The sequence below is a fragment of the Toxorhynchites rutilus genome, chromosome 2 (assembly GCF_029784135.1).
Source record: "Toxorhynchites rutilus septentrionalis strain SRP chromosome 2, ASM2978413v1, whole genome shotgun sequence".
NCBI lineage: Eukaryota > Metazoa > Arthropoda > Insecta > Diptera > Culicidae > Toxorhynchites > Toxorhynchites rutilus.
The window spans coordinates 244,388,856-244,671,997 of NC_073745.1; the positions used below are offsets into that span (position 1 = coordinate 244,388,856).

General features: G+C 37.4%; 17 protein-coding genes across 17 annotated transcripts; 8 read left to right on the top strand and 9 right to left on the bottom strand.

Moving 5' to 3' along the window:
- Window positions 1-21,936: 21,936 nt before the first annotated feature.
- Window positions 21,937-24,490, top strand: LOC129768206 (uncharacterized). The gene is made up of 2 exons (XM_055769684.1): window positions 21,937-22,088; window positions 22,163-24,490. The coding sequence occupies exons 1-2, from the start codon at window positions 22,080-22,082 to the stop codon at window positions 22,841-22,843; spliced, it is 690 nt and encodes a 229-aa protein (XP_055625659.1). The 5' UTR covers window positions 21,937-22,079; the 3' UTR covers window positions 22,844-24,490.
- A 19,040-nt stretch (window positions 24,491-43,530) lies between these two features.
- Window positions 43,531-44,354, top strand: LOC129764555 (GTPase activating protein homolog 4-like). Its single transcript, XM_055763757.1, has 2 exons — window positions 43,531-43,594; window positions 43,658-44,354. The coding sequence occupies exons 1-2, from the start codon at window positions 43,589-43,591 to the stop codon at window positions 44,306-44,308; spliced, it is 657 nt and encodes a 218-aa protein (XP_055619732.1). The 5' UTR covers window positions 43,531-43,588; the 3' UTR covers window positions 44,309-44,354.
- A 23,494-nt stretch (window positions 44,355-67,848) lies between these two features.
- Window positions 67,849-68,790, top strand: LOC129764554 (uncharacterized protein DDB_G0290685-like). Its single transcript, XM_055763756.1, has 2 exons — window positions 67,849-67,906; window positions 67,973-68,790. The coding sequence occupies exons 1-2, from the start codon at window positions 67,898-67,900 to the stop codon at window positions 68,669-68,671; spliced, it is 708 nt and encodes a 235-aa protein (XP_055619731.1). The 5' UTR covers window positions 67,849-67,897; the 3' UTR covers window positions 68,672-68,790.
- A 263-nt stretch (window positions 68,791-69,053) lies between these two features.
- Window positions 69,054-71,795, bottom strand: LOC129764552 (uncharacterized). Its single transcript, XM_055763754.1, has 2 exons — window positions 71,705-71,795; window positions 69,054-71,624 (listed from the first exon to the last, which is right to left on the bottom strand). Exons 1-2 carry the CDS (start codon window positions 71,771-71,773, stop codon window positions 69,099-69,101), a joined length of 2,595 nt encoding a protein of 864 aa, XP_055619729.1. The 5' UTR covers window positions 71,774-71,795; the 3' UTR covers window positions 69,054-69,098.
- Window positions 71,796-100,271: 28,476 nt separating this feature from the next.
- Window positions 100,272-232,278, top strand: LOC129764553 (uncharacterized). Its single transcript, XM_055763755.1, has 5 exons — window positions 100,272-100,508; window positions 131,904-132,078; window positions 159,825-160,015; window positions 160,096-160,543; window positions 231,807-232,278. The coding sequence occupies exons 2-5, from the start codon at window positions 132,052-132,054 to the stop codon at window positions 231,876-231,878; spliced, it is 738 nt and encodes a 245-aa protein (XP_055619730.1). The 5' UTR covers window positions 100,272-100,508; window positions 131,904-132,051; the 3' UTR covers window positions 231,879-232,278.
- On the bottom strand, window positions 148,024-148,662 carry LOC129764556 (cuticle protein 19-like). The gene is made up of 2 exons (XM_055763758.1): window positions 148,622-148,662; window positions 148,024-148,551 (listed from the first exon to the last, which is right to left on the bottom strand). The coding sequence occupies exons 1-2, from the start codon at window positions 148,628-148,630 to the stop codon at window positions 148,147-148,149; spliced, it is 414 nt and encodes a 137-aa protein (XP_055619733.1). The 5' UTR covers window positions 148,631-148,662; the 3' UTR covers window positions 148,024-148,146.
- On the bottom strand, window positions 176,506-177,178 carry LOC129764561 (cuticle protein 19-like). The gene is made up of 2 exons (XM_055763763.1): window positions 177,106-177,178; window positions 176,506-177,043 (listed from the first exon to the last, which is right to left on the bottom strand). Exons 1-2 carry the CDS (start codon window positions 177,112-177,114, stop codon window positions 176,711-176,713), a joined length of 342 nt encoding a protein of 113 aa, XP_055619738.1. The 5' UTR covers window positions 177,115-177,178; the 3' UTR covers window positions 176,506-176,710.
- LOC129764562 (cuticle protein 19-like) lies at window positions 177,458-177,926 on the top strand. Its single transcript, XM_055763764.1, has one exon. It carries the CDS (start codon window positions 177,502-177,504, stop codon window positions 177,841-177,843), a length of 342 nt encoding a protein of 113 aa, XP_055619739.1. The 5' UTR covers window positions 177,458-177,501; the 3' UTR covers window positions 177,844-177,926.
- LOC129764563 (cuticle protein 19-like) lies at window positions 195,235-195,842 on the bottom strand. The gene is made up of 2 exons (XM_055763765.1): window positions 195,791-195,842; window positions 195,235-195,725 (listed from the first exon to the last, which is right to left on the bottom strand). Exons 1-2 carry the CDS (start codon window positions 195,797-195,799, stop codon window positions 195,396-195,398), a joined length of 339 nt encoding a protein of 112 aa, XP_055619740.1. The 5' UTR covers window positions 195,800-195,842; the 3' UTR covers window positions 195,235-195,395.
- Window positions 196,193-196,747, top strand: LOC129764565 (cuticle protein 19-like). The gene is made up of 2 exons (XM_055763766.1): window positions 196,193-196,300; window positions 196,359-196,747. The coding sequence occupies exons 1-2, from the start codon at window positions 196,292-196,294 to the stop codon at window positions 196,686-196,688; spliced, it is 339 nt and encodes a 112-aa protein (XP_055619741.1). The 5' UTR covers window positions 196,193-196,291; the 3' UTR covers window positions 196,689-196,747.
- On the bottom strand, window positions 208,264-208,842 carry LOC129764557 (cuticle protein 19-like). Its single transcript, XM_055763759.1, has 2 exons — window positions 208,748-208,842; window positions 208,264-208,688 (listed from the first exon to the last, which is right to left on the bottom strand). Exons 1-2 carry the CDS (start codon window positions 208,754-208,756, stop codon window positions 208,353-208,355), a joined length of 345 nt encoding a protein of 114 aa, XP_055619734.1. The 5' UTR covers window positions 208,757-208,842; the 3' UTR covers window positions 208,264-208,352.
- On the bottom strand, window positions 212,408-212,821 carry LOC129764568 (cuticle protein 19-like). Its single transcript, XM_055763772.1, has 2 exons — window positions 212,807-212,821; window positions 212,408-212,743 (listed from the first exon to the last, which is right to left on the bottom strand). The coding sequence occupies exons 1-2, from the start codon at window positions 212,813-212,815 to the stop codon at window positions 212,408-212,410; spliced, it is 345 nt and encodes a 114-aa protein (XP_055619747.1). The 5' UTR covers window positions 212,816-212,821.
- LOC129764560 (cuticle protein 19-like) lies at window positions 222,440-222,886 on the bottom strand. The gene is made up of 2 exons (XM_055763762.1): window positions 222,835-222,886; window positions 222,440-222,775 (listed from the first exon to the last, which is right to left on the bottom strand). Exons 1-2 carry the CDS (start codon window positions 222,841-222,843, stop codon window positions 222,440-222,442), a joined length of 345 nt encoding a protein of 114 aa, XP_055619737.1. The 5' UTR covers window positions 222,844-222,886.
- LOC129764566 (cuticle protein 19-like) lies at window positions 223,320-223,722 on the top strand. Its single transcript, XM_055763767.1, has 2 exons — window positions 223,320-223,328; window positions 223,387-223,722. The coding sequence occupies exons 1-2, from the start codon at window positions 223,320-223,322 to the stop codon at window positions 223,720-223,722; spliced, it is 345 nt and encodes a 114-aa protein (XP_055619742.1).
- A 20,779-nt stretch (window positions 232,279-253,057) lies between the features above and the next one.
- On the bottom strand, window positions 253,058-253,468 carry LOC129764567 (cuticle protein 19-like). Its single transcript, XM_055763768.1, has 2 exons — window positions 253,427-253,468; window positions 253,058-253,366 (listed from the first exon to the last, which is right to left on the bottom strand). Exons 1-2 carry the CDS (start codon window positions 253,433-253,435, stop codon window positions 253,058-253,060), a joined length of 318 nt encoding a protein of 105 aa, XP_055619743.1. The 5' UTR covers window positions 253,436-253,468.
- Window positions 253,469-265,416: 11,948 nt separating this feature from the next.
- On the bottom strand, window positions 265,417-265,866 carry LOC129764559 (cuticle protein 19-like). Its single transcript, XM_055763761.1, has 2 exons — window positions 265,812-265,866; window positions 265,417-265,752 (listed from the first exon to the last, which is right to left on the bottom strand). Exons 1-2 carry the CDS (start codon window positions 265,818-265,820, stop codon window positions 265,417-265,419), a joined length of 345 nt encoding a protein of 114 aa, XP_055619736.1. The 5' UTR covers window positions 265,821-265,866.
- Window positions 265,867-266,237: 371 nt separating this feature from the next.
- LOC129764558 (cuticle protein 19-like) lies at window positions 266,238-266,697 on the top strand. Its single transcript, XM_055763760.1, has 2 exons — window positions 266,238-266,293; window positions 266,362-266,697. Exons 1-2 carry the CDS (start codon window positions 266,285-266,287, stop codon window positions 266,695-266,697), a joined length of 345 nt encoding a protein of 114 aa, XP_055619735.1. The 5' UTR covers window positions 266,238-266,284.
- Window positions 266,698-283,142: the final 16,445 nt, after the last annotated feature.

The following is a 283,142-nucleotide window of genomic DNA, read 5'->3' on the forward strand; positions in this document are numbered from 1 at the left end:
ATCACTTTAATGATTGAACATTGGACACATTCGCACGGGTTTGTTACGGTGGTGGCATGCTTGTCCTAATATAGACTGGATTCCGGTGAAGTAAGTGGTACTGTAGGTTTCTCCAATCGGAAGCTTGCCCGATGGGTACTAATATTCATATCCAGCTATGTGAGAAGTCTTGAATTATAAGCATGCTTAATGTTGTTAACGAGTAGATGGAATTCAGACGATCTAGGCATGCTTCTATTTTTGGGAGCTAAATTGAGTGGTGCACACGAAGATACAGGGTTTTCCAACTTTAAATTCCGAAAGTAAATTAAAATAAAACACACTTATTTAGAATTAGAATTCCAATTTCGATGAAACTTTTATTTGAAATTAAAGTTTGGTTTATGCCATTATGTGTGAAATATAACATCATTCAAATGTCCACCTAGGGCTTCCTCGCACACCTTGATCCGGAACAGGTAATTTTCGATGACTTTTCAGCACATATGGGGCGGTATCTCGGTCATAACTTCACGAATGTTGTCTTTTAAATGTTCAAGAGTTTGCGGAGAGTTGGCATAGACACGCATAACCCCACAAAAAAAAGTCTAGCGGGTTCAAATCGCATGATCTGGACGGCCAATTGGCATCACCAAAACGCGAAATGATGCGTCCCTCAAATTTGCGGCAGATACGATCTAAACAATACAGCCGCTACGATTAGTTGATGCTATATCCAGTAGGACGTCGTGATAGTTCGCCTCGCCACTCTTCCACGATAAATCAAGCGGTAAATCCTCTACGATGAACAATGACAAATCCAGAGCTGATAAAATAGTTGGATCCTTATATTCTTGTTTTTGTGATTGGATATTCGCGAATGATACACTCGCTCTGACACTTGTGTTTAGAGTACAATCTCCAGATGTTGGTAAACCAGTGATCACTTCTTCATACTGCGCTACGTCAGTAGTTTCGCAAACAACACAAATATAAATATTTTTATCTTCACACCGGCTCTTCATTGAGGATAACCTCGTCCGCTTCTGAAAACAAAGCATATTCAGCGTATTTATAAACATGAATTGAAAATATGTCTACCCAACGAAATCTGTAATCCTTTTTGAGTCCGTGATTGCACTCCATAGTGATAGTTTAGGTAACAGGATTTAGTTGGATAATCTTTATCTTTGAACTTCTGTGGAAAAAAATTGACAGTAAACAAAAAGTATGAAACGGATGCATTCAATGAAAGGGCCTTTCATTAAATCTACTTGAAGTTAGATCCTTTTGCATCAAAAGGTCCTATCTGAAAAGTTAAGCATTATCAGTGAGATCGTTTTTTCAAAATGGTTTTCCGGTATTTTTCTTGCATTCATAGTAGTTTTTTTAATTGTATGAATAAATGGTTGAGCTCTCGAACAAAAAATGCAATAAAAAGTTTGTTTACATTTTCGATTTAGGCCCTTTTGACATGTTGCTCTAGAATTCGCGATGGCGATGGTCAGTGTCGACATCTATTGCTCAAACAAGTGGGTGAAGCATACGGGTGAGATACAGTGTCGATATCTACAAAAGTATTAAATGGTAATGAATCAAGCATTAGCCATTGAGATTACTATGGAAAAATACAGTTTTAAATTGTTAATAGACCAATGAAAAGATTTTCAAAAGTGTTACTCATAACATATTTTTCTGAATCTTCTTCGTCCATTGCTGAAAGACATTATAAGAACAGATCAATTAGTACAAATTTTAATTGGAAACCTTTTTTAGGAACAAGTTTCGTTCAAGATTTTTTCATTGTTTGCAGAAAGCCTTACAAATTATTGATGTGGATGTTTATTCGATACAATAAGATTATTTCTCATTGATAATTTACATTTCGAAAATGTGTTTATTTCTTTTACGGTTAGATTTGCTGCATTCCTCCAAACAATGAAAATGTGTAGAGTTGAAGAATAATGATAATGCCGAATGGAGTGATTCTTGCTTGTATTGCCATTACTGATAATGTCAATGCTACTGATCATTTAAGGGTCGCTTTACGTACCTCAAAAATAATCTAGAGGTGTCAATACACACGATACAGATGCGCAATTTAAAAATTCAAAACATAATGGCGAAAGGAGAAAGGCACGGCTGTTGAGATTTGGCAAATCGGAAGCCAAAAAGAATATCGACATAGGACTATGTCTTTGATTTCTATATAGGGGGGTCACTCTACGAAAAATGTACGGATTCATTAAGAGTTTTCAAACGCATATGATTCAAAATCGTTATTACGAAATATGTTGTGTTATATATCATTAGACAGGAAATTTATCCAGCAATTTTTTTGCTTAAAACATGAACAACAATTTGACGATTAAAATGGGTGCGTTTTCTTTCGATTGCAGTAACCACACGCTTTCCTCCCCGACGCAACGAGCAATCTTTTTGCCTGAATTCGGGCGTAAACTCACAATGTGAGTTGATGCGTATAATGAATTATTCTCCATTTCCGATAATAGGCATTTATCAGTTATTTTATTGTATGTTGCCCAATCAATTCGTGCTCAATTCACGTTTTTATCGTGTAGGCCTTGCTACTAACAATTTATGTAATTGTGGTCCAGGATGTCACAATATCGAACATTTTGTTTGGTAATGTAAAAAATGCAATAATGAATTTAATGAGCTGCTGATTCCGAAAATCGAAAGGATATACTCACGCATATCAGATTATGATTGCTTGAGTAGTCGCGAACTTAAAATTATGCTCCTCTCATATGTCTTTTTAAGAAACCCGCTTTACTTCCTCAAATGCACATGCCCATCCTTTTTTCCTTTCCATTCCCTGTCGTCGAAAGAGAAAATGCTATTTTCATCTACAACACATTTCTGTAGTCATAGATTTATTTGACTTAGGTTCATATTTATGTAAATCTTAACTATTTAGACTTTTGTTTAAAAATGATACATGATGACTCTTTGTCTTCTTCTGAATAATTGAATAAAATTGAAAAAAAAAATGGATTTAATGGTGTTTTTGAACAGAATGTGGTTCCGGATTCTACCACGTTATCTCATCTAACCCGTAAAAGATACGAGTTCATACAGGAAACGGTTACATTCAGGGCATCCATTTGATGTATCAAAAAAGAGCTTGAGCTTGAGCTTGGGTAGACTGTACAATTCGTAGTTGCTCTCCGTGATTGACCTGAACCAACCAAATTGCACAAAGAACACACAGAATGACGCTTGGGACTAGCAAATCATTCTCGTTGTGCAATTTTCGGTGATTCGAGCTTTAAATTGTCAATAACGACGCCGGCCACGTCCTTACAGTCACCAGGGGAAGGGAAGGAATGTTAGTATGATAACCGCCGCCCGAAGGCCAGAAGGGTCGCCTCTATAGCGTGGTTCCTTAGCGATTATCATGGAAGGGATAGTTGTTAGTGGGAGGAGGTAAGAATCAGGATTCACTGTGGTAAGTGATGTGATTATGTAAACGCGAATTATCAGCCACTCGACGAAATGAAATTCTGAAAATTCTACTTGTCACAACACGCGGTGAAGATTATTACACGCGAGATAGATTATTGATAAGGAAAGCCTGTGTTGTTAACATTTATCGCACGTACTTTGAGAATTTTAGACAATTTGAAAAAAAATCTATGATCATATACCATAAATAGCTACAGGTAAACACACAAATCGATGACCGTCCGAAAGGAAATATGAGATTTGGGAACACAATATAAAAAACTGAATTAGGAAACTGAAGTCTGAATAAGGATCTAGAATCATTGACAGAACTCCAAAAGAATATGAATCTAATATCTCACAAACTTTCATAAAAGTCGTTATGGGATGGAACTCAATTGAAAAACATTTTACCTGCAAACAAATCTAAAGTAAATAATGATGTTTATATCCGACGATGAGCCTTTTCGAAGATAGAGGCAAATTAAAAATACTAACTCACCAAAAAGACTGGCAACCATGAACATCTCTAAATGGAGCTCATGCCTGTATTTGTTAAATTTAGCTGAAATCACTCGTCACGCGCGACATATGGGCCACATTAGCCGCTCAGAGAAACGCATAACACATACAGAACAGAGCATGATCAGATAATTCTAAAGGTACGACCGAAACAAAAGAGCACGAGTCTTCCACACACTGAAAAATTACTTGATGGCCTATAGACTCACTATGGAACTCGTTTTCGCGAATTACACAGCAGATCATTCATTCCCGAACTCCCATACCAGCGAATGATACAATACTGAAACTAAGCTAGTTCACCTGAACTAAAAGGACTATCTGTGGGTTAATGTATTCATTTCGTTAATAACAGGAGTTTCTAAAACCTTTATATACACAAACACACGAAAGAAAACGAACGATCTGTCTTTACAGTAAGTTCCCAGAATGAAGCACGTCACGACACATCGCCTCCCTCCATTCGGCGGTGGACGCCCGGCAATGTAACACAATGCAGAACATTTTCGAAGTTTCCTCATAAACCACAAAAATGCTCCATACTGCATCACACCATCAAGCAACCACCGAAATACAAGAAATGGTACATCGTGACGCATCTCACATCGAAAACTTACTGTTAATATATTACAAAATAAGTGAAGACATTTACAGATTTCCTGTTTGCAAAACGATTAATATTTAAAAAAAATCATCTGGCATCTCTGAACATCAAACGCACGAACACATAAACACCTATGGAGGAGAAACCAAATCTTCCGACCTGAACCAAACACAGGGCGCAGCGATACAACCAGATTACTGTTCCATATGAACGCAGCAAGCGCCCTATAGTGTCATATAGTACCACTACCACTATAGTTTACGTGTTTACACACAAACACAACCCACGCCTTTTTCTGTGCGCTGATCATGCCCCCTGCTCAACACTCAAATGCGATATTTTCACTGCAGCAAAAACTTCCTATTGAATAGGGATCAACACTTAAAACACCTTTTGGAATGAGCGAACCAACTTTATTCCATGTCATCGTCTCTCCATTTGATGTATCAAAAAAGAAAAAAAAATACAGATTTTGCACAATGAAAAAACTCAATTCAAATGCAATTACTACACACAATCACAGTCCTCTGTCAAAATCCCGTCCGTGCCCCTAGGCCCAGACCCATCTTTTTTTTTATGTGTATAGAATTGATTTAACTTAAAAAAAAAAATGGGTGGGTTATATCTATGATATAACCGCAAGGTTGACGTGGGACTATCTTAGCTTAGTAACCATTTGTATGTATTGATTGCAGTTTGCATGTATTTGCAATGGCGATTTCCCCAGACACCTTGGTTTAGAAGTCTTTATAGGTAATCAGATTTCAGTCGGAACAAAAATACTCCCGACCTGCATGAATTTGCAATCCCAATTTCCCTGGACACCTTGTTTCTGAAGCCTGTGTTGGGGAAACATATTTTAGTCGGAACAAAATGCCCTCGACTTGCATGTATTAGCAATGCCAATTTTCCCTCGCTCCATGGATTTGAAGTCTGTGGTAGGGAAACACATTTCAGTCGGAACAAAAATGCCCCCGAATTGCATGTATTTGCAATGCTAACTTTCCCGCGCTCCTTGGACTTGAAGTCTGCGTTAGGGAAACGCATTTCGGTGGGAACAAAAGCTGCCCCTACTTTCATGTATTTGCAATGTCGATTTCGCCAACGCTGCTTGGTTTTGAAGTCTGTGTTAGGGAACATATTTCGGAGAGAACAAAAGTCCCCCTACTTTCATGTATTTTCAATTCCGATTTCCCCAACGCTGCTTGGTTTTGAAGTCTGTGTTGGGGAAACCGTAAATCGGGCCAATCAAAACGAGGCAGTTAGGGCGTTTAGATAACGCTTAACATTTTACAGTTATTCAATTATTTATCTAATGAAAAATAACATTTTATTAATTGCGGTAGATGCGTAGAAATATTCCCTGTTAATTGATGCAAACATCTTTCCGATCCAATAAGAAATGTTCGAGTTATAAGCATTCGAAATCTTGCATTTTTTCCTGCATGTTCAGTGTTTATGTTTTCATTTTACCCCCCATATATTCCGGTTAGACGTAGTCCCACGTCAAAAATTACATGATTTTTTCAATAAAATATTTAACATAACTACACGCATTTATCTTCGACCAAATTTTGATCATTCCACCCTTTAGTCTATACCGATAATTGGTGCTACGAGGGATCCGGGATTCATCAGAATGAGAGCATGTAGTGGTGATAATTTCGTCTTGGGATGCTTTTAGCATCGAACTGGATCGGGGTGTTACTGATTTTATGGCTGAAGTTTCTGTATGAGTGAGCTTACTTGGTAGCGCTGAATGCACCATTTGAGTCACCTCAGAAGCAGCTTTGATTGGCTTTTTTCTGAACAACTCGACAGAAGCCAAGCAGCACTTTTTGACGTAGGACTACGTCTTTCATTTCTATACCGGGGTGTAAAATCAAAGTTTCGAAAACGAAAGCGTTACGCCGGAGACCGAGATTTTGAGTGTTAATAGCTCTTAAACAACTGAACGAAATGGTATGATAAACACTTCATTCGAAAGATAAAATGTCTACGCGTTCTATACTTGTTACTTTCTGATCCAAAAACTTGTTTCAATAGTCTTAAATTTGCTTTCAAAACAGGCTATTGAAATCACCAATCGGTATATAAGCGAGCGCCGCTCGGAAATCCACTCAGTTCTAATTGAACAGCGATTGGAGCATGTTGTCGCTGTTGTGGTGAAGCTCTTCATTTATCATAAGCGCGGATGAACGGTGTCACCAAGAGCCTGTTTGTGCACCTTAGGCCAGAAGAGAATCCATCAGGAGGAGAGTGATGCCACAAACGGTTCCCCGGGAAGATCTCGAAGCAGCCGCTACACACACACACATACACGCGCGGAATTCTTTCCGTTTGGATGCCATTCAGCATCGAGAAAGATCCGGAAAATAATCTGCCATTTCCTCTAGGAATTTAAAAATACATTCATGTGAAAGAGTTTATTTGAAGGTTTTCTATCCATGTAACACTGTGACCAAATATGTTTTAATCAAGTGCTATTAACAGGTGGTTATCGAGTTAGCATTAACCACTGATGGGCTTCCAGTATCGAGGAAAATGTGGAAATATCCAATCGTTACTGAAAATAATCTGCCAGTTCCTCTGGGAATTTAAAATTACATTCATGTGAAAGAGTTTATTTTAATGTTTTCTATCCATGTAACACTGTGACCAAATACATTTGGTTTTATGATTTTTCAATCAAGCGCAATTAACAGAATAGCTTCTGAAGATTATTCTTCCCCATCAGTAGGATATTTCCGTATCCAATATTGTATGCGCCCGCAATCGATTATTGCTCAGTCGCCGAAAGTTCCGAACTCAGAGAGTTCATTCCCCTCTAGTTTGCCTTCCAAATTGTCATCGTAAACCACGCCTTCTCTCGATTCAATTACGCACAAAAAGCATACTTAAGCGATATTCTGGTGGTGAGACGCATTCATTTTTCGTGAGGACATCGACAAGACAACATCGTTGCTGAGGACGGCGAAGGATCGAGATCTGCCCTGAAACGCAAGCAGTTTGTTTGAAACTGTGAGGAGCACAGATAAGCCGATCCTTCAGGAGAAGAGAAGGTGACCATCGAAGCAGCCGCTGCACACATACATACACGCACGGAATTCTTTCCGTTTGGATGCCATTCAGCATCGAGAAAGATCCGGAAAATAAGCTGCCAGTTCCTCTAGGAATTTTTAAATTTCATGTGAAAGAGTTTATTTGAATATTTTCTATCCATGTAACACTGTGACCAAATATGTTTTAATCAAGTGCTATTAACAGGTGGTTATCGAGTTAGCATAAACCACTGGTGGACTTCCAGTATCGAGGAAAATGTGGAAATATCTAATCGTTACTGAATATAATCTGCCAGTTCCTCTGGGAATTTAAAAATACATTCATGTGAAAGAGTTTATTTGAATGTTTTCTATCCATGTAACACTGTGACCAAATACATTTGGTTTTGTGATTTTTCAATCAATCGCAATTAACAGGATAGCTTCTGAAGATTATTCTTCCCCATCAGTAGGATATTTCCGTATCCAATATTGGATGCATAAAACCTTGTGCCTACAACGTAACGCTCTCGTTTTCGAAGTTCCCCAAATATTCATTCATTGAGAATGAATTCAGATTCAACTTCAAACAAATGATCTCTAAATCAACGATAGTCCTACATCACCCTTGCGGTTATACCATAGATATAACCCACTTCCTGTTTTATTCTCTCTCCGAGAGCGTGTCTTTCGGATGCTTGGACATTATTACATCAAGGTGAATGCACGAAGGAATGTTTGCCAAAAATTGGTTTCTTTAGTCTTTAGTTTTTTAGTTTATATATATATATATATATATATATATATATATATATATATATATATATATATATATATATATTTATATCAAACGTGTATCAAACGTGTTTACACGTTTTTATGACTCACCAGTTAACATTGTTGCGATCGAAGAGCATGTATCCCAAAGAGCAGTTTCACTCACAAATTTTCAATCATTTCACCTATTCAATCAACTCTATACTTATCATGCAATATGTGGTACATGTCACATTTACAAACAACGGCATAGCATTTATTAGCATTAAACATACGGCATAGTATTAAACTACGAATGCGAACGAAGATAAAATGACATACAAATCTTCTTCTAGCAATGGCCATACATTTATTCAATTTCCAATCTTTGGAAGTTTAGCATCGTGAAAATAAATTCAATTCTGCTTAGATGTATTCCAAGTGTTTAATTTTCCATGTGTTTTCAAATGCAAATGGTCTTTTGACGTAGAACTACGTTTTTCAGGAAGGGTGCCAAATCAGAAAACAGGTCACGTTTTTATGGAATAAAGTTAACGTTAATAACTATTTCCACTGTGAACGAATTCTCATGATTTGCATACCAATCGAATCGGAAATTCTCTAAGTTTTGTTTGATATGCTATACATTACAATTCGCTAATCTCTGAACGGTTTCAATTCATGAAAACTGGAAGAACTTCCTTCCCATACATTTTTCCTGTCGATTTGTGTGCTAACCCTACCCGTATTTTGAATGCTTATAACTCGAACATTTCTTAACAGATCGGAAAGATGTTTGCATCAATCGATAGGAAATATTTCTTCGCGTCTATCACAATTAATAAAATGTTATTTTTCATGAGATGAACAATTGAATAACTGTAAAATGTCAAGTGTTATCTAAACGCCCTAACTGCCAAGTTTTTATTGGCCCGATTTACGGTTTCCCCAACACACACTTCAAAATCGATGTACCTGTGGAAACCCGTTCTGCAAATATACACGCAGGTCGGGGGTATTTTTGTTCCCACCGAGCTGTGTTTCCCTAACACGGACTTCAAAATCAATGTACCTGGGAATCCGATTTGTCAAAACACGTAAGTCGAGGGTATTTTTTTGCCACTGAGCTGTGTTTTCCTATCACGGACTTCAAAATTAATGTGCCTGGGGAGATCCGCTTTGCAAATACATGCAAGTCGGGGGTATTTTGACGTAGGATTACGTCTTTCGGGAACATATTGGGGTACAAATTTAAAATCGAAAATCGAGCACATCGTGAAAATTGTCCAATTTCAAACGCGTATTGCTCAGTCATTTCATGATGGATTGATGAATAAAATAATATATGTCATGAAACTAACAATCGAACAAGTGAAAAATCTCAACCCCTCTCCTAACGGAAGTACCCACATCTGATTGGTCGAAATTGACGACACATGCGGCGGTTCCCTAACAGAGACATCCAAACCAAGGTGCCCGGGAGAAATCGGCATTGCACATATATGCAAGTTGCGGGCAATTTTATGTTGCAAGTGAGGTGAGTGACACGATTAATTCTAGCAAATAAGATATGAATTTGGAACTTTAATGTTGGTTGCTTCGTGAAATTTCATATGATCGATTATTGTGAAAAATTTAGCACAAGTGTAAGTGTAAAATTGTATATGGTAGCATTTGTGTTAAAAATGCCTCGATATATGAACCGATTTACTTCAATTTTCCTAAATAGAAACCAAGATGTGTTCCCGCTCGAGAACTTGTCGTTCGGTTTAAGCTGTTTAAGCTGTAAAGTTGTGTTCATTTTCACCCAAGGAAAGTTCATACAGCGAGAAAAGTTGGAAAAGTAACAAAATATTCGAAAAAGTGATTTCCCATTTGCTTTACATATAGTATTAGGTGTTGTTAGTCCAATTTAAATTCGCATTGGGTTGAATAAACACTCAGAAAGTAAAAATTATAAATGAAAATTACCTGTCCCATTTCAAATATGTTTTCCCTATATTGATGTAACATGTTTTTACTGATGAGATAAATTGATGATTGTTTTCGGTATTGATAATTATCTTATATTACATTGATTTTGAGTTTTTGAGTTTTTTCTTTCATTATTTCATCCATATATAACACAGGAGGCATCTCGTCTAGAGTCACAGAGGGCGGTTTTCATCATATATCTTTCCACTTCGGCGTCTTTTATCTGATACGCACCATCTAACGACTAATTATCATCACTCGGTTGTAAACACTGGTGGAGTGAACAAACAATATCCAACAAAACGGCCCTTTTCAGAACCACCAAATCATTATCAAAGAGTTTAATTCTTCAAACATATCCAAAATGAACAGATAGCCTAACGGAATCCTACGTCTATGCGGGCGTGTCTCAGACACAACCCTCCTGTGACTTTTTTGGTGTTGAGTACTTTTGTACTCGCTTGTCGTTGTCCAGACCGGAATATGTTTCCCTAAAATGTACTTTAAAACTGAGGAGCCTGGGGAAATCGTCATTTCAGATACTAGAGGTGAATGAACTTTCGCGGTTCAAGAACTACGTAAACATGAGATGTGCAATAATTTCAGAGGGAAATGTAAAATACAATGATCGTTTGACAATTCTTCCGTTCATATATTTGGGTAGTCCTAGACATCATATCAAACGTAAAAGGATGTTCATCAAATTTATTTTTAACGAAGAACATAATCTATTACAAAAATTTCGATGCATTCTAAAATAATCTTCGAAGTGGTAAACAAGTGGATTGCATAATATAAATGCGAAGTTCTACGTCGAAAATATGTGGTCGTGTCCTAGATACAACCCCTTACAATTTTTCAAGACCACAATTTCCCGTTACTCTGAGATATCAACATCGAAGCCTTCATTACTGAAAATATTCCCCGTTCCTGTCAAAAGGTCAGAGCCACCAGATGGAGTGGTTAGATACTGAATATCGGTTTCTATATGGTGACTCAGCCTTTTGCTCAAGTGTCATCTAGGAATAAAAATAAAATCCGACCGCACTACTCTGACATTTCCTATGCTCGCGAGTTAAGTTTCGCGAGCAAATTTACGTTCTACTGCTAAATTTACTCATGAATCATGTTATCCGAACAACCTCGCATTTGCGTGAGCCACGATGAACTAGATTTTGAGTTCATTTTTGTACCCGAACTATCGACATCAACACTTGAAGAAGTCAACACAGTTCGGTAGCAGAAAATCTGTATCAACCATGCATCAATTACCAATTACTAGACTCCGGTGTAACACTTCTTTTTGTGCATAAAGAACTCAGTAATTTCAATTATCTAAATTAAAACATGCGAAAGGAAGCTCAAGAATTTACTGGCGGTTCATTTTTTTATGTATCTTAACCACTTTTCGGAAACACCAAACAAACCTTTTAATAACAATCAATAGTGGTGCTATATTTTAAGGAATGTTACAATGAAGGCTCATTCACAAATAAACAATGTATATGGAATTCTAGTAGAAAGACAGTTAGTTATTTAACATCACTGGAGTATATGTGTTTCAACAATTTCAAAATTGTTAAAAGAAGTTCCAATCACCGACTTCAAGGATTGAGATCACCCTATATAATATTCACTTTCTATTTCGCATCAAAATGGTATCCAGTAAACATAGTAACCATTCATGATCCTAGCACTGATTTGACTGACTTTCATGAGCACGCCATCAAATTGCTTAAATAGTTGATGAAGATAAAAGTCTAAAGCAAATAATGTTATATCCAGCTGAGAGAGTAGGTTTTGCCTTCAATAAACTCAAACTATTTTGTTTTCATCATCGCGCCGCATTCTCAGCTCTGCTCCGACCGGCGCGCAAATATGCCGCCCATTGCAAACTGGTCATTTTTCTCGTGCCATGTCTTGTCACCATTCCGAGCCTTGCATCATAAATCATGACCACAAACCGGCCGTCTTCACTCGGTGGGTGGCGCTGACCGGCCTACGTTTGGTGTGGTCATTGCTTAAAATATTCACACCAACCAGCATTAGCACCAAAGCAACAACTATCTACTTTGTTAATGTCGGCTTTCGATGGCTCGCTCCGACTGTAATTATCCAAACACATCGAATGTAGTCCACCAACAGGTGAGACTCTGGGCGGAGAGTTGGTCATTTGAAGGGGGTGGCAAAAAAATTTTCAAGTGTCTCCTGCGGAGTTTGTTCAAGTAGTCAAAACATTAATTAGAATGTTTGTCATTCTTTCGAGGCAGTTATAATTGCTGGGGGGTAGTGATTTAATCTTATTGATTAGGTGTAATGTGGCTATTCAGCGGAGCTGGAGGTGTGACTCCTAACTAGATGTAGACATATGCGTCCATATCGATAATATCAGTTGTCCAGTATAATACTTAATTCTATCATATGACTTGCTCCTAAATAATGCATAACCGAAGCAACATTTATCAACAGTAGTTTCAGAGCAAATCAGACTTCTGATAAAAGCTAAGGTAATTGTATTCAGTATATCACTATAATTCCCAACGCACATTAAATTCACATTCTCCAGCATTTCGCCTTAAAGTGTTCAATTTTCAGTATTGCTGTGGCTCGCTGAATGGTGCTCTAAGCATGTTTATTAATTTGCATAATAATGTATAATTTCGAAGAACTTGTACAGCCAAAAGGCATCCAGTGCACTCCTTTCACTTATCAGTTATAATAACATAGCCAACGGCTTGCCAGTTCGAACCAGACTAGGATAGCACCTTCACCGTATCTTTGCACTGCATCGGTCGCGACTGATATAGTAATTAGATGATTCGCACGCGTATGAAGTCGATGCAACTAATCTTGATTTCCCCAGGGGATCACTTCAGTAGATTGCTGGAAGGATAGACAACATTTAAAGTGTTGCTTCAGAACGGCAGATTCAAGTCCAAACCTAAATAGCTTAAATGCATTACGTTAGTGCTAAAGTACTGGACTGGCTCTGATGCTCATTAGGTGCTATGTCGCATCGTTCCTTTCCTTCCACGTTGGTGCTAGTATCTTCAGCTTTGAATCCTTTTTTATCATCTGCATCATCGTTTCGATTCACGATTAATTTCACCCGAAAATTATATCTATCTCGTGAACGAATATATAACCTTTACACAGTTTTTTGACGTAGGACAGCGTCTTTCATTTCTATACTGGGGTGTAAGTTCAAAGTTTCGAAAACGAAAGCGTTACGCCGGAGAACGAGATTTTGAGCGATAATAGCTCCAAAACAACTGAACGAAATGGTATGATATACACTTCATTCGAAAGATAAAATGTCTACGCGTTCTATGCTTGTTACTTTTTGATCCAAAAACTTGTTTCAATAGCCTTAAAATTGCTTTCAAAACAGGCTATTGAAATCACACCAATCGGTGTAAAGCGAGCGTCGCTCGGAAATCCACTCAGTTATGATTGCGCAACGATTGAGGTACCATTGCTGGAATGGATGGATTCAAAGACCATTAAACCTGGGGAAACTGGTCTTGCAAAACATATGCAAGTTGTGGGTACTTTTTATTCGTTTGCGTTTCAGAATATATCCCTAACACGGATTTCAAAACCGTGGAAAATCGGCATTCAAATGAGAAGCAAGCTGCGAGTACTTTTATACTCGCTTGCATTTTTTCAAATCGGAATGTGTTTTCCCACAACGAATTCCGAAACCAATGAGTTGGGAAAATCGGCATTGCAGATCTTGGCAATACTTTTATACTCCCATGCATTTTTACACTCCGGAATTCATTTGCTAACACGATCTTCAAAAGCGGGTACAACTTCTACGCATACCTTTGATGATTAGGCAAAATGTTGATAACTATTTGCTGTGATAACCACTACCATAATGCATGAATTGACCTAAATTCAGATTTGTTTGCAATTCAATTCGTAAATTGTTTCATTCATTCACTAGTTTAACCAATAATTTGATCAAAACATAGCTGAGGTACATTCGAGGTGCGATTATTGCTAAAACACAAATTATTACTAAGCCAACGGCAGTCCTACGTCAACCTTTCGGTTATATCATAAGTATAACCCATCCATAGTTTTTATTCTGAAAATAATATAGATGAAAACATGACAGTTCCGGGTAATTTCTGCGTTTGCGACGATTTCTCGAATGAAAAGTTGAGCGGAACAAGTAAGAGTTGTAGTAGTTTAGTAGTGGTGTAGAGTTGATACAATGAGAATGAAACAAATATTATAAACGAATTCTTGCTAAATATGGACTTATTGTGGTTGTTACAATATTTAATTTATATAATGAAACGGTTTATTTCTATTTTGTTATTATCATTCAATTATTTAATCAACTCAGTATCTTTCCCGGGAATTGTAGCTCTCATGGTTGTGGTTGGTGGTCTCAGTGTTAAATATACGGCTGTGGATTTTAAGGAAGTTTTCTTTCAATTTGCAACCGTACATGCACATCTTTGAGCTAGCCTTTATAAAATAAAGTCAAAGTGGTTTATTTTGAAACGAAATTTTAATAAAAATATTCACCATATTCAAAACGCGAAGTTTTTCTTCAACTGAAGAAACTTATTACTTCTAACAATTTCTTTTGGACATAGAAAGCATTGTTTCTTTTTAGAATAGCAAGAATTGACTGAGGTTGAATTCTCTCCATATAAAATGTCGGAATAAGGAATTGAAGTAGTGGAAAGAAACAATTTGTCAAAAAGAAAGTTAGAAATTCAGTTATAGATCCATACATATAACCCCAACACCAAAAAAAAAGCTTAAAAAACTGACTTCCATCGGAAATTTTTTATAGAACCTTTATAACGAGGTGTGGGTTAGTGTAACATCCCAATTTGCTGGAAAGAATATTTTACTGTTTCAAGCCAAACCAAAACAAAACAAGGACTGTCTGTCTGTCTGTCTGCTTCTTATGAACTCGGAAACTACTGAACCGATCAACATGAAAATTGGTATGTAAGGATTTTTGGAGCCGGGGAAGGTTTTCGTGATAGTTTGGGCCCCTCCCCCCTCTCTAAGGTGGGGCTGCCATACAAATGAAACACAAATTTCTGCATTTCTCGAGAACAAATCAAACTAATGAAACCAAATTTGGCATGTGAAGATTTTAGGGTGCAATAAATGTTTTTACGGTGGTTAAACACTCCACCCCCCTCTCTAAGGGGGAGCTGCCATACAAATGAAAGACAAATTTCTGCATAATTCGAGAACTAATCAAGCAAATGGAGCCAAATTTATCATGCGAATGTTTTAGGGAACACGAAACGTTTCCATGGTGTATAGACACTACTCCCCTCTCTCTGAGGGGGGGCTGCCAAACAAATGAAACTCAAATTTCTGCATTACTCGAAAATCAATCAATGGAACCAAATTTTGAATGTGGAAGTTTCAGGGTGCAATAAATGATTCTATGGTGGTTAGACTCTCCACCCCCTCTCTAAGGGGGGGCTGCCATACAATGAAACTCAAATTTCTGGATTACTCGAGAATAATTCAAGCAAATGGAACCGAATTTTGCATGTGGAGGTTTCAGGGTGCAATAAATGTTTTTACGGTGGTTAAACACTCCACCCCCAATTTCTGCATAATTTGAAAACAAATCAAGCAAATGGAGCCAAATTTATTATGCGGATGTTTTAGGGAACACGGATCGTTTCCATGGTGAATAGACACTCCTCCCCTCTCTCTGAGGGGAAGCTGCCATATAAATGAAACACAAATTTCTGCATAATTCGAAAACTAATTAAGTAAATAGAGCCAAATTTGTTATGCGAATGTTTTAGGGAACACGAAACGTTTCCATGGTGAATGGATACTCCTCCCCTCACTCTTAGGGGGGATGCCATACAAATGAAACTCAAATTTCCGCATTACTCGAGAATTATTCCAGCAAATGGAACCGAATTTGACATGTGAAGGTTTTAGAGTGCAATAAATATTTTTACGGTGGTTAGACACTCCACCCCCGTCTTTAAGGGGGAGCTGCCATACCAATGGAAGACAAATTTCTGCATAATTTGAAAACAAATCAAGCAAATGGAGCCAAATTTATTATGCGGATGTTTTAGGGAACACGGATCGTTTCCATGGTGAATAGACACTCCTCCCCTCTCTCTGAGGGGAAGCTGCCATACAAATGAAACACAAATTTCTGCATAACTCGAGAATTGATCATGCAAATGAAACCAAATTTGGCATGTGGAGGTTTTAGGGTGCAATAAATGTTTTTACGGTGGTTAGACACTCCACCCCCTCTCTAAAGGGGACCTGCCATACAAAATTCAACGGGGTCGATTAGAAGAACAATCAATGAACAGTTCTGCGATTGGACTCATGAACTTGCTCATAGTGAGAAAACGTGAATGTTTGAAGGTATTGATAACAAAAAACAAATTTTGGGCGGGACGAAGTTTGCCGGGTCAGCTAGTAAATTATAAGTTCTGGTGATCAAAAATTCTCATGGTCAACGTCCTTCTAAATGAAGCCATTCTTGATATATTTTAATGTTTAAATTTACTGTCTTTTTACAGTAAATATCCCAGTATGTTTGTCGTGTTGCACCATCGCATCCATGAAATTTTATGAAATTGCTTATTATTTCCAACAGCTTTTTTTTTTTTTTTTTATCTTCGCTTATTTTTCGTCGGCCTATTTCCGCCACTTAAGTGCCAATCACCGACATCAGGGAGGCGACTCCACCTTGTTCCTACCTATCAGACTCAACAACTCATGAGCCGGGCCAACTTCTTTTACTTCCGCTCCGAAGGAAGACGTAACCAGAGATTTTTCGCCTCAGAAAATCCCAACGACGCCAGCTGGGATTGAACCCAGGCCGATCGGATTGTGAGGCTGTTACGCTAACCATACAACCACTGGCGCCGTCATCCAACAGCTTTTTGAAATACACCATTTTGATAAAAATATGTTTAGAAGTTAAATTGAAAACCAATTCAAGAGAGTTGATATCAATGGTAGCGAAATTAAAAGTAAATCTTACATACGACGAATTTTATACCAACTCGTCTTAGGAGTAGGCAGTACCGTTTCAAATATCAATGAAACGTTGTGGATATAAATACATTAGTCATTCTAAGCAACTATGCAATTCAAATCTTCAAAAAAAGAGTTAGACTACCTTTTGAAAGAGTCAGAGTCAAAGGATGAAATGTAGGAAATTGTTCAAATTTTAATAAAAAACGAAAAAAGTTCAAAAAAATATATTTTAAAAATTGGAATTATTTTTCTCAAAAATATGTTTTTTAAAATTTTCAAAAAACATATATATGCAGCCATTCCAACCTAAACCGATATAATGGTTCCCAGATTTTGGTGTAAAGTGGTGGTTTCGTTCCTTGTCGCAAAATATTAGACCCGTATTTGTTTATTTTTTCAATAGGGTGCCCATTTTCATTTCAGGGTGGTTTGAAATATCGACTTTTCCCACTTTTTTTTTTCAAAAATTCATAACCGTTTTGTCTTCCACTGTTATTACTGGTTTCGTTAGATGTCGTGTGTTATCCGGCATAGAAATCTCAAGTAGGTACTACTAATAAAACTGACGCAAGTAATACCCTCGTTGAGAAGGCAAAAGTTCCATTGAGAACGTTTGTACCGTCCAAGAAGATCATTTCCATTTCAGTGTGGTCCGAAAAATCAACTTTCTACCCCTTTTTTTTTTTCCAAAAACGACTGTTTTAAAAAATTCATAACCTGTGAACTACTGAACCGATTTAGATGTTCCACATATCAAATTAAAGCTAGTCTTTATTGAAAAAATGCACTTGCAAAAATTTTAGGTTTTGATTTTTTAATTATTGATTGTATTTGTTTTTTATAGTTTTCATGGTCGCTATAAATTTTTTTATATCATCATAACTCATACACGAAAGAACATACCTCTCTGAAATTCGGATATGTTATGTGAAAAAAACTCAGCTTTCAAAGAAAAATATGAAAATATACGGTGCCTTTGGTCCCGAAGTCAAGTAATCTATGAAAAACAATTACAACCAATAATTATGAAAACAAAATTCTTTTTTTTTCCAAGTGTAATATTTTTCCAAACAAGAATAGCTCGTTGGCTTTAATTTTATATGTCGATCATCTGAATCGGTTCAGTAGTTCAAAAGTTACGAATTGTTGTGGTGGGAAAAAGGGGTAAAAATTTTTTTTTTGGACCATCGGGTAATTTTGAAAAATCATTATTCAAGAACATAAAATAACGCCTCTCTGATTTTTGGATATGTTATGTAGAAAAAAAACCCTCAGCCTTTAAGAAAAAAATTTAAAAAAATACTGCGCCCTTGGTTCCGAGACCACTAAAAATATAAAAAAAACCACATACAATCAATATTGACAAAACCAATACCAAAAATGTTTGCAAGTGTAACATGTTTAAACTTTTTAATTTTTAAAGAAAGACTAGCTAATTAGCTTTAATTTTATTTGCCGACCATCTAATTCGGTTCAGTAGTTCACAGGTATGAATTTTTGAAAAAAAGTCGTTTTTGGAAAAAAAAAGGGGGTAAAAAGTTGATTGAGTTCTTGGTCGATTTGGGCAATCAATTTGTGCTCTCTCAGTTGTGATTTCGAAAATGTACAAGAAATGTAACGGCGAGCAGACAGCGAGATAGACCAAATTACCTTTCTCAAAGCTAGAGGTGAGTCAATTGATTAAGTTTAATGCCTCTATAATTCAAATTAGCATCATCATTTTCACTTAGCTTTACTCTAGACAGCGATCAGTCATCACGATATGTAAAGTTGAGAGGCAATTTGAAAATTTTCGAATTGGTTTTGCGTTGCTTTGTTTCCACTCAGTGGAAGCATTCAGTGTATTTACATTCTACAGACATTAGATTATAGGACTGTGCACACTCGTCACATTGCATCGTGAGTGCGGTATAAATTATTTTACTCTGCAATTTCTCTTTAATTTCACTCTAGATAACAAGTACAGCATACTTTGAGGTTGAGGCTTAGTATGGAAATGAGACGAGGCTTTCTATATCTTCTTTCTATATATGAAAGCCTTTCTCGCCTTTCTCAAAGCTAGAGTTAAATCAAAGCAACCACAAATCACGCATTAGGGCCACCAAAAATTTCTACTGAAGAGTTAATTTTTAAGTTTTTTCTTTTTAAGATAATGAAGTGAATGAGAGAAAAGCAGACGAATTGAATGCAATATTCGCGTAGTCTCAATTTCTGTTACGACATCTAACGAAACCAGTAATAACAGTGGTAAACAAAACGGTCCGATTATTCAAAGGCATGTCGAGCAAATTTATAACTCGGGAAGACTACTGACCAATGAATTTAACCCGATACCTGCTAAGAATTTAAACGGTAATTACCGCATTTTCGGATTTCCAAAAACGACAGGAATTTGACAGCAGAGCAAACGCAAGTCTAGCTCTAGCCAATACTTCAGGCCCATTTATTATCCCAAGGCATGTCATGAAAACTCCAATCCGCAAACAAATCTTGGACGATCCCAAGAAAATCCTGGTTGAACGCAATACCTATGTCAGTATTATTGGTGAGTTTATAAGGGACTTCTCCTTTTACTTGATGCATGATTTGCTACCTCAATTGAACATCGGCCCGAATGAACATTTACTTGAATGCATGCGACATTTACCCGAATGCAACATTTACGCGAATCTAACTAGGGTATTTTATATTTAACTCTGATAAGCTTTATTAAAATGATCACATTTGTACATTAACTGGTGTCCATAAACTGGAAAATTTCATGGCTAGAATAAAAACGAGAAAAAGCGGCGTTACCTGATCTATTTTTATATATAGTTATAAAAAAGAGTTAAAAAAAAAACTTTTTAAGTTAAACGGTTTAATGTACTAAAAGCTAGAAAATAATTAGGCAAGTAGCAGTTGGTAGTTATCACATCCCTTCCTTCATTAATCTAGGGATATTATTACACTAAAATAAAATCGAGGGGCATATGATGACACTAACTGTGGATAATGGAAATCCGACGAATAACTTTGTTCTATATAATCCGCCATTTTGGATTTGCATATTTTTTATGAATAACTGTGTTCTACTAGCCAAATCCTTTCAAGTAATACCCATATTGATTGGGTTTTGGAAAAAAAATATCGCCATTTTGTTGTGACGGCCATTTTGGATTTGCATTTCTCATGTATAACTGTGTTCTGCTAGTTGAGTGCTCGACTAATCAATCCCTTCATTTGATACCCATATTGATGGGGTTTGGGAAAAACTCATATTGAAGGGGTTTTGAGAAAATATGGTCGGTGTTAAGTCAGACCGGACCATGTGACATTTTCATGATATCGAGAAAAACGAGTTTGAAGTTTGGTGCTATAAGGGGTTTACATTGAGCGTTCAAAACAATTATATAAGTTATTCCTGCTGTACGCGTAATTTTTCAAATCTGATAGATGTAGAATGAGGCTTACAACATGTTTAACCTAATGCTATCAATAACTCGATTTTTTTTTTAAATTTTGCGACTTGGTCCGCTCTGACTTAACTCCGACCATATGTAATCCGCCATCTTGTAGCGGCCGCCATCTTGGATTTTCAAAATCAGGAAATATGCAGTTTTATAATAACTGCAGAGATAAAGGTGTATTCCAAATTTCAGATCAATTGGTCAACAGGAAGGGGTTCAAATTTCTTTTAATGTGGTAAAGCGCTACAGACAAACATGATACAAACATACACATTACAGGGCAAGCTAAATAAAACCGTTTAAAAAGTGATCTAGCTTAACTTTTATACTAATTAAATTATTAATTTTGTATAATTTATGGATATTCAAATTCGATTATAAATATTATCCAATCACCCGCCGTCGGAAGCATCTCGCAAGCTCGCATGTTCCAAACTAACTGGGCAATCGATGGAACACAGGTTTGCTTGAGAGAGGCCTTCGCTTCCGACGACGGATCGGCAGCCTAGTCCGTGATGCAATTTGATGTGGGACACTCTTTAATATGCTGGTTGTCTTTGAAATCTACAGCATACAATTCTATATTTCGAAGCCGTTGAACTCAACATCGAGTCTAACAATGAACATACTCTGGAATCTTGGATTTTCTTCCATTTTATATTTTGGTGATGTTAAGAACGATTTTATTTTCCAAAATTCAATTTATCAATATAGAAAAATCCATGGGATTTCGACATTTCTGAATTTGTCATCCCAATGATTTAACATCATTGGAAAAATCCGATTCGTAATATTATATCGACCACTAGAATTCTAATTATCCCTTAATTACCCCGACTAAGTGTGAACCTCCTCAACCACTCGCTCCTCCGTGAAGCCACCCTCGCGTGGTATTTTCACTAACTTAACCGGCGGGGAATTTACCCACTGAACTCGATTTCTTTCGTTTATTGACGGCTCAGCCGCGTTCGTTCGTTACAAATCCAATCCAGGCCGTCAAATTCGCGGTTTGTTTGCAGGTGTTCTTGTTCTCGATGTTCGCCTGTAGAAGCAGCAACAAGGAAGCAAGTCGTCTGCCGATGGTCGCTCGCTTACATTTCACGTTACATTTAATACTATAAAATGTTTGCGCAACCCTCGTTAGGGTATCAGTTAGCGATTGGTGGGCTGCGCGCGTGTGTTGTGCCTTTGCTTAAGTGTATCTCCAGCGGCTCGAGAAAGCAGGTTTCAGTGGATTTTCATACGAGACGGGGGAAATTTGACAGCAACATGTTTAAGGTGGTGTGAGAGTGTTTGGGGAATTCACGTGCGTTGACACTGATTTCTTTGTTTTGCTTTCTCTTCCCCGATAGCTCGTAATATTTGTTGGAGTGCTGCTCTTGGTGGCTTCAGTGGACGCTCAACAAAGGCAGAATGGGACCATGGAGGCTACCACAATTATAACAACTGACGGTGCATCTTCAAATGCTGGTAGTGAAAATAGTGAAGCAGCACAGCCAACCACCGAAACGAACTCTCGATTGGGGGATACCCTTCGATTGGAAATTGAACGGAGGCGTAACGAGCGCCAGCAGAGGATTGAGCAGAACAGAAACAACCTTCGGGTGGTTCTGGAGGACATGAGCGATCGTAGACGGGAGTACGAATTGCGACGCCGAGAACGCCAACGCAGCTGGGAAGAAATGCGCACCGAACGGCAGAAGGAAATGGAGGCCCGTCGCGTTGGTCGTTTGCCTGAAAGGGAGCAGTTGCGGCTAAATCGCCTGCGGCTCGAGCAAGTGACTCAAAATGATGCCGATAATGAAGTTACCGGCGGGGAAGGCGAAGTTGAAGTTATCGAGGACCCGCTTGATATGATTGACGTGTTTCGTAACATAGTGCTGATCGAGGAAGCCAGCGGAAACGTGCGGCTGGTCGATCTTGGCACTGAAGAAGGTCGTGATTTGGCATCGCGAGTGGTGGATCGTATGGAGGATGTACCTGAGACACAGCAGGTGCTGAGAAAGCTGATTTTAAAAATGGGGCAGTTGTGAAAAATATGGCGTGATATAAAGTGAATTAGTGAATTTAGTATTTATTGTTATGGACGAGTAAATGTGCTGTTGTGATGAAAATGACTACGACTCATTGTTTTTGGTGCCGGCAACTGAGATGATGATAGAGATGACCATGGAAGATTGCTCGGCTTGCGAATTTGTCAGGGTGTAAGAGATAATATTTTTCCTTCCACAATTTGGGCCGAAATGTCTATCTTAAATAAAGTTCAATTTTCTACAAAAGCAAGTTTACAAAATTAACGTTTTATAACCTTATGTTGACAAAAATTTTAACCAGGGAAACATGTTGTCGTCCATTCCTCCTTTCATTGATGAGTAGTTCCCATTAATATCCATTTGTTGGACGGTAACAGGTTTTTCATTGGTGGATTATGGTTTGGAGTGGTCGTTTAGATAATTGATACTATCATTGATGAATCATTAGAATCAACGCGAATATAGGGAAAGAAAAAAGGTCTATGATGCAAAAATGATCAGACAAGAGTTAATTCTTATACTCTAAAACTAACTAAAAAAACAATTTCTTTCTTTTCACTGCACCACTGTGCGTTTATTCACTTCTATCTTAATACTAATACTGAACTTACAATTCATTTGCCCTGATATTTATAACAGATTTTAGTAAGACGCGATATTCGTGTCTAATCCTGATCGTGGGATTGTTTATTCTTTCGCGATGACCGTGAGATTGTTTATTATTTCATACGCGATATTCGCGTCTAATCCTGATCGTGAGATTGTTTATTCTTTCGCGATGACCGTGAGATTGTTTATCATTTCACTAATTGATTCTTGGCATTATTTATCCATCGGCTAGCTAAGCGGTTTTCTGTTTATATTAAGAAATGGAGTGATGATGTTGAGTGGCTCGTTGTTTATGTTGCTGGGTTATCCTGGCTTAGATGTTGTTGTTAACTCAAGTCAATGAATGATCACATTATTGCAAGTTATTCAGGGATTCTTCTTTGATGTTTTTGACACTTTGAATAGGTGTTTCGAATTACAGTGGCTTGACGATATATCAAAAATAAATAAAGGGATTAAATATTATTCGTAGTTCACAATTCATCCAGTCATTAAGTTTAAAAGAGCAATAACATTTATATTTTCAATTGACATATTTACATCACTCAATATCTCAGTATTATACTATAAGTATGTTATTAAGCGAGAAAATTACGCTATACTAGTAATGAAAATACAGTAGAACCCCGATTATCCGCGGAATAGTCGGGCACAGTCACCGCGAATAACGAAAATCGCGGATAACACAAAAGTGAACTAAAAATGAAGAGCAAACACGAAAAAAACTATGTTTCATCAATACAGAAATCATTAAATTATCTATGTATGAGGTCGTCTGCACCAGTGGTCAGAAAATGTGAAAGCCATGATCAAAACAAAAGAGCATGATCCTACAACTCACTGGCAAATTCCAGGAAGGTTTATATATTTACTATGGAACTCGCTGTCGCGAATAATCCGCACCGCGGATCATCCGCTCGCGGATAATCGGGGTTCTACTGTAGTTCTTAACAGAGGACTGCTCGGAATATTTTAACTATCCTGGCGATTGAACTATGTATTTATTCGTAGACAAAACAGAGTAAAATAAAAGACAGCAAAAAATTCAATATTTCGAACAATGAATATAGACAGACAAATTTTTGATCAATTTTAATGTCCTCTAACAGTATCAAATATTATTCGATTTGAATTCTTTCAAAACCATTCAACTGGAAATTCAATGGTTGTATGTTGTAACACCAACCTTACTAAGGGTTTCGAAATCAGAAATCAGAAATCAGAAATCAGAAATCAGAAATCAGAAATCAGAAATCAGAAATCAGAAATCAGAAATCAGAAATCAGAAATCAGAAATCAGAAATCAGAAATCAGAAATCAGAAATCAGAAATCAGAAATCAGAAATCAGAAATCAGAAATCAGAAATCAGAAATCAGAAATCAGAAATCAGAAATCAGAAATCAGAAATCAGAAATCAGAAATCAGAAATCAGAAATCAGAAATCAGAAATCAGAAATCAGAAATCAGAAATCAGAAATCAGAAATCAGAAATCAGAAATCAGAAATCAGAAATCAGAAATCAGAAATCAGAAATCAGAAATCAGAAATCAGAAATCAGAAATCAGAAATCAGAAATCAGAAATCAGAAATCAGAAATCAGAAATCAGAAATCAGAAATCAGAAATCAGAAATCAGAAATCAGAAATCAGAAATCAGAAATCAGAAATCAGAAATCAGAAATCAGAAATCAGAAATCAGAAATCAGAAATCAGAAATCAGAAATCAGAAATCAGAAATCAGAAATCAGAAATCAGAAATCAGAAATCAGAAATCAGAAATCAGAAATCAGAAATCAGAAATCAGAAATCAGAAATCAGAAATCAGAAATCAGAAATCAGAAATCAGAAATCAGAAATCAGAAATCAGAAATCAGAAATCAGAAATCAGAAATCAGAAATCAGAAATCAGAAATCAGAAATCAGAAATCAGAAATCAGAAATCAGAAATCAGAAATCAGAAATCAGAAATCAGAAATCAGAAATCAGAAATCAGAAATCAGAAATCAGAAATCAGAAATCAGAAATCAGAAATCAGAAATCAGAAATCAGAAATCAGAAATCAGAAATCAGAAATCAGAAATCAGAAATCAGAAATCAGAAATCAGAAATCAGAAATCAGAAATCAGAAATCAGAAATCAGAAGTCAGAAAACAGAAAACATAAACGTATGCTTGAGAGACGCAATGAGTTTGAATGGATATTTCAACATCATTGGGTTTTTGACAACTCATTCGTCCACATATGCCTGAAGTCCACGGGAATACAGTAATAACATATTTTTATTTTGAAGAAAATTTTTCGTTAAATTATTTACTTTTGTTTCCAATTGATTGAAAATACAAAATTTATTCACAGGTGTCATAATCTACCGTGTTCGTACTGATGATGGTGATGTTTTTCTTTTTAATTTTTTATTGCCTATTTCAAAAAAAAAAAAAAAATAACAAGAGTTGTCTACGAAAGTTTGAGCCCCGCGCTCGTTTGGTGGGCCTGGACTATGTTAATAATGAACACTGGCAGAAAACTGATACACAATGAATTTGTTGTAGGGTCTGTAGTGGAAGCTGGAATGGGGATAGCTCATTCAGGATTCTTGAAAACTGTCTTTTTATCAGATAGTTATATCAAGTATTTCTGAATTTTGGCAGATCTCTTTTATGTTCTAAGCAGAAACTATCAGACATTGGGTTCAATTCCCAATCAGTCAAGGATCTTCCCGGGTTGTAATTTTTCTTGCCCTGAAAAACTTTGGGCCTGAAGTTGAGATTATGTCGAAACGAACTGGAACATTGTTTGTTTTTATTTTACAGTTTTTGCCTATTTATAATGTTCAATTAATAGAAATTTATGCCTGCAACAGAGCCAGTTCGCTTTGATTGTTTTTTAACACTGGTTTCTTTGTTGTTTCAAACATAAATATTATCTATTAGATAAATCGGCCTGTTCAGACCTTTGTAGGGGTATGAGGTGGGCCATCATCATCATCATCATCATCACAGGAATGACGAACGTTCAGACCTGTTTATTACATTTAATAATAATGGGCACAAACAAACAAAGTTAATCAATGAAATTGAATCCATGGCGAATGTACGAACAAAAAGATTTTAGATGGAACGAAATTCATTGGATCTGTTAGTAATGATATAAAAAAACGAAATTCACTGCATACATCAGTGTTCATGGGGGTATCCGTAGTCACATTGGTTGCGCGTTCGCTTAGTAAGCGATCGATCGTAAGTTCAAAACTCAGGGTCTTCATTGACCATCTTTATGTGGTAAAAGAATAACTACGTCCACGCAACAATCATAACCTTCAGAAGATGAATATCAAATTTATATTGCAATCAAAATAAAAAAAAATGGTTTGTGAAAAAACTGTATTCTTTTAATCAATTAAATTGGTGGACACCGCTGAATAGGTAAATTAAACTGGTGGACGCCGCATTAATAATGAAGAACAGATAATTAATTGAACGAATAAACCTCAAGCCACAATTTGCTGAATCTCATATGAACTGCATCGTTCGAAATGATGTACCCAGAAACCACTTAAAATCCGTCTATTAATTTTCTCGATCAAATTGAAAACTTCCAATCCTGCAGATCCGCCGCAATGGAAACAATGGAACATCGTGGCAATTTTGCGCGCGGTACGATTAGCACTGGTGGCAATGTGAGAAAAAAAAAACAGATGAGAAACATCTTGTAAACAAATCGAGTGCCTTTGTAAGGCGCAACACCTATTTTGTCGGTTTTGTTGCTGCTAATAAACGCCTCGCTGAAGATTTCGACAATGACCCAGTAACAGGACAGACACCGGCACTGTCGGCCGTTGATCGCTGCTGCTGGCTGCAGCAGAAGAGGATGAGCCGGCTTTGGGCAAACAATATAGTGCCATATGGTCAGACGAATGCATGAAAAATCCCACAACTGAGGATTGAATTAAATGGATCACGATTTGTATCCGTCCGGCTTTTCGCGCTGCAACGTTTTGATTATTATAATCGAAGCTTGCTACCAAATGCAGAGGGGATGTGCGTTGTTTATGGTGGTCTTGGAACGATTGGTCACGATTGGCCTTCTCGGGTTAAAGATGGGTTGTGGAGGCGAGTTGCTAGAGCGTATGGTTTTGATGCGGACTATGATCCTTTTTGCACCATTCGAACTCGAACAATTTCGTACTCGTACCAATCGAAATTATATTTAATCACAGCTGATATCAGTTCATTAAATATTGGCGCTCTAAAAACCAATGTGGTGGCGATGGTGTTAACCAGAAATATTGAGGAAGACGGAATCAATCATAGCCGAATCGTAAGAATTGCACAGAATATATTTTACGTGGCTTAAAAATTATAATGAAAATGAAAACAAAGTTCATTATGATCCACAAATTCGACAACTTTCAGATTAACAGTCAATTTTATTGTCTATTCGGGAATCATTCTCGTTCGGTTTAAAAAGTATTGAATTTCCGACATATTATCTATCTTCGTTTGTCGCTTTCAAAAATCATTGGAAGAGTCCGAAATTTTCTTCACTATTATTTTGACGAAGGACTACGTCTTTCATTTCTATACCGTGGTATAAAATCAAAATTTCGAAAACGAAAGCGTTACGCCGAAGACCGAGATTTTGACCGTTAATAGCTCCTAAACAACCGAACGAAATGGTATGATAAACACATCATTCGAAAGATAAAATGTCTACGCGTTATATATTTGTTACTTTCTCGTCCAAAAACTTGTTTCAATTGTCTTAAAATTGCTCTCAAAACAGGCTATTGAAATCACCAATCGGTATAAAAGCGAGCGTCGCTCGGAAATCAACTCAGTCCAAATTGAACAGCGATTGTAGCATGTTGTCGCTGTTGTGGTGAAGCTCTTCGTTTATCATGAAAGCGCGGATGAACGGTGTCACCAAGAGCCTGTTTGTGCACCTTAGGCTAAAAGGGAATCTATCAGGAGGAGAGTGATGCCACAAACGCTTGATACATTGGAGCAGCCGCCACACACACATACACGCGCGGAATTATTTTCGTTTGGTTGCCATCCAGCGTCGAGAAGGTTCTGGAAATATGTTATCGTTGCTGTAAAATAATCTGCCAGTTTCCCCTGTGAATTGAAAAAAACATTCAAGCGAATGAGTTTATTTTAATGTTTTCTATTCATATGCGACACTGCGACTAAATATATTTGGTTTTGTGATTTTTCAACCAAGTGCAATTAACAGGTGGTTATCGAGTTAGCATTAACCACTGGTGGGCTTCGATTAACGAGGAAAATCTGGAAAGATGTTATCTTTGCTGGGAAATAATCTGCTAGTTCCCCTGGGAACTGAAAAAAACATTCAAGAAAGAGTTTGTTTTAATGTTCTCTATCCATAAAACACATCGGAGCAGCCACCACACACACACATACACGCGCGGAACTATTTTCGTTTGGTTGCCATCCAGCGTCGAGAAGAATCCGGAAATATGTTATCGTTGCTGGAAAATAATCTGCCAGTTCCCCTGGGAATTTTGATTCTGTGATTTTTCAATCAAGTGCGATCAACGTAAGACCACGTCTTTCGGCAATTTATTAAAGGTGCAATGAACTTTAAGAAGGAATTCCTGCGCTATGCGCACTGGCTAACGATGTCAAACGAGAAATGGGATGAGCGAACGCAAAAATTATATAGACTGATTTGATGCAACAGATATTGGAAATGGAATAAAAATCATATCAAAATACAAGCAATGTATACAACTTTCATGTGATTGCATATTTTGCTGAATATTGTGCCTACAACGTAACGCTCTCGTTTTCGAAGTCTCCCAATTATTCATTTATTCATTCTTTCAGAATTGATTCAGATGCAACTAAAAACAAATGATCAATAAATCAACAATAGTCCTACGTCACCCTTGCGGTTATACCACAGATATAACCCACTTCCTGTTTTTTTTATCTAGCATCTCTAGGGTTCTTCGTCAGTTTTTCTCTGTTACTCACTGTATGCGTGATAATGTTTGCACCATTAAGCAAAGGATGTTTATGAGACTCTTCAAATGTGTTAATCATCAATCGAGTTTCCATTTGCTGCAATAACGGTATCAATAAGCTTTCGACACGTACAACAGGTCCGAATGTTATAGCGTAGATCCATCTCTCTTCAGGTCAATGTTTATCTGGGGCTTGCTGGACGGGTGGCGTTTAGAACGGGCCTTGACCTTCGTGACGCGCCAGATATTTTGGGCGGCCAGATATCCTTCGCCCAAAACGGCAGATGTTCCTGCAACTGAGTGTGGCTCGAAAAGTGGCACGAAACCCCTTCTTGTTGAAACATAACATTTGACTTCGCCCGAATCTACCTTTTGAGGGCAGCGATAACCCTCGGAATCCGAACTGACCTCGGACGACCTGTAGCCATTTTCACGGACAGTTGTCCCTTTTTTCTCGGTCTAAAATCCTTTCCACGGTTCACCGGGACACTCTCACGGCGATTTAAATGTCTTTTTGCGACATTTGCGCGTTGGGCGAATGGCCACGAATACGCTGCCACTTCATCATGATGCAACTGTCAAACTAAGGAAATCGGCTTCCTTTACTCGCAGATTATTATGATATGAATTATGTATAGCTTATAACCATTATTTTTCAAAAATTTGGAAGAAAGAAAATAAAAATCATGGAAGAAATCAGGATACCTTATATTGGGTTGTCCGGAAATTACGTATCGATTTTTGAGAAAACGAAAGCATCATTTTTATAGGCAGACATAAACTTGTTCAATTAAATATTCTTTACGGTACCCGCGTAAAAAAACCGCGTTAATTGGAAAATCCGCATAAAAAAACGCGCTAATTGGAAAATCCGCGTGAAAAAAAACCGGGTTAATTGGAAAATCCGCGTAAAAATACCTCGTAAAAAAAACTGCGTAAAAAACCATGGTGTATTTCAATTCAGAGAGCAACAACAGCTCTCGAACAATAGCCATCTGTCAAAAATCTCTGGATCGGCCGGCCATGTATCGAATAGTTGTTGTAGATTAAGGTATCTATCCAGAATCACTGTAGATATGATAGTAAGAAATGGATTGTAGGTATCTCTTCTTCTTCTTAAATGGCACTAACGTTCCTAGAGGAACTTCGCCATCTCAACGTAGTATTACTTGCGTCATTTTTATTAGTACTTAGATTTCTACGCCAAATGACACGTCTTGAATGCATTCTGAGTGGCAAGCTCTAGAATACGCGTGACCACGGTGTAAGTCGGAGGACATTTCTTTGACGAAAAATTCCCCCGACCAGAACGGGAATCGAAGCCGAACCCCCGGCATGTTAGGGGTGACGCTAACCACTCGGCCACGGGAGCACGTTGTAGGTATATTCTTCTTCTTGAATGGCGTTAACGTTCACTGTGAAACTTTTGCCGTCTCAACGTATGCATTCACTAGCGTCGTTTATTGATACTTAGTTGAAATTTCTTAAACCAAATAACACGCCTTGAATGTATTCCGAGGGGCAAGCTCTTGAATACGCGTGACCACAGTGCAAGCCGAAGGAAATTTCTTTGACGAAAAATCCCCCGGCCAGAACGGGAATAGAACCCGAACACCCGGCATGATAATGTGAGACGCTAATCACTCGGCCACGGGTGCACTTGGGTTGTAGGTATCTATAAAGGATGAAAAAATGGCTCTGCATTTTGTTTCTGCGTAATCATCAGAATTCAACAAAGAAAAGTGTGACATTGTTTAGCAACATGAGTGAAGCCGTGATCTCCAGGATTTACAAGGATTACAAATACAGTGCTGGTATTAACAACCCCAAGTGTAACCGTAATAAACTACGTCAGTTAACAAAAATAAAATACGTTTACTGGGATATACCCATCCGTTGGATGCCACAATGCGAATTTGTGAATCTTGTTTGGCAGTTTGGCAGTAGCCGTACAACTCAACATAACTTACTTATCATTCAATGTTATATTTCAGAAGTGGTATTGTCCAAGCAAAGTAAAACTCAAAGTTAGCGAGTTCTATGACAGTGATGCCAGGACAATGCCAGGAACTAACGATTTTGTTTCTGAGCTTCAAAGCATGTCCAGAAGCGCCTTTTGATGATATCTCTCAAAGAGGGGTTCATGATTTTTCCAGATACTTGCAACATAAATGTTGGGTTCACACTGTTTACGCAATTTACTATCAAGTACCGTTCTGAATCATATTTCGGACGCTTAAGGCATATGATGCAGAAAATAGATCTAAACTTTATGCACAGGTATTATTTGGTTGATATTTTTAATAAATTAGTTCAATATGCTTTTAAGCTTTCTACTTTGGTACGTATTTGATTAAAAACATAAAAAAATCATCGAATAAAATACTTTTCAAATGAAGCGAATAAGAATAAAACTTCGGCCACTAAATCAAATTTCGGACAGATTGAATTCGAATTTCGAACACTTTATTTTGTATTTTTTTGGAGGAAAATTACATTACACTTGATTATATTTTATAGTCAACTGCGAAACGCTTACCAAGCAATGACAGTAAACTGTTAACGATGATGAGAACTGATCTGCCGTAATCTCGCAAAGTGACGCAAGCGCCAAAATTGACATTTTACTTTTTTTGTTATGGATCGATAAAGAATACCAAATGCTTTCAAACAACTGCGAAGTTTTACAGAAATGTGAGAAAATGACCCCGTAAAAACCTAAAAACGAAGTGGTGCAAGCGCTATTTCCACTGTGATGTGGCGCAAGCGCCTTTTTCCCTATGGTGTGACGTAATTTGATTGTGATGCGAAGTGATTTTTTTATCTAATCTGATAGCATAGGATGGATTAGCAGGGACAGCAAATTTCACATAACAACATCTTCCGTAATGAGCATTTAGCATAATGAAAATTACGTTTCCGAAAAGCTCGTCATGCCAAATATTTTAATCCAAAACAGTCCATCCCCATGCAGTGCTACATTTATAATAGCAATTTTGTTTCAGAACTACAAATCATGTACTTTGCTTTGTTTATAAATTTCATCAAACATTTGAATTCATCAAATCAAACTCATCTCAAAGGAAAAAATATCCTACATCGATCACATATTGCACATAAAAATTTTAACTAATTAGTTTAAACTCATCAATTCAATTGTTGATTACCAGAATTAATGGCTTTTGACGGCAATGATGTCTTCTATCCTTAGGTATCAAGGGACTAAGGTTCTTGACGCTGTTCATTTCCCCAACCTGCTCAATTTCTCTTTCGAATGGATCGAAGCTGAGTGTTGATTGAAGGGTAAATGTCAGATTTGGTGAAAAGCTGCATTTTTCTAAATTCTCCATCGAAATGCATCCTGTAACAAAACTCAAAACATCCTCGCATAAACTCTATCTGCTTTACATCGAATGATTTTGGACGGCATTAAATATCTTATGTTTTCAATTGCATTTTGGATTGGAAAGAATTGGTGCTGTCCATAATTGTTACAATCGGGTTCTCAACTAAATTAGCCTGTTCAACGCATGTTACAAAATCGAAAAATGTGTAGATCTTTTCTCCCTGATGCTTTCTCATGCTCCGCTCAACGGCTGCATTTTGGAGAAAATAATTGGAAACAGATTCTCACATACTTTGAAGGATGAACGCCAATCGGTTGTGGAAACAGCGATTAAAATTTGCTGTTTCTACAAAAAATCGGCGTTGGTAATATAGCTTAAATAAAATGGCATTTTCTCAAAAATAAAGCCGATGGCAATGTTTTTCCATCATGTGTACACAATTTGTACAGATCAGATTTTCGTAATGTACGCGTAAGCTGATTATACATGCAATTTTACAAAAAGTCTCGTACTGAAAATTTCTCCCTCTGGCGCTTGCGTCACGTTGCAAGATTACGGCAGTGATGAAACACGGGAGAAATTTAAATATTTATGAACGGGTAAATTCTACGTGCTCACGCTAAGGAAACGTCAAACACAAACGATAATGAGTAGTGTTGTAAGATTTCTGCCGATTATGTTACAATTCAAATGTAGTTCTCATGTGAAATGATAGTGAAACCAAGAGATTAGTCTGAAGAAGCAATTGTGATATTAATTTGATAGTTATATCATCAGTGCATTAAGCATTTCAAGATATTAGAACAAAGTGTCCAGAATATGATGTTGTCCGAAATATGATACAGAACGGTATATTACTTTGACAGCACAAGAACACACAATGTTTGTGTATGTGCCATTCATGAAAATGTAAAATTAACAGATAATCGCATGAAAACGGTTTCCCATACAGAAGTCATGGAAAAAAATGATATGTAATATTTCAAAACAGAGGAGAATCTGTTCTGTTTGCGATAAGGGCGATTTCTGCTGGCCCCGGTAGAAACTATCCAGTATCGGTTCGCTAGTGTTGTCGTCTCCCCTGACCCCCTATCCAAGCTCGAGCTTGGATTGGTTCGACAACTCGCAAGCAGATCGGACAAGTTATTAATCGATCCAACAAAGGTGTTTTTTTCACATCGAATAATAGTGTGCTTTTTCATCGGTTGCGCTTGCGAGTGTAGCGAAACTTAAAGTGGTGCGCGCTGAGGATCCAAATCAGACACATTCATCACACACGCCACACAGCCGCGGCAAGTAGAAATTTATTTTTCTTTTGTTTCCCTATCATTCCTTCTTCCTTCTGTGCACGATATACACCATTGTTCAACTTTGTGTTAACCAAATCGGCAAACGTTGGCATTAGGGGTGATCATTATTTCTTATATACCGTTGAATTTTTATTGGAACTTTTTTTCATTTTAGCATTTTATTTGACATAAAATAAATCATAACCTTATAAAAAAATATTTTTTTTTCACTCATTTATTTATTTTGAATCATTATATTCTGTTCATATCGAACAGTTGACCTATTTTTTTTATATGGCTGAGGGCGGGAAGGATCCCCCATCGACGCCATTGAATATTTCCGATACCGATCCTCCTCCTGAAGAGCAGGAAGATGAAGCAGAAGTTGAGGAAGAAACTTCTGTATACGAAGTTGGAAGTTCCGAAGATGAGGACATTGACGAAAAACAGGATTTTCGTCCAAAAGAATACCATGAAGGCTCCAAAGGCCCATTCATTGTATACTTTAGACGAAAATCTAAACCTCTCAATGTCATTCGTATCTCGAAGGAACTTACTCAGAAGTTTTCTGCAGTTACCGAGATTACACGGATGGGGCCAGACAAACTACGAGTTGTCGTCTCAAGCAGGACCCAAGCGAACGAAATCACGCGCTGCGACCTCTTTGCGATTGAGTATCGCGTATACGTGCCCTGTTGCAACGTCGAAATAGACGGCGTAATAACCGAAAAGGGTTTGACTCGAAAAGAGATTATCGATGGTGTCGGTCGCTTCAAGAACTCTTCACTAAAAACTGTGAAGATTCTTGCATGCGATCGACTGAAATCTGTGTCACAAAATGACAAAAATGACAAAAGGGTTCTCAATCGGACAAACTCTTTTCGTGTGACTTTTGAGGGTTCCGCCCTTCCAAACTACGTTGCAATAGGTGCACTTCGTTTACCTGTTCGGTTGTTTGTACCCCGGGTAATGAAATGCAACAAATGTATGCAACTCGGTCACACGGCCGCCTATTGTTGCAATAAAAAACGTTGCGCAGATTGTGGAGACAGCCATGATGAGAATCCTTGCCCGAAAGAGCACAAGTGTCTTCATTGCGGCGGGACCCCTCATGATCTTATCCAATGCCCGGTGTACAAACAACGAGGGGAGAAAATCAAGCGTTCCTTAAAGGAACGTTCCAAGCGGACTTATGCAGAAATGCTTAAGAATTCCGTACCAACGAATCAGGACAATCCCTACTCCATTCTGCAGAACGACGAGCCTGTTGCTGACGCTCCCAATGCAGGAAGTTCCGGTACATCGCAGGGTGCCGTCAGGAAAAGAAAAATTACTTCTTTTCCATCACTCCCCAGAAAGACGACCGAAACTTCCCAAGTTGGAATGAAAACTCGAATTGAACGTGCTGAGAATAGACCGAAGCAAGTACCTCCTGGTTTAAGCGGTTCTTCTACGCACCAGGGGTCCTCAGCACTTCCCGGAACAGCACCCACCCCGTCTGTTCCATTTTCGCGGTCTAGGCAACAGCCACAATCTGGTTTGCTTGCGCTTTCTGACCTGGTGGACAACATTTTAAATGCTTTAAATATAAATGACCCTCTTAAAAGCATAGTATTATGTTTGCTTCCGATTGTAAGAACATTTTTGAAAGAAAAATGTGGTTTTTTGGCAGCGTTCATTTCCCTCGATGCCTGATTCAGTGCAAGAGGTCAAGGATTTGACCACTGTAATACAGTGGAATTGCAGAAGCATCATCCCTAAACTAGATCAATTTAAATTTTTAGTTCATAGTTCTAACTGTGATGTATTTTCCCTCTGTGAAACATGGCTTTCTTCAGCCGACGAGCTGAATTTCCACGATTTCAACATTATTCGCCTCGATCGAAATGACTCGTTTGGTGGCGTACTATTGGGGATCAAAAAATGTCACTCCTTCTATAGAGTCACTCTCCCATCGATGACAGGCATTGAAGTTGTCGCTTGCCAGACACAAATCAAAGGCAAAGACTTCTGCATTGCCTCGATATATATTCCTCCAAGAACCATGGTCGGCCGCCATCAGTTTTTTGATATCATCGAGGCATTGCCGGAGCCGCGGCTAATCTTAGGTGACCTCAACTCCCATGGAACAGCATGGGGGTCACACTACGATGACAGCCGTGCCACGTTGATTTATGATCTGTGCGACAACTTCAACATGACAGTTTTAAATACAGGGGAAGCAACTAGGATAGCCAACCCTCCTGCACGGGCAAGTATGCTAGACATATCACTTTGCTCTTCTTCGTTATCCCTGGATTGCACGTGGAAGGTAATCCAAGATCCCCACGGTAGTGATCACCTGCCAATAATTTTATCGATCGCCAATGAATCAGGTTCTCGTGAGTCAGTCGATATTGCGTATGACCTCACGAAAAATATTGACTGGAGAAAATTTGCAGAAACAATATCTGAAGCACTTGTTTCAATGCATGAACTTCCTCCACTCGAAGAGTATAACTTTATATCGAGTTTGATTTACGAAAGCGCACTTCAAGCTCAAAAGAAACGTGTTCCTGCTACCACTTTCCGACGTCGTCCTCCATCACTTTGGTGGGACAAGGAGTGTTCAAAGGTCTACCTTGAAAAATCATCCGCTTTCAAAAAATTCAGGAAAACTGGATTAGTGGAATGGTTTCGAAAGTACCAAGCTCTAGAAGCCAAACTAAAAGGTCTGATTAAAGCAAAAAAGCGTGGATATTGGCGGAAATTCGTCAATGGTTTGTCAAGGGAGACAGCTATGAGCACTCTTTGGAATACGGCTAGGAGAATGCGTGGCTGGAACCATACAAATGAAAGTGAGGAATACTCTGACCGTTGGATTTTCAAATTTGCAAGAAAGGTTTGTCCCGATTCCGTTCCTGCACAAAACGTCGTACGCGACATTCCGCTCCAATGCGATTATGAGAATTTTTCGATGGTAGAATTCTCAATTGCCCTCCTCTCATGTAACAATTCAGCTCCTGGGTCGGACAAGATTAAATTCAACTTGTTGAAGAATCTTCCCGACTTGGCGAAACAGCGTTTGCTGAACTTGTTCAACAAGTTTCTGGAGCTGAATATAGTCCCGCATGACTGGAGACAAGTGAGAGTGATAGCCATACGAAAACCCAACAAGCCGGCTTGCGATCACAACTCGTATAGGCCGATTGCAATGTTATCCTGTATTCGTAAATTGTTAGAGAAAATGATTCTACTTCGTTTGGACAAGTGGGTTGAAGCGAACAATTTGCTGTCAAATACGCAGTTTGGCTTCCGCCGAGGTAAAGGGACGAACGATTGTCTCGCGCTGCTATCTTCTGAAATCCAAATCGCATTTGCTCGTAAAGAACAAATGGCTTCCGTTTTTCTCGATATCAAAGGGGCATTTGATTCAGTTTCCATGGAAATTCTCTCAGAGAAACTTCATAATCGTGGACTTTCGCCAATTCTGAATAATTTCCTGTACAATTTACTCTCCGAAAAGCACATGTTTTTCAATCATGGCAGCTTGAAATCTTCTCGATACAGTTTTATGGGCCTACCACAAGGCTCCTGCCTAAGCCCCCTCTTGTATAGTTTTTACGTCAATGATATAGATGATTGTCTAACTAGAGATTGCACGCTGAGACAACTTGCAGACGATGGAGTTATTTCCATCACCGGTACTAATCCCGCCGTTCTGCAAAAATCCTTGCAAGATACCCTGAACAACCTGTTCACGTGGGCTCTCAAGCTGGGTATCGAATTCTCTACGGAGAAAACCGAAATGGTCGTTTTTTCTAGGAAGCACGAACCCGCCCAATTCCAGCTTCACCTATCCGGCAAAACGATCAAGCACTCGATGTTTTTCAAATACCTTGGAGTATATTTTGACTCTAAATGTACCTGGGGAATACACATTGCGTATTTGAAACAGAAATGCCAGCAAAGAATCAATTTTCTCCAAACAATAACCGGAACATGGTGGGGTGCCCATCCAGGAGACCTCATTCAGTTGTACAAAACAACGATATTATCAGTGTTAGAATATGGCAGTTTTTGCTTCCGATCAGCTGCCAGGATTCATATTCTCAAGCTGGAGAGAATACAATATCGTTGCTTGCGTATAGCAATGGGGTGTTTGCATTCGACACATACGATGAGTCTCGAAGTCTTGGCAGGAGTACCCCCGCTTACTCTTCGATTCACAGAATTATCCTACAGATTTCTCATCCGTTGCAAGATCATGAATCCATTGGTGATTGATAACTTCGAAAATCTACTCCAACTGACTCCTCAGTCAAGTTTTATGTCTTTGTACCATGATTTCCTTACCCATGAAGTGCACCCTTCACCGGGCATCTCCAACCAAGTTTGCTTCCCATACTTTTGCAATTCCTCTGTCAATTTTGATCTGTTCATGCGACAAAAAATCCATGGAATCCCAGATCATCTACGCTCCGATTCTATTCCGCCGATATTTTCGGCAGAATATGGGAAAGTTAGATCTGATAAAATGTTCTTTACTGACGGTTCATTCATAAACGGGTCCACTGGCTTCGGCATCTTCAATGAAAATTCCAGTGCCTCTTTCAAACTCAAAGATCCTTGTTCCGTGTATGTCGCTGAACTGGGTGCGATATACCACGCACTAGGGATCATTGAAACACTGCCCATCGACCATTATTTTATTTTTTCAGACAGTCTCAGCTCAATAGAGGCAATTCGTTCAATGAAAGTTGATAAACGCTCATCTTATTTCCTAACAAGAATAAAACATCTATTGAGTGTTTTGGTCGAAAAATTATTCAAGATTACCTTAGCATGGGTTCCCTCTCATTGCTCGATTCCGGGGAATGAGAAAGCGGACTCGCTAGCTAAGGTGGGCGCTTCAGAAGGCACACTTTTTGAAAGGCAAATTGCCTATAATGAATTTTTTCACATTCCTCGTCAGGACACACTCGTTAGTTGGCAGCGCATGTGGAGTGAAGATGAGTTCGGTCGCTGGTTACACACGATTATTCCTAAGGTTTCGACGAAAGCTTGGTTTAAGGGATTGAATGTAGGTCGTGATTTCATTCGCGTGATATCTCGGCTTATGTCCAATCACTACAACCTAAACGCGCATCTCTATCGCATTGGGCTCGCAGCAAACAATCTTTGTGATTGTGGCGATGGCTACCACGACATCGAGCATGTTGTCTGGTCGTGTATCCGGTTCCATGCTGCTCGCTCTCAGCTCTCTAGAGCACTGAGAGCAAAAGGCAGACAATCGGATATCCCCGTCCGGGATATCTTAGGTAGCCGTGATCCTGATCTTCTGCTTCATCTATACCTGTTCCTCAGAAACGCCGATGTCAACGTTTAATGATGTTTCCTTCGTTGTGTCCCTGTTTCATATCCCTCCTATCCGATCTATAAACTTTTACTTAGTCGCGGCAATACATACACACACTCTTTACAGATACACGGGCCAAAGGTTGTGCAGTCCACTGATCATTCAACAAGAGCCAAAGGTTGTATCGCTCATGACAACTCTACACGAGCTGATGTTTGCGCCGGCTAGTGACCATCCTATCCTGGATTCCTCGAGTCGAGAAGACGCACCACGCTAGATATGGGGTACAGACTAGGGGGCGTTGCTGATTAATGGTCAGCTGCATCCCAAAAGGAAGTATCCCGTGTCGGGCACAGGTACAGAGCATTGGAGACAGCAACATCACAATTACGAAAACACTTGTAATACTAACCTCGAGCCAACCGCGAGTAATCGGTTACATATTACTAACATAGTTATAAGGCAAACATTGTCGAAATATTGAACTCCCGGCCCCGTTAGGCTGACACCATATGAGCCTTAATAAAAATATATATTTTGGATAAAAAAAAAAAAAAAAAATTTCAAAACAGACGACAGATTGCCATCTTCGTGCTTGTAAGGATTGTGTTTCCAAAACATCAATTCATGAAGGAACGACTCTTCTATTAGAGGAAAGCGGAAATAAAGAAATCGTTTTTCAACAATGGTTGACCACAGACCGTTGGAATTTGGAAACGATGTTAAAACTAATCGATGAATTTGTGCCGTATTTCGTTGATAAAGTAGACGAACTTATAGAGCATGACTTCATTTACAAACAGCAGTCTGCTTTTTTGCGGAATAAAATAGAATCTTTGACGCAAGGAGAAATCAAAATGCGCCACAGGGTTATCACCGGAATAACTCACAAGCAACTATTCACCCATTTGAAATATACTACAAAAAATATGGTAAACTAGAAAACGTAAGTTTTATAGTTATTTCAGGAGTTTTAACACACGATTGTGGCAGTGCAGATTTTTAAAGAAAAATTGACAGAATTTGTCAGAAAAATAATCGATTTTACTTAAAATAAGTTTCATGTCCGATGGAGCAGCAGCACACTACAAAAACAAAAAGAATGTCGCCAGTCTATGTAATTTCAAAAAAGTTCACAGACTAGAAGTAGAAGGGCATTTCTTTGCCACCTCCCACGGGAAAGGACTCTGTGATGCAATATGAGGGACTCTAAAACGAATGGAAAAGAGAGCCAGTCTTGCCCAAGGTAACGAAAACACAATCCAAACAGCACTAGAGCTTTATGATTGGGCAGTTAAACAAAATGATAAATGTATCACAAAATCGAATTTCTGTTACGTATTCAAAGAACAGCATAAAAAGCAGGCGAGTGAGCTTGAGGAACTATTCAATCACGCGAAAACAATACCGGGAACGTAAAAATTTCATTGCGTTATTCCTGTAGATGAAAACAAAATCGCAGTTAAAAGGTTTTCAAATTCAGTAGATGATCCCAAAGTCTTCAAAATGTTAGATAAAAAGAAAAAAAATAGGAATGATATGATGATTGTATCTCATAGAATATATGTTAACATGGGGGTCTCCGTAGCCACATTGGTTACGCGTTCGCTTAGTAAGCGATCGATCGTGAGTTCAAAACTCAGGGCCCTCATTGACCATCTTTGTGTTGTTACAGAATAACTACGTCCGCGCAACAATCATCAGCGATGGAGATCGATCTACGGTCGAAATTAGATCGATTCATCCATACAACTGCTCTGCTCTGCAAGACACATCGGGCTGCTGTTCTATAAATATCTCAACAATGATCAATCAAGTGTCTCCGCTGTCCGGTCTAACAGGATAATGGAAGAACAGAAGGAAATCTCTTACACCTAAATGGCTACTGTTTAGATGTGTACCATATGCAATGGTATAGTAGGAAATACTTTAACGCCGAAAAATGGCAGCTGTGTAATGTGCTAATTGTATATATGATAAACATGTGACATGTACACGATTAAAAAATTCGGCTCTGTTACAGCTAAAATACTAACGAGCCTTGAATAAAAAAAAGGTATTAAAAACAAATGTTAACATGTACATTAGGGTAGCAATGGATGTATGGAAAAAAAATTCATCATCGAATTTCAAGAACCGACCATGTACAAATTGTTTATTGGCCCAAAAAAATGACCTGTGCTAAATTTCAGCTCAATCGGACATGATTTAGGGCTGCCTCAAAGCGCTCAAAGTTTTGATTTTTTGAACCTCGAAAATCTTTAAAAAGGAAATTTGGAAAATCGAAATTTTTTTTCAATGCCAAATGACTTAAAAATGCATAAAACGTCGAGATCTGATGTAATCCCGAAAAAAAAATTTTTGGCCGAAAATTGACCTTTTGTGACTGCCTGAGAGGCAATGAAGATATGGAAAAAAAAATTATCGAATTTAAAGAACCGACCATGTACATTTTGTTAATTGGTCCAAGAAAAATACCTGTGCAAAATTTCAGTTTAATCGGACATGATTTAGGGGTGCCTCGAAGCACTCAAAGTTTTGATTTTCTGGCCACTCAGACAAAGTCCCGAAAAGTCGATTTTCGGCCAAAATTTTTTTTTCGTGATAACACCAGATCTCGACGTGTTATGCATTTTTAAGTCATTTGGCATCGAAGAAAAAATTTCGATTTTCCAAATTTTTTCTCGGAAGATTTTCGGGGATAAACTAATTAAAACTTTGAGAGCTTCGAGGCCTAAATCATACCTGATTGAGCTGAAATTTTGCACAGGTCAATTTTTTGGGCCAATAAATAAAATGTACATGGTCGGATCTTCAAATTCGATAATAATATTTTTACATAATTTCATTGCCTCTCAGGCAAAGTCCCAAAAGGTCGATTTTCGGCCATAATTTTTTTTTCGAGATGAAACCAGATCTCGCCGTTTCAGGCATTTTTATGTCATTTGGCATAAAAAAAAAATCGATTTTCCAAATTCCTTTACTCCCTTGGAAGATTTTCGAGGTTCCAAAAATCAAAACTTTGAGCGCTTTGAGGCACCCCTAGATCATGTCCGATTGAGCTGAAACTTTGCACAGGTCATAAACAAAATGTACATGGTCGGTTTCCGAAATTTGACATGACCATTTGCGCTGCCACCCTAATGTACATGGTATAAGATTAGATTAAAAAACATGATTAATAAATTATTCGTGTCATAAACTTTCAATAGAATATTGAAAACGTTTTTGTTGGAAAATCTTTTTTGCCTTAAATATACACAGGTTGCGATGTATGGAAGAGTTGTAGGGCACATATTTATTTACCCCCAAAAAAATTTCATCAAAATCTGAGATGACCATTTTGAGAAAATCGATTTTTAGTTTTTGAAAGCAATTTTATTCAGTGTAGGATTTAAAAAAAAAAATTCAGTATTTTTTCTGAAAATTCAATCATTTTTCAAAAACTCTTCCATAGATTACTTTTTGTAGGAATTACCATTTTTAAGTAACAAAAAATATTAAAAAAATGGTCAAACATATTTGGTCCTTTCCATATGTTAGTCTCGATAAATTTTCGGAAAACTAAGTATGCCAAGTTGCTTAATTAGGTAAGGTCTTCACGTCCAGAAAGTTCCATTCAGTTTTGGTGGGTCATGCAAATATCTGGTTGAGTTGGCGCGAAATCCGTCAAATGTCAAATTATGGTTTCGTTTTAGACAAAATTCCAAATGCAAATTTTACATTGCAGTATTTAAATATAAGATATTGATTTGCAATATCGAATTTCTTTATTCTTTATTACTTACGAACGAATTCTTACTCTAGATCGTTTAAATCTCATTCGCCAAATCTTCTTAAAATCAAGCAAACGAATGCGGGTCAGCCTTAGTTCGATTGAATTGAGTGTAGCGTTCGCCCTATGGCATCGCGTGCGTTTCGCGCTTGGAAAACAATTGACGGCGCGAGGGCGGGTACGGAAATCTTACACGTAATAGTTTCGACCGTCGAGGTGGGTCAGATGAAAAAGTTCTAATCAAATGCTGCATGCATCGAGTGTGATAATAGATGCCAAGCAATGGATTCTAGCTTAAGTATAAAAGTTGGAAGATGTTCTCACAGCATCATCAGTTATACGAAAGCGGTTGGGCAAGTTTCAGCAAATAGTGATTTCTAGTCAAAATTTCTCCCACGATGAAGGTATTGCAAGTTGTCGAGAAGTGTTCCAAACTTTTTATCAACGATCGTATTTTGTGTTCACAGATTATCGTTGTGATGGTAATCGCCATCGCAGGCATCGTATCTTCGTACCGTCATGGAGAACGCGTGAGTCAATATAGTTACAAAACGGATCATGGTGTTGTTCCCTATAAGGAACCTGAGGAAACTTCAACTCTTAAAATTGCCGAGCAGAAGCCGGAGAAGGAATTTGAAGCCAAACTGGCCGTGCTCAGTCAACTCTTGAAGAAATACCAACAAACGAGAAAGACGCACGTGACAATCGAAACGGATGCTACCAAAGAAGCGATAAAGGATGAACCAAAAGAAGAGCTGAAGGACAAAGAAAAGGAAAAGGAGAAGGAAAAGGAAACCGAAAAGGAAAAAGAAAAAGAAAAGGATGCCACAGTTCCCAGCTACGAATATGCCTATGGAGTGAAGGATTTCAAGACCGGTGATCACAAGCTTCAGTGGGAGAAGCGGGTGGGAGGACATGTGATGGGTGTCTACAAGTTCGCTGAGTCCGACGGTACGCAGCGTGTGGTGGAGTATAAAGCTGATGATAAGAAGGGATTCGAGGCAAAAGTGAAAAATGTTGCCGATAAGAATAGTGAAGAAGATGAAACGAGCAAGAAAACTACAGTGCATTCTCAGGTGGCTCACAGTTATAGTTATTTGAAGAAGTACAATCGCTGATATTAGAGGTTAAATACAGTTCATTAACTGATTGTCGAGTACTCCTCTGGACCAATTCAATGTTACTGTCAATGAAAAAGTTAACAATTGTATAATACAAACTGTGGTGTATATAGCAATTTAAATATTCAGTTCCATGGGCTAAAAAAATGCAATATTGATACTCCTACAAATACCTTCTCCGCGAATCGATTTCAGTTGATTTGATTTGCTAACTGCCTGACCTCAGCTTCAGCCAAAAGCTTTTCTACTGGTCGTCAATTACCCGCGTGCATGAATCGGGGGGAAGATTGTAACGCTAAAGATGTCAGGGCTGCTGTAATTAGCTGGGTATACAACATTCTACTAAGCTAATCTCTGTGCCAGTGTTGTCCCACAGCACTGACCCCAAGCTATGAGAAGGTGGTCTAACACAGGTCGTTTGGATCTGTAGTATTTACCCTGTTGGCTAAACACTGTGAAATGAGAGGTGAATGTTTGAGACGTTAGATTATTCCGTTTTGAATAGAACCAATGTGCAATAATGACGGATGAATGGAATTAATGAAGTATTTAAAGTTACAATGTATGTTCATAGATTCGCTGCTCCTTTCATATACCGGTTCTTATAAAAATTGTATAAAAATCGTACGGGTGTCTTACTAATAAATTGAAAGATTTTTGTTGGTTGTGCATTGTGTCCGTCATTCCTATTCAGTGAGGTGCGTTCTGCCGATCAGCAACATTATTTGTTTATTATTAGTGCGATTCGCTCTTGGAATACAATTGATGGTGCGAGGGCGGGTGCAGAAATCTTACACGTAATAGCATCGTTTTAACCAAATGCTGCATGCATCGAGTATGATAATAGATGCCAAGCATCATTTGTTTATTATTAGTTAAGGCTTTCATTATATTGGAGATGTAGAGTGGACAAGATGTGTACATCTCCCTGAATTTTCTGAAACTTTTTCAAAAACCGCGGCCATGATTATTTCGAATGAGGGAAGGATCTTCACACTTATTCAAAAGTCTTCATGAAAGTATAGTAACGATGTGATTATGGTGGTACTTTCCCAGGGGGGATTTGATTATGTTTAATGACAAGAATTAAACCGTCTCAACGTCGGCAACAAAAATTTTTGATGAATGAGAATGAAAAATATCTGAAGAATGAATGTACATTAGGGTGCCAATGAAAATGGTCATCTCGAATTTCAAAAAGCTACCCTATAAAAAATTTTCACCACCTAGAAAAAACACCCTATGCCAAATATCAGCCCAATCGGACTTAAAGGAGAGTGGTGCAAAGCGGTCAAAGTTTGAGTTTTTTGAGAATCGAAAAATCACCCAAGGGGGGCATCACTTTTTTTTCAAAACCTCGATTTCGGTGATTTTTCGGTTTTCAAAAAACTCAAATTTTAACGTTTGTGACACCAGTAAATGACGTCCGAATGAGCTAAAACTTTTCATAGGGTACACTATTAGGGTATATTACATTTCGTAGCAAGTTCCGAATGAAAAATCGAGATAACTATTTTTATTGGCACCCAAAACCATACTTTTTCCATACTTTTTTCCCAGAATGCCGATTTTTGACAAATTTTTTTCGAGATGACACTAGATCTCGACATTTCATGCAATTTGAAGACATTTGGCATCGAAACATTTTTTTTCGAAAACCCCGATTTCCTTTACTCCCCCCTTGGGTGATTTTTAGATTTTCGAAAAACTCAAACTTTGACCGCTTTGCGCCACTTGAGCTTGAGCTTGAGCTTGGGCAGACTGTACAATTCGTAGTTGCTCTTCGTGATTGACCTGAACCAACCAAATTGCACAAAGAACACACAGAATGACGCTTGGGACTAGCAAATTATTCTCGTTGTGCAATTTTCGGTCATTCGAGCTTTAAATGGTCAATAACGACGCCGGCCACGTCCTTACAGTCACCAGGGGAAGGGAAGGAATGTTAGTATGATATCCGCCGCCCGAAAGCCAGAAGGGTCGCCTCTATAGCGTGGTTCCCTAGCGTTTATCATGGGAGGGGATAGTTGTTAGTGGGAAAAGGTAAGAATCAGGATTCACTGAGGTATGTGATGTGATTATGTAAAAGCATATAACTCCATTAGCGGCGATGGAGAGTTACTTTTTGGGAAATCTGAGAAGGTCACCGAGAGAGCTGCTCTATTATTCAACGCGTGACTTCTTTATATATCTCCAATCCTAGCGAAGGAGGGCAAGGTGAGAAGGTCAGATTTAAAATCAATCAAGGCGATGGAGGAATATCTCTGAACAACCTGAGAAGGTCGCCGAGAGAACTCCTCTAAAATTAATCGGACTGGGGATATATTTTTATTATTCAACGCGCGTACTCACTATATAACTCCAATCGTGGTGAAGGAGAGCTGTCTTTGGGCATCCTGAGAAGGTCACTGAGATAACTCGTCTAGAATAAATCGGAGCGGAATTATTTTCTATCACTCTACGCGCGTACTCTGCATATAACTCCATTAGCGGCAATTGAGGATTTTTTCTTGGAAACCTCATTATTTTTTCCATTGAAACGCACTAACAAACCAATATTGACATCACGAACACGTATAGTGACGAATAGTCATCCCCGACACAAATACAGAAGAATTTCGATTATCCGCGAGCGGATGATTCGCGATGATTAAAAATATTCTGCATGCTAAAACATCTTTTTTTTCGTGTTTACACCTCATTTTTAACCCTTCATTGTGTTATCCGCGATTTTCGTTATACGCGGTGACCTAGCCCGACTATTCCGCGGATAATCGGGGTTCCACTGTATACAAAGGACATATCAACACATTATTTCGATTAAAATAATAGAGAGGCATGGTCTCGCGCTGATGTTATGCTTTAAAGGAAGAAGCAGGGCCTGATCACGAACACCACCCCACGATGAAAACGGAATGAAGTGTATATAAACTTGCATAAAATTCACTTCTCCGTCACAGCGAGATGGCGCTCCTGATCAGGCGCACATATTTTGGAAGAGAACGAATTCATACACTCACTTATAACATTTATATGGCGAAAATAAAACACTATGAGAATTATCGCTTATATAGAAAAAATAAATTTGAATCCATGCAATCATACACTTTGAATACTTTTCGTTTTACGCACAATCCCCTGAGTCTATTTTTCATTAGAATGGAAGTAACTTCTTTTTCACAGAATTTTTCATAGAAATCACCAGCCGAAAATCAACTAACAACCGAATAGAGTATAAAAACGATACTACTTCGAGTGCTACCTATGCAGTTTGTAGTTGGATTCACAAATTTCTCGCTGTGTCTCACTTGCGCACAAAACCGCACTTTACAGTGTACACATGGGATAACGAAACAAATACTTGCACTCACAAAATCGAGCGCGTTGATAACTTTGTGTGGTGATAATAGCACTACATTAATCTCAATTGCAATGCAATTGCTATTGTGCTTCTGGCAACCATCCACAGATTTGAACTTGGTATAAAACAACTGGTAGAGAACCAACACATCACTGGATTTTAATATATTTTCATCTAAAGCACTATTTGATTTCCAGAACGCACCCCTTATTACACACACACATGCGCACGGTAATAAACACGTCTCTACGTGAACCCGAGCGAACGACTACCACAATTATGAAAAATGGCCGAACAGATGGACTAAAGAAAGAAAAATTTCTTCACTGGAAATAAAGATGAACTTTTGTTGTTGAATTTAAACGAATTCAATTCAAATATACGTTCACTGATGCAGAAGCTCACTTTCTCGAGAAATTTATATACTTTTAGCCACAAAGGCGACTTAAAACAAGGCCACTCGTGGGAATGAAACACAGACGTCTAGTCTGCACGAACGCCAAACCCGAACTCACTCCGCTTTGCGCCACTCTCCCTTAAGTCCGATTGAGCTGAAATGGGGCATAGGGTGTTTTTTCGAGGTGGTGAACATTTTGTATAGGGCAACTTTTTGAAATTTTAGGGTCGATTTTTTCCCATACATTCATTTGCACCCTAAAATTCTAAAGATTGATAATCTATCTATATATATAAAAATGGATTTCTGTCTGTCTGTCTGATTCTTATGGACTCGGAAACTACTGAACCGATCAACATGAAAATTGGTCTCAACAACACAAACATTATGAGACATTATTAATTATGAGAATTTTTCGATGGTAGAATTCTCAATTGCACTTCTCTCATGTAACAATTCAGCTCCGGGGTCGGACAAGATTAAATTCAACTTATTGAAGAATCTTCCCGATTTGGCAAAACATCGTTTGCTGAACTTGTTCAACAAGTTTCTGGAGCTGAATATAGTCCCGCATGACTGGAGACAAGTGAGAGTGATAGCCATACGAAAACCCAACAAGCCGGCTTGCGATCACAATTCGTATAGGCCGATTGCAATGTTATCCTGTATTCGTAAATTGTTAGAGAAAATGATTCTACTTCGTTTGGACAAGTGGGTTGAAACGAACAATTTGCTGTCAAATACGCAGTTTGGCTTCCGCCGAGGTAAAGGGACGAACGATTGTCTCGCGCTGCTATCTTCTGAAATCCAAATCGCATTTGCTCGCAAAGAACAAATGGCTTCCGTTTTTCTCGATATCAAAGGGGCATTTGATTCAGTTTCCATGGAAATTCTCTCAGAGAAACTTCATAATCGTGGACTTTCACCAATTCTGAATAATTTCCTGTACAATTTACTCTCAGAAAAGCACATGTTTTTCAATCATGGCAGCTTGAAATCTTCTCGTTACAGTTTTATGGGCCTCCCACAAGGCTCCTGCCTAAGCCCCCTCTTGTACAGTTTTTACGTCAATGATATAGATGATTGTCTAACTAGAGATTGCACGTTGAGACAACTTGCAGACGATGGAGTTATTTCCATCACGGGTACTAATCCCGCCGTTCTGCAAAATTCCTTGCAAGATACCCTGAACAACCTGTTCACGTGGGCTCTCAAGCTGGGTATCGAATTCTCTACGGAGAAAACCGAAATGGTCCTTTTTTCTAGGAAGCACGAACCCGCCCAATTCCAGCTTCACCTATCCGGCAAAACGATCAAGCACTCGATGTTTTTCAAATACCTTGGAGTATATTTTGACTCTAAATGTACCTGGGGAATACACATTGCGTATTTGAAACAGAAATGCCAGCAAAGAATCAATTTTCTCCAAACAATAACCGGAACATGGTGGGGTGCCCATCCAGGAGACCTCATTCAGTTATACAAAACAACGATATTATCAGTGTTAGAATATGGCAGTTTTTGCTTCCGATCAGCTGCCAGGATTCATATTCTCAAGCTGGAGAGAATACAATATCGTTGCTTGCGTATAGCCATGGGGTGTTTGCATTCGACACATACGATGAGTCTCGAAGTTTTGGCAGGAGTACCCCCGCTTACTCTTCGGTTCACAGAATTATCCTACAGATTTCTCATCCGTTGCAAGATCATGAATCCATTGGTGATTGATAACTTCGAAAATCTACTCCAACTGACTCCTCAGTCAAGTTTTATGTCTCTATACCATGAGTACCTTACCCATGAAGTGCACCCTTCACCGGGCATCTCCAACCAAGTTTGCTTCCCATACTTTTGCAATCCCTCTGTCATTTTTGATCTGTCCATGCGACAAGAAATCCATGGAATACCAGATCACCTACGCTCCGATTACATTCCGGAGATATTTTCGGCAGAATATGGGAAAGTTGGATCTGATAAAATGTTCTTTACTGACGGTTCATGCATAAACGGGTCCACTGGCTTCGGCATCTTCAATGAAAATTCCAGTGCCTCTTTCAAACTCAAAGATCCTTGTTCCGTGTATGTCGCTGAACTGGGTGCGATATATTACGCATTAGGGATCATTGAAACATTGCCCATCGACCACTATTTTATTTTTTCAGACAGTCTCAGCTCAATAGAGGCAATCCGCTCAATGAAAGTTGATAAACGCTCATCTTATTTCCTAACAAGAATAAGACATCTATTGAGTGTTTTGGTCGAAAAATTATTCAAGATTACCTTAGCATGGGTTCCCTCTCATTGCTCGATTCCGGGGAATGAGAAAGCGGACTCGCTAGCTAAGGTGGGCGCTTCAGAAGGCACACTTTTTGAAAGGCAAATTACTTATAACGAATTTTTTCACATTCCTCGTCAGGACACACTCGTTAGTTGGCAGCGCATGTGGAGTGAAGATGAGTTCGGTCGTTGGTTACACACGATTATCCCTAAGGTTTCGACGAAAGCTTGGTTTAAGGGATTGAATGTCGGTCGTGATTTCATTCGCGTGATATCTCGGCTTATGTCCAATCACTACAACCTAAACGCTCTCTAGAGCACTGAGAGCACAAGGCAGACAATCGGATATCCCCATCCGGGATATCTTAGGTAGCCGTGATCCTGATCTTCTGCTTCATCTATACCTGTTCCTCAGGAACGCCGATGTCAACGTTTAATGATTTTTCCTTCGTTGTGTCCCTGTTTCGTATCCCTCCTATTCGATCTATAAACTTTTACTTAGTCGCGGCAATACATACACACACTCTTTACAGATACACGGACCAAAGGTTGTGCAGTCCACTGATGATTCAACAAAAGCCAAAGGTTGTATCGCTCATGACAACTCTACACGAGCTGATGATTGCGCCGGCTAGTGACCATTCTATCCTGGATTCCTCGAGAAGACGCACCACGCTAGATATGGGGTTCAGACTAGGGGGGCGTTGCTGATTAATGGTCAGCTGCATCCCAATAGGAAGTATCCCGTGTCGGGCACAGGTACAGATCATTGAAGACAGCAACATCACAATTACGAAAACACTTGTAATACTAACCTCGAGCCAACCGCGAGTAATCGGTTACATATTACTAACATAGTTATAAGGCAAACATTGTCGAAATATTGAACTCCCGGCCCCGTCAGGTTGACGCCATATGAGCCTTAATAAAAATATATATTTTGGATAAAAAAAAAAAAAACACAAACACAAACTTCTGCATAACTTGAGAACTAATCAAGCACAATTTGGGATGTGAGGGATTTGGGTATGAGAAATGCTTCTATAATGCTATGACACCCCTTCCTCCTCTGGAATGGGGAGGAGGTCCCATAAAAATATTACACATATTTTAACCAAAAATATTCCAACCGAACAATTGAATATTTTCGGGAAATTCTGAAGGAAAAAGGGAAAATTCGGAAAATTTAATTCCCATCTGTTCTACAATTACATAGTGACAAGTGCTGTTAGTCCATTTGATGTTTGCGGTAGCGAAATTGATCTTTGTTCGAAACTGGAAATGGATTTCATTGTGATGAAACGCTCTCCTACATCTTCTTCTATCTATACAAAAAAAAAAAGGATCGCCAGATGTAAGCGCAGAACTCCATGAAGGAATTGTCCGATTTAGGGCTGACTTTATTGTATCATATTTTCTGTATAAAACATTTATTCAGTGTAACGGAGAAACATGTTATTTGCAAGTGGTTACAAAATCTTGAACGAGAATTGTGTCTAAAAATAATCTGATTTTATAATGATGAGTTTTGGAATTTTATAGTAAAATGTAAAATCATCGGGGTCGAATAGAAGATCAATCAATGAACAGTTCTGCGATTGGACCCATGAACTTGCTCATAGTAAAAAAAAACGTGAATGTTTGAAGGTATTGACAAACAAATTTTGGGCGGGACGAAGTTTGCCGGGTCAGCTAGTAACTAATAAAATTCATTCAGTTTTTTTGGTTCAATTCATGTGTACCTCAACAAAAATATAATTTTTCTATTTGATATAGAGGATGTTTTTTAATTCTCTTTTACCATTTACAATTCAAAATTTCTTGTTCCCTAAGTTCAACAATGTTCGTTTACATTAACGATTTTTTTTAGAAGAGATGAAAAACTAATTCTACCTACCTTTACATAATCTAAACCTAAAGTTAGCAATACCGATTACTCATGGTATCTCTTGGGTAATAACTTACATAATACAAACCAGCGGAACTCAATTTATCCTAGCAGAACCTTACCAATCTCAGCAGATGTTCAGAAACACTTTTTTTAAAATTTCTACGTACTTTGAACTTCTCGAATCCCATCTTTGAATACTATAAAATTATCATTGTCAGTCTAACCAAAATTATTCACATTGAACATTTTGCTCCTTCAGTATGCTAGAGTGCAGTTTTCAATCTGTAACCGTTTTCAGTGGTCTGTGAAGTAATTAACTCTTCTGGATCTGGATTTATAATTTCATTCGCGAATGGATTACAGAATTGATCCACGACCAATCAGTTGAAGCAGTAATACTATGTTTCATTCGCTGTTTCAGTGTGTGTAGATTACCGCAAATGATGCAAAGAGAAGAATCTTTTTCTGATATTCAGTGACTAAAAACTAAAAACTAGTCGTAGAAACTAAGTTATTAATCATCACAAAAAAAAAACTCTTTTTGATCGATTGAGAGAATATGACGGGCTCAGAAGGAAAGGGGTCTAGGTCACTTGATCGATTCTCTCGACAAAATGTTATGTGCAACACATACACTGCACACATACACTGTCTTAGACCGATAAAACGAAAACGGGGCGCAGAAACTAAGTCATAAATCATCACAAAAAAGCCGTTTTTGATCAATTGAGAGAATATTTACGTAGGACTACATTTTTCATTTCTGTACCGGAGTGTAAGTTCAAATTTTCAAAAAGCGAAAGCTTTATATTTGGAGTGGAACATTTTGAACGTTAATACTCCTTTGCCGGATAAACAAAGTGGTATGATAATCACTTCTTTCGAAAGATATAATGTCCAAGAACTATATGCTTGTTAATTATTGACCGAAAACTTGTACCAAAAGCCTATTGAATGCACACAAATCTGTATATAAGCAGGCACCCGCTCGGAAATTCATTCATGGTCAATAAAGTCTTTTCATGTTGTTAAAAGTGGACACGGTTTGCTGAGGAGCGTCGCACGACAGTGAAGTGCCTTTTTCAAGGTAGGCGAAGAAGATGTTTGGAGCAGGGTTTTTTTTCCACAAGGCCCTTCTGCAGAAGTTTAAAGTCTTTATAATTGAACAAGGAAGGAAGGAATGAAATTCATGTCTATGTATTATGCCCTTCTCTGCAATGGAAAAAATCTCCATATTTTTTTATTTTCACATTCTATCCAGCTTTTTCTTATTTTTTGCGAATTTGAAAGTGTTTTACCACAGAAAATTATATGCTTTTCTTCCACTTGTTAGATTCCTACTCCGCTCCTCTTACATCGAAGACCATTATGACGATTATCGTCTTTCTCTATCTACAAGGAATCAAGGTAATCAAAAAAAAAAAAAAATAATAAAATTTTGATGCCAAATGTCTTCAAACTGCATGAAACGTCGGGATATACTGTCAACTCGAAAAACTATTTTTTTTTGGCAAAAATCGACTATTTTTTTTCAGAATACGAGGCAAAACGCAACTTCAATTTACCAGGGTCGCAGACGTCAAAGCGTGAGTTTTTCTAAAAACATGAAATAGGGGTAACATTTTGTCACTAAAATGGAATGGAAATAAATTTGCTTTACCTAAATTGAGAAAAAATATTCCCTCGTTTCTGATTTTGTTGCATTCCTCAGGAACCGTTGAGCGATTGTTTTCAGAATACAGTTTGAACAAAACAAAACTAAGAAATACGCCGCGTTTCACAACCATACAACAACTACTTTTTTCTGAGTTTCCAGAGATATGTAAGAAGTTGGTCGAATTGAAATATATAGTGTAGAATACAATACCTATATTCATTTATAAGTATATTAGTAATAGTAATGCAGCTTACTGCTTGTAAGCTGCACTACTATTCATCCGATCACTTCTCATAAGCTCCTGACAGATTCTTCAGATTCTGGACTGGTCAGCTTGTTTACCGAACCCGTACCGTTTACCCTGTCAGGAACTCATGAGGAGTGATCGGACGAATATTAGATGCAGCTTACAAGCAGTATGAGTCATTTGAAGAGCTTAAACGAGCAGTATCCTCTGCGTAGAACGAGATACACATTAAAACATGGCGGAACTTGGTCGTCACCAACACCAATGTGTTATTTGAACTGATTGAGAACTAAAGATGACCTACGAATTAGAAACTTATCGTAATTCATGTTAAATTGGCGTTAATTTTGTAAAGGGGTGAGAGTTTTTCTATCTGGTTCTATTAGTTATGAAACACTGGAATTTAGGTTTTTTGAATATTTCGCGCCTGAACACAATAATAAAGTTGAAATGGTCAATCTTATAAATGAAGATAGTCTACACTATATACTTCAATTTAACCGAAATCTTACATATCTCTGGAAACTCAGAAAAAAAGAGTGGTTCTATAGTTGTGGAATGCAGTGTAGAACAAAAACAAAAACTGTGCGAGGAATTCTAGCTTCCAAAAATTATATATACATGCATGACACAACAATAGTATAATGTTAAAATGTTACACAAATAGGATGATAAAAATTAAAAATGCTACGGTAACTACGTATGACGCTATCGGAGTGTAATTTTTTTTCGCACAAAATTTATTCAGATGTTAATGTAATGAAGGGCGCAGTCTCCACCTAACGAGGTTAAGGAATCGAGAAGGCCCCAACATTGGCATAAGAATAAATTTCGTTACGAAAAAATAAATTCATAATGATTATTACGCTTCGGTGCCGTTAAAACGTAAGTACCAATGTTACTTACTGACTCTATCACTGTTTATCCTAGTTCTTATTGGTATAACAACTTTTTCCAGCCTTTTCAAAAATTTAATTAGCAACTCTGGCGATTCAGCGATCGATTGATTTGCCGTGGAATTGCTCTATGTAGAAAAAAAAATTCTTAAGGTCCTTTTTTCATTTATCCATTCTTCTACCATAATGTCTGCATTATTTATCAGCATACCCTCATAATTAGGGAAAATAACATTTTGAATTCATCGTGAAAAACTTATTCGAAAATAGCATTTAATACAAAAATTGTTCTAATATGAATATGCTTTGACTTCTTCGATATATTTTCGAATGTGTTGTTACAAAACCCTTTCAATTTAACAACGATTTACGTATAGTGGTTCCGTGTTGGATTCACAAAAAAAAAGATATGAATTTTCAAAAATTTCTGAATTTTCAATACTCTGCGAAATCTCAACAATTTCAAAAGGTACTATAAAATATGTAATATCGAAGTTTTTAATATTAAATTAAACTTTTCAGGCATGTTCAAAATATTATTTTTCATAAATACAGTGGAATCCGTTTATAATGACATCAAAGGGATGTAATAAAAAGCTTACGTCATACAGAGTGTTGCTATATGATGTTTTATGGGTGGAGATGAGTGGGTGTTATGGTTGAATATATCACGTGGAAATTTTTGAGAGGGAGGAGACTGACAATATAAGGTATCTGAAAATGTCCAATATTTGAAACAGAATTCGTTTTTTTAACAAACTAGCTGACCCGGCGATCCTCGTCCCACACACAATTGATATCTTATATGTATAAAAATGGATTTATGTCTGTCTGTCTGATTCTTATGGACTCGAAAACTTTTGAATTGATCGACATGGAAATTGGTATGTAGGGGTTTTTGGGGTCGGGAAAGGTTGGGATAGTTCGAGACCCCTTCCCCCCTCTAAAAGGGTGGGCTGCCATACAAATGAAACACAAATTTCTGCATAACTCGAGTACTAATCAAGCAAATGGAACCAAATTTGGCATGTGAAGGTTTTAGGGGGCAAGTTTCTATGGTGAGTAGACACTCCTCCCCCTCTCTAAGAGGGGGGGGTCTGTCATACAACTGAAACATAAATTTCTGCATAACTCAAGAACTAATCAAGAAAATGGAATCAAACTTGGCATACAGAGGTTTTAGGGATCGATGAACGATTCTACGGTGGTTCGACACTCCACCCCCCTCTCTAAAGGGAGGCTACCCCTACAAATGAAACACAAATTTCTGAATAACTTCAGAACTAATCAAGCAAATCGAGCCAAATTTGGCATGTGGAGGTTTCTATGGTGAATCAACACTCCTTCCCTCTCTATAAAAGGGAGGGGCAGGCTACCATACAGATGAAGCATAAGTTTCTGCATAACTCAAAAACTAATCAACCAAATGGAACCAATTTCGGTATAGGGAGGTTGTAGGGGGCATTACACGTTTCTATGGTGGTTTGACACTCCTCCCCACTCCCTAAGGGGGGCTGCATTACTCGAGAATCAATCACGCAAACGGAACCAAATTTGGGATGTGTGGGTACGAGAAATGTTTCTATGATGGTATGACACCCCTCCCTCCTCTGAAACTGAGGGGGGATCCAAAAAATTAAAACACATATTTCAATCAAACATATTCCAACCAAACATGACAGTTGAAAATTTTCGGAAAACTCTGAAGAAAATGGGAAAATTTGAAAAAATCCAACTCCCATGTGTTCTTCAATTTAATAGTGACAAGTGTTGTTAGTCCATTCGATGTTTGCTCTAACGAAATTGATCTTCGTTCGAAAGTGTGGATTGATTTTAATGTGATAAAACTTACTCCTATAGCTTATTCTATCTATATAAATAAAAATGGATCGCCGAATGTGTTGATAAGAGCAAAACTCGAGAAAGGAATTGTCCGCTTTCTTTATTCTATCTTATTTCCTGTGTCAAACATTTATTCCATGTAACGGAGAAACATGTTATTTGTAAATGGTTGAAAAATCTTAAATGAGAACTGTGTCTGAAAATAATCCCCCAGTAATAATAATGACGAGTTTTGGTAGAAGCACTAGGGATTTTATAGTAAAAGTTAATTTTAAAGGGTAGAATAGAGGATCAATCAATGAACAGTTCTGCGATTGGACACATGAACCTGCACGTAGTTAGAAAACGTGAATGTGATAACGAAAAATAAATTCTGGGCGGGACGAAGTTTGCCGGGTCAGCTAGTATTGATATAAGTGAGTTGCACCGTTCTTGAGCTTAATCGTGAGGAACGGACACCAAATCATTTTTATTAATAAAGATCAAGTTATATATTATATATATTTATTTATTATTTATCCCTTTTTTAGGCTCATTAGCATTTTAGCTGTAACAGAGCCGAATTTTAATCGTGTACATGTCACATGTTTATCATATCTATAATTAGCACATTACACAGTTGCCATTTTTCGGCGTTAGAATATTCCCTTCTATACCATTGCATATGGTACATATTTACACAGTAGCCATTTAGGCGTAAGAGTTTTCCTTCTGTTCTTCCATTATCCAGTTAGACCTGACAGCGGAGACAGTTGATTGATCATTGTTGAGTTATTTATAGAACCGCAGCCCGATGTTTCTTGCAGAGCAGAGCAGTTGTATGGATGAATCGATCTTATTTCGACCGTGAATCGATCTCCATCGCTGATGATTGTTGCGTGGACGTAGTTACTTTGGTGAATGAGGGCCCTGAGTTTTGAACTCACGATCGATCGCTTACTAAGCGAACGCGCAACTAATGTGGCTACGGAGACCCCCAAAATATTAGGCTGTCAAAAAAGTCCTGCGGTATTTCTGCGAGGTGTCGTTGTAAGCGCGTAGTTCTAGTTGTATTCATTGTATCGAGTCATACTATAGCTTGTTGGAAAGGTATTTTTGCGCGCTATAATATAGTCCTTGACAGTGTTTTGTTTGGTTAAGTCGTTCGTGTGTCATTGTTTGGTTAAGTCGTTCGTGAGTTATAGTGTATGGAGCAAAATAAAGAGAAAATCCGACATATTTTACAGTACTACTATGACAAAGGCAAAAATGCATCTCAAGCTGCCAATAAAATTTGTGCAGTTAATGGACCCGATACAGTTCCCATTTCCACCGCACAACGATGGTTTCAACGTTTTCGTTCTGGTGTAGAGGTCGTCGAAGATGCGCCACGCTCCGGAAGGCCTGTCGTCGAAAATTGCGACAAAATCGCTGAATTAGCCGAGAAAGACCGGCATAGTAGCAGCCGTAGCATTGGCCAAGAGCTGGGGATAAGTCATCAAACCGTTATTAACCATTTGAAGAAGCTTGGATTCACAAAGAAGCTCGATGTATGGGTGCCACACACGTTGACGCAAAAAAAACATCTTTGACCGTATCGACGTATGTGAATCGCTGCTGAATCGCAACAAAATCGAACCGTTTCTGAAGCGGATGGTGACTGGCGATGAAAAGTGGGTCACTTACGACAATGTGAAGCGCAAACGGTCGTGGTCGAAGCCCGTTGAAGCGGCTCAGACGGTGGCAAAGCCCTCATTAACGGCCAGGAAGGTTCTGCTGTGTGTTTGGTGGGATTGTCAAGGAATAATCTATTATGAGCTGCTTCCCTATGGCCAAACGCTCAATTCGGACCTGTACTGCCAACAACTGGACCGCTTGAAGGTAGCACTCATGAAGAAGAGGCCATCTTTGATGAACAGAGGCCGCATTGTCTTCCATGAGGACAACGCCAGACCACACACTTCTTTGGTGACGCGCCAGAAGCTCCAGGAGCTCGGATGGGATGTTCTTTTGCATCCGCCGTATAGTCCGGACCTTAAGGAAGCCAATCAGGATGCGAGCTTCTATAACAGGGGTATTATGAAGTTGGCATCTCGTTGGGAACAAGTCATCGAACAAAACGGCCCATATTTGACTTAAAACAGATGATTGTAACTAATTTTATGAACAAATGAAAATTTTAAAAAAAAATACCGCAGGACTTTTTTGACAGCCTAATATATATTTATTTGAAGTTCATTGTGAAAACAAACATAAACGAAACATAACCATTATTGAATTGAATTCATGGTGAAAATAAAAAACATTTATCATTTGAAATTCATTTTGAATTATTTTTAAGCAATTGCTTATTTTTCTTCCTCATCTTGGATTTCAATACTGAGGATTCCGATGCTTTGCCTTGGAGCGCTGTTGTGGGGTTCGAAGAGATAGACGATGGTTCTTTATGATGCTAGAATCCAAATCTCTCCCTGCCTGTTTTGCAACTTGGTTGAATTCGGGCTGGAGGTTGTTGGCTTCCGCAAAATCAAACGCCAGACGTCTTAAATCTTTGAGGGTCATACCATAGAAAGCTTTGTCCAGTGCATTGACCCGCCAGATCCTCAGACTGCTCACTCATAAAACTTGTCTGAACCGCTCTAAGATTAAATGATGATGATGATGGCCCACCTCATACCCCTACAAAGGTTTGAGCAGGACGATTTATCTTATAGATAATAATTAAGTTTAAAAATATCAAGAGACCAGTATTATAAAAAAAAACGAAGCGAACTGGATCTGTTGCAGGCATAAATATCTATTAATAGAACAGTAAAAATAGGCACAAACTGCGAAAAAACAAACAATGTTCCTATCCATATTGACATTGCCATAGTCATAGTCTCAACTTCAGGCCCAATGTTTTTTCTGAGGCATGTCAAGAAAATTTCCAACCCGGGAAGATCCTTGACTGATTGGGAATTGAACCCAATATCTAAAAGTTTCTACTTAGAACATGAAAGAGATCTGCTACAATCAGAAATAATCGATATAACCATCTGATGAAAGATAGTTTACGACAATTCCGAATGAGCTATCCCAATTCCAGTTTCCACTCCAGACCCTATATAAAAATTTCATTATGTGTCAGTTTTCTGCCAGTGTTCATTATTAACATTTGTCCAGACCCACCAAACGCGCGCGAGGCTCAAACTTTCGTAGACAACGCTAATTTTTTTTTTTTTTTTTAATAATAATCTACAATTTTAACAAATTTAACAATACAAATTTAACAACAAAAAAAACATCATCATCATCAGTACGAACATGGCAGTTTGAGATACCTGTAAATATTTTTCTAATTTCAATTGATATTAAACATAAATAAATCATTTGACAAAAAATTACGAGAACCTGTTTACAAAACAGATTTTACGTGGGAAATACACATTCTCTTAAACTCTGCCATTGTTGCCGCACGTTTTATTTCTCTGGGCATCGAATTGAAAAAATGTATTCCTTTGTATAACAACGAGTTCTGCGACCTACTGAATATAAAGTTAGGTGTTCTTGCATCATCCGCGTTTCTAGTATTGTATCTATGAACATCACTTCCTCTTTCAATTCGATCACACAAGTATCGAGGCAGCATACCGTTTAAAATTTTGAAGACGAACACCATTGTCAAGTAATAAATTCTTTGCTTCACAGATAGCCACTGTAGCGCGTCCAACATCAAATTAGAGGAAGTGTATCTACTACATCTTAAAATCAAACGCATAATCTTATTTTGTAAACGCTGCAATCTCGTTAATTGTGTATTGTTTGCAAGGAATAGGATCGACGAGCAAAAGTCTATGTGCGGTGAGATCAATGATTTATACAATTTAATTTTACTGTTCACCGTCAGTTCTTTTTTCAAACGACACAAAACGCCGTATTTCTTGGCAATCTTCTTGATGACATTATTAATGTGAGACTTGAAGGTTAAATTGTCATCAATGATAACTCCTAGGTATTTGATTTCATTCACGCGTTCTAATGTCTCACCATCTATTTCAAAATTTACGTCAATACTGGAGTTCACTGAAGAAATCAGCATGTATTTTGTTTTGCCAACATTTAATTTCAATTGTTTAAATTTAAGCCACTGAGCCAGAGAACGCAAATCTTCGTTTATGTGATCCTCGGTTTCTTTTATATCCTTAGCTGCGATGAACAGGACAGTATCATCCGCGAACAAATTAATATCACAATATCGTAAAACCCGTCGCAGATCATTTATATATAAAATAAACAAAATGGGCCCTAAGACACTTCCCTGCGGCACCCCGAGTGAGTTGCCGATGGGATCGGAAATAGAATCATTAAAACGAGTCTTTTGAGTTCTGTCGCACAAATAGCTTTCGAACCATTTGTACGACATTCCTACAATTCCATTGCGCTCCAATGTTTGTAACAATAAGGGCCTAGAAATTGTTTCAAAAGCGCGTTTAAGATCCAGAAATACCGCAAATATAGTCTCTTTCGCTTCGATATTCTCTTTCCATTTTGCTAACACCAGATTCAGAGCGGTTTCACAAGAGTGTCTCTCTCGATATCCCGACTGTTCCGGTATTAGCAAATTGTTGTTATCTACAAAATGCATCAGCTGGACTTTCACAACAAGTTCTAGTATTTTTTCTAATGTGTGCAACATGTTAATAGGGCGGTACTCTTCGGCTTTATCCGTCCCATTAACTTTGGGGATCGGAATCACAAGGGATCCCTTCCAAACCGTTGGCACGTGTCCAGTTAGTAAAGATTCATTAATTAGGTCTAGTAGATCGTGTCCAATGACATGAAAGCAATCTTGTATCACTTTTGCGTTGACATTATCGATACCAGCCGATTTTTGCAATGAAAAACAAATATCTCTTAACTCAGCAAAAGTGATGGGTGAAAAACAATCTAGTCTACAATTGATATTAATCGGCTGTATTATTTCGTCAGGTTCGCTGACCAAGTCAATACTTTGGTTGATCAGCAGAACACTATTGACGAAATAACTGTTGAATTTATCGGCAATAGTTTGGTCTGACTGTTCTTCTGACCCTTCGAAAACTATGGATCGCGGTGTACTATTTTTAGAATTTAATAACTTTTTTAATAATTTCCATAGTTCTTTGCTATTATTTTGATGTTCATCGATTTTCCTCTGTATATATTCACTTCTAGTCCTTTTCAAGACCTGTGAATATATATTCCGCGCGAAGGTGTACCTATTCCAATCATTTTCTAAATTAGTCTTTATAAACTTTTTGTACTTTTTATCTCTTTTGCGTTTGAGACGCAGCAGATCAAAAGAGTACCAGCTGTTCGAATTGTTCAATTCAATATATTTTTCAACCACTAATTTATTGGTACACTCTCTCAGAATATCGGTCAGAACAGCTGCTTTATCATTCAGGTGTCCCGTCATTGCTTCAAAATCCAGGCTTGTCGAAACAAGCTGAGACATGGCTTCTTTGGAATATCTATTCCAGTTTTTAATTTTTATTCTATTTCCGTCACGGTCATCCTGTCCATTCTCAATGTAAACAAAAATTGTCTCATGATCAGTTATTTTTAATTTGGCCTGTGTAGAAGAATGGACAGTGGCAAAATTAGAATACACGTGATCTATTAGAGTTCTACTATATTTAGATATTCTAGTGGCTTCGTTAACAGATTGTTTTAAGGTAAAGTAATGTGATAATTGTTTCAATTGATTCGAACTTCGGGCATTAAGCCAGTCAATGTTAAAATCACCAGCAATTATATTTAACTTACTGCAATCAACAATGCTTTCCCACCAGTTTTCCAAAATATCTAGAAAACGCTGGTCACTAGAACTGGGGGAATGATATATAATTCCATAATTTCCCATCTGCATGCCTCTTTCAACTGAAATAGCCAAGAACCAGTTATTTTCAACAGCTTCGTTTGAAAGAGTGTTGAATTTGACTGATTCTATTGCATAAATTGCAACACCTCCAGTGTGTTTGGAGTGCGACAAGCAAAAAGCAACTTTATAGCCCGGAATTTTGTACTGATCATATGATTCTCCATCGATTATGTGAGTTTCAGAAAGAAAAACCATCTGAGGACGCATGCTTTCTACAAGATATCGCATTTCTGCGTAATTTGTAGAAAGCCCAGCTATGTTCAGATAAATTATTGCTAACTTATTCACACATTTTTTTTTTTTTGGATTGCTATTTGGTTTGAAAAATGACGCTTTTTTTCTTCTCCAGCAGTCTCCGATAGACAGGACACTGGGTGCTATAAGTTGGATGATTTTCATCCAAATTCAACTTCTGTTCATTATTAACTTTGATACAATTTATGCATTTCAATTCAGTTGATGAGCACTCAGATGTTTTATGTTTCTCATTACACCTTGAACATGTTTGTTCTTTTTTGCAATCTGTGCTCTTATGCCCAAATTCTCCACATTTAAAACAGCGCAAAACACTAAAGGCCTCAACCACGCTACATTTATCCCACCCGACACTTACTTTACTAGCAGTCATCAGGTTTCTGTAAGTATCATGGTCAACTTCAATTATCGTGTTGTATTTATTATACTTCAAGCGTGGATTTTCATATTCAACAACGACCTTGACATCCTTGATCGAAATGTTTTCATTTTGACTCTTTAAGTAGTCAATGAAAACATCAGAGGAATATCGATCACTCATCCCAATAATTTTTAATTTTGGTTTTATTGGCTTTGGAATAAAAGTACTAAACCCTTTTCCAAGATTGCTTTCAATTCCACTTTTCACTTGCTCAATATTATCCCCTGCTGCACACTCAACAATAATCGAGCCATCTTTACCGTTCCTGAAATTCTCTATTTTGTGTATTTTAGGATCTAATTTAGTCTTCAACATTTTTCTTGTATCATCATTTTTCTTGTCAGACTCTATTGGCTTTACCACAATGACTGGACGAGCCTTACGAGCCACGACATTAGCGAAACTTTCAATATTATTATTATTATTTCTAAACATTTTTTCTTTCAAATCATTATTTTTATTCGTTAACATAATTTTCTTGCTCGGAGTGTCCAAATTAGCACTAATTGAGCTCGGACTAACCTGTCGCTTCCTGTTCATCACAGCTAAATTTCTGTCAACATTATTTTTTTCAGAGAATAAGCTTTTCATATTTTCCAACTTTTTGGCAACACTGCTCTCGAAGCAGACTCTAGCAGAAGTAGAAATGTCAATAGAGATTCAAATCATGAATCACTCACTGATATGAGCCTCTTCCTCAGAGCTGATTCAGAAATATCGAGGTCTGCCGCAATCCGACGTTTCGAGCCTTCATCCCGAAGCCTCTGGCGGGCCATTTGAGCATTTCGAGAGTGCATTTCTTCAAATCAGTTTTCTTCTTGTGGGTTCCGTTAAAAATTTAGTTTTTTTTTATATAAATCGTTTATTTTTACAGGCTCAGTTACATTAGTTTAAAGGAGCCGAATTCTTAAATATATGTTTTAAAACTATACATAAATAATTTTCCTAACACTATGGTTAGTAAGGTGGGAAACCGATTACTCGCGGTTTACTCGAGTTTAGAGGGTGACATATTCTTTCAGGAAAGGGATGGGATATAAGGGAATTGTTACAATGTTGATGATCACACTCGATTCTTAAATCTATTCGTATATCTATTGTATATTTACATTTCAAGTTATTTTGCTGTTTATACCAAGGGGGCCAATCGCTCGCAATGGATGAAAAGGAGGGTATAAGGACATAGGTACAATCACACACGAAGATCGATAGCTTTAAGGAAAACATATATTTGGGTCATGTAATCAAGGTCTAACCGAGCCAACACATCTCTCACTGGCACATTGGGCTGTCTTCCTCGGGCCCGAAGGGAGTTTTCTAAATTCGATCTGGCGACAAGATACACCTCGCACGACCAAACAACATGCTCGATGTCGTGATAACCTTGACCACAGACGCAGAGATTGTTGCTGGCAAGATTGAAACGAAAGAGAAGCGCATCTAACGAACAGTGATTGGACATGAGTCGGGAGAAGGTGCGAATAAAGTCCCGACTCAAGTCCAGACTTTTGAACCACGGTTTGAGGCTAACCTTAGGGATAATCGAGTGAAACCACCGGCCCAATTCATCTTCGTTCCATTTGCGTTGCCAGTTAGCGATGGTATTTTTACGGACTAAAGAAAAAAATTCATTGAAGGCGATTTGACGCTGGTAAATGTCGCCTTCAATCGCACCTACCTTTGCTAATGAGTCAGCCATCTCATTACCCGGAATTGAGCAATGAGAAGGGACCCAGACAAAGGTAATGACATAACAGCGTCTGGATAAAGCACTCAAAATTTCTCGTATTCTCTCAAGGAAGTACGGCGAGTGCTTTTTCCGGCCTCACTGAACGGATAGCTTCGACAGAGCTAAGACTATCCGTTACAATGTAATAGTGTTCAACAGGTCGAGAGGCGACGCTGTCAAGCGCCCAATGAATTGCTGCCAATTCAGCAATATACACTGAGCAAGGATTCTGAAGACTGTGTGAGGTGCTAAAAAATTCGTTGAACACTCCAAATCCTGTGGACTCGTTTATAGTGGACCCATCAGTAAAGTACATATTATCACAATTGATACCCCCATACTTTGAATCGAAGATCGTTGGAGCGATCCTCGATCGTTGATAATCTGAATATCCATGGATATCCTGCTTCATGGACAGATCAAAATGCACAGAGGAATTGATGTAGTCAGGAAAACAAACACGGTTGGGAATATACAAAGAAGGATCAACCTGCATGGAGATGAATTCATGATATGAACTCATGAATCCGGAGTGAAAATTTAGCTCGATCAGCTGCTCAAAATTTCCGATCACCAATGGGTTCATAACCTTACACCGGATGAAGAACCGAAGAGATAATAATTTGAAGCGATCTTTTAGTGGGAGTACGCCTGCCAAAACCTCGAGACTCATGGTATGCGTTGAGGGCATACATCCCAACGCAATACGGAGACAAAGATACTGAATTCGTTCGAGTTTAATGAGGTGTGTTTTGGCAGCTGATTGAAAACAGAAACTGCCATACTCCATCACTGAGAGAATAGTTGTTCGATACAACATTATAAGATCTTCGGGATGGGCTCCCCACCAGGTGCCGGTAATTGTACGGAGAAAGTTTATTCTTTGTTGACATTTTTTACTCAGATACCTAATATGGGCCCCCAAGTACATTTGGAGTCGAACCAGACCCCAAGATACTTGAATGACATAGCATGAGTGATCGGTTTACCCAAAAGTTGAAGCTTTGGTTTTGCTGGCTTATGCTTCCTATAAAAAACCACCATCTCTGTTTTCTCCGTGGAGAATTCGATCCCTAGCCCAATGTCCCAGGTTGAAAAATTGTTCAAAGTATCTTGTAAGGGTCCTTGCAGATCGGATTCGTTTGATCCTACGACAGACACCACTCCATCATCTGCAAGTTGTCTTAGGCTGCAATTTTGTGTAAGGCAATTGTCGATGTCGCTTACATAGAAGTTGTACAAAAGGGGGCTTAAACATGAGTCCTGGGGGAGTCCCATGTAAAAAATTTAGTTGAAAACATTGTACAATTTTTTTTCAGAGCAAAACTCTGGTGCGAAGTTTTGCCCCACAAGCAATTTTTGAACTAATCGATTTTTTAAAAAAAGCTCTTGAACTTTTTTACAAAAACGAATACGCACTATCATCTACTATAGAATTAAGGTTTCCTTGACAGTGTAGTTTCGAACTTTCCAGTTATTTTAGGTAAGTTAATCGTCATCTCCAAAACTGAAAAAAATTAGATCAAAACATCGCAAAACTCATTCTACCCCATAACTTTTTGCCATTTTCATGAAATGTATCTTGTTTATATGTTTGAGCTGCTGGTGTAATAATGTATCAAACGAATATACTGTTGTAGAAATTTTATGCTCGTTTGCTTCAAAAAGGTCGATGCGCACTTTTGCCCCGTGCGCACCTTTTCCCCGCACTACTCTACAAAGTTTAGAAAAATCGTAGAACGTCGGGGCAGCAGCAGGCTAATTTGACGTGGAATTGCTCCATATATTAAAAATCCATAAAGTCATACTGGTACATCCAATACTTTCCAAGATAACAGTTTGGGTAGTGCAGAAAGTTATATTTTGTAAATTTTTCCTCGATCACAGGGATATATTATCGTTCAAATTTAAACTTAAAGAAGTGTTAACGTATGTTTCGTCGTTTATTACACGTATTCGTATTCTGTTAGAAACACAAGACAAAGCTTGCGAGTATCCGTTTTAGTGATCATATTCCGTCACGTTTATTCGAAGGTGAAATGATTATTAAATCACAGAAACCATCTTTAAGCGGTCTTCAACAAATTTTATTTTTTTTTCATGTAAAGATATCAAAAAAAATAATTTTAGGATTGTTTAATTTTTTTAATTTTTGGGAAAATGCATTCTGAATGAATCGCTTAGAAACTTTACTTCTAATTATTGACAACACTAACGTTTTAGTGCTGGTATCTAGTAGAAAACTTACGGAGACTAATCATGAACAAAACATAAACTAAGGCAAATCAAACCAAGCAACACATTCCGGCTGTTTCGTCGAAAAACATAAACCTTCGGCTGTCAGCGCCTCAATCATGTCTCACCAAATCTAGAACTGAACATACTTTTTGCAATTTCCCCCTTTATGGTAATTTTGAAAGGAAGAACTGCGCCGCTTCCAGTTTGCCAAACCGCAATTGTTCGTTCGCAGATGTTAGAAACGGAATCAGTTTCTAACAACATGCGAACAACCGGAAGATCTCCCAGATTTCCAACCGGCAGCGTTCGCACACTTGTTTCGCCTTCGCAGCCATAACCAATGGCCGGAACGCATGAACATGGCAAGGCATTCTTCGCTTGTCTGGGTCTTATTTGCATGCCTCGTATAAAAGCATTGATATGGCTTTGGAATGTTATCATTTGTTGGTTGGAATTGTACAGGGTGTAAAGTCAATAGTTCAAGCGCTGAAATGTTTAAAGTAATAAGATAACCGATGAAACATGGTTCATTTAACTAACAGAGATTCGACTCTTATTTCAAACAGATCGCCGCAACATTGATCTTGTTGGGACTGGTTTTTGGCAGTGCTCTGCCCCAGGATCGTCTTCGCTCGAGAGGAAATCAAGTGGGTGATGTGAGGTCCCGGGGTTCCGAACGACAAGTACCCCGAGCCCGAGGGGATCAGAACGCTTTTGGCGGTGGACAAGGTCAACAAAACGGCGCTCGTGGATGGCGAGCGGAAGAGGACCAGGGTCGTCAGGAACTGGAAGAGCAGAACCAAGGTGAGCTTCCGGAAGAAGAAGAAGCGGAACAAAATGGCGAAGGGGGTGAGCAGAACGCAAGTGACGATCAGAATGAGCAAGGGGTGGAAGAAAATGGACAACGCGAGCAACAAGATGAGCAAGGGGATGAATCTTCGGGAAATGAGCAAAGTATGGCCAATTATGAGTATGCATACGGTGTTGCCGATCCACAAAGTGGTGACTATAAGGATCAATGGGAGAAACGAGTTGGTAACCGTGTGAAGGGCTTCTATTCATTCGAGCAGTCTGATGGCAAAACACGTTTGGTTGAATACGAGGTTGACGGCAAAAAGGGTTTTGAGGCAATTGTCACCGAAATAAAACAGGATGAGGGTAAAAAAGAAGAACAATCTGAGGGAGATGGTAACGACAACATCAATGAAATTGGCTACAGCTATACCAAGGTAAAATTGTACAATGATAATTCTATGAAAAATTGAGTATATTTTTCACTCTCTATCGTATATCAACCTACTGGCTGAGCTAGCCTTACATAAATAAATAAAGTATATATCTCATTGTTTGACGTTGCGTCATCAGCCGAAACCTTATGATGCGTAATGTTATTATTCATGCAAGCAATAACGTCCACCCGCTGCTATGCGGAGGAGGGCTCTGTCGAACTAGTTATGTGTACGCAAAGAGCAGAGCAAGCGTGTCGAACAACAACAAAACTCGTTGGATATGCATAAACATACGCACGGCGCTTCCTCATTGGTATTCTTTAACATTGGGTGCTGACGTGAAAGAAACCAAAAGGGCATTGAATCGAGGACTTTTCGTGAAACATTCGATTTATTATTAATCTATAACAACTGCAACTACCACTAAATTAACAATGCTTCTTTGGTGAGCTTTCAGTCTGCTTCAGTTGAGCGTTTGGAACTTAACATAACTTCGACCTCTACGATGGCTACTTTGGCTGAGATTGTCACTAACGCTATTCCCCTGCTGTTCTAGTTTGCTGTTCGCTTGCTGTTGTCGATCGTCCCCCTTGGAAGCCTCGAATCCAAACACAGGATTGTCCACATAGGCTCCTTTTTGGTGTTTGTTCTGTGGTTCAACATATCCCTCCTCAGGACTGCTGATTTCCTTCAATTGTTCGAAAAATTTCGGAGATTTATATACTCCTTGGTGTGACTTGGAAATCCCGTAGCCTATTTTTACAATCGGTTCTTGGCGAGCGGGAGTGTTATTAACTTGCACTTTGATCCGTTGATCCTCCTCCCCTTCGGATGAATTTGAGATCCCATTACTGGCGTCGTTTGGGTCTTGAGTATCACTCTTTTCAGCCATTGTTACGGGCCCCTGGAAGCCAGTAGCAGTACCATTAAAACTGGCAATATTTATCAATTTCTCGTACGAGTCAATGTCATCCTCAGTTAATTCTTTGTTGAAATAATCCTTGAATAGCTCATTGAATTGATCTACAGTTAGTCCCCCATTTCGGCTAACCAAGACTCGAGTGATTTCTAGTGGATCTGTTGTTCCGTTATACTTTTCCAACAAGAGGTCTGCGTTTTCGGTGCTTTGTGAATCAGGTCCTCGCATACCAGTGGACTCATCAAAAGCTTGGAAACTGTTGCCCACAAAGTGACCATAGCTATCACGTAATCCCAGCCCGTTGAACTCATTCAATTGTTGAAGAGAACTCCCACTGGCTTCATTTGTCGAGCCACCGTTGCTACGGTCCAACACGAAACGAGCTCCGGCTTGGTCATTGACTTTGATTTGAGTGCCCCTATTTTCCGTTTGAACATTTTGGAACCCTGTTGTACCAGCCTGTGAATGCTGCTTTTCGGTTTGTTTCGCGAATGAGCCCCAGTACGTTGTAGGGGCGATCAATTTACCCCGACCACCTTGAGGGCTCTGTTCGCCCATCAGTTCTGACATTTTTTCTGGGACCTCTTGATCGAGTTGTAGACCCGAAGTCATACTCATCATCATCCCTTGCTGTGGAGCGGCGGAACCTTTTTTCAACTGCTCCATGTATTGCTGGGAAAGTTTGTCGAATTGAAAAGTGTAACTAGGAGCAAGACCAGCGCGGATGGGCTGTGATCCGTTTCTTCCCGAGTTGGCACCGCCAGCTTTCATACCGTCTGTGGTATTGCCAGGCAACGCTAGTGGGGTCGTCATTTGAATCAGCTCGTCCTTCGCCAAAGTCTCCCGCACCGAATACCCGGATGTAGTGACCGGCATTCCGTCTATCTCGAAACTTATCTTCGGTTCTTGCAACTGTTCAGTCGATGAAGACCCGAAATCGGCCCTCTCGAACTCAATTCGATCCCGACGATTGCCCGAGTACTGCTTAACCCGGCTGTGACCCCCAATAATCTCAACCACATTCGCTTTGGATGTTTTGCCATCCCGTGCCTTGTCGTACTTAACCAGCAGATATATCGAGTCCTCATCGTCCTCCTTCGAATCCGGGTTTTGAATGGTACCTGCGGTTGTGGTTGTTGGTTTTGAAGACGTGTTCATGGTAGGTTTAATCGTGGTTGACGTAACGTCATAAACCAAAGGAGTGAACTGAACGGGACCAGTCTTATCACTTTCGAAAGGGATTCTCAGTTGGGGGTTCCTGAACAAAACACTTGGAGTGACCGGGTTTACTATGATCAACTGTTGCTCGACTGGTTTTCGCTCACCAAACGGTGCTTTCGTTGTACGTTTTGGGTCATTCTTCTCCTTACTCTGGCTGAAACTAGATCCTTGGGTTCTATTATTTCCATAGCTTGAGCTTTGACTGCTCTGGAAAACGTTCTTCTGTAGTGGAAGCTTCTCCAAACCTGGTGCAAATCCCTGTTTGTGAAGATTGTGTTCGATTGGTTGCTGCGTCGTTACAAAATTTTGATAGACAGGAGTTGTTGATCCCCAAATTGAGGTGTGTTGAGGCCATCGACTCGACGGGGATGTCTTCTTAGCACCGGGAGAATGTCTGTATCCGAGCTTGACGAATGCTGAAGTCGTCGTAGGATCAGTGGTCGTTGTAGAATCACTCGGACCGAATGCCGTCGTATAAGTCCACGCAATACTTCCTTCATTTTGTTTTGGCTTCTTCTCCCTTACACTTCCACCAGTGCCTTGGTTCTTGGTTCCCATTTTAAAGCCTTGACGAGTTCTAGAGCTTTTGAACCCCTTCCGTCCATCATTTTTGCGACTTTCTTTTTTAGATTCATACGATCCCTCAAGGGGTGCTTCTTCTTTCTTGTACCCGAACTGGGCATTAGTTTGACCTTCCGTTTTATGGTCACTCCCACGGGATTCTTTGAAGTGCGTAGTGTGTATCTCAAACGGAACATGTTTAATGTCTATCTCATAACCGTCACGCTTCACTGCACTTCCTAATGTCACCATCAGCAGTATTGCCAGCAACAGCACAGGATGGGTCATCTGTAAGGCACACGAACAAACAAAATCCTCATTCATTTCAAGCTCCCAGATTCAGGACACCGCGCGCGCAAAGAACTCACCTGAGCCATGCTGAATTCAACCACTAAACCGTCCACGGCAATCAACGAACTGACCACTTTCTTTCCCATTACCAAACTATTTATAAGTGAAACCACCATAACTGGCAAAAACCATCGAGGAAATCACGAAAACCCTACGGCACTGGTTCCTAATTGAACACCGGCAAAAATCGAAAACAAAAAAGAAACACACCCGATGAAAGAACATCGCAGGCTGGCGTTTCTTACGCATCAGAGAGCGCCCGCCGCCGCCTCCCATAAGAAAGTGCAAGTGATAACGGTTGGTACAAGTCGGTGAAAGACCACAGATTGTGGACACAGACGGTTGTGATTCGACGCCAAGCGCGCGTTTGGGCTGTTTGGTCTGCACCGTGTCTGTGCCGCGCGCGCGTTGAAGGATTGCATGTGAATCATAGACATTCATATCGGTAGGAGCTCTACATAAGCGAAGGTACCCGCGATCGTTTGGAACATCGAGGTCCCCCCTGTTTGGAGTGGTTCGCAGTTAAGCGGTACATTGTTCGTTCAGACTGCAGCATGTGTTTTCTTGACGTTCGCAAATCACGATCGGCTAGTGTCAATTGTTGGCAGTGCATGTTTTGTATCTTCTGGCGGAATTCATACAATTGACCGGCTTTTTGGGTGCATCTTATATAAGGTTTACACGAACATTGATACAAAAAGTCATATTCTGCATACTCAGTTTGGCAGAAACCCATCAAAATAATATAAAAAAATAAACGTATTTTCATAAAATTTTCGAGTAAAAAAGTATTAATAGTCCTTACAACTTCCAACAGGTAGCCTAAACATTGAAGGAAGGGCACTTTAACAGCGGAAAAGTTTTTCTAACAATAGCTTTTCCATGTTTTGCTTCAAAAAAATACAACAGTTCTAATGTTGTTTACTAAAAAAAAATTAAAAAAATTGGTGAAGAATTAAATGTAGGGAACTCTTGATATTTTCATAAAAAAATATCGAACAATTTTAAAAAGAAAATTTCATTAAATTTTTTTTGAAAATTTGAATTGATTTTTCTCAGAAATATATATATTTTTTTTTTTTAAATTCAGAGAAATGCATATGAGTAGACCATACAATTGCCAACAAGTCATCCATACATCGGAAGATGGACACTTTTACAGGGTAAAAGTTTTTGTAATACAGCGTTTTCCAACTTTAAATTCCGAAAGTAAATTGAAATAAAACACACTTAGAATTCGAATTTCGATGAAACTTTTATTCCAAATTAAAGTTTGGTTTATGCCATTATGTGTGAAATACAACATCATTCAAATATCCACCTAGGGCTTCCTCGCACACCTTGATCCGGAACAGGTAATTTTCGATGAATTTTCGGCACATATGGGGCGGTATCTCGGTCATAACTTCACGAATGTTGTCTTTCAAATGTTCAAGAGTTTGCGGAGAGTTGGCATAGACACGGTCTTTCGCATAACCCCACAAAAAAAAGTCTAGCGGGTTCAAATCACATGATCTGGACGGCCCGATGACTCCACCAGACCATAATGCGCACCATACAGTGACTTACGGCGGATGCAATGGCCTCTCAACAATCACGTGTGGATTTTCTGAGCCCCATATATGGAAATTTTGGGTGTTCACATAGCCACCGAGCTCGAAATGTGCCTCATCGCTGAAGAAAATTTGATGCGAAAATTTAGCATTTTGCTGCTGTTGTTCGTTCACCCAATCGACGTATGTCCGACGCATTCCATGGTCACCACGCTCTAATTTTTGTACCAGTTGGACTTTATATGAATGTAGGTGCAAGTCTAAATGCAAAATTCGCCACAATGATGTGTTTGACAAGCTCAATTGCTGGGCACGCCGTGGAATCGAAACATTCGGGTCATCCTCCACACTGGCAGCAACAGCAGCAATATTTTCGGCCGAACGCACATTACGATGATGCACAGGTTTCACAATATCCGCTACGGATCCAGTTTGTTCGAATTTACGCACTACATTAGCGATTGTGTGCTCTGTAGGCCGTCCATGACGACCAAAATCCGTCCGTAATGCTCGAACAACATTTGCCGGTTTTTCATCATTTTTATAGTATAATTTAACAAAATTAACACGTTGTGCGATGCTAAAACGATCCATATTGTAAAATGGCAGACATTCAACTAACGATATGACGCTTTGGTTGACAGCTACGTCAAACGGTTGTCAGCACAGGGCTGTATACTTTCGGAAGCCCGAAATGGAAAACCCTGTACATAACATTTTTTTCATATTTTCAATGAAAAAAAAACTAATATTTATTCTGTTTAGAGTAGAGATAGCGATCTAGTGTATTCTACAAAGTCTTAGATCTAATTGAAATATGAACTTTCATCGAAAACGTCAACTTTCTATATTCTATAGTTTCTGGAATATATTGAATTTTTATATGGAGACTCCTGAAAAAATAATGTTTTATTCGTAACATTTATGTGTGTAAATTCTCTTGACATGCAAAAAGTTAGCAGAACATGTCAATTGCAATAATTCACACATAGAAATGTTGCGAGTAAAACATTATTTTGTCAAGAGTCTCCATATAAAAATGCAATATATTTCAGAAAGTATAGAATATAGAATATAGAAATTTATATATATATATATATATATATATATATATTTTTTTTAATTAAAAAAACATATTTTAATGAAATTTTCTTTTCAAATTTATTTGACATTTTTTATGAAAATTTCAAGAAGTTCCTACATTTCATTCATTACCAATTTTTTTTAGGCTTATAGTTTTTGAGTTAATATTCAAAAAAAAACACACACACACAAAATTAAAAAATAATTGTTCAAAAACTATAAGAACCCAACATTTTTAGTTTAAGAATGAAATGTAGGAAATTATTAATGTTCTCATTAAAAAATTACATACAAATTTAACACTAGCACGAAGTCATTTTCGAGTCATTTTCACGTATTTTGAATTTAATAAGGAAAATTACAAAAATGGTTGCATTTTAATTTTATTTCTTGTAATGACTTTCATCCATTGATCGAGGTAAATGTGTATTGGAGTCTATCTTCCTCAAAAGTGTTGAAATATCGATTTTTTTATATAGTATACCTATCTCTACGGATATGCGTCAATTTGACGCAATCGTTGTGTAGACCAAATTTTGTGCAAACACCAAAAATATATAAATAATATATAGGACTGTACCGACACTTTAATCCGCAATCTCCGTTATCCGATACAGTATCCGTTATTCTCAAATGAACCTTAATTTTACATATTTTCATTTTTTTATAGTCTATAATGAAATTGCTTTCTAAATGTTGTTATACAGCCATTCAATACCAAACCGATATAGTGATTCTCAGAACTTCGCGAAAAGTGGTCGTTTTATTTCTTACTAGCTGACCCGGCAAACTTCGTCTCGCTCAAAATTTGATTTTCGTTATCAATACCTTCAAACATTCACGTTTTCTTACTGAGCGCAAGTTCATGAGTCCAATCGCAGAACTGTTCATTGATCGATCTTCTAATCGACCCCTTTAAATTTACCTTTTACTAAAAAATTCCTAGTACTTCTACCAAAACTCATCATTAAAATATCAGATTATTTTATGACACAATTCTCGTTCAAGATTTTTCAAGCGCTTGCAAATAACATGTTTCTCCGTTACATGGAATATATGTTTTATACAGAAATTATGATAGAATAAAGACAGACCCCTCCTCTCTTCTCCCCTTAGAGAGGGGGAGGAGTGTACATTCACCATAGAAACCTTTCGTGTCCCCTTAAATCTTCACATGCCAAATTTGGCTCCATTTGCTTGATTAGTTTTCGAGTTATGTAGAAATTTGTTTTTCATTTGTATGGCAGCCCCCCCTAAGAGAAGGGGGAGGAGTATCTAACCACCATAGAATCATTTATTGCACTCTAAAACCTCTATATGCTTAATTTGGTTGCATTTGCTTGATTAGTTCTCGAGTAATGTAGAAATTTGTGTTTCATTTGTATGACAGCACCGCCACCCTCCTCCCCCCTAGAAGAAGAAAGAGAAGGAGTATCTAACCACCGTAAAAATATTTATTGCACCCTAAAACCTTCGCATGCCACATTTGATTTCATTGGCTTGATTAATTCTCGAGTAATGCAGAAATTTGCGTTTCATTTGTCTGATGGTCCGGAAAACATTTTTACCCTTTTTTCCTAAAATCGCATAGTCGCATAGATCTAGTCTAGTCGCATAGAAATATTGAACGAAGACTGAAAACATGTTAACTTTGAGAAGTCATAACTCAAAAATGAATGAAAACACATGTTTTCCGATATGTTGTGTAAAAAAATCTCAGATTTTCAGGAAAACATTAAATAAAATATAGCGACCTTGGTCTCGAGACCATGTTGACTATACAAATGAAATACAATCAATGATCACGAGAACAAAACCCATTTATTGCGAGTGTAGTACTTTTTATCGAAAAAAAACCAGATAATTGACTTTAATTTGATTTGTTGATCACCTAATCAAGTATTTCAGAAGTTATGAACTAAAAAAAAGATATTTTTGAAAAAAAATGGGAAAAACTGATTTTTGGACCACCCTAAAACCGAAATGGTCACCCTAACGAAAAAATAAAAAAAATACGGGTATAATATTTTGCGATGAGAAACAAAACTATCACTTTTCACGAAATTCTGGGAAACAATATATCGGTTTGTCATGGAATGGCAATACATGTGTGTTGCGTCAAAATGACGCGTGTTCGTAGAGATAGGTATATAAGAAACGTCCGTAAACCTAGCATCATCGAATCATCAAAAATGATCGCAAAAAATTTGAAAATGTGTATTTGTTTTTCTCAAAAATATGTTCCAATTTCTGGAAAAATATATGTATATATGAATAGCCCATACAATAATTACAAATCATTCATACATGGGAAGAAAGGTACTGCTACGGGTAACAACAACCGAACAACAACTCTTTCATGTTTTATTAGAAAAATACTACTAATGTTGAACTCGTAACATTTTTAAATTATTGCGATTGACATGTTCTACTAACATTTTTCTATTTAGAAACTTGTCGAGAACATGTCAAACGCGAGCATTTACACATAAAAATATTACGATGTTGGTTTTTTGCAAAACTTTGTCGAATACACTACATTCATATCATGACTTTAAACGAAATAAGGATTTTTTTTTTCAAAGAAAACATGAAAAAGTTGTTATTAGAAAACTTTTTCCCTGTTAAAGTATCCATCTTCCGATGTATGGGTGACTTGTTGGAAATTGTAAGCATAAATTGTATTTTTTGTTTGTAAATTCCTTTTTTTTTAATTTTAAAACAATACCTTTTTAAGAAAAATGATTTTAATTTTTTTTCAGATTGACGTTTTTAATGAAAACCGGAACAATTTCCTACATATTATATTTTTTATCATAATTTTGTAGGTATCATTGTTTTCGGGTTATAAACTTTTGTATAAAATTAAGAAAACAAATTTTGGCCATTACCAGAAAAAGGTAGTCTAATTTATTTTTGAAAATTTCAAGTATACAAAATTGCTTAAATGATCAATTTCTTCACAACCACGCGCGTGCCGATGAAGGCAATACATTTTTTCCAACAATCCAGTCATCGAAACACTTCTTATACAGTGATGCTTCTGAATCCGGACGCTTTTTCATTACATTCAATATCATGCCAAAACCATGACATTTTTTGCATGTTGAATTAATGTGACTGATAGTTACTATTGTGCCAATTTAGTTTGATGTCAAACATAGTACCTAGCTGTTAACAAAAAAAAATGTAAAAAATCAAAAATCAATGTGAATTTCACAAACCCATGTCCGGAATAAAGAGAACATTCAGAAAATGATTTTAAATCCGGACGGTCAAAGTTGACGATTAAATTTCTCATTGAATGAGTTGCATAAGGGTATGTTAGAAGTCTTAGTATGAAGTATGGATTGTGGAGCAAAGATCCGGGAAACTGCAAAACTCTTCGGCATACAGGATGGGGCCGATTCTATGACCCTTTTGTATGTACGTGGGTAACTTTGTAACTTTGTCTGTAGCGCTGTCCCACATCAATAGAAATTTAACCCCCTTTCTGTTGACCGATTAACCGATCTGAAATTTGGAACACACCTTTATCTCTGCAGCCATTATAAAACTGCGTATTTCATGATCTTGAAAATCCAAAATGGCGGATTTCATATTTTCTCTAAATCCCATTAATATGGGTATCAAACGAAAGGGCCTGATAAGTAGAATGCAATTATTGATGAAAAATTGAAATCCAAGATGGCGGCCGCTACAAAATGGCGCATTACATATTCCCTCAGAACCCCATCAATATGAGTGTCAAATGAAAGGACTTGATTAGTAGAGTACAATTATTGATGAAAAACGTAAATCCAAGATGGCAGTCGCTACAAAATGGTAGAATACATATTTTCTCAGAGCTCTATCAATATGGGTATCAAACGAAAGGGATTGACTAGTAAAACACAGTTATTTATGAAGAATGCAAATCCAAAATGGTCGCCACCACAAAATGGTGTCATATATTTTTTTTCAAAACTGCATCAATATGTGTATCAAATGAAAGGTCTTGAATATTAGAACATAGTTATTTATGAAAAATGCTAATCCAAAATGAGCCACGTCAAATTTCCATTATCTACAGTTAGTTGTTTCGTTACATGCCCCACGACTATATTTTAGTCTCATCAATGCCCTAGATTAATAAAGAAAGAGGTGTGATAACTACTAACTGCTACTTGTGTAATTATTTTATAGCTTTGAGTGACATCTTTATTATTATTATGTTTAATCATAATGAGACCGTTGAACTCAAAAAGTGTTTTCATCTTATTTTATTTTTTAGTTTTTAGTAAATTATATGTATCATTAGTATATTTTTCTACAATAAAACCATTCATCAACTTCTTTAAAATTTTTGATTTGAATTTTTCATAAATAACCGTGCTCTACTAGTCAATCTCTTTCGTTTGATACTCATATTGATGGGGTTTTGAGAGAATATGCAATCCTCCATTTTGTAGTGGCCGTATTCTATTAGTCAATCCCTTTCATTCAATACCCATATTGATGGGGTTTTTAAAAAAAATGGCGCCATCTTGTAGTGGCGGCCATTTTGGATTTCCATTTTTCATGAATAGCAGTCTAGGGTTCTGAGGGAATATGTAATGCGCCATTTTGTAGCGGCCGCCATCTTGGATTTACATTTTTCATAAATTACTGTATTCTACTAATCAAACCCTTTCATTTGAGGGGCTTAGAATGAAAGGGGTGTAAGTGATTTGATCGATTTCTCTACATCGACTCTCTCTTTTGGTCATAGCTTAGCCTCAAATACATTCCCAGCTGTATTTGACAATGTGGAAGATAGGTCAGAACCTCACCTATCAGATTCTATAGCAAACTTAAATTGGAACGTTTTTACAATTGAGTTATTAACTAAAGAAAAAGTTGATGAAGAGAAATCGATCAAGTCACTTACACCCCTTGCATTCTAAGCCCCTCATTTGATACCCATATTGATAGAATTTTGAGAATATATATATATATATATATATATATATATATATATATATATCTTGTAGTGGTCATCTTGTGAAAACACAATGAATAATTGAATTAATAAAACACTTTTGTACCAAATGTGTTTTCATTTAGTTCCGCAACTTATGACACACCCGTTAATAATTTCTACAATGATTAATAAATCATTTCTCTCAAAGAATTGCAAAGAAAACACGTACCCGGATTTAGAAGCAAATGTGTCCGGATTTCAAAGCATGATTAAAAAAGTGTCCGGATTTAAAATCACGACAACAAATTTCAAATTTTGAACAAATTTAACATGATTTAATGGAATTCTGTGATTCATAACCGAGATAAAGCCCTTCTAATTATATAGGAATACTAATTTTACATGCTATGATATGTCAATATTTTTAGTAGTTAAAATTATATTCGTAAGCGTTTAAGCGTCCGGATTTCGATGCATTGCTATAACTGTATCCAGGAATTGCCTCAGTTGAAGCAGCAAATTCGTTTTTATGTCTTCAATGTTGTCAAAACGGGTTCAAGAAGCGATAATTTGAATTTTGGAAATGGGAAAAAGTCACATCCCTGTCGTCAGTAATTGTGCTTTGGATTAACGTGAGATCAGAATTAAATCGTTTGAATCGTTAGAAATGTTGCAAAAAGTGGTTGCAACATTTTTGAGATTATTGTAAAATCTTGAACATTCAGACCGACCTCAGATTTGAAGAGTTTTAAACACATTATTTCATATTTACCCAGATACCCCCCCGAACTTAAATCTTAACATAAATTTCATTTAATTATATCGCACAAGAATGGTGAATCATTACTTTCCCAAAAACGAATAACAATGCCAACCAATACCAACATTTATAATCCATGATCCATCGTCAGTGAATATTGCTGTCTTTGCCCACTGAGTAATTTTCACTGGCGATGGATCATGTATTATGAATGTTGGTATTGAGCATTGTTATACCCACTGCTAATTCTATATGCACGACTTTATTTGACTGAGACATTCTCATCATGTATCTTATGCGTCACATAAAACTGGATTTTCTCAAGAGATTCCTTTTTTTTCATTGCCGCTGCTAACTCTCATTCGGACTTCGGACAGCCAAACTACGATGCAAATGATCCGTTAACGGGTCTGATCTTGTTTTCAGATGATTTGCTTTTTACACGTTTCAGGAAGCATTCGACATAGTGGTATTTAAGCAGATGGTTCATTGGTTGTTCGGTTACCGTCAGCGAGTTGCTACCGGTGTTCTTGGCAAGATCTTGATTAGTTCGCACTCATTCAACGAGTTGGAAGGATACCGATGTCGATTCGTTGAAAGGTTTCACAAACTGAGTGCGATTGAAATTAACGATAAAAGTGATGAGAATTATTTTGAACTTCATATTTAATACATGTTCAAGGATGCTGACGTCTGACTTCTTGAACACATAATGTTCCTGTTTATCATAATTTTTCTGCACAAAAATTACTAGTGCGAAAATTGTTTGTATACATAATTTTGTATAACTTTAGGAAATGTATTGTATCAAAACTATCCACTTAACAATTATTACTGTCTATGGTGACCGGAATAAATCGCCACAGTAAACAACTGCAACTGAAACAACCGCTTAGAAAAAGTGTAGTAGGCTAGAAATATTTGGCGCGGGAAAAACATCATGTGCCTCACATTTCTATTATAAATTTATTCTCTTGTTCTCGTTTTTCGAAATTTATTCTGAGGACAATGTAATGGGGACGAAGTCCCCATTTGGCGAGGATAAGGAATCGAGGCGGCCCATGCCGCCAAGATGACGCAATCCGAGTCCACCGCCGACCCGCCGTCGGAAGCGGCGGTGTCTCGCACGCAAACCTGGGATCCACTGATTGCCCGGTTAGTTTGAAACATAGGATACGATCCTTTAGCAATGTCCGACCGAGCTCTAGCGAGCGTCGGACGGTATACGTCTGCCCGGGGCGTTACGTTTGCCTGGGGCGATACGTTTGCCCGGTTAATTCTTGTTTTGAAATACAATACCGCGCCACAATATTTATAGCCTACTACACATTTTATAAGCGGTGGTTTCTGTTGCAGTCGTTTTCTGTGGCGATTTATTCCGGGAACCACTGTCTATATAGATGTAATTGTTTCCAGATCTCAGTTCTGATATAGTACAATCAATGGATTCACGTGTACTTTTTAATGATGTCACCATCAACGATTCTACATTTCTCTCAACATGAATTGGCTATTGGCTTTTTTGGCACTTGGTGCGCTTTTTGAGCTCTTTGTTTGCGCCCTGTGAGCATTGTAAAGGGTGTGTCACATCAAATTGCATCACGGAAAAAACGCTGTAGAAATTCGCCCAGTAGACCGATCCTCTTGAAAATTTTAGACAGTAAAATAAAAACTATTAAACAACTTTTGGCATTTTCTTTTTATTCATACTTCGAGCCCAAGCCCGTATGCTCGCACCTTCCTTTTTACCCCGTCCATAAGGTTCTGTACAACGTCAGGTTGTAGTTTTTTTTGAACAGAAATCCATTTTTTCTTGAAGTCCGCCTCCGATTTCACAACTTTTGGGTTCTTCCGGAGGGCCTGCTTCATAATCGCCCAATATTTCTCTATTGGGCGAAGCTCCGGCGCGTTGGACGGGTTCATTTCCTTTGGCACGAAGGTGACCCCGTTGGCTTCGTACCACTCCAACACATCTTTTGAATAGTGGCACGAAGCGAGATCCGGCCAGAAGATGGTCGGGCCCTCGTGCTGCTTCAATAGTGGTAGTAAGCGCTTCTGTAGGCACTCCTTAAGGTAAACCTGCCCGTTTACCGTGCCGGTCATCACGAAGGGGGCGCTCCGCTTTCCGTAAGAGCAGATCGCTTGCCACACCATGTACTTTTTGGCAAACTTGGATAGTTTCTGCTTGCGAATCTCCTCCGGAACGCTGAATTTGTCCTCTGCGGAGAACAAGGACAGGCCCGGCAGCTGACGAAAGTCCGCTTTGACGTAGGTTTCGTCGTCCATTACCAAGCAATGCGGCTTCGTCAGCATTTCGGTGTACAGCTTCCGGGCTCGCGTCTTCCCCACCATGTTTTGCCTTTCGTCGCGGTTAGGAGCCTTCTGAACCTTGTATGTACGCAGGCCCTCCCGCTGCTTGGTCCGCTGGACGAATGAACTTGACAAATTCAGCTTATTGGCGACATCCCGGACCGAACTTCTCGGATCACGTCTAAACTGCTTAACTACGCGCTTGTGATCTTTTTCACTGACGGTGCATCCATTTTTGCCGTTCTTCACCTTCCGGTCGATGGTTAGGTTCTCGAAGTATCGTTTTAGTACTCTGCTGACCGTGGATTGGACGTTTCCCAGCATCTTACCGATGTCCCGATGTGACAACTCCGGATTCTCGAAATAAGTGAACAGGATTAATTCACGTCGCTCTTTTTCGACGACATTTTTCCAAATTTACGAAAAATTGACAGTGAAGCATGGCCAACGTGATCTATAGACTCTTATCTGATTATAAGCGAAAGCTGAAGATATAATTCCTAAAAATTAAATTTCTACAGCGTTTTTTCCGTGATGCAATTTGATGTGACACACCCTTTATATACTGAAGCTGCAAGGATTAATGAAATTACGAATAAATATATGAACAAAAAAACAAGTAGGTTAACACACTGGCGAAAAAACAAGGTAAAACCATCCTAATTGTTTCCTTTCTTTTTTCACTGTGGGCATTTCGCACTCAGGATTACTCACTTCCCGGATGGAATGCAAAGTGCCTCAATAACTCGCACTTTTTAGGCTAGCAAAAAAAATCGTTGTTCCAGCTACTCGTCGTGAGGCTCGGGGTGAAGTTTCAAGTGCAAGCTCTGAAAGACACCGCATTGTCGCGCTCTTTTCGCACCTACTTACGGCTTCCTCGGGGGCAAACAATCGCGATCCTCAACGGGTCCGCCAGCTTAGAACAGTACGGAATACGCATTAGAAGTCCGCATGTAAACCGATCAATCTCGGTTAAATATGAGTGACATTCGAGGACGACGAATCAAAGCGGACATCGTAAAGTGGCACGTGGCCTTCTTACCGGTGGCAGTAAAACACAGAAAGGAGATTAATCTAGTTCATGTCTCATTGTGGAGCAGCGGATTTTTGCGCATCTCGAAGCGCTCGCTTTGGAGCTATGGGTTTCGAAAGTGAGAAGACCTCCCGCCGTCTCGGTGGATGATATTGCAACTGAGCTAGTCTAAAGTAATATTTTATTACAATCATAACGCTGACTTGCGAAAACGCAAACCGGTTTGCGATTTCATCCTATGACTTCATCGTGGCCAATGAGGCTTCTTGGTTTGTTTTGATTTTGTTTTAATCTAGTGGTGGGGAACGGTTCCAGAGAATTTTGGATGCATCTTCCGAGAATTGATAAAACCTTCTAGCATCGTTTCAACTTTCGCACCGAAGATGCTGCGCGAAGCGAAAGGTAAATCCGAACCCGTTCCCACGCAGCAGGCTGTCCGTTTCGTGTTTGCAAAACCTACCCAACCGTATGATAAAATCAATGATCCACACGTACCTGGGTCCCGCTTTGTTGCACATACCTCGCTGCAATTGACGTTCGCCAAGATCCGTCGTATTAGCCTACACGCGAGCTCAGTGAGTGAACCGTTCCGAAATAGCAAAAAACGATTACTTGGCGGACCGTCTCTGTGCTAATTCAACAATTTGGTTAATAATACGTGAGGTGCATCGTAGAAGTGCTTTTGGCCGTGGTTTATGATAAGGCGGATTATTTTTCGTTTATTGCATTGGAGGGGGCATCGCTCGGTGAGAGGATTTAGTAAGCGACTGCTATATTGGTTTGGGAGCGTAGTTTTGCTTTTTATTGTTTGTTCACCAACAGTTGGAGGTTAATCATCGTAACCATCATCACCCGGTTTGATTCTGTTGATCCTAGGCATCATAAGTTGAGAGTTATTCAACAAGACTTTGTCTGCTTTGTAACTACAGTTACCAATGAGCGTGAGTGCGTTGAACTCCCGAACTATCAACTCTTGTATCAATAAACGGAAAACTCCTCTATTACTGATTAATCGAAATTGTCTGTTGTCTCACAACTACTATATGCACGTATAATCGGAAGGCAAAGTGGATCATCAACATTCTTGATGACTTGTTTAGCTAATGGATGTGTGGGATTGCTTGAAACTGAAGCTCATCATTAGCATATTGTGCCGCAGGTGGTGAACAGATGCTCAGAGTGATTCGGAAACCTACCTGAACAAAAGTAACATAGCGACAAATATATATTAATCATTCTTAAATAAAGTATCAGTAGCAGATGTTCTATTTGGTTATGAATTCGAACAATGGATTTTAAATATACAAAATATTTCGTTCATATTATAGCGGGGCTTGTTGTAATATCACCTATTGAGTTTTTTTAAAGAGCGTATCAGACAATAGTGATCTTCTTTTCAAGTAATCCCAACCTGGGTCCATTTAATTTTAGATCACACTTTTATCACTTATATACACTCTATCCAACTTCTATAAGACCACCTTGATTCTATATCGTTGCAACACAAACAGTTAGAAATTCAAAAAAGATATATTCATACATTGTTGAATGCTTATAATAAAGGATATTTAACGTCAATTTCGTTCAAAAGAGTTGTTTGTTTATTTATTGTGCTTAAATATGATAATTTTAGCTGTCCAGTTTCAATAAGACCATTTCAAAATTCATAAGTATTATCAATGAAAAATTCAAAATGATCGGCTGATTTACATGTTAATAATTGTCAACCTTGCCATTTCAGCTAATAACCTGGAAAATTCGTGTTGAAATACTATTTACCAAATGCTGCTGAACGAATTTCTCGATATTTTTCCATATTTCCGAAAATACGACCTTGAGCTCTTCAATCGTGTCGTACCGTTTTCCCTCAGTGTAGATTCTGCGTACAAGGATCCCTCTAAGATTTTCAACAGGATTCAAATCTGGAGAGCCGACCAGTCCAAAAAATTAAGTTTTTGATTCTTGCTCAGTTTCCTTGCTGATATGAATAGTAAATCACGCCAGTATCCGTTGAAACCACCAAGACCACCCTAATTGGACGTTTTTTCATCAGTCAAGAGAAACCTATAAGGTACACCGGGGCAAGTTGAAATTCGGGGTTAGTTAAAACGGAAATTATACTTTTACTAGGAAAGATGGATTGACGCGATAAAAATATATAAAGTAAACATTATCTTTCCACCCACCTTATGACAGACATAACACGAATATTGGAATGCATTAACGCAATCCGCGCCTTTGTTTACTCTTCCTTGTTGTTTTGAAAACTAAATTGAACAATCATTTTCCGTACAGCTCTGAGCATTTAAACTCACCCCATGTTTTTTCCAACCCTGAGGTAAGTTGAAACCAGTGAAAATCGTTCGTTTTAATCGTTTTAACACGTTCGACGCCCAACGCGACGTTTTTGAGTTTCTTGCAGAGCCCAACTTGCGATTAAATTATTAATCTAGCAATGTTTGTTTTCAATTGAAGACGAGTTGATGACAATAACACATGCCAAAGTCATAGTATAAGGGTTTTGCAAAAAACTGCAGTACAAACCATCCGTACTATAAATTAATAAAAAGTATAGTATAAACAGTATAATACTATGGTTATGATTTTATTATTTTTCTTCATATCCTATAGTTACATTTAGGTACCTATTCTATCAAATACCTTCTAAAAATCCTACTCAATTCGAGCGAGGAAAGTGTCACCCATATCTGGGTGACGGGGCGTCGAAAGAGTTAAACATTGCTGCAGATGCCGGACGTTATTTGTCGATGATTGCTGTATGAATGAATGATAATAAATTGAAAAAATCAGAATCATTCATACTTCGTTCCTCAGTTTTTTCTACACAATTTATAAAAACACAGACATGATACAAGTAAAATTAGTTAATTTTATAACTAGGGGTCGTTCAAATATTACGTAACGCATTTATTTTACTATTTTAGACTACCTCTTCCCTACATTACATATCAGCAATTCCAAATGATGTAATTGAGCCTGTAAAAATAAACGAATTAATAAAAAAAAGTCCAAATGAAATCGTCCTAAAAATGCAGATTTTAACTTGTATTTTTGATTCCAATGAAAGTGTGTATTCCGTTTGGGTTGGAGGAAATATGAGTTTTTCACAGCAATTGAGAATTTTTTGACTCAAGATACATTACAATTTTCTGCAGATATAAACCAAAAGCACCATCTTGTTCAATTAGGATCAGATGAATTTCATGCCAACTGGACTGTCCATAGGCAGCTACATCTCAGATTGCAGTAAAACGTGTGTGTGTAAGGATATTGTTCATTTAGGTAACCTTGCATACTATAAATCTTCAAAAAAGAATTAGACTACTACAAAGATTTTTTCGTAATTTTTTACAAAAATTTTAACTCAAAAACTATAACACCTACACCTATTCAGGTCAAAGAATGAAATGTAGGAATATGTTAGAATCTTCATAAAAAATACCAGAAATTTAAAAAATTGAAATTTATTTTTCTCAAAAATATTAATAGCCCTTACAATTTCCAACAATTCACACATATATCGGAAGATGAGCTCTTTTACAGGAAAAAGTTTTTCATGTTTTCTTTGAAAAAAATACAACTAATTTTAATTTTGTTTAATGTCAAAATAGCGATATAGTGTATTCGTATAAGTTTTGGATTTTAATAAAATATGGACTTTTGTGGAAGATGTCATCTTTTTTTCTTTTATAGTTTCTGGAATATATGATATTTTTTTTATCGACCCTGCTGAAAAATTAATTTTTGCTCATAATATTTTTGAATGTAAACTAGTCTACCGAAAAGCACTAACACATGTACACGCGATGTTCAAATTCCAAGTTTTTGTTGTACACGAACATGCTTTTCGCTAGAGTTCAATGTTCATTCCAAACACGCCTAATGATGCACAAACATAAACTTATAATTCAAACACATCATGTACAAAACATACCACCGGTTGTCGCAGTGTTCATTGCTTTTTGTTTTCTTTCATGCACGGAAAAAAATTATTCCTCCTAAAACATTTCTTTGAAGAATACGTTTTCACAGTAACTAAATGACATTTGCCATAAGAAAAATTTAACCGCGATTTCCAGTGATTTTTCCTTTTTTTTTAAAAAAAAACTCAAATTTTAACATCTACAACACTAATAAATGGAGTTCGAATGAGCTAATATTTTGCACGGGTATATTATCTTCAACATTTTGCAACAAGTTCCGAATGAGAAATCAAGATAACTATTTTTATTGGTACCCAAAATCATACGTTTTGTTTCGTATTCCGAAAAAAAGTCCCAGGGGGTTTAAAATCCTGTCATTTTTATCGATCATTCAATAAAATTAGTTCTGACACTTTATTTTCGATTGAAACTACAGAAATATATTGTAAACAGAATTTGATGTGGATAACTTAACATCTCCGCTATTTTCTATTCAATTTTTGGTACTTTTTCAAATAGCTAGAAGTGGCGGATGTTACAGAAATTAAATTTATGAATTGATGCGTGCACTATATAATGATATCAAATGTGAAGAACTCTGATATCATTTGACGCTTATTTTGTTCAGAACAGATAAAAAGGTGAATTTTATTTGCCAAAAATTTTAAACGAAGCCCCCCGTTATCATGATAGGGATGCATTTTTCCATGTCAACACACCAACAAATCGTGTGTTGAGTGGTGGTGGTGGTGTGGTGTACAATTCGCTTCTTCTACTCACCACATTGCTGCTGCTTGAGGTGAAAACGTAAGAGAAACTGGGCAGCATGTTTGAATACCATGTGCAACATTGGGATCAAACAAGGTATCCAATCATACCACGAATACAAACATATCACATGTTCGAACACAAATACGAAAAAGACATGAATAGAAAAGTTTATAAATAGAAAAATGTTTGCAGAATATGTCAATCGCGATAATTTACACACAAAAATGTTACGCGTTAAACATAAGCAGTATTTTTTTCATTTTTTTTCCTTTGTAAAATTATCTTTCAATGCATGGGTGACTGGTTGGAAATTGTAAGAGTTATTCATATACATTTTCTCAATTAAAAAAAACATATCTTTAGAAAAATGAATTTTTATTTTAAACATATTTGTTTGATATTTTTTAGTGAAAACATTAATAATTTCCTACAATTCATCAACTAACCAGCATTTTGTAAGTATTCTAGTTTTTGAGTGAGAATATCTTTGTAATTTTGTGTTTTTCCAACTTTTTTTCCAAAATACTCAACTCAAAAACTATAAAACCTACAAAATGCGGCCATTCTCGATATATTTCAAAAAAACTATTTCTAATTTATTGTTTTTCTAAAATAAACTAGCTGACCCGGTAAACTTCGTCCCACCCAAAATTAGTTTTTTGTTATCAATACCTTCAAACATTCACGTTTTCTTACTATGAGCAAGTTCATGGGTCCAATCGCAGAAATGTTCATTGATTGATCTTCTATTCGACCCCATTGAATTTACCTTTTACTATAACATTCCTAGTATTTCTAACAAAACTCATCAATATAATATCAGATTATTTTCAGACGAAATTTTCGTTCAAGATTTTTCAACCACTTGCAAATAACATGTTTCTCCGTTACATGGAATATATGTTTTATACAGAAAATGTAATAGAATAAATACAGCCCTAAATCGGACAATTCCTTCCTCGAGTTCTGCTCTTATCAACACATCCGGCAATCCTTATTTGGTTACACATAGAAGAAGATATAGGAGTGCGTTTCATCACATTAAAATCCATTTCCTGTTTTGAACAAAGATCAATTTCGATAGGGCAAACATCAAATGGACAAACAGCAATTGTAGATCATATGGGAATTTAATTTTTCGAATTTTGCCTTTTTCCGTCAGAGTTTTCCGAAAATTTTCAATTGTCATGTTTGGTTGGAATATTTTTGGTTGAAATATGTGTAATATTTTTATGGGACCCCCTCTCCATTCCAGAGGAGGGAGGAGTGTCATACCATTATAGAAACATTTCTCATACCCAAAAACCCTCACATCATAAATTGTGCTTGATTAGTTCTCGAGTTATGCAGAAGTTTATGTTTCGTTTGTATGGCAGCCCCCCCTTAGAGAGGGGGATGGAGAGTCTAACCACCATAGAAACATTTATTGCACCCTAAAACCGTAGAAGCCTAATTTGGCCCACCTTAGAGAAGGGGGGAAGAGTGTATTCACCATAGAAACGTTTCGTGCCCCGTAAAACCTTCTCATGCCAAATTTGGCTCCATTTGCTTGGCAGAAATTTGTGTTTCATTTTTATGGCAGAGAGGCAGAGAGAGATGGGGGGGGGGGTGGAGAGTCTAACCACCATATAAACATTTATTGCACCCTAAAACCTCCATATGCCTAATTTGGTTTCATTTGCTTGAATAATTCTCGAGTAATGCAGAAATTTGTATTTCATTTGTTTGGCAGGCCACCCTTAGAGAGGGGGGTGGAGTGTCTAATCACCATAGAAACATTTATTGCACGCTAAAACCTCAATATGCCCAATTTGGTTTCATTTGCTTGATTAATTCCCGAGTAATGTAGAAATTTGTATTTAATTTGTATGGCAGCAACCCCTCCACCCCCCCCCCCCCCCCTTAGAGAGGGGGACTGTCACGAAAACCTTCCCCGGTCCCAAAAACCCTCACATACCAATTTTCATGTTGATCGGTTCACCACTTTCCGTAAGAATCAGACAGACAGACAGACAGAAATCCATTTATATATATATATATATATATATATATATATATATATATATATATATATATATATATATATATATATATATATATATATATATATATATATATATATATATATATATATATATAGGCCCTTTTAATATGTTTGTCGTGTTATACCGCCATGTTCATGGAAATTTAAGAATTGGCTTATAATTTCTAAAAAAATTTTCAAATACATCATTATGGTAAAACTATATGTTTAGGAGTTACGTTGAAAAACATTTGAAGACATGTGTTGCACAATCAAACAACGGAAATTCACCTCGTTGATTCAACCAGACGTTATGGGTACAGAAAAAATAAAATTGTTCATGTTATGCCTAGATTATACCTGAAGTCAGGTATCTTTAAGGTACCTCTGTATATGTATATAATGTTACTCAGATTGAAAAACAAAAAAAAAATTATAAAAATTTGATGTACCACAAAGTTCGTTAAAAATAGTTTCACCATCTTGGACTCATTTTCTGAATTTTCCACATGACTTCTATTTTATATAAAAAAAATATTAAAAAAAATATCCATATTTCGAATATTGCAGTTTTTTCGTAAAAAAATAGTACTAATTTATTTTCTTAGTGTATTTTTTTATCGCTTTAAACAACAATACTCTATAAATTTTTTTAAGACATTATTTCGGTACGACTCATAGTTTTTGGGATATAAATTATGAAAGATTCCTCTTACTAAAATCGATACGCCCTATTGAAAAGTTACACTTGAGTCAAAATATTCCCAGTTGCTGAAGGAAACTCATATTTCCTCCAACCTAAACGGAATACAAACTTTCATTCGAATCAATGATACTTTGTCATTTGTCGATTTTATTTGAAATTCGTCTATATGATTATATGACTGATAATATGCAAGGACTTTTGAACCAATGAATCGATTGAGATGATCGATATATATCGAAACTTGTTGCTTTTAGAAATAATATGTCATGCACAACTTAGAGAATTTGATGGAAGAATGGGAATGATTTGAGAAGTGGATAATATAGATGCAAATATGCTTTTTTTCGCACTGAAATGGATATAAACCATTGAAAAAAAAACTAAATGGACGTCATATACCGCACAAAAAAAATCGCACAAAAACCGCACAAACAAAGTTTTCTTGTATTCAAAATTCCATAAATTTAAAAAAAAATTATATATTCATTTTTAAAAGTCCGACATCATACCACTATATGTCAGAATTTGTTGAATTGAACGAATAATATTTTTAACAGTGTATTTATAATATTAATTTTCCTACATAGTTCTATGATTTTCGAATATGTTTTCCGTTGGTCATATTTTAATTAGGCATCTAGATTTCGAGCTACGATTTTTTGAAAAAAAAGTCCCTCATTTTTGCATACGACCTTATGAAAAATTAGTCGTAATTAAAATTGATCAAATTGGTCGGTGTTAGGTCCGATCGGACCATGTGACATTTTTATTATTTCGAGAAAAACGAGCTTAAAGTTCGATGCGAAAATGGGTTTTCATTGAAGTTATTCCTGCGAACAGATTTTCCAAATCTGATAAATGTGGTATGTAGCTTACAAAATGTTTAACCTAATGCAGTTAATAACTCGAAATTTTTAATGTTGCGACTTGGTCCCTCCTGACTTTAAATATGACCATATAATAATGATATAATGTATATGATTTTGGGTAACTGCCACCATACATATGCAAAATAAAACAAAAATGAAGAGGGTCATATATCAGGGGGAATTTCTTCATATATCAATTGGTCATAAGAACGTGGGGGCTATGGATTTGAATAGCAGCCACCATATGTTGGGTAAATGATCTTCATTTGTTTAATTTAGTGTGTTTTCACGCAACTAGTAAATGCAAAGTAAATAGCAAAGTAAATCTGATACAAATGGTGTGCAAGCATGATGATTACAACATTTGTAAGAGTTGTAATCCAGAAAAGGTCTGAATACGTGCCAGATAATCATCTGGTTATTGATTAAAAGTTAGCTCGAATGAGGGTCGCATGGACACCAATAGAACGTGGATTTTATAACCCTTCAAATAGGGTTTCTCAAAGTGGTCGATATCGACCCCTCGATATCGACGAGGTTTAAAAATCGACCCCTATTAATTAACACAAGTTCTCATTTGAAACATTCGACATACTGTCTAAGTTGTATCATGTGAATCAACTTGTTATAAGAATGACTGATATTTTAGTAGAAGTAACCCATTCAAAACATTATTTGAGTTATCTAGGATTTTCCGATTAGGGTCAAATATGCACCCTTTTATTGTATATTTTGTTGCCATTTTTAAGGTAAAGGTAACGAACCTGGCACCAAGTGAATACCACCTTTTTCTCGTGTTGCAAAACATCCTGAGTGAAAGAAATTGTGGAAATCGATCACTATAATCTTCGCCAATAGGAACCAAGACTTCTATGAGAGAAACACTCAAAAATTATTCTCTTCAAGTCCCACCAAATATACAGTAAAACCTTCCTGGCCGTTAGTCCTGGTTTGGCCACATTTAATCCTCAGTCCCTTTCCGATAAAGAAATGGCTCGATTTCATTCCGTTTGGCCAAGGCTTCGCAGATGGAAATTCGATCTATCGTAATTTTTTTTGTCTTGATTGCTGTGGCACTCAAACAGTGAGCATCTTTGTAAATCCAGCTTTGCGCAGATGGTTAGAAACTGTTTCACTGTCGATATTTAGCTCCTGGGCGAGTATCGACACCATAAACACAATTTACAATATCAAAGAAAAACTGTAGAATGTACCGAATTATCTCTTTACTTCCATTGTTAACAACCTGCAACTCACAACTAAATGGAACAAACAAAAAACAGCAAAAGTTTTTTTTAGTGTGGAATATCACCATGACCACGAGCATAACCTTGAAATTGTTTGATCGATACTAAACAAGATATCGAACACTACAGCCATCTACCGAGAAAATAATGGATTTCTTTGTTCCCCAACTCAACATTATTTTTGTACTTTTCAAAAACTCAACATCGACATAAGTTCATCCATTAATACAAGATAAGAAAATCGGCAAGTAATAATGCCGAAGACATGATAATTTTTCATGTCTTTGGGAAGCAACCAAATGGTAATGTTTTTCATTCAAAAGATAGCTCAATTTGTTAGCTACCACTTGCCTTCAATTTTATTCAGTTTTGTACAACTTTATTGAGCAATAAGTTCGATTTAAAGCAAGCATGTATGGAAGGTGTTTAAAATTCAAAATCTGACAACACTACTCATAATCGTTTGTGTTTGACGTTTGCTTCGCGTGAGCACGTAGAATTTACCCGTTCATAAATATTTAAATTTCTCCCGTGTTTCATCAGTTCTCATCATTGTTAACAGTTTACTGTGATTGCTTGGTAAGTGTTTCGCAGTTGATTATAAAATATGATCAAGTGTAATGTAATTTTCGTCCAAAAAATTAGAAAATAAAGTGTTCGAAATTTGAATTCAATCTGTCCGAAATTTGATTCAGTGTCCAAAGTTTGATTCTTATTCGCTCCATTTGAAAAGCATTTTATTCGATGATTTTTTTATGTTTTCAATCAAAAAGGTACCAAAATAGAAAGCTTAAAAGTATATTGAACTAATTTTTCGAAAATATCAACCAAATAATACCTGTGCATAAAGCTTAGATCTGTTTTCTGCATCATATGCATTAAGCGTCAAAAATATGATTCAGAACGGTACTTGATAAAAGAATACACATTGTATTGCAGGGCGAAAATCATTCGATTGATCCTTCCGCAGGGAAATAACAGCCAGGAAAATTGAGTGTTCGAAAAATCGAACGTTGGCCATAACGAACATTTTTTTCTGCTGAATTAATATCAACTCATCTAACCTCCGCAGTGTATTTCTCCGTATTTGGGTTTGTTCACTTTGGAAGACGGAAGGTTTTTTAATTATTTTCCATTCACAAATGTGAATGTTTGCAAGTATAGATTAATTAAGAAATGATTTCTTGTGCAAAAAGAAACCTTAGGAGTCCGTAGAAATTCGTGTCTGGAGGATCTGGAAGAAATCTTCAGTACGTGTAACGAGGATTCTAAAGGGACTTCTGGTGTCAATATTCTAATATTCTTCCGTCGGATCCGGTGGGCGGTCTCATCGATGAAGTAAACCTAAGTGACGATTCTATCCAACTGAATAATAAACTCTCAAACTCAATGCCATTGTTTTTTCGCAGCATTTTTGTACTTTGCAGGTTTTGGGAAATGTTCGATTTTTCGAGAAATGGATAATCGGAAAGAAACAATTCTCGAGCATTGACATTTCTCCACGGTCAATGATAAAAATAACAGCACTAACTTTCGTTAGAAAGAAAATGCCTGCCGGAAATAAGTTAAAACTACATGAAATAAGAAATGTTGAATCTCACCATAAATTAATTAATTTAAGTCTTATTACCTAGGATTGAAAGGATGAAAGGATTAAGGTTTAGAGACTTTCATTCTCCTGTGCTCCCAGAATGTAAAATCAATCCATTTATGAATGCCGCATATTTGCTAATTGAAGTGACTTTTAGTTCGCAGTATGTTTGTACTTGCAAAAAAAAGTGCGGGTTTGGGCCAATGTTCGATTTTTCGAACAGCCATTTCCCGGAAAACGGGAGATAGGGAAAAAATAATTCTTGAACATTGGGGTTTCATTAACGTCAATAATCAAAACTACACCAGTGGCTTTTGTCAAAAAAATAATTTCTACGGCTTGGTCGCTAATGGGTTAATAATTGTTAACTACATTTGATATTCATCGAATTTTATGTCTATTTATTTTGCTGAATTTTGTTGAGAAAATGATGTCAAGTCACTGAACCCTTTCTAAGGCAACTATATTGCCACTCACAAAACATTTTTTCTTCACCGCACTTGGAATATTATTTCAATATATTGCTTAACCAAAGACTTCTAAAGGTAGCTGGCAATACTCCAATTTTTTTGGGATGCTAAAAATTTACGATATTAATTTGCGAGTCATTTTTATGCAGAAAGCTGAAATTTTAGGACGCAAATTCCGTTTAAATTTCTTCAAAATGCAACAAATTGATAAGTTTTTCACTGTGATAGTTCTATTTAGGATCTACTGTGTAAGCTTATGCAGTTTTTTTCAATAAAACAAATGGTTTATTTGATGAAAAATTGAAATTATATAAAAAAGATTTTTTTTGGCTGCACGAGAAATATTGTTTAATTTTTGCACAACCAAAAGCGCAACAAAGTGAACTATGAGCAGCGACAAACAGTGTTTTTGGGGTTTGGCTTCATATTGGAAAAGGGGTCTCCTACCCAAAATAGTTTGAGAATGCCTGCTTTAAAACATGTGAATCCGTAAAAATATACTATAAAACTTCTGTAAATCATGAAGAAGACAATATCATTCAAATATTTTGCAATATTCGAATACCTGATTTGACACAGGTGCGATGAACTAGAGCATTCAAAAAAGTGGACAAATCATGATCATATTTTCGACTGGACAAACCAAAATCAATTACCTTACGAAGAACACTGTCCGATTAATTTAGTGTGCAATTGATCTATATAAGGGGCTGTCCACATACCACGTGGACAGAAAAATCATGTTTTTGAACACCCCCCTCCTCCACCGTGGGCAAACGTGGACTTTTTCTATACCCCTTCCCTGTTGACCACGTGGACATTACACCAATTATTTCTAAAAAGATCAACATAAAATTGAACCTCGCGTAAATTTCATTTTAGGATTGCTTCTATTTTCTATTTTATAGTTTTATGGATAAAAATGTTAGCTAAATTAATAATAACGGTTTATTTCAAATTCATTTATTTGTTTTCCAACATTCCATGGAATGTCGACATTCCATGTATAGCTATTTAGTTTCTTCCAATGTATGTATGTTTGTAGTTTCTTCCAATGTATAGCTATTTAGTTTCTTCCCAATTCCAAGAGATTTGTTTTCACCACTATAATCCACATACAAAATTTGCTTGTGAATCTATTCTCGGGAACTCTTTATTTCAATACTCCATTAATACCCGCCGTAAGTTGATTGAGATGTATATGTTTTCAAAAAAAATCAGACAAAGAAATCTAGGGCTTCATTACAAAATAGTTATTGAAATCACGGAACAAAGCAGCAGTGATAAAGAAAAAATCGATATCGGTCATGCTATTCAAGTTATAAGAATGTCGCGTTAAATTATGTAGTGTTGGTATGTTTAACACACAAATGGCAGCTCAAATGAACAATGAACCTGCATCGTGATCGCTGGCTTCATGTACCAATGATCTTTCTGTTCGGGGGAGGGAGGCGATCTGGCGTAGTGGTAACATCCATGCCTCTCACGCTACAGGTCACGAGTTCAATTCTCACTCCCGACATTCTTCCAAAAATGGAAGTAAAAGTGACGAACCAGCCAAATGAGTTGAAAGTCACACTATAATACAGGGTATTCCATTTCGGTCTTCCGAAAGTATACAGCCCTGCGCATACACATCATTGTGGCGAATTTTGCATTTGGACTTGCACCTACATCCATATAAAGTCCAACTGGTACAAAAATTAGAGCGTGGTGACCATGGAATGCGTCGGGCATACGTCGATTGGGTGAACGAACAACAGCAGCAAAATGCTGAATTTTCGCAGCAAATTTTCTTCAGCGATGAGGCACATTTCGAGCTCGTTGGCTATGTGAACACCCAAAATTTCCGTATCCACACGTGATTGTTGAGAGGCCATTGCATCCGCCAAAAGTCACTGTTTGGTGCGCATTATGGTCTGGTGGAGTCATCGGGCCGTATTTATTTGAAAATGAGGACGGCGAGACGGTAACTGTGAATGGTGAGCGCTATGGCCGCATGTTAACCTTTTTTTTTTTGCCACAAATTGAATATATGGATACGGATGACATGTGGTTTCAGCAGGACGGCGCCACGTGCCACACAACACGACCGAACATGGCCATATTGCGAACGAAATTTGAGGGACGCATAATTTCGCGTTTTGGTGATGCCAATTGGCCGTCCAGATCATGCGATTTGAACCCGCTAGACTTTTTTTTGTGGGGTTATGCGAAAGACCGTGTATGCCAACTCTCCGCAAACTCTTGAACATTTGAAAGACAACATTCGTGAAGTTATGACCGAGATACCGCCCCATATGTGCCGAAAAGTAATCGAAAATCACCTGTTCCGGATCAAGGTGTGCGAGGAAGCCCTAGGTGGACATTTGAATGATGTTGTATTTCACACATAATGGCATAAACCAAACTTCGAATTCTAAGTGTGTTTTATTTCAATTTACTTTCGGAATTTAAAGTTGGAAAACCGTGTACAGATAAAAAAAAAATCTTTTCGTTGAACCTCGTAAGTCTTTGAAAAATTTAGGTTGTTGCCGAACTCGTGCCGGTTTTAACTCTCTAACAGACTGTGAAAACTAGGCATTTAATCAACGCAAATTACAATACAGCAACATGTTTACATACACATACACTGAAATACACAAAAGACTTTTTTCAATAAAAAAAAATTAAAAACATTGAAAAGATTGGTGACATTATAGTTGCCACCTGCCCGTCTAGCGTATATATCGCACTGAAATGCATATAAACCATCGAAAAAACTAAATAGACGATAACTTCGTCTAATATGCTTCTTTTCACACACCGCACAAGAACAGAAAACCGCACAAAAAATATCGCACAAAAAAACCGCACAAAAACAGGTTTTACTGTAGTTTTAAATTTTTTGGCGCCCAAACAAAACAGGCATGTTGCTAGATATCAGAACTAGTTACCACAGTTAGGCTAAAAGTAATAATTTATTGTTAAAGAAGAGAAAAAATAAAATCGTTGATGGTAATATAGTTACCACTACCCGTAATGGGGTTCAGGGAAAAAATCCAGAGCATCACAATTATAGATACACAATTATTCGAATATATTGGATCAATTAAATAGTATCCGCGGTTTTCTGTTTAATTTCTGAATGATTTTTTTTGAAGTAAGACTACGTCTAACTGGAAGATTAGGGGGTAAAATGAAAATCTAGGCACTGAACAAGTAGTAAAAAATTAAAGATTTCGAGCGTTTATAACTCGATGAATTCTTAATAGATCGCAAAGATGTTTGCAGGATCTGGGCTATACCGTGGATCCATCAAAGCTTCCCAACTAATCGCCCTGTTTCTTAAGCGTATCATCAGAGATTAATGTGACACTTTTCTGTTCATCGATTTTGGTGGTTTCTTCCATAATCGCCTCGTGAAAACTATCCAGTTGTGAACCGCACAACACTGAATTAACCTTTTGGCTATGTAACTCCTCATGATCGAAGATTCGCTTCCAGTTCCACCATACACACAGCGACCCTTTTTGGAGTCAAGGCTTTGATGATATTTGTAGTGGTTTGTCTCGCTTATCCCATGATCTTTTGCGAACGATATCGTTTTTTTCCCATTTCTATCAGCCGTGATTATTTGCTCCAGAAATGGGTTGATTTAGTTGTGCTTCGCTGATGAAAATTAGTCAATCAACTTCCTTTAGAATAATTCATGCGGCTTCCAAACTTCGAGTTTCTCTGCGTGGCCTCTTTTTCAAACTATTGATTGCCTAATTCTTATTCCTAGTTTACACAGTGTGAGGTATTGATGAATCGATCCTTCCGCAACATCTAAGCCCAACCTCCCAAAACATGTTTGATTTCTCTTAAAAAACTGAGCAAGGTCCTTTTCCATGCTATTCTATAAGTCGAAATTATTGCGCTCAAGAAAAGTGGCCCGAACAATTGATAACCGGAAGGATCAATATCTGGTGAGGGCGACGGGTGAAATAGCACTCCTTAGGGAAACATAACATTTTCGGCCGGACTGTCAAAGCCTTTGTCCGGTGGAATACGACGTCTATCATATTGGCTAATTCTGTTAGTTTGTTCTAGATCGCTGACTTTAATTTCGTTTAGTTATGAGCAGTACATGTTAGAATTTATCGAAGCTTTGTAAAAGCACATAAATCAAAATTCCTTTCCAATCTCACCAGACACAAGATCCAATAGTATGGAATCGATATATAGTAGCGTTCTACGTAACCAAGCTTCACCAGGTAATTCGTTGTTCATTTTCCTTTGGTTCATCACCTTTGGAGTTCTCGAAAGACAGAGACAACAACAAACCCGTAACTAAGAAAACAATGTCGTGCATTTTTTCAAATTACAATATTCTGAGTATCTTTGATGGTGTCTTCGTCCTGGCGGAATGGTAAAAAGTTCATCACTCTCAGTTCATGTGCGTTACTCTTAGAATACGCATTTCAGCGAAACAGTTCAACGATATGAAAAAATATGGTCTTTTATTGATAAATATGGAGTACACGTAAGGAGCGGCAAGATTGAAATTCGATGAAAATGCAGAGCAGATATCATTCATTTATGATCATATTGTATTTTCAGAAATATTCATTTTATGTGTCCACATGGACATTATCTAAACTCCCTCCTCCCTCACCGTGGACAAGCGTGGACATTTTCGTACCCCCTACCCCCCTAAAGTTGTCCACGTGGTATGTGGACAGACCCTAAAGTGATGGAAAAGAACTTGCATACAAGTTATACGGTCCATGTGTTCATCTCCAACCCACAGCAATGGTCACTCAGCACGAGATAGCCGCACAGCTATCACGCAGTCCGTTTCTCAGAGAAAATGCGTACACACCACCTGAAGCCGGTTGTTCTCCCGAACTCCCACAGAACGACGAGCATCCGCAGCAATCACACTTTCAGATGTAAACAAGAAGTGACATAATCGTTGGACACTCTCACTCGCGTTCAGCTGGGGACGGACAAGAATTTGTAGAAAACAACAACAACCCACCTGGCTTTCGTCTGATGGTCCATAGCTGAAGCTGAGAGTGAGTGGCCGGCGTCCGGCAACTGATATGACAAACCACGCGCGAGAGTATCCTCGCGCTTGTTCGAGAGAAAGAGATACCCGGCACGCTCTTTTTCTCTGCCTCGTGCCACCCAAAACCATCGACCTCTCCAACACAGGTCGGACATCAAACCGTCTCGAGGTTCCCCCTTATGATGCGGCGGCGCGAAGCGAAGCTGCAAAATCACAACAAACTTTAATACGTTTCCTCTGTTTTGAAACTTTTAGTATGATTTTTGTCGTCACCGGGTTTATCACGCGCGTTTCGAGAGCTCCCCGCTGCTTCGGAAAGACAAACATCCGCGGGCCGTCTGAAGTTCTAGAACTAGACAGTGTCGTGCCGTACGCTGTGTTGACATCTTACACATCTGTGCTTAGTGGATGGTTGCAATTCTGAATTTTGATTAATGAAGAAAAATTAATTCGATCAGTGTTTTCTAAATATTCCTGTAAAATTGTAAGTCATTCAGTAAAAAGAAGTTGGTTGAAGCTTTGGTCTTGGGGAAGTGTTGTATTGTAGAATTAGCGGAAAACAATTAAAATTTAGTGCGTGACAACGTGAATTCAATTGTTTTGTGACTGACGCGTACAAGTGTTCTTGAAAACGAAACTTCCCATCGGTAGCGCAGCATATGTATGTGACGATGTGTTCAGAAAAATGCAGTATCATTGAGAATCTTGTTCGTTTCCATTTTATGCGGAGTCGCGCTTTGTTTGGGAGCTTGTTTCTCGAAAACAATTAGCATCAACGCTAGCACTGTTCGACTGAATGACAAGTAATACATCCTCAGCAGCTGGTCAGCTGCAGCTAATGAACACTGCTCTTCTCAAGGAAACATTAAATCGAGTTAATTAAAAATGATGCCCCAATGTCACAGGGGAACCTTGGATTTTCCAGTCTGGGCAGAATTTAATTGCGAAAAGTCAATCATTAGGACTACAGGCTCGCCTCGTTTCATTTTATCCCCGTTGACAACATCTGCGATTGGAGAAGAATTATAGTTATATTATTCATGAAATGCCCGTCTCGATCCCAGTCGGTGCTATAAAACCAGTTCTGCTCCGTTCCTACCTAAGCCGGGAATGGAAAATGGGATCGATCGTTTTCAACTATTCCTATAGAACGGCCGCACCGCTTTGACCCCTGTTGTGAAATCTAGATCGAAGATTCCCTATCTAATGTAACCTTGGAAAAATGACAAAGACTTGCAAGTTGACGACGACGGACACTAAACTGGATTCGCCGCGGGTCATCCTACTAGAACTAGATCAACGGAACGCGGAAGATTTTCGTGCATTAATGAATACACAAACACGCCGACATCGTCGCTCTTCCAGCGGAAAATTTGCGGTTTGCGGTCAGGTCTCGCGATATAGTTTTGCGATGCTGATTACAGTCATTGGCGACGATTGAGGCGCAGCATCATAACGGGTTCGTATTCTAAACGCTGGCAGCAGTCTCCTGATACTAATGGAGGGGTTCGTCGTTTGCTAATTCTACGGTTCTCGATTGATCTGCTGTTGTTACGGTTGCGCGATGCCGATGGCCGCTGGAGGAGATTTTTGATGAAATGCCTAGATGAATGGGCAGCAGCAGCAACAGATCACCTGGGCAGCACATTTATTATGCTCGGAACTTTCAGCTCCAATTGTGTTACTCGGAAAATGTATGTTATCGGTGCGGTTCGTGATTACAGATGTTGAGTCGTATTGATGCTGAATGAAATACTTGTACTAAATTTGAAGTTAGTAAGGCGAATGAAATGAACAACGATGTTTGAACAAACGAGATGATAGTAGTGTAAATAAAGAGAATAAGTCCCTTTGGGTGTGATTTTTTTTTTAAATTGAAAATGAACATCAACTGTTGAATTGTTGTGTAAAAAATATTGGAGGAATTAAAAAAATATAAGAGGTTGTGTTCAAGACCGAATTGTTGACGAAGAACTACGCTGTAGTTTAATTCAAGTCGCTTATTTATAACTGCGAATATAGGTCGGACTTGGTACAGGTCGGACTTGATTATATACAGACTCGATTATATGTGATTCGATTACATTCAATTTTGGACTCGATTGTATACAGTTTGGAACATGAATGAATGTATGTAACCTATCAACGTTAAGGTGTAATTCAAGTAGCTATTACATGTACAGTGGGGTAAAAATTGTGATTTTTTTGTGATTTTGCTTGAATTTTTACCAGGAATTGTTTATATCGATTAAGAAAGATAGAAGTTGGATGACAAAGAACAAATTGTAGAGCGGCTAGAGAACTTCAATGTAATTGATAGAAACAATCTATTTTAATGTAAATTTTTAGGATGAAATTAATAATAACACATTCAAATTATTAACCTTCAAGTTTCAAGCTTCCAAAATGTTATTAAAATCCACTAATTTAGATGTTCTACTACTATATCACGTACTAAATTTTCTCATCTTTCAAATGAAAGCAACAGAATCGACTTCCGTAGCGTACTTTGTAATGTGTGTTTAAGGCAACAGAGTCCGAAAAAAAAGTTCTAGAACTCTGTCCTTGTTGAAATTCGAACATATGCGTAGAAGGATTTTTTTCATCAAATATGATCGTCTATCATCGCCTGAGAGAATCTGGATTTTTTTTTCATGTGAAAAAGGTGTTGTCTGACTTTAAGGGGATGAATCAAAAATCAAATTCCTCTTTTATATTCTAAGAACTTTTACATGCAAAAAAAAAACAATAAAAAAACATTTTTAACTCGATTCGGATTCGATTATATACAGTGAAAAGAAAACAAAAACTGTATATAATCGAGTCCGCGCTGTACTACGAAAATTTTTAAATAACCATTCTACCAGTGTGGTCGCCCTGAAATATTTTGTTTTATTGTTGAATTATGTGACGATAATTGTGTGATGATTCATTCTTGTGCTCGCAGAACAATACATTCTCGAGATAAGCGCAGCTGTCATCCTTAGTGGAGAAAGTTTTGTTACTGGCAAGCGAAACCAAATCACATACGAAATTCCAGAACGACATTTACTTTCTTGGTGACTAAATAAGCGTAAAAAAATCTATCTGCACGCGAACCCAAATAAATTAATGACCTATTATAACTTTTTGAATAACTTGGTATTCCCCAAATGTTTTTTTGGTGCAGAACTTTAACAACTGCTTCGCCAAAGCGTCAGTTTAATGCATTGATGCAATGTGAAAGGCACCAACGAAGCATTTATGATGACAGAAAACAAGCAATGTTAACTGCTTGGGAAAAGAGTGAATATTTGCCTCAGCAGAGATTCATTATAAATACCCTAGCGTAAATAATTGCCGCCCGCTATCTTCCCTCTTTGTTTATATTTATCATTACAAATGGGGTTTCAGCGTAGCGAAGATGCACTATTTTTACGTACGGATTATGAAGCACGCACGTACGCACACAAATATGCATATATCGATGGCTTGAAGCAACTAAATATACACACACTTATCTCCGTTTAGGGCCTTTCTCAACAGAAGCCCTTTCTGTTAATATTGCCAGTCTAGATTAGCTTAGCTGTCATCCTTTGTGGAGAGAGTTTTTCTACCGTCATGCGAAACCAAATCCCTGACAAAATTCCAGAACATTTATTTTCTTGGTGACGATAGCCTAGCTTGGCGATTCCCCACACAATTATGTAGCTCATGACCTTAATGCAATGGCATCAGTTTGATGCAATGATCGCAATGCCAGAGACATCAGCGAGTGAGTAATTTGGTCGCGTCCACAGCTCAGTCCGAAACAAAGACATGTGATGGCGCAAAACAAGGAAGAACAATCGATGTTCATTGTTTAGTATCTAGAACGATACTGAAAGTTTGCCTTTCCTTTCATTCCTTGTTGAATTAAAGAAACTTTGACCCTTTCGCTACGTGCCTCGTCTGTAGGCGACATCCGCGCGATAAGTTTTGTATACGAGCGTTGTCTTTAGACGACATGAGAGTGATACTGCACATCGATCACACCAGCGCGATGTGCATACTTTTCGGTGCAATGCTCCGTTCAGCGGTAGCACTCCGACAGAGCACACTGCCGCAAGGGTTAAACTTCTTCAGTTCATTCGTCTCTAGGCTCCAAAAAGGCCCTTGAGAAACTCTACTCTTTTCTCATATTTCTCCTCCACCCCATTGCTTTGAGAAAACCATTCGATCCCTTGTCGTCCAGATCGTCCAGCAACGGTGTTGTCCAGTCGGTGTCCTCACGAAGAATGAAGTTTGCCACTGTTTTTAATCTATGTAATTATTCCCTTCGGTTCTTCTTCTTTTCTTTTGTTCACGGAGAATTTACATGTTACGATTTCCCCTTCGTTGCTCGTTATTGACAGCTCTGTTCGGAAAAGCACACAAATTGACAGAACAAATGTATGAGGAAATGGGAATGCTTCCAATTTTCATCAAATTAAACCATATACAGATTATGGGATTCTAATGTATAGCATATCAAACAAATCTTAGGGAATTTCCGATTCGTTTGGTATGTAAATCGCCTGAATCCGTTCACAGCAAAAATAGTTACCCACACAAGACAACACACAGCGCGTTGAATGCATAGGGATGTGGGATAAAAATCATAACAGCAGAATTTAGCCATTGTAACACTGGTGTGATGGAAAAGATTGCTCATAAGTATCAAAACTACTGTTTGCATAAGGGTCCCATGTTATTTGTATAATGGCATCTAAAGTGAAAAGTTCTGATCATTTCGGATACGTAGAAATCATTATTCGAGTAACTATTGGTTTAAATTATGTTGAAGTAGTTGTTTTTAAAGAGCAGATTAATTGTTTGCATAAGTGTCTTATGTCATCTGAATAATATCATGTGAAAAAATCTTAGTTTGTTAAAAGTGAAAAATTCTGATCTATTCGGATACACATTGTTGGCATTAATTACTTGGCAATTTATTGCATCAATGACAAAAGTGTCTCATATTTAACGGATAATAAAAATAAAATTATATATTGATTATACTTCATATGATTTACTCTTGGAGACTGTTTCGAAAGATTTCACACGAAGACGAACTATAAATTTTTATATAAAAACATCACATTAAAATACATTGTTAAATTAATACATGTATATGGTTCACAAAAAAAAATGTTTATTTTTCATAATATTGCATGTATCACTGCCTTTTCAAGGAAACAAAAAATCCGACCAGTACAACACTCATGCTCAAATTTAATAAAACCGCAAAGGGTTAGTGAAAGACGTAGTTCTACGTTAAAAAAAATATTATTTGAATAATAAACATATTCCGGTTAGAGAACATGATTCAGGAGATCATTTCAAATTATAAAGCTTATAGCTATAAGTTTTCTGAAAGTATTCGTTTACGAGATATACTTCATTTATGTAATTTATACTGTCTTATATATAAAACAAAGTTTTTACGTATAACTCATCATCACAGGAGAACAGCTGATCAGAATTGTGTCGTCTACATATCGTTAAGTATGCCTTCACCCGATTTAGAATGAATGATAGAATACTTTGGAGGATATTGAAGATGAATAGAAAAAATCGAAAAAAATCAACTACATACAGTCATTCTATGTCAAACCGATATAGTAGTTCTCAGATATCCGCGAAAAGCGGTAGTGTAGTTTTTTTGTTCCATATCGCAACATATTAGACCAGCATTGTTTTATTTTTTCCGTCAGGGTGACCTATTCGATTTTAGGGTGGTTCAAAAAATCATTTTTTCCGATTTTTCCAAAAATGTCTTTTTTCAAAAATTCATAACTTTTGAACCACTATGCCGATTCATATGATCGACATATCAAATTGAAGTCAACTAGCTAGTCTCTTTGGAAAAATATCACACTAGCAAAAAAAAATATATGCTGTTTCTGTAATTATTGATTGTTTCTATTTTTTATGGGTTTACATGGATTCGGGACCAAGGGCGTTTTATTTTTTCTATAAATTTCTCTTGAAAGCTGAGGATTTTTTACATGAAATATCTCAAAATCAAAGATGTATCCTTTTTCGTTTTTAAGTTATGATTCTTCAAAGTTAACCGATAGTTCGAGATATCAATTTTTTCCCTTGCTCCTACTCTCAAAAATTCATAACTTTTGAACTACTGAACCGATTCAGATGATCCATATACCAAAATGAAGCCAATCAGCTAGGGTTCTTTAGAAAAATATTACACAACTAAGGGCGCTATTTTTTATATTATAATTTTTTTGAAAGCTGCAGGTTTGCAGCTGTAGTATTTTTTCAAATAAAAGAAGACTAGCTCATTGACTTCAATTCAATATGTCGATTATATGAATCGGTTCGATAGTTCAGAAGTTATAAATTTTTGAAAAACGTAATTTTTGGAAAATGGGAAAAATTAATTTTTATTTTTAGATCATCGGTTAACTTTGAAAAATCATAATTCAAAAACGAAAAAGAAAACAATTCTGATTTTTGGATATGTTATGTAAAAAATCTTCAGCTTTCAAGAAAAAAAAATACAAAAAAAGTAGCGCCCTTGACCAATGGGCGCCTGGGACCATGAAAACTATAAAAAACAAACACAATCAATGATTACGGAAACAAAATCCAAATATTCTGCAAACGTAATATTTTTCCAACAAAGGATGGATAGCTTATGTGCTTTAATTTGATATGTCGATCATCTTAATTGATTCAGTGGTTTAAAAGTTATGAATTTTTGAAAAAAGTAATTTTTGGAAAAAAGAGGGAAAATTCAATTTTCGATTCACCCTAGAAATGGGCACACCAATGAAAGAATAAAAAAAAATGTGAGTCTAACATTTTGCCATGAAGAACAAATCTACAAATTTTCATGAAAATATGAGAAAGTTATAGACTATAATTTTGAGATTCTGGAAAAGGAAACACTGAAAAAAACTATTTTTTTGCCGCAGAAAAATTGAATATAAAGTTTAAGATTGAAATATCTAAAAACTACATTTTTCTCACCCCTCACCCAATCTCACCCCTTAGAAGGGGTGACAATGGGTCAAAGTAGTGAATATTACTTTCTATGAGGAATTGTGTTAAGAAATCAATTTCTCGTTGATTTCAAGATAATTTAACAACATGTCCTTGAATGATTATTTCAGTTACGAAAATAGTGTCAATCCACCTAGAAGTGCGATGGAAATGATTATATACAACCATTCCATGACAAACTGATATAGTGGTTCTCAGATTTTCGTGAGAAGTGGTAGTTTTGTTCTTGAACGCAAAACATTAGACCCGTGTTTTTTATCATTAGGGTAATCATTTCCATTTTCCAAAAAGGATTTTCTAATTAAATTCATAACTTTTAAACTACCGGGCCGATTAAATGTTGTCCAGTCGCATAGAAATATTGAACGAAATTGAAAACATGTTAACTTTGCAAAATCACTCGATAACGAAAAAAAAAACACTTCTCTGATATTCGGATATGTTATGTAAAAAAACCTCAGCTTTGAAGAAAAAATATAAAACAAATATAACGCCCTTGGTCCTGAGACCATGTAAAAATTAGAAATATGAATGTTTGGGGAAGTGAAGCAAATTCTTTTATGCCTAATGGTTCCGGAGTATTTAAATAAGTAATATAGATCCACGCCACAAACGGCTCTATTTGGACTAATCAATTAGTTAAGGTTTCAAATTTCTGAACCATCAAAAGAACTGAAATAAATGTTTTACATACAATCACAGTCCTGCGTCAACTTTCCGTTCCGTTCTTTCACTTCAATTATAGTCAATGAACGTTTCTATTGAAGAAAATGGGGATTGAAGACATCGCTTCGGTGTCAAGAGCAAAACCAATGAATGTGGAGCGAAAAAGCGTGCACAAATTAGAAGATATATTTTTATTGGGTGTGGAAAGAGAGGAATAGTATTAGGTTGGGGAAAAAGTAATCCATTATTTTTGGGTGAATTTCAAAACCTTTTTCATATGCTTCGGATTGTCCGATTTGGGTCAAATATGCACCGTTGCATTCTGAAGTAGTAAATATACTATAGTTATTCAAAATTTAAAATAATTTTGTTTTTTCCTAAATGATGTTTTTTCTCGTTGTATTATTATTAACGAAGCCTTATTTATTCTCTACAACTCGTTCTTAGTTTTTGTATAGAATCAGTTTTTCCGATTTGGGTCAAATATGCACCGTTGCATTTTGAAGGTAGCTTCATAATGCCTCTCTGATAGAAGTCTTGGTCCTTATTGAAGGAAAACGTGGTTGGTTACAACTACTTACTACTTACTACTTACTACTTACTACTTACTACTTACTACTTACTACTTACTACTTACTACTTACTACTTACTACTTACTACTTACTACTTACTACTTACTACTTACTACTTACTACTTACTACTTACTACTTACTACTTACTACTTACTACTTACTACTTACTACTTACTACTTACTACTTACTACTTACTACTTACTACTTACTACTTACTACTTACTACTTACTACTTACTACTTACTACTTACTACTTACTACTTACTACTTACTACTTACTACTTACTACTTACTACTTACTACTTACTACTTACTACTTACTACTTACTACTTACTACTTACTACTTACTACTTACTACTTACTACTTACTACTTACTACTTACTACTTACTACTTACTACTTACTACTTACTACTTACTACTTACTACTTACTACTTACTACTTACTACTTACTACTTACTACTTACTACTTACTACTTACTACTTACTACTTACTTTAACGCAACTTTAGCAGGAGTCGGACAGGAGTGTAGAACCAAAGAATGAGCAATTGTTTCACAAAGATGTCATTTCGTTATGCGCCACATCCAATGTAGGGAGTAACAAGTTGGACCAATATCTTCCAACAGAATAATAACGGTCATATGAAAATAATACTCTTTCGCTCCAATTTTGAAGAATGAGCTAGAATAGCTTTCATAATGAATAAAAACAAAAAAAAAGGAAACTATAGTTCTCTAAACAAATTCCCAAATTAAAAAAAAAATATGTTTGATCTATTTTAGCACAATAGAAAGTAAAAAATGAATTATAATATAAAAATATTATTGAGATCATTTCACTATATATCTTGTGAACTGTTTGTCCTTTGCTCTTGAATCAAAGATGTGAAAAAAAATTTCACACATTTTGATACATCTGGAGAAACTCCAATAAATTATCAAAATAGTATATTGTAAAAAAATATTTAAATGTGTTAAATATAAACTTTATATCTCTCGGAAACATTGGACCAAGGAATGGTTTCAACTATTACCCTAATACTTTCAAATGTTCTAGAATCATATTACATCATCAGAATTCGTGTATCCTTGAAACAGTTGAGATATGAAATGAAATTCCTCATTTGAAAAAAGGGATCATAATTTTGGCTATGACTTCAAGTTCAAGTCTTCATAATAGTTCATAGTTATTCAAAGTTTAAAATAATTTGGTTTTTTCCCGAAGGATGTTTTTTCTCGTTGTATTTTTATTAACGAAGCTTTATTTATTCTCTACAACCCGTTCTTAGTTTTTGTATAGACTCAAAGATCACCGATTTTCAATTCTCCGCATACAGGGAAACTTCGATATAACGTACCCTCTATATAACGTCACTCGATATAACGTACATTTTAACTCGATATAACTTACACATTTCCAAAGTGTAAAGCAAAATTTTTTTCAATATTTTTTTTCTGACAGAACAATGAATTACCTGTATTGTGATGCTAAAACAAGTTTTGTTCTTTCAATCCATCCCGAAATACAGCTGGTTTTGTGATTCCGGATTCTAAATGAATCATGCTTTAATCAACAGTACGAAGGGATACACCATGAGAAAAGCTGGCTTCGTCTTCTGATTGAAGTTATTCATTAACTTTATTAAAACAGCAACACAATAATGTATTATAGACTACGTTTGTGAGTACTTTATTATGCTTCGATATAACGAACAATTCGATACAACGTACAATTTTGAAAGTGAAATGTACGTTATATCGAAGTTTACCTGTACATCCTTTTCAAATTCTCATAGATTACAAGGTACGAGAGTGAAAAAACACAAATAATACAGTTTAGGTAGCAGGCATGGTCGAATACAACACTTGTCTGTTGATTACTCAACCTTTTTTAAAGATTTTCCTTCAACTTTTTTTTTCATTCCGAATTTAGATTTTTTTGGATCGATTCTTTGTACTCGAAAATATTGCGATAATCGGTTTTTCTTTCTATCGAAACACATACAGAATAAGTAGATAAATTGGAGAAAAAGGCTCCTGATTTTTCAAAGATTGATTCTCTGGAACCGATTTAATCAGTGAATCGAGTTCTACGTTGTTCAGAAAATCGATTCGTCAAGATCGAAATTTTTATGAAGATTGCCCAATTCTACTGCAAACCAATTTTCTAACGGAACTGTGACGGCCTTTAAATTCTACCGGAACAATAAGTCGTTATTGTTCGGTTCAAATATAATATTGTTGATGATCTGAGGGTGTAGAAATTTCCATAGTACGTAAAGATCAATCAGATCCATGCAAATACAATCACTCGGGCGACATCTCTTCTAATGACGGTGTGAATGAAAATTCCCTTCTGGGTATAAGAATCAACACGCACCAGTGACCGACTGTATCTGTTAGCAGTTTTCCCTTTCGGCTACATATTTAATTATATATATATAGCTAAGCAGTCCCATCATCACTAGTGACTTTTAACTATCAACACCTCATTGAAAAGGGGGCCAGACCGCTGCCAATAGCTCAATTGCGAAGTCACCTGTCTGTCCTTCAGTCACTTTGCTTATCGCGCTAGTGGGCCAAAACCACCGCTAGGAGCAGAGGCAAACTAAAAATAATGCCACACAGCACCTGTAGGCGAAAATCGCGCGCACTCACTGGCCGGGCGGCCCCCGTGATACGCAAATCGATGGCACGCTGTGGCAAGGTGATGAATGGCTCGAACACGTGTGTGACGCAATTCTAAATACGCGCGCGTGTACCATTTCGACGCGTCGGCTGCATTTGCATTGGTTAAACGCGCTTCCACGCGAGGTGCAATCGAATTTTGTTCACCTTTAAACACGTAGGTGCTCAAATTTGGTATTCTAGGAGTGAACGAAAATAAAAATATATATATATTCAACTACTTTTCGGCTATCGAATCAATTGCCATTGTTTTTTGAGCTGTCAATTTTATATGCTTTATGTGATTTGACAGACAGTTTGAGGCTGAAGGTATCTGCGATTATTATACGCTTCCGGCAGATATTATCGGTCCAGGAAAATGAACTGACTCTAATACAATCCGTTTCATAACTATAAAATGACAATTTTTTGAGCTTCTAGAGATGATGGTCGGTCGAAATCTCAAAATGACGTACTGTAACTTTCTTCGTTTATAAAACTAGCTTTATAATCATCGTTGTTTTGGTAAGGCGCGAATCATTCAAAGAAAACCAAAATGGCCGTGTTGAATAGTTATATGATGTTACTCCTCCTTTATCATTATTATTATATTTACTTTAACTATATTCACTATAATATATTTTAAAAGCTGACGTCCAATTAGCATGAATTACAATAATTGAATAATGCATATTCGTCATGTTTTCAAGCAAGCAGCGGCCTGTTGAAATTTGCATCTAGTTCTTCGCGGTGAAAAAACACTTGTTTAAGCGTTAATTATCCTAAATATATATAGCGTCTGATCAAAACAATAAAAACCATAAAGCTAGTCTTATGAACGAACATAGTTACAATATCGTTCCCAATATGTATACATAATTTCAACCGAAATTTACTGTACACGGGAAATTATAAAAATGAAACTCTGAGACACAGTATATTCTGATCAAAACATCAAAACTATAACGGTTAAGGACAATGAAATAATTTAATTTTCAAATCAATTCTCATTAGTATTGATATAAGAGCAACATTTCGCTGAATTATAAAAAAGTGGTAACAACCTAAATTGTTTTTCACAGGTGACCAATTTTAATTGCAACAAATATCTCATAAGACCGAGTATCAATGACAATTAGAAAAAAATGATTGAAAAGCCGTCTATTTTGAATATAATTATCATATAAAAGCAAAAAAAAACAAAACAATAAATTCTCTATTAAAACATTTAAATATTGATAATTTCATTTCGTTGAATTTTCTTTTTTTAAATTTGATATATTTAAATTTATATTTTTTTTTTCGTCGAAAAAAAGTTGAGAAAACACTCAAAATTTCAAAAACAAATTGATTAAAAAACTATAAGACCTACAAAACTTGGGTTCAAGAATGAAATGTATAGAATTATTTCAGTTTTAGTTAAAAACAATAAAACTTAAACTTAAAATTTCAGTTAAAACAAATGTTTAAAATAAATATTCATTTTTCTCAACAAAAAAAGTTTTTTCTTTAATTCTAAAAATAATTGTATGACTCATACAATTATCAACAATTTTCCATACATTGGAAGAAAATAAAATAAATATAAAATAGAAGTCATGTAGAAAATTAAAAAAATGAGTTCAAGATGGTAAAAATATTTTTGTGGCTAAATTTCGGAAAATCATAAAAATTTGATTTTCCACAAAGTTTGTGACTTCTATTTTATATGAAAAAATTGAAGAAAAATTAAAACATACATATTTTAGATATTGCAAATTAAAGTTTTTTTTGGAAATGAAAAAAAGGATACTATTTTTTTCTCAGTTTATATTTTCTTCACATTTTAACATCTATATTCTATAACTTTTTCTAAGACACTATTTCTGTACGACTCATAATTCTTTAAATATTAATTATCAAAGATTTCTCTTTCTAAAATCGATACGCCCTTTTCAAAAGTTACACTTGAGTAAAAAAAACCCAATTTATTTTTCATTGTCACATTCACGTTTTCTTACTAAGCGCACATTCGTGGGTCCGCAAAACTATTGATTGATCTTCTAATCTACAATTTAAAATTACCTTTTACTATGAAATTCCCAGTACTTCTACAAAACTCGTCATTATAATGTTAGATTATTTTCAGACATAATTTTCGTTCAAGATTTTTCAACCACTTGCAAATAACATGTTTTTTCGTTACATGGAATACAGAAAATATGATAGAATAAGGACAGCCCTAAATCGGACAATTCCTTCCTCGAGTTTTGCTCTTATCAACACATTCGTCGATCCATTTTTATTTATATAGATAGTAGAAGATGGGACAGTGCGTTTTATCACATTAAAATCCATTTTTACTTTCGAAAAAAGATCAATTTGGTTAGCGCTAACATCAAATGGACTATCAACGCATGTCATTATGTAATTGTAGAACATATGTGAATTGGCCTTTCCGAATTTTCCTATTTTCCTTCAAAGTTTTCCGAAAAAATTTTATTGTCATGTCGGAATATGCCTGATTGAGATATGTGTATTATCCTCCCTTAGGGAGGGGGAAGGATTGAAACCTCCATAGAAACATTTATTGCACCCTAAAACCTCCATATACCAAATTTAGTTCCATTAGCTTGATTAGTTCTCCAGTAACAATTTCATTTGAATGGCAGCCCCTCTAGAGACAGGGGGAGGAGTGTCGAACCACCATAGAATCGTTGATCGATCCCTAAAACCTCTATATACCGAGTTTGATTCCATTTGCTTGAATAGTTCTCGAGTTATTCAGCCCGCCCCGTTAGAGAGGAGGACGAGTGTCAAACCACCATATGCCAAATTTTGTTCCATTTGCTTGATTAGCGCACTAATTATGAAGAAATTTGTGTTTGTGTGTATTGTATTGTATTCATATTGTATTGATTTATTCTTTTTTATTATCAGGAGATTCGACAAAACTTTTAACCTGGTTTGTTGGTATTTATGTTTCCTCATTCGGGTAAATGGTTTCAGGAGAGTGGTACCAGCAGGGCTCTGCATAGTCATAGTCAACTGAGGATAGTAGGATAGTCAGCTGACTATCTGACTGACTATATCCGTATTCAGTTAGTAATAACTTTTGGCTTCTTCACGCAGTTTCTCCGCCAAAACGACTGAACAGTCAGTCGGGCGTTTAGTCGTTATCTCTCTCTACTGACTCGACTATATCTCGCGTAACTTTTGAAAAGGTCCAATGTAACATTTTCGCCAACTCGAGAAAAACGTAGTTGAAGACCCGAACATTATTTCGCGAATTGTCTTAAAAGCTATCAATATTTATCACTGTTTTCACCACTAGTTGTCAAGAATAACTCCGTAAAACCAATCGTAACTATTGTTCCGTGATTTGAGATTAAGGTTGAAGCCTCGGAGCGAAAAATGTTACATTGGACGTTTTGACTGCCCGCGTTTGCACATTGGACATATTACGTTGCACTATAAAAAATTGAAACTAACTAATGAACAACAATCCAAATATCAGCATTTCGTTCTAAAGACTGATTATTATTGTTATCACTCGTTGAACTGCACTGAAATCGATAGCAACACCTGTAAGAAACAAATTCCAAAACGACCGAAGTACGACTGCGAGTTGTATTGACTGCTTTGTTATTTCGGACGTTTCGGCCGTCGGAGGAAAGTGGCGTCGGAAGTAACAGCCGGGTGCTTAAAATTCGAATCTGTACATTGGATATTTTTTGTATCGGCGACAAAAAGATGAAGAAGATAGATACGTGAACGATTGTTTTTGTAATACATTCAATGATTGAAAACTAATAGCGTGCATCCATTAACTCGATTTGTTTACATTTGTTACATAGGACCTTTTCAAAAGTTACGCGAGATATCATTTCATTCTGCAACGATGTTTGAGTTCAACGTGGTTTGACATACGCTACAGGTGAGCTAGATACTTTTGTATCGTACACGAAAATTACTTACATGTATAAAATAACGTACAGTATGTGTGTGTGCTATTCTGCACGCATAATACTAACTAATACTAACGCGAGGACCTTTATAGCATACTTGATAAATGTCTAAGTTCGTTGGTTTGAGTTCACTATGGGTAGACAATAAACCTTCCATTGATGGGGTAACTTATTTTTTGCATCAGAAATCATGTTTTCGTTCCTCTTTATATGGACGTAAAAATAATATTGCGTACGCGGGTATGAAACGTGTCAGGGGGAAATGGAAGTGTGGATTGAAGTCAGTTGAATGAAGAGGCAGATTTGTATTCATTAGTGGAGTCAGTTAAAATAACCACTGACTGGACTAGTTCACCAGTCATCCTCGCTAGTTAACGCTAGTCAATTCATTTTCTAGTCAAGTCACTTTTTGTCGTGGGCGACTGCCGAAGCACTTCTAGTCGAAGCGAAGCTACTGAGAGTAGAGTCGGTCTTCTTTTTTCACCTTCGAAGATTTCGGGCCCTGGGTACCAGTACGTTTTTTCTAATGTAATATTCTTATTTCACAAAAAGTTCTTAGATTTCTTAGTTCAATCTGATTGTTCCTTCTAATCTTAATTATAATGATATTGATGGAAAAACATAGGCATAACAAGTATTGAAAACCATCTAAAAAGGTTTTCGCCGATAAACCACTGTAGTTTTACATGGATGAAATTACCCTAAAAATAGAGAAAGTTATAGTTAACCCTTTCGCTACGAGCGTCGTCTATAGACGACATCAGGGTGATACTGAAAAAGTGAAAGGGGTAATGCCCAATGTATATTTTATTCCCATTGAATTTTAATTGAAAAAAAAACTTCATTAAAAATTTGAACATAGCTGGGGATACTTTTAAATGACCCAATATGTGAGACTGAATTATCTGAAAGGTGTACAAATCAAAACGGATCAAGGAAAGAAAACTCTTATAATAACGAGTAAGAACAATAAGTGTTATGTCTTGTCTCATAAGTGTCGTGCAATTCTCACGTTACACATTAATTAAAAATAATTAATAGTGAAATATTGAGCAATTGTTGAGTTTTAATGTAAATTGAGTGTAAACGATGGAATGAGAAATAGAAAGCCTTGGAAACGTTCCTTGAAACGAACCAATTTTCCCGAATTTCTCCGAAATCCAATTTGCACAAAAATTACACAAAATTAAACATATAACTTTAACGCGAAAGCTGCGTGTATTTGATGACCTTCATAAAGAATTCTACGATTTTGGCAACTGTATGAATGGCAAAAGAAGTTCGCTATGATTATGTGAATTCCGAAGAAGCCTCCGTTGGCTATCCGTTACGCACGAGGCTCCCACCCAAGAACCAAAAAATGGTTCAATAGTGTGCAATGTTATTCATCGTTCGAATCGATAAGTGCTTCACTCCAAATATTCCCCTTTTCGCTATAACACGCATAAACTCAGTGAAATGAGAGAACGAGATAATTGCATAATCTCCGAGAGCAGCCCTACCCTCTTTTGCCTCGTTCGAATATATATGTTGATAACAGAAAGAGGGCCCACTTATTTACAGAAGGCAAAAGCCGTCCAATTGATTTTCAGCTGCAATGAAATTCAATTACCACGCCGCTAGCTGGCGGCACCGTGAGGAACTGCGCAGAGCAAGAGGAATGGAATGAGATCGACGGAAAGAAAGCATTGAAACCGAGTCTAAGCGGGCGCACACACACATACTTACACACATATGCACACTTATCAATTTATGCCGCGGGCGGGTTATGTTTGGATGGTTCGATTGGTTTACTCTATTCATGCATAATTTATTGCGACCACACCACGACCTGCCCCAATACAAAACCACGCGCCGAGACTCCGCGCGACACGAAGGCTCGACGCGGTCGGTGCAAATAGCTTGGGGCTTCGTCGCAATGATAGGGGCTGCGTTACCCAGCGCTTGAGGGGGAGACTGCTGCTGCTATGACTCGTGTCGACACGCGCGCGATGTGATAATAAAACGGCCAAATTGTGGTTAGGGGCATTGTTTGTCTAATGCGTGTGCACCATCCAATTGATTGTGATGATTCAGGGTTTTTTTTGTATTTATCTTCATGTACTTGAAGACATAAATGGGTTGAACAGTTATGATTGTAGTGCTCGTAGTCGGGTTAAGTTGAAATATTTGTATTCAACATTTGACCATCGTTTTTTTACAGGAAAAAGTTGGTCAAATGAAATTGCATTAGCTTCAATGGCATTGAGGTTGTTCATTGAATTAAATGACAAACAGTAGCGCAATGCATTGCTTACTGTTCTAGTTGAACTAACTTTGTTCACCTTTCACAGAATTCACTCTTATACACTGGGACATTTAAAAAGTATCCCCGGTTTTGGTTCAATTTTTGAATGAAGTTTTTATTTATTAAAATTCGGATAGTTTCAGAATTTCATCAGTGTTGAATCACTGTGATTTCGTTTCATTTAATCTATTTAATTGTGAACAGTAGAACCCTGAATTAATTGTTAGGCCATGTGGTAACACCTTATAATGGAAGACAAGCTTTCAATCGCACTTTGTTTGACATCAATCCCGGGGGGCATTATTCCTGTATTTCAAAATTGCTTCAAACTATTAGAGTTAGTGTCATGTTAGACCATGAAAAATGGTTTTTTTTTCTAACTTTTATATTTCAAATTACATGTCAATCTTATTTATAATTACAATTACATCAATCAAATTACAATATCTGAATCGTACCCAACGTTATTGATGTTTATACTCACAAACTAAGAATTCCATCTTTTGATGTCGGAAGGTTTTGGGGGAGTATCAATAATTTTTGAGCAATTGTAATGTAACCATGTGCAAACATTCTGCTCGCTTCCCCAGGTTCCATACTGCTCGCTCTCAGCTCTCTAAAGCACTGAGAGCACAAGGCAGACAATCGGAGATCCCCGTCCGGGATATCTTAGGTAGCCGTGATCCTGATCTTCTGCTTCATCTATACCTGTTCCTCAGAAACGCCGATGTCAACGTTTAATGATGTTTCCTTCGTTGTGTCCCCGTTTCATATCCCTCCTATCCGATCGATAAACTTTTACTTAGTCGCGGCAATACATACACACACTCTTTACAGATACACAGGCCAAAGGTTGTGCAGTCCACTGATCATTCAACAAGAGCCAAAGGTTGTACCGCTCATGACAACTCTACACGAACTGATGATTGCGCCGGCTAGTGACCATTCTATCCTGGATTCCTCGAGTCGAGAAAGACGCACCACGCTAGATATGGGGTACAGACTAGGGAGCGTTGCTGATTAATGGTCAGCTGCATCCCAATAGGAAGTATCCCATGTCGGGCACACGTACAGAGCATTGGAGACATGTGCAAACATTATGTGCCTTTTGTTTTGGGTCGTTGTCTTGGTAAAACTTGAATCCTTAATTCAATCCCATTTTGTTGAAGGTAACTAAAGACAGTTGGAATGCACAAGGGCTACCATACTAAATAAGGTATTCTGAAATTGATCAACACCTTTTAATAGAAATTATGAATTTGAGTCAATCTCCATACATTCGTTTCGTATGTTTCCTAGATAGTTGAATCACTGTTTCGGAGACATCCCTCCATGCTTCAAACGTCTTTAACCCTTCTGTACTCGCGCGCAAAATCGTAACACGTATACGCAAAAACCGTGTGTGGCTCTGTATTGTGTGCCTGTTGCTATTGTGTATTTTTAGGCGTTATTGGTATTTATTTAAAGTAAGAGATACAATTGAATGAAAAAAACCCCAGAGATTTTTTTTTATATTCAGAATATTCAGTTTTAAATCAGCCTACTCATTGATTCTCGGTCTGTCAGATTGTATGCGCGAGCGTAGTAGATTTAAGATTGTTTTTCGTAATCCATTGCTTAAAGTCAGATTCATTGGCATTTCAAGATGTAGTTTGTCGGTACTTTGTTTTGGTAATCTGAATGACCTGTTGGTTCATGTGCTGTAGAAAAGGGGTCATATTTGGCGGTAGAAACCTTAGTAGAAATTACCTCTATCAAGATGTCATCCGAAATCAGCTCATGTTGGAAATGACGGGCTGTACATTTGTCAAGAAGGGGAACTGCCTTCGGTTCGATTCCCACTCTACTGGAAATTTTTCGAATATTTGGTACGAAAGACTCGTGAATCCACTTCTGAAATATGTCGTGAGTCATCCATGCATTTTTCGATGCGACATATCCAACAGGTATTTGAATGTTTTGAAAGCCCTTAGGTTCTTAGTTTTTTCCAATAATAAACATCGGCAATTTGTGAGTACCCGTAGCATTTGCGCATGGCATAAAGGTTGCTCTATCTTTTGGCATCTTTAGTCCCGGAAGAGTAGACTCTTCAGTGCATATCAAAGTGAAGAGTCTTATTAAAAAGAGCTGATTCATTCGGATTGACTGCTGAACAGGTATACAGCAGTCAATCTTCGCTCTTGCACGAAAGATAAAAATCCAGTTTGAAGGGTTCCACGCTAGGGGCATCACCAGATAGTTTCTCTCCCGAAATCTTCAGACACCGGATGCCAAAACGCTTCTTAAAATTTCGCACCCATGTTTTACTAAATTTGAAATCTTCAGGAATATCAAACTCTTTGACAAAAATTCTGGCTATTGCAAGAATTAGGTTGTTCGACATGATTTGATAATTAATACGCATTTGAACAAACCAATAAAACTGCTTCAATGGGTGATGTTTTCCGGAAGCAGCTTACTTCACTTTAGAGCTTTTGAACCCACGACGGGATGAAGCTTGCACCAACCTATCTTTATGGAGCCCAATCTCCCGATTGGTGGCACGATTTACTCCAATAGCCGTTTTTTTCTTAAGTTGCATTAGGGTGACCATGAAAAAGCGGTTTTTTCTCTAACTTTTATGTTTCAAATTCTACATCAGAACTGTCTTCGTACGACTTTTAGAGCTTATCAAGACCAATATTTTGCGATGTAGAACTTGTCAATATTTCATTTATTTATTTATTCATTAATTTATACTTGTAGAGTAAGGGTTCACCCTTATAAATATTCTACAATCGGATACCTTGTTGTTCACACCACATTCAATTGAAAACAATCCAAACAAAATTTAAACAAAAACAAAATTAAAATTAACCTAAACTCTATCATGCATGTTGACCATTTTTAACACTCCAAAATTAATCTAACTCCTTGCTAATTCCTTTCATTCAGCCAGCCGATACACTCACGGCGGAATCTAGGGAAAGAATTAATAGATTTTATGTCAGTTGGAAGCAGATTCCACCAAATAATTGCACGTACAAAGAAAGTATTGCTATAATAAGATGTAATGTGATTTGTGAGAACGAAGTGGCGAACTCTAGCGCTCCGAAAGGATTGTAATTTATTGAAGAGATAGTGAGGACCGTGATGAATAATTTTAAATAAAGTGACATAGCATCTTAATTTGAAGAAATTACGAAACGAACATCCCAACAGTTGCCGTTGTAAGTTTGATACGCTAGAAAACCTAAACAAGTTGAAAACCCATCGAACACAGTGGTTAACTGCTACCCTCAATCGAGCGTAAGCAGAGACTGGAGCGTTCAAAATCAATTCGGAACCATAAGAAAAGTGAGATAAAAGAAGGGTTTTAAATAACTTAATTTTTGTTGAAACGGATAGCATACCGCTGTGAGTCTAAGATGTCGTAGGCCTGCATATATTTTCCCGCATTGTGAATTCACTTGCACATTCCATTCAAGGTTGGATTGGAAAATGACACCAAGATTGGAAACTTTATCAACATATTCGATCTTTTCATTATTGATGATTATGTCTGGTAAATTTGTGCGCGTGTGACGCCTAGCAATAAACATTGCTTTAGTTTTTGATGAATTAATAGGAAGCAGATTATCCGAGGACCATTTCCAAACACTCTTCAGGTCAGTGTTGATTAACTGAGCCAAATCTTCTAAATTAGCATCAGTTGAACAAATATAAAGTTGTACATCATCTGCGAACATTTGGATGACACAAAATTTTAAAACTAATGGTAAATCGTTTAAAAATATTGAAAAGAGAAGAGTACCTAAAACAGATCCTTGGGGTACTCCAGATAAAATATTAATTGAGCTGGATAATTTTCCATCAATTTCCACTATCTGAGTGCGAGAGTTCAGATAGGAACTGATAAGAAAAACAGCTTTACGACTAAAGTTAAACTGACAGGGCAGTTTACGCAATAATTTGACGTGAGAAACTCCACCAAATGCTTTAGAAAAGTCTATTAAAAGCAAAAATGCTACCCCTTTTTTGTCAATAAATTGATGTATGTCATCATGAACCTTAAGCAACGCCGAAGTAGAATAACAGATTAAACCGTTGAATAAAGTTTTGAATTTGAAATTTCAAAATTTTCTCAAAAACCTTGGACATACATACATAGAATACTGATTGGAGGAAGATTGTTCAAACAAGTAAACGTAGGTTTCTTACGAAATGGAATTAGCTTTGTAGCTTTCCAAGCGCGAGGAAATTGGGCAGTCGTTATAAAAAAATTAAGAGATACTTTATGGGCGTAATTACGAATGGCAAAATCATTTTAATGAACCTCAAAGGAATGCCATCCATACCGATAGCATTAGAACTAACTGAAATATGGCATTCCAAATTTCTAACTCGTTACACGAAGCAAATGAAAAACCATCAATGTTAGGAGGTGGTATTGAAGGAAATTCCGGATCATGTGTGAAGTTTTCACCAAAAAAGAATTTATCTTATCACTAGTATTCATATGCTTTCCTTTATTACACGGACCCACAGTAACATTAAGTCGTTTGAGTTTTTTCCAAAGTTCTTTGCTTGAAGTCGCAGACTCTAAACTAGACGTCATATAGTTAGATTTGGCTTGGTTAACTTTCATGCGAAGTCTATTAAACTGAAAATGGTCCTGAGAACTTCTATTACTTTTCCATGGGCGATATGCAACATCTCTAGCTATCATAGCATTCAAAATGTTATTGTTGAACCAAGGCGCATTTGCTTTGGGACTATGAGCTCTTAATGGTGCACAATTTTCATAAATTTCAATAATCTGCTTGTTGAAGAAATCAAGAGTCAAATCAGAATCAGTGATACTATACAATAATGACTAATCCAAGTCATTTAATATGTTTTGCAACTCAGAAAAATTAATTCGATTATAATCCCGAAAAATTTTCGATTTATCATCATTGCAACGAATTATGTTAAAAGATGAAAAAATCATATCGTGATGAGAAAAACCTGGGGCTGACACTTGATTGAAATTTAGAACGAAATTTTTGTCATTTGTTAATAGAAGATCAAGCTTCCACCAGGATATAAGTGAGTAGGTTCATTATTTACACAAAACAACCCAAACCTCTCTAGAACCTCGCTGAACCGAGTTGTTTTAGCGCAAACTTTTTTTCAAATTTGTATTGAAATCCCCTGTCAAAATTATATTCTCATAAGCTAATGACAGTTCGGAGAGCTTCTGGTCAAGGAGGTTGGAACAATCAAATTCAGGACGGGAATAAATCACACCAAGCAAAAATTTTCTGTGATTCACTCGTATCTCAATGAATAAATATTCAATACGATCACCATCCCCCAGTTCCGTCAAAGGATTGGAAGCAGTAATAACCCTGCAATCAATATTACATTTGTGATAAATGCAAATTCCACCACCTCGACCAGCTACTAGAATTTCTAAACATAGTAGAACTCTAATTGATCACGTCTTTTCAAATTATGCTACTGTTCATTCTCCGACAGAGGCCAAATTTAAAATAACTGACCATGAGACAATTTTTGTTAACATTGAGAATGGACAGAAGGACTGTGATAGAAACAAGGTAAAGATCAAATGCTGGAAACAATATTCTCGAGAAGCTATGTCTCAACTTGTGTCGGCAAGCCTGGATTTTGAAGCAACTACTGGACATCTGAATGATAAAGCAGCTGTTCTAACTAATACTTTGAAAGAGTGTACGAATAAATTAGTAATTGAAAAATATATTGATTTGAGTAATTCGAACAGCTGGTACTCTTTGGATCTGCTGCGCCTCAAACACAAAAGAGACAAAAAGTACAGAAAGTTTGTAAGAACTAATTTAGAAAACGATTGGAATATGTTCGCCTGAGACATATATTCACAGGCCTTGAAAAAGACTAGATGTGAATATATACAGAGGAAAATCGATGAACATCAAAATAATAGCAAAGGACTATGGAAAATATTAAAAACATTATTAAATTCTAAAAATAGTATACCGCGTTCCATAGTTTTCGGAGGGTCAGGAGAACAGTCAGACCAAATTATTTCAGATAAATTTAACAGTTATATCGTTAATAGTATTCTACTGATCAACCAAAGTATTGAGTTGGTTAGTGAACCTGTCGAAATAATACAGCCGATTATTATCAATTGCAGACTAAATTGTTTTTCACCTATCACTTTTGCTGATTTGAAAGGTATTTGTTTTTCATTGAAAAAATCGACTGGTACGCAAAAGTCAACGCAAAAGTGATTCAAGATTGTTTTCATGTCATTGGACACGATCTGCTCGACCTGATAAATGAATCTCTACGAACTGGGTACGTGCCAAAGGTTTGGAAGGAATCCCTTGTGATTCCAATCCCCAAAGTTAATTGACGTTAATTTCGAAATAGACGGTGAGACATTAGAACGCGTGAAAGATATAAAATACTTAAAAGTTTTTTTTTATCTGTATTATAGTGACTTTCAACTCATTTGGCTGGTTCGTCACTTTTACTTCCATTTTTGGAAGAATGTCGGGAGTGAGAATTGAACTCGTGACCTTTAGCGTGAGAGGCATGGATGTTACCACTACGCCAGATCGCCTCCCGCTTACTTAAAAGTTATCATTGATGACAATTTAACTTTTAAGTCTCACATTAACAATGTCATCAAAAAGATTGTAAAGAAGTACGGCGTTTTGTGTCGTTTGAAGATAGAGCTGACAGTTAGCAGTAAAATTAATTTGTACAAATCTTTGATTTCACCGCATATAGATTTTTGCTCGTCGATCCTATTCCCTGCAAACAATACACAATTAACGAGATTGCAGCGTTTGCAAATGCGTTTGATTTTAAGATGTAGTAGATACACTTCCTCTAGTTTGATGTTGGACGCGCTATAGTGGCTATCTGTGAAGCAAAGAATTTATTACTTGACAATGGTGTTCATCTTTAAAATTTTAAACGGTATGCTGTCTCGATATTTGTGTGATCGAATTGAAAGAGGAAGTGATGTTCATAGATATAATACAAGAAACGCGAATGATGCAAGAACAGCAAACTTTATGTTTTTTTAATCGTTTATTTTTATAGGCTCAGTTACATAAGTTTAAAGGAGCCAATCTCCTATCTGTATTGTTACAAGTATATATAAACATTTTTCATTAATTCTAGTGTTAATGAAGTAGAGAACCGATTACTCGCGGTTTGCTCGAGTTTAGAAGGGTGACATTTTTTTCAGGAAAAGGAAGGGATATAAGGATATGTTGACAATGTTCACACTCACATTCATCATACTCAATTCTTAAGCCTATCTTATATCTAATATGTATTTACATTTCACCTTATTCTATTGTTAGTAAGAAGGGATTTGCTTTCTCGCGGAGGAAAAGGAAAAGGAGAATATAAGGATATAAGAACAATCACACACGGAGATCGATAACTTTTAGGAAGACATATATTTGGGACATGTAATCAAGGTTTAACCGAGCCAACACATCTCTCACCGTCACATTGGACTGTCTTCTTCTGGCCCGAAGAGAGTTTTCTAAATTCGATCTGGCAACAAGATACACCTCGCACGACCAAACAACGTGTTCGATGTCGTGGTAACCTTGGCCACAAGCACAGATATTGCCATCGGCAAGATTAAAACGAAAGAGTAGCGCGTCTAACGAACAGTGATTGGACATGAGTCGAGAGAAGGTGCGAATAAAGTCCCGACTCAAGTCCAGACTTTTGAACCATGGTTTGAGGCTAACCTTAGGGATAATCGAGTGAAACCACCGACCCAATTCATCTTCGTTCCACTTACGTTCCACTTATGCCAGTTAGCGATGGTATTTTTACGGACTAAAGAATAAAATTCATTGAAGGCGATTTGACGCTGATAAATATCGCCTTCGATTGCACCTACCTTTGCCAATGAGTCAGCCCTCTCATTACCCGGAATTGAGCAATGAGAAGGGACCCAGACAAAGGTAATGACATAACAGCGTCTGGTTAAAGCACTCAAAATTTCTCGTATTCTCTCAAGGAAGTACGGCGAGTGCTTTTCCGGCCTCACAGAACGGATAGCTTCGACAGAGCTAAGACTATCCGTTACAATGTAATAGTGTTCAACAGGTCGTGAAGCGACGCTGTCCAGCGCCCAGTGAATCGCTGCCAATTCAGCAATATACACTGAGCAAGGATTCTGAAGACTGTGGGAGGTGCTAAAAAATTCGTTGAACACTCCAAATCCTGTGGACTCGTTTATAGTGGACCCATCAGTAAAGTACATATTATCACAATTGATACGCCCATACTTTGCATTGAAGATCGTAGGAACGATCCCCGATAGAAGATAATCTGGAATATCATCGATTTTCTCCTTTATGAACAGATCAAAATGCACAGAGGAATTGATGTAGTCAGGAAAACAAACACGGTTGGGAATATACGAAGAAGGATCAACCTGCTTGGAGATGAATTCATGATATGAAGTCATGAATCCAGAATGAAAATTTAGCACGATCAGCTGCTCAAAATTTCCAATCACCAATGGGTTCATAACCATACACCGGATGAGGAACCGAAGAGATAATAAATTGAAGCGATCTTTTAGTGGGAGTACGCCTGCCAAAACCTCGAGACTCATGGTATGCGTTGAGGGCATACATCCCAACGCGATACGGAGACAAAGATACTGAATTCGCTCGAGTTTAATGAGGTGTGTTTTGGCAGCTGATTGAAAACAGAAACTGCCATACTCCATCACTGAGAGAATAGTTGTTCGATACAACATTATAAGATCTTCGGGATGGGCTCCCCACCAGGTGCCGGTAATTGTACGGAGAAAGTTTATTCTTTGTTGACATTTTTTACTCAGATACCTAATATGGGCCCCCCAAGTACATTTGGAGTCGAACCAGACCACAAGATACTTGAATGACATAGCATGAGTGATCGGTTTACCCAAAAGTTGAAGCTTTGGTTTTGCTGGCTTATGCTTCCTAGAAAAAACCACCATCTCTGTTTTCTCCGTGGAGAATTCGATCCCTAGCCCAATGGCCCAGGTTGAAAAATTGTTCAAAGTATCTTGTAAGGGTCTTTGCAGGTCGGATTCGTTTGATCCTACGACAGACACCACTCCATCATCTGCAAGTTGTCTTAGGCTGCAATTTTGTGTAAAGCAATTGTCGATGTCGCTTATATAGAAGTTGTACAAAAGGGGGCTTAAACAGGAGCCCTGAGGGAGGCCCATGTAAGAGACCCGACTTACTGCCGAATCTCCGTGAGAAAAATTCAAATGTTTCTCACAAAGCAAGTTATATAACATATTATTCAATTGAAGCGGTAGACCCAACTTTATGTTTAGTAGGTCACAGAATTCGTTGTTGTATAAAGGTATAATTTTTTTCAATTCGATGCCCAGAGAAAAAAAACTTGCGGCAACAATGGCAGAGTCTAAGAAAATGTGTATTTCACACGTAAAATCTGTTTTGTAAACAGGTTTCCATAAAATTTTTGCCTCATAATTTATTTATGTTTATAATTGATTGACACTTACAAAATTCATTTACAGGTAAAATTATCATGTTCGTACTGATGATGATGATGTTTTTATCTTCTTTGTTGTTAATGTATATTGTAAAAAATAATAACGAGCGTTTTCTACGAAAGTTTGAGCCTCGCGCGCGTTTGGTAGGTCTGGACTATGTTAATAATGAACACTGGCAGAGCACTGATACAAAATGAAATTTTATATGGGGTCTGAAGTGGAAACTGGAATGGGGATGGCTCATTCAGAATTGTCGTAAACTATCTTTTCATAAGATGGTTATATCGAGTATTTCTGAATAGTGGCGGATCTCTAATATGTTCTTAGTTGACACTTTTAGATGTTGGGTTAAATTCCCAATCAGTCAAGGGTCTTCCCGGGTTGGAAATTTTCTTGACAGGCCTTGAGAAAGCTTTTGATCTGATGTTGAGACTATGATTATGTAAATGTCGATACGGATAGAAACATTGTTTTTTATATCTACAGTTTCCGCCAATTTATAATGTTCGATTTATAGAAATTCATGCCGGCAACAGAGTCGTTTTTGTTTTTGCTTTGTAATGCTGGTCTCTTAACTTTAATGCAAACATAAATACTATCTATAAGATAAATCAACCTGTTCAAACCTTCGTAGGGGTATGAGGTGGGTCATCATCATCATTAACCAGCCTTGCGATCATTCCTTATGATGTTAGAATCATCAACCGCAATTGTTGTATCACTTACGTTTTCATTTAACCATGTTTCCGTCACACATACTATGTCAACTTTGCTGCTAAAGAAACAATTTTTAAATTCATCAAATTTACTTAATTGATGAGCACACAGACTTTGTGCATTCATATGACAAAGATTAACACAATCATCACACAAAGCAACATTCATAACGGCTAGCGGAATATCGGCAATACTTCTCTGAGGACATGCAATATCATTGACACGATTAACCGGCATCAACACAGAGGATAAACAAGAGACATCGTGCGAGCATCCATTGGCTTTGCTAAAGGAAATCAGGAGCACTAAATTGATGAAAATGGCACCATTCATTTCAATTTCATTTGCATTCATTACTGTGAATGTGGCATAGATCGCAAATTCAATTGAAAACTATAAAAACTACAACTACAGAAAGTGGGAGGTTGCAGCATCAGCAGGAACAACACCAGTAGCAACAGCAAAACAAATAGTGCAAATATTGAGTTGGGGGAAAAGAAATGTCGCATTTCTGATCGAAATTTGACGCTTTATTTAACATACTTAAAATTATCCAAAAAAAAAATTAAAATTAGAAGGCAACTTCATTATACCACACCCCCCCCCAAATAAACCACCACCCCACCCGCCTTATTTGCAAAAAACTCAAACAGTCAGTTTTCGCAAGCCTCTTTTGAGGCCAACTTAGTATCACCAATCCAATCCGAGCTCCCGTAGCTTCTGGCGGGTCATCAAAGATGTGTGAGGCCGAGCGTTGTCCTGGTGGAAAATAACACCATTCCTATTGATCTTTTCTGGCCGCTTCTGGTCAATCGCCTGCTTCAAACAGTCAAGCTGCTCACAGTAGAGTTGAGGGTCTGGCCATAGTTGAGTAGCTCATAGTGGATGATTCCCTTCCAATCCCACCAAACACACAGCAAAACCTTCCTGGCCGCCAATCCGGGCTTGGCGATGGTTTGGGCCGGCTCACCGCGCTTCGACCACGACTTTTTCGCTTCAGGTTGTCGTACGTGATCCACTTTTCATCACCAATCACCATCTTCTTCAAAAATGGGTCGGGTTCGTTCCGTTTCAGCAGTGCATCGCAGGCGTTGATTCGGTCTTAAAGATTTGTTTGCATCAACTCGAGTGGCACCCGTACATTCAGCTTTTTTTGGAATCCAATCTTCTGCAAATGGTTCCAAACGGTTTTATGGTCTATACCCAGTTCCTGATCAATCGAGCGAGTGCACACATGCTGATCTACTTGGATGATTTCAACGATTTTATCGGTTTCCACGACGATTGGCCTACCAGTACGGGGTGTATCTTTGACAGCCACTACATCAGAACGAAATCGACCAAACCAACGCTGTGCTTTGCGAATCGTTACAGTATCGGGTCCATAAACTATACGAATTTTTTCGGCCGCCTTCGTTGCAGTTTTACCTCGCAGGTAGTAAAAACTTAAAATATGGCTTGTTTGGTGGACTCCATCTTTGACGCGCTATAACTTGAGACTGAAAAGGACAATTACAACACTGTCAAAACGACACTTGTAGCACAGATTGTCGTCTTTAAATAGCCGTATAGTATGACCCGATGCGAACTCAATATGTCTTCTGTCCGACGATGTATCCCTCTGCGTTATTTGTAGTTTTTGACTTTCAGGAAGGATAATAACATGGAAAGTTGATGGAAGGGAATCATGGAGTTTTCTTGGAAGGAGTAAATAACATGTTTAGGATAGGGTTATTTTTGATTTTTTCCAAATCAAAGATCGGTTCCGCCGGAACGTTCTCGTGCAATTTGACATAGATGGTTCCGTTCTTCGAGAACACGTTTTGAAGCCGTCCTTGGCGTTTCAGTTTCAGTGCAGCTCCTTTAATGTTTCGTGCAGATTCAGTGAGGTTTTCATGCAATTAGACGCGTCGATCAACATTGAAACCAAGATAAAATAAGGTCAATTTTTTCGTCGAAAAGTAACAATGGAAAAATTCTTGTATTGAGGCTCTAAATGCGAATTGAAACAAGATAGGCGGCGTTGCTCCTGAAGTGATGGAAATGCGAGCCAGACGTTTGGTGAATACGACTGGTACATTAGAGTCACCGTAACCAATAGCCACAGCAACTTGATTCAGTATATCTCAATCCGACTCAAAGTTATTGATGGTTTTTTACCCAAAAGCTGATGGTTTCAATTTTAATTTCCTCAAACACAAAATGTAACATAGTTTCTGAAATCACACATCATGTAGAGTTAAATATGCTCTTTCGAATGACGCCATTAAACATTGTTTATGTTTGCCCCAGAAATGATGACAAACAATTGAAGAGAGCATATTTTTGGGAAGAAATATAAATAACTAGCTGACCAGGCAAACGTTGTTCTGCCAATAAATTATTTCTAGTGAATATTTTGAGTGTTGAATAAAACACACTAATGTATTTTAAGTGTGTTTGAATATTTTAACGATCTTTAAAATAAATCGAAAGTGACCGATAAAAAAAAACGTATTAAATGATTTGAACGAAAGTTATATGATGTTTCTTGGTGTATTTCATTAACGTAACTGACATGTTTGATCTCTTAAAAGTTAAACGTCAACTGAAAAAAGTAATATAAGTTTGTCGTAAAGTAGAAAAAATGAAATATAGAAAATCAATATTTATTGCTGTCTCCTTGTTAGAAAATACGTGCATGTGATTTTCAACATGGCTTAGTTTATAACAGCTTGGTCTCGTTCATAAATTGGAAAACAGCGATACGCCAGCTTACTTCAATGGAGCTGATTAATCGGCCTGTTTGGAATCGCGTTATTTTATCGTTGTCATTCAATCGAGGAGTATTCACATCGGTAATCTAAGTTTGAAACACAGCCATATTGCTTCCTTTATTCATGGATGTTTTTATTACTCTTCACCGATTCGTAGAACTCAATATTCATATATGCATATGAGTGATCGGATTTTACAATTCGATCGAAATCGACTTTTACACTCTTAAATTCGTTTGCCTTGTCGCGGAACAATGGTCAAAATAAGTCATCCGTATTTGTGGTTCAATTTACTCTCTATCTGATCGGCATAATTCCGGAAATAATTCTAAATTGTTGAAATTTGAATGAAAATTATTATTCGATTTCGTTTGGATGCTAAATTTGTTTTGAATGTGTTTGAATGCTAAATTTTGCGTGTTTATTCCACCCGAAAAACCATTACTATTTTTTCTTCATAGAAATGGAGACCAATGTTGTTTACATTGAATTGCGTGGCAAGGTTGTCACATTTGCTCAACTCGATTGGACTTGAGCTTGAACAGAATGCAAAATTGCGCTTTTTCCATTCAACAGAATACAACCAACAATATGTGGGGACGAATACGATCGAACTTCATTTTGTGTTTGAACACACGCGCAATGTCATGACAATGCATTGCGCTTTGGCCTGGCTATAACTAAAGCTGTGTCGGCGTTGCTCATGATAGTGTCTCGCAAGTGAATGTACTATTCCTCGCACCGCTTTTGTTGATTGTGTAGTAAGAAGTGCAGTCGTTCAATCTCTACCTTCGCGTATATCTTCTTCTTCTTCTTATATGGCACTAACGTTCCTAGAGGAACTCCGCCGTCTCAACGTAGTATTACTTGCGTCATTTTCATTAGTACTTAGTTGAGATTTCTATGCCAAATAACACGCCTTGAATGCATTCTGAGTGGCAAGCTCTAGAATACGCGTGACCACAGTGCAAGTCAGAGGAAATTTCTTTGAAGAAAAATTTCCCCTACCAGAACGGGAATCGAACCCGAACCCCCGGCATGTTAGGTTTGACGCTAACCACTCGGCCACGGGAGCACAAAACCTCGACCTTCGCGTATATGTCGACCATAAATTGTTGGCACAGCTTACGATATCTTGAATTGGCGTTTCTGGACCATAAAAAAAGGCGCTATATCGGTTATTTCAAGAGATAGAAAAAAAACTTGTTTTACAAAGATGTTTCAAATAACTATGAATACAACATTGTCGAACGATGAGAAAATTAGATTTTTCATTTCATCGAAAATTTTGGTCACCCTATTTTTGATAACATAAAAATGAGCGCTCTGTTATATGTAACAACTTTGTCGAAGACAGTTTTTGTCTAGAGAATAACTGTTGAGCTCGAAATGCTAATTTCCACTTAATTGCACCTCCAGCACCATTGTGCATTGTAAACATCTTTTTTTCAGTTTAGGCGAATTTCTATTAGTGATACACAATGTATAGAAATATGAGAAAACGTAATTCTGTATCGCACAACAGTGGCTTTATCAAATAATTGAACGATTAACTAAACGCGAATTCACAACTTCACTTCATGCAACACCTAATTTTGTGGGAAAACATGTCCAAAGCTTCAACTGCCGATAGAGCCATCCGAAAGTGATTGGCGATCACTCGAAATAAGCAAACGACTTTATCAATTGTATTATTCTATTCACAGGTAGTGGTTCACATCCAATAGTGGCTTACCGAGAGATAAAATCCAACAGGTGAAAGTGAAGACAAGCGGGTCACTAAACGTTGATCTATCGTTCGTCAGAAAAAAACGTTTTTTCTGGACCAGTAGCGTATATTTATAGTGATTGACAATGGTGAACGTGATACATGCAGTGGTGGTAAGTACTTTTGATTTGATAGAAGCTTGGTTGTTTGAATATTGGATTGGCAATAAAACTGATTTTTTTTATTCCTGCAAAAAAACTTTATTCTCAGACCATTTGGTATTTTATTCTGTGACATCTTAATGGAAAGCAGACAAATCCAGAATATGTAGAAGAGGGTTGTTCTTAATCCCTAAATTACTATGGTCATAAAATACGTAAAAATTTTTTTTTTGGCAATTTCAGCATGGAATTGTTTAGTAAGAATCGTTTTTTTTTTAATTTTCACTTTTATGCAGATCACTCTAGCACTCAAAGCACACTACAATCATATTCGTTGTATTTTTTAAATTCAAAACTTGATTTTATTTCTCCCATGGCCTCGTCATTTCGTTCGTTTGGTTCTTAATCTTATTTTCGTTCCACCAACCATGATAACCATCAGCAACACATTGGGACGCCAATTTATTACATCGGAAGACTAGTTCACGAAACGGTAATTAAATTTATGAAATCCATAAACCAACTGCGTGTTAATTGCAGTTTTGTTTTTATTCTTCTCTTCTCCGACTTAAACACAGAACGCATACGGTTAAGTTCGTCAGGGTACAAGATCAAGGCTAACCCAGAGTTTGCCGTTACTCATCGCTTGTTAGCGGGCACTTAATTCCGCAATTACTGTGGTGGCGTTGAAAGACGCACATATGAAGATTCATCATTAAATTAAACATATACGGAAAGCGATCGTAGGCAAAACCGCGCACAAGGAAATGACTCTTCCAATGATTTACGAGTAGCTGCTTTTGCACCTGGGAATTCACCCCTTCGTTCCGCACCCCGAAAAGTACCCCGTGAACTAATTCGTTGTGTAAATTTGATGATCACGAGCTGTGAACGGATGTCGCAACTCTATCGATTGGTGTTTGCACTGCAGTAGGGCTACTAATCATCTTCAAAGCTTGCGCGATGGGTGCTATTTATAGTGCGATGATTATGGATCGTGGGAAGCCTTAACGAACGGTTCCAAAGGTGAAACAATCGATTGCATATTTGCTGAGCGCTTGAACGATAAGCGGATGCATTACAAGCGTTGGAAGATCACTTAGAAGGGGTCGATCATTTGAATGCGGATTTGAAAAACTAAAATTATCTAGATGTTAGCTCATCGTGTGAGGAGAAGTTCGCAGTTACACTCTTCATTGTATGTTTGGATTTTATTGTATGGTGTCATGCGGTACGACTTCTATAATTACACTTCCTCGTATTTACAAGATACAAGATAATTTCATCAGTTATATAGTAATGAACATTGTAAATTCGGATAGCTGCCACATTATGTACAAAGTTTAAAAATCGGAGACGATTTTTTTTGCTAAAGCAGGGTTTACCACGCTCAGGGCTTCGGTTTAATTTTTATTGATAATTTATGCGAACGCTGATTGGTTCTACTAGTATATCGGTCGACATCAAAATTCAACCTTATATTGACAGTGATCGAACATGGACAAAAATAACATCAATGTTTTTCATGAAAATGGCGCCAGCGTTCGCACACAAGATACATATGGAATAATAATAATTACAATGTTATGCACTAATAAAAATTGATTGCCGGTAATAGATATTTTCCACCTAGATTTTACTGCCAAAGTGCTTACACGGTTTAGTACCTACGCTTAATAGATGTCTATTAGAATAGTGAACTTGCCATTGAAATTTTAAATTCGATCTTATTATACCTCATCAATAATTCTGATCCAATAAAGTTGTTCTGGTTGTGCTTAACTTGCTACCTAATATTCCTAGTTGGGGACAGGAAAACCGGTAGCACCCAATAGAGACTGCAACAGTTTAATTCACTGCTTAACTATATCATGAAAACGAGTTTGAAACCGAAGCTTCAATGTGTGAACTTGTGTACAAGTGCAGCCGACTTTGATTAATTGGAGTGGATGTATTATAATTACTAGGCGGCGTACAGATTGAAACTATTTAATTATAATTTAATGTTGGAAGAGTTTGCATAGCAGAGTATATTAGAAAAAAATGTTAGGTAGTTAATTTTCTAATTTTAACGATCATGACCGCATCGTAATATATACGTGATGAATAAAAACGATTCAAAAACTGTTTTCGATCAAAAGAAACAACATTGAATCCGAGAATCAACAAACAAAAATGTTGCGAGTAGAACATTACGAGTTTTTCAAAGAAATCATGAAAAAGTTATTGTTAGAAAGCTCTTTTTCTATAAATTTGGCCATCTCTCGATGAATGGATGACTCGTTGGTTATTGTTTGGACCATTCATATAGTTTTTTCAGAATTTAAAAAAAAATATGTTTTGCAGAAAAATGAAAATTATCTTAAAATTATTTTGCTCATTATATTTTTTTAATTGGATTTATATTCTTTAACGAAAATTCAAACAAAATGCTACAATTAATTTTTAATTTTTTTTTAAATTTTTAGGTCTAATAGTTTTTGAGTTAGAATTTTTTTTATAAAACATTGAGAATGAAAAACTCAGACACTTTTCAAGAAGTCGAAGTCAGAAATTTTAAGTGATTTTTGGCATGCTGTAACTTCGTGAAAAATGAACGCATATCGATGGGATGCACATAATTTTGAAGCTACAACCTTCAGTTATTAGAATATTTTTTGTACATATTTTTATCTTGGTGTGTGTAGGTGTAGTAGGCAACAATATCGGGAAGAAATGAAAAATCGGGTTTTCTTTTCTTTTTCAAGAATATTCTGAACCATCAAAATTTTTTGCCAACCAACTCAATAGCAAATCCTTAATTAACCTCATCAATCATCTTTTTTTTGGTTCCAAGAACGTTCCTGTAGGACCTTCCCACAGCGAGATATTTCAGTTTGAATGAAAAACTCCCCCTTGTCTTTGATGATGAATAACTCAATAAACAACCATCGCACCGTAAATTGAAAGGCAGTTTTGAAATCTCCATAAATTCTGCACAAGGACATTTTGTTACTTTGACGAAAAAAAATTATTTAAATTTTTTTCATCGATTTTAAAAAAGTGCCAAAAACAGGATTTTCATAGTGCTTTACAAAATCCACTGTAGTTCTGCAAATATCGCAGTAAGTTCTAATGTTTCCAGGCAAGTTTTTAGCCTAGTGTATTCCCTAAACATCTGTGAACGTTTCATATTGATACGCTCAGCCGTTTTTTCTAGCTGATTTTTCAAAGTTTGGAATAAATTAGAGGAGCATTTAATCGCAAATCGTACCAGAAGTATTAAATCATACGCGACTCTCAGAGTGAACGATTCGTAACATTGGTCTTTATAAGTTTGTGGGTAAAGAATGCGTGTATTTGTGGAAATGCGTATGAATATGTGTGAGTATCGTCACTCCTTACAATATTTGTACCTACAAACTAATGGAAACGAATATTACGAATCGTTTGTTCTGAGAGTCGCGCAGGATTTTGTACTTCTGATACGATTGCGATTAAATGCTCCTCTAATTTACTCCAAACTTTTAAAAATCGGCTAGAAAAAACGGTTGAACGTATCAATATGAAACGTTCACAGATGTTTAGGGAATACACTAGGCTAAAAATTTGCCTGGAAACCTTAGAACTTACTGCGATATTTGCAGAACTACAGTGGATTTTGTAAAGCACTATGAAAATCCTGTTCTAGACCCTTTTTTGAAATCAATGCAAAAAATTTAAATATTTTTTTTTGTCAAAGTAACAAAATATTCTTATGCAAAATTTATTGGAGCTTTAAAAACTGCCTTTCGATTTGCGGTGCGATGGTTGTTTATTGAATTATTCATCATCAAAGACGGAGCAGTAATTTTTCATTTAAACTGAAATATCTCGGTGTGGGAAGGTCCTACAGGAACATTCTTAGAACCAAAAAAAGCTGATTGATTAGGTTATATGGATTTGCTGTTTAGTTGGTTGGAAAAACATTGTGTTAGTCCAGAATATTCTTGAAAAAACAAAGAAAAAATGGTTTTTCATTTCTTCCCGATATTATTGCTTACAACACCTACATACACTAAGATAAAAATATGTACGTAAAATATTCTAATATCTGAAAGTTGTAGCTTAAGAATGATGCGCCTCCCATCGATATGCGTTGAGTTTTCACGAAGATACAGCATGTCAAAAATCAGTTTAAATTTCAGACTTCGCACTCTGTTCCTCTAATTTTTTTGTCGAGTGTATTTGAAGTATGCAAAGTTGCTTAAATTGCCAATGTTTTTAGGAGAGACGTTCACTGCTATTTGAAATGGTGCTGCCAATTGGCATAAAATTCGTTATACGAGTATGCTGTAGAACGACCGAGTTCATGGAAGTGAACGTAATAACTTTGCTCCAACTATTGGTTGAAGCCAATCATTATGTGATTTTCATCATTCATGTCATTCAAACTTGGTATGGAATGTTCCATTGAGGTTGAAACTCAACCATCTAGTCTAGTCTAGAACTTGTGGAAATTGATCGTACTCAAAGTATATGCAGAAAAGAACCAATATGGAAGTGCTTAAGAGCTCAAAGAAGTGATTAGATTGAGTAGAAGAAGTAAATCTAAGAATCAGCCATTCCATGCCAAAGCTTCTCGGATTTTCGTGAGAAGTGGTAATTTTGTTCTTTATCGCAAGACATTAGACCCGTAGTTTTTAATTTTTTTCATTAGGGTTACCAATTTAATTTTTACCCTTTTTAAAAAATAACTTTTTCAAAAATTCATAACTTTCGAACTACTGAACCGATTCAAGAGATCGAAATATCAAATTAAAGCCAATCAGATTTTCTGAAAGAATACTACAGTTACAGAAAATTTAAGTTTTGTTTTAGTTATTGTTGATTGTATTTGTTTTTTAATATTTTCCATAGTCTTGGGACTAAGGGTGCTATATTTTTTATATTTTTCCTTGAAGGCTGATGTTTTTTACATAACATATCAAAAGTTATGATTTTTCAAAGTCAACAAAAAAAAATTTCCCCTTTTTCCAAAAATGTATTTTTCCCTGAATTTATAACTTTTGAACTCCTGCACTGATTTAGATGATCGATACATAAATTTGAAGCCAATGAGCTAGAAAATTAAGCTTGCATAAAAATTGGATTTTTTCATGTTCCTATTTTCTGTTCGTTAACCGATTGAGTGCGGAGTAAAATACGCCAAAATTATTTTGTGTATATTTATAAAAGCTTTAGCTCTCCAAGTGCCATTTATAAAATACATCGAAAAATGAATGAACAATAAGCGATAGAATCTAAACTTTTTCAATCTGTACCCCCAACATGTCCCCGAAAGACAAAACCCATGTTGAAAGGTGCTCTCCGCAGTAACGGTTAAGCTATTGCAACCTAAACATCCAAACTTTGAAAAATCTTAGCTCAAAAATGAAAGAAAACACCTATTTGATCTGATCATAACATAAAAATGAAAACAAAACTCTCTGTTTTTTGGATATGTTATGTAAAAAACTTCAGCTTTCAAGAAAAAATATAGAAAAATATTAGATGCTAATTTTCATTTAAATGCACCTCCTGGACCGTTGTGCATTATTCTATGGAATACAACAGAATACAACAAATACAACTAAATGAAGCTGGCTCAAAGCGGACCTTTCCTTATTCGGATTTTGCGATAAGCAAAACATTGGCCTTCCATTTTTATTCATGTTAGATTGTCAAAGGGATTTCTACCGCTGATCACAGTTGACCACAAAAATACTCGGTTTCGGACCTCGAGACTTAAACTTGATTCGAATTCATCAAACTTTTATCAAATTCTTAAAAAGGTTTTGCCTATTGTAGCATCACCCTAAAACTGATACATCAGGTTGAAACAATGCATGAGAGTGCCTCAGTACACAAAAAGAATAATTAGTGTTGTCCACTAGAGATGCTCAATTTACTTTTTTCCGACATTCATATAGATAGAAGAAAAGAAATGCGTTTTTCCGTCTGAAAATCCATATCCACCTTCGAACAAAGATATATTTCATTAGGGCAAACATCGAATGGACTAACAACGCTGATCATGATATAATTTTCGAACATATGGGTATTCAATTCACCGAATTTTACGAACTTTCTTCAGAGTTTTCCGGAAAATTTCCGATTTTTTTATCCGCTATATTAATACAAGGGCCAATACAAATACATCAAAATAAAGACGACTCAAATCGGACCATTCCTTCTTCGGGTTTTGCGCTTAGCAACACATTTGGCCTTGCATTGTTATTTATATAGATGCAGATAATTTGTTGTTCTTTTCAGAAAAAAATATTTCAAAAATTATTCCATTACAGTTTGGATGAATTTTCGTCCTTTTCTTCGGATTCTCTCCATCTATGTTTGGACTCTCTGTTGGTCAACCTCAGCGGCCATTATATTGCATGATCTCTTTGTGTCTGCAGCATCCCGAGTCAACCCTTCTTTAATTTTTCGATAGGTCTGAATTGGGGACAATTAAGAGGATTAACGTCTTGTAGGCATGGAAACTGCGATAACCTTCTCGCTTATGGATTATTTTTGGTTAAAGTTGTGTTTTTGGGGATGTGATAGTCTGAGAGTCTAGGGTTTGCCTTAATTGTTTTCAACATCTTCAATTCAATTTCCGATCGTAAGTTTCACTACAACGCGTCTTCTGATTCTTCCGAACAACAATTGTACTTTCACGGAAACGTTTCAACACATCATACACGGTCGATTTAGTCACTTTCAGCGATTTTGCGAATTTAGTACCTAACCGCGCCGGATTTTCAATCTGGGTGTCCAGAATCAAATTTCTTCTCTCGGCTTCTATCCTGCACAACTTTTTCAGAACAAAACCGAACAACGTGAAATTTTTACTGTCGAAAGGCTGTCAAACTGTCAAGCTGCCAAAAGAGTTCAGACATGTCAATCTCGACCAATGCCATAAAATGAACAGTGATTTCGAATTCAAACTGAACAAACCTTATTCAGATTTAGGTTCGTTGAAATAGTAATTCGTGTTATTCTTCAACTGTGTATTTTTTACGTGCGTATTTGAAAAATTGGAGGTGGCGCATAAACAGGCAATTTTCTTAATAAACTGATTAGAAACATTATCAATGAAGTGGAAACGTTTTTACTTTATTTCACAAAATGCTGTTGCATAAGATATACTGCAATGTATTTTTGACATTCCCGCTGAACTTGCGAAACGATTGCATTGAATCCCCTCATTATGAGATGTCTACTTCTCTCGCGTTGACCACAATTAACCCCTCTCAATGACAACCCTCATCACTATTACACGTTTGCATCAGTCGTAGAGTCGTTATCTCATTCCAAACCATAAATCTTTCACAGGTCAAAGCCCCGACCGGAAAACTGGCTCATTCCAGCGAATCTTGAGTGTTTGCCAACCGTTTGGGCCGGTTTCGAGTCTGCCAAGCCGAACGAACGCCCGATATAATTACACGCCTTGGGAGTACCGATGACTTTGACCCTTCCCGATTCGCTACGAATCTGTGTGATTGCGGTGGGCTGTTGATCATACCACAATATGTAGGGCTCGTTCCTTTGCTAATTTTGACTTCTCGATGCATAAATCATATCAGAGTGCATTTAATCGAGAAGTTCATTGGTGATGGTGATTCAAGGATGGTAGAGGGGAAACTGTGGTACTTTTCATCTCAGTTATTATATCAATGCAATTGAAATATAAATCAAATTGTCAGAGGAATATTCAAAGCAATGAGAGGTATAAAAAGCGTAAAGCTAATGATAGTTTTTCGGTTCGAGACGAACTCGTCTCCTGCCCGGCGCCGAGTGTGAATATGACTGACAGGTTGCCATCAATCTCCAAGCACTTAATCAGATAATTTATCGATGGAAAATGATGTGCCTTCATTCTAACAACATAAAGGACGTCGTCTGATCGCGGATTAGTTCTATTGCCATAAATCGGTTACTCAATGAAATGACCTTTCATGCTGGCCGCCAGCTAATTATCGCTATCGATAATTAATCGCACTCCAAACTATTCACAATGTGAACACGCTTCCATAACGGACCATCAAAACAGCAGCTTTATGAAAGCACCGACCGTTGGCTCTCCGCAAGGCTTCCGAGGTCTCAAATTAAGTAATTCGTCATACAGACCCATACGAGATGCATACACACCTTTGGTGACCTTCCTGCGCACACTTCACGGCAATTGTGCAAATCCAGTTCTGGCGTCCCCCGAGCGGTCAATTGATTAGGAAAGTGTAGCCTCAGCTAATGATCGATTGATGGTTGACTTGGCTGACATACTGGTGACAAAGCGGTAAGTGCAGGTGTGTCGCATCGTGTGCAAGGTGTGGCAATGAACGCGCGACGAACGAATTGAATCGATTGCAGCTCGAACAGAAAATGTTATTATGAAATATATCGGCAACAGATTTGATTGATTACATTCTAAATGCTAATTACTGTTGTAGAATTTAGCGCTAGCACAAAAACACATCCAGCGCGATCCTGGCGTTACAATTATGGAACAAAAACTATCGTTTCTTGATATGTAATCGATTGGGTGGCATATTACACTGAGGGTGTTCTGGTACCTTATTTATAAGGTGATATAAGATGTATAGAAACGTAGATTTTACTAAGGTAGCGAGCTCTTATTTTCACCATGAGAAACATTTCTCGTGCAATATGGTAATTTTTCCAGTATTTTCTAAGGTTCCAATGAAATATTTTTAACCATCCTCAATTATTTTCTATTTTAATTATAAGTTTCATATTTATACACCTGACGAATTCCATGCCAACTTGTCTTTGAAGTTGACAGCACCATCTAAGATAGCAGTGCAACGTTGTGGGTGTAAAGACATTGGTCATTTGAACAACTTTACATACTTAAAATATTCAATTAGACTAATTTTTGAAAAGGGCTAAAGATTTTTTCTCCATTTTCCACAAAAAGTTAAAACTCACACACTATAATACCTACAAAAATTTGGTCAAAGCATGAAATGTAGAAAATTATATAAATTTTCTTTAAAAAAATATCAAACAAAATTTTAAAAATATTCACTCATAAAGTAATTTTATAAATTTTATTCTCATTTTCTCAAAAACGTATATTTTAAATTCTCAAAAAAAAATGAATAGTCCTTACAATTTCCAACAAGTCATCAATACATCGAAAGATGGGCACGTTTACACATTTACAACTTTTTTATGTACGTCAACTTTGTATCTTTTATGGTTTCTGGAATGTATAGCATTTTTGCATGGAAGCTCATTAAAAACTCCTCGTAACAGGAAGCACTTCCGTGTCTGTTTAGGATAGGAAGGAAGAAATTGAAAAAAACAACACATATTTTCTTTCCCAATAACAAACAATAACCAGCTAGTTGTCAAAGGACAGAAACAGATGGAAACGGATCCGCTATACAAAGAGCAATTGTTTTATAGCGAATATTCCAGATGAAACCCAAACAACAATTACGCTATTCAAAGGACTACATTTTGCCTCGTATTCGGAAAAAAGCCTAAGCCCCAGATTGTCGATTATCTCGCAACGCAAGCACCAGAGGGGAAAATTTACAGTACGAGGCTTTCCTTAAAATTGCATGTAGGGGGAGATGGGGGTAAGACGGACATGTTAAAGAAAACTTTGTATCTTTGGAAACTCGTGTTTTTAAAAATATAAAAGCAGTTTCTTACAGCTCAATATACTAATTTTCGAAATAACTGGACAAATGTTTTATAAAAATGTGTTTTTCCATGTTTTTTACTGAAATTAAAACAAGCCGAAAAGTAGAATATTTTCATCGGTGCGGGTTTAACCCATTAACGACCAAGCTGTAAAAATTATTTTTTTGACGAAAGCCATTGTTGTATTTTCGATTATTAACGCTAAAGGAACTCCAATGTTCAAGAATTATGTTTTTCCCTTCTTCCATTTTCCGGGAAATGACTGTTCGAAAAATCGAACATTGGCCGAAACCCGCATTTTTTTTTGCAAGTACAAACATACTGCAAACTAAAAGTCACTTCAATTAGCAAATATACGTTATTCATAAATGCATCAATTTTGGATTCCCGGAAGAACAAGAACAGGAGAATGGAGGTCTCTAAGTATAAATCCAAATTAATCCACCTAAGGTGAGATGTGGCATTTCTTATTTCATGTAATTTTAACTTATTACTGACAGGCTTTTTCTTTCAAACGAAAGCATATGCTGTGTTATTTTTATTGTTAACTGTGGAGAAATGTCAATGCTTAAAAACTAGTCTCTCCAATTATCCATTTCCCGAAAAAATCGAACATTTTCCAAAACCTGCAAAGTACCAGAGTACTGCTAAAAAACAATGGCATAGAGGGTTGGGAGGTTATTATTCGGTCCGGCGGAAGAATATTCACCCAAACAATCTCATAAGGATCCTCGTTGCACGTATTGATCATTTACTCCAGCTCCTCCACAAAAGAAATTCTACGGGCCGCCATCACCTAATGTTGTTACGGACAAAAAATCATACAGATTTTCGATAATATTTGCTAAATTAATCGATATTTGCAAACATTCACAACTGAAAATGCAAAAAGAAATGAAAAACCTTCCGTCTTCTAAAGTAAACAAATCAAAATGCGCAGCGGATGTTAGATGTGTTGGTGTTGATTCAGCAGAAAAAAAAATGTTCGTTATGGCCAACGTTCGATTTTTCGAACACTAAATTTCCCCGGCTGTTATTTTCCTGTATGCGGCTCAATCAAATGATTTTCGCTCTATATCACAATGTATGTTCTTTTATCAGAGCAGTACTGTAGAAAACTTCACATATTTTTGTATTTTATTGGGGTTTTTAATGGAAATTGAAAACACCTTCCAAACATACTTGCTTTAAATCGAATTTATTATCCAAAAAAGTTACTCAAAATTGTATGAAATCGATATAAGTGATAGCTAATAAATTAAGCTATCTTTTGGTGCAAAAACATTACCATAAGGTTCCTGTCCAAAGACATGAAAAATTATCAAAGTTGCTGTTCGATTTTTCGAACGCTTGGCCTAAAATGGGTTAATGGACATGTAGTGGGGGGAATATGGACAGGTTCATAATATATGAAGCGTAGAGGTTTACGCTCGCGAGAGGAATAATTTCACTCTCTCTCTCAGTGTTTGTGCGTCCAGTAACTGAAATAGAACAAAAAGAGAAAGCAATATAAAAAAGAGTTCAATATTCTTCCCTTCACTTTCCATCATGCATTGGATATGATTATGGATGTGACTGGCCATTTCAACCCCATCAGTGCAATTATTTCAATAATTTAAATTTACCACTTATGAATGAGTTTACTTTTCCGTACATACCTAATATCGCTTCTCTGTCAACTCACAAACCGAAATATAACCATCAGCGATTTCAATTTTGCAATTAAACCACTCAAAATGCTTAATATCGAAGCCGCAAAAGTTACATCCACACGCGGAATCATGTTCGATTTTCGGTTTTTGTTTCTCTATTCCACTTTCGATCAGTATTCATTGTCATAGGAAGATTTAAATATTATAGAATAACATGTAGAAGGCTTTCCCATCAACAGAAATTTGAATTGCATAATGCAACTATACAAATCAACACCCTGTCCATTATACCCCCACTGTCCGTCTTACCCGCGGCTCCCATATAATCAGCACACGCGTGCATTACGAAAATCTGATCTCTACAAAATGTGTACACTTGATGGAAAAGCATTGTCATCGCCTTGATTTTTGGAAAAATGCAGTTTAGTTGATACTATGTTACCAACGCCAGTTTGTTGTGGAAACAGCGAATTTTAATTACGAGTAGTGGGGGCAATTCGGTCATGGGGGGCAAAGTGGTCACCTGCTTGTTTGGTAGTATAACTGTTGACTAAAGATGCCGTATTGATAGTCACCTTATATTTGAAGAATTTAATGACTTTTAAGTCACCCTGTACTTCGGTAGAGCTGTCGCACGTCAAAATATAAATAAAAACAAAAATTGCTCTCTCGATAGCCATTAGGCCGTAGTTCTGTGCGTATGGTATCTAAGGAATTTCTAGTGAAATTTATATAAATATAAAATAAAAGTTCATGTTTTAATAAAATCTAAAATTTCGCTGAATAAAGTATATCGCTATCTTAACTTTAACACGTTACGCCCCTATTTTCTCTTGCTGCGCTTTCTATTCAGCGCGCATCAAGAGCGTTGCCACACTATCAGTGTCGGTCCCTGTTTCCAAAGATACTTATTGTATAAATAGAAAACTAACTTAAAAATCAAAGTTCATACATTCAATAAGTTTTGGAGGCCTTCAAATAGGCCTTAAAAATGATCGAACAAATAGGCTAGACTGAAATCATATAAAAGAGCTTGTAATTTTTCACATTTTTCCATGTCTAAAAAAGCTTCCGGTATTCGGATTACTTTTTAAAAACCGCTCTGATGATTCGTCCATGATATCTGGTTGCACTTGTAAACGTAGTTAGTGGGCAACTTCTGGAAAAACACAAAGAAAGTTTGTTTGTTCCCAGTTTTTAAAAAAACAACACCAAGCTCAATTGTCCCATGTTGATATTCTAGGCATAATTGTCTTGCCATGTATTTTTTGTAGATTCATAATACATAAATCGGTTCAAGAATTTAATGCCACGCTTTCAGCAGGGCTAATGCAATCATTTCTGATTTGGAAGAATGAACTAATTCTCAAAAAAGTAAAACAAAAATTAACAGAACACGTGTACACCTTGTTAGTGAATGCCTAATAACAATGAGATTTATATTATGTAAAGGTGTTGCAGATCACTACCTTCTTCATAAAACGGTCTTTTCATGCATAATCTTTGGGAAAAACACCAAAAACTTATTGTTAGTTCCCAGTGTTTCAAAAAACAACATCAAGTTCAATTGTCCTATGTTAACATTCTAGGGATAGTCGTCCCACTATGAATTTTTAAACTTATAATCAAGCTTGATTGATTTAATTGAGGGGAACTTTTCAAATTTCATCAAACAATAGTTTACTGTTTATAAAACAAACCGGTGTATTGCTAAACTGAAATGCTTCAAGCATGTGGTAGACAAATATGCTAAAAAACTTTGATTTCGTTTATTTCATTGCGTGGAACATGGGACAACTATGCGTACAACGGCAGCATAGGTGTCCGTCTTTCCCGACTTTCCCCTAATTATATAAGATATAGATTGTGGTATGCTTTTTAATGAAAATTTCAGCAATTTCCTACATTTTATTAGCTGACCAAAATAATCTAATATTGAATTTTAAATTTTTCTAAAAAATTAATGAAAAAAAACATTGGCCCTTTTAAAAAAAGTAGACGAATTCTTTTTTGAATATTTTAAGTATGCAAAACTGTTTGAGGGGGGACTCCGGTCGAAAAAATCGAAAATTCTTTTTTTTCGCATTTTTGGGAAGACTGTGCCCTCAGAAATGTAGCCCTAAAAGGATTTTTCGATATTTGATTTCGTTGGAAAGTTACAGCCAAAAGTATGAGATCACCTCAAGGCATATAGTATTGCTGCATGAATTTTTAAACGCGTTTTTCTCGAAACCATATTTTTTTCAGTTGGTGGTATTGATATCTCAAGATCTATTCGATCGATTTGGCTGAATTTTTTTCTCAGTATGTAAAAATGAATTATCTAGATGACCGTTTTTTGATATCTCGTTTTTTGAACAGAAATTTTTCATGAAAAATCACTCATTTTTAACAAAAAAAGGCCAAAAAATCAAAAAATTTTGACAATTTTTAGAATTTTTAAAAACTTATATGTAACGCTCTAAGTGTTGTCCTAATGTTTCAAAATATTCATTGGAATTCGTTCTGCGACACCTCGTTGCTTCTGAACCGATACCATCAGCAAGGTACCGATTTTCAGACAGCATCTACGCAGCTAGCTGACAACAACGCAATAATCATTATTCGTGTACCCAAAAAATGGAAAATACATCTTCAGATATACCTTAAATAATAAGCAAAATACCCAAACACTTCACTTTATTATTCACTAAAAACTTGTTTGTTTTCGAATGCTTTGCGATATGTGACTTCTTTCTAGACAAATACCTAACCATTCCTAACCTTTTTATAGAATAAATATCTTTGAGAACGGGGGCCGACACTGATATTGCGCAAACGCTCTTGATGTGGGCTGAATGTAGTAAGATGTGGGCGAAATGTAGTAAGAACAATTCGGGGCTCAACCGAATTGCCAATAGCCAGTCGAGTTTGCATGGCCTGGTCGGGTGAAGGAGTAAAAAGTGCCCCCAAACCAAATCACTGCTGTATGGCAAATATTGTATAGGATATTAAATAAGAAATTTTGACGGTTTATTTGAATCCCTATGGGATTTAACATAGGATCTATAGTGAAAAACGTACTTTTTCGTTTATTTAACGCCATCCTCAAAAGCTTCGAGATAAAAATTTGAAAAAAATACTGAATGTGCATCTTAATGAAGGGGTTGTGCAAAAAATGTATATGGCGCCATTTTGTGGAAGTGGCCAATTCAGATTTGAATTTTGCATAAATAACTGTATTCTACTAGTTAAGCCCTTTCATTAGATACCCATATTGATGAAGTTCTGAGAAAATAGGTAATCCGCCATTTTGTAGTGGCCGCCATCTTAGATTTGCATTTTTTATAAATAACTGTATTCTACTAGTCAAGCCCATATTGATGGGGTTGTGAAAAAATATATATGGCGTCATCTTACGGTGGCGGCCATTTTGGATTTGCATTTCATAAATAACTGTGTTCTACTAGTCAAGCCCTTTCATTTGATACCCATATTGATGGGGTTCTGAGAAAATATGTAATGCGCCATTTTGTAGTGGCTGGGATTTGTATTTTTCATAAATAACTGCATTCTACTAATCAAGCCTTTTCTTTTTATACCCATGTTTATCAAGAAAAATTATCAAAAAAAATTTAAGTACTAAAAAAAATATTGAAATTTTGAATATTTGGGATTTAGAAATTCAGTATTACTCTAATTCATATTTAAATGTGTTCCTACGGCTTTTCTAGATATGTGTGATTTTTTTCAGATTTTTTCAGTGTTGCGCGGTACAAAATTTTTTTTTTTATATTTCCAAAAAGTCTGGCTGGGTAATGGAGTAAAATTCCCTCAAACCAAATCACCAGCTGTATGGAAAATATTTTACACTGTACTAAATAAAACATGTTGGCAGTAGTACCATATATTTGAGTCCTTATATAGTACATCATAGGATCTATGGTGAAAAATGCACCTTTTCGTTTTTTTTCTCGCCATTCTCAATAGCTTTGAGACAAAAATATAACAAAAAATACTGAAAGTACATCTTACTAAGGTGTATCGATCAATATTTTCAAACAATTTTTCATCAAAAAATCAAATACTAAAATAAATAAATTCATTTTTATTTTAAATTATTTTTTTTTATTTCGATATTCAGTACTACTTTAGTTTGTATTCAAATTTCTTCCTACGTCTATTTAAGTATATGTGATTTCAGAATATTTAGAATGTGTTTCGCGGTACAAAAAATTATATATATTTTCAGGCATATTGAAATTTTGAAAGAAAATATTACTTTGAGACCTAATTTTACTCTAATTTTTATTTAAATGCGTTCTAATGTGTTGTTTTTTTTCACATGTAGCGTTATTTTCAAATAAGCTGCCAAATTTTTTTATTTAATATCCTATATAATATTTGCCATACAGCTGGTGATTTGGTTTGGGGGCACTTTATACTCCCTTACCCGGCCAGACCCTTTGTCGCTACTCTCGAATCCTGGAACCCATATTATGTAATCCAAATCTACCAATATCGGAGCGGAAATCAGTTTCGGAATCTAAATACGAGTGATGAGGAAAAAAACCGAAAACTTCGTTGTTGATGATCAAATAATGTGGGGGGGGGGGGCTCTTCTAATGATGTTCCAGTCACTCCTCTCAAACACTTATTTTTTCAATCACATTTATTGAGTATCAAAAAGTTACAGAATACTAGGATAGTAGAAAGCGTTGAATTCAGTCTCGAATAGTTGCGGTGTCATATGGCTCCTAAGGACTCGATCAACAGCTCACAGGTGATGCTGTAGATTGTTGTAGCTAAAGGCATGAGCATGCTCATAATCTCCATCACTGCTCTGGCTCTTCTCGTGATGTTCACCGTACAGCTGTGGATGCTTAGCATGGCTAATTCTCTTAACGTGCGCTTCGAAACCCGAATGTTTATCGGCCTTGTATTCGACCACGCGTTCCGTTCCGTCGGGCTCATGCAACGAGTACTGACCCTTTACAACATCACCATCTCGCAGCTCCCATTGACTCTTGTGATCGCCAGTTTTGTGATCCACCACTCCGTATTCGAATTTGTACTTGGGATAGTCGTAGTAATCTTTGTGTTCCTCGGCGCCATAATCGCCTCCTCCCAGCTCGTGTTCCGCCGAGACTGCAGCGACGGCCACACAAACTATAAGAACAAACTGTAAATGACACAAAAAGTGTGATTTTGAAACTTTCACAACCAAAAACAATATCGGGTAAAAGACTCACTTTGAACATTCCAGATGGCTGATGGACCGGTTCACTAGAATTGAAACGATAGAAGACTGATAAAGTCGAACAGCTCTGCTCGACTTTTTATATTCCCCATAATGTGGTTTCATATTCACTTACGTGCGTTGCGTGGGAGTTTTAGGGTGAAAAACAGTACGTCAAATTTGTGTAACAATGGACATTATGGAACGACTTCTACGAGTCAGCTATCGATTTCGCATAGGTTTGCCAGAAGTAAATAACCAGAAATGGTTGCCAAAGCCATGTGCATGATCATAAATTTACTGGTTGACGGGTTGAGCGGAGCGATCGTTAGAAATATTGGTTACTGGAAGAAAGAAAAACTATACTGACTGAGAAGCCGTTATCAAGTTAGTATAGGTTAGGTAGTTGATGGTTTGTTGTTCATTCCAACCTGCATTGTTAGAGTTTGTAAACTAATCGAATTAGCACCAATATTGGATAACATCATAATTAAATGAAAAGAGCAACCATGGGGAAAATCGTGTGCCATTCACTATATGTGAGTATGTGCATGATTCATGAGCTATGCTTCAGAGGGACTCTGTTCATTGGAATGTATAGCGCAGACGTATATAATTATGCAATCTAAATGAATGAAGCGTAGTGCTTCTTCAGAGTTCAATAGGTTCGAAATGAAACCGTTGTCCAAGAACTTTAACACATTAAGGACCGCACGTTTTGGGGCAAACTTAAACGCTTCATTTGTTCGGATTCCACGAATGAGATCGTTTCCTTCGATGTGGATGAGACGAAGACGAGCCATCGGTAGACCTTGTTAGATTCTTGGGAAACCAAGGATTTAACCTTCAAGTGTAGAAAACACGGGTTATTTCGTGATCCATCCGTAACAGACGTAACGCGAAACAAGAAAAATCTCGTGAGCGGTCCGCAATGTGTTAAAATCTTCAAAATCCTTAACCACTGTGCACTTATGGTAGGGGAGATCGACACCCTGAGGATCTCCACATATTTTCAAGACCTCCCCTATTTTGATAGAATACAAACATTGATGTTTTTAGGTGAAATAGATGGGAGCTCGGCTAAAATCAACATCTTCAGAGAAACAAATGCAAACTTGTTATAGTTATTTCATAGTACTAAGAGGCTATCCATAAACTAAGTGAACACTTTAAGATTGGGGGAAAGGAAAGTTACAAATGGTACGTAATTGGATTGCAAAGATTTTGAATGATAAAAAACCAAACATATTCATTTATTTCGAATGCAAACAAAAACTGTTTACAGTTGGCTTATTGAACATCATAACCAGTGGTGCCACATTTAAATCTGTACCAATGGGTCAAAAATCTTTCTCAACTGTACTTTTTTCCAAAAATCTGTACCTTTGAAAATTTTCGTTGTGGAGAAAAAAAAAGATTTATTGCCATTAAAAAAATACTCATTTATTTACTACAAATACAGGTCGGAATCGATTATCCGGAGTATTGATTTTTTTTTTCACTCCGGAAAATCGAATCCTCCAGATAATCGAGTAATAAAAAAAATACAATTTTCTGTCGGTAAACGTATTATAATTATGATTTGCACTTATTTATTAAACAGTTTTATCTAGGTTGATCCGTTTGTATGTTTGTGACTTTGTAATTTTAACTTTGTAACTTTGTCTGTAGCGCTGTACCACATCAATAGAAATTTAACCCCCTTCCTGTTGACCGTTTGATCTGAAATTTGGAACACATCTTTATCTCTGGTGTCATTATAAAACTGCGAATTCCATGGTCTTGAAAACCCAAGATGGCGGCCACTACAAAATGGCACAATTCCTCAGAACCCCATCAACATGTATATCAAATGAAAGTGACTGACTAGCATGTTTGAATGTTTGTAGGGTTGTCCAACATTAATAGAAAAATTGATCCCGTTCCTATTGACTGAGTGATATGAAACTTTAATTCTACTGTCATTATAATACTACGTATTCTATGATCTTGAAAAATTCAATTTGGCCATCGCTAAAAAATGGCTGAATGACTTGACATGGAGAACACGAAACATGATAAACACCATAAATTCAAAAAGGTCGCCGCCACAAAATGGTCGACTATGTATTTTTTGCAATTCCCTCAATATCGGTATCGAATGAAATGATTTGACTAATAGAATACATTACATCATGAAAATATTCAGAAGAAAAATAGGTAAGAAATAAACGTTGGATTTCCATTATCCACAGTTAGTTGTTTCATCATATACCCTACGATTTTATTTTATTCTCATCAGTGCCCTAGATTAATGAAGGAACGGATGTGATAACTATTAACTCCTACTTGCAAAATTATTTTATAGCTCTTAGTACATTAAACCGTTTAACTTAAAAAGTTTTTTTTACTTATTTTATTTTGTAGTTTTTAGTAAATTATCTGTATCATGAGTATACTTCTCTACATGAAAACCATTCAAAAAATTTATGTTTTTTTCAATTTTTGTTTCTTACCTAACTTCCTTCGGAATATTTCGATGATGTACTGTATTCTATTAAGCAAATCACTTCATTTCATACTTATATTGAGGGGATTGCAAAAAAAATACATAGTGGCGGCGACCATTTCGAATTTATGTTGTTCATAGTGTAGTGTGTTCTACAAGTCAAGCCATTCGTCCATTTTTTAGCGGCGGCCAAATTGTATTTTTCAAGATCATGGAATACGTAGTTTTATAATGACAGTAAAATTAAAAGTATATTCCAAATTTCAGATCAATCAGTCAACAGCAACGGGGTCAATTTTCTATTAATGTGGAACAACCCTACAAACACTCAAATATACATACAAACAGGGCAAGCTGAATGAAACTATTATAAAGAAATTGTTTAATTGGGAACTGTGGTCATCTTGAAATTGCTTTCCTTACGGAGTAATGTTATCTTTATGCTACAGAGTTAATTCTCTACATCTTGTACATTCCCATTATAGAATGCTGGAAACGCTTCTAACACAACGTTAATGCTAGTCAAATTAGAAAAGTTTCTGGGATTTAACACTAAACCTACCGATGTTTCATGTACTTCTATACCTATTCCTACCACAGCGGGTTAAGTTCCGGTGACATACCATATTTCTCCTCTATATTACGACATTTTTGGGGGTAAAATTTATTAGCAAAATAATGACATTAAAATTTTTGACACGTGAAATAGCACTGTAGTTTGGAATGGTTACTGTTAGCTCGTTTAGTAGACTATCCAAGTCAATATAATTAATTCTAATCATTCATTATTCATTCACAAATATAAAAAAATATATAAATCAATAGCAAAAATTTGTAATGCAATGGTTTTGTATCACAACCACACATGTAATTTATTCTGATATCATGTTAGGCTGTCAAAAAAGTCCTGCGGTATTTTTTTTTGAATTTTCATTTGTTCATAAAATTAGTTACAATCATCTGTTGTAAGTCAAATATGCGCCGTTTTGTTCGATGACTTGTTCCCAACGAGATGCCAACTTCATAATACCCCTGTTATAGAAGCTCGCTTCCTTATTGGCAAAAAACTCGGATAGCCAATTTTCACTGGCCTCTTTTATGGCTAACTTCTGACTACCTAGCTCGTTCGCCATGGACAAAAACAGGTGGTAGTCACTTGGTGCAAGGTCCGGACTATACGGCGGATGCAAAAGAACCTCCCATCCGAGCTCCCGGAGTTTCTGGCGCGTCACCAAAGAAGTGTGTGGCCTGGCGTTGTCCTGATGGAAGACAATGCGGCCTCTGTTTATCAAAGATGGCTTCTTCTTCATGAGTGCTACCTTCAAGCGGTCCAGTTGTTGGCAGTACAGGTCCGAATTGAGCGTTTGGCCATAGGGAAGCAGCTCATAATAGATTATTCCTTGACAATCCCACCAAACACACAGCAGAACCTTCCTGGCCGTTAATGAGGGCTTGGCCACCGTCTGAGCCGCTTCAGCGGGCTTCGACCACGACCGTTTGCGCTTCACGTTGTCGTAAGTGACCCACTTTTCATCGCCAGTCACCATCCGCTTCAGAAACTGGTCGATTTTGTTGCGATTCAGCAGGGATTCACATGCGTCGATACGGTCAAAGATGTTTTTTTGCGTCAACGTGTGTGGCACCCATTCATCGAGCTTCTTTGTGAATCCAAGCTTCTTCAAATGGTTAATAACGGTTTGATGACTTATCCCCAGCTCTTGGCCGATGCTACGGCTGCTACTATGCCGGTCATTCTCGGCTAATTCAGCGATTTTGTCTCAATTTTTTCGACGACAGGCCTTCCGGAGCGTGGCGCATCTTCGACGACCTCTACACCAGAACGAAAACGTTGAAACCATCGTTGTGCGGTGGAAATGGAAACTGTATTGGGTCCATAAACTGCACAAATTTTATTGGCAGCTTCAGATGCATTTTTGCCTTTGTCATAGTAGTACTGTAAAATATGTCGGATTTTCTCTTTATTTTGCTCCATATTTGCGACACTATAACTCACGAACGACTTAACCAAACAAAACACTGTCAAGGACTATATTATAGCGCGCAAAAATACCTTTCCAACAAGCTATAGTATGATTCGATACAATGAATACAACTAGAACTACGCGCTTACAACGACACCTCGCGGAAATACCGCAGGACTTTTTTGACAGCCTAATATGAATGTTTGCACGGGTCAAATGACTATTGCATCTACTTTTGTTAATGAGTCAGTCCTTTCATTAGCCGGAAATGAACAATGTGAAGGGACCTTGATAAAGGTAATGACATAACAACGTCTAGATAAAGCACTCAAAATTTCTCGTATCCTCTCAAGGAAGAACGGCTAGTGCTTTCCGGCCTCACTGAACGAATATCTTCGTCAGATCTAAGACAATGTAATAGAGTTCAACAGGTCGTGAGGCGACGCTGTCCAACGCCCAGTGTATCACTGTGTATCACTGATTTTCACAAAAACCATGGATAAACCATGGATGTGCTCCCTTGGCCGAGTGGTTAGCGTCATAAGTAACATGCCGGGTGTTCGGGTTCGATTCCCGTTCTGGTCGGGGGAATTTTTCGTCAAAGAAATTTCCTCCGACTTGCACTGTGATCACGCGTATTCTAGAGCTTGCCGCTCAGAATGCATTCAAGGCGTGTTATTTGGCATAGAAATCTCAACTAAGTACTAATAAAAATGACGCAAGTAATACTACGTTGAGACGGCGAAGTTCCTCTAGGAACGTTAGTGCCATTGAAGAAGAAGAAGAAGAATGGATAGATCAAAATGCACAGAAGAATTTATGTAGTAAGGAAAACAAACACGGTTGGGAATAAACTAAGGAGAACCAACCTGCATGGAGATGAATTAATGGTATGAATTCATGAATCCAGAATGAAAGTTTAGCTCCATTAGCTGCTCAAAATTTCCGATCACCAATGGGTTCATAACCTTACAAAGGATGATGAACTGAAGCGATAATAAATTGAAGTGATCGAGACTCATGGTATGCGTTAAGGACGTAGGGGAGATGGGGGTAAGACGGACATGTTAAGGAAAACTTCAATTGCATCTTTGGAAACTCATGTTTTCAAAATTTTAAAAGCAGTTTCTTACAGTTCAATATACTGGTTTTCGAAATAACTGGCTCTCTCAGTGTTTGTGCGTCCAGTAACTGAATTAGAACGAAAAGAAAAAGCAATATAAAACAAGAGTTCAATATTCTTCCCTTCACTTTCCATCATGCATTGGATGTGATAATGGGTGGGATTGTCATTTTCAACCCCCCAAGTACAATTATTTCAATAATTCAAATTTACCACTTACGAAAGAATTTACTTTTCCGTACATACTCAATATGGCTTCTCTGTCAACTCACAAACCGAAATATAACCATCAGTGAATTAAATTTTGCAATTAAACCACTCAAAATGCTTAATATCGAAGCCGCAAAAGTTACATCCACACGCGGAATCAGGTTCGATTTTCGGTTTTTGTTTCTCTATTCCACTTTCGATCAGTATTCATTGTCATAGGATGGTTTAAATATTATAGAATAGCATGTAGAAAAGTTTCACATCAACAGAAATTTCAAATTCATAATGCAACTATACAAATCTACCACCTGTCCGTTATACCCCCACTGTCCGTCTTACCCGCGGCTCCCCTACATCCCAACGCAATACGGAGACAATTAGATTTTTGAACAAAGTTTTGAATGAAAAACGTGGAAAACACGATTTTTTTTTCGATTTTCCAGGTCGGGTCCCCTTTAAGCATCTAGGAAGTTTGTATAAATTATCTGAACAACATGTTATTAGTAAGTGCTGCTTATGAGTAACAATAAAGCATATGACCCATTCCATGAGGTTATGCACCAGAGAACCAAATTTCAAATCTATGTTTAGAAGAAAATTGAAAACGTTATTTGAATAAGCACTAGTTATATCATAAATTTTTTGGAACAAATTTAACTTTTATGCACCAACCTTTGAGAGAGGTGAGTTTAAAAAAACTACATCATTATATTTAAAATATTTTAGGTTTTCACTATTTTTATGTTTCTTGAGATATATCTGCACATGATTAACCAACCTTTAATGTCTATGTACCATTGAATGGGTGATTAAATGCTTGTTTGAAGAGCCATGCGTTTTAGAGATGAACCAGCCTTTGGCTGAAAATCTCTTTAATAAAGGAAGAAAAAAAAAAAAAAAAAAAAAAGAGCCATGCGTAGACATATGTTTCGTTTTGTAATTTATGAGAAACAAGCATTTGAAAAAACAGGTATTTTGAAGCGTTGTCACGTCACAAAAATGAAGCATTTTTTAGTAGTTGAACATAGGTTCAAACATTTTTATACTTGGGTTTCTCTGAACAAACAATGAAGGTCAAAAACCCACAAAGTTTGATTGAGATCGGTCCACAAATAGAGGAGTATCAACTGTATCCAGAAGCTGTTGTAACGACACGAAAAGTATACGATCCATTCCAGTGTGACGTAACAACATTTTGACTCAATACAAACACTTTTTTGCGTTCATGAATAAAGCACACAAAATTAAACGATGTTATAGTGAAATTAAGCAAATTTCCAACAAGAATCATCAGTTGGAGAATATTTTATAGTTAGATTGGCTTGTTGTCAGTCAAATACTTTTGTTATGTGGCAACACCTGACTTTTTGCTGTTTCGGACCGTTGAATATTAATGATTAATTTAATTGATTACAGTTCCGTTTCAGAACATACAAATGATTTTTCTTCCATGTTATATCAACAATATATGGACGTAGATTCCATAAAAAAATGTCATTTGGAATAGAGGATGGTGACTCCTGGTTCGTTAAAACCGGATATAAAAGACCGGGAATGGCATGAAATTTCACAATACGATCGTGATTGGTAACGTTGGCATATATTCATGGGTGCGCGAAGAGGAATAACAAGAAAAAATAATGTTTTATAGCGAGAGATAGGATTTAAATGAGAGGGAGCAAACAACAACGATCAAAGTCAAAATCATCTTCAGGCTAGAGGAAGGTAGCCCAATGTGCCGGTGAGAGATGTGTAGGCTAGGTTAGACCTTGATTACATGTCCCAAATACACTCGACAAAAAAATTAGAGGAACAGAATGCGAAGTCAGAAATTTTAAGTGATTTTTGACATGCTTTAACTTCGTGAAAAATGAACGCATATCGATGGAATGCACATCATTTTGAATCTACAGCTTTCAGGTACTAGAATATTTTTTGTATATATATTTATCTTGGTGTGTGTAGGTGTAGTGGACAACAATATCGGGAAGAAATGAAAAATCTATTTTTCTTTTTTTTTTCAAGAATATTCTGGACTAACACAATTTTTTGCCAATCAACTCAACAGCAAATCCGATAAACCTATCAATCAGATTTTTTTTTTGTTCCAAGAACGTTCCTGTAGGACCTTCTCACACTGAGATATTTCAGTTTGAATAAAAAATTCCCCCTTGTCTTTGATGATCAATAATACAATAAACAACCATCGCACCATAAATCGAAAGGCAGTTTTGAAATCTCCATAAATTCTGCACAAGGATATTTTGTTACTTTGACGAAAGAAAATTATTAAATTTGTTTGCATTGATTTAAAAAAAGTGCCAAAAACAGGATTTTCATAGTGCTGTACAAAAACCACTGTGGTTCTGCAAATATCGCAACAAGTTCTAATGTTTCCAGGAAAATTTCTAGCCTGGTGTATTCGCTAAACATCTGTGAATGTTTCATATTGATACGCTCAGCCGTTTTTTTCTAGCCGATTTTTCAAAGTTTGGAATAAATTAGAGGAGCATTTAATCGCAAATCTTACCAGAAGTATAAAATCATACGCGACTCTCAGAATGAACGAATCGTAACTTTCGTCTTTATGAGTTTGTGGGTAAAGAGTGCGTGTATGTGTGGAAATGCGTATGAATATGTGTGAGTGTCATCACTCCTTACAATATTTGTACCTACAAACTCATGAAAACGTAGGTTACGAATCGTTTGTTCTGAGGGTCGCGCAGGATTTTATACTTCTTTGTACTTCTGATACGATTGCGATTAAATGCTCCTCTAATTAAATCCAAACTTTGAAAAATCGGCTAGAAAAAACGGCTGAACGTATTAAAATGAAACGTTCACAGATGTTTAGGGAAAACACCAGGGTAAAAATTTGCCTGGATACATTAGAACTTACTGCGATATTTGCAGAACTACATTCGATTTTGTAAAGCACTATGAAAATCCTGTTTTTGACACTTTTTTGAAATTGGTGCAAAAACTTTAAATATTTTTTCTCGTCAAAGTAACAAAATACCCTTGTGCAGAATGTATTGGAGTTTTCAAAACTGCCTTTCGTTTTTCGGTGCGATGGTTGTTTATTGAATTATTCGTCATCAAAGACGAAGCGGTAATTTTTCATTCAATCTGAAATATCTCGGTGTGGGAAGGAAAGTTCTTGGAACCAAAAAAAGATGATTGGTTAGGTTATATGGATTTGCTGTTGAGTTGATTGGAAAAAAATTGTGTTAGTTCAGAATATTCTAGAAAAAACAAAGAAAAATCGATTTTTTTTTTCTAGATATTATTGCCTATTACACCTACACACACCAAGATAAAAATATTTACGTAGAATATTCTAATACCTGAAAGTATATAGCTTCAAAATGATGCGCCTCCCATCGATATGCGTTGATTTTTCACGAAGATACAGCATGTCAAAAACCACTTAAAATTTCCGACTTCGCACTCTGTTCCTCTAATTTTTTTGTCGAGTGTATATGTCTTCCTAAAAGTTATCGATTTTCGTGTCTGATTGTCCTTATATCCTTATATGCTCCTTTTCCTTTTCCTTCGCGTGAAATCAACCCCGCTTCTTACTAACAATAGAATAAGGTGAAATGTAAACACATATTAGATATAAGATAGGCTTAAGAATTAAGTGTGATGAATGTGAGTGTGAATGGGAGTGTGAACATTGTCAACATATCCTTATATCCCTTCCTTTTCCTGAAGAAAATATGCCATCCTTCTGAACTCGAGTAGACCGCGAGTAATCGGTTTCTCCATCATTAACATTAGAATTAAGGAAAAACGTTTATATATACTTGTAACAATACAGTGAGGAGTTTGGCTCCTTTAAACTTATGTAAATGAGCCTGTAAAAATAAACGATTTAGAAAAAAAGTCATCTTCAACACGCTACCATAAACGCCCTTGCACAGGTATGTGCGCGGATGCTACAAAGAGTTTATCAAAAGTTTCTGTTGTGAGCGCCACTCGATGAACCAGGATTGTACTAGCCATTGATGGAATGCGCCAGAGTGAACGTGTTAAACAATCACGATATAAAAACTGGAGGTCGGTTTAGGACCACCCCGACTTTTCCCAAATAAAGACATACCGTGTATTACATGTAACAGGTAGATTCAATTTATATTGCTTATTTTGGTGAACATACCATAAACAATTAAAATTGCCTTGTTTCGCAAAGTTTCACAATCTAAAGGAATATAGAACTCATTCTGCACACAGGTCGAATATATTTCTTCTCTGTTTTTGAAGGAATGAAAACGTAAAATGGCGCTTAAACGCTAGAATGAAGAGAGTCAGAAAAAAGTCACTATATTATCAAATTGTCAGCGTTATGACACCTTTAATTTGACACTTTTGAGAATTCAGTGGGAAGCACCGTTAATGAGATACAAAGGAGGGTACGTTCAGTGCCACCGGTTGCGTTAGGACCACCTTCCCCTATATGATGGATTTTTGGAAGGAGAAGGGGAGATCTCAGAGGAAAGTGAGAAGTATTCAGAATAATAAAAAAACATAAAAAAATAGTATATCACTTGCTACAATACGGTGAAATTATTATTAAATACAACTTATTGATTGTGTGACGTGACAACGCTTCGTGGAGATTGTTTATTCGAGCAGAGCGCGTTGTCACGTCATGGGTCATATTCTTGAATTAAAATTGTTAAATTGATTGAAGGTAGACATATATATAAAGGGCAGTAAAACTCAGTATTATATGAAATAAGAGAGAACCAAACTTCAAAATGTATTCAGCTTTGTTGTAAATATTCAAGCTAAATAGGTCTTCAACAAAGTCTCAATTTAGCTAGTTATCAAAAGTAACACTTATAGTATAGATTGCAATTGTGTTTCTAACATTCAATGCAATAGCTTATTTTTGCGAAACCATTCATCAATTTTTCCTAATTATTGATTCATATTCTGAGAGATTTCAACCGCAAATTTCGCTATATATGAATAGTATGATTGAGTATACTCGTCGAAAATGTGAATTTCGTATTAAAAAACACAAAAGTGGTGGTTTATACAGAGAGCGAATGGAATAATTCTTGGACCTTGAACCCAAATAAATTCGTTTTGTAATTGAAGGATGAAGCAATCAAATATATCGAAATCAAACAACAATTTCAACAACAAAAAAGCTTTGACATGCTCAAATCCCAACAATTAACAATTAATTGATATTTCGTGATCGAAAGTTACCACGAGTTCCATGTAACGCTTTCGAATGCAACTTTACCAATGATTCATAAGCTACGTGAAATCATGGGGAAAATGAAGCAAAATAAAATTTTTATTAGCACTGATTTAATTAGACAACACCTGAATTTACTGGCAACAAAAAATAGATTGATATTTCAACATCCTCCTCTTCTTTTATATCCTTCCACAGAATGTGATAGGAGCAGTGTTGGTGCTCGCAACCGCCCAGACCGATGCCATCCGAGTGTATTGGAACACAAACACTGGTCCGATCATTCCTCCAACTCCAACACCTGTGCCAGTACCGCAGCCACCTTTTCGAAATCCGGCGCCGGTGTGGGAGAATCGATCGAATGACTTACCGAATCCTAACCCTTACATGTAAGTGGTTCTTTGGGCGATTTTGAAATTTCTGGATACGAGCAGCGTCTTAATGTGTTTTTCTATCTTCTCTTCCCCAGTTACATTCTCCCACCACCTTCGCGACCGAAATACACCGATATCACTCAGCAACGCAAGCTGAGTCAGCAGGAAAGCGCGGTTCATCCGACCATAACCACACCTTCTGCCAGTTCGACCCTGGCACCCACAGGAAGAATAATCACTCGACCAGAACAGGATAACAACCAACAAGTGCCAGCCATAAACAGTAGCCAGAATCAAAGTCAGAGCCATCCGAATGGTCACACAGTTCCTAGCCTGTCCGTTCAGTACGTACCGAACCGAGGTTACAATTATTACGCCGTTGTTCCGGCGCATCAGGAGGTTCCCAGCAAGAGTGCTTATTTGAAAACGAATGACGCGTTACTGGGCAAGTATCAGCAGTACGACAAACCCAACGGAAGGTACAATGCCAAGCTGAAGAAATACAAGGCATTCGAGAAGGCGAAATATGTGCCGTATTACATGGTGAGTACATAGATCGGAACTTAAGCCCTTAGCAGCATAAATTATGCACAATGTTCATGGGGACCATCGCTGCTACATTCAGATGCTTGTAAAAGTGGAAAACTTGCCTCCAGCGTGAAAAAGGTTCATATCCTATCGTTGATTTGCAGAGGCACACACCCATGATCAATGAAAGAAAATGGGGGCAAGAGGGTACCTAGACGCTAGAGTGCAAAAGGTAACATATTATGCAAAATATGTGAGCATAACGACGTTATATCACGCCGTTGCCTTTCACTCCTTTCTCCACGTTTCAAACCAAGTGTAGTATCAGTTGATAAAACGGGCGCAGAAGGACAGTGCAAATTTGAGACATTTTCAAAGGGAGCGGAAAACAAATGCAACTTAATCCTATCGAGGCGGTCACCCATGTAAGGGAGAATTAATGTTAGATCACAGGTGGAAGGTAAAATTGTTTTTTTTTTCATTTTAAGGTTGACGGTTCACGTCTACGGTATTGGAATATGCTGCTTTTAAACTTATCTTCAAATGATCATATACTTACTGCAACTTCTTTTAATAATTTACATGATTTAATATTTTCATATTTATGAAATTCATACGGCGGTTGATACGTGTGAAGTTGAAGAACATATACAGAGTAAATAGTAACTTATGATATACTATATTATATTTCCAATTGAATAATTTTCCTGTCCTACGGGAATGTTCATTGAGTCGACTACGTCAGGTCTCAGATGGTTATCACGATGGAAAAGGCGATATAATTGCTGGTAATTATCTGCACCCTGCAATTAAAATCTGCTGCGTTCACATTCATGTGTCGTATCGGTTTGACGTGCGTCAAGTGATAGTATCTGTAGGTACTGACCTCACTCACCTACTTTGTCGTCAATGTTTCAATCTCCATAATGTTAAAGAGTCTAACGGCTTTGACCAATTACTGCCGCCACTAGTTCTATAGTGTTATGTTGGGTCGTGATCGAAAATTATGCAGTTTTATCGTCTGTTCAATCTGCACATATAGGAGAAAACTGAGTAAAATCGCCAGAAAATTTTAATTTTTCTAGGGATTCTCCAGTGTATAGGGTTGGGGAAAAAGAAATGTCGTATTTCTGATCGAAATTTGACGCTTTATTTAAAATACTTGAAATTATCCAATTTAAGTCAAATATGCGCCGTTTTGTTCGCAAACTTGTTGCCATTTAGAAGGCAACTTCATTATCAACCCCCCCCCCTTTTAAACCCCCCGCCTTATTTGCAAAAAACTCAGACAGCCAGTTTTCGCAAGCCTCTTTTGAGCCCAACTTAGTATCACCAAGAGCGTTTTGCATGGACCGGAAGAGATGATAATCACTTGGAGCCAGGTCCGGACTATACAGTGGGTGCAATAGGACATCCCATCCGAGCTCCCGTAGCTTCTGGCGGGTCATCAAAGATGTGTGAGGCCGAGCGTTCCCCTGGTGGAAAACAACACCATTCCTATTGATAATTTCTGGCCGCTTTTGGTCAATCGCTTGCTTCGAACGGTCAAACTGCTCAAAGTAGAGAACCGAGTTGAGAGTCTGGCCATAGTAGAGCAGCTCATAGTGGATGATTCCCTTCCAATCCCACCAAACACACAGCAAAACCTCCCTGGCCGTCAATCCGGGCTTGGCGATGGTTAGGGCCGGCTCTCCGCGCTTCGACCACAACTTTTTTCGCATTAGGCTGTCGTACGTGATCCACTTTCATCACCAGTCACCATCTCTTTCGAAAATGGGTCGAGTTCGTTCCGTTTCAGCAGTGCATCGCAGGCGTTGATTCGGTCTAAAAGATTTTTTTGCGTCAACAACGTCATCAACGTCAACAACGTCAACGTCAACAACGTCAACGTCAACAACGTCAACGTCAACAATGTCAACGTCAACAACGTCAACGTCAACAACGTCAACGTCAACACACACATTGAGGTAATCAACAATCAAAAACTTCCGGAGTTTTGCGACATATATATATTTGGTTTTTTTACGCGGTTTCTTTTCAAGCGGATTTCGGAATTTACCCGGTTTTTTAACGCGGAGATTGAAATTTACGCGGTTTCTTTTATGCGGCACGTATCATCTGCGTTAAAAGTACTGGAGTCATACTGGAGTAAACATATTAAACGTGCTAATTGATGTGACTTTTCACGAAATAAGTTTGTATTGTATTGTACTGATTAAAGCCTGTCCACGTTGAATTTCGGACACCAAGATGATGCCAGTAAAACAAAAATTCACGTAATACAAAAAAACCGATTGTTTATTTCAGTAAAATAGACTTATGTCTGAAACAAGGGAAGCTTACTTCGATGTTAATTACGTTGTCTGTAAAATTCACGAACTTTCTTGGGAACATCTGTCATTAGGTTCCGTACAGTATCCTCATATATGCTGGCGGCGGCGCTTTTCCATCTCCTCTTGGAATCATTAATGCCATTCGCTTTCTTCTTAAGCCGGGTTCAGACGGTGCGAGTAAGCAAACGAGTCGGTCTATTCAGTTACTGCAGTGCAGCTACTCACACCGTGTGAACACATCATGTCAGTTAATGTCATGCGAGATCCGGCGTGCGAGCTACTTCAAAGTTTTTTGATTTTACTCGCACTCGCATCCCTCAAAACGTCAAAAACAGAATTTAGCGTTCGAATCAGGGATGCCAAATGTAAATAAATGTCTCTATTTTTAAGATATTTGAAAATATGCGAAGATATTTATAGACTAGAAATTTATTGGAAAAACAAATAAAAACCTCATATTTTCTAATCAAAATCGTTGTTATTTTGTTTTGCACGATGCCGGGGCATGCTTTCTTTTTGAGATAGTTTTCTTGAGAATCTCTGATATAAAATCCTCATCAGGCACAATTTTCATAAAAAATTCACTCACAACTCACAACTTGCAATAAAAAGTATTGCTCGAAGAAACAGAATACATGTTAGATTTTAAAAAGTACATTTTTACTCATTCTTTTTTTCAATTTTTGACGCATATTTCTTCCACCTGCAAATCTACTATCATTTTCATTTCACAAATTGGTACACGAAGCTGCTGGCAAGTCGAAATAAATAAAATTTAAAAAAATCTTTTAGACTTCCATTTATAGCATCACATACTTCCGGAATTATCTTAGCTATGGATGCTTTCGAGACTCTAAACATTATCGACAACAATCTGAATGATATTCCAAAAGAAAGGCACATCAAGGTCGTTTTTAAATTTCACTCTAGCAGGTATAGCATCCCTCATGAGTGTATCTTGGCGTTGTATTTTTGGACCAATGAAATCCAACAGTGTTTCCACTTATTCAGGTGTTTTTCTCAACACTGCTCTATACTCTAGAGCAGGGGTTCTCAAACTGTTTTGGGCGAGAATTTCCAGAATGAAGTGATACCAAAGACCCCCATAGCAAAATTTCTTCAAAAATCTCTTGTTGTTTTTCTTATTCATACATAATACTTACCAATATATAAACTTTGCGTTTGATGAAATGAGAAAACTTAACCTTATTTTCTTATTAAAATTCAACAACAAATTTATACATGAAATTCAGTAATATTTTTGAATACACCTTACTTACAAATGCTTAAGTAGGTAAATAATTTTTCGAAACTAGCTTTAAGATCGCAAAGTAAAGATAAAAAATATGTTCCGGTAAAACGTAGTCCTACGTCAAAAACTATGGGTGGGTTATACCTAAAATGCAATCGCAAGGTTGACGTAGTATGTAGTATGACTACCATCGGCTTAGTAGACATTTGAGTGTATTGATTAAATTATTGATTAAACCAGTGACTAAATGAAACATTTTCCGAATTCAGATGCGAAAAAAACCCAAGTTAGTACAAAAGTACCTACATCTTGCATCTATTTCGCAATGCCGATTTCCCCAAGCCCATTGGAATCTGTGTTGGGGAAACTCATCAAGTAGCCGCACCTTGCATCAAATTAATGTGGCGAATGAACAGTATTGTATAGAAAATTAGCATTAGGCACCAATCAACGTAAAAACGAAAACCAAGAAAAGTATCCTGAACGCTACGCTCTTTTAAATTATTTTTAATCACATCATTTAAGTTCACTTTCACTGTGTAATCACGTTGTAATCTCTTGAATTAAATTAGTCGATGAGTGTATTATCATTCAGGGTGGAAACTCAACCAGGAAAACCGGTGAAACCAGGTATTTTCATTCGAAACCAGGAAAAATCAGATGGATTAATGTTTTCAATTGTTATTCAGATGTAGTGCTCTTGTATGTTTTATATACATTGATCTTCAATCAGAGAGTCAACGGAGTTTTCGTCGACACTTGAGTCCCGTCTAGAGTCAGAGAACTAGTCGACGCAAAATTGATTTTTCATCTTCCAACAAACACAAACATAAAGAATTACACCATTTCTGTCGATTGATTTATAATTCAGGCTGTTGAAAAACGTGAGTATTAAGAAATCAATTACTAAAAATAATAAAAATAATAAAAATGAAAATAGGCGCTGCCAAAAAAGATTCAACGAAAATCGCAGTCGTGGATACAATTCAAGACAAGTCAAGTCGGCGGATTGAAGAATTTTTTTGAAGCTAAACCTAGTTTGAAGTGGGTCAACTCAGCATTGACGGTCCCCATGTTAATTGGAGATTAGTAAAGCAGTTGAATGAAGAAATTCGTGAAATCCGAAGCAGCCAAAACTACGAGCTCACGAATATAGGTAGCTGCAGTTGTACAAGTTTTCAAAAATCATTCAAAAAAGGAATGAAAAAGACGGTTTGGAAAATTGATGTTTATGAGATCTTGAATATCTTGATTTTTGACAGAACTGTAAATAGTACTAGATTTAATTTCTTCGAAACATGAAGGAACGATCACCTTTGTCGTATCCACGGCAGAGACACGACACGATATATTTCTTGTATCCAGCTTAGTTTGCAAAAAAGCGCATGAATTTTGCTCTTGAATATTTCGTCGAGAAAAATAGAATCAGTGGTACCGTGACGAACAAAAGTAAACAGGAATTCCTCGAGTTTTGTGATACTTTGGGTTCGTGCGATACGGGTTGGTTCAGGTCAATCACGGAGAGCCACTACGAATTGTACAGTCCACCCAAGCTCAAACTCAAGCTCAACTTTGGGTTCGTGCGATATGCTAAAAAATTATCGTTGAAAAGAAGAACGTTTGGACCTTATGTGGGAGAAGAAACTCATAGGCACAGCGGGAAAAGAATATACAAACTTGTCTGACTTTGTCAAAGAGATCCTCATTCAGTCGCATGGCAATGCTAAATTGGAGCGAGGTCCTCCATGAACAAAGTATGTTTGGTGGTAAACCAAAATGATCTGAACTTGGTAGCTCAGCGCATTGTTCACAATGAATTCATCTTATTTTGCCAACAATTTGCAACCTAAACGCAAGCTTGTTATGCTTGTTTGGACTTGAATTTGATCATGGCTTCATTCGTTCTACAGTATACAGTATCATGCAAGTTTGAAATAAAAACAAGTGTTAATTAATAGGGGTCGATTTTTAGACCTCGTCGACCCCCAAAGTCAATTTTCGTTTGTGTCGACCCCTTGGAAAACGAGATCGACCCCAAGGGGTCGATATCGACCACTTTGAGAAACCCTGCTCTAGAGGGTCATCATCGTTGAATTTCTTCAATGTTGTATTTGTTGCTCCATTTCCTTGCATCCAATTCCTGGCTCAAATCCTTTTGCCTTTCTGCTTTTTCGGATAGTACCTTCAGTTCGAAAAAATTCAGCACAAAGTATTTGTTGACAGCTTGCGACGAGAGTTGAGGTTGACGTAGCTTCCCAGAAGCTCAAAGTGAAATTAGTGTCCAACTAGGCACGAAACTGTTCGCGGGCACTCCGACGAGAAAAACTGTGGTTAATGAGTAAAATTCGGAAACGAAATAAATTCGATTTTGGTATACTGTTGCTACGATGATTTTATTCAGATTGACTAATTTCACAATTGCTTTAGCTTTTATAATTCTTCTCCTTTACAAATGTGTGTGTGTGTGTGCTAGCGATAAGGAAATAGATAACCGCGGATTATGGAATATCGTTTTTAAAGCATACACAGTAATTCTTTTTTGTATGAATTCATTTAGGATCTACTTCAATTAGGTATTTCCAAAATTTCGAATAGAATAATAAATTTCTGCTCTCAACAGTATTTTTATACACGGTCAGCGTGTATTTCGCGATAAAATTGTGTGATGATAAATGAAACTGAAAACCTGAGACGAAAACTGCCAATAGAGGAGTCGATTTCGGAACAATCATCTGTCAAATTCGGATCTGATTGCTGTTTCTGACTATTTGATGGATATTTTAAAAATCATCTGGCATCCCTGGTAAGTCAATTCTGTAGTATCTAGTTTCTCGTCAGCAGCTCACACTGTGTGAACGGACAAGGCGAGTCAACCATATGTCAAGCGAGTTCACCGGCCCAGTAGCTGCTCACTGTCAAGTCAGCTACTAGCAACGTATAAATGGGCCTTTAGCTTCGAATAGTTTTCGCTTAATCAGAGCCCAGTACTTTTTCACTGGGCGAAGTTCTGGACAGTGACAAGAGGCCAAATCTGGCCAAAACAACGCTGGAGAGTCGTAGCTTCCTATGAATGGTAGCAACCGCTTCTGGAGACATCCCTTTTCGTAGACATCTTTGTTGATAGTAGAGATGAAAGATTTGGATTTTCGGCCACAACTGCATACGGCCTGCCAAACCAAATACTTTTTGGGTATTTAGACTGCTTCTTGGTCCAGAAACACAACGGCATTCTTTCGCAGTGCAGTATAAAAAGCGAGACCCGGAAGCTGTTTGAAGTCTTCGAGAACATAAGTTTCATCGTCCATTATGGTGCATGAACATTTTTGCAAAAACTGTGTGTAGAGCACCTTAGTACGACTTTTTGCAGTGAAATTTTGCTTATCATCACGATTGGGTACCTATTCCGCTTTGTCTTCAGTCCATGCCTCTGCTTCACCTTTTGTACATATAATATCGATTTTTCAACCTTTCGAGCCACATTTCTAACTGAAAGGTTGGGATGTTTCTTAATAATGGCAACCACCTTTCGGTCCATCTGTCGGGAGCATACTTTTCGATTTGTTCCACTTCCATCCTTCCGATCCACAGTTAAGCGCTGGTCAAACGATTTGCACACACTAAACACGGTATTTTTCGGCAGTTTTAGCTTTTTGGCGAGATCGCGTACCGACAGTGTTGGATTTTGCTGCCGTTCGCGCAAAATGCGTTTACGTACTTCCACTTGATTCGACGCCATTTTACCAAACTAAAGAATAATGTAAACATGTTGGACATTGAAATAAAGAGGAGAGTTGCAGCTGTCATGTAAGTGAAATATTTAATTGATTAGTGAAATATTTCATAAACTACACTGAAAGAAAAGTGCCCGAAATTTAAAGTGGACAGGCTTTAGTAGCTGAGAAATAAAAGGAGAAACAGATATCATGATTGTAGCATGCAAAGAAAAATCAGTGATCAATTATTAGAATATGGCTTGCATTTTAAACTAATAATTCACTGTTTGTTAGATTTTTACACGAATTTTGAAATTTACGCAGTTTAGTTTCAGGCAGATTTTGGAATCTACGTGGTTTTTTTCACGCGGATTTGGGGTTTAAGCGGCACGTATCCTCCGCGTACAATGCGACTTCAGGGTAACTTCAAACGATGAAACAGATAGGATATACAAAATGGACGTAGCAAGAAAGCGAGAACATTTATTTATACCATTCGCTTGCACATATAAAAAACAAATATTACATTTTACTAAGTTATAAATTGAAATGAGTTTCATCTTACGTGACAGATGGCAGACAATATTCAATTGGTCTTATAGAAATTGGACTAAGTGCACTTTGCCCTTTGCACTCGAGAGGTGACTCCCACTCACCATATGATTTGATGCTATAAATCGAGAGGTGACCCTAGCTAACCACTTGATTTATCATTATGATTTATTTATTTGTGACACTTTATCACTGAAGTGTGTGGCATTCGTTTCATACCACTTTAATTGATGTTCAAATCTTGGATTAGTATGCTTCAATTACCTGTATCATATGTTGTCTATAGTCATACTTCCTTCATAGTGGCAATAAATCTTCGAACAGAAAGGCGTATAATAGGCCTAAATTGTAACATTCCAATTAGGCTTAAAAATGTAACGCAAACATTATTTAAATTTTAATTAATTAGTTACGGAATGAACACTTATTGGACGCTTCTGGCGTTACTTCTGGTTTCCAAGACGATTCCATCGGATCATGTTTGAAAATTCATGTGTACAATCCTGACTAACAATCGCGTTCATTCACTAGTATTTAACGAATGCGGTAGGTTGTTCCGCACATGTATTCCAAATTCAAAAGTCTTGACTTTGAGTTCAGTGGTCCCATATAATCGACTTATCGTGGGAGTACTTTTGCGTACGTCCATCTATTGACAAAGAGATTTCCTGGGAATCGCGAAACTTGATCGAAATCTTACTGATCGACATACCGCATAAAAATATTTTGACGGCTGGTAAAGTCTTATCGGACTAATTATGTGGATGAAGGAAGGAATTGATGGAAAAAATACTTTGTGGAATCATCGTTATTCAATTGAAGTAATGTAACAAAGAATTAATATGCATATAATTTTATGTGAATATGTTCTATCCTAATTCTATAAGTAAAAGTGATGAAACAGATAGTAGTTTGGCTGGATATCCGGCAAACTTCAAGGCCGGATAGTCGAATATCTGCCGGCCGGATATTTTGCTCTTCATTTTCGATTACGAAACTGGGATGAACTGCATGTGTGCATGAAACTACTGAAACTGTGCATGAAGTGTCAAATGTAAAATAATATTCAGCTTTGCGTCCAGGGCTAAACATCCCATTGCTAACAAAATCGATTGTTTGTGTGAAAACATATCGAATCGATCGTGATCATTATCCTTACATTTGGTAGTCATTGAACTCTAAGCAGTAGTGTTTACAACGAAAGACTGTTCTCCGAAGCTGGCCTGGTGTACGAAGCAGAGCGTTATCCGTAGTCGCCACCAACTGCTGAAAATATATTATTTCTGAATTATGTATGAATGATGTTTATGCTCCCGTGGCCGAGTAGTCAGCGTCCCACATTATCATGCCTGGGGTTCGGGTTCGATTCCCGTTCTGGCTGGGAGATTTTTCGTCAAAGAAATTTCTTCCGACGTGAACTGTGGTCACGCGTATTCTAGAACTTGCCACTCCATAATACATTAAAGGCGTGTTATTCCGCATAGAAATCTCAACTAAGTAGTACTAATAAAAATGACGCAAGTAATACTTACGTTGAGAAGGCAATAGTTCCACCGAGAACGTTAATGTCATCCAAGAAGAAGAAAACGAATGATGTTAATCATCTATTTTGTTATGATTTATATTCTGTTAAAGACAAATTATTAATTTTTTTTATAATGTCTGGTAATCGGTTGGATAATAGGTCACTATCCGGTATCCGGTCGGATAGCAAATATTGACCGGATAGTTACCGGATATCCGTTTCATCTCCAGTATAAAAAATTTTATATAATGATGCATTTTTCATTGATCTTGTGTAAGCCGATATTCTTTTGTGTCATCCCTTTACAACGCCAACAATTCCTCTAGTATTGTATTCAACGTGTTAGATAGCTCATCAAGAATCTCTCGAAGTATCAAATCCGATGAAAAACAAGTCTCCTACGCATATGATGAAACCTGAACCATTGCAGAGCTACTGAATTTTTTTCAGCTTTAGGCTATAATTGTCTTAGGTTCGTTTCAATTCAAATATACACTACTTGGAACAATTCTGACACCTCCAATAGAGTCCAATTTATACATTATAGAGTGCCCCCACAATGCTCAGTTAGTATAGGCAATTGATATTTCACCAGTTTTACGTTTTATAATCAGTGTTTCTGTATATGACGAGGAGAAAAACTTCTGATTCCATCTCTGTATATCATGTTCATTACACTCATGAATCACACCGAATCAATCTTTTTCTGCAATGCCCCGTTAGTAACGAGGCTTATCTAAGTATATATTATTGAGTCAGAAAATAAACTGAACTTCCAAGCAAAAACTTCCCCGAAAAGTTTTCCAGAACGGCTCTCAGCTTATTCCATACTTTATGACTATTTACACTATTTTGCGTTGAGACTTGTTTTTAAAGCGTATTTTTTATTTTTTTCTGTTTCAAAGGTTTTTCACTTCATTCTCTGTGATTATTATTCGAGTTGCTCTGCAAGCATGCAAGCTCTGAATTGTGAAATCCATGGCATCAAACATAAAAAAAATTGTAAGGGTAAATTTTCAATCTCCGTTTTTATTTTTTTTTTTTTTATCACTTTGCGTAATATTTTAGAGTGTATCGAACATTTTGAAAAAATTTTTTAGAAGAATGTTTCAATAGTGTGGAAAAAGTCTTGGTTTTGTAGAATCAGTTGAAGATGGTTGAGTCATCTTAGTTTTCCGAGTTTGAGAAGTGACACGTTTAAAATGAAAATATAAATTTCCGTACCGAAATTGTATTCTATGTGAAAAAGTAACACGTTTTCCGCAAATTGTGAAAAAAATATCATTAAAAAAATGTGTATGGTAATATATGTATAGTATAATGAAAAGTTTTTGTGCAAATATGCACAAATGGTTATGTATGTCGTATGTAACTGGAAGAATCGAAGTCATGCGTGCGGATAGCTGGCAAGACATCAGTCGCGTTCGTTACGTTAGATGGACTGAAGCAGGGGGATGCGCTCTCCAACTTACTGTTTAACATAGCCCTTGAAGGTGCGACAGCGGAGGATATAGAAGTGTTAAAAAAGTTTCCCAATGCGATGTTTGTGTGCGACGCGTGTTTAGCGTTGAATGATTACGACGATAGGCACAGTGAGAAACTGTTGAGTGTGATATTGCCAAAAAATTGGATGAATTTATGTGCGTGATTGAACTCGCGAATAAATTCGATTGCAATTTACAATTTGCGGTGAAAGTTTGGGAGTGTATGAAAGCTACAATCAAAATCATCGGAATGAGCGACAAATTTGCTGAAGATGAATTGAAGGAAAAACTTGTTAGTCAGAACGATGCTTTCATTAGATGGTCACAAAATGGTCGACTTAAAAAAAAATGTGACTTGCCCTATACGCAGTGGAAACTATCCAGTGAAAGAGTGCAAATCTCGTATAGAAAAATGCACTAACTGCGAAAAAATACGAATACAACGAAAACTAAATATTGACGTCAAGCACTCTGCCTGGAGTAGCGAATGCCCGGTTAAAATCAGCCAGCGAGACAGACGTAACAAGATAGTTGATTACTCTACATAGCAACCAACTTTCTACGTATCGTCGCCTCATCACCATGAAGGAACACCGTTATCCGACCCGGGACGCACGACACAAAGCATTAAGGAACCCCCTGACTCTCCTTGCTCAGTCATGCCAACTACCTTCGAACAGCCACAGTACCTTCGCTCTTGTCTATCAAGTTGCCCCGGCCCTGAGTATTGTGTTGAGGACGGGGTCTTCCGATCTGCCTCCCATGGCAAGTACTCCATTAGTAACGCCAATTCTTGTCCTGATGTGTATTCACCCCACAGGAATGTGCAACAACAGAAAAATGACACTCCAAATTCCTCGGATATCCTCATTTACTACCAAAACGTTGGAGGTATCAACAGCTCTCTCGCCGAGTACCAATTGGCTCTAAGTGATGGCTCCTACGACATTTACGCCGTTTCTGAAACCTGGCTCAATGAAAACACTGCATCAAGTCAGCTGTTCGACAGCTCATACTCCGTCTACAGACAGGATCGTTCGCCACTGAACAGTAACAAACGTACGGGAGGTGGTGTATTGTTGGCTGTTCGCTCAAGCATCAAATCCAGCATCTGTGGATCGCTATAACAACTTCGGCCGCTACACTTTACCAGTGCGTAGTTTATATGCCTCCTGATAGAGTAAACGACGAATCTTTGATCAACCAACATCTTGACTCTCTCAATTGGGTGGTTTCACAACTAGGACCGAGAGATAATATTATCATCCTGGGTGACTTCAACTTGAGCTCAATCTCTTGGCAGAATAGTTCGCATGGCTTTCTCTATCCGGTGTATTCGCAATCCTCGATCTGCCTGACGTCACAAGAGCTGCTCGATTCCTATTGCACCGCTGGACTGAGGCAGATGATAGGGATCAAAAATGAAAACGATCGCATACTTTATCCATGCTTCGTCAGCGAAGAACTATGTGAGCACTGTACAGTTATGCAAGGACCATCACCACTTGTTAAAATAGTGCGACATCATCCTCATATACTAGTGAATTTTAAATTGAAGCCTTTCAGACAGTTTCATTATGATTCTGAAAGTCTTTCATACGATTTCTGATTTTAACGCGATGAACAATTTCCTCGTACAAATTAAATGGAAAGACGTTTTTTCAAGATTGTGATGCCAACCTCGCTGCATCGACCATGCCCAGCATTCTACTGTATGCAATCGATCAGTTAGTTCCAGTGAAAACGAGACGTGAGGATCCTAAGCCAGCCTGGTCAAATGGTGCCCTGAAGAAACTTAAAAGAGCGAAGCTGTCTGCTCTAAGACAGTTTAGCAAGCACCGTACGGATCCAACAAGAGCGAAATATTTGAAGACGAATGCTGAGTATAAACAGCTTAATAATCGTCTCTACAGTGCTTATCACAACCGTCTGCAGAATCGTCCTAAGGTAAATCCTAAAAGTTTCTGGCGTTATGTCAAGGACCAACGAAAGGAATCTGGTTATCCATCCACGTTGATCAACGTTTCATTGGAAGCTGATACGACTACCGACATCGCTAACCTGTTCCGCTCTCAGTTCAGTAATGTTTTTGTCAATGAAAACCTCGATTCGCAGGATGTTGCTGCCTGTATCAGAAATGTACCCCGACTTCTTGCTTCTGAGCTGGATTTTGTCATCATATACGATATGGTAATTGCAGCAGCTAAGAACATGAAAACCTCCATAGGATGTGGTCCGGACGGCATTCCATCGCTCTTCTTGAAAGGTTGTGTAGACACAATTACGTCACCAGTCGTATGTTTTCCAGTATATAAGAAAGGCTGCAAGCAGACCATTTCGAACTATCGAGATATAGCTGCATTGAGTGCCACCTCTAAGTGTTGCGTTAATGCGAAGCTGCTCACAGTACATCTCATTGGAACAACACGGATTTATGCCTAAGCGTTCTACGACCACTAACTTGACATGCTTCACCTCGTTCGTGATACATCAAATTGAAAATGGACTACAAGTAGACGCTATCTACACCGACCTATCCGCAGCGTTTGATAAGATGAATCTTCGAATAGCAGTAGCTAAATTTGACAAACTTGGAATGAGTAACTAAATGGTCATCTGGATCCAATCGTATTTAACTGATCGTAGTATGTCCGTCAAAATTGGAGACCATGTTTCAGCACCGTTTCCGGTTTGGTCTGGTGTTCCGCAAGGTAGTCAACTAGGGCCTTTTTTGTTTCTGCTGTACATGAACGATGAACTTCACGATGAAATGTCTGAAACTTTCGTATGCCGTCGACTTGTCTAACTAATCGTATGTCACTTAACGTGTCTAAGTGCTCCATAATTTCATTCGGACGTAAACACGCACTCGTCTGCTTTGACTATGAATTGGCAGGCGTACAACTCAAACGCGAATCAACAGTCGAGGACTTGGGGATTCTGATCGACGCTAAAATGAATTTTAAAGATCACGTCACATATGCGGTATCTAAAGCCACTTCGCAACTGGGTATTCAAGAACGTTTACTGCCTAAAAGCCTTATATTGTGCAATTGTGCGTCCTATCCTGGAATACTCATCTATTGCTTGGTCTCCGCATTACCAAAATGGACCATAATCTGTTCAAAGAATATTCATAAGGTTAAGCTTAGAACTTTGTTGGAAATACAGCGCAAAATCGATTGTCCTATATATACATCAATACCCGCCGTCGCCATCTACACCCAAACTAGCGTATGCAGAAAACATTTCATCTTTGACAGAAATGTGCTAGAGAGTCAAATGCGCAAATAATGAGCTATTTTTAAAGCTTAAAAATGGTTTGTATGTATGCGAGCAGACCTCTCTTTCTGTTTTCTTTTCTCATTTCATTTGGGATTGTGCCAAAAAAAAGTCCATACGACGTCAATGGGGATCGAACCAAGGCCGGCTGGAATGCAAAGCTATTTTACACGACCACGTTGTTCAGCAAATACGTGATAATATTGCATCTGATTATATAATGAAGTTGGAAAGTGTTTTCTAAGAGTAAAAAAGGAGCGCATGAAAGAGAACAATATCTATCTCGGTCTGTGCCGTGTATGTGGCAAAGTATGCGGAAAGCTTATTTGTCTTTTGTTTCGCTCGCTCGTATTAATCTTATATTGCTGTATCATGTATATTATACAAATGCTTACCAGTATTTGTGAGTCATGACATTTTCTGTTATGTTATGTCTCATTTAATGTCATAAATCTGGATGACAAAACATGAGCTAAAAATCAATTTTGGGTGTACTACTGGGTATACTTCCATGACAATTTTCCTACGGGGAAATACTTCTCTTTTCCGATTGGGAAATACTTCCATGAAAGGGACATTGTATCTAAATAAATGCATTCTGGATACTCTTCCATATCCGCACTGGCACGAAAATTCCCCGTATACTTCCCGTATACCCCCTCACTGACGTAGCACACTTTGATACAGAGGGCTTCCTCTTCTTCGAGGCTGTGTAGTGAATGGTAACGGATTCTTACTGCTGTTTCGTAATATCTTCCATTCATTCCATTCTTGTATCGAACTGTGTATACGTGTATAAAATCAGCATTAGAAATAAATGACGTCTGCCCGTTGTGCTGTGCTTTATCGCTCGCTCGCGACTGTGATTTCAAGTCTTGGTTGGCTAATTTATTCCAAATAAGTTGAAAACGGGCAGGAACGAATGATTTAAGACGCATCCACATTACGCCGAGCGGCCTTGGTCGCCCGGAAAAGCCGACTAAATGTGGACGAACCGCCCGGGCTTGACGACGTGCCGAAAACCGACTCGAAACAAACCGAACCCAACCCGAAACAAGTGGGTCCGGTTCGAGAAAGTCGAACCAAAACAAAACGAAGTAAATTAGCGTTGACGACATTGTGCTTCGTGTGTTCGTGACGGTTTCGTACATCCGATGGGGCCTCGACTTCGTGCATGATGTGGCGTCCACATTACATAACGGACCGAATATGCCGCCTGGTACAGGCCGATCGGCATCATTCGACATAATGTGGACGCGCCTTTAGTCGCTCGTTATTGACGGTACGGGTAGGTATGCACACAAATCGGCAGAACAAATGTATGGGAAAACAGGAATGCTTCCATTTTTTATCAATTTAAACCGTTTAGGCAATAGGGAATTGTAATGTATAACATATCAAACAAATATTAGAGAATTTCTGATTCGATTGGTATGCAAATCATCAGAATTCATTTTTAGTAATTTCTGATTTGGCATCCTTCCTGAAAGACATAGTACTACGTCAAAAAACAACAGTTAACTATTCAAATAAATCGCATGTTCATCTTTACCCCAGTTCACCTACTTCTCTTGTGTGCAAACGAAAAAAAAACAAACAAGTTAACACAACCGATAGCGTGTTTTTCACCGAAGTATACGAAATAGAGACATGCACATAGCTGACCAAGAAGAATATGCTATGGTGCTGTATCTACGCTATGGGAACGTTCAATTCTCTCATTATGCTCGGAACCATAGCTGTAAAAATCGAGGAGAGACTAATGAAAAACTGAAACGAGACTTTCGCCAGCGTTGAGATGCTGATGACCGGACGTTATAAAGAAAAACATAGCACAACATCTTTCTCATTTATTCTTCCACTCACGAAAGATATTGCATTCGAAAACATTGGTATGGATGGATACATTCAAAATGTTGGTTTCGGCATTAAATTCGTTCGCAATCCCTCGAAATAAGAATGAAAAACGTTCGTTCGTTTTCCAATCAATGGTATCATTTAACATCGGACGCTCTGTGCTATTAGTTCTAATCAATCACGTTCAGTAATGCTGCTCAATGTTGGCATAACTTTCGCCGTGCGGGTGGTGAGCATGACCCTTGCGTTGAACGTGAGGCTGGAATCCAGAATGATGATCCGAGCTATAGTCCACAATGCGATGGGTTCCATCGGCCTCATCCAGAGTGTATTGTCCCTTCACGGCATCTCCGTCACGATGCTCCCATTGACTTTTGTGATCGTGAGTATGTTCGTCCTTGACACCATATTCGAACTTATACTTCGGATGGGAATAGTAATCCTCGTGGTCGCCTTCTTCTCCTAGGACAGATTGTGTCAAAGAAACGATGGCTAAACAGGCAACCAGAGCGATGATCTTTGTTTGGGAGAGAGTGCTTTAAATTTTCAAGCGTTCATCGTTTATCGCTTTTAATTTACCTTAAACATCTTGGATCTCCTGTGATGAATCGCTCACTTGAGCTGCAATGAGCTCACTGATGTCCGATTTATTTGGATGCGAATTTTTATACCCTCCGTTGTATAGTTTCCCGTTTGCATTTGCTTTTCAAGGTGACGTAATATAGCGTGCGGACAATAATTAAACCATATGAATCGGTCAACGAACTGTATGAAACGAATCACTTGAAAACACTGCAAGCAGGTTACTGATGGTATATTATCTATGAACACATAGTTTCTCACGCAATGGGAAATAAACAATTGGAAAAAGATTATGAACGGTGGTATAAAAGTTAGTTGAATACTCCCTAACGTTATCAGTTCATTCATAACAACCCAAGCACACCTGCCGTACCGAGTTACAGGAAATCCAAGATGTATAAGATCATCGTCCTGGTTGCCTGTCTGGCCGTCGCTGCCTTCGCTCAAACTTCTGAAGGAGAGTACGGCCATCACGAGGACTATTATTCTCATCCGAAGTATAAGTTTGAGTATGGCGTCAAGGATGAACATAGCCACGATCACAAAAGTCAATGGGAACACCGTGACGGAGATGCCGTGAAGGGACAATACACTCTGGATGAGGCCGATGGAACCCATCGCATCGTTGACTATAGCTCGGACCATCATTCTGGATTCCAGCCTCACGTTGTACGCAAGGGTCACGCTCACCACCCGCACGGTGAGAGCTATGCTAACATTGATCAGCATTACTAAATGAGATGATATTGAAAATGCGAAAGCAATTGAAAATGAAACAAACAATAAAGTCAACCCATATCATGTTTCCAGTCAGTCAATATGTAGTTTTGATTCGAATGTACAGCAAGATTTCCTGAAAGCAGATATTGACGTATATTTTTCAAGTGTATACAAAATTGAAGCATTTCATAAATTTTTTTTTGTCTGCATTATAGTGATTTTCAATTCAATTTGGCTGGTTTGTCACTTTTACTTCCATTTTTGGAAGAATGTCGGGAGTGAGAATTGAACTCGTGACCTTTAGCGTGAGAGGCATGGATGTTACCACTACGCCAGATCGCCTCCTCGCATTTCATCATGTCAGCATCGATTATTAGGACGTTTTCCGCAATAACGTTGATTTTCAGAAAGTTTACTTTTTATTTCAAAATGTTCTATAATGAATCAACAAAGGTATGAAAATGGTGCTACTAAAATCATGCCGGATAAGGTTAGCCACATAGGGGTGAGACGGTCACATGAAATATCTCGACGCCGTATAGAGGATATTTTTTTCGGCAAAATTTTACTACAGATCAAGGCTGTATTTTAGATCAAACGTGACAAGCGTGGACGGGTTATTTTCTCTGAATCATTTATAACATGGGCTTCATGGGCAACTCTTGTGAAATTATTATAATTAAAAATTATTTCAACAATTACAGATTTATTGAACTTCTTTATTTTTTCGGGATTGGTTTGCCTTAAACTGGCTCTACTTCAAAACATAGCTAAGTAGGAACGTTCTGTTGCTTCAATTTAAAAGATGAGAAATTTTAGTACAGGATATAGTAGTTAAACATCTTAATAAGAGAATTTGAATAACATTTTGAAAATTAAAAACATACCACATTGCATACTTGAAATATTCAAAAAAAAAGTTGGACTACTTTTTGAGACGAACCAAAACAAATTTCTTGATTTTTTACAAAAAAATCAAATTATAAATAGAATTATGATGCCTACAAAACTCTGGTCAAAGGACAAAATGTAGGAAAATGTTAAAATTTTCATGAAATTTTTTTTTTATTTCGCTAGAAGAAAAATATTTTAAAAATTAACACTCATTTTCCCGGCAAACTTCGTCGTTAATATAAATTTCCTAGGACTTTTACCAAAACTCGTCATTATAATATCAGATTATTTTCAGACACAATTCTCGTTCAAGATTTTACAATCATTTGCAAATAACATGTTTCTCCGTTACAAAGAATAAATGTTTGATACAGAAAATCTGATAGAATGAAGATAGCCTTAAATCAGATAGTTCCTTCTTCGAGTTTTGCTCACATCAACACATTCGGCGATTCATTTTTATTTATATAGATAGAAGAATATATAGGAGTTCGTTTTATCACGTTAAAATCCATTTCCACTTTCGAACGAAAATCTATTTCGTTGGCGCAAACATCGACTAGATCAACAACGCTTGTAACATATGAGAATTGAGTTTTCCCATTTCCCTTCAGAGTTTTCCGATAATTTTAAATTATCATGTTTGGTTGAAATATGTGTAATATTTTTATTCCAAAGGAGGGAGGGGTGTCCATCATATCATCATAGATACATTTCTCGTACCCAAAAATCCTCACATCCCAAATTTGGCTCCATTTGCTTGATTAGTTCTCGAGTAATATAGAAGTTTGTGTTTCATTTGTATGGCAGAGTATCGAACCACCACAGGTTCCGTTTGCTTGATTGATTCTCGAGTTATGCGAGTGTCAAACCACTATAGAAACATTTATCTATCCCTAAAAACTTTTTATGCCAATTTTGATTCCATTTGCTTGATTAGTTCTCGAGTATTTCAGAGAGAGGGGAGGATTGTCAAACTACCATAGAAACAATTACTCTTGAATAATTCTCGAGTTATGCTGAAATTTATGTTTCATTTGTATGGTAGAGACCACCCATCCCCCTCCCCCTTAGAGAGGGGGAGGAGTGTCTATCCTACATATAAACATTTATTGCACCCTAAAACCTCCACATGCCAGATTTGGGTTCGTTTGCTTAATGAATTCTCGAGTTATACTCAAATTTGTGTTCCTTTTGTATGGCAGACCCCACCCCCTTAGAGAGGAAGGGGGGGGGTGTGTCTATCCACCATAGAAACATTCATTGCACCCTAAAACGTCCAAACACCGAATTTGGGTTCGCTTAATTAATTCTCGAGTTATAAAGAAATTTGTGTTTCATTTGAATGGCAAAGAGAGGGAGGGGGAATGTCTACCCAAAATAGAAACATTTATTGCATCAAAAAACCTCCACATGCCAAATTTGATTTCGTTTGCTTGATTAATTCTCAAGTAATGCTGAAATTTGTGTTTCATTTGTATGACATTAAATACTATCGTGGGACATATGAGGAAGTCGCTAATTGTGGATAATGGAATTCCAACGTGCCCTACGATTTTATTTTAGTCTTATCAATACCCTAGCCTAATGAAAGAGAGGTGTGATAACTGCTAACTGCTACTTGCCTAATTATTTTCTAGCTTTTAGTACATTATTATGTTTGATAATAATTAAACCGTTTAACTTAAAAAGTTTGTTTACTTATTTTATTTTCTGGTTTTTAGTACATTGTTTGTTTCATTAGAATATTTCTCTACAATAATTCTATCAGTCAAATAATTTCATTTGATACCGATATTGAGTGGATTTCAGAAAATACATATTTAGTGTGTTCCCCAAGTCAAGTTCGTTCGTTTGATACACATATCTCAATCAACCTTTTTTTTGAAATTATATGGAATCAGCAGCGGCCAAACTGGATTTTTCAAGATAACCAGTTTTAAAATGACAGCTGAGATAAAGGAGTTTTATAAATTCGGTCAGTTCCTTATGGTCAAATTTCTTTTAATGTGGGACAACCATACAGACATACAAACGGTTCAAGCTAAATAAAACCGTTTAATAAAGTAATTTGCTATTTTGTGATTGTGGCCATCTTGGATTTGGATTTTCCATGATCTACTGTGATCTACTATTCAAGCCCTTTCATTTGATACCCATATTATTGCGGTTTTGACATAATATGTAGTCTGATTTGGTAGTGGCAGCCAACTTGGATTTGCATTTTTCATTGATAACTGTGCTCTACTAGTCAAGCCCTTTCATTTGATACCCATATTAATGCAGTTTTGAGAAAATATGTAGTCCGCCATTATGTAGTGGCAGCCATCTTGGATTTGTATCTTTCATAAATAACTGTGTTTTACTAGTGAACCCCTTCCATTTGATACCCATATTAACGGGGTTCTGATATAATATGTAGTTAGCGATTTTGCAGTGGCAGCCATCTAGGATTTGTATTTTTCATAAATAACTGTGTTATACTAGTGAAGCCCTTTCATTTGATACCCATATTGATAGTTTTAAAAAAAAAAATATTTATGCCGCCATTTCGTGGTGGCGACCATTTTGGATTTGGATTTTTCATAAATAACTGTATTCTACTAGTCAAGCCCTTTCATTTGATACCCATATTGATGGGGTTTTGGAAAACCCATATTGATTGAGGTTTTGAGAGAAAATATGTGATCCGCCATTTTTGTAGCGGCCGCCATCTTGGATTTTCAAGATCATGAAATATTATTGTGGTAAAGCATTACAGACAAACATGTTACAAACCTACAAACATACAAACAGATTACAGGGCAAGCTAAATAAAACCGTTTGATAAAATAAAAGAGATGATTTTTGAACATTAGAATTTTATGTGGAATGATTTGGACAGTCTGTGGGTTGATTTGGTAATTGTTATGGATGACATGAATAATGTTAAAATGTGTGTGTTCCATAGAAATAGCATACTTATGTATATGTTAAGTAGTTCAGGATAATATTTCAATCATCAACAGTGTTCTGGGATTGATACTTGGAGTCTTGGCCAGAAGCCAAACCAGAAGAATTACATTGAGACCATACAATGCCTTTTTTGCAACGAAATTTTACGGTACAAAAGGATCACGTTACCCAACATGTAGTATGTCCTGAATATTCGATGACAATGATTATTGAATGTGACTTTTTAGTCGCTTCATGAATCCGCGAAACCAGCTGAACGAGTTTTGAGGTTGCACAGATGAGTAAGCTTATTATTATAGACAATTCAAATGCCATTTCCCGTATGTTATGCGATGTCACACCATATACCGGACGGACTCGAGTATATACAGTTTTAAAAAGAAATATATTTCAAATGAGACTTACTTTATGAAAAAATATATTATCTCAAAGCTAAGGTGATAATAAATTGGTTATTATAAGTATAGTAGAGTAAAAATCGTGCTTTTTAGATTTTAAATGAAGGAATGGGAATTTTTTTAAATGAATGAAATAAAATAAATAAACTTAAAGAACAAATTGTATAGCAGTTAGAGAGCTTCAATTTGGTTGACAGAATCGGTCATGTTTACTATGTATTATAGGGTGAAATTATTAATAACAACAATAACCACTAACTCCTATGTTTTTCACTTCAAAAATGTTTTTTTAATCCACGAATTTAGATGTTTCACAACTACATCCTGTACTAAATTTTCTCATCTTTCAAATGGAAGCAACAAACCCAAAATAAATAATTAGCACAATTTCCCAACAGTGACATCAAATGAGCTTGAACATGTCATTAAAAGATCTATCTGGAGAAGCCGCACACTAGTACAAAATTTCCCCAAGCGAGAGGCGAGTTTGTGTATAACATGAATGACAGAGCATCCAAAAATAGGGAAAACATTTTGACTTACGCATACATCAAAGACGTCAACGTTAATATACTGTTTTACGCCCTCTGTTCTGCTCTCAGCAAACACTGTTCCTGTCAGGGTTGCCAATAATATTTTTCAAAAAAGTCACAGGAGGGTTGTGTCCGAGACACGACTGCATAGTTGACGTAGGATTCCGTTAGGCTATCTGTTGATTTTGCATATGTTTGAAGAATTACATCGTAAAACTCTTTAATAATGATTTGGTGGCCCTGAAAAGGGCCGTTTTGTTTGGTTGTTAGGTATGGTTTGTTCACTCCACCAGTGTTTACCGAGTGATGATGACACAAGGATGGTAAACAGTCGTTGGATGGTGCGTATCAGATAAAAGATACCGAAGTGGAACGAGATATGATGAAAACTACCCTTTGTGATCCTAGACGAGATGGCTCCTGTGTTATGTATGGATGAAATAAATAGAAAATCTCACGAATGTAATATAAGATAATACCGAACACAATTATCAATTATTCTTTGATATAGAGAAAACTTATTTGAAATGGAAAAGGTAATTTTCTTTTATATTTTTTTACTTTCTGGGTGTTTATTCAACCCAATGCGAATTTTAACAATTTTTTTGACGTAGGACTACGTCTAACCGGAAGATATAGGGGGTAAAATGGAAATCTAGGCACTGAACAAGTAGGAAAAAATGCAAGATTTGGAACGCTTATAACTCGAGCATTTCTCAATAGATCGCAAAGGTTTTTGCATCAATTGATAGGAAATATATCCACGCATATATCATAACGAATAACATTACATTTTTCTTGAGATAAATAATTGAATAATTGTGAAATATCAAGCATTGTCAAAATGCACTATGTGCCCATTTTTGATTGGTCCATTTTGTGCTTCTCAAATCGTACCGACCAAAACGGGCAACCAGAGCAGCAGCGAAATACAATGAAGCATGATTGGAAAGGAAAAAGAAAAAAATGAACGAAACATTGGTCGCAGTCTCACACATGCGAAATTCTCGAGCCAGCCAGTCAGCTTGAAAATCCCCGCTCCGCTGCCGTAACGATCATTCTTTGTGTGGACACCGACTGGACAACATCGTTGCTGGACGAGCTGGACGGCGAGGGATCAAGTGCCTTTCTTAAGGCAAGAGGGTGGAGGTGGTAGCGCTGGAGTAGAATAGAGTAGAGTTTTCAAAGGGCCTTTCTCAAGGCTAGAGACGAATGAACTGCAAAAGTTTAAAGTCTCTATAATACAAGACCTTCCTTCCTTCCGTAACGATCATTCTCATTCAAACCGTACACCACATCGGTTCGCATCACAACACATCAACAAACCAACCCAAGCAGCCATGTCTGGACATGGTATAGGAGGAAAAGTGAAGGGAAAGGCAAAATCCCGCTCGAACCGTGTTGATCTGGAGTTCCCCGCAAGGGTAGCTAGGCCGAGCGCGTTAGTACCAGTGCACCAGTCCACCTAGCCGGCGTTATATAGTTTCGGCCGCCGAAGTGATCGAGTTAGCTGGCAAAGCTGCTCGCGACGATAAGAAAACCCGCATTCGGAACAGAACACATTCGGTTCGGTGGACATCAAGACAACAGGCAGTTGCAGCGAGTGGCGAGTGGCAAACGCAATCGCAAAACGGCATCAGGTAGCAGAAGAAAAAAGTTTGTTCTTTATACAAACTGCTTTGGTGGCAGTTTGAACACAACAAGATTAAACACAAATGAACACAACAAGATTAAACCTAACGACCCGTTCGCGAGCGGGAACAAACCTTGGTTTTTATTTATTAAAATTGAAATAAATCGTTTCATATATCAAGTCATTTTCAACACAGCTGCTACCATACATCATACTCACACTTGTGCTAAATTTTTCACAATGAACGATCAATCATTGAAATGAAATTACACGAAGCAACCAACATTCAAGTTCCAAATTAAAATTTTATTTGCTAGAATTTATCGTATCACTCACCTCTCTTGCAATATAAAAATGTCCCCGACATGCATATATTTGCAATGCCGATTTCCTCAGGCACCTTGATTTAAAATCTCTGTTAGAAAACACATTTCGGTGGGAAAAAAGCTCCCCCTATTTTCATGTATTTGCAATGCCGATTTCCCCCAGGCAACTTGGTTTTGATGTCTCTGTTAGGGACCCGCCGCATGTGTCGTCCATTTCGACCAATCAGAAGTGGTTATTTCCGTTAGGATAGGAGTTGAGATTTTTCAATTGTTCGATAGTTAGTTTCATGACAAATTTTATTTACTTCAATATAAAAAATTGTTATGGAGTGCCGAAATCGATTGACGCGAAAATCTCATTAATCCATCATGAAATGACTGAGCAATAAGCGTTTGAAATTGGACAATTTTCACGATGTGCTCGATTTTCGATTTTTAATTTGTACCCCAATATGTTCCCGAAAGACGTAATCCTACGTCAAAAAACAAATAATTTTGATTTTTCGAAGCAGACGAGTTCGTACGAAAGGAGGGAAAGCAATTTAATCACAACAATATAGTTTTGTGTAATTGTTCACTTTACACGACCGTATGCATTCGTACGGCCACATTTTCTAATAAAATTGTATCCAATGTAACCGCAGCTTAAGCCGTACAATTCGGAATATTATCTGTCTCGTGTGATTTATGATTGAAAACATATGAGCAGTAAACTGAAAATTGAAACTCTTTACAATCGCAAAGTTCTGCTGTTTACACCCTTTTACTCTTGTTCAATGTATTTTTGTTCAACATCAGAACTAAAGTAAATGGGTTTCGATATCGAAGTGCGATTACAGGAGATCTTTTGAATTGGGCCAAAATGAAATCTCTTATGATTTCAGAATGAATAAAAATCAGATGGTACTTCGAATCTCACAAACAATAACAAACAGAAAGCGGTGCTATAAAAACTATACAATCTCATTTTATTACTCCAATAAAGATGATGGTCAGATTTCAAATATGTTTGAATTCTCTCTAATAAATGGCAAAAAATTAACAACCATCTTTTCATTCGCTTACCGCCATGCATCTTTAATAGTTGAAATCGAAATTATTAAAACTTTCACCATGCGGATGATGCGCGAGCCCTTTCCGTCGAACATACACCTTCAAACCGTTCTGGAGATCCGACGTATACTCAACCACCCGATGGGTGCCATCAGGCTCATCGACGGTGTACTGTCCTTTTATCACGTCACCATTCCGATGCTCCCACTGGCCCTTGAAATCGTGAGTTTTTTCATCCTTCACGCCGTACCCAAATTTATAGGTGGGAAAATTAAGCGTTCCATAAGGACCATGACTTCCTCCTTCGTGCACTTGAATGGAAGCAACAACAGACGAACAGGCAACCAATGCTACGATCTGGCAAGAGAAATGCAATTATTCATGCGGCAACTATCATTACCATTAATTAACTTACTCACACTCAACATTTTGGATCTCCTGTGATTCAGGTGGGTTGCACCGTTGGAAAGCTGCTAAAGAACTGACGTCGGATTCAGACAAACGTAGATTTTTTATACATTCTGCTTCCTTGTTTGTTCTCTCTTCCAACGCTTTCGCTTTCGATGACGGAGTTATACAATTTGCAAAAAGCCTTCAGTTGCAAAGTTGCTCAAATAAATCACCCAATTGAGCGCAAATATGTGCGATTTTTGGAGACCATCACTCGTTACAGAATAATTTTGTCAGCATCGAATTGTTTGCTAACTCGTCACAAGAATCAGTCATGACGAACGAATAGATTCGAGGTAGTTTACTTCTTCATACCTTTGCCCAAAACCATGTTTTGTGGAACTAAGAATAGAATGGAAACTGTCCGATCAATATAAAAACCAAGCGGTCGGCGAGCACTCGCTGCATTTCGACATACGTCTATCGAAAAGCAGATCCCCAAACGATGCTCAAGGTAACTGAATTTAATCTCTGATGAAGCAATTCCTAAGAACGTGTATTCCAATAATTATTCCTCAGATAATCACTTTCATCATCTGTCTGACCGTCGTCGTTTTGGCTGACCACTACGAAGCAGAATACGACCGGCTGAAGGGTCTCTTCCAATTTCTGTCCAATTATACGCTAGAGTTCAGCTTGCATGCCGCCAACAGAAGTCAACAGAAAGGGCTTTCCAACGAGGAGGAGGACCCACAAGGGAAATCCATTCGAAGTCGATGGAAAGCTTCGTGTTGTTGAGTTTGGTAGGAGTTTTTATTTTAGAATTTCAATGGACGATAATTTTCGGAAGTTTTCAATTATCTTTTAATAAATTCGATAAATTAATGAATGGTAATTTAAGGATTATACTGAAATATTGTTTGTACCCTTTTGTATGAGTTAGAAAGGAATGTTTGAACTATGATGATCAGCTTTATAATTAACATATTCAACATCAGTCTGACAGAGAGATGAAATAAAGAATAAGAGTAATTCCACATCAATTTGAAACTTTGTACAAATGGCTACCTTTAATCACAATTTTCATTATCAAATGACCAGTTTTAATCAGGACAAGGAAGCATATGGATCACCTTTTTTGAAAGAAAAAAATTATAACCGAAATTCAGATTTCTAATTAAAACATGATGTACAGAAAAGTTATTAAAATGTTAAATCGTTAAAAATCTTACTGAAATATTGAATTTGATATCAAAAATAGTTAAAGCTTAAAGCATGTCCCCTTTTTGACAATATTTTTATTATGAAAACATTAAAATATAAAATAAAGTTTGACGTATGATTTTGGTATATTGTATTGACCAAAATGAATATATGTTTTTTAAAATTTATTAAGCTTCAATACTTAGCGAAATCGTTATCATTTGAGAAAAGTAATTCAAAAAAGTAGAAGGGTCTGAGTTTGGGGACATGGACGTAAGGACGTTGGACGTTAGGAACAATTGTTTTTTTTTTTGACGTAGGATTAAATGAAGCACATCGTGAAAATTGTCCAATTTCAAGTGCTTATTGCTCAGTCATTTCATAATGGATCGATAAAATTTTAAAGTCAATCGATTTCGGCACTCCATAACATTTCTTATATTGAATAAAACAATACAGGGTGGGCCATTTAAAGTGGAAGGATTTGTTTTTGCAATAGCAAAGTAAAGAAGTGGAATTTTAAATTATTTTTTTTGAAATTCATTTATTTTGGTCCAAGGAGATTTGTTCTAACTACTTTTTGATTATCTCGTAAATGACCGCCTCTGGCCTTGACCGCAAAATGTGCCCTTTTTTCGGCATTTTCCATCACTTTGCCCAATGTTTCGGCCGATATGGCAGCAATTTCTTGTCGGATATTGTCTTTCAGCGCAGCCAGGGTCCTTGGTTTACCAGTGTATACCTTGGATTTTAAATATCCCCATAAAAAAAAGTCAGGAGGCGTCAAATCAGGTGATCTCGGTGGCCAGTCATAATCGCCGTTTTTCGATATTAATCTTCCGGGGAGCATTTCGCGCAATAATTTGGTCGTGGCAGCCACTGTATGGCATGTAGCGCCGTCCTGTTGGAACCAGTAATTGCCCAATTCATTTTCACGAACAAATGGCAATAAAAAATCTCTTGCGAACGATGGCGACCTGATGTCGATGGAGTCTCTGCAACACCGGCGAACGGCTTATATTCAATTTTATATTAGTTTTATTTTATATTTGATGTTTTTTTTAATGATAAAAAAACAATTCAAGAAATAAACATGTTCTTTTTTTGTGAACAAATGAATAGAAATAAAAAAAGATTTTTTTCGTCTCTGCAAATCACATATTCAAAAAATTAAGTAGGCAGAAGTTCGAAAGCTTCTTAACTGTACTTTATCCAGCTACAGTATCCCAACTTAACTGTTGTTGTCAGCGCAATACCAAACTTTTCCCGTCATCGTTTGGAGAATTTTCAGAGCATGCGTTCCATTCCATAAATCGACTAAGACTACACCAGCGCTTCGAAAATATATGTTATTAACAAATTCCCAGCGACCATTTTGAGGCAAAATTACACTAGACAATTCTCGTCTCAGGCTATGCATCTTTTTTTCGATGCAACGCAAACTGCTTTACTTTCGGGACCTGCTACATTGCAATCGTGCTATTCTGATTATAATCTCAAATCAAATAACCCTTTAAAAAAAATAATGCAAATAGGCTTTATTAGTAGTAACGGTTGTTTTAAAACGGTTTTATTTAGCTTGCCCTGTAATCTGTTTGTATGTTTGTATGTTTGTAACATGTTTGTCTGTAGCGCTGACCCACATTAATAGAAATTTGACCCCCTTCCTGTTGACCGATTGATCTGAAATTTGGAACACACCTTTATCTCGGTAGTCATTATAAAACTGCGTTTTTCATGATTTTGAAAATCCAAGATGGCGGCCGCTACAAAATGGCGGATCACATATTTTCTCAAAACCTCTTCAATATGGGTTTTCCAAAACCCCATCAATATGGGTATCAAATGAAAAGGCTTGACTAGTAGAATACGATTATTTAAGAAATATGCAAATCTAAGATGGCTGCCACTACAAAATGGCGGACTACAAATTTTCTCAAAACGGTTATTTATGATAAATGTAAATCCAAGATGGCTGCCACTACAAAATGGCGGACTACATTTTATGTCAAAACCCCATTAATATGGGTACCAAATGAAAGGACTTGACTAGTAAAATACAGTTATTTATGAAAAATGCAAATCTATGATGGCTGTCACTATCAAATGGCGGGCTGCATATTTTCTCAAAACCCGATGAATATGGGTATTAAATGAAAGGGCTTGAATAGTAGATCACAGTAGATAATGAAAAAATCCAAATTCAAGAAGGCCACAATCACAAAATAGCAAGTTATTTTATTAAACTGTTTTATTTAGCTTGAACTGTTCGTATGTATGTTTGTATCTCTGTATTTCCAAGTACATCATCATGGTAAAAATATATGATATGAAAACGAGAAAAAAAAACTGTTTTTAGTGAGTCTAAATGTTGTCACGTCACGCAGGAATGGGTCATAAGCTGACACCCGTTCGGAAATCCATTTATTCCCAATCACATTTCTTTTTTACAGTTTGAACAGAGCATGTAGCGAAAACCAAGGTATTGAAGATAATCCGATACAGATAGATGTCATTGACTATAGTTTTGAAAATTGGAGAATACGAAATGTTGGATATGGTGTAGCGGATATTTCACCATATCAAAGAAACCACATTGTTGAAAACAGCAGTTATAAAATTAGTTTTTTTACGAATGCCGCCATCGATCGTCGTTTCCAATTAGTGTGAAGGGGGTATTATTTGTGCTGAGTATATCCAAGGAGAAATCCATTCCAAAAACTTGTTTCAATACCTTGAAAATTGCCTTGACTATCGGCTATCGAAATCACACAAATCTGTAGAAAAGCTGGCGCTGACCCGGAAAACCATCAAGAACGTCGATCGAGGGTGTTGAAAGCGGAAACGGATTGCTGAGGAGCATAGAACGACAATGAAAATCTTTTTTAAAGGCAGGCGAAGAAGGTGCTACAGTTTTTTCCACAAGGGCTCTTCTCAGGGCTAGAGACGAATGAACTTTCAATGTTTAGAATCTCTATAAAGTTTTAAGTTGTTATTGTGACATGAGGATGGTCTTGCTCACATGCATTATGCTCTTCTCTCCTAATCACATCTCTTTTCTGCCCTCGGACTGAACTGAAATCAAAACACCTAGGGAAATCCAAAGAGCAGGTACATGCAAGCCATGAGTACTTTTGACGTAGGACTACGTCTTTCATTTCTATACCGGGGTGTAGAATCAAAGTTTCGAAAACGAAAGCGTTATGCCGGAGACCGAGATTTTGAGCGTTAATAGCCCCTAAACAGCTGAACGAAATGGTATGATTAACACTTCATTCGAAAGATAAAATGTCTAAGCGTTATATACTTGTTACTTTTTGATCCAAAAACTTGTTTCAATAGTCTTAAAATTGCTTTCAAAACAGGCTATTGAAATCACCAATCGGTATATAAGCGAGCGCCACTCGGAAATTCACTCAGTTATAATTGAACAGTGATTGGAGCATGTTGTCGCTGTTGTGGTGAAGCTCTGTCACGGTGTCACCAAGAGCCTGTTTGTTCACCTTAGGCCGAAAGGGAATCCATCAGGAGGAGAGTGATGCCACAAACGGTTCCGCTTGAAACATCGGAGCAGCCAACACACACACATACACGCGCGGAACTATTTTCGTTTGGATGCCATTCAGCATCGAGAAATTTCAGGAAAGATGCAATCTTTGTTGAAAAATAGTCTGCAGTTCCCCTGAAAACTGAAAAATACATTCATGCGAAAGAGTTCATTTTAATGTTTTCTATCCATGTAACACTGCGACCAAATATTTTTCAATTAAGTGCTATTAACAGGTGGTTATCGAGTTAGCATTAACCACTGGTGGGCTTCGAGTATCTAGGAAAATCAGGAAAGAACTAATCGTTGCTGAAAAATACTCTGTCAGTTCCCGTGGGAATTTAAAAATTCATTGATAAGAAAGAGTTTATTCTAATGTTTTCTATCCATATAACAATGCAACCAAATACATTTGGTTTTGTGATTTTTCAATTGATCGCAATTAACAGGAAAGCTTCTGAGAATTATTCTTTTTCGGCAAGGAATCAAGGGATCGAGAGATTCATTACCTAGCCTGACCTGACCTGAAAGACATGCAGTTTGTTTGGAACTGTGAGGGAGGGCAGAAAAGCCAGGAGGCAGGAGGCAGGAGGAGAAGAGAAGGTGATCAAGAGAGTATCAGCACCGAAAAACGGTTCCGCTTGAGACATCGGAGCAGCCACCACACACACATACACGCGCAGAACTATTTTTGTTTGGTTGCCATCCAGCATCGAGAAGATTCCGGAAAGATATTATCGTTGCTGAAAAATAATCTGCCAGATCCCTTGGGAATTGAAAATTACATTCAAGCGAAAAAGTTTATTTTAACGGTTTCTATCCATATAATACTGCGACCAAATACAATTGATTTTGTGGTTTTTCAATCATGTGCAATTAACAGGTGGTTATCGAGTTAGCATTAACCACTGGTGGTGGACTTCGAGAAGAATCCGGAAAGATATCGCTGCTGCAAAATAAACTGACAGCTCCTCTTGGCATTGAAAATAACATGCAAGCGAAAGAGCTCTCGTTTTCAAAGTGCCTCAAATTATCATTTGGTCATTCATTCAGAATGGATTCAGATTCAACTTCAAACAAATGATCACTGAATCAACGATAGTCCTACGTCAAAAATACGATTGTATTTTTGGTGAACGGAATATGTGTTCCCGAGCACGGACGCACAATCAAGGCGCTTCGATTTTATTCAGGACCACCAAAAAGTTCAAAAGAGCCGAATTTCATGACTTTGATTGAATTATAGAAACTTAGAGAGATTCATTGAATTATAGAGACTGTAAACTTTTTCAATTAATTCGTCTCTAGCCTTGAAAAGGACCAATGCGAACAACTTCAATACAAACTGCCTTGACAAAGACACTTCATTGTCATTCGACGCTCCCCAGCAGGCCGTGTCCGCTTTCAACAACATCAAACGAAAATCTGTTGGTGAAATGCATGTGCATATAAAATTCCATATTTATACTCATCCACTCACAAACTAACAAGAAAAAACTTTCAGCGGTCTTTCAGAATATTAATCAATTCATTCATTCATTGAGAATTAAGAGACGAATGACCTTCAGGTCAAAGTCCTATCAAACCAAGAACAGAACATTATTGAGAATTGATTCAGATGCAACTTAAAGCAAATGGTTACCATTCTAGCGGTAGTCATAGATATAACCCATCATTTGTGTTTTTTTTCTCTATTATAGTGACTTTCAACACATTTCGGCTGGTTCGTCTCTTTTACTTCCATTTTTAGAAGAATTTCGGGAGTGAGAATTGATCTCGTGATCTCTGCGTGAGAGGTATGGAACTATTTGTTTTGAATTTTGATACTTTGCTTGCTTTATATTCAACCAATTTAACAATCGCATCAATATTTCTTTTTTATATTATTTTTGTGAAGTTGTTACAATTCCGTAAAGTATGAAAGTTTTATAAATTCTGATTATCTTCATATCTTTATTTTGGTCTGATTATTGTTTCCGACGAAAAATTAGAATGACTTCAATACCTTTCTTCAAAAAAAAAAAAAAAAAAATAAGAGCGTAAATTTTTCTCACCGAGAGAATTGCTCTCTGGGCTCCGTAGAAACGGGTCGTTCGTTTCTTTTCGCTCGGGTGCTGTTGGTTCGATCAAAAATGACGTCTTAACAAAAGCACTCCGTGAGCGCGTTGTACGGTTCTCCAAAAATCGTGAAAGTCAAGAAAAAAAAATTTACAGTAGACCACTTTCGGGACGAAAATGTGTCGGTCAGCACTGTTTACCGGATCATGGCATCCCGGAAGGTCGAGCGGAAGACCGGTTAGTAGCCGTCCGACGAAGATCCCCAGAGGTCCCGTGAAATCTCAGTGCCGGTGGATAGCGAAGAATTATCGCGGGACCGGTACTATACCAGCGACGAGTCGTCCACACCCTTAGGGGTGGTGCTATATATTGCAATTTCCGACAATAGGATTTCAAAGCCCTGGTTTAACAAGCCGAGCGCACTTGCCATCAATCAGGAGATGTACCAGGAGGAGTGCCTGGAGAAGATTCTGATTCCGTTTTTTTTCATTCTGATGGTAAGTACGTCTTCTAGCCGGATAAGGCATCTTCCCATAACGCCAAGAAGACGTACCTCGAGGAAAAACAGATACCGTATGTACCCAAGGAACGGAACCCGACCAACTTGTACCAGGGTCGTCCGATCGCGGTTTTTTTCGGCTCTCTCAGTGCCCTGGTGTACAAAAATAATTGGCATTAATTGACAGGAAATATTTCTACGCGTCTATCACATTTAATAAAATGTTATTTTTCATGAGATGAACAATTGTACAGGGTTTTCCATTTCGGGCTTCCGAAAGTATACAGGCCTGCGCTGACAACCGTTTGACATAGCTGTCAACCAAAGCGTCATATCGTTAGTTGAATGTCTGCCATTTTACAATATGGATCGTTTTAGCATCGCACAACGTGTTAATTTTGTTAAATTATACTAAAAAAATGATGAAAACCCAGCAAATGTTTTTCGAGCATTACGGACGGATTTTGGTCGTCATGGACGGCCTACAGAGCACACAATCGTTAATGTAGTGCGCAAATTCGAACAAACTGGATCCGTAGCGGATATTGTGAAACCTGTGCATCATCGTAATGTGCGTTCGGCCGAAAATATTGCTGCTGTTGCTGCCAGTGTTGAGGAAGACCCGAATGTTTCGATTCCACGGCGTGGTCAGCAATTAGGCTTGTCAAACACATAATTGTGGCGAATTTTGTATTTGGACTTACACCTACATCCATATAAAGTCCAACTGGTACAAAAATTATAGCGTGGTGACCATGGAATCCGTCGGGCATACGTCGATTGGGTGAACGAACAACAGCAGCAAAATGCTTAATTTTCGCATCAAATTTTCTTCAGCGATGAGGCACATTTCGAGCTCGGTATGTGAACACCCAAAATTTCCGTATATGGAGCTCAGAAAATCCACACGTGATTGTTGAGAGGCCATTGCATCCGCCAAAAGTCACTGTTTGGTGCGCATTATGGTCTGGTGGAGTCATCGGGCCGTATTTCTTTGAAAATGAGGACGACGAGACGGTAACTGTGAATGGTGAGCGCTAATTTAAAGTTTGAAAACCCTGTAAAAAAGTAAAATGTCAAGCGTTATCTAAACGCACTAACTGCCAAGTTTTGTTTGACCCGATTTACGGTTTCCCCAACACAGACTTCAAAATCGATGTTCCTGTGGAAATCCGCTTCGTAAATACATGCAAGTCGGGGGTATTTTTTGGTGTTGAGCACTTTTGTACTCACTTGTCGTTGTGCCGACCGGAATATGTTTACCTTAAACGTACTTTTAAACTGAGAAGCCTGGAAAATAATCATTTCAGATACTTGAGGTGGATGAACGTTCGCGGTTCGAGAACTACGTAAACATGAGATGTGCAATAATTTCACAGGAAAATGTAAAATACAATGATTGTTTGACAATTCTTCCGTTCACATATTTTGTTAGTGCTAGGCATCATCAAAAATGTTGATGCATTTTAAAATAATATTCGAAGTGGTAAACAAGCGGATTGCATAATATAACTGTGTAGTTCTACGTCGAAAATGCGATTGTGTCCTAGGTACAACCCCTTACAATTTTTCCGAAAGAAATTCTCATTTTTTTTATTGAACACTCGTTAAGTATCAACGTTATTTGTATATGCACTAGGTGCAGATTTTTCATTTCTTTTTATAAAGTAATGCAATAAAATTCCCTTAAAATACTCCTTTATAATTTTGTTTACACCTCGGCGAAATGTAAAATCTGAATCCCAAGTAAGATATTCATAGTATTTTCCTTCATATGGGCTACCATCTTAAACAACACTGACACAGAACAATTCTTATGACTTCGTGTTTCGGAAAACAGCGAGAACTTATTCCTCGGTTAACATTATTACACGTTGAAATTTAAGATGTCATTCTGCACTATGAAATCAAATATCGTCGTATTGTATTTCTGCATTAGAACGGATTGCTTTTTATATTTTTTTCATGCCATTTAGAACTCAAAGTTATACGAGATATTTAAATTCAAAGAAAATGAAACAAAACAATAATGAAAATGAAACGGTTTATCGGAAAACATTCTCTCCAAATTCGGTCGCTCAATAGTGCTGATCAATTTTCACCCAGCTCTCTCCATGTGGGTGGTGGGCGTGTCCCTTCCGTTGAACATGCGGTTGGAAACCAGTCTTATGATCCGAAGTATAGTCAACGACACGGTGAGTTCCATCGGCTTCATCCAAAGTGTACTGTCCCTTCACTAGATCTCCATCGCGATGTTCCCACTGGCTCTTGTGATCCTTGGTGTGCTCATCCTTGACGCCGTACTCGAATTTGTATTTCGGATAAGAATGGTAATCTTCATGGCCGTGTTCTCCTCCAAACTCTTGGGCGGAGGCAACAACGGCCAAACAGGCAACCAGAACGACGATCTGTTTGTAACGAAGCCAAAAATTATCGACCAAAGGCCAACAAAATAAGAAATATTGAAATATACCTTGAACATCTTGGATCTCCTGTTTGCTGCTTTCTGCACTACCGGAATGCTTCTTAGCGACTGATATTAACTGCAGACAATGGTAGAACTTTTATACCAACTTATTCGAATTAGTTATCAGCTTTCATTTCGTTTGTTTTTTTTTCAACGATGGCGTGACAACACGCCACCGCAGAAGGTAATTTAATTTTCGCTGATTAGTTGCTTCTACAATATGTGGTCAATTCTGTTATCTCAATTAACTATATATGCTGAAATTGGAAATCAAACCAAAATAGGGGCGGTGTATGTATGTTTCAAAAATATCACCAAACCGTGAACGTTCATGAGAGGAATGAGAAAAGAATAGCCATATAAGCCGGTTGTGAAAACGGTTACGAAAATCCAAATCTTGTTACTTTAACAAGATTGATATAAAAGTTCGGCGAAAAATTAGACTTGGTATCAGTTGTCGTCAAGCAAGGAATTTAAGCAGAGTAAATATTTCACAGGAGATCCAAGATGTTTAAGGTAATGTATCGATCAGTTATTGGCATTCCATTATACACTCCCAATCGTTCCCAAACAGATCATCGTACTGGTTGCCTGTTTGGCTGTCTTTGCCTCCGCCCAAGGATTTGGAGGAGATTACGGCCATGAAGATTATCACTCTTATCCGAAATACAAATTCGAGTACGGCGTCAAGGATGAACACACCAAAGATCACAAGAGCCAGTGGGAGCACCGCGATGGGGATCTGGTAAAGGGTCAGTACACTCTGGACGAGGCCGATGGTACGCATCGCGTTGTAGATTATAAATCGGATCATAAGCTCGGTTTCCAGCCCCATGTTCAGCGTGAGGGACATGGAAAGCATCCACATGGAGAAAGCTACGCTAACATTCATCAACATTACTAATGTTGTGTGATGCAAAGAAGACCATCTGAAAATGTGTGAAAATATACTGCCAGCTCAAATTAAACCATTAAATTTTGTTAATCTAAATATTCATAGTTGTACTAAAATGATATTTTATCGAAATGGAAAGTGGAATTTTATTTCCCCTCCTCTCATCCCTATTTCTAAGAAATTCATACTCGAGCTGTTTAGAGTTGGCCACCCTTTTTTTTAACACAGGACACTACAACACCTGGAGGTAAGAGGACAAACCATGGTTATGGTCGAAACCAGTTGGATCCCAATGGAATAATATTCCTTTAAGGCAGGGTTGCACTGTGGTCACGCGTATTTTAGATTTTGTCCCTCGGAATACATTCATTGCGTGTTATTTGGCCTAAGAAATCTCAACTAAGTATTAATAAATGACGTTAGTTAATGCATACGTTGAGACGACCAAAGTTCCACAGGGAACGTTAACGCCAATCAAGTAAGTTAACATAAGTTCTTATTTGAAACTTTGAAGATACTGTAAAAGTTGTTGATGGGGCTTACCCGTTCCTTTTCGAAGGATTTTCCACCGGCGATAAACGACGGCCCAGAAGAAGCGATGCTATGGTGGAATACACCGACGCTGGCTATCCGTTGAATTCGTTGACTCCAACGATGATGATGCTCGGCCACTTGTGCACTGCAAGTTGCGCTTGATGCACTTATGTTGTACTAACAACCGCGAATTACAGGAGATTCGGGGGACTATCCAATCTCTAGATGAAATTCTTCTATGAATTTCTTTGAAGCTTATTTCGCGACTGCACAATAAAACACTGGATGGTTGACTTCACTCTCCAACGATATATTTTGTACTGACCTATTCTTAACAATAGTTTCCTATCCTAGCCTATATATACAGTGTCCACTACTAGTGGACATCGAACGGAATTGTTCTCTCTTCGCTTTATCTCTTAGGTAGAAATTCTAGGGTGATCCCTTTAGATCGGGTTCAATATTTATCATAGATTTAGATATAAATTTTAGGTAACTAAATTGATTAGAAAATAAGTTCAAATCGATTTAAGCGCATTTAGTATTAAGTTAAGATATTTTTGGTTAAGATAGATTAAGTAATTATTGCATGACAATATTCATCATTCCGGCCGCCTTGAACTGGCCAGGCTAGTTCAACACTAACTCTCTTACAAATTCAAATCAATTCTTTCATCGCTCAAATGACTCATCTCGGGTGTTGTGAGAAGGCGACTGAAGCACAAGGCTGCTCGGTAGCGGACGGTTTATGGTTTACCGGATACTGAATGCGTTGTAGCCATGATTGCTGACAATGGTTTCATTATCTGGGGATAGAAAAGACCAGGTAGACTTGACAGGATAGATATAGGGTATTGGAACCGCAATCACCTGCTTGATTCCCACGAAGGCTTCGAGCAGATTTCGGCGTGCTCTACCAGGTCTCATTCTTCTGGATTCGGATGGTGATTCTCCAGTCTCGGCAGAAGTGCAATCTTCGCTACGGGTCTGACGACTGCTTCGGATGATGCGGTTTTCAGGGTGACGACACGTACCACTCCGTCTTTCCCCGGATGTACCTTGATGATCCTTCCGAGGGGCCATTGGAGTGGAGGTAGATTATCGTCCTTGATGACTACGACGGTACCTGGTGTGATGGTCACTGGGGACTTGCATTTCGTTGCTCGCGACTGGAGCATTTGGAGGTACTCTGGCGCCCATCGGGCCCAGATTCGCTGGAATCGCTTCTGAACGAGCTCAAAATGCGTCAGGCGATTATCTGGGATGGCGCACAACTTATTTTCCGGGACGGCTTGGAGGCTGGTTCCGATCAGGAAATGTCCTGGAGTCAAAACTTCTAGGCCTGACGGGTCGCACGGAATTGAAACCAGGGGCCTGGAATTCAGGCACATCTCAATTTGAACCAATAGGGTGCACATGTCCTCATAGCCAACATTCACAGTGCCAATCTCACGTATTAGGTGATGCTTGGCTGACTTGACGGCTGCCTCCCACAGCCCGCCAAAGTGCGGTGCTCGTGGGGGGATGAAACGCCAGATGATCTCGTTTTCCGCACACCAGTCGAGAATTTGTTTCCGGTCGGATTCGCTGGATTTCAACATGTCATAGATTCTACGCAATTCATTTGCTGGACCCTTGAAAGCGGTGCCATTGTCGCTATGGATTTCGTTCATCCTTCCACGGCGGGCGACGAAACGACGCAGGGCGGCCAAGAAAGCCGGTGTAGATAGATCGGAAACAAGCTCGATGTGGACGGCGCGAGTAGCGAAACATACGAATATGGCTATGTATGCCTTAGTTGGAGCCCGGTTACGTACCGGAGATTTTATATAAACGGAACCGCAGTAGTCAATCCCACATATGGCGAATGGTTTTGTGAGCGTCACTCTTGTCGCAGGCAAATCGGCGATACTCTGCTGCACTAGAACGGGCTTGCTACGGAAGCACGTGTGGCACTGATGGTACATACGGCGAACCAGGTTACGACCACCGATGATCCAGAACTTCTGGCGAATCGTGGCGAGCATCAGCTGGGGACCAGCATGCAGCAGCATATGGTGATAGTATTTGACTATTAGAGTGGATAACAGATGCTTCGACGAGAGGACAATCGGAAATTTCACATCTTCGGACACGGCGGCATTGCCGAGTCTCCCACCGACTCGGATGACACCTTCCTTGTCGACTTTCGGTTTCAACCACTTTAATGGTGACGATATAGGAATGCGTTCCCCGCAGAAAATATCCGGAAACGATTCGTGCTGAGCTAGTCGACAGAGCGCAATGTCTGCTTCACGGAAGTCGGTAGTGGTCAAGGTCTCGAACGGTTCGATGGCGGTCTTCTTGGTGGAGGCCTTCAAGGCACGGAAATATCGCATCCAGTATGCAATACATCGACGAAGCTTGCTGAAGCAGGAGTACCGATAGAACAATGTATCGGAAAACCTTGAGTCGACAGTTGCTACCATGGCTACCATGGGTTTGGCCTCTGACATCCAACGAGGATCGAGCGATGGCATCTCGTTAACAGGCCACTCAGATGGTGGAAGGGATAACCAGTCCGGACCGTTCCACCACAGGGAATTTTGCTTGAGGTCAATCGGATTGACGCCACGGGAAAGTGGATCAGCAGGATTGGAATTTCCGGAAACGTGATTCCAGTGACATGATTCGGTAGCTTCTTGGATCATGGCCACCCGATTAGCTACGAAGGGTTTCCATCGGGATGGCGAGGAATCCAACCAGTGTAGGACAGTAGACGAATCTGTCCAACAGTAAACTTCAGCGGATTTTTGGATGGAGTGCATTACTTTCTTGAAAAGATTGGATGCCAGCACTGCACCACATAGCTCCAGACGTGCGATTGTTTGTGGTTTGGCCAACGGTGCTACCTTGGACTTAGATGTCAGCAACTGAACATGGACTATCCCAGCGGATTCCGAACGCACATAACAGCATGCTCCATACGCCTTCTGTGAGGCATCGGAAAAGAAATGGAGCTGGAATGAGGTTGCGTTGGCTACAGATACACAACGTGGAATTCGAAGAGTGGCGATAGTATCTAGCGTTTCGTGGAACTCCTTCCACATGGATTGCAAGCGAGGAGGAAGAGGACGATCCCACTCATAGGAATCTCCGGCTTCAGTTTTCAACGCCCATAGACGCTGCATAAAAAGTTTAGCGATGACTATGGTTGGTCCCACTAAGCCAAGTGGGTCGAAGATTTGCGCCACGTACGACATAACCTTCCGCTTAGTCAAAACGGGTGCTGGAAGTGGAAGCTGAACCTTAAAGCTCATCATGTCTGTTCTCGGCTCCCATATGAGCCCGAGAGTGGAAACGGATTGGTCGTTGTGAAGCTCATGGTACGGCGTGAACGCTAGATCTTCTTCGGGAATGTCTGCTAGAACACCAGATGAATTTGATGCCCACTTCTTGAGCGGAAAGCCTGCCGCTGCAAACATGGCAGATATTTCTTGGCGGATGTGGATGGCGGATTCAACAGTGTCGGCACCAGACAGGAAATCATCCACGTAAAAATCCTTCTGGGCTACCGCGGCTGCGGCTGGATAGGTCTTACTCGCGTCCTGCGCAATCTGCTGGAGGGTGCGAGTCGCTAAGAACGGAGACGACGCGAAACCGTACGTTACTGTCTGCAGTTCGTACGTAGCAATCGGTTGATCTGGGCTGGAACGCCAAAGGATGAGCTGGTATCGAAGGAATAGCTGATGCAGCAGGATCTGCCGGTACATTTTTTCCACGTCGGCGACGAACGCAATTCGGTGGATGCGGAATCGGATGTGGATCGACAGTAGATCCTCTTGAACGACTGGTCCAACTAGCTGTAAGTCGTTCACGGAGAATCCAGACGACGTCTTGCACGACGCGTCGAACACGACACGAACTTTCGTGGTGGAGCTGGATGTCTTGAACACCGGATGGTGTGGGAGGTAGCAGTGTGGCTTGGTTTCGTCTACAGGATCCACGAGTTTCTTCATGTGGTTTAGGTGTTCGTATTCTTCCATGAATCGACAGTAGGCATCTTTGGTGGTTGGATCTCGCTCTAATCTTTTTTCGAGGTTCATGAAGCGGCGCTCGGCGATTGAACGGGATTCACCGAGGGTGACGAGCGGATCGCGGGTGAGTGGCAAGGAGACAACGTAACGACCCGACGAATCGCGAGTGGTGGTAGTGGTATACAGTTCTTCACAGATATTTTCTTCAACTGTTAACTTGGAGCACGGTTCAACGGCTTCTAACTCCCAGAACTTCTGGAGTGCTTGTTCCAGGTTACGGTCCACAGTAGTGAGGTGACAAACACGTGGTGCTTCGGATGACTGGATGGCTACCTTTCCGGAAACAGTCCATCCGAACAATGTCTCGACGAATACAGGCTGCCCTTCACCACAGGGAATCGTGACACCAGTGTGTAGGTCATGGTAGACTTCCCCACCGACAATCATGTCAATGTCGGCTGGAATGTGGAAACGTGGATCGGCTAACGGAATTTCTGGGAATCTCCAAGAGGAAACATTAATCGGTGTAGTTGGCAGACAAACTGAGGGTTTCTTTAGGATGAGGAAATCGAGAGTGGTACTGTATGAAATCAACTTCGACTTAATCGTAGCAGTCAACTTGCGTTTGATCTGCTTCGATGCTTCACCGATTCCAGACACGGCAATGTCTACTTTTGTGCGACGGAGGTTGAGTAAATTTGCCAAACTCTTTGTAATGAAGCTACACATTGAACCAGAGTCTAGTAGTGCACGAGCAGAGTGCTCTTTTCCATTCTGGTCCACAACAAGAAGGTTAACTGTTTCCAACAAAACAGTGGATTTTTGGACTGCACCGATAGACTCACTTGGTGATTTGGATTGGCTGATCCTGGGGTTTCGACGACGGTCGACGTGGATGGATTCGGTTGCAGGGATAGCTGACCAGACATGACAATAGGAGCGGATTGAATCTTCGGGTTTGCAGCTGCATGTAACAAGGTGTGGTGTTTTTGGTGACAGTTTCGGCAATCATACTTGGACGTACAATTCCGACTTTGGTGTCCAGAGCGGAAGCAGTTCCAGCATAGACGTTTCTGGGATACAAGTTCTCGGCGTTGGCGAACGGACATTTTGGAGAATGTTGGACATTGGAACAGAAGATGGTTCTCTGGACATGCAATACAGTACGGAGCGGAATTCTTGATTTCAGTCGTGGCGGAATTAGATACCATCTTGAATGGCTTCTTCTGGATCGGTGTGGGACCGACCACCTTGGTTTGGCCGGGTGGAGTGGAGCGGTGTTGCAGATCGGAGACGACAGACTTCAACATTCGGACCCGCTGATAAAGGAAATCGATCAACTCCTCGTAAGTGACATTATCAGCGCTACTCGTTTTTTCTTCCCAGGATCGGAGGGTTGTTGAATCCAGCTTGTAGCTTAGCAGATTAATCAACGGGGTATCCCAGTGGATGACTGGTTCGTTCAGTTTCGCTAAGGCCTTCACATGCCTTTGGTAATCATCAACCAGGTCATGCAACTCTTGAGGTGACTCTCTCTTGAGGGACGGGAGGTCATACAGAGCTCGAAATAGTTGACGCTTCAGATAACGCTTGTTGTCGTATCGTTTTAGCAAAGCGTCCCATGTTAGAGAATAATTGTCCGCACTTATATCGGTCGATTCGAAAGGCTTGTGTGCTTCTCCTTCCAATGACTGTAAGAGGTATTGCAGCTTCGCTACTGTCGGAATGTCCGCATTGGAATGGACCATGGAGTAAACGTATCACGAAAAGAAAGCCAGCTGGACAAACCTCCGTCGAATTTCGGTAGACCAATCTTGGGTAAGCGTAGGTGGAATCCCGCTTGAGAAGCATGATTATTTGCCGTGAAGGATGCATTCAATGCTGATTGGTTGGGATCAGTGGAACGTTTCATCAGTAGGAACCCTTTGGCCGAACAGTATCGCGCTTCGAATGCTTCTCGCTCTTGCAGATGCTCCTCAAATTTCTCAACATCATCGTATTTCTCGATCTCCGTTTGAAGGTCCAAAAACTCGCTATAGACTCTGTCCAGCGCCTCAACACGGATCGGGATTTGGTATACGTCATCTTGATTGTCGAAATTCTCGACGGAATCACGAACGACGAGCAATGCCTTGCGCTTCATCAGGCATTCGGCCAACTTCTTTTCTGGTTTGGTGGACATCTCGATTACTATCACCACTTCACTACCACCACAGATCGAATGCGGAAAAACGAGATTCGGAAGAACGGTACGTAAATCGGATTACGGACTCCTTCCCGGCGCGTTGTACCGTCTTCTACACGGCGCAATTATCGGAAAATGACACAAATCGTACGAATAAATCCTTCCCGTCACGGTGTGCCACTTTCTACACGAACGAATAACCCAAATATAAAGGTAAATGAAACTTCAATTCACTAAATGTATTTTATTTTCAAATCAGGTTTTAATTTTTCTTGGAACTTCTCCAGTTGCACACACCGTTGCTTCGCCACTGCCAACGGGTCGAGAAATCTGCCTACTGTCTAGCCTATTCACTGTGCGCGTCCAAAATGGCTTCGAAAGGCTTGGCTTTCACAAGTTATTGACCTCAACTGCAGGTCAATCAACTGCCAGCGCATGGAAGAAATACGAAATGGTGTACTCACCACACCTGCCTTTCTGGTCGGGGGTACCTTCGATCCGGTTCGAAGGACCAAATGATGGGGCTTACCCGTTCCTTTTCGAAGGATTTTCCACCGGCGATAAACGACGGCCCAGAAGAAGCGATGCAATGGTGGAATACACCGACGCTGGCTATCCGTTGAATTCGTTGACTCCAACGATGATGATGCTCGGCCACTTGTGCACTGCAAGTTGCGCTTGATGCACTTATGTTGTACTAACAACCGCGAATTACAGGAGATTCGGGGGACTATCCAATCTCTAGATGAAATTCTTCTATGAATTTCTTTGAAGCTTATTTCGCGACTGCACAATAAAACACTGGATGGTTGACTTCACTCTCCAACGATATATTTTGTACTGACCTATTCTTAACAATAGTTTCCTATCCTAGCCTATATATACAGTGTCCACTACTAGTGGACATCGAACGGAATTGTTCTCTCTTCGCTTTATCTCTTAGGTAGAAATTCTAGGGTGATCCCTTTAGATCGGGTTCAATATTCATCATAGATTTAGATATAAATTTTAGGTAACTAAATTAATTAGAAAATAAGTTCAAATCGATTTAAGCGCATTTAGTATTAAGTTAAGATATTTTTGGTTAAGATAGATTAAGTAATTAATGCATGACAATATTCATCAGTTGTGTTACAAGAACCAAAATTTTTTAAGTCTTGATATGCAATCGCAGCTTTGCCCAAAACAAATCTGAACAAGTTATATACAAGTTTTGATGTGCGAAGGTAAAACGTTGAATTGAAACGGTCCATAAAGAAAGGAAACAATGTTGTCCAATGATAGATGTTACTCGAGTTCGCATTTATGTGCCTATCGTGTAACGTAATGATGATTCGCGGAGGGAATGATTTCATGAGCTGAAAAGTAACAGAAAATGTTCTACTCCCCAATACATATATATCATTTGTATAATATATATGCTGGAACCAATATGAGCGAGCGAAAAAGGAGACACATTTAACGCTTTGGACATGGGTGTCGTACTGGTCGGGATTATTTTTCCTGTGATACATGCAATATTATGATATATTCATTTTTTTGTGAACTATATATTAGGCTGTCAAAAAAGTCCTGAAGTATTTTTTTTTAATTTTCATTTGTTCATGAAATTAGTTACAATCATCTGTTTTAAGTCAAATATGAGCTATGCGTTCGATGACTTGTTCCCAACGAGATGCCAACTTCATAATACCCCTGTTATAGAAGCTCGCTTCCTTATTGGCAAAAAACTCGGATAGCCAATTTTCACAGGCCTCTTTTGTGGCTAACTTCTGACTACCTAGCTCGTTCGCCATGGACAAAAACAGGTGGTAGTCACTTGGTGCAAGGTCCGGACTATACGGCGGATGCAAAAGAACCTCCCATCCGAGCTCCCGGAGTTTCTGGCGCGTCACCAAAGAAGTGTGTGGCCTGGCGTTGTCCTGATGGAAGACAATGCGGCCTCTGTTTATCAAAGATGGCCTCTTCTTCATGACTGCTACCTTCAAGCGGTCCAGTTGTTGGCAGTACAGGTCCGAATTGAACGTTTGACCATAGGGAAGCAGCTCATAATAGATCATTCCTTGACAATCCCACCAAACACACAGCAGAACCTTCCTGGCCGTTAATGAGGGCTTGGCCATCGTCTGAGCCGCTTCAGCGGGCTTCGACCACGACCGTTTGCGCTTCACGTTGTCGTAAGTGACCCACTTTTCATCGCCAGTCACCATCCGCTTCAGAAACGGGTCGATTTTGTTGCGATTCAGCAGCGATTCACATGCGTCGATACGGTCAAAGATGTTTTTTTGCGTCAACGTGTGTGGCACCCATACATCGAGCTTCTATGTGAATCCAAGCTTCTTCAAATGGTTAATAACGGTTTGATGACCTATCCCCAGCTCTTGGCCGATGCTACGGCTGCTACTATGCCGGTCTTTCTCGGCTAATTCAGCGCTTTTGTCGAAATTTTCGACGACAGGCCTTCCGGAGCGTGGAGCATCTTCGACGACCTCTACACCAGAACGAAAACGTTGAAACCATCGTTGTGCGGTGGAAATGGAAACTGTATCGGGTCCATAAACTGCACAAATTTTATTGGCAGCTTGAGATGCATTTTTGCCTTTGTCATAGTAGTACTGTAAAATATGTCGGATTTTCTCTTTATTTTGCTCCATATTTGCGACACTATAACTCACGAACGACTTAACCAAACAAATCACTGTCAAGGACTATATTATAGCGCACAAAAATACCTTTCCAACAAGCTATATATATATATATATATATATATATATATATATATATATATATATATATATGTATATATAGATATATATATATATATATATATATATATATATATATATATATATATATATATATATATATATATATATATATATATATATATATATATATATATATATATATATATATATATATATATGTATTAACATATGAAGTATGATCAATACATAATTTTATTTTTATTATCCGCACTTCACTTTCAACAAATATTTTTACATGAGATTATTCAAATGACATACGACACTTATACAAACAAGTATTCTGCTCTTTAAACACAACTACTTCAGCATAGTGTGAACCAGTAGTTACTCAAATAATGATCCGAATTGATCAGAACTTTATCTCCGATTGATCAGAACTTTTCACTTTAGGTAAACAAAGATTTTGTCCCTTGGGACACTCATGCGATTATTCCAATAACATGAGACATTTATGCAAACAGTAGTTCTGATACTTATGAACAATCTTTTCCATCACATCAAAGTCTAAATGACTAAGTTCTGCTGTTATGATTTTTGTCCCACATTTCCATGCATTCAACGCACTGTGCGTTGACTTGTGTGGGTGAATACTTTTTTATCTATTACTCATAGGACACCGTATTGATTCGTGAACAGGTTCACTAGACATCAAGCTTCGTTCAGGAAATGAATAAACTGATACTTGGTTGAGTAAAATATTAGATTAGCATGGTTTCTTGCTGTGGTGGCTGACAGCAGACAAACGACCACAAAGAGTTAAATGAAAGCATATGAAAGCTTTTCGTATAGTTTGTCAAATACACGGCCCAGACAGAGAAAGATATATTCTCGTTCATGTTTTTCTTTATCCTCTTAGAAAATACTTTCCAACTTCATTTTATGATGAGGTGTAATATTATCACGCTTTCGTATAAGAGCGCTGGCAGCTATATGGATAGTGTGGCCGTCTGAAACAGCTTTGCATTCCAGCCGGCCTTGGTTCCACCCCATTAACGTCGTATGGACTTTTTTTTTTGCACAATCCCAAATGAAATGAGAAAAGAAAACAGAAAGAGATGTCTGCACGCATACATACAAACCATTTTTAACTTTTAAACAGATCATTATTCGCGCATTTGACCCTCCAGCACACGAAATGGCATCATTTCTGCCAAAGATGAAATGTTTTCAGCCAACGTTAGTTTGGGTGTAGTGTCGCACAGCGGTCAAAGTTTGAATTTTTTGAAAACCGAAAAATCACTCCCCCCTTAAGTGAAGGAAATTGGGGTTATCGAAAAAAAATGTTGATGCCAAATGTCTTCAAATTGCATGAAACGTCGAGATCTACTGTCATCTAGATTTTTTTGTCGAAAATTGACGCTCTGGGTTCTTTTTTCGGAATACGAGGCGAAACGTATGGTTTGGGTGCCAATGAAAATCATCATATCGATTTTTCATACAGGACCCCCTGTGAAATGTTGATTTGCACGATAAAATACCCTCGGCAAAATATTAGCTTATTCGTACTGTATTCGTACTGTATGAAACATCGAGATTTACTGTTATCTCAAAAAAAAAATTTTTGTCGAAAATTAACTTTCTAGCGCTTGGTTGTTTCTAACAGTAAATCTCAACTTTTCATGCAATTCTAAGACATTTGGCATCAATTTTTTTTTTGAAACTCCGATTTCCTTTACTTCCTCCTTGGGTGATTTTTCGATTATCAGAAAACTTAAATTTTGACATCTGCGACAATAGTAAATGAAGTCCGATTGAGCTAATATTTTGCATTGGGTATTTAATCGGTCTAAATCAAATTCCATTTGAAAAATCGAGATGATCATTTTCATTGGCACCCTAAACCATACGTTTTGCCTCGTATTCCGATGAAAAGACTACGTCCCAGAGTGCAAATTTTTGACAAAAAAAACGAAATGACAGCAGATTTGGCACCAACAATTTTTTTCAAAAATACTATTTTCATGTAAAATGTAGGAATTTAATTCACCCTGTTCTAAATGATGCAATCATCAAAAAGTAAAAGTCATAGAAAGTTTACCAAAAAAAAAAGTTCTCATCAGTTAAATTATTCAAAACAAATATACTTCTGAAAAATCAAAATCGATATATTTTCGAACGTTTCATACTCATGCGCGGAAAAACGATACCGGAAACAAGTTTATTCCTATTCTCAGTAGTGCTGATCAATCTTCACCCAGCTCTCTCCATGTGGGTGATGGGCATGTCCTTTCCGCTGAACATGGGGCTGGAATCCGCTCTTGTGATCCGAAGTATACTCGACAACACGATGAGTTCCATCGGCCTCGTCCAGAGTGTACTCGCCCTTCACCACATCTCCATCACGGTGCTCCCACTGACTTTTGTGATCCTTGGTGTGCGCATCCTTCACTCCGTACTCGAATTTGTATTTCGGATGGGAATGATGGTAATCCTCATGGTGACCGTGATCTCCTCCGTAGTATTGGGCAGAGGCAACAACAGCCAGACAGGCAACCAAAACGATGATCTGGATCGGGGAACAATTTTTTTGAAACGAATGAATGATGAAAACTCTGCCAATTATACCTTGAACATCTTGGATCTCCTGCAAATCAATTGCTTTGATAATGGAATGTTTCACTGCAACTATTGTCGATTTGGGTTGGCAGTCTAACTTATATACCCATTCTTGGATCGCTACCAATTTTGATTTTTGTTTTTTTGCCTTTTCCTGACCATGGCGTGCAGCACGCTAATTAGGAATGTCTATCTTATCGCTTGCTAATCAATTATGCCCAGTTAGCATGCTCGTTGTTCGAGAAATTTGGACGTCTAATCGAGTTAACCGAAACCAAACATCGATTGCGCGACAGCTTGAAACAGATACGAGATATTATAGAGCAGTTCAAAATGAATTCGACAAATGACAAAACATGAGTATTTTTGATTCGAATGAAAGTTTGTATTCCGTTTGGGTTGGAGGAAATATGAAACAATTGTTGGAGGAAAACAGCTTTTTTGACTCAAGTGTTACTTTTGAAAATGGCGTATCGATTTTAGTAAGAGAAATATTTGATAATTTATATCTCAAAAACCATGAGTCATACTAAAATAGTATCTTAGAAAGAGTTATAGAGTATTAATGCTTAGACATGGAAAAATATACACTAAGAAAAAAATCTTTACTCTTTTTTTGCAAAAAAAAAAACTTGAATTTGCAATATCTGAAGTATATATTTTTGATTTTTTTTTAATTTTTTCATATAACATAGAAGTCATGTAAAAAAATTAAAAAATAAGTCCAAGATCGTAAAACTATTTTTGACAAACTTTGTTGAACATCGAATTTTTATGAATTTTCGAATCCTGATGTGATTTAAAACAAAATAGCTCATTATCAATCTCCTTCTAAATGCAGCTATTCTCGAGATATTTAAAAAAAATATTTCTAATTTCTGTTTATCGTATTACTTCGTTATGTTCAAAATATTTTATGAATTTGCTTTAGATTTCCAACATTTTTATCAAATATATGATTATAGTATAATTATATGTTTAGTAGTTACGTTGAAAAACATTTGGAGACATGTGCCTTAGTACTAAACGTAGCGATATTATAAAATCTTTTGTTTTTCCTCATACAAACTTTTAACATATTATTCGTGTTGCACAATCAATACACGAACAGTTTTCAATGTAGAATTGAAATCCCAACATCACAAATAAACCTCGTTGATTCAACCGGGCATTATGGGTTAAGTACAAAATCAATTAACTTGTTTACGTTATGCCAAGATTGTACCTGAAGTCAGGTATCTTTAAGGTACCTCTGTATAAGTATATAAAGTTACTCAGATTCAAAAATCGTTCCTCAGTCGAACAATCTTCCTTATAGAGTGAATAATAGTATATCACAATGAACTGCAACAAAATTTTCTCGTGTTGCGGCCGGTTTCCGAAAAACGATAAGAAACGTTGATCTGAAAAACGTTTCTGAACCGTGTCAGTGATTGAGAAACTTAAGTTAATGTGATGTAATGTCCTTTTAGAAGCACCTTTAAATTTTGCGGATCATGCAGTTTTTCAACATAAGTACTAAATATTTTTATCATATTGTTGGAAATTATAAGCAAATTAATAAAATTTCATGAACATGACGGTATAATAGGACAAACATATTAAAAGGGCCTATTTGCTATAAAAAAGACAATAAATTAGATTTTTTTTTATTGTCTCGAGAAAGGCTCCATTTAGAAAGCGATTGATAATGAGCTATTTTGTTTTCAATCACATCAGGATTTATAATTTGTGGCTAAAAATTATTGTTAACTAGCAAATATTCGAAGTTTCGAAAATTCATAAAAAATCGATGTTAATCAAAGTTTGTCAAAAACCATCCCGGACATATTTTTAAAATTTGTAGTTGACTTCTATTTTATATGAAAAAAATTAAATACATTTTAAAATATATGTTTTAGATATTACAAATTAAAGTTTTTTTTTGTAAACAAAAAAAGAATACTATTTTTTTCTCAGTGTATATTTGTTTCACGTTTAAACATTTTACACCCACAACGTTTCATTGCAATCTTAAATGGTGCTGCCAATAGCCAGTCGAGTTGGCATGACATTAGTCATTTATTATGCATTATGCATTATGCATAATATGATAGCTGACAGGGTCCAACATTTTAGAAGACGAAACATGAAAAACGAATCTCCTCTCACTGTCGTTTCGCTTCGACTATAACCACTTCAGCATTCACAGTGAACATGACTTGAATTGACTAGAAATGAATGGACGAGCGTTAATAGCAAGGATGACTGATGAACTATTCTAGCGAATGGTTATTTTAATTGACGTGACGAATGAATACAAATCTGTCTGTTCATTCAACCTGACTTCGATATATTACTACTACTCCACCCTGACATGAATCTCTTTGCCCGAGATATTATTTAAATGCCCATATAAAGTGAAACGAAAAATTGATTTCTTGTGCAAAAAAGTAGTTAAACAATTAAAGGAAGGCTTCATTGTTTACCCACCGGGAACTCAAATATCGATATATGCACCACGTAAATAGAATACCAGTTATATTACTCCCCACTTTTTTCATGTAGTGATAGGCGAAAAAATAGTTTCAATGTATAAGTTGTATAGTTTTTTTTTAAATTAACTACTTTGTATTGGAGAGTGTGTGTATCTTACAAGCGGTGTAATATACCTGGTATTCTAATTATGTTAATATATGCATACATGATAACAGTTCGGCTGAAAAATTTAAAAGGTAACACAGCAAAATTATTTTTTTTTTTGCAAAATTCTATTTTATTATTCAATATAATTGCCTTCGAGGGCGACACAGCGATTATAGCGATCTTGCAACTAGATACCATTTTTATTGTACTCTTTCGGTTTTCCTCAAAATAGGCCTCTGTTTCGGTAATCACTTCATCATCGGTCTTAAATCTCTTGCCAGCGAGCATTCTCTTCAGGTCTGCGAGTAGAAAATAGTCGCTGGGGCCAGATCTGGAGAATACGGTGGATGCGGAAGCAATTCGAAGACCAATTCATGCAATTTTGCCATCGTTTTCATTGATTTGTGATTTTTCCATTTTTTTCACAATAACAAAAGTTGCTTCACTCTCAATGCTGTAACTCACGAACCAATCGACCGATTGCTGTCAAAATTTGACACGTATCTATTGAATGATGGTGCTTTGTGATAGTCAAGTAGATTTTTGCAAGAGGCGCCATCTAGATGTCAAGCTTATGAACTTTTCAGCCAAACTGTTAGAAGTGATATATTAGCTTAGACAGCTTTAAAACAAAAATAAATTTCGGAAACGTATTAAAATTTCGGTTCCTTTAATTAGTGTGCCAATCCATATGATTTGTGTTACTTCCGGAAAGTGAATTGAGCTGAAAATTTTTGTTTTGAATAAATAAATTGACTGATTTGATTTGTTTGAATGACAGCGATTTCTTTCAGCTATGTCCACTATAGAACGACTGCTACGATGGATACTGAGTCATCTATAACCATCAATAAGAAATTACGAATCAAGTGTAAATTACGGAGCATGATTCCATACGATGCGATATATAGGTTGCGACGGGAGACTCAAAAAATCACAAAAACTACAACATACTGCACAAGAGTTGTATTTCAATCAACAATCTCAAACAGTTGTTTACAATTCAGTATTAAACATTTGTGGTCCTATACCAAACAAAGCTATTTAGTAATGCTGATCAATTTTCACCCAGCTCTCTCCATGTGGGTGATGGGCATGTCCCTTCCGCTGAACATGAGCCTGGAATCCGGTCTTATGATCCGAGGTGTAGTCAACAACACGATGAGTTCCATCAGCTTCATCCAAAGTGTACTGTCCCTTCACCAGATCTCCGTCCCGGTGTTCCCACTGACTCTTGTGATCCTTGGTGTGTCCATCCTTGACGCCATATTCGAATTTATACTTCGGATGGGAATGATGATGATCCTCATGATGGCCATGATCTCCTCCATAGTAATGGGCAGAGGCAACAACAGACAAACAGACAACCAGAACGATGATCTGTTGCGGTGAAAATGAATCGTATCAATTCAACTCATATAAACTGAACTACAGCGTTTTTACCTTATACATTTTGGATCTCCTGTAAACTTGGCAATTCGAATGCAGTACAATAACTGATATCGATTGCTAATTTCTTCTAAGCTTTTATACTGGCTAATTAGTCAACGATTTTCGTTTCAGTTTCGTTTTGTCCATGACATGCATACACACCATTTCTAATTGATAGATATTTGGCGTGGTTTCGAATCGTTGTAATTGGCTTGAACTTGAGCTCGAGAAATTTGTTTGCAATCTTTGTTTGGTACAACAAGTTCACGACACCCTCAACATGTATGATATACACATCACATGAGTATGCTGTCAGGTGTTGAGTTTAGTAAATGTTGGATGATATTGTAAACAGTTGTAGTAGTTATAATGAAAGTATTTTTTTTCTTTTAGTTTACCTGTTTTATCACATAGTTTGATAAACGAGGTTTTCTCTTACACGACTGATCGCCGAACACATAAGGAAATGCTTTTATTGCTGAGTTTTTAACGGAAGAGAATATTGATGAAGGGAATCGATCAATGCAGATAAGTTTCTTTTCCAAAATTACGCGAGAATTCCACGCAAGATCAGCCAGACGCTAATCCGATCCTCTCCGATTGTTTTGAAGCTTGGTACTTATGAGGGAAACTACCTAAAATAATAATTTACATTATTATATGTCCAATTTAAAATACGACTAATTTTTTAAGAGAAAGTATTCAACATCATTATTCTTTCTTAAAAAATCGTAACTCAAAACCCAGAAGACTGATCAAATTATGATGTTTGGCAAAGTTGTTGGAAAATGTATTAACTATTTAGGAAAAATTACATTTTAAATTCACTGTCAAAAATCTCACTCAAAAATTTAATTTAATATTAAAAACTTTTATGTCTTAATCTATCAATTCTATTTTTGTTGTATATTTTTATTCGAAAACCTTTCCAATTCAACAAAGTTTGACGTACAGTGGTACCGTGGCAAAAACACCAAAATGAAGATATGAATTTTCGAAAATTTATGAAATTTCAATACATTAAGAAAAGTAACATAAACATGGAAGTAACATGCGATTCTACATGAGTTTGATTCTGTTTGAGTTTGTGGGTGAAGAGTGCGTGGATCTGTGAGAATGCGTATGTATACGTGAGAGTATCATCACTCCTTTCAATCTTCGTACTTACAAACGCATGAAAACAAAAGTTACGAATCGTTTATTCTGAGAATATCCATAGCATTCTGTATTTCTGGTACAATTTGCGATTTAGTGCTGCTCTAATTTATTCCACACTTCGATCGATAGGCTAAAAAAAAGCTTCCTCTTGTACTCACAAATATTGCACAATCATTTTTCGATAGATTTAAGCGGCCCATGGGGGATCTCCGTAGCCACATTGGTTGCGCGTTCGCTTAGTAAGCGATCGATCGTGAGTTTAAAACTCAGGGCCCCCATTGACCATCTTTGTGTTGTTACAGAATAACTACGTCCACGCAACAATCATCAGCGATGGAGATCGATCCACGGTCGAAATAAGATTGATTCATCCATACAACTGCTCTGTTCTGCAGAAATATCGGGCTGCTGTTCTATAAATAACTCAACAATGGATCAACGACTGTCTCCGCTGTCCAGTCTTAACTGTGGATAATGGAACAGATAGAAAACTCTTTCGCCTAAATGGCTACTGTGTAAATATGTACCATTTGCAATGGTATAGAAGAGAATACTCTAACGCCGAAAATAGGCAACTGTGTGATGTGCTAATTATAGATATGATAAATATGTGACATGTACACGATTAAAATTCGGCTCTGTTACAGCTAAAATGCTAATGAGCCTAAAATAAACAAAAGGGATAAAAAAAAATCGGCCCATGGACGCTCAATATTATTGTGCAATGTGAGTTGCACAATATTTTAACGGCGGCCCCTAGACGGCTAATATCATTGTACCGTTCTGAATCATATTTCGGACAACATCATATTTCGGACACTTCGTTCTAATATTTTGAAATGCTTAATGCACTGATGACATAGCTATGAAATTAATATCACAATTGCTTCTTTAGAGTAATCCCTTGGTTTCACTATCATTTCATCTGAGAACTACATTTGAATTTTAATATAATCGGCTAAAATCTGACAACAGTACTCAATTTCGTTTGTTTTTGATGTATACTTAGCGTGAGAACGTAGAATTTACCCGTTCATAAATATTCAAATTTCTCCCGTGTTTCATCAGTTTTCATCATCGTTAACAGTTTACTGTGATTGCATGGTAAGTGTTTCGCAGTTGATTATAAAATATAATCAAGTGTAATGTAATTTTCGTCCATAAAATTACAAAATAATGTGTCCGAAATTTGAATTCAATCTGTCCGAAATTTGAATTAGTGTCCGAAGTTTGATTCTTATTCGCTTCATTTCAAAAGCTTTTTATTCGATGATTTAATTATGTTTTCAATCAAATAGGTACCAAAGTAGAAAGCTTGAAAGCATATTGGATTAATTTATTAAACATATCTATCAAATATTGCCTGTGCATAAAGTTTAGATCTGTTTTGAGCATCATATGCCTTAAGCGTCCGAAATATGATTCAGAACGGTACAATTTTTTGGTTTGCACAAAAGATTGTACCGTATGGAGGCGGTATTGAAGGTTGTGCAAAATATTGCACAATCGCGAGCACAGACTTACAACCACATTGTGCAAATAGTCCCTGTGATGCTTTCGGTTTAACAAAAAATATTATGAAACTCTGCCCCCAAACAGCATTAAATGAGAAAAGCAGAATTTTCAATTGTCGATTGAGTTGTGCTCGACGTGTGGTCGAATATATCGTTTTGTCTCATATTCCGAACACTTCATTTTCAACTGTAAAATCACTAAACTTTTATGTTATAAATAATTGAGTAATAAAAACACAGACATTCTTTGAGCTATAGGCTTCATTTTGACATCAGTTACAGGTATCGATACAGCCTATAATTTATAATATGAGACATTTGCAAAAAAGTGACATTCAAAACCAATGATGAAGTGTTTGCGTTAGCAAATTCCGTAAAAAACAAGCATCGTTCATTTTTCAGTTTATGAAGTTGTTTCAATTATTTTCATGGGTGCTAGAGAATGTATGAACCTACAATGAATGGGTGAAAGAAATGATATTTTATGCAGAAGTCTTCATTAAAAAGTAGTATTAGTGTTCGGTAGTGTTCGGAATATGAATCAAGTTTTTACGCATGATTCAAATTCCGAACACTTCATTTTCAAATGTAAATTTACTGAACTTTTATGCTATAAATAATTGAATAATGAAAACCCTCAAATTCTTTGAGTTATAGCCTTCATTTTAACATAATTTACAGGTATCGATATAGCCTATAGTTTATAATATTAAGCATTTGCAAAAAAATGACAGCCAAAACCAATGATAAAATGTTTGCATGTAACATAGCAAATTCTGTAAAAAAATGAGTATCGTGAATTTTTCAGTTTTTTTCTACTATTTTGTTTGTTGTTTTCATGTAAAGTGCTAAAAAACAGTACGAATCTACAATAAATGGAAGAAATAAAATGATATTTTGTGCAGAAATATGCATTTAAATCAGTGTTCGGAATATAAATCAAGTTTATACGCATGATTCAAGTTGCGAACACTTTAATTTTAAATGTGAACTTACTGAACTTTAATGTAATAAATAATGTATTATTCTAAACACTGACATGCTTTGGGTTATAGACTTCACTTTAAAATCATTTACAGGTATCGATACCGATACAGCGCCCTTGGTCCCGAAACCATGTAAACTATAAAAAACAAATACAATCAATAATTTCAAAAGCAAAATCCAATTTTTTTGCAAGCAAAACATTTTTCCAAAAAAGACTAGCTAATTGTCTGTAATTTGATGTATCGATCATATGAATCGGTCCAGAAGTTTAAAAGTTAAAAAAGAAAAAGAAAGTTAAAAGTCATGAGTTTATGAGTCAGTGACAAAAATTATGTTCGTGGTGATCAAACATGTTTTTAGTTTCTCACCATGAATATGTATTAGTAAATCAATTTTATTGTAGTCAAATGAAAAAGAAGGCTCTATTGTATCCAAAAATCATATTAATTTCGCGAAAGAGTACCATTTTGAGTAATGAGACACTGTTTAATGGCCATCAAAGCTTAAATGTTCGGAATAAGAGGCAAAACGGTGCCTTTGGGATATTGATCAGCCGAGCCGAGAGCAACAAATAAATTCTTTTTCGACATTCTGATCACTCATGACAATAACACGTGCTTGAGATGACTAGTTCATACGACCGCTAGAGACCAACGGACAGGACATTGCACAATATTGCCAACACACGGCACAATATTATCCCGTTTGTACAATATATTTTCAAGATTTTGAAAATAACACAATATATTGTACAACCTTTCAATATTTCCTCTAGACGAACAACTATATTGCACAAACCAAAATATTGCGCTGTAGAATTATCCTACAGATTTCTCATCCGTTGCAAGATCATGAATCCATTGGTAATTGATAACTTCGAAAATCTACTCCAACTGACTCCTCAGTCAAGTTTTATGTCTTTATACCATGAGTACCTTACACACGACGTGCACCCTTCACCAGGCATCTCCAACCAAGTTTGCTTCCCATACTTCTGCAATTCCTCTGTCATTTTTGATCTGTCCATGCGACAAAAAATCCATGGAATCCCAGATCACCTACGCTCCGATTCTATTCCGCCGATTTTTTCGGCAGAATATGGGAAAGTTAGATCTGATAAAATGTTCTTTACTGACGGTTCATATTCATAAACGGGTCCACTGGCTTCGGCATCTTCAATGAAAATTCCAGTGCCTCTTTCAAACTCAAAGATCCTTGTTCCGTGTATGTCGCTGAACTGGGTGCGATATATTACGCATTAGGGATCATTGAAACATTGCCCATCGACCACTATTTTATTTTTTCAGACAGTCTCAGCTCAATAGAGGCAATCCGCTCAATGAATGTTGATAAACGCTCATCTTATTTCCTAACAATAATAAGACAACTATTGAGTGTTTTGGTCGAAAAATTATTCAAGATTACCTTAGCATGGGTTCCCTCTCATTGCTCGATTCCGGGGAATGAGAAAGCGGACTCGCTAGCTAAGGTGGGCACTTTAGAAGGCACACTTTTTGAAAGGCAAATTGCTTATAATGATTTTTTCCACATTCCTCGTCAGTATACGCTCGTAAGTTGGCAGCGGATGTGGAGTGGTGATGAGTTCGGTCGTTGGTTACACACGATTATCCCTAAGGTCTCGACGAGTGCATGGTTCAAGGGATTGAATGTAGGTCGTGATTTCATTCGCGTGATATCTCGGCTTATGTCCAATCACTACAACCTAAACGCGCATTTCTATCGCATTGGGCTCGCAGCAAACAATCTTTGTGAGTGTGGCGATGGCTACCACGACATCGAGTATGTTGTCTGGTCGTGTATCCGGTTCCATGCTGCTCGCTCTCAGCTCTCTAGAGCACTGAGAGCACAAGGCAGACAATCGGATATCCCCGTCCGGGATATCTTAGGTAGCCATGATCCTGATCTTCTGCTTCATCTATACCTGTTCCTCAGAAACGCCGATGTCAACGTTTAATGATGTTTCCTTCGTTGTGTCCCCGTTTCATATCCCTCCTATCCGATCGATAAACTTTTACTTAGTCGCGGCAATACATACACACACTCTTTACAGATACACGGGCCAAAGGTTGTGCAGTCCACTGATTATTCAACAAGAGCCAAAGGTTGTACCGCTCATGACAACTCTACACGAGCTGATGATTGAGCCGGCTAGTGACCATTCTATCCTGGATTCCTCGAGTCGAGAAAGACGCACCACGCTAGATATGGGGTACAGACTAGGGGGGCGTTGCTGATTAATGGTCAGCTGCATCCCAATAGGAAGTATCCCGTGTCGGGCACACGTACAGAGCATCGAAGACACGGACATACCAATTATGAGAACACTTGTAATACTAACCTCGAGTCAACCGCGAGTAATCGGTTACATATTACTAACATAGTCTAAGCAAACATTGTCAAAATATTGAACTCCCGGCCCCGTTAGGCTGACGCCATATGAGCCTTAATAAAATATATATTTTTTATAAAAAAAAAAAATATTCCGCAATAATATTGACAATAATAATATTTGGGCCGCTTTACGGGAGTTATCCATGGTTATTGTGGAAGAAAAAGAAATGGATAAACTCCTAATCACATCACTCACCCCAGTGAATCCTGATTCTTACCTTCCTTCACTAACGACAATCCCTCCCATGATAAACGCTAGGGAACCACGCTATAGAGGCGACCCTTCCGGCCTTCGGGCGGCGAATATCATACTAACATTCCTTCCCTTCCTCTGGTGACTGTAAGGTCGTGGCCGGCGTCGTTATTGACTATTTAATGCTCGAATCACCGAAACTTGCACAATGAGAATGATTTGCTACTCCCAAGCGTCATTCGGTGTGTCCTTTGTGCAATTTCGCTGGTTCAGGTCAATCACGGAGAGCAACTACGAAATGTACAGTCTACCCAAGCTCAAGCTCAAGCTCCATAACAATTCATTACAGTGACAATTACTAGCTGACCCGGTGAAGAAGTCTGTATCAAGTAAACACATTTCAGTCGGAACAATAATACCCCCGACCTGCATGAATTTGCAATGCCGATTTCTCTAACACTGCTTGGTTTTGAAGTCTGTGTTAGGGAACACATTTCGTTGAGAATAAAAGTCCCCATACTTTCATGTTATTGCAATGCTGATTTCCCTAAGGCCGCTTGGTTATGATGGATGTGTTGGGGAAACCGTAAATCGGGCCAATCGAAACGAGGTAGTTAGGGCGATTAGATAACGCTTAACATTTTACAGTTATTCAATTGTTTACCTAATGAAAAATAACATTTTATTAATTGCGATACATACGTAGAATAATTCCCTATCAATTGATGCAAATATCATTCCGATTCAGTAAGAAATGTTCGAGTTATAAGCATTAGGAATCATTCAATTTTTCCTGCATATTCTGTGTTTAGATTTTCATTTTACCCCCCATATACTCCGGTTAGACGTAATCCCACGTCAAAAAAAATAATCTCCAAACGGAAATACCTCGTTCTGATTGGTCGAAATTGAAGATACGGAGAAATCGGCATTGCAAATACATGTAAATAGGGGGAACTTTTGTTCCTACCGAAATGTGTTCCCTAACAGAGGCATGAGATCCAAGGTGCCCGGGAGAAAAATTAGGGCAAAATGTAAGGGAACACCGAAATGTTTTCCCTAACTAAGATTTCTAAATCAAGGTGCCTGAGGAAATCGGTATTGCAGATACAGTGTCGTTGGTCCAATTAAAATTCGCATTGAAGCAAATAGCATCGTGTTGGGTTTGGAGCGAAAATAGAAATTGGTTGAATAAGAATGTAAAAATGAAAAAATAAAAAAAAAATAAATGTAAAAATTACCTTCTTCATATTGTTTCTCTATAATAAAGTAACATGTTTTAACTGATGAGAAAAATCGATAATTGTGTTCGTTTGAGGAGGAGATCTGGCGTAGTGGTAACATCCGTACCTCTCACACTAAAGATCACGAGTTCAATTCTCACTCTCGACATTTTTCCAAAAATTGAAGATAACGTGACGAACCAGCCAAAATGTGTTGAAATTCACTATAATAGAGAAAATAAAATAAGTGAAAACAACTTTTAAAGTCAAATGGTTTGTTTGTGAAACCGCGGGGCATATTATGAAACCATTAAATGCGAATAATGGAAATCCAACGTGAACCATTTTAGTCTCATCAATGTCCTTGATTATTGAAGGAAGGGGTATGATAATTGCTAACTGCTAGTTGCCTAATTATGTTCTAGCTTTTAGTAATTATCTGTATTATTATTACGTTTATTCACAAAGAAACCGTTTAACTTGAAAGGTTTTTTTTAACTTATTATATTTTCGAGTTTTTAGTACATCATTTGTATCATTTACATATTTCTCTATAATAAAACCATTTAACTTTTTTTAAATTTTTATTTCTTGCTTAATTTTCCTCTGAATATTTTTATGATGTACTGTATTCTATTTTTCAAATAATTTCATTTGATACCGACATTTAAGGGATTGCAAAATTACATGGTACCTACCCCACATACATTCAAATATACAAACAAATAGATCAAGCTGAATGAAAGTATTTGAAAAAGTAATTGGTTATTTGAGGATCGCGGTCATCTTGGATTTGGATTTTCCATGATCTACTATGTTCTAATAGCAATTTAATTTGATACCCATATTGATGAGGTATTGTAAAAAAAAATTCATCGTTTCACCATTTTATAGTGGTGGTCATTTTGGATTTGAATTTTTTATAATTAACTATGTTTTTTTATAGTTTTTTTTTTAATTTTATTCTTTTGTACATCGGTTGTTCGCCCAGGGCCACAGAAGGTGGCTTTCATCATCTCATTTCACTTCGGTATCTTATATCTTGAAACGCACCATTCAACGACTAATCATCATCCTTCTGTAATCATCATTCGTTTGTAAATACTGGTAGAGTGAATAAACAATACCCAACAACCAAACAAAACGGCCCGAGTCACCAAATCATTATCAAAGAGTTAACGATGTAATTTTTCAAACATATCCAAAATCAGCATGCAACAGATATCCTAACGGAATCCAACGTCAACTATGCGGTCGTGTCTCGGATTCAACCCGTTCCGTGTCCCTCTTTTCATTAAAGCAATAAATTAACCTTTTACAGAATTTATTTGAGTTTTCAAAACTGTCTTTCGATTTGCGGTAAAATAATTATTTATTGAATTATTCATCATCAAATACGATGGGATAATTTTTCATTCAAAAAGAAATATCTCTGTGTGGGAAGATCGTACAGGAACGTTCTAGGAATCAAATAAAAGGAGGTTTATAAGGTTAATTTTATTTGTTATTGAATGGGTTAGCAAAAATTGCATTGTCTACAAAAACTTTGGAAAAAAAAGAAAAAATAAATTTTTTATCTCTTCCCGATATTGTTTTCTACTGCACTTACATCCACCAAGATAAAAATATGCACGATATCAGCGGAAACGAGCTCGCGGTCAGCATTTGCTGAAATTATCTTCAGAAAACAGATACCATTTTATCGATTCAAATAAAAATTTTATGCACTCTTCGTAATTTTCGTTTGTTTTATTAAAAAAAATGAAGTTGCTGTGTAAACAAAATCTAATTTCTATCGAGCATTAATATCTTTTACATATGGCATTATGTGTCTGTGTATCTGTTTGAACCGGTTTTGATAGAGCCGTTGACCACGTTATCAAATTCATCGCTGTCGTAATCCAAACCGGCCCTTTGCTCACTGATAGTTAGTTACTACATGTTTCGATCATTCATTGCGATCGTTTTGTGGTTTGCGTGAAAAAATTGACTAAAGCTAATTGATTGATGGATGATTGCGGCTAGATCTCTTCATGAGATTGTTGAACAAATTTTGTTCCGAAGTAAAACGAAGCGTTTCTGTCATCAAAAATCCCATAAAATCAATTAAGTTCATAATAATTCATGTATGTTTTTATTGCAAGTTTGTTTCAATTGATTAATAGTGCTGATCAATTTTAACGTAGCTCTCTCCGTGTGGGTGGTGGGCGTGTCCCTTCCGTTGAACATGAGCCTGGAATCCAGTTTTATGGTCTGAGGTATAGTCAACAACACGATGCGTTCCATCGGCTTCATCCAGAGTGTACTGTCCCTTCACCAGATCTCCATCGCGATGTTCCCACTGGCTTTTGTGATCTTTGGTGTGTCCATCCTTTACCCCGTATTCGAATTTGTATTTCGGATGGGAATGGTGGTGATCCTCGTGATGACCGTGATGTCCTCCGTAGTACTGAGCCGATGCGATGACAGCAAGACAAGCAATCAGGAAAACTATCTGTGGGGATCGATAGACAATAATAATTTGAGATCTTTATTAAATTTGTCCCAGCATACTTTACACATCTTCGCTCTACAATTGATTAGTTGTTTGGATTCCTACTGAACTGTTCTCAATCGACTGATATTGTCCTCTTTCAATTACATCCTATTTATACAGCGACACTGTCACGTAACTTACTTGATCGAAACAAAGTAATTTGTTCCAAATTAGCACGGTTACTACTATTAGGCTACCTCTCGGGTTATAAAACTCGCTTTCCGTGTCATAATAACTTACTATCTCGCGAAACACTGAGAAATGCCCACCACGTTAAGGTCACGATCATCGAACTTTGAATATGGACGAATTAGTGGAAATGAAAATCATTTGCAAGCATTCCACAGTGGCTTGCGTGACATTGGCGTGAAATTTGCGATTAAATTGTTGATTAAGCTCTGTGCGTCGCCGAATAAGTATAAAAACCTTTGATCAACTGTAGATAGTATCATTTCCCTCACAGTAGTTTTCCCAGATTAGTCAAACACAACAAAGTACCATCATGTTCAAGGTAAAATTATCAAATCTAGAGCTATTTTCGAATAACATTTTAAGTCATCGATGAACAGATCATCCTTCTGGTTGTCTGTTTGACTGTTGTTACATCTGCTCAGCACTATGGAGGACATCACGGCCACCACGAGGATCATCATCATACCCATCCGAAATATAAATTCGAATATGGCGTCAAGGTTGGACACACCAAAGATCACAAGAGCCAGTGGGAACATCGCGATGGAGATCTGGTGAAGGGACAGTACACTCTGGATGAAGCCGATGGAACGCATCGTGTTGTTGATTATACTTCGGACCATAAGACCGGATTCCAGGCTCATGTTCAGCGGAAGGGACACGCACATCATCCACACGGAGAGAGCTACGTTAAAATTGATCAGCATTATTAAGGAGATGAGATAAATTTTGTGGTGTTCTGAATCAATAAATTACAATTCACTTCGAAACTTGCCAAATCAGAAAACACGTCACGTTTTTATGAAATAAAGTTAACGTTAATAACTATTTTTACTGCGAACGGATTTTAACGATTTGCACACTAATCGATTCGGAAATTTTCTAAGATTTGTTTGATATGCTATAGGGTAACATGGGGTGATTTTCTCATTTCCCTTTATTTCCCTTTATCTCAAAAATTACGGCTCAACTTGTATTTGTTATAATGTCATTTCCTTCTATTGTTGAACCGTATGTACCTAAAGTAAAAAAAACTTTGGTAAAACTTCGCAAGTAGAGGGAACATGAACACAGCAAGCACTTTGATCGTCAAAAATCTGAGTTTTCCGATAGTGGTTTTAAGGTTTTTCCCGCTAATTAAACAAACTTTTCGTGTTTTGTGCAGTAAAGTTCTGTTCGCCTACAGAAGAGGAACAATTTGATGTAGCGAAACTGTTAGTTTGATAACAATAAATGAAATTAATTGCATTTTAATTTTTGCGTGTTGTGTGGGGTGACATGGACACGTTTCTGTGGGGTGAATTGGTCCTACAGGTTTGAGACTTTTCTTTGGTCTAATTGATTCCAGATGCCGCTGAATTACAAAAAGAGGATGGACAGACATCGTTGGAAGAAGGAGGAGCTTGAAAGAGCAACGCAGGCCATCGAGAACGGATTTTCTTTGACCAAGCATCAAAAGTGTTTGAAAATGCTCGATCAACAGTGAAAAGATTCATGCAGAATTCGAGATGGTGTCAATCCAACTTTTCTGGTCTGGAATCTGGCCAAGGAACCTGGTATCGATCCCAAAACAATGTTACTGATTGTAACATTATTCCAAAATACTTTACATGAACATAAGTATGTTTTTTTTCGATGAAACACACACTGGACCAAATAACCCCGCATCAAATTTTAATGTCCAAAAATCATCTCTTTTATTTTATGATATATTTGGTAGATTGAAGCTTTATATAATGATTAAACATTATTTATTGGGAGAAAACAAGTGTAGCTCAGTATACAATGCCACTTTTTTATTTAGACCGTATTGGTTTGGAAATATTAGGCGATTTGCTTAGGTGGTCCAAATTCCCCCCTGTTCCCCTACATTACAATCCCATAGTCTGTATATGGTTTAAATTGAAGAAAATTGGAAGCATTCCCATTTCCCCATACATTTGTTCTGTCCATTTGTGTGCTTTCCCGAACAGAGCTATCAATAACGGGCAACTAATGCAGCTGCTAGAATAGGAACAACGAAGGGGGATAGCGAATAGAGAATATTTGCAAAGTAAACTCCACTCTTGCATAGTAAGTAAGCTGTAGCTAGCGTATAAATATTGCATCTCCTCTGAGGAGAATTCTCATGATCATTCTGTGCCCGAAACAAACAAAGGTCGCTTATTCTGCTCGTTTTGTGTTTTATGTTTCCCCTCGAGCTGTGAAGGCAAGTGAATATTTCAATAGAAGTGCATCTAACATTGCAATTAAAACAACCATCTGAGGCATGGTATAGCCATTAGTATTTGGCTATGTGTGTGTTGCTTGTTTCCGTTGCGCGAAACTTGGAACTTGTTCATTTCTTGTACATGTGAAAAGCACACCTTCGATACTTTTAGTTTCCCCTCGTATTCGCTCTCGTATGCATCGGCTCTGCTCTAATGCAACAAGCTCATAGCTTTGTTGACGGTTTTGACCGAGAAGCGATGTTTCGTGTTCTGTTCTGTTCTTATTTTTGAAGGGACTTTAACCCAAAGGTCATTCGTCCCTGTAATGGCGATGCACGGAAGATGCCTATCGTTAAATAAAGGGTGTGTCACATCAAATTGCATCACGGAAAAAACGCTGTAGAAATTTAATTTTTAGGAATTATATCTTCAGCTTTCGCTTATAATCAGATAAGAGTGTATAGGTCACGTTGGCCATGCTTCACTGTCAATTTTTCGTAAATTTGGAAAAATGTCGTCGAACGAAAAAGAGTGTCGTGAATTAATCCTGTGCACTCATTTCGAGAATCCGGAGTTGTCACATCGGGACATCGGTAAGATGCTGGGAAACGTCCAATCCACGGTCAGCAGAGTACTAAAACGATACTTCGAGAACCTAACCATCGACCGGAAGGTGAAGAACGGCAAAAATGGATATTCCGTCAGTGAAAAAGATCACAAGCGCGTAGTTAAGCAGTTTAGACGTGATCCGAGAAGTTCGGTCCGGGATGTCGCCAATAAGCTGAATTTGTCATGTTCAATCGTCCAGCGGACCAAGCAGCGGGAGGGCCTGCGTACATACAAGGTCCAGAAGGCTCCTAACCGCGACGAAAGGTAAAACATGGAGGGGAAGACGCGAGCCCGGAAGCTGTACACCGAAATGCTGACAAAGCCGCATTGCCTGGTAATGGACGACGAAACCTACGTCAAAGCGGACTTTCGTCAGCTGCCGGGCCTGTTGTTCTTCTCCGCAAAGGACAAATTCAGCGTTCCGGAGGAGATTCGCAAGCAGAAACTATCCAAGTTTGCCAAAAAGTACATGGTGTGGCAAGCGATCTGCTCTTGCGGAAAGCGGAGCGCCCCCTTCGTGATGACCGGCACGGTAAACGGGCAGGTTTACCTTAAGGAGTGCCTACAGAAGCGCTTACTACCACTATTGAAGCAGCACGAGGGCCCGACCATCTTCTGGCCGGATCTCGCTTCGTGCCACTATTCAAAGGACGTGTTGGAGTGGTACGAAGCCAACGGGGTCACCTTCGTGCCAAAGGAAATGAACCCGCCCAACGCGCCGGAGCTTCGCCCAATAGAGAAATATTGGGCGATTATGAATCAGGTCCTCCGGAAGAACCCAAAAGTTGTCAAATCGGAGGCGGACTTTAAGAGAAAATGGATTTCTGTTAAAAAAAAACTACAACCTGACGTTGTACAGAACCTTATGGACGGGGTAAAGAAGAAGGTGCGAGCATAAGGGCTTGGGCTCGAAGTATGAATAAAAAGAAAATGCCAAAAGTTGTGTAATAGTTTTTATTTTACTGTCTAAAATTTTCAAAAGGATCGGTCTACTGGACGAATTTCTACAGCGTTTTTTCCGTGATGCAATTTGATGTGACACACCCTTTACTCAGTGCAATGTGTGCATTGATATAGAGAAACAAATTGCGACATATGACCAATTAGTGTATTGTTCTCGCAAAGGCAAGAAATAATCGTTGCTTCTCGAAATGATTCTACAAAACCACGCAAGCCATTAAACCTTTTCAGGGTCCAGGGTCGGAACTTTTTACTAAAGAGTTATTTATGAAATTTAGACGTATTCGCAAATAATATCCGAAATGATAAACCAACAAAGTTCAAAAAAGAAAGATTGCGTAGTCCTACGTCCTAAGCGATCGTGTCTCGGATACAACCCCTCGATTTGCAGATTTAATTCTGTTTTCTTACTCCAATGTCGCACAAGCAACTGCGGAATGCTTTGAAAGGATTCACTCAAAATATTAAAACCAATTAAGGAAAATAAGAACAGTGTAAGCTTTGTGATATATGTTGAACCAAACTGCAATATAGGGACGCGTTAAAACAACAAGCATAAAATGCACATATTTATAGTTTTGTTTTTTTTTATTTGATATTTTTTTCAAACTTTCGTAACCTCGTAACGATCGCAATTGCAGGCCGTGTCCGGAGATCTAATAAAGCGGGATTTCCCTTATAACTTCATGGCTTCATGCCTTCATGGCTACTGACATAGGCATTGGGTTCAATTCCCGATCGGTCTAGGGTCTCCCCGGGTTGGAAATTCTCTCGGCATGCCATGGAATGAATACTTTTCAAAGGGGTTTTCAAATGGTGCTCCGCGGGAAATTTGTGCTCCGCGAAGTTATAGCAAATGCTCCCAATTGAAAACCCACATTAAAATAATCATCCTTTAATTGTTCTTCCGATCAGTAATCTATGTCTGCGAGAAAACCAGCCCGTTTTCCTTTCAATTTAGTGTGCTAACTGGTTAGTATGATGTAGTAAAGAAATACAGTAATTCAATTATTATCAATAAGATAAGGATAGCTCCAAGTATGTTAAATAAAGCGTCAAATTTCGATCAGAAATACGACATTTCTTTTTCCCCAACCCTATATATTGCCACCAACAGAAATTTTTTTGCCGCGCCTGTAATATTATTTTAATATTTTGTTTAACACGTTGACTGCCACCGAGAAGCAACCAACATTAAAGTTTTTTATTTGGTAGAATTAATCGTATCACTCACTTTACTTGCAATATAAAAATGCCTCCGACTTGCATATATTTGCAATGCCGATTTCGTCTGGGCACCTTGGTTTAGATGTCTCTGTTAGGGAATACATTTCGGTATGAACAAGAACTCCCCCTACATTCATGTATTTGCAATGTCGATTTCCCCCAGGCAGCTTGGTTTTGATTTCTCTGTTAGGGAATACATTTCGGAAGGAACAAAAACTCCCCCTACTTTCATGTATTTGCAATGTCGATTTCCCCCAGGCAGCTTGGTTTTCACGTCTCTGTTAGGGAACCGCCGCATGTGTCGTCAATTTCGACCAATCAGAAGTGGGTATTTCCGTTAGGATATGGGTTGAGATTTTTCAATTGTTCGATAGTTAGTTTCATGACATATATTATTTTCTTCAATATAAAAAATTGTTATGGAGTTCCGAGATCGATTGACGTAAAAATTTTATCAATCCATCATGAAATGACTGAGCAATAAGCATTTGAAATTGGACAATTTTCACGATGTGCTCGATTTTCGATTTTCAATTTGTACCTCAATATGTTCTCGAAAGTCGTAATCCTACGTCAAAATATTAATATAATTATTTTTTTTATTATAATATTTAATTTTTGTATAACCAAAGGCACAAGAAAATGAGCTTACAAGGAAGCGCCAAGTTTTCGGAGTTAAAGAGCAACTATATTGTAACAATTTTTTTCCACTTTTTCAATAGTTCATTTTTTATCAAAGATAATTGGATTTGTCTGCATTTTTGTCGACTTTTTTGTATTTAATTGAGAATTTAATTGAACATTTTCACGAGAACATCGTTTGATGTTTGTGGAAGAAGAGACGGTTTGCTGACGAGCAATGACCATGAAGTGTCTTCCTCAAGGCAGGTGAAGAAGGAGTTTGGATTGAGTTTATCCACAAGGGCCCTTCTCAGAACTAGAACTGCACAAGTTTGAAGTCTCTATAATTCAACACAATCAATCAATCAACATGTTTACGTCTGATGTATAAAACATGGTTTAACAGCTATTTCTCCTTATCATATATCGACGCATCATACTTAAACTTGATGTTTGCAGACATGTGCACCAAACCACTTTCTTCAGTGTTCAGTAAATTTTTGGGATTAATTTTCTTAATTGTGGGAATACCACATGACCACCAAGGGTAGTTGTGGCTAGAACTTTACCTCAAAACATCACTACAATGGTTCGTTTATCAAGAGAATAGTCAGAAAAACAACATTGTGCAGCTCTCTGAATTCCTCATCAATTGGTTGAATCATTTCTCTGGGAACCAGATTAGGGAATATTTCAGTAAGCGGTAGAATGGTTTGATGTTTTTTTCTGATGACATTGGACAGGTCAGATTTATCATAACCGACTCGTTGAAGTTGAAATTGAAGTTGATGCATTACATTACCTTTAATTTCGTTGAGCCGATTAACAGATATTTCTCCATCGTTTACGTACTCCCTAATGAATTGTTCAGCCGTTGTCCTAACTTACACATTTTTCGAGCTCTCGTAATTTTGTTGATTAAACGCAACTTCCCTCAGATCTTTTAGCATTCGCATGAATTCATTTGTGAAGAACCATATCCAATAACGTGCGGAAGAGTCGTGAAATGCTCGAATGAAGAATCGTTGGGTCTCTCACTTTGAAATACCTTGTTCATGTTGTTCAAAGTGCATCCGTGGCCGAGTAGTTAGCGTCTCACATTATCATGCCGGGTGTTCGGGTTCGATTCCCGTTCTGGCAGGGGGATTTTTCGTCAGAGAAGTTTCCTTCGACTTGCACTGTGGTCAAGCTTGCCCTTCGGAATACATTGAAGGCGTGTTATTTGGCTTAAGAAATCTCAACTAAGTATCAATAAATAACGCTAGTTAATTACGATTTACGATTACGATTTCGTATGCATACTGGTATTCTCATCAATCAGGACAAAATGACACTATTTTTTAGATTTATTTAATTTGCACTAGAATTCAATTTCACAGTCCTTAGATAGGAGGGAATCAAAAATCACGTTTGATGTTATTTGCAATTTATTGTTTCAGAATGGGAATTCGGGAATTCTTCTATAAGCATCAGTAATGCTGATCAATTTTCACCCAGCTCTCTCCATGTGGGTGATGGGCATGTCCCTTCCGCTGAACATGAGCCTGGAATCCGGTCTTATGATCTGAGGTGTAGTCAACAACACGATGAGTTCCATCAGCTTCGTCCAAAGTGTACTGTCCCTTCACCAGATCCCCATCGCGGTGTTCCCACTGGCTCTTGTGATCTTTGGTGTGTCCATCCTTGACGCCATATTCGAATTTATATTTCGGATGGGTATGATGATGATCCTCGTGATGTCCGTGATATCCTTCATAATACTGAGCTGATGTAATAACAGCCAGGCAAGCGACCAGGAGCATTATCTGAGAATCGACGATATAAAAATATAACTCGAAAATCGCTTGTGATTTGGTAATTTTACCTTGAACATGGTTGTATTTGGTTCTGATTTCTTCGAACAAGCGAAACTATAGTGGGTGGTGAACTGATACAGTCTACAGCTGATGCTAGGTTTTTATACTTCTTCGGCTTTGCAAAGAGTTTCGTCAACAATTTCATCGCTAATTTCACGCGTCTGTCACGCAAGTCGCTATCGATTTTCGTTTTCACTAATTCGTTCATAAATGGTCGATGATCATGACCCTGAAATGTTGCACATTCCACTACGTTTCGCGGGATAGTAAGTTATTTGGAAACAGAAGGCAAGCTTCTAAATCAAAGAGGTAGCCTTACCGCGGGGGTTGTACTGATATGAAAGTTTAACTTTGATAGGTACATTGCCATGAGCAAAAGCTTCATAGAAGCAGTTTTCGAATACATGTCATCTTATATCGGATATCCGTCCACAGAACGAATTGTTGCTACCACAATCGAAACGACGTACACGACTTCCGTGTGTCCGAAAGTGTATTAAAATCTAATATGAAGGACCTATGAAAAGTAGCATGCAGATTTCAATTTCAAGATTTCAATTATATTGAATGGTCTTCGTCCAATACAACGCGCACAAATAATTAGGATACTTTTTCTCTTTCTTCATCTTGATTATGACAAACCAATCGAATCGGTTGAATAATAAAGATTAATTAAACTCATTAAGTAAAAAAAAAACCGGAAAATGACACTCATTAAATGTTCACTCGACCAGCAATTACCCCACATACAACATCGTTTAACATTACCAAATTTTGGGCAGTATACGAAGGGCAGAACAATTTTTTTTTAAACATATTGAGTAACTGAAACGGGTCAAAAATGAGGCCCTTTGACGACAGTGCATGACATTTGTGGTCCTGCCAAAAATTTCGTAACGTCCCAATTGGTGATAATTGACTGAATCAATGGTATTGTTTAATTATGCAGCTGCCATGAGCAATTTATGTCCCCGGTTGAAATATGTGTATGCTTCATCGTGACCCACTGACAAGTTCCACACCAGAGCGATCATTTCACCTTTGCTATCACATCACTCTTCGTTGACTCTCGAACTCGACGAGTGACAAGCGTAGAAGCGATGAAATGGCAATTATTCTGTAACCCCCAAGCGTAATTGATGGTATATCCGAGGTTATTAACATATTTTGGAGCAATGCAGTTGGCAAAGTTTGTGACCGAATGAAACGGCCACAGGCGACGAACCTCGTTTTTTTGGTTGGATTTTATACTCACGATATGATTTGTATTCAAACTTTTAGTAATTCAATATCATCACTTTTCTTTCGTTTCAGTACTTCGGTGTGCCAAAACAGCAAAACATCTACTCCACCGATTCAACAAAGGCTGTGAACAATAATCTGTGAGCTGAAGAAAGAGCGTGAGATGAAGACGGCTGTCAATTGCTGTCAACTGCAAACAAAATCCCACACAAAAAAAGCATTTCGGCAAACGTAACTTCTTGCTGCAACCAACCGGACGTAAGGCATTGTTGGCAGACTGTAAAACAGTCCGCAGCATACCGGTACAACTTGAAATTTTCGAAGAATGTGACGTGAAACTCATTTAAATTAGGTTACCTACTGGATTGGTCAGATCCTGACGATATCTATTACCTCTTTTCATTAGACGTAAGATCAAATATCACAACAGAAATGCATTCAAAGTGAAATGAGTTGTTGAGCTATTGTAGATTTGATAAAAATTTCAGGTAAGAAAATGTAATTATTTGAAGAATGAACTGTAAATAAATGTATTATAAACCAATGGAACTCGTTCCTCATCTGCATCCGAAAGTTTATAATGTTGAAAACAATTTAGATCTGAGTATGGTGACTGAAATATGGTTCTACATCTATATCTATATCTGCCCCATTTTTCCAATTTTTGTTTATATCCAACGTGGTACTAAAGGAGGATATGATTAAAAATTCCTTCTTCACATACAGTCAAATCTGAACTATGACAGAGATATTGAATTTTTCTTCTCTCCTTTTTTTTTACATGAAGTACAGTACTTTACAGTATCTCGTTTAGACTTATATTTGTCTGTTTTTGAAAAGTTTTCCCTGGAGAGTTTGAAATCTTTCTGAAAAGCAGTGTTTGCCAAATGATCCACTCATTGAAAAAATCGCTTTCGTTCGTTCAAATATGATCTTTCAGGAAACATTTCCCCCAGCGGTATTCTATTGTTGTTATGTGCTGCAAATCACGACACAAAAGAGAACGAGACAATTCTGCATCGGCTCGCACTTCATTGCACACCAGCATGCAAACAAAGCTATCATATACGCTTTCAGTGCAGAAAGCTTATTTTCTTCTTTGCCTCTAACATATGCATACCGACCTCTCCATGCATCATGAAACAGCAGGATCATACCGACAACGCAAAGCGAAAGATTCATATTCAGCTAATGTAGCAGATCCTGATTTTTAAGTCTCAGAGAGTGCAAACTATATGATTATTTAGCTCGATAGAGGCTAAGCGAAGGGTAGTCAGATTATATTTTCCATTTTTAACGCCGCTATCCCTTGAAATGTGTATATTCATATAGACCGCATAGTTTTACTAGCAACACCGCTCCAGTGAGAAGCAAAAACTCTCGCGTTTTATTTCTTTTCCCATTCGCTGCTCTCCGCAAATGGTGACGTAATGATGACGTAATTTTTCTTGTATCATTTATTGCATTACACTTGTCTGTGCAGTGGGTTTCGCTATAGTAAAATGAGACGATATATGCGGTTCAAACTTGTATGCAGGCTTCGAAAATAGTGTGCCATGTTTGATACAACTCGAATATGCAAACAACAGTCTTCGTTCCTCTCTTAGTTTAATCACTAAATGTTACAAAAGTGATTGCTGACATTCATACAAATATCTGAATGATCCTCTCATATTTGGTTATATGTTCGTGAGAGTTTACTTGTATGACACATTGTGTATCATTTGATTTTGATCGAAATCCAAACACTGCTGAAAAGTTCCAGCGTGGTTCTTTACTAGGGGTATTGGAAGCAAATTGGTCATGGGGGGCAAAGTAGTCACCTGCTTGTTTGGTAGTATAACTATCTATCTATATATATAAAAATGGATTTCTGTCTGTCTGTCTGTCTGTCTGATTCTTATGAACTCGGAAGCTACTGAACTGATCAACATGGAAATTGGTATGTAGGGGTTTTTGGGGCCGGGGAAGGTTTTCGTGATATTTTGAGACCCCTCCCCCCTCTCTAAGGGGGGCTGCCATACAAATGAAACACAAATTTCTGCATTACTCGGAAATAAACCAAGCAAACGAAACCAAAGTTGGCATGTGAAAGTTTTAGGGTGCAATAAATGTTTCTATGATGGTTAGACTCTCCACCCCCCTCTTTAAGGGGGGGGGGGTCTGCCATACAAATGAAACACAAATTTCTGCATTACTCGAGAATTATTCAAGAAAATGAAACCAAATTAGGCATATGGAGGTTTTTGACGTGCTCCCGTGACCGAGTGGTTAGCGTCATAACTAACATGCCGGGTGTTCGGGTTCGATTCCCGTTCTGGTCGGGGGAATTTTTCGTCAAAGAAATTTCCTCCGACTTGCACTGTGATCACGCGTATTCTAGAGCTTGCCACTCAGAATGCATTCAAGGCGTTATTTGGCATAGAAATCTCAACTAAGTACTAATAAAAATGATACAAGTAATACTACGTTGAGACGGCGAAGTTCCTCTAGGAACGTAAGTGCCATTGAAGAAGAAGAAGAAGAAGGTTTTAGGGTGCAATAAAAGTTTCTATGGTGGTTAGACTCTCCACCCCCCTTTTTAAGGGGGGACTGCCATACAAATGAAACACAAATTTCTGCATTACTCGAGAATTAATCAAGCAAATGAAACCAAATTGGGCATATTGAGGTATAAGGGTGTAATAAATATTCTATGATGGTTAGACTCTCCACCCCCCTCTCTATGGGGGGCTGCCATACAAATGAAACACAAATTTCTGTATAACTCAAAAACTAATCAAGCAAATGGAGCCAAATTTGACATGTGAACGTTTTACGGGGCACGAAACGTTTCTATGACTGTCATACAAACAAAACACAAACTTCTGCATAACTCGATGTTTTTGGGTATGAGAAATGCTTCTATAATGGTATGACACCCCTCCCTCCTCTGGAATGGAGAGAGGGTCCCATTAAAATATTACACATATTTCAACCAAAAATATTCCAACCAAACAAGACAATTGAAAATTTTCGGAAAAATTTGAAGGAAAAAGGGAAAATCCGGAAAATTAAATTTCCATATGTTCTACAATTACATAGTGACAAGTGCTGTTAGTCCATTTGATGTTTGCGATAGCGAAATTGATCTTTGTTAGAAACTGGAAATTGAAATTTAATGTGATGAAACGCACTCCTATATCTTCTTCTATCTATACCAAACAAAAGGATCGCCGGATGTGTTGATAAGAGCAGAACTCGAGAAAGGAATTGTCCGATTTAGGGTTGTCTATATTCTATCATATTTTTTGTATAAAACATTTATTCCATGTGACGGAGAAACATGTTATTTGCAAGTGGTTCAATAATCTTGAACGAGAATTATATCTGAAAATAATCTGATATTATAATGACGAGTTTTATAGAAATACTAGGATTTATAGTAAAAGGTAAATTAAACGGGGTCGAATAGAAGATCAATCAATGAACAGTTCTGCGATTGAACCATGAACTTGCTCATAGTAAGAAAACGTGATTGTTTGAAGGTATTGATAACAAAAAACAAATTTTGGGCGGGACGAAGTTTGCCGAGTCAGCTAGTTAACTATAGATACCGTATTGATAATCACCTTATGTTTGAAGCATTTAATGACTTTTGAGTCACCCTGTACTTTAGTAGAGCTGTTGCATGTCAAAATATAAATAAAAACAAAAATCGGTGGCCATTTGGCCGTAGTTCTGTCTGCGTGTTATCTAAGGAATTTCTTAGAGGCGAATGAACTGCAAAGTTTAAAGTCTCTTAAAAACAAAGAAAGAAAGAAAGAAGGAATTTCTCGTGAAATTTAGTTTATTAAATCTGATATGTTAGAAAAATCATCAGTTTAGACGACTGGAGAAGATTCTAGGAGAGGTGAACAGATATTTTGTTTAATCTCAGCGATTAATTAGCATAGAAAACACTTCGATGTTTGGGGGCAAAGTGGTCATAGGTGAATAACGACTTACAATGTTTTGTTTAGTAAATCTGATATACCTCATCACATTCTGCTCTTGAAGAGGATCCTTTTGTGGCCTAGGAAAACATGCCACTCCAACTAAACCAAGTCTCATTATACGGAACGTTATAAGTTTCTTACTCCGTTTTTGTATACATGAGAAAATTTAAATTGAGACTATACGTGAATAGGCCAGGCTTATTTCATACATGTACCTACTATATAAAATATGATTTGAACAAATTTCAACGGATAAAACGCATAAATATATCCCATTTAGCTTGATATGTGCGAGTGACCACTTTGCCCCTACTAGATGACCACTTTAACTAGAAGCAAAAAAAAGGTCGATTTTTCACTTTTTTTCTAATGATGAAAAAAGTACTATTTTGATTTTTTTTTAGTAAAAGTCGTTTGTTATCTTGAAGAACGATGAGTTGAACTATAATATTCTTCGAAAAACGCGAATTGAATCGGTATTTGTACACTGGAAATGGGCATATTCCTTAGGGTGACCACTATGCCCCCACTTCCCCTATATGATTTTACCATCGCACAATGGTCCAGGAGATGCATTTAAGTGGAAATTAGCATTTAGAGCTCGACGGTTATTCTCTAGACAAAAACTGTCTTCGACAAAGTTGTTACATATGATAGAGCGCTCATTCTCATGTTATCAAAAATAGGGTGACCAAAATTGACGATGAAATAAAAAATACAATATATACAAAGATACGAATAACTGAATAACTTTCTTACCTTTATAGATAGAAGTAAACATAGTTCGACAATGTTATAGTCCCAGTTATTTAGGACATCTTTGTAGAACAAAGTTTTTTTGTATCTCTGGAAATAACCGATATAGCGCATTTTTTCTAAGTTGCGTTAGGGTCACCATGAAAAAAAACGGTTTTTGTACTCTAACTTTTATATTTCAAATTCTGCATGCAAACTGTCTTCAAAAGACTTTTAGAGCTTATTAATACAAATGTTTTGTGATGCAGAACTTGTCAATATCTCAACTTCACTCAAAGTTATTGATATTTCTCCAGAAAAAATACGCTTTCTGCAATTACTTGTCATTCTTTCTGGGGCAAACATAAACAAAGTTTATTAACGGCATTTGAAAGAACATAATTCACTCTACATGACGTGTGGTTTTCAAAACTATGTTACTTTTCATGTTTGAATAAATTAAAATTAAAATCATGAGTTTTTATGTGAAAAATCATCAATAACATTGAGTAGGATCAAGATGTTAACAAGTTCTGCATCGCAAAATGTTGATCTTGCTAAGCTCTAAAAGTCGTATGCAGACAGTTTTGATGTAGAATTTGAAATATAAAAGTTAGAGCAAAAATGCCCTTCTTATGGTCACCCTAATGCAAATTAGTGAAAAAGCGATAAATCATTTATATTAAAAGATAGAAAAAAGCTTTGTTCTATAAAGTTATTAAAAATAATTTGGGCTACAACATTGTCGAACTATGTTTATCTCGATATATAAAGATAAGAAAGTTAATTTTTTTTAATTTCATCGACAGTTTTGGTCACCCTATTTTTGATAAAATAAAAATGAGCGCTCTATCATATGTAACAACTTTGTCGAAGACAATTTTTGCCTGAAGAATAAATATCTACCACAAAGATGTTTTTAACCAAAGTTCATTAGGGTAACCATGAACAAAACGGTTTTTTTACTCTAACATTTATTAAGGGTTGGGGAAAAAGAAATGTCGTATTTCTGATCGAAATTTGACGCTTTATTTAACATACTTGAAAATATCCAATTTAAGTCAAATATGCAAAAAACTCAGACAGCCAGTTTTCGCAAGCCTCTTTTTAGGCCAACTTGTGGTACGTTTTGCGTTTTGCATGGACCGGAAGAGATGATAATCACTTGGAGCCAGATCCGGCCTATACGGCAGGTGTAATAGGATATCCCATCCGAGCTCCCGTAGCTTCTGGCGCGTCATCAAAGATGTGTGAGGCCGAGCGTTGTCTTGGTGGAAAACAACACCATTCCTATTGATCATTTTTGGCCGCTCCTGGTCATTCGCCTGCTTCAAACGGTCAAGCTGCTCACAGTAGAGAACCGAGTTGAGGGTCTGGCCATAGTTGAGCAGCTCATAGTGAATGATTCCCTTCCAATCTCACCTACCACACAGCAAAACCTCCTTGGCCGTCAATCCGGGCTTGGCGATGGTTTGGGCCGGCTCACCGCGCTTCGACCACGACGTTTTTCGCTTTAGGTTGTCGTACGTGATCCACTTTTCATCACCAATCACCATCTTCTTCAAAAATGGGTCGAGTTTGTTCCGTTTCAACAGTGCGCAGGCGTTGAATTGGTCTAAAAGATTTTTTTGCGTCAACTCGTGTGGCACCCATACATCCAGCTTTTTTTGGAATCCAATCTTCTGCAAATGGTTCCAAACGGTTTTATGGTCTATACCCAGTTCCTGACCAATCGAGCGAGTGCTCACATGCCGGTCTACTTGGATGACTTCAACGATTTATCGGTTTTCACGACGATTGGCCTACCAGTACGGGGTGTATCTTTGACAGCCACTACATCAGAACGAAATCGACCAAACCAACGCTGTGCTTTACGAATCGTTACAGTATCGGGTCCATAAACTACACGAATTTTTTCGGCCGCCTTCGTTGCAGTTTTACCTCGCAGGTAGTAAAAACTTAAAATATGGCTTGGATGGTGGACTCCATCTTTGACGCGCTATAACTTGAGACTGAAAAGGACAATCACAACACTGTCAAAACCGACACTTGTAGCACTGATTGTCGTCGTTAAATAGACGTATAGTATGACCCGCTGCGATAAGTACAACACAAGATATGTTTAAGTGTTGCCATATATTGACAATATACGACATTTCTTTTTCCCCAATCCATTATTTTCTCATAACTTTATTATTATGAGTATCAAATGAAAGGGCTTGACTAGTAGAATATGGTTATTTATGAAAAATGCAAATCCAAGATGGCTGCCACTACCAAATGGCGGACTACATATTAAGTCAAAACCCCATTAATATGAGTATCAAATGAAAGGCTTGAATAGTAGATCACAGCTATTTATGAAAAATGCAAACCAAAGAAGGCGCACAACATATCTTCTCAAAATCCTATTATTATGGGTATTAAATGAAAGGGCTTGACTAGAAGAACACAGTTATTTATGAAAAAAAACCTCAAAACTCCCATTAATATGGGTATCAAATGAGAGGGCTTGAGTAATAGATCAAAGTAGATCTTGAAAGATCCAAATCCAAGATGGTCGCAATCACAAAATAGCAAATTACTTTATTAAATGGTTTTATTTAGCTTGAACCGTTTGTATTTATGTAGGGTTGTCCCACAATAATATAAATTTGACCAAGAGGAACTGACCGAATTTATAAAACACCTGTATCTCTGCTGTCATTTTAAAACTGCTTATCCAATGATCTTGAAAAATCCAATTTGGCCGCCGCTACAGAATAGCTGATTCCATATTATCTCAAAAAAAAAGTTGATTGGGATTTTATTAAACGAACAAACTTGACGTGGAGAACACATTGTGTATTTTTTGCAATCCATTCAATGTCGGTATCAATTGAAATGATTTGACTAATAGAATACAGTACAATGGTTTTATTGTAGAGAAATATTCGAAATAAACAGGTAATGTACTAAAAACTATAAAATAATATAAGTAAAAAAACTTTTTAAGTAAAATGGTTTCATTGTGATCAAACATAATAATGTACTTAAAGCTGGAAAACAATTAGGCAAGTAGCAGTTAGCAGTTTTCACACCTCTTCTTCATTAGTCTAGGGAATGGAAAAGACTAAAATAGATTTCCATCTTCCACAATTATCTTCATGCACAACTCTAACATTACGACTTCGATGTTGTTGAAAATTCGAGTTATTTTTTCTTTAAATTCCTCCAAATTTTGTGGCTTATTAACATAGCAACGGTCTTTCACATACCCCCAGAGAAAGTAATCGACGACGAGAAATGTAATTCTTACCACAAGAGGACAAAGTTTCATTAAGGATTCAGTTGCTCGAGTGATACGATTTCACTGAAAATACACGTTCTTGTAAATTGAACATCTTGACACTAAAAACCATCCGATCGGACTGAACGAGTAACCGAATATTATCGTCCCGAAATGGAGAATGCAGTGTTACCATCGACGGAGCGAAAATTTTTTTTATAAGGAGCTGTTCGTTTTTTTTGCGTGACCGTTTAATCTGAAAGACCCTGTATTATATTAATGCCTTAAGTATGCTAGTCTAGAAATTTAGAAAACAAACAACATGACAACAAACAACTGAAGTATAAACATTCAAGAATATACTATTGGAATTTTCATTTGAGCTCCCAATATTTACCGAGTTCTAGTCATTTTAAGTGATGTGGTATCTTATTTAGCACGGCCTTGACTCAAAACTTCAAACGCTTCTTTCTCGAAACTATTTCCTTCATGCTCACGATATCTCAAGTTTTACTGAACCGATTTATTTCAATGTGATGTGAATAAATCTTTATACTCCTCTATGGAAAAAATGGAAATGTTATAGAAAAAACGTGCTAAAAAATTATAGAAGGTTGTGTCCAAGACACGACCACATTGTTAACGTAGAACTACGCTGTTATATGTTCAAGTCCTCCGTTTTGCGCTCTTCTCTGGAATACGCGTAACCACAGTGCAAGTCGAAGGAAATTTCTTTGACGAAAAATCCTCCGGCCAGAACAGGAATCGAACCCGAACACCCGGCATGATAATGTGAGACGCTAACCACTCGGCCACGGGTGTAGAGATTAGCTAATTGTTATGAATAGCATATCAAACAAATTTTTGAGAATTTTCGATTCGATTGGTATGCAAATCATGAGAATTCGTTCCCAGTGAAAAAAGTTATTAACGTTAATTTTATTTCATAAAAACGTGACCTGTTTTCTGATTTGGCACCCTTCCTGAAAGACGTAGTTCTACGTCAAAAAAATGATCGCCGAATGTGTTGATAAGAGCAGAACTCGAGGAAGGAATTGTCCGATTTAGGGCTGTCTTTATTCTATCATATTTTCTGTATAAAACATTTATTCCATGTAACGGAGAAACATTTTATTTGCAATTGGTTGAAAAATCTTGAACGAGAATTGTGTCTGAAAATAATCTGATATTTTAATGATGACTTTTGTTAGCAATACTAGAAATTTTATAGTAAAAGGTAAATTCAACGGAGACGAATAGAAGATCAATCAATGAACATTTCAGCGAGAACTATTCTATCTATTCGATCTGAAATGATAAGAGTTAGGAGTCAAAACTGATCCAAAAATTAAAGTCAACCTTAAACATGTTGGAATGCACTAGGTCCTAATGTTCTCTAGTGAAACACTAAGCAGTTAATGATATCGAACAATTCTGTCTGTGCTGCGTTATATACGTCAATCGATTTGCTACCGTTCCATAATTGTTTCCAAAGTTTTCCCCTTAGCATATGCCGACATACTCATGGCTGATAGTTTAAATTAAATTACCTAAACGACATTGCATGCCTCAAATCATGCGGAACGTAAAGTGATGGTTGAATTGTTTGCTATTCGTTTGATACCAGGAAAATTTTGAGTGACAGGTTAATGTTTTATTATACGACAATGTCGTTTTTCAACTTATCCATGACTTTTACAATAAATACTACAATCATTATCATACCAACCTTACGAGATTCATACTGCGTGCGTGGAAGCGCAACCGAAGCAACACAAAATTCAAATGGTCAAACCTGTTCGAATCATGCTGTCCACAAATGACAACCATGCAATCGGCGTTAAGCAAATAACATCACCTCGGATATATCTCGAAATTAGCATTATTCTAGGCAGTAACAGATAATCACAGATCTCAGTCATCGCGTTAAGTACGGTTCCATTAGCTTTATTTGGCTTAGCAATACCATGAAAGCGGCGCGAGCGCAATATAAAAATTGATGATGTCGCCCGGTATCGGGTGCTCAGTTACCATCAATGCTGTTGATTGGAATGTGAGAGGTAATTATACATTCTAATTTTATTGCCATCCCACAATCGATTTTGTTCTTGCCTCGAGCAAAACAGAAAAAAGTCAATGATGATGACGATGATGAGAGGAGAATGGAACTATTCTTCGGCGTTCAATAACTAGATCGAATCTCCACTCGTAAAAGATGATTGTCCACACACCAAACTCATTCCAGCCTGCGAGGACGTCACTTTCACACATTTCAGTGTGATCGTTAAATAATTGAGTAGGAATGACTAGTTTTCAACTTTAATTAGTAATGCTATTTGAATGAATATAAATTCTCTCGGATGCTGCGTTCCGCTCCATCCGGTGACAAAATGTTTTTCTTATATTTACAAAAAATATCGAAAATAGCAGAATATGTTGCAAAGCTTTCATACTGTACCAAACCATCTTAAAACCAGTACTCGTTGTCCTTTCGACGATGATGATGCAACACAGGCTCTTATTACAGCACTTTTTGTATACCTTTTCTCTCTGCCAAGGTGAACAAATGGAGCATTTCTATTCAATGCGGGCAATAACATACTGCACTTGACATAGAGCACATGAAAGACACTTGTAATGCCATTTTGGGCTTTGGCTGTGCTTTTCAGTATGTGGTTCTTTTAGGTACATATTGTTTCGGCTCTGTGTTTCCATTTGTTGTCGTTTGTTGCACACGAACTACGAATGTTCGGTTTGACCTCAATTGTAGCTAGCTTTCCCAACTACGGAAATTCTGTTGACATGAATAGGTGTGACCCAGAAAGTCATAATGTCATAACCAATTTTAGTCCACCTTTGAGGTACCACCCCTTACACATTAAAGTAAATCACGATTCTACTGGGAGTCAGACTCCAAAATTATGACTATGTGCGCCAAAAGCATACATGTATCATTGTTTTTAAGCATAAATTCATTTTGCTTAATCCAGTTGATAATTTTTCATGTCTTTGGAAAGCAACCAAATGATAATGTTTTTGCACCAAAAGATAGTTTAATTTGTTACCTACCACTTACCATCAATTTAATTCAATTTTGTATAACTCTATTGGGCAGTAAATTCCAACTCCAACGCGTTCAAAACAAGATTCTTAAAATCATACTAAACTTGCTACCCTGCAAATTAAAGTTTTTTTTGTAAATAAAAAAAACAGTACAGTAGAACTTCGATTATCCGCGAAATAGTCGGGCAAGGTCATCGCGTATAACGAAAATCGCGGATAACGCAATAAAGGACCAAAACGAGGTGAAAACACGAAAAAAAAATATTTTAACTATGTTTTATCAAAACAGAAATTATTGAACTATCCATCTGCAAGGTCTTGTACACCAGTGATCAGATAATGTGAAAGTCATGTCCAAAATAAAAAAGCAAGACTCTACCTCTCACTGACAAATTTCGAGAAGGTTTATGGAATTACTAGAGAACTCGTTTTTGCGGACAATCCGCATTGTGTCGCATCCGTGTCGTGGATCATATATTTTCCTCAGTGTATATTTTTTTTCACATCAATACTTTATAGCTCTTTCTGAGACGCTATTTCGGTACGACTAATCATTTTTGAGATATAAATTATCAAACATTTCTCTTACTAATATCGATACGCCCTATTCAAAAGTTACGCTCGAGTAATAAAACTCCCATTTGCTGTGGAAAACTCATATTTCCTCCAACCCAAACGGAATTCAAACTTTCATTCGAATGAATAATACATGTTTTAAAGATCTGCATATTTAGGACGATTTCATTTGGAATATACACTCGACAAAAAAAAAAGAGGAACAGAGTGCGAAGTCGGAAATGTTAAGTGATTTTTGACATGCTGTAACTTTGTGAAAAATCAACGTATTTCGATGGGGTGCACATCATTTTGAAGCTACAACTTTAAGGTATTAGAATATTTTTCGTAGATATTTTTATCTTGGTGTATGTAGGTGTAGTGGGCAATAATATCGGGAAGAAATTAAAAATCTATTTTTCTTTGTTTTTTCAAAGATTTTCTGGACTAACACAATTTTTTGTCAACCAACTCAATAGCAAATTCAATTAACCTTATTAACCAGTATTTATTTGATTCCTGGAACCAAGTATGAAAAAGTTCATTCGCTCATTTCTCCACACCTAATTTTAAATCACTCTGCTTGGAATAATCATGGCGAAAAGAATGCAGCAAACAATCGTGAGATTGCACGATGAATCATTTTTCATTCTCCGACCATCTTCATTCGGGACTGAGAGTGAACATAACAAAACAAAGAGCGGAAAACAATATTCAATGACTGAATACTCCTTTGTAAGGATTGCACGAAACAAAATAAAGAGTAGTAAAGAGTAAGACTGAATCTGCGTGTATGAATGATTTTATTTTCCACTAACTGACCTGCAAACTTCGTCTCGCCCAAAATTTGTGTTTTGTTATCAATACCTTCAAATATCCACGTTTTCTTACTATGAGCAAGTTCATGGGTCTAATCGCAGAACTGTTCATTGATTGATCTTCTAATCCACCGTTGGATTTACCTTTTACTATAAAATTCCTAGTATTTCTAACAAAACTCATCATTATAATATCAAATTTTTTTCAGACACAATTCTCGTCCATGATTTTTCAACCACTTGCAAATAACATGTTTCTCCGTTACATGGAAAAAATGTTTGGTACAGAAAATATGATAGAATAAAGGAAGCTCTATATCGGACAATTCCTTCCTCGAGTTCTACTCTTATCAACACCTCCGGCGATCCTTTTTTGGTATAGATAGAAGAAGATATAGGAGTGCGTTTTATCACATTAAAACCCATTTCCAGTTTCGAACAAAGATCAATTTCGCTAGCGCAAACATCAAATGGACTGACAGCCATTGTCACCATGTAATTGTAGAACATATGGGAATATAATTTTTCGAATTTTCCCTTTTTCCTTCAGAGTTTTCCGAAAATTTTCAATTGTCTTGTTTGGTTGGAATATTTTTGGTTGAAATATGAGTAATGTTTTTATGGGACCCCCTCTCCATTCCAGAGGAGGGAGGGGTGTCATACCATCATAGAAACATTTCTCGTACCCAAAAACCCTCACATCACATTTGGCTCAATTGGCTCGATTTGCTTGATTAGTTCTCGAATTATGCAGAAATTTGTGTTTCATTTCTATGACAGCCCCCCCTTTCCCCCTTAGAAAAGTGTGAGGTGTATTGATGCACCTTAGAAATGTTTCTTGCCCCCTAAAACCTCCACATGTCAAATTTGGTTTAATTTGCTTGATTCATTCTCGAGGAATGCAGAAATTTGTGTTTCATTCTTATGGCAGCCCCCCTAAGAGAGGGGGAGAAGTATCTAACCACCATAGAATCATTTATTGCATCCTAAAACCTCCACATGCCGAATTTCGTTTCATTTGCTTCATTAATTCTCGAGTAATGCAGAAATTTGTGTTTCATTTCTATGGCAGACCCCCCCATTCCTCCAGAAAGGTAGAAGGAGTGCTGAACCACCTTAGAAATGTTCCTTGCTCCCTGAAACCTCCACATGCTTGATTAGTTCTTGGACTATGCAGAAATGTATGCTTCAGTTGTATGACAGTGCCTCCCCCCTGAGGAAGAAGGGAGGATTGTCGATTCACAATGAGAACGTTTCATGTCCCCTAAAACATTCGCATGACAATTTTGGCTCCATTTGCTTGATTAGTTTTCGAATTATGCAGAAATTTGTGTTTCATTTGTATGGCAGCCCCCCCTTAGAGAGGGGGGTGGAGTGTCTAACTACCATAGAAACATTTATTGCACCCTAAAACGTCCATATGCCTAATTTGGTTTCGTTTGCTTGATTGATTCTGGAGTAATGCAGAAATTTGTGTTTCATTTGTATGACAGCCCCCCCCCCCTTAGAGAGGGGGGGGGGGGGTGGAGAGTCTAACCACCATAGAAACATTTATTGTATCCTAAAACCTCAATATGCCTAATTTGGTTTCATTTGCTTGAATAATTCTCGAGCAATGCAGAAATTTGTGTTTCATTTGTATGGCAGCCCCCCCTTAGAGAGGGGGGAGGGGTCTCAAACTATCACGAAAACCTTCCCCCTACATACCAATTTTCATGTTGATCGGTTCAGTAGTTTCCGAGTCCATAAGTATCAGACAGACAGACAGACAGAAATCCATTTATATATATAGTTTATATATATATATATATATAGATATACTCTTTTTTTTATAGATTGTACTCTTTTTCTTGTCAGCATTCAAGTGCACATGAATCTATCTTCCCGCTCACGAATAACTTGCGTTAACACTTTGACGTCCGCACGGTTCGTAAAAAAATATGCGCTTGGCGCCGGCAGCGCTAACTCGGATTACTTGGCTTGTCGCCGCCCGTTCTTGACATTATCGGGAAATTTTAAATTATTGAGTTTTACTAATCTTATCGTTAGTTTTCATAAATTCTCAACCCTGTTCCCCTACTTTCATGAAATTTCGAAGATATGCATACGTAAATATTACAAACCTGTCCATATTCTCCCCACTATATGTCCATGCGGATAATCATCGAAAAAATGTTCTACTTTTCGGTCTGTTTTAATTTTAATAAAAACATTCGGCCGATTATCTCGAAAAACAGTATATTGAAATGCAAGAAACTGCATTTAAGTTTGGTAAAACATGAGTTTCGAAAGATATAATAAAAGTTCTTCTTAATATGTCCCCAATTCTTTTGTTTTTCCCCACCTCTCCTACTTATAAAAACATTAAACTTGATAGTGTGTGTAAGTTATTGTTACCTAAACAAAACCCCAACAGAATGCAAACGATACTAAAGTGCTATCACTGAGATACTAAAGTGCGGCCACTGAGATACTAGGCGCACGTAACCACTGTGGTGTCGCCGGACGCCAAAGTGTTAATATGGGCTTTTGCGTTGGTTTAAATCGTTTCGTACTAGAAACAAAAAATTTGTATTACAATAGTGCACAGGAAACAACTCGATGTCGAATCTACCTATATTTTACTGCCGCGATCGAGGCTCAATAATTGCTCATTGAGTGAAAAACGAATGATTTTACAGAGACACTCGCTGGCTCAAGCAAAAGTTTCCAATTTGATTCTCTCAACATCTAACGTCATTCCAAGAGGCAAATGAGGGAATGTAAAATTCTCTGAGAATAGATGAGCGGAATCGAGACAGTATTTTTCCGTTCAAATCAAGAATGAACTTTGGAAGATGATAGGTGAATATTTCCTGTCCTAAAAAAAAGTGAGGCATAAACGGAGCATAGAAGGGTGATTTTTATCTGTGAATGAGTGTTGTTGAACGAATTTCGATGCGATTTTGCCCATACCTGCCTGGTTCCTGTAGGCCCTTCCCATACAGAAATATATTAGTTTGAATTTAAAATTACCTATTCGTCTTTGATGATCAATTATTCAATGAACAATCATCGCACCGCAAATCCAAAGACAGTTTTGAAACATCCAATAATTTTTTTTTTAATTCTGCACAAGGATAACGCACCGTTCTGAATCATATTTCGGACACTTTATTCTAATATCTGGAAATGCTTCATACACTGATGATATAACTATAAAATTAATATAACAATTGCTTCTTTAGAGTAATTCCTTGGTTTCCCTATCACTTCATTTGAGAATTACATTTGAATTATTACATAGTAGAAAAATAATCAACATCACTACTTATTATCGTTTGTGTTTGACGTTTGTTTAGCGTGAGCACGTAGAATTTACCGGTTCATAAATATTCAAATTTCTCCCGTGTTTCATCAGTTTTCACCATCGTTAATAGTTTACTGTGATTGCTTGGTAAGTGTTTCGCAGTTGACTATAAAATATAATCAAGTGTAATGTAATTTTCATCCAAAAAATTACGAAATAAAATGTCTGAAATTTGAATTCAATCTGTCCGAAATTTGATTTAGTGTCCGAAGTTTGATTCTTATTTGCCTCATTTGAAAAGCATTTTATTCGATGATTTTCTTGTGTTTTCAAAATTTTCAAAGTAGAAAGCTTAAAAGCATATTGAACTAATTCATTGAAAATATCTACCAAATAATACCTGTGCATAAAGTTTAGATCTGTTTTCTGCATCATATGCCTTAAGCGTCCGAAATATGATTCGGAACAGTATTACTTTGACGAAAAAAAAATGCATATATTTCAAACAAGGGCCAAAAATAGGATTTTATAGCGCTTTACAAATTCCACTGTAATTCTGTGAATATCGTAGTAAGTTCTAATGTTTGCAGGCAAATTTCTAGGCTTCAAAAGCCATGAATCGTTCGTTCTGAGAGTCGCGTAGCATTTTGTACTTCTGGTACGATTTGAGATTGAATGCTCCTCTAATTTACTCCAAATTTTGAAAATCGGCTAGAAAAAACGGCACAACGTATCAATATGAAATGTTCACAGATGTCTAGGGATGACACTAGGCTAAACATTTGCCTGCAAACAATAGAACTTACTACGATATTTGCAGAATTATAGTGGATTTTGTAAAGCACTACAAAATCCGGTTTTTGGCCCTTGATTGAATACATGCAAAAAATTTAATTTTTTTTTTTCGTCAAAGTAATACGTTATCCTTGTGCAGAATTTGTTGGAGATTTCGAAACTACCCTTCGATTTTCAGTGCAATGTTTGTTTATTGAATAATTCATAATCAAAGACGAAGGGGTAATTTTTAATTCAAACTAATATATCTCTGTATGGAAAAGTCCTACAGGAACGTTCTAGGAATCAAATGAAAGCTGGTTAATAAGGTTATTTGTATATGCTGTTGGTTTGCAAAAAAATGTGTTAGTCCAGAAAATCTTTGAAAAAAAATTCTAAGAGGTTGTATCTAGGACACGACCGCGTATTTTCGACATAGAACTACGCAATTACATTATGTAATCCACTTGTTTACCACTTCGACTATTATTCTAGAACACATCGAAATTTTTGTAATAGATTATGTTCTTCGTTACAAATAAATTTGATGAACGTCCGTTTACGTTTGATATCATGCCTAGGACTACCGAAATATGTGAACGGAAAAATTGTCAAACGATCATTGTATTTTACATTTTCCTCTGAAATTATTGCACATCTAATGTATACGTAGTTCTCGAACCGCGAAAGATTATTCACCTCTAGTATTTAAAATGATAATTTTCCCAGGCTTCTCAGTTTAAAATTACGTTTTAGGGAAACATATTCCAGTATGCAAAATGACAAGCGAGTACAAAAGTACGCAACACTAAAAAATACCTCCGACTTGCTTGTATTTGCAAAGCGGATTCTCCCAGGCACATTGATTTAGAAGTCCGTGTTAGGGAAACACAGCTCGGTGGAAACAAAAATACCCCCGACTTGCATGTATCTATGCAAAGTGGATTTCCACAAGTCGATTGTGAAGTCTGTGTTGGGGAAACCGTAAATCGGGCCACTCAAATCTTGGCAGTAAGGGCGTTCATAACGCTTGACATTTTACAGTTATTCAATTGTTAATCTCATGAAAAATAACATTTTATTAATTGTGATAGACGCGTAAAAATATTTCCTATCAATTGATGCAAACCTCTTTCTGATCTGTTAAGAAATGTTCGAGTTATAAGCATTCGAAATACGGGTAGGGTTAGCACACAAATCGACAGAACAAATGGGAAAAAAGGAAGTTCTTCCAGTTTTCATGAATTTAAACCGTTTAGAGATTAGCGAATTGTAATGTATAGCATATCTTAGAGAATTTCCGATTCGATTGGTATGCAAATCATGAGAACTCGTTCACAGTGAAAAGTCATTAACGTTAACTTTATTTCATAAAAACGTAACCTGATTTGGCACCCTTCCTGAAAGACGTAGTTCTACGTCAAAAAGACTACACCTACCACACCAAGATAAAAATATATACGTACAATATTCTAATACCTGAAAGTTATGGCTTTAAAATGATGTACATCCCATCGATATGCGTTGATTTTTCACGAAGTTAGGGTATTTCAAAAAGCACTTAAAATTTCCGACATCGCCCTCTGTTCCTCATTTTTTTTGTCGAGTGTATAAATAAATGAACAGGGCAAATTCTTTTGGTTGTTTACGTTTGCTTGTTTATAAATGTAGCAAGTTCGTGCAAGCGAAAAATACCTGGAGTACAAATCAAACAATTTATATTCTAATTAGTCCCCTCACCACTATGTTCAACAAATGTAGTCACCAGTGATTATGATCGGTTTCCTAACCTTAAAATATGGCTGGGAGATAATACATTTTCAAGCAACGAGTAAATAATCAAAGAAGTCCATCAAAATAGGACTTGAAGAGTCGGACTCGAAAACGATATCACTGCAATTGAGAATATTGAGGTATGAAACATGTAAGGTACACCGAGGCAAATTCGGGGTAAGTTAAAACGGAAATCATGACTTTGACTAGGAATGATGGATTGACGTGACTTTATGACAGCCATATACCAGAATATTGGAATGCCTTAAGGCCAATTTATATGTTGCTAGTAGCTGACTTCACAGTGAGCAATTACTGACCCGGTGAACTTGTCTGTTCACACAGTGTGAGCTGCTGGCGAGAAACTAGATACTACAGCACGAGTTTACCAGGGATGCCAGGTGATTTTCAAATGTTCATCAAATAGTCAGAAACAGCAATCTGGTCCGAATTTGACAGATGATTGATCCGAAATAGACTTTTCAATTGCCAGGATTCGTCTCAGGTTTTCAGTTGAATTTATCATTGCAAAATTTTATCGCGAAATATACGCTGACCGTATATAACAATACTTGGTGCTGATTTTTTTTTTGAACTGAAGGTACTATCCGAAAAAAGCAGAAACGCAAAAGGATTTGGGCCAGGAATTGGATGCAAGAAAAAGGAGCAACAAATACAATATTGAAGGAGCTCTACGATGATGATCCCCGAGAGTACAGAGCAGTGTTGAGAATAACACCTGAACAGGTGGTAACACAGTTGGATTTAATTACTCGAAAAATGCAACGCCAAACACAAATACATTCGTAATGGATGCTAACTTGCAAGAGTGAAATTAGTAATAACATTGACGTGCCTTTCTTTTGGAATATCGTTCAGATTACTGTCGGTATTTTTGACGTAGAACTACGTCTTTCCTTAAGGGTGCCAAATCAGAAAACAGGTCACGTTTTCATGAAATAAAGTTAACGTTAATAACTATTTTTGCCGCGAACGGATTTTTACGATTTACATACCAAACGAATCGGAAATTCCCTAATATTTGTTTTTTATGATATATATTACAATCCCCTGGTGTATAAATGGTTTAAACTGATGAAAATAGAAGCATTTCAATTCTCCCATACATTTGTCATTTGTGAGCATCCCTACCCATGCCGTCAATAACGAGCAACTTATCGGCGATCAACGAAGAGGAATGATTCAAAGTCTCCGTGAACAAATAAAAGAAGAAGAAGAACGAAGGGGAATATTTTCCTAAAGCATAAATATTGGATCTAGCTGAGGCAAACTTTCAATATCGTTCTAGATACGATGCAATGTATGGGGAATCATCATACTAGGCTACCATCGGCTCACCAAGAAAATAATTGGAATTTTGTGTGTGATTTGGTTTCGCATGACAGTGATAAACTTTCTCCACCAAGGATGACACCTACGCCAATCGAGACCAAAAATATAATTAGAAAGGGATTCTGTTTAAAAGAGCGCAAAGCGGAGTACTTGAACAAAATACCAGCGTAGTTCTACGTCAATAATGTGGTCGTGTGCACACAACCTGCTAATTTTTTTTTAAATCTTGAAAGCATCCAAAGCTAAGATGATTCCGGAAGTATGTGATGCTTTAAATGGCAGTCTAAAAGAGATCTTTAATTTTATTCATTTTGCCTTGCTGCTGTTTTTGTTTTCGAAAATTTCCAAGTCTGTTCATATCTTCGAATATTTTTGAATATCTTTAAAATTGGACATTTCTTTACATTTGGCATCCTTGATTCGAACGCTGAATGCTGTTATTGACGTTATGAGGGATGCAAGTGCGAGTAAAATCAAAAAACTTTGAAGTAACTCGCACGCCGGATCTCGCATGACATTAACTGGCATGATGCATTCACACGGTGTGAGTAGCTTTACTGCAGTAACTGTCTAGGGCGACTCGTATACGTACTCGTATCGTATAAACTAATTCTTTAATTTTAACGCAATCCCCACCTTTGTTTACTTTTCCTTTTTCCGTGAAATCAAAACAACCATTTTTGCGCGCTGACTCAAACGGTTCGGAAACATAGATTTTTTCAAAAATATCGTCAGAATCGGACGTCAGGTAAATAAATAAACTGGGGTTAGTTGAAATCAGTAAAAATCGATTATTTTCAATGGCTGAATGAATGAATGATCAAAAAATACAAAAAAAAAATCTTTCATATTTCGTTCCTCAGTATGTTCTATATAATTTATGAATAAACAGACAGTAAAATTTGATAATTTTGCAACGAGGGGTCGTTCAAATATTACGTAACGTATTTTTTACTATTTTAGACCCCCTTTTCTGTACATAACAATGTACAAATGGTCATTTGCATAAAAATGTTTAGATTTAGTTGGATTTATTTCCAACTAAATTTCCACAAGCCATCCCCTCCCTTTTTGAGCGCGCTACGTAATATTTGAATATTTGAATGGTCCCATAAACCTCATTAGTGGTCGTTTCGAGTGGCGAATGAAAACTAAACATTTTCAAAATTGATATTTTTCGAAGCATCCAGTGTGAATCCCTATTTTTTTTTATCGAAAGTCATCTGTTATACTTTGTATATGCTGCAACCATATTTCAATTTAGTGATTTGGTGATTTTTGAAAAAAACTATCAAGTTGAACACTGAAAAAATCGTTTCGACTTGCCCCGGTGTACCTTATTCCTTTTGATGAAAATTGTGTTGGATAACAAAGCGAATAAAATGCGAGCGGAGTTGTTGTTTTTCTTTTTTATCCGTAAACTTTTCACTCCGCCAGCGGTAGCTACACAAAGAAAGTTCTGTTTGTTTTGGGAAGCACTTTGGATACTGATGTTCGAGAGCTTTAACAATCTACGATACTATTGTTACAACGTGGCAAAATGTGTTACAATCGATGTACAAAGTACGAATTTTAGAAACCACCGGAAAAACCAACGTTATTCAAAGATTACTACCAAGTTTTGAATTCTTCTGAATTACAATTTTCTATTTCCATTTTTTTTTCGCAGATACACAGGTTGCATTGACGTTCACTATAACCAAATAGCTGAATCAAACTTAGTAGTACTGATGAATGTTGGCGTAGCTTTCTCCGTGATGGGGATGATGAGCATGTCCCTTGCGCTCAACGTGAGGTTGGAATCCGCTCTTATGATCCGAAGTATAGTCAACAATACGATGTGTTCCGTCGGCCTCATCCAGGGTATACTGCCCCTTCACATGATCCCCATCACGATGCTCCCATTGGCTTTTGTGGTCGTGGGTGTGGGAATCCTTCACCCCATATTCGAATTTATACTTGGGATAGCTATGATAGTCCTCGTAAGCAGAAACTACCACAGCAAGGCACACTGCAAAAGCTACTATCTACGGAAGAAATAGTGGAATATTTGATGCTCTCGATTGAAGGTCATATTCCAAACAAACCTTAAACATTTTGAATTAAGCTGGATCTATTTAGATGGAACACTAAAACTTAACTGATACTGAACACAAACCGCACTGGAATATTTATACTATTGTTATAATTGTTATAATACACCACGCATACCGCGAAAAATTTCTCTCTCTTATTTGTCAAGTAATATCCTCTGGAAATGCATGTTGCACTCATGTTCCGACGGACCATTCTTAATTGATTAACAATGTTCGAACAGAGTTGATATGAATTTTTCGTTCGTGGCATACCGATTGGTCAATGAACCGTGAAGTTTCAGCTGCTTAACACGACACACGGCAAGTTAAGTGTTAGAAAATGTGCCACTAATTAAATGTATGGCACCTGATGCAGTGCAACACTGTTAGAATTGCTTGTTGGAAATTTGAATGCAAACTAATGTAGTGGGCTGTGGATGCAGCAATCATTTAGTATAAATATTTTGAATTGCTTCTTAGTTTATATCAGTAGCGGAAAAGCATTTGGTATATCACTGTTCACAGTTCAGAGCCACTACACAACGACGATGTTTAAGGTAACTTTGAACGAAAACGAATTGCGATCATATTGTCATAATTGTATGTTATATTCCTACAGATTATCACGCTAACTGCTTGTTTCTTAGTTCTGGCTTCGGCATTCGAAGATTATCACAGTTATCCTAAGTACAAGTACGAATATGGTGTCAAGGATTCCCATACCCACGATCATAAGAGCCAATGGGAGCATCGTGATGGAGATCATGTGAAGGGACAATACACGCTGGATGAAGCCGATGGAACACATCGTATTGTTGACTATACTTCAGATCATAAGGGCGGATTCCAACCTCACGTCGAACGCAAAGGACATGCTCATCATCCCCATCATGGAGAAAGTTACGCAAACATTCATCAGTATTACTGAAGCTGATTCCAATGATGTCCTTTTTTTCGGAAACATTTATTGAACAAACAAAATGACACATGTAGAAAAGTTGTTCCAAAAAACTAATTAATAATTACGGCCCTGTGAACTCCCCAATTAGAAAAAAAATAATTCAGAAAAATTTCTGCTCATTTTAAATTATTTGTCAAGCGGGATTCTCCGGAGGAAACGAGATTTGTGTGGACCATTCACTTTTCAATGGAATAACTGGCATTACTTTTTGAGAAAATCTTGCATAAAATAGACACCCGTGTAACCGATAATTGGCAATTGTCGAACAGAAGATACATTTTTTGATGTTTTTCATTGACCTTCTTTTCAAAAAACTTAACTAAAATATGGTGTTCGATAAAGTTGTTGGAAATTCAATGGGATTTTCTAGGAAAAATAACATGCAATAAACTGTTAAAAATTATACACAGAAAATTTGAAATTTAATGTTACAAAGGCTTTATATCTCAAAAGACTTCCCTCAGATTTATTTTTCATATCTTTTGCTTTGAATGTTGTTTCAATGTAATGCAATGTGATGCCGTATTGGAATCACCAAAATAGGGATATGAAATCTTAGAAATTGATAAAATGCTCAAACATTGCGAAATCATAACAATTCAAGTAAATAAATATAAATATATAAATATTCTGCATAAAAAAACTATATACGATTATTCCATGGTAAATATTTACCGAAAGAAAATCACTTGTTCAAACCACGTATAGTCATTCCTTTTCAAAAAAAAAATGCTCGGCTTTCAAAAAATTAAAAAAATTTGAGAAAGCTGTGACATTTTACGTAAAATATCAAAATGAAAAGAACACTAATTTTTTCGTTTTTGAGATATACAATTTTCCCTTATTTTTATGCCGATTTCGGAAAATGTACTCATTTTTATGAATTTGAATTTGTCTTTTCTAGGCTGACCAAATAGTTCATGAATTGTCCCGTAAGCAAAAAAAAATTAACAAAATGCCATAATTTGAAGAGTTTCTTGAATAAAAGAATAAAACCGAGAATAAAGCCAAACAATCAAACATTCTTAGATTTACCTGCTTTGTTTGAATTCTATTCGTTCATATTCAGATGATGGATAGATTCTGCAAAACAGATTATTATTTTTGGAAATTTTGTTAACATTTCAATTGGCAGTGTTTCACAATTGTTGGGTCGCGACTTTTCCGTTGTCCACATAATGCTCATCGTATACAAATCCTGTCAACTGGTCCGACACTACCAGGCAGATACAACATATAGTTAGTAAGAATTTCTTACACTCTATTTTTTTTTTCCATTTCTGAAAATATTTACACCCAACGATTTGCAACTAGCACGAATTTTTTCTCACCAACTTTTTATCTAGTTAGTTATATTTTTTTCGGTCATTGTCAACTAATTACATGATATGTTTTCATTTATCTCAACACGATTTTTTGACTAATGCTACTTTGAATATAATGAATAAAACAACCCTTTTTTCATTCATTTTTTTCATTTTTCAATGTAGTCCAAGTCCAAGTCCAAGTAGAAAGTTTTCACGAGTTTTACGAAATTTGGCCTCCTGTGTTTAGTCTGAATCAACTAGACTCTTAAGAACACTAATGAAATGATAAAAACAACAACAAATTCAATGGCAGATGTATCGTATTTCTGAACGAGGAAATAAATGTTTAAAAGCTCACCAACTGATCTCTGTGGCATGAGGCTTCAACTCAACCGCATAGTACAACAAAACAGGAGCGCAATTCGTCGTTGATTGAATGATTGATTTCATGTCGATGACAGCTATGTTCAATAAAATCTCTGCAAATACAATGAGTAAAATTTAAATCCAAACTCAAATTCAGAAACTAACACGGCGCAACAAATTTTGCCCTTGATATTATGATTTTTTATTTTTTTTTGTTTGGCTCAAAACCAAAAGTCGCTGAGTTTTAACCCTTGTCATCTTGATTGGAAAGAGGGAAGCGCTGTTTTCAATTTACACAGCTTACACAGCTTAACACAGCTTTTCAAAGTATACTCTAGGATGATTTTCATATAGGGGGAGGGTTGGTAAAGATGGACACCCTCAATAAATGTTGATTTCTTTTCGTGAATTTCACAAAAATATATAGCTATCTCACCAGTCTGGGTCTTGGTTTTTTTACATTTGTTTTTGAGGCAGGAATTTTGCAAGATGTAGGTAAGTCTTCAAATGGACCTTCAAAATGATCGAACAAAAAACATGACTAAAATCCCCTAGAAGGGCCCCGTAATTTTTCTCATTTTTTCATGTCTAAAACAGCTTCCAGAATTTGAAAGGACAGAAACGGATAACGTTTTAAAAACATCTCTGCTGATTCGTTCATGATAACTGGTTGCTCTTGCTAACGTATTTAGTGGGCATCTGTTAAAAAAGAAGGAGGAGATAATTGTTTTCAAAACAAAATGTTTGTGTCCCTTTTGTGGAGTATCCGTCTTACTCGACTTGATTTGTATTTAGTTCATCCATATTTCTGGAGTAAAAAAATATATAGGAGGTTGTGTTCAAGACACGACCGCATTGTTGACGTAGAACTAGTTTAATTCAAGTCGCTTGATTATCACTGCGGGTATTATTTTATAATGCTAAGAAAATTTTGAAATAATCATTCTACCAGTTTGATCGCCCAGAATTTTTTTTTATTGTATAATCATTTGACGATAATTGTTTGAAGATTCATTCTTGTGCTCGTAGAACAATACATGCTGGAGATAAGCGCAGTTGTTATCCTTACTGAAGAAAGTTTTGCTACTGGCAAGCGAAACCAAATCACATACAAAATTTCACAGAGCGACATTTAGGTGACTAAATAAACGAAATAAACTCTATCTTTTAATCTCAACAACTTCGAAAAGATTAGCATTGCTTCATTAGGATCAAGATTCGCGCAAATGCAATCCTAGTTTAAAGCAGCATTAATAACTTAATATAACTTTTTGAATAACTTGGTATTCCTCAGATAATTTTTTGCTGCACAACCTTAACACCTGCTTCGCCATAGCGTCAGTTCAATGCATTGATGAGAGAAAACAAACAATGTTAACTGCTTGGAAAAGGCTGAATATTTGCCTCAGAAGAGATTCATTACAAAGCCCTAGCGTAAATATTTCCATTCTTTTTTTTTTTTTATCCAAAATATATATTTTATTAAGGCTCATATGGCGTCAGCCTAACGGGGCCGGGAGTTCAATATTTTGACAATGTTTGCTTAGACTATGTTAGTAATATGTAACCGATTACTCGCGGTTGACTCGAGGTTAGTATTACAAGTGTTCTCATAATTGGTATGTCGCAGTCTTCGATGCTTAGTACGTGTGCCCGACACGGGATACTTCCTTATGGGATGCAGCTGACCATTAATCAGCAACGCCCCCCTAGTCTGTACCCCATATCTAGCGTGGTGCGTCTTTCTCGATTCGAGGAATCCAGGATAGAATGGTCACTAGCCGGCTCAATCATCAGCTCGTGTAGAGTTGTCATGAGCGGTACAACCTTTGGCTCTTGTTGAATAATCAGTGGACTGCACAACCTTTGGCCCGTGTATCTGTAAAGAGTGTGTGTATGTATTGCCGCGACTAAGTAAAAGTTTATCGTTTGGATAGGAGGCATATGAAACGGGGACACAACGAAGGAAACATCATTAAACGTTGACATCGGCGTTTCTGAGGAACAGGTATAGATGAAGCAGAAGATCAGGATCACGGCTACCTAAGATATCCCGGACGGGGATATCCGATTGTCTGCCTTGTGCTCTCAGTGCTCTAGAGAGCTGAGAGCGAGCAGCATGGAACCGGATACACGACCATACAACATGCTCGATGTCGTGGTAGCCATCGCCACAATCACAAAGATTGTTTGCTGCGAGCCCAATGCGATAGAGATGCGCGTTTAGGTTGTAGTGATTGGACATAAGCCGAGATATCACGCGAATGAAATCACGACCTACATTCAATCCCTTGAACCATGCACTCGTCGAGACCTTAGGGATAATCGTGTGTAACCAACGACCGAACTCATCACCACTCCACATGCGCTGCCAACTTACGAGCGTATACTGACGAGGAATGTGGAAAAATTCATTATAAGCAATTTGCCTTTCAAAAAGTGTGCCTTCTAAAGCGCCCACCTTAGCTAGCGAGTCCGCTTTCTCATTCCCCGGAATCGAGCAATGAGAGGGAACCGATGCTAAGGTAATCTTGAATAATTTTTCGACCAAAACACTCAATAGTTGTCTTATTCTTGTTAGGAAATAAGATGAGCGTTTATCAACTTTCATTGAGCGGATTGCCTCTATTGAGCTGAGACTGTCTGAAAAAATAAAATAATGGTCGATGGGCAATGTTTCACTGATCCCTAAAGCGTAGTATATCGCACCCAGTTCAGCGACATACACGGAACAAGGATCTTTGAGTTTGAAAGAGGCACTGGAATTTTCATTGAAGATGCCGAAGCCAGTGGACCCGTTTATGAATGAACCGTCAGTAAAGAACATTTTATCAGATCTAACTTTCCCATATTCTGCCGAAAATATCGGCGGAATAGAATCGGAGCGTAGGTGATCTGGGATTCCATGGATTTTTTGTCGCATGGACAGATCAAAAATGACAGAGGAATTGCAGAAGTAAGGGAAGCAAACTTGGTTGGAGATGCCTGGTGAAGGGTGCACGTCGTGAGTAAGGTACTCATGGTATAAAGACATAAAACTTGACTGAGGGGTCAGTTGGAGAAGATTTTCGAAGTTATCAATCACCAATGGATTCATGATCTTGCAACGGATGAGAAATCTGTAGGATAATTCTGTGAACCGAAGAGTAAGAGGGGGTACTCCTGCCAAAACTTCGACACTCATCGTATGTGTCGAATGCAAACACCCCATTGCTATACGCAAGCAACGATATTGTATTCTCTCCAGCTTGAGAATATGAATCCTGGCAGCTGATCGGAAGCAAAAACTGCCATATTCTAACACTGATAATATCGTTGTTTTGTATGAATGAGGTCTCCTGGATGGGCACCCCACCATGTTCCGGTAATTGTTTGGAGAAAATTGATTCTTTGCTGGCATTTCTGTTTCAAATACGCAATGTGTCTCCCCCAGGTACACTTAGAATCAAAATATACACCCAGGTATTTGAAAAACATAGAGTGTTGGATCGTTTTGCCGGATAGGTGAAGCTGGAATTGGGCGGGTTCGTGCTTCCTAGATAAAACGACCATTTCAGTTTTCTCCGTAGAGAATTCGATACCCAGCTTGAGAGCCCACGTGAACAGATTGTTCAGGGTATCTTGCAACGACTTTTGCAGAACGGATTAGTACCCGTGATGGAAATAACTCCATCGTCTGCAAGTTGTCTCAACGTGCAATCTCTAGTTAGACAATCATCTATATCATTGACGTAAAAACTGTACAAGAGGGGGCTTAGGCAGGAGCCTTGTGGTAGGCCCATAAAACTGTAACGAGAAGATTTCGAGCTGCCATGAGAGAAAATCATGTGCTTTTCTGACAGTAAATTGTACAGGAAATTGTTAAGAATTGGTGAAATTCCACGATTATGCAGCTTCTCTGAGAGAATTCCCATGGAAACTGAATCAAATGCCCCTTTGATATCGAGAAAAACGGAAGCCATTTGTTCTTTGCGAGCAAATGCGATTTGAATTTCAGAAGATAACAGCGCGAGACAATCATTTGTCCCTTTACCTCGGCGGAAGCCAAACTGCGTATTTGACAGCAAATTGTTCGTTTCGACCCACTTGTCCAAACGAAGTAGAATCATTTCCCTTCTTGTTTACATTTATCACTAGCTAACCCGGCAAACTTCGTCCCGCCCATTTACTTGATTAATTCTCGAGTAATGCAGAAATTTGTGTTTTATTTGTATGGCAGCCACCCCTAAGAGAGGGGGGAGGGGTATCTAACCACCATAGAAACATTCATTGCACCCTAAAGTTTCCTTATGCCTAATTTGGTTTAATTTGCTTGATTAATTCTCGGGTAATGCAAAAATTTGTGTTTCATTTGTACGGCAGCCCCCTCTAAGAGAGGGGGAAGGAGTATCTTAACACCATAGAAACATTTATTGTATCCTAAAACCTCCACATGCCAAATTTGGTTTCATTTGATTGATTAATTCTCGAGTAATGCAAAAATTTGTGTTTCATTTGTACGGCAGCCCCCTCTAAGAGAGGGGGAAGGAGTATCTTAACACCATAGAAACATTTATTGTATCCTAAAACCTCCACATGCCAAATTTGGTTTCATTTGATTGATTAATTCTCGAGTAATGCAGAAATTTGTGTTTCATTTGTATGGCAGCCCCCCCTTAGAGAGGGGGGAGGGGTCTCAAAATATCACGAAAACCTTCCCCGACCCCAAAAACCCCTACATACCAATTTTCATGTCGATCGGTTCAGTAGTTTCCGAGTCTATAAGAATCAGACAGACAGACAGACATCACTCCATTTTTATATATATATATATATATATATATATATATATATATATATATATATATATATATATATATATATATATATATATATATATATATATATAGATTACGACTGCATAATTTGCAACACCAAACAATCGTCAATCATAGCATAAAAACATTAGGCGATTGTTGCATCGTTCAAGGGCCAATGCACATGGGAGCAGATAAAAATGGGGATTCAGCGTAGCGAAGATGCACTATTTTTACGTACGGATTATGAAGAACGCACGTACACATACAAATATCCATGTATCAATGGCTTGAAGCAACTAAATATATACACACTTATCTCTGTTTTGCGGTCTTCTTAACAGAAGCCCTTTCTGTTAATATTACCAGTCTAGATTAGCTTAGCTATCATCCTTTGTGGAGAGAGTTTTTCTACCGTCATGTGAAACCAAATCACTGACAAAATTCCAGAACATTTATTTTCTTGGTGAGCTGACGATAGCGTAGCTTGATGATTCCCCACACAATTGTATAGCTCAGAACCTTAATGCAATGGCGCCATGTTGATGCAATGATTGCAATGCCAGAGACATCAGCGAGTGAGTAATTTGGTCGCGTCCACAGCTCAATCCGAAAAGAAGACATGTGATGACGCACAACAAGGAAGGATAAGAGATATTCATTGCTTTGAATACAGAACGATACTGAAAGTTTGCCTTCCTTTCTTGCTTGAGAATTTATACTTCTTCAGTTCATTCGTCTCTAACTTTAAAAAAAGGTGATAGTTTGAGACCCCTCCCCCCTCTCTAAGGGGGGGCTGCCATACAAATTTAACTCAAATTTCTGCATTACTCGAGAATTATTCAAGCAAATGAAACCAAATCAGGCATATTGAGGTTTTAGCGTGCAATAAATGTTTCTATGGTGATTAGACTCTCCACTCCCCTATCTAAAGGGGGGGGGGGGGGATGTCAGCCATACAAATGAAACACAAATTTCTGCATAAATCGAAAACTAATCAAGCAAATGGAGCCTAATTTGGCATGTGAAGGTTTTACGGGGCACGAAACGTTTCTATGGTGAATACACTCCTTCCCCCTTCTCTAAGGGGACCTGCCAGACAAACTTAACACAAACTTCTGCATAACTCAAGCTTTTTGGGTATGAGAATTGTTTCTATAATGGTATGACACCCCTCCCTCCTCTGGAATGGAGAGAGGGTCCAATAAAAATATTACACATGTTTCAACCAAACATGACAATTGAAAATTTTCGGAAAACTCTGAAGGAAAAAGGGAAAAGTCGGAAAATTAAATTCCCATGTGTTCTACAATTACATAGTGACAAGTGCTGTTAATCCATTTGATGTTTGCGCTAGCGAAATTGATTATTGTTTGTAACTGGAAATGGATTTTAATGTAATGAAACGCACTCCTGTATCATCTTCTATTTATACAAAAAAAAAAAGATCGTCGGATGTGTTGATAAGAGCAGAGCTCGAGGATGGTATTGTCCGATTTAGGGCTGTCTTTATTCTATCATATTTTTTGTATAAAACATTTATTCCATGTACGAAGAAATATGTTGCAAAATCATGAACGAGAATTGTGTCTGAAAATAATCTGATATTATAATGATGAGTTTTGTTAGAGATACTAGGAATTTTATAGTAAAAGGTAAATTCAACGGGGTCGAATAGAAGATCAATCAATAAACAGTTCTGCAATTGGACCCATGAACTTGCTCATAGTAAGAAAACGTGAATGTTTGAAGGTATTGATAACAAAAAACAAATGCTGGGCGTGACGAAGTTTGCCGGTCAGCTAGTATATAATAAACATACACATCTATAAAAAACGGGGCAATCAAAAAGGGTCGAACATACGGTACAGTCCCTACATTTTGCCAGCCTAATCTTTTCACATCAAATGAAGATATTTGGACGAACTTTCTAGGGAAAAGTTCAAGCGGTAAATTGGTATGATTTTTGAGATATCGAAAGACTCTGATATTAATATGATTTTTAAGAAAAATGAGGTCATTTTACATTCAGCCATTCCATACCAAACCGTTAAAGTGGTTCTCAGATTTTCGTGAAAAGTGGTAGCTGTATTCTTTCTCGCAAAATATTAGACACGTGTTTTTTTTTATTTTTTCATAAGGGTGTCCATTTTCATTTTCGAAAAATCAACTTTCACCCCATTTTTCCGAAAATGATTTTTTTCAAAAAAATCAAAACTTTTGAACTACGTTGTATCAAATCAAAGTTAATTAGCTGATCTTTCTTGTAAATATATTACACTTACAAAAAATGGATTTTGTTGTTGTAATTGTTGATTGTATTAGTTTTTTGCTGTCTACATGCCTTTGGACTAGAGGGCCCTATTTTTTAATATTTTTTCTTTAAAGCTGTGTTTTTTTCATAACATATCCAAAAATCAGAGAGGCTTGTTTTTGTTTGTTTTTGAGTTATCTCAAAGTGAACCGATGGTCCGAAAAAAAAATTGTTCCCCCCTTTTTCCCAACACAAAAATTCACAACTTTTGAACTACCGTACCGACATGATTGACATATCAAATAAAAGCCTCTGACATAGTCTTCTCAAAAAAAATTGAGCTATTTTTTTTATTCAACGAAAATCGAAGCTTTTGTTCAACCATTGGTTATCTGGATAACATATCAGTGAAACGTTTTGAGGGTGCTTTTATTTTAATTTGTTCAACAACTCATGCGAAATCTGAACAGACGCAATTGAAGCTTTGATTCGATTATGAACACTTCGCTCAACCGCCTTGAACCAATCATCAGCTATAATAGAGCTAGTTAGTAGAATAATGGTCTAACAATAGCATTAGGTGCCTAATAAGACAATATACTGAGCTATACGTTATATAAACGATTATTTAAACCAAATTGAAGTTTCTGTTCAACCAACCAACCATTAGCAATGTTTACCTGAATAATATTCCAGAAAAACGTTTAGAAAACGTTTCTTCAACTGTAAAGCAGTATTTGTACAACACGTGAGGAACTGCTAAAATGAACATTTGCTGCAAATGAATGTTGTACCAACATTGCAGGCAAGTATGGAAAAGTTCATTCGCGCATTTCTCCACACCGAATTATAAATCACACTTGTATCTGCTTGGAGTAATCATGGCGAAATGAATGTAGCAAGCAATCGTGAGATTGCACGATGAATCACTTTTCGCTCTCCGACCATCTTCATTCGGGACTGAGAGTGAACATAACAAAACAAAGAGTGGAAAACAACATTCAATGAAGTGAGTGAGTCAAAATAGACTCAATCTATAAATCTATAAAATAGATGTATGATTTTATTCTCGCTTGTACTCTTTTCCTTGTCAGCATTCAAGTGCACATGAATCTACCTTCCCGCTCACTAATAACTTGCGTTAATATGGCCTTTTGCGTTGGCTTAGATCGTTTCATACTATAAACAAAAAAATGTCATTGCAATAGTGCACAGGAAACAACTTGATTTCAACTATCTACCTATAGTTTACTGCCGCGATCGAGGCTCAATGATTGCTCATTGAGTGAAAAACGAATGATTTTACAGAGAAACTCGCTGGCTCAAGCAAAAGTTTCCAGTTTGATTCTATCACCATCTAACGTCATTCCGAGAGACAAATGAGGGAATGCAAAATTCTCTGAGAATATATGAGCGGAATCGAGACAGTATTTTTCCGTTCAAATCAAGAATGAACTTTGCGAAGGTGATAGGTGAATATTTTTTCGAATTTCGACGCGATTTTGCCCATACCTGATTGCAAGTAATCCTGCGTAACATTTTCAAGTGGTCTAGTGGAGCAAATGGTTCGATGGAGGGTCATCGATGAAATGGTCATGAGTTTGCAGCTAGGCAATTTAATTGAATTTTTATCAAAAGTTGACCAAGTTTTATCTAGCAGCTGTAAAGAAGCCTCTGTCAAGGTGCTAAAAAGTGAATTTTATTTATAGAAATTTTGTAAAAGAAATAATGCAGTCAGACAATGATCATCTTGTTCGGTAGCGCAGTCTAAGTAAAGCTAAACAAATCAAAATATGATCGAATAAACGTTTCCATCATAGCTTGGAGTTGGATAAACGTTTTAAATTGACTTTGAACTGCATTTAACGAATAATATAGGCTATAGCCTCATGATTTCTCCTAATTTGCGTGAACAGAAATTGAATAGAGGTTTCGATGACTAATACTTCAGGTATTATAAAGCATAGAGTTGAACAAAACTATAATTGAAGCGTCACACTGATGAGGGATTGTTAGTTTGGATGTTTGTTGTTCTTTCACTTTGAATTCATTAAAATTAAGTGTCAGACAATTTGGCAAAAATAGATTAATGTTTTGTAATTTTGTAACTATTTCATTTGTAGTAGAAAATTATTTAATTCTTGGTTGAACTTTCGAAACTAATAAGACAAACTATACAATTTGTCTAGTAATTAGTAAAAACAAGTTCGTTTTTTTTCCTTTAAACCTATTCACAAGAAACTATTTTTTTTTTTGAAAAAGTTTTTAATTGCAATTTATTTTTCTCACAACAGATAGCTAAAAATTATTCTTCACATTCAATAATGCTGATCGATTTTAACATAGCTCTCTCCGTGTGGATGATGGGCGTGTCCTTTTCGCTGAACATGTGCCTGAAATCCGGCCTTATGATCCGAAGTATAGTCAACAACACGATGAGTTCCGTCGGCTTCATCCAGAGTATACTGTCCTTTCACCAGATCTCCATCGCGATGTTCCCACTGACTCTTGTGATCCTTGGTGTGTCCATCCTTCACTCCATACTCGAATTTGTATTTCGGGTGGGAATGATGATAATCATCATGGTGGCCGTGATATCCTCCATAGTATTGAGCGGATGTAATAACAGCGAGGCAGGCAAACAGAAGGATTATCTGTTCATCGATGACATAAAAATGGTAATCAAAAATTGCTTCAGATTTGATAATTTTACCTTAATCATGATGGTTGATTTTTATGTTTGATTCAACGAGAAAAACTGTCGTGAGTGAACTGATACTACCAATAGCTGATCAACGGGTTTTATACTTCATTTGGCACTGTAAATGCTCCAAATAAATTAAACGCAAACTTTAATCGATTGTCACGCAAGCCACCATAGAATGCTTGCAATCGATTTTTTTTGCTCGCTAATTCGTTCAAAGTTAATACTCAGTGATCGTGACCTTGGTGTGGGAGTTTCACAGTGTTTTGCGAGATTGCAAACTTTTTTGAAGGGAAAATTGCGTTTTCAGAAAAGAAACGGCTACTTAATGGCGGTTATGGTTATCAAGAGAAAATTATATCGGTCACGTAAGTTGCATACCAGTATCATTGTATAAATATAGAATGGTTTGCTAGAAACACTATCAGTCGAATAGCAACATTCGGTAAAAATCAAAACAAAAAATTAATTGCAGATCGAAGATGTTTAAGGTACATTCGTTTTAGTTATTTGTTGATTTACTAACATTACCATGTTTTAATGCCAACTGATTCCATAGATAATTGTGCTTTTTGCGTGCCTTGCTGTTGTCGCTTCGGCACAGTACTACGGAGGAGATCACGGCCATCACGAGGATCACCACCATACCCACCCGAAATACAAATTCGAGTACGGGGTAAAGGATGGACACACTAAGGACCACAAAAGCCAGTGGGAACATCGCGATGGAGATCTGGTGAAGGGACAGTACACTTTGGATGAAGCTGATGGAACTCATCGTGTTGTTGACTATACTTCAGACCATAAGACCGGATTCCAGGTCCATGTGCAGCGGAAGGGACATGCCCATCACCCACACGGAGAAAGCTGGGTGAAAATTGATCAGCACTACTAATTTTTCGAAACAAAATTTTGATAAATATTTATGCTCATTAGTTCTATATTGTGAGAAAATAAAACTTCGTTTGAGCTTAAACAGAAAAAAAAAAGGTTTTATAAATCGACTGATGCTAATGATGTATTTTTTTAAACGGTTTTATTTAGCTTGCCCTGTAATTTATATGTGCGTAACATGTTTGTCTGTAGTGCTTTACCACATTAATAGAAATTTGAACCCCTTCCTGTTGACCGATTGATCTGAAATTTGGAACACATCTTTATCTCTGCAGTCATTATAAAACTGAGTATCTAATGATTTTAAAAATCCAAGATGGTGGCCGTTATAAAATGGCGGTTACATATTTTCTCAAAACACCATCATTACGGGTTTTTTTCCCAAATCCCATCAATATAGGTACCATGTGAAGGGGCTTGACCAGTAGATAACAGCTATTTATGGAAAATTCAAATCCAAGATGGCCGTTGTAACAAAATAGCCAATTACTTTTTTGAACGGTTTCACTCAACTAGACCTGTTTGTATGTTTGTAGGGTTGTCCCACGTTAATAAAAATTTGACCCCGTTCCTTTTGGTTTATTGATCTGAAATTTGGAACAAACCTTTATCTCTGCTGTCATTATAAAACTGTGTATTTCATTTTCTTGAAAAATCCAATTTGGGCAAATGATGAAACAACTAATTGTGGATAATGGAAATCCGATGTGCACTACGATTTTATTTTAGTCTCATCATTGCCCAAATTAATGAAGGAAGAGATGTGATAACTACCTACTGTTACTTGCCTAATTATTTTCTAGCTTTTAGTACATTAAACCGTTTTAGCTAAAAAGTTTTTTTTTTACTTTTTTTTTTAAAGTGAGATCAAAAATTGTTCAAATCACAGAGTGAATATTATTTTGAGCAGAAATCGAATAGGTTCGAAGCAGCGAACAGACGCAGGATCGATCATTATACAAATGTCACCTGCTAAAATATAAACCTGTTCAAACTGCTTTGGGCAGAATACGCATCGGCAATGAAAAATAATGGCAATTCAAAAGCGATATGCTCATCTCTTCATCATCACAGCACCAAACCTTCATCATCTTCATTAGATTGTGGTTATTTCTGATTACGCTATCCATCTTTTTCCCTCTTTTCCTTTTGTTTCATCAAAAATGCTGTAATTTCACCATAATTTGGATAAATCGCATCTGCCTGAACAGAACAATCGCAATCATCTAGCACAGCGCGGTTTTGACCCATGATCTGTTGTTTTATTACTTGTACAGTCCCGTTCCAGGTTTTTGCAGCATAATCATTTCGTTTAATCTATTTGTCACAATCATCGACATACGAAAGACTTTTACACTTTTCGATTTGCTATTTCGAACCATAGAATCCATCGACCACGCAAACCACACTTGTGTTGACATAACCGGGATTCTACTGTGAGCCTAGCATTTTACTCGAAATAAAAAAACACCAATCTTGAGCCGCCTTAAAATAATTGCCATCCACCGTGTCAGCCCGCGATTCTTGGATGCGTTCCTTTTCCCTCCCCGAGTAATTGACATGCGAGTTAGCCGGCAGCCGGTGCGCCTTGAAGATGGCATTTAAACATGGGGAAATTCATCATCCCTTTCATATAGGTCAGTTTGTTTTTTTTTCTTTTTGTTACTGCCTCTGCGCTTTACTTCTTGGAGGCCCGTCCGTTTTGGCAGAAGACGAGATCCGCAGCACCACCGTCAGGCTACCAAATTGGCGGAACGAAACGGACGTTCGAATGAGCCCACGTCCACTTCGCAGTGGCAGCGAAGATCGCCACCAACAAGGTCAGACTCTTTACCAATTCGCCGAACGGAACGCCGAGATAAGCAAGTCAAAATGTCAGTTTTGTCTTGTAGACTACACAGAGGGCAATCATAGAGAGCCCAATCAAAGTGGGTTGACATTTTTCAAGACTCGCTTTCGCTATCGTGTTTCTTATCTTGTGACAGTGATAGTAGAATGGCAGATTATTCAAACAGTCAAATAACTGATTGATGGAGGTTGTGACTTTTCCACCCTGCCCAGATGCCAAATTCTTACCCTTTTATTATGTTACTAGCTGACCCGCAAACTTCGTACCGCCCAATTTTTTTTTTTTTTTGTTATCAATACCTCCAAACGTTCACGTTTTCTTACTTACGATCATGGATCCAATCGTAGAACTGTTCATTGATTCATCTTCTAATTGATCCTTCACAATTTACTTTTAATATAAATTTCCTAGAACTTCTACCAAAACTCGTCATTATAATATCAGATTATTTTCAGATACAATTCTCGTTCGAGATTTTTCAATCGCTTGCAAATAACATGTTTCTCCGTTGCATCGAATAAATGCTTGATACAGGAAATATGATAGAATGAAGATAGCCCTAAATCGGATAATTCCTTCTTCGAGTTTTGCTCTTATCAACACATTCGGCGATCCATTTTTATTTATATAGATAGAAGAAGATGTCGGAGCGCGTTTTATCACATTAAAATCCATTTCCACTTTCGAACAAAACCAATTTCGTTGCCGCAAACATCAAATGGACTAACAACGCTTGTCACTATGTAATTGTAGAACATATTCGAATTGAAATTCCCGAATTTTCCCATTTCCCTTCAAAATTTTCCGAAAATTTTCAATTGTCATGTTTGGTTGAAATATGTGTGATATTTTTATGGGACCCCCTCTCCATTCCATAGGAGGAAGGGGTGTCATACCATCATAGAAACATTTCACGTACCCAAGAACCCTCACATCCCAAATTTAGCTCCATTTGCTTGATTAGTTCTCGAGTTATGCAGATACTTGTGTTTCATTTGTATGGCAGCCCCCTTCCCCTTAGAGAGGGGAGAGGAGTGTCGAACCACCATAGAAACATTTCGTGCCCTCCAAAAACCTCCACATGCCAAATTTGGTTCCGTTTGCTTGATTGATTCTCGAGTTATGCGAATGTCAAACCAATGTAGAATCATTTATTGCCCCTAATATTATTAATATTCATTGATTCTCGAGTTCTGCAGCATCCCCCCCCCCCTTAGAGAGGGGGGAGGAGTGCCTACCCTACATAGAAACATTTATTGCACCCTAAAACATCCACATGCCAAATTTGAATTCGTTTGCTTGATTAATTCTCCAGTTAAGCTGAAATTAGCATTTGTGTGGTAGCCCTCCTTAGAGAGGGGGGAGGTGTGTCTATACAACATAGAAACATTTCTTGCACCCTAAAACCTCCACATGCCAAATTTGGATTCGTTTGCTTGATTAATTCTCGAGTTATACTGAAATTTGTGTTTTATTTGTATAGTAGCCCCCCCTTAGAGAGGAAGGAGGTGTGTTTATCCAACATAGAAACATTTACTGTACCCTAAAACCTCTAAATGCAAAATATGGGTTCGTTTGCTTGAATAACTTTCGAGTTATAGTGAAATTTGTGTTTCATTTATATGGCAGCCCCCCCTTAGAGAGGGGGGAGGTGTGTCTATCCAACATAGAAACATTTATTGCACCCTAACAGCTCTACATGCTGAATGTGGGTTCGTTTGCTTGAATAATTCCCGAGTTATACTGGAATTTGTGTTTCATTTGTTTGGCAGCCCCCCTTAGAGAGGGGGGAGGGGTCTCAAACTATCACGAAAACCTTCCCCGGCCCCAAAAACTCCTACATACAAATTTTCATGTTGATCGGTTCAGTAGTTTCCGAGTTCATAAGAATCAGACAGACAGACAGACAGAAATCCATTTTTATATATATAGATCTCGCATGATTTTATTTTTCAATAAATCATTTAGAATTGTAGAAAATGTTTTTAGATGGTGGTGCTGCCATACAAATTAAACACAAATTTACTCGGGAATTAGTCAAGCAAATGAATCGAAATTTGGCATATGGAGGTTTTGGGGAGCAATAAATGTTTCTGTGGTGGTTAGACTCTCTACCCCCTTCTCTAAGGGGGGGCTGCCACACAAATAAAACTCAAATTTCTTCATTACTTGAGAAATCATTAAGCAAATGAAACCAAATTTGGCATGTGAAGGTTTTAGGGTGCAATAAATGTTTCTATGGTGGTTAAATACTCCACCCACTCTCTATGGGGGGAGACCTACAATACAAATGAAACACAAATTTCTGCATTACTCGAGAATTATTTAAACAAATGAAACAAAATTAGGCATATGGAGGTTTTAAGGTGCAACAAATGTTGGTTGGACTCTCCACCACCCTCTCTAAGGGAAGGCTGCCATACAATCTTCTTCTTGAATGGCGTTTACGTTCCCTGTGGAACTTTTGCCGTCTCAACGTATGCATTCACTAGCGTCATTTAATAATACTTAGTTGGGAGTTTTTAATTAACACGCCTTGAATGTATACCGAGGGGCAAGCTTTGGAATACGCTTGACCACAGCGCAAGTCGAAGGAAATTTCTTTGACGAAAAATCCCCCGGCCAGAACGGGAATCGAACCCGAACACCCGGCATGATAATGTGATACGCTAACCACTCGGCCACGGGTGCCATACAAATAAAACTAAAATTTCTGCATTAGTCGAGAATTAATCAAGAAAATGAAACCAAATTTGGCACGCGGAGGTTTTAGGGTGCAATAAATGTTTTTACGGTGGTTAGACACTCCATCCCCCTCTCTAAGGGATAGCTGCCATACGAAATTAAACGGGGTCGATTAGAAGATCAATCAATGAACAGTTCTGCGATTGGACCCATGAACTTGCTCATAACAAGAAAACGTGAATGTTTGAAAGTATTGATAACAAAAAACAAATTTTGGGCGGGTCGAAGTTAGCCGGGTCAGCTAGTTTTTCATAATATGGAACAAGAATAATTGTAACAACAACATAAATAGAGATGTGTAATAAATTTCAGAGCCAATAATCCCACAATTTCTCTACGCTGTTCGATCCGGGCCATTTTTTTACTTACGTAGCCGTAAAAACCCGCGAAATTTTAAAAAATTCAGCGGACTCCATTTTGCCGCTAACCCCTCAATTGGTCGTTTTGTGACTGCGGCTATCTTGGATTTGGGTTTATCATGATCTAATATATTCATCTTGATCCAAGCTTTTCATTTGGTACCCATACTAATGGAGTTTGAAAAAAAAATATCTATATCGTCAATTTTTGGTGGTAGCCCTTTTGGATTAAAATTTTCTTAAATAACTGAGTTCCACTGGTTGAGCTTTTTCATTTGACACCCGTATTTATGGGGTTTTGCAAAATATATTAGGTGTACCGGTAAGTTTCTTCGGTTTTACAACAGATGGCATAACTTGATTATTATTCCAGTGAATAAAATTTGCAGACATTCGTTGGAAAGCTACTGTCATTGCGCGCCTTTTTCTGTATATGTCAAAAAGTTGAAGCGTAAACAACATAGTTTTTTTCCCCTTCGAATATGTCGAATTTCGTACCAACGAGAGTGTTTTTGCGGGAAGTGTTAATTCTTAATTCGATATGAAGAAAAAATCTGCGGATAGTCATTGCATTTTGATGGAAGTATATGGTGATCATGCTCCAACTGAGCGAACGTGTCAGACGTGGTTTGCACGGTTTAAAAGTAGTAATTTTGACTTGGATGACGAAGAACGTTCCGGACGGCCAAAATGTTTGAAGAAGAAGAGTTGGAGGCTTTACTCGATCAAGATCCATCAAAAACGCAACAAGAACTTGCAGATACACTTGGAGTAGTTCAGCAAACCATAACCGATCGTTTAAAAGCAATGGGAATGATACGAAAAATAGGACATTGGGTGCCGTATGAATGAAACGTCGAACGCCGTTTTTACACGTGCAAACAACTGCTTACATCGAATCTTTACTGGCGATGATAAGTGGGTCCATTACGACAATCCCAAACGTCGGGCAACGTATGAATACCCCGGACATGCATCAACATCGACGGCCGCGCGAAATATTCACCACCAGAAGGTTATGCTATCTATTTGGTGGGACCAGCTGGGTGTGGTTTACTATGAGCTGCTAAAACCAAATGAAACCATTACGGGGGACCTCTACCGACGACAATTGATGCCTTTGAGCCGTGCACTGCAGGAAAAACGGCCACAATACGAGCAAAGATACGATAAAGTTATTTTGCAACACGACAATGCTCGGCCACATATCGCGAAACCGGTCAAAACATACTTCGAAAGGTCCTGTTCCACCCACCGTATTCCCCAGACATTGCTCCGTCTGATTACTACCTTTTTCGATCGATGCAACATGACCTGGTTGACCAGCACTCCAATTTTGATGAAGTCAAGAATTGGATCGATTTGTGGTTAGCCGACAAACCGGCCGATTATTGGCGCAAAGGGATCCATGAATTGCCAGAAAGATGGGAAACAGTTGTGACTAGCGATGGGCAATACTTTGAATATTAAATTTGTAACCATTTTTGCAGAATAAAGCATTATTTTTTGAAAAAAAAACGGAGAAACTTACCGGTTAGAAAAATATCTAAAATATCTAAATATCTAAATTTTGTGTTAAATTAAATTCAATTTTTGAGTAAGATATTTTAAAGGTGTATTTGAAATGTTATTGTTGTAAAATCAATGAACTGTTAAAAAAATAACATCAATAATTTCATCTAATATTCAAAACTTCATAACTCAAAACACCCTTAGATATTTTTTGTGTATGTTTTTGTTGGAAAACACTTTCAATTTACGTAGAAAACTCACCAAAATGGGGATATGAATTTTTGAAATTTTCTTTGATTCCAATGCTTTGTGAAGTCGTGACTTTTAAGAAATGTAACACAAGAAATGGAATTCAAATACGATTCTCATGAAAAACTTCATACAACATTTTATGATAGCTTTCATAATATGTACCAAGTTTTAATTAAAAAACTAGAATTGTGTTATATCTGTGATATAACCGCAAGGCAGACGTAGGATAACCGCTAGCTCGGAAATCATCTGTTTGAAATTGCAACTGAATCAATTCTCAATGAATCAGTGAATATTTTTAAAGATTGCTGAAAGTTTTTCTTGTCAGTGTGTGAGTGGATGAGTATAAGTATGAAATTGTTATGAGCGGTACGATTCGATTTCCAACAGCACGGTCCAAACATGAACACATCAAGTCATTCCGCTACTCTGTGGCTAATGTTTATATCGTATCGTTCGGAGCAGTCCCACGAACGTCACTTCGATACACCACAAGTGTGGTTCGATGTTGCACGTGAAACGGTTAACATAAAATTCAACTTTTTTAAACTTGTTGGTGGTCCAGATAACAACCGTCGGGTTCGCGCGGCTTTGTAAGAGCATCTGAAGATGTTCTATACATAATTCATTTTTGTTCTCGTGAATATAACACACGAGATTTTCCATGACCACTCCATGCGGAAGCAGGATAGGAACTGATGCTCTTGAATACCCTTGCATCACGAGAACCGTTTGCGCAAATATTTCTACGCTAGGAGCATTTACAAGCGAACATTCTCTCATGACCACTCCATGCGAAAGCAAAAGAGAAACTGAATGAATACAGATTTTTGTGATTTTAATAGTTTGCTTTCAAAGCAATTTTATTACCTTTCGATAAACATGGTTATCATATAATTTCGTTCAGTTGGCTAGGAGGTATTAACGCTCAATATCTTGTTGTTCCGGCGTAACGCTCTCGTTTACGAAACTTTGAACTTACACCCCAGTATAGAAATGAAAGACGTAGTCCTACGTCAAAATCGAAGAGGGTCGCGTCAAAATTAGCAGTTTTTGGCAGATTTGACGTGGAATTGCTTTATTATAACATATATGTGCAATAACTGCCAAATACAATAATCGTTTGACAATTCTTCCGTTCACATATTCTGCAAGTCCACGATAAATGAATGAAATGACCAAGGCATAACGCCATACGTAAGAAGTTAACGAACGATCCGACTTATTCATTCACTTATTCACGAAACGACCTAACGCGGCATTTGTTCAAACCCTTAATTTACAAAGTAAATATGTTGAATTATACTCAATTCGAAAATCATTTAATTCAGTCACTTGTTTAATCAATAATTCAATCAATACGAAAAATGGCAAAAGAATTGGTGGGTTACATCTATTATATAACCGCAAGGTTGACAAAGGACTATCGATGGCTCAGTAATCATATCATAGATATAATCCACCCATTTTGACGTAGGACTACGTCTTACATTAAGGGTGCCAAATCAGAAAACAGGTCACGTTTTTATGAAATAAAGCTAACGTTAATAACTATTTTTGCTGCGAACGGATTTTAACGATTTGCATATCAATCGAATCGGATAAATTCTAAGATTTGTTTGATATGATATCTACTTTTTTGTATACATTACAATCCAACAGTCTGTATATGATTTAAATTTATGAAAATTGGAAACAATCCCATTTCCCGATACATTTGTTCTGTCCATTTGTGTGCTTTCCCGAACAGAGCTGTCAATATCGGGCAACTTATGCAGCCGCTAGAATAGAAACAACGAAGGGGAATAGCGAAAAGAGAATATTTGCGAAATATACTCCACCCTTCCATAGTAAGTAAACTTTCGCCAGCGTATAAGTATTGCATGTTCTCTGAGGAAAATTCTCAGAATCTTCCTGTGCCCGAAACAACAAAAGTCGCTTCTTCTGCTCATTTTATGTTTCCCCTCGAGCTGTGAACGCTTGCGAATATTTCACATGAGGTGTGTTTCGGTGTTTCATTTTTATCGCTACAACTGTGTGCATCTGTTAGATACGTGTTTGATGTTTGTTGAATGGACATGCACCGAAGATGCCTCTCCTTAAATACTCAGTGCAATGCGTGCATTGATAAAAAGAAACAAATTGCGAGTCGTGTCTCGGATACAACCCTTCGATTTTGTTTTTCCCTTTATTTGGGAGACTAAGTCTCATCGACTGACTCGTCTTTCCGGCTTTCATTTTCCTTCACATGTTCAGTTTTTAGTTTTTCTAACTGTGACATCTGAATGTTATTCAATTTGTGATATATTTAGTTTTAGGTTTACCGTTTTACAATGTCGATCGTATCGTGTAATGATATCGTACTTCGACTTAATCACATAACATGAGGAAGTAATTCATCTATGTCTGAATTCCTTTTATGATGTTTTTACGTTTACTTTTTAATCATCGACTGTGTAGCCCTGTAACTCGGATCGAGTAGATTATTTCGAGAATTGAGAATTGAAAAAAAAAACTATTGGTGTTCCTTTATTTATCATGTAACAGAGTGTGTATATGTGATAACACTATTCATTCGTGGTGCATTAAATTTCTCGATATACTTTATTCTACAAATAATTGTTTGAGTACTTTGAGAATTTCATACACGTTGCAAGCATCTTCTAGAATTGTAATAGAAATACATCGTCAATTATCTGAAGATCCTGGACTAAGATGCGTATTGAAATATGCACGGGTTTTTTGTTTGAAAATAAAATCAAGAAAAAAAAACAATACAAAACAACAGAGTACATAAATAAAATGTATGAAATATACAGTAGCACACGTCCAACGAAGCTTGTAACCAAACCAAATGAATGTAAACGATATATCGCTAATTCTACGGAGCCATTCATGGCCAATCGATATGAATCTCCATCGCAATGTCGCTTGCCATTGAATTGATACTCCCATTACGAACGAGCTGTCATCGATCTGTGGTGACAATTTTGTATGACTACCTACCGAGCAAACACCCACTATTGACGCGCCCGTAATGTAATTATACTGGTATGAGCATAGATCCAATTCTAGCGACATGATTGAATATAGATACAACTGTTCTCCACCTTGTACTAATTACTTCATTGAGGGAGATCCAAAATGATAATACAAATCCTATTTCGGCAGCCTTGCGCTAGTGAAGTTTGCTCACCGTGTGAATGTACAAACATCTGGTCTGAGCTGATGAATCACAATTTATTTGGCTATAACGTTTATGCATTGACCAATTCCGGCTCACAAATCTTGCGAGATTATGATGTCAATATTTGTGGTTTGTATTTTCAATCATTAGTTGAATCATTCGCCAATAACTTATCCTAGAATCCCAAACACGTAATTCGCATTCCAACATTGCAGCAGTAATGCCGATTAACTTTCACCGGCTGTTCAAGATCACATTCAGAAGGACCACCATCCCATTTTGCATTCTGAAATGTCATCCCGAAAAAAAGGTAAAATAGCAACGAACAATGGTGCAAATGTAATATCAACCGCTTGAAATCGCCTGCGGTGATCCACTTTACCCGGCATGTGGTTTGTTGCCTCTTTTCCTGCGATCTGGATTGCAGGACGACTTGGTATAATCGGGTAATCGAGTCTGCAAGCAAAAGACAATCCGCATCGCGGCATTCGGCAAAGGTCAAGATCATCTCTTTGCATCGACTTTGAGCGAAAACAGGAAAACAAATGTGGCGCGATCGTTTTTTATTGCGCGATCGTCTACTTTTTTGTTTACGCGTGCACTCGCGTAACTTCTCGTGGAGTTTATGGTAAGTAGTTTATCGCCTTTTAAGATCAACACCAACTACGTTACGTTTTGTGACATTCCGATCGATTGAGCTATGAATGAATGAGAATAAACGTGTATATGGTTATGGAATGATGATTCTATTTGATGGTAAGGGCGAATTTCATACCAATCCGTCTTAGGAATTGGCAGCACCATCTCAGATTGCAGCGAAAATTTGTAGGTGTAAACACATGGGTCTTTTAAGCAACTTTGTATACTCGAAAAATGCGAAAAAAAAATAAGACTACTTTTAAAAATGGGCCAAAAAATGTTTTCTTGATTTTTTACAAAAAAAAATATATAACACAAAAACTATAATACCAACAAAATTTTGGTCGAAGGATGAAATGTAGAAAATTATTTAAATTTTCATGAAAAAAATATTTTGAAACAAAAATTTGCTGAAAAAAAATATTATAAATCTAAAATTCACTTTTCTCAAAAATGTATTTTTTTCAAATTCTCAAAAAATTATATGAATAGCTCTTACAATTTCCAACAAGTCGTCCATACAACGGAAGATGGGCACTTTTACAGAGAAAAAGTTTTTCTAACAACAACTTTTTCATATTTTCTTTGAAAAAATTGCAACTAATCCTAAATTTATTCAAAGTCAGGATAGCAATATAGTATATTCGACAAAGTCTTAGATCTCATTAAAATATGAACATTCGTCGAAGACGTCAACTTTCTATCTTTTACAGTTTCTGAAATATAGGGCATTTTAATATGGAGACCCATGAAAAAAATAATGTTTTACTCGTTTCATTTTTGTTTGTAAATTCTCACCTTTGACATGTTCTTGACATGTTTCTGAAAAGAAAAAAGTTTGCAGAGCATGTAAATCACGATAATTTAATACATACAACTGTTACGAATTGAACATTATTAGTAATTTTTCAAAGAAAAACATGGAAAAGTTGTTCGAAAAAGTTTTTCCCTTTAAAAGTGCCCATCTTCAGATGTATGGATGACTTGTTGGAAATCGTAAGGGCTATTTATATTTTTTTTAGTATTTTATAAAAAAAAACATATTTTCCAGAAAAATTAATTTTAATTTTGAAAATATTTCTGTTTTCAATGATTTTTTTTCAACAATTTACTTGATATTTTCTAATGAAAACATAGATAATTTCCTACAATTCATTCTTTGACTAAAATTTTGTAGGTCTAATAGATATTATATGAGAAATTACTTGACATTTTGAGCTTTTTTCTTTCGAAAAATCTTACTTTGAAAACTATTAGATCTACAAAATGTTGGCTAAAGAATGAAATGTAGAGAATTGTTTGAAAACATAAATTTAAAAATATCAAGGAAAATTTTTTGAAAAAAAAATATTTTGAAAATTAAAATTTATTTTTCTCGAAAACATACTTTTCAAAATTCTGATAAAATAGATATGAATAGCCTATACAATTTCCAACAAGTCACCCATACATCGGAAGATGAGCACTTTTACAGGGAAAAAGTTTTTCGAACAACAACATTTTCATGTTTTTCTTTGAAAAATTAGTATTAATGTTTAATTCGTAACTATTGTATGTATGAATTATCGCGATTTACATGCTCTGCAAACTTTTTTCTATTCAGAAACATGTCAAGAACATGTCAAAGGTGAGAATTTACAAACAAAAATTAAACGAGTAAAACATACCTTTTTTCATGGGTCTCCATACCAAAATGCCCTATATTTCATAAACTATAAAAGATAGAAAGTTGACGTCTTCGACGAATGTTCATATTTTTATAAGATTCAAAACTTTATCGAGTACATTATATTGTTATCTTGACTTTGAACAAAATAAGGATTCGTTGAAATTTTTTCAAAGAAAACATGAAAAAGTTGTTAGTAAAATTATTTTTTTCCAAAAAATTTTGGTATTTTTTTATGAAAATTTAAGCAATATTTTATATTTTTTATATTTTTTTTCTAAAAAATCAAGAAAAAATTTTTGGCCCTTTTTAAAAAGCAGTCTCTTTTTTTTAATATTTCAAGTATGCAAAGTTGCTTAAAAATTCCATGCGCTTACACCCACAACTTTTCGCTTAGATGGTGCTTTCAACGGCCAGCCGAGTTAACATGAAATTCGTCTAATGTAACAAGTCAATATCCATACATCTAATGAATACATGTGTGTATATTATTTATTTTTCATCATGATTCCGATAATAATACTAGTTTCATGCAAACAGTTGTCCTGTTCCGTAACCAGTACCCATGGAACTTGATTTTGTCCAAACACTTGTGAATTCTCCATAGTCAAAATTCCGAGATAATCTTAGGAACAGCAGTGAGAATGAGTCATATACGGTGTTATATCCACTAACATTTAATTGTAAATGTAACCATTTGTTACATCATACAACTTTAACGGAACATCCGTGTACATTTGCCAGTGTTTACCAATTTTTACGACTGTGTGTAAATATAGTATCATGCTCCATACGCTATTGATTACAATGTTAAACATTTAGCCGGAGCGAACGATGTCCTTTTTAAGTCTGGATGTGATCTGAAGAATGAAACAAATCCATTCACTTGACCCAAGAACATATGAATAGCACAAAACCCACATTTATTTTTCTTTACTTTTCCAAAACAACATCTGTCCTGTGAAAAATTTCATAAACTGCATTGCCATAAAGTTCACCGCAATCAATTCACAGCTTGCGGCTTGCGTCCGGCTTCGTGGGCTTCGTATAACCGACACGTAGTTAATTTGCCGTCCATCGACGACCATGTCAATTCGCAAACAACAACCGGATAGAACGGGCCGCAATTGACCCGTAATCTGGCTCGTCCCCAGTGGATACACGTTTTTCTAGCACTTACTGCCATTATACTCATCAATCATCCTGCGATGAGACTGGTCGACTGTGGCGGATCTAGATTTACGTGTTTGCCTACAGGTTCTAACGATTCACCCCTGTGAGACAGACGACACGAATGGGATCCCTGGAGATGGTGGTACTAATTGAAACTTTACGGACTAATTGATGTCTGCACGAGAGTTGAATCAGCAATTTGCATCGGTTATATGGGCAATGCAATCGAACCGTACACAAATATTGAGGTGGATTTCAATAAACATGACATGAACATCGGTGATTTAGATGATTGTCTAACGAATAATGGTATGGATGATGAACTCAGTTGCCTCGAGGTTTGAAGTAGTTTAGTACAGTCGTGATCACTTGAGGGATCGTACAATTTCTACACGATTCCATGAGCAATCACCTTTCGTCAGCTTAACCCTTGTTAAGATCTGAACGTTGGATGAAACATTGATATGATCTAACCAACTAGAATCAACGCTAAATTGAGTAGACAGCTTTTTGCTTTGAATGAATCTTTTTGATTCAACCGTCATCATTAAAAATCTTCAAAATCCTTATCTGAATGAAAAACAATCATAGAAAAGGGTAGCGTGGCCCTTAACTGACCCCTGCATTGCGAAAGCTTTGAAGTAATGAATGAGAAACAAATAAATTATTTATCTCTTTCATTACGTTTGTCCCAAAACAAGCTCCAAATCAATTTCCCCTCTTAGAGTGTGAAAAATTGTTGGTTGGACCCTCGGAAGCGGTGGGGGAGATCTCACGCTGGAATGGTTCATATACTTTTCGTGACGGAATTGGGAATATTATACCTTCAGAAATGTTGCCTTGAAATGATTTTCCGATATTTGATTTCTTTGGAAAGTTACAGCCAAAAAAAGGAGGTCACCTCACGGGATATAGTTTCTTGTACGCATTTTTAAACGCGTATTATTCTCGCAATCGTATTTTTTCAGCTGGTGGTATCGATATCTCAGGATCTACTCGGCCGATTTGGCTAAATTTTTTTTTTATCAGCGTATAAAAATGAGTTATCTAAAGCGTAACATAGCCTTTTCTGAATGTTATTTTTCCTCGATTTTATGAGCTTCTAAAGAGCGATTTTTAATGAAAAATGTCTCATTCTCAACAACAATGACCGCTATTTTGGTAAATTTTCGAATTTTCAAAAACTCGTATGTAACGCTTCAGGTATTGTACTAAAGTCTCTAAATATTCATGGGAATTCGTTCTGCAGTAACGATACTACCAGCAAGGTGCCGATTTTCAGACAGCATCTACGCATCCAACTTTCAACAACGTAATAATCATTATTTGTGCACTCTAAAATGGGAAATTTATCATCAAATATACCTTAAACAATAACCAAAATACCCAAACACTTCACTTTATTCCTAACATCAAAATAAAACACGTAAATCCATTATTTTGTGACATTGCAGACAGGGGCCCCCTTAAGGATCCGTGATTATTTTGCGTTGAAACAATTCACAGAACAATCAGATGAGCAAAAATAATATTTTTCCTTCATTTTCTTCTGCTGTATTGCGTTTTCTACAATGTTTTTACACCTGAAAAACCATACATATACGTTACAAGTTTTGAGCTATAGATTTTTCTGCCATGGACAGATCGTCGTCCTTTTCCCATCATAACCAAATAACTAGAACAGAAAATCCGAAAAATGAATAAAATAAAATCAATTGTAACAGGAATGTGAACAAACAGTTGAATGATAACACAAAAATGTATAAGCCACATCAAGTAGAATACACAACGAATAAACTGTGTCGAACAAATGCAATATTAGAAATACGCACATGTAAAAAAAAAAAAGATGGAGTCCACCAAGCAAGAAATTCGCCATATTTTACGTTTTTACTACCTGCGAGGTAAAACTGCAACGAAGTCGGCCGAAAAAATTCGTGTAGTTTATGGACCCGATACTGTAACGATTCACATAGCACAGCATTAGTTTAATCGATTTCGTTCTGGTGTAGTGACTGTCGAAGATACATCCCGTGCTGGTAGGCCAATCGTCGTGGAAACCGATAAAATCGTTGAAATCATCCAAGTAGACCGGCATGTGAGCACTCGCTCGATTGGCCAGGAACTGGGTATAGACCATAAAACCGTTTGGAACCATTTGCAGAAGAATGGATTCCAAAAAAAGCTGGATGTATGGGTGTCACACGAGTTGACGCAAAAAAGTCTTTTAGACCGAATCAACGCCTGCGATGCACTGCTGAAACGGAACGAACTCGTCCCGTTTTTGAAGAAGACGGTGACTGGTGATGAAAAGTGGATCACGTACGACAACCTAAAGTGAAAAAAGTCGTGGTCAAAGCGCGGTGAGCCGGTCCAAACCATCGCCAAGCCCGGATTGGCGGCCAGGAAGGTTTTGCTGTGTGTTTGGTGGGATTGGAAGGGAATCATCCACTATGAGCTGCTCAACTATGGCCAGACCCTCAACTCGGTTCTCTACTGTGAGCAACTTGACCGTTTGAAGCAGACGATTGACCAGAAGCGGCCAAGAATGATAAATAGAAATGGTGTTGTTTTCCACCAGGGCAACGCTCGGCCTCACACATCTTTGATGACACGCCAGAAGCTACGGGAGCTCGGATGGGATGTCCCATTGCTCCCACCGTATAGTCCGACCTGGCTCCAAGTGATTATCATCTCTTCCGGTCCATGCAAAACTGGCTGTCTGAGTTTTTGCAAATAAGGAGGGGGGGTTTCATAAGGGGGATAATGAATTATTATCCAACCCTATATTATTATCTTCGGTGGTGTCATAATATAAGTGTGTTAACATATTTTCAATCGATTGAAGCAACATCACTGCGGTCTTTCAAGATATGGCGATTCATATTCGTTCGAGATGTTTTTTTTTGTCACATGTTCATTTTTAGAGTGTCATTTTACTGATTTTTTCAATGTAAAAGTAAATGTATCGATTGTCAACAAATTTGACTAACTGCCGTCAAAACAGAAACGGCAAGAATAGATTTTTAAGCTATGGGGTGGGGGTGGTGATAAAGTTACTGTT

Bases quoted from the DNA above. Each gene is read 5' to 3' on its own strand.
- LOC129764562 (XM_055763764.1), top strand. From the start codon at position 177,502: ATGTATAAGATCATCGTCCTGGTTGCCTGTCTGGCCGTCGCTGCCTTC.
- LOC129764552 (XM_055763754.1), bottom strand. From the start codon at position 71,773: ATGGGAAAGAAAGTGGTCAGTTCGTTGATTGCCGTGGACGGTTTAGTG. The intron at 71,625-71,704 runs GTGAGTTCTTTG...TGTGCCTTACAG, and splicing joins TTGAATTCAGCATGGCTCAG to ATGACCCATCCTGTGCTGTT.
- LOC129764553 (XM_055763755.1), top strand. From the start codon at position 132,052: ATGGTGAACGTGATACATGCAGTGGTG. The intron at 160,016-160,095 runs GTAAGTGGTTCT...TCTCTTCCCCAG, and splicing joins CCGAATCCTAACCCTTACAT to TTACATTCTCCCACCACCTT. The intron at 160,544-231,806 runs GTGAGTACATAG...CTTTCGTTTCAG, and splicing joins AATATGTGCCGTATTACATG to TACTTCGGTGTGCCAAAACA.